The sequence below is a fragment of the Corythoichthys intestinalis genome, chromosome 5, assembly GCF_030265065.1.
Source record: "Corythoichthys intestinalis isolate RoL2023-P3 chromosome 5, ASM3026506v1, whole genome shotgun sequence".
Lineage (NCBI taxonomy): Eukaryota > Metazoa > Chordata > Actinopteri > Syngnathiformes > Syngnathidae > Corythoichthys > Corythoichthys intestinalis.
In genome coordinates, this window is record NC_080399.1 from 10,081,007 (window position 1) to 10,368,633 (window position 287,627).

Genomic DNA, 287,627 nt, shown 5'->3' on the forward strand with positions numbered 1-287,627 from the left:
AATTTATTTTCCCCTCAAAATAACTTAAAATATTGCCATTAATATCTAAACCCCTGGCAATATAAGTGAGTACACCCCTTACTTCTTTAGTGAAAGTTGTCAATATGAACATACGTACATATATATTTATAAATGTGAAATCTTTGGTTGTTTTTTGACATATGACCCATTCACAAAATGTTGAGGTAATTATCGAGGTTTGATTGATTAAATATTTGCTTGATTGATTGATTGAATATTTGCTTGTGCTCATATATACCATAAATAATACATATTGCCATATTTTTCTTATTAATATAACCAGTAAATGATTATTGCTTGCTATACCAGGTTGTAGTATAATGCTTAAGTGTTACGAAGAGTAAAAGAGGGTCGGGATGACAACTGCCTTGCTTCATGGCCGCATCAGCACCTGGCGTCTGGACTTTCGTCTAGACCTTCGAGGACAATTTTCCATCCGAGGACATCTTCCATGGCCGCAGCGTTGCATAACTGAAGTGTCTGGGTCATTTTGACTGTTTACATGATTGTTTACGTGAGCCTTTGCTTACACACGTGTACTCACTTAGTTCCACCTATATGCACACACATATCCAATCAAAATCACATGGGTGTCTCCAGCTTGCTCCCCCCTCCCTCAGGGCGGCACCCATTTTGTATTAGGACAAACCCCTAAATAAATGTACCAAGGAGGATTTTTTCTTTAGATCAATTTTGGTGACTTTCACTAGTCACTCTTTCGCTCTCCTTGGCCAAGAAAACTGAGTGTCTTCTCTCCTTATTTTTGGGTAATTTTACAATGTCTACCTAAGGATCTATTTTTGAACTTGACACAAAATGAAACTGTTTACTTAACCTTGGTGTCAGGATTAGCGATGAGACAGCATAGAATAGGATGCCAACATACTCACACTCACAAGGGATTCACACAAATACTGGGTTCTAGACCACATAGCATCCCAATCCCCTATCTCCAAGAAACACCCCCCCACCGCTCACCTCTTTCCTTGGTTATCAGGCCCCCACATGGTGTCAACCGGAAATACAACTAGGTAACGATAGCACAAACATATTCATAGTTAGTTAGTGTATCACAAAAGTGAGTACACTCCTTGCATTTTTGCAGATATTTAAGTATATCTTTTCATGGGACAACACTGACAAAATGACACTTTGACACAATGAAAAGTAGTCTGTGAGCAGCTTATATAATAGAATTAATTCATTTTCCCCTCAAAATAATGTAAAATATAGCCATTAATATCTAAACCCCTGGCAACAAAAGCGAGTACACCCCTTAGTGAAAGTTGATCTTCCACTCCTCCATGACGACGTTGCGGAGTTACCAGATATTTGAGACTTTGAGCACCTCCACCTTCCGCTTGAGGATCCCCCAAAGATGTTCTATTGGGTTCAAGTCTGGAGACATCAGGGGTGAATGTAACTAGAATTTCTTGCCGGAACCCCCAACGTGAAGGTCGCCACGAAGCGAAAAAATTTGTTCATTTATTTTATTTTATTTTGGGGGGAGTCAAACCTCAGAAAATAGTGAAATGCAAAGAAAACTGTTTTAGCAGTTATTTCTACAACACATACAAAAACTGATTTTTCATTCAAAATTGTATTTTTTCAATGACTTGCAAAATAAAAGTTAACAAAAACAGCAATAATCCCAACCTCCATCTCCTAATTTTTATTCTCCCTCATTTCCTCACATACTAAATGCCAAATCTCAATTTTAACTACTTAAGAACATAGGATATTTATTAAAATTGAAGTTAATGTAAACATTTACTTTTTATAATAATAAAGATATAAGTAGCATACATTTAGAAAAAATAAGTACATATGACTTATATTTATGCAGAGTGAAATGGAATATATTTTGAAGATTGCACAAACATTGACTTTTTTTTTTTAAATCATAAGGAAATGAATAAGTAGCCTAACATTAATAAACAAATATAAGTCCAAAGTGCACATTGACAGCTAAGATGTTCTGAACCTCCCCATCAGAGTAAATGAAAACTAAATATGATAAATAAGCCTCCTCAACTCTTTCGTTGCTCTTAAAAATTTGATCCATTTTATGTTGCATTGCCCTTTTTTGTCGCATCAATTCAACGTTTTTTTTTTTTTTTTTTTGCTGTTACAGAAAACATGCAGATTTGAACCAATCAGAGCTAACCATCCCTGCTGATCACATGTCAGTATGTCAGCCAATTGAACGGATAAATGAGTCCAGGTGTTTTGCTTTGCTGCTTGCATTCGCACATTGACGTGACTCATCATCGTCAGACTCAGATAACTGCAGCAGCTGGGGAAACCTCCATGCCGTCCGTGGAATAAAATCAATAATAAATATTGGTGGAAACGGATTATGCTACACAAGCACTTTATTATGCTTGTTGTTAACACTTGTGTATGTAAATCTGATGTTGTTAGATTGTTTTCTTCTTGGAGCTGAAATGCATGTGTGGCAGCTTAGCATGTTTTTTTTCCTTCTTTTTGTACATAGCGTTTTGACAGTTGCTGTCATATTTTCAGAATCAAAGCACTGTGTACCAGAACAGCATTCTGGCCCTGAATCTTATACCGGAACTGCGTTCTGGCCCTGAATCTTACACCGGAACTGCGTTCCTGACCGTTTTGGCCCACTTTCAGCCCTGGGAGACATGCTTGGCCAGTCCATGACCTTCACCCTCAGCCTCTTCAGTAAAGCAGTGGTGATTTTGGAGGTGTGTTTGGGGTCATTGTCATGCTGCTGGAACACTGCCCTGCGACCCAGTTTCTGGAGGGAGGGGATCATGCTCTGCTGCAGTATTTCACAGTATATGTTGGAGTTCATGTTTCTCTCACTGGAATGTAACTCTCCAACACCTGCAGCACTCATGCAGCACCAGACCATGACACACTTATCTTCGTACTCCTAACCTGGTCGCCGCCACACATGCTTGAGACCATCAGAACCAAACAAATTTATCTTCGTCTCATCAGACCATAGGACATGGTTTCAGTAATCCATTTGCTTTGTTGACATGTCTTCAGCAAATTGTTTGCGGGCTTTCTTGTGTACCGTCTTCAGAAGAGCCTTCCTTCTGGGGTGGCAGCCATGCACACCAATTTGACCTAGAGTGCGGCGTATGGTCTGAGCACCAACATGCAAAATAAATCTGAATTGACTTATTCAGTGATAATGTTCGATTCAAACATTTGTTTTTAAAAGCTACAACATTTAGAAGTGTAAGTCCCTTTATTAAGAAAATAAACGGGGAGCTATCCAAGAATGGGTCCACATCTGGGGGACACTGGAGCACCCATAGAATCAAATTAAATCAAGAATTGTAATATTAAAAAAATAATAATGACACGAAATCTGATATGTCCAAGGACCGATCTACATCTGAGGCATACTAACTAAAATACCCCAAGACTCAAACCAAAGTACTCTCATGAAATTCTGATGTGTCACAGATTTTTTGTCAGTGTCCCCCTTAAGTGGACCCATACTTGGATAGCTCCCCGGTTTTAATATAGGGACTTGCACTCTGACGCCACCACATTGCATTACCGTAATGCACAGACAGTAATTCAAACAATGATCTTGCCTTTTCTAGCAATAGAGTCTAGCAACCGTTCCGCGGAACAAGCCACAGCAAACAGACAGCGGAGTGGACCAATCAGCCACGGGCGGACGTGACGTTGGAAAGCGACAAGAAACTCTAGTGGAAGCACATCTTCTTTTAAAAGAAATGCTTCCAGTGCTGTCAATTGCGGGGGGTTTTAGCGACTCGATGTGTTTTTGGTCATTTAAAACTGAATTTGCCACGGATTGGAACATATTCTCGGCTCTCCCGTTCACCATCTGTGTTGTTGTGGAGACGACTTCCGGCACGCAAGACTGACATTGCTCGTTAAGAACACGTCACGCAAATAAACGAATCTGATTGCACGTATGATTCCGTTCAGGCTCGAGAGGCCATTAAGGAGCTGGGTCCCAGACTCTTCTCACGGTGTTTGAAAAATACAGGGAGAACAGTCTGGCCGTGCCAGGTAAACAATGATCCAAATGAGGGACAGCTAGCTTGACCTCGTTGTTCCTTGTGGAGGCTGGCCTGACTGCAGTAGTTTTGCAGGTTAGCAAGTTCACACAGTTTAATGTTATGTTAACTCTGGTGCAGTTCGGACTTTCAGGAACAAAATTAATGTTTCCCCCACATCCACAGCATTAACATCTTTTTACATTACTTACAGTGGCTGCTGCTGGCCGAAAAAAACTAATATCCCTCCTCTTCGAATGGGGCGGCATGTTGTCAATATGAATCGGTCGGGCTTGTGTGAGTGTGTGGCTGGGGGTGGGGTGGAGGTTGTCCTGTCATCGGCCAATCAAACGTACGTTTGAGGAGAATAAAATGGACCGGCACATTCAGCAAGTAAAAAGGGATAAATGTATGTCTGAACATAATGAAAATAATTCACTTTATAATGGTAGGATCTATTCTATCCTTACAACATATGGGAAGACGACCTACATTACCTAAATAACTGGAGTAATTATATAATTCAAATAAGTTTGCTTAAAAGTTGGTGGGGATATTTTCAGCATCCTGAAAAGTTGGTAGTGTAATGTCCCTAGTGTCCCTATGCAAACCTACACCCATGGTTTTAGACGTCCAAAAAGAGTTATAGTTTTGTGTGGTGGGATAAAGGTTTGAATTAGTGGGGTAGCAATCACAATTTTCTTACCGATCACCAATTTTTCAAACTTGCACCTTTAACATTCCAGTTAACTTTATTGTAAAGCATTGAATAGGGACTACCAATGGATTGGGTGTCTAGCTCAGTCAATGGCAGCCATTGAGTTTACATGGAAAATGCAATATCCTCCAGTGCAGTGGTTCTTAACCTGGGTTCGATCGAACCCCAGAGGCAGAGGTTCGGTGAGTAAGTCAAAGGGGTTCGGCAAAAGACCCGCAGAGCCCTATTGTCGTATTCTGACTAAATCTAAGCAAAGAGGCATGTTAGATTAGATTTTTTACTGGTTTGCCCTCAGTTTACAGGTTTTACTTAGTTTCTTTCAACTGTTTGTCCTCTATCTGATGGGAGGAGAAACTGTTTTGTTCAGTGGAAGGTTGACTCACTCTACAGTCCCTGAGAAAAGTCTTGTCGCTTATCCAATTCGTAGAAACAGTTGCTAATAACCTGACTTTTAATTATTCAATTGGTTTCAGAAATGGCTCATATGAAAGCTAAGACCTTCCCAAATGATGTCGATTGTACAAAAAAATATTTGTTTCACTGAAAAAAGATTGATCATTTAATGAAGACAAATGTTGGCAAGACAAAAGTTTTGTCGCCTAAAGAAAGTAGGATGAAAATTGAACAAAAATGTACTTCAAATACAAAAATATATTACATAACATAAGCGAATTAAGTAGTGGTGCTGTGAGATCCAAATTTAATATTTTGTATGACTTCCATGGGCCTGAAGGACTGCATCCATGCGGTTCGGCAAGGATTCATACAATTAATTGATGAAGTCATCAGGAACATCAAAGAAAGCTTTCTCGCATGCCTCCCAGAGTTCATCAACATTCCTGGGTTTCGTCTTCCATGCTTCCTCTTTCATCCTACCCCAGACATGCTCAATGATGTTCATGTCTGGTGACTGGGCTGGCCAGTCCTGGAGGATCTTGATCTTCTTTGCCTTGAGGAACTTTGAGGTAGAGATTGAAGTATGCAATGGAGCACCATCCTGCTGCAGAATCTGTCCCTTTTTATGGTTAGTAATGTACGAGGCAGCTAAGATTTGTTGATATTATATATGTTTGTGTAAAAACAAAAAAATTGCCACATAACTGATTTGCAAACAAAAAAAGGGATTTGTGATTTTTTTTTTTTCGCTTTTTGAAATCTCTGCTAATAACTTTTTTTATATGGCTGCAATGTTGAGATAGCGAAGTTCAAATTGGAAGGGGGAAAAAAGACACAGATGTGTTTTTTTCCTCTACTGAATTCATATCTGAGGTATTGGATCGGGACTTGTTATTGCAAAAATAATGATTGGGACATTACTACTTTTTTCACTATGAAGTATTGTGAAATACTACTACTGGATTGTATAACTTACAAAAAAATGTCAAAAACCTCAACAGATTCATCTTATTAGTCCAATTATTTATTTACCCATGGGTATTCGAAGCTGTTTTTGAATGTGAAGTTCAACTGTGTCATCAAAGCACGAGTATTTTAGTCTGTATAGTCAGTGCAGCCTTTGTTGGCTTGTCAACAGAGCCTGTGGTATGCATTACTCCCCCACCATTAACCAATGAGATGTTTGCTGCTGCTGCGCATGCCCACTGCATGGGGAAGATTTCTTTAAAAAGATCTGCCGCCTAGCAACAGCACTGGCCTGTAGAGTTGTAGAAATGCAGCTATTGTAAGGACACAGTTACCAGTAAAACAGGTTTGAAGGGAAAATACGTGCATATCTAACAATATATCTGTCTGGTGTCATTGCGCAGTCACCTCAACTCAAATGACTAATAACGGATAGTCAAAAGTGTACACCCCCGTGTTGAAATGCCAGTATTTTAAAAGTGAAAAAACATTCTGACCAGCCTCAACTTTGGTTATCACCCAAGTTCCATCTGAATTAAAAACAGCACAGCCATCCTTCACTGCAGGTATGGCGTTCTAACGGTGGGAGCAGTGTTTGGTTTCAACACATGTTGGCAAATATATTCTGAGCACAGCCACGTCCCCAGCTAAAAGGCTGTGCACATTTGTGGATTAATTGTTATTTTATATAATATTATCTACTATATTTAATATCACCTTTTCAAAAATCGTTTTTTTTTTCCTTTTCATTTGAGTACTTAGTACTGCCATGCGCAAATTGTTTTTGTTTTTTTTTTCTTCATGTTGTTCATTCATCTATTTTTACTGCCTCCCATTCAAAATGGAGTGGACGTCAAGCGCTGTCAATGGCACTGAAACATAAGTAATGACGACCAGTCTCCCGGTTTAAAGATTTGGACTTCTGTCGTCGACTCTGTAATGTGACTTGGTCCCGCAACCAGTGTGTATGTTTATTCATTCTAATGTCATTAATTTAGTTTATACTTTGTATTACTGTATTTTTCGGACTATAAGTCGTACCTGAGTATAAGTCACACCCGCCAAAAGCACTGAAGAAGAAAAAAAAACATGTCAAGTCACCAGGGTATAAATCGCCTTTTTTGACTAAATTTATTTGATAAATTCCAACACCAAAAACAGACGTGTCATTTTGAAAGGCAATTTAAAATAAAAATAGATTAGAGAACAACAGGCTCAATTAGCGTATGGTATGCTAACGTTGCGTGACGCATAAGCAACTAACTGAGTTATTCAGATACTGTAACTATAGCTTAAAGAACATGTGACTAGGGCTGTCAAACAATTAAAATTTTTAATCGAGTTAATTACAGCTTAAAAATTAATTAATTGTAAATAATCGCAATTCAAACCATATATAAAGTATGCCATATTTTTCTGTAAATTATTGTTGGAATGGAAAGATAAGACACAAGACGGATATATACATTCAACATACGGTACATAAGTACTGTATTAGTTTATTATAACAATGAATTAAAAAGATGGCATTAACATTATTAACATTCTCTTAAAGCAGACATGTCCAAAGTCCAGCCCGGGGGCCAAATGCGGCCCGTGGTCAAATTTCATCCGGCCCCCAGCCTCTGTCATAAAATCAATAACGTCTGGCCGACACACAGACTTAATAAATTGGTCAGCAGTACTGTTACCAGCATATGAAGTATGTTACAAACTAAATGCTGCTCCTCATTTACCCACAAAAAGGCAGCAGCACTCTTAAGCAACATTACCCCGTGTGACCCTTTACTCCAACTTTTCTAAAATGGCGACAATCAACAAAAAAAGACTGCGACGGCTGGCGTTTCAAGGATAGGTTGAAATTGGACTTATTTCTTCACTAAAATACGCAACTGTCTGGCTTATATGCAAAGAGGCAGTCGCTGTTTTTAAAGAGTGCAATGTGAGGCGATATTACTAAACAATACACGCTGACATGTACGACAAGATTACAGGCAAGATACGTAGCGAGAAATTGAAGCAACTTCATGCTAGTGTAATTTCACAGCAGCAGTATTTCGCAAGAGCCCGAGTCGAAAGAGAACGCCACAAAGGCTAGTTGCGAGATTGTTGAAATTATAAATAAAAAAAAATAATAAAGCAAATGTGACGCACAGAATGGCTTGCTAAAATTTGCTCATATATATTGTTATACATAAAAGATGTCAGCCAAGGTCGGCCCCGCACATTTTTACCACACCAAATCTGGCCCTCTTTGCAAAAAGTTTGGACACCCCTGTCTTAAAGCGATCCATGGATAGAAAGACTTTTAGTTCTTAAGAGATAAATGTTAGTACAAGTTATAGAAATTTTATATTAAAACCCCTCTTAATGTTTTCGTTTTAATAAAATTTGTAAAATTTTCAATCAAAAAATAAACTAATAGCTCGCTATTGTTGATGTCAATAATTAGACCATGCTCACTCATGGTGCTGAAAGCCATAAAATCAGTTGGACCCAAGCGCCAGCAGAGGGCGCCAAACACCAAAAAACAAGTAACAAGCGCACATTACACTTTGCTGTCATTTTAATCTGTTTGAGTGGGGCATGTGCTTTAATTGCGTCAAATATTTTAACGTGATTAATTTAAAAAATTAATTACCGCCCGTTAACGTGATAATTTTGACAGCCCTACATGTTACATTACCAAACCATCAGTTTCACTCCAAATCACCAAATCCAATGAAATCTTAATCATTTGTGTCACAGCTCCGCCAACTCCGGAGGTAGAAGGGGCGGCGCTTCCTCGTCTATGTCGCCTACATCAGAGCCATCGTCAGTTGCAGTTTCAGTTATTCCAGCCTTTCTGAATCCTGACATGATTGTTTCAGTTTTCACTGAAGCCCATGAGTTGTCGATCCGTCCAATGACGGTTTAGTGTGAAAATAACATGTGAAATGTTATAATAATGTGTTAATACAGGTAATCTGCAGGTTACGAAGCACCCAATTTACCTGATTTCGACTTTATGACACCAGAGCCTCATCCACCATTTCGTCTCTTTTGTTTTGTGATACATGCTATTATTTTGGTGCAGTAAGCGTAGACCAAGTGGTACTTCCGCACACGAGTAAGCATGCATATACACACGAAGAAGAACGCACACACACGAAGAAGTTGATCGCGCAGCCAAGTGAGAGAGAGGGAAGCCTGCGCTCACATTTGTTGCTTGTGAAGCATCCACAGAGGCAACTCCTGTTTATAACACGTTTTGTACTGATTATTGTGTGTTTTCAATTGTGGTCGAATACTCGGGGCAAGTTTATGTGATTTTTTTTTATGCTGTGCGTTAATAACATATAGATTCTAATCGTTTGTGTGGATTGTTATTGCTGTATCAGCAGCTAGTTATGAACGTAAAATTGAATTTCTTAAAGATGAAGCTGCCTTAATTTCATTTATATTTTAGTTTCATTCCGCAAGTGTTGATATCATGAGCAGCTGAATAAAGTCAGCAAACCACACTGACGTCTGACATCATCATTTCGGAGCTTAGCTCGCTGTCTGACTAGGACTTAGCTCCAACGTCTTGATGAGGACAGTACAATTACGTATAATACATGTTTTTGGGTAGTTATTTTGAGATTTAGGTAGGGGTGCACGATATCCATTTTTTGAAACCGATATCGGTAACTTCCTGCTCCTTAAGGCCGATACGATAACCGATAACATATATATCATTTTTCAATGTATATTCACCTGAGTTTTTGAACACCTGTAGGTCAAAAATACTAGTGGTTGATTCAACTTAGATTTTCCTTTCACCGTACCAGAATTTTCATGATGACATGAACATTATTATAATGAACAAAACAAAGACAGAAACAAAACTTTGCATACTGGAAAAACAGGAGAGGAAACAAACGCACAAATCCCAATCCGACACCGTGCCAAAAATATTATTAATAGGGCCGATAATATATTATGTTATCGGATTTATTGGGATGACGTCATAATTCCTATTATCGGACCGATAATTATCGGACCGATAATTATCGTGTACCTCTAGATTTAGGGATACTTAAAGGGTTCATTCTTACTGAGGCGGAAATTCAGGTGACGTCACAATCGTAGGAATGGAACTCGTTCGTAACATGGGGAGACCTGTAATTTCATACATAAGTCGCTCCAGGGTATAAGTCGCACCTACGGCCAAACTATGATAAGAACTGCAATTTATAGTCCGAAAAATATGTTAATTTATATTATAAAACAAAATACAAAAACTACAATAATGATAAATAATAACTCAAAAAAGAGATAACAATTATTTCTTCTAATATTATTTTTTAAAATGACCAAAAATAGTCATTTACCCTATAAAAGGTTATATGTCCTAAGTGTAAAAAAAAAAAAAAAAAAAAAAAATCACAATAATGCAGGCCTTCAAACCAAAACTTTTTATTTATTCATTTATTGTCATCATCATCGGTATCATTGACATTTGGAAAATGTGATATGATTAACCCGAAGAAAGAAAGAACCGAAGAAAGACAAGGGCTGACGGGAGAAGCATATGCTTGTCAAGACCCGTCCCCCTGCAGCCAAGGATGCACGTTTTTTGATAGTGCATGAGGTTTTTAGTCATTTTTCTAGATAATTAGAACCAGCCAATTTCAAATGTGGTACTGGTTTTTCCTAACTGGCTCTAATTTTTTCCAGATCTTTAGAATTACAGTTGTACGCTGCTTTCACAGGGTTATGATAATGGCAGAATGAAGACATAAGTGTAAAAATGATCCAAATGTATTTTGCTACATTTGCGGAGAGTATATGCTGAAAGAACAAGGTTGAGGCATTACCCCAGATAGCAGACGGACGTTGAAAAGATGTTGGATCAACATTCCGCTGTCGATCTCATATTGTTGAATCAACGTCACTTTTGGACCCTCAACTGATGTTGTTTCATTGTTGAAATCCTTACAAAACTTAAACGTCATTTCGATTATTGATAATATTGGAACACCGCTGAATCAATATAATGTTTTCGACCAAAACGCTCGCTCATCCATAATTCAATGACTTTTCAAACATATTTTCAGGTCAATCATAAATCAACTATTTGTCAACATTAGTTCATCAACTATGAAACAATGTTAACCAAACCATCGCCTGACATACCATAGAACAACGTTGTTTCAACGTCACTTGCATAGGCGGAGTTTGACTTTTGGGGTAGGGGGGGCACAACATGTTGATGACCCCGAAATGCAGTTTCAGCAATAAAATTAACTTACAAGAATATTTATAGTAATAAGTTCACAATGAGCGTTTTTTGTTTCCCATCATTTTTTAGGGGAATTCTATATCAGGCTGCTTAGGCAATACTTTTCGCCAAGATTGTCATCCATTGAATATGGTACGCCCGCCGGTGTCGTGCCAATGTAGTTACCCCAGTCAAAAATTTAATGCCCTGGGCGGAGCCATATGGAGGTACATTTGTGTCTTTATTATTCAATGAAAAAAAAGTTGCTTTAATCAAAATATATATTTTCAACCCCCCAAAAAAGTTGCTTCAATCAAAAAAAAAAGTGAATGCAAAAATACATTTGAAACTTTAAAAAAATGCATGTGAAAGGTTTTTTTTTTTTTTTTTTTTTTTTTTTTTTTTTTTTTTTGATTGAAGCAACTTTTTTGATTGAAGTAATGTTGATTTGTGTTTGGGCCACATTTTGGCTAGTACATTTTTGTCTATATTATTCTATCAAAAAGAAAAATGACTTCAGTCAAAAAAAGAAAAAAATCAATCATAGAAAAGGTTTTTGAATGCGGAAAAATATTTGAGATTGAAAAATTAGCATTTGAACACTTAATTTTTCCATTGAAAAAGTTTTCTTTGATTGACGCAATCCTTTTTGTGTTTGGGCCATATTATGGGTAGGACATTTGTGTCTAAGTCATTCAATCACCAAAAAGTTGCTTCAATCAAAAAAAATATAAATTTTCAATCAAAGAAAATAATCATTTGAAAAATAAAATTGCCCTCTCCTAATTGATTTTTGTGTGAAAATTATATGCAAAGCAAATGACCGTCTAAGTTGCTAGTCACATTATCTGTTCGAAAAATAATTTTGACCCATCATAAAATTATATATATTTTTGTTCATTTCATTCATTTTTGTTGCAGTTTTATTGCTTTACAACTTTTATACATATATAGGAAAGTCAATTACATGCAATGACACTTTTCGGCCACTAGGGCGGCCTACCCCCCCCCCCCCCCCCCCTTTAAACTCCGCTTATGGTCCCTTGATATCGAAAATTTCGATGTCAAACATACTGATGATTTTGATGGAAAATCAACGTTTATTCAATGTCGGTCTGCTATCTGGGTACTGTACTAACTTTCAATAAAGGGGAAATTTCATAGCAAAACTAACGCTCAGATTTTATCATACGAAGTTTATTTTGACATCAAAATAGGGCATCAAGTTAAGCCTTGTGCTCTGCACCAATCTTGTGTTTTGTGTAATGAGATTTTGAGGAAATCGACCAATGGTCCCATGATAACAATGCAATTCGGAATTCTTATGGTGTGGTTAGAGTCTAAAAGTCACACTGATGATTGTTATTTCTGCATATTTAACACGGCAGGCTTTAATCGGCGGAAGAAGAAAACTTGGACATACCTCGCAACTAGAGGCAATATCTATATTCGGACACTTGCATTGCATTCACTGACCTCAATTTAGCTACAAATGATATAAATATTTCTTGCACACGTTTGACTTTTGACCAGTGTACTGAATAAATTGTTTAAATGACAAAAAATACTCACTTGTTAGATAAAGGGTTAAAGGTCTTAAGTGCCAACTGCTATATACAGTGGGGCAAATAAGTATTTAGTCAACCACTAATTGTGCAAGCTCTCCCACTTGAAAATATTAGAGAGGCCTGTAATTGTCAACATGGGTAAACCTCAACCATGAGAGACAGAATGTGGAAAAAAAACCAGAAGATCACATTGTTTGATTTTTAAATAATTTATTTGCAAATCATGGTGGAAAATAAGTATTTGGTCAATACCAAAAGTTCATATCAATATTTTGTTATGTACCCTTTGTTGGCAATAACGGAGGCCAAACATTTTCTGCTTTTCACACACTTTTGCTGGTATTTTGGCCCATTCCTCCATGCAGATCTCCTCTAGAACAGTGATGTTTTGGGGCTGTCGTTGGGCAACACGGACTTTCAACTCCCTCCACAGATTTTCTATGTGGTTGAGATCAGGAGACTGGCTAGGCCACTCCAGGACCTTAAAATATTTCTTACGACGCCACTCCTTTGTTGCCCTGGTTGTGTGTTTGGGATCATTGTCATGCTGAAAAACTCAACCACATCTCATCTTTAATGCTCTTGCGTATGGGAAGGAGATTTTCATTCAAAATCTCTCGATACATGGCCACATTCATTCTTTCCTTTACACAGATCAGTCGTCCTGGTCCCTTTACAGAAAAACAGCCCCAAAGCACGATGTTTCCACCCCAATGCTTCGCAGTGGGTATGGTGCAATTCAGTATTCTTTTTCCTCCAAACACGAGAACCTGTGTTTCTACCAAAAAGTTCTATTTTGGTTTCATCTGACCATAACACATTCTCCCAGTCCTCCTCTGGATCATCCAAATGCTCTCTAGACGGGCCTGGACGTGTACTTTCTTCAGCAGAGGGACACGTCTGGCAGTGCAGGATTTGAATCCCTGGCGGCACATTGTGTTACTGATAGTAGCCTTTGTTACTGTAGTCCCAGCTCTCTGTAGGTCATTCAGTAGGTCCCCATGTGTGGTTCTGGGATTTTTGCTCCCTGTTCTTGTTATCATTTTGACGCCACGGGGCGAGGAGGGCGTTGAAAGTCCGTGTTGCCCAACGACAGCCCCAAAAAATCACTGCTCTAGAGGAGATCTGCATGAAGGAATGGGCCAAAATTCCAGCAACAGTGTGTGAAAAGCTTGTGAAGAGTTAAAGAAAACGTTTGGCCTCCGTTATTGCCGACTAAGGGTACATAAAAAAAGTATTGAGATGAACTTTTAGTATTGACCAAATACTTATTTTCCACCATGATTTCCAAATAAATTCTTTAAAAATCAAACAATGTGATTTTCTGTTTTTTTTTTTCCCACATTCTGTCTTTCATGGTTGAGGTTTACCCATGTTGACAATTACAGGCCTCTCTAATATTTTCAAGTGGGAGAACTTGCACAATTAGTGGTTGACTAAATACTTATTTGCCCCACTGTATAGCTGTCTACTGTAGTGACCAAAGTCCCTGAAAGGGTTAGTATGGAAAAATGTTTTGAAATAATTCATCCAAGTCAAATTTTTTAATACCACCAAATATATTTTGTGCTGACATCCATAGACTTTTATTTTCATAAAATTACAAGTTTTATATTAAAGTTCCTAAAAGCAAAGGCTGTCATTTATGCACAAATAAAGACACATGCCTTGTGGGAAGGTGCGCCTTGCAAAACCGCACAAACAGGATTAGTTTAATTGGTTGCATGGTTCTAAAAACTCCAAACCACTCACTCATTACATTATGGTGCAGGTTTATTGGTGTATTCTAACACTTTTGGAACACAATCACTATAAACATAGCTTCTTTCAACCCAGCTAACATTTTAAATTGTTGTTGTTGCATTTTGCACAAACAACTGAAATATCTAATGGATTAACCAATAATTAACAGTTAAATATTTTGGGATTATTGGTGAAATTACTTTACGCAATAAAGTTTGTTTTAAATTACTTTATACCGTCTATCAAAGTGATTGAATGTTGAAAAGTGATCATGTAAAATATGTTATCTGCACAAAGGTCAGAATGTCCTCTTTGTAGGACCTCCCTAGTCAAAGTTAAAGATTGCATCAATTTACCACTAAAAGAGAATCTTCAGTTTAAAAAAAGAAACCAATAAAAAGCAAATTACCAAGCAGTTTGAGCAACACTTTCCCTCGGTGTTACGATAAAATATGTAACCACCAAAAGTATACTTCGATGTAACATTACTGCACAAACAAATTGCAGAATAAAATGTTGCCTGTACAGTAGTTGATTTGTGCTGCCATCTAGTGGGATCTTCCTTAACGCAAACAGAGAGTGGACTGCTCATTAGAAAAGCAAAATAACAAAACACGATGTGGATTTTTTTTTTTTTTTTTTTTGCATCTAAAGGCAGAGGTGGGCAGAGTAGCCAAACATTTTACTGACGTAAGAGTAGCGTTACTTCAAAATAATAATACTCAACTAAGAGTAAAAGTAGTCATCCAAAACATATAGTCAAGTACAAGTAAACCAGTATCCAGTGAAAAGAATACAGTCGTCAAGTAACATTTTACGTTACTGCTTATTTTTGTTAGATTTTTTTTAAACAAAGGTATTTTTTTCTCTCTCTGCAAAAACTTATCTATATGAACTGTTGTGATAATGATACTGTACAATAACCCATTACATAACCACATTAAGCCAAAGAAACAAATTAAAAAAACATTAAAATAAAGAGATTAAAAAAAAAAAAAAAAGAAATGAAGCATTATTTGTTCAAAGAGCATGTGTGCCCTGCCCTCTAGTGGGGAAAATAGTTCCTAATTTGAATAGTGAATACTGTACTTCCTTCATAGTTACTATTATGAAATTGAAAGAATCATATCTCCAGTTTTCCGTGGTCAATCGGTGCCAAATAAAACTGGGAGAGTTTTAAATCCGCGCTTTCGATTCATGTTGAGGGCAGGGCTCTATGTCAAATACTTCATTTGTTACGGTGCTTTAAAGACGAGTGATTAAACAGGCTTGCGTGATCACAAAACGGCAAGCTTGCGTCTGATTGGTGTAATGGAGTCACGTGATTATTGTTGCGACATCTCATTGGTAAAATTGGTAGCGCTACTCTTGGCAATAGCATCGCTAACAAACAAACAAACAAAAAAAAAGTAATATGTAGAATAAAGAGGAAAAATGTAACAACTCCTTTGTAGCCCAAAGTAGCGGAGTAAGAATAGCCTTTTTTCTTCATAAGTCTACCCAAGTAAAAGTAAACAGTATGGCTTTGTAAAACTACTCTTAGAGGTCCATTTTTCTCAAAGAGTTACTCAAGTAAATCTAACGGAGTACATGTAACGCGTTACTACCCACCTCTGTTTAAAGGATTAGTACTGCATACAGGTAAACTATAAAACTAGATGGTGGAAGGTACATAATTACTGTATTGGTTCACATAGACATCACAAATACAAAGCTTGATGTCTGATGTACGCTGTAAAGCATTAGGGAATAGCGTCATCACTCGCTGGCTATTTTGCGTAGGGGTCATTCGATAAATATAACATTACAGTCAACGGAGGTGGTACAATGAAATAGCTATAAAATGCTCCATTTTCAATCACATGGGTTGGTTTGTGATAAACCTCAGAGATGCAGTTTTTTTACGGCATACTTAAAATATTTTTAACATTTTCTCAAAATCCAGCCTAACTCATAGCCACTTTTTTGTTATCAACCCAACCATATTTAAATCTGTCAAGAATTCTTCGAGTTAAGAGTATTTTTTAGGGTTGTTCCAATCATGTTTTTTGCTCCCGATCCGATCCCGATCGTTTTAGTTTGAGTATCTGCCGATCCCGATATTTCCCGATCTGATGGCTTTTTTTTTTTTGCTCCCGATTCAATTACAATAATTCCCGATAATTTTTCCCGATCATATACATTTTGGCAATGCATTAAGAAAAAAATGAATAAAACTCGGATGAATATATACATTCAACATACAGTACATAAGTACTGTATTTGTTTATTATGACAAAAAATCCTCAAGATTGCATTTACATTATTAACATTCTTTCTGTGAGAGGGATCCACGGATAGAAAGACTTGTAATTCTTAAACGATAAATGTGACTTTGTATATTGTGACTAAATATTGCCATCTAGTGTATTTGTTGAGCTTTCAGTAAATGATACTGTAGCCATTTAACTGTTGTGCCCAAATGCATGATGGGAAGTGCACCCATGACTGTGCGTAGTGGTACCAATTGATATATCTTCTCTGCGTTGGGAAATAATATAGGGTGTTAAGAAAAAGATTAATTACTACCTTCCTTCCCCACATTGCTTCCCATGATATTTCTAATCGTAGGGAGAGGGATTGTAAGGCTTTAGCCAATTAATAAAATGCTCCAAAGGCTGCCAAAATTCACTCTACTCATTTTACGCTGCCTTTTAGCTCTATATATAGGTAAAACGGTGCCATTACAGATTAAACGCGACAATGCGTGAGTGGGTCGTCCAGCGCATGCGTTAGTTGCGTTAAATATTTTAACGTGATAAATTTGTAAAAAAAATCAAGTACCGCTGTTAACGGGATACATTTGATAACCCTACCTTAAGCTTAAACTAAAGACTCCGGATGAGTGTAAGATATTATGTCTGTAACGTTAAATACAATTAGAAAACGATTTAATTAAAAAAATATATATATATTAAAAAAAGACATGTCCGATATTTTTTTGCCGATTCCGATACTTTGAAAATGACGTGATTGGACCCGATCGATCGGGACATCTCTAGTATTTTTGGCATGATATTTTGGCAAAAACCACTCACTTTAGGTCCTAACCCTAATTTGAAACCTGACATTGAAAACCAAAACCTGGTTTTAAACTCAACTTTGAAAGCCTAAGCCCAACTAAAAACTACTTGGCAAAACTAACCCAAGCTTGAAACCCTAATTTGAAAAATTAACACTAGTTTAAAACCCTACTTGGCAACACTAACCATAGTTTTAAACTCTATACTTTGAAGCCTTGTCCCTATGTTGAAACCCTACTTTGAAACCCAAACACTGGTTTTAAACTGAACGTTGACAGCCTAACGCCAGCTAAAAATCCTGCTTGACAACACTAAACTGAGTTTGAAACCCTAAATGAAAACGTAACCGTGGGTTAACCCCTACTAGGCAACCCTAACCCGAGTTCGAAACCCTACTTTGAAACCCTCGCCTTAGGTTGAAACCCTACCTAAAGCTGAGTCTAACCCCTTGTTCTGAAAGCCTACACTGGAACGCATACCCTGGTTTTAAAGTCAATTTATAAAGTCAAACCCCAACTAAAAACCCTACTTGACAACACTAATCCGAGGTTAAAACCCTATTTTGAAAACTTAACCCTTGTTTAAAAGCCTACTAGGCAATTCTAACTCTAATTGTAAACTCTACTTTGAAACCCTAGCCTGCTGCAGACAACATGGCCGACAGTTACTTACACTACCTTTACACATCCTGTCTTATATATTATATCTATGGATATTCAATGGAATTCGCTGTGTAGTGATTTTGGTTGATAATTTATATGGGGTTATTATATATAATCTTAATATGTTTTAAAATTCGAATATGCTTTGGCTGGATCATACAACTTTTCTACAAATTAAATTAGCAAAAAAATATTTTTACTGTGTATGAATGTGTAGGTGCATCATTTAAGGACAAACAATTTGTTTTTCCCCTTTCACTTTCAAAATATACATTCTCTAATTGTTGTTATTTGTACATTTTTATTGCATTTTATGGTTATCCTGTTTATATTTGTTGGTTGGAATAAACTTTAAAAAATGGCAAACACAGTATTTCAATACAATATTTAACTAGAAAATGCAACTTCAGGAGAAATTACGAGGGTATCTTTTCTTTGACATGTAAACCCCAGGGGTCACTTCCTGTTCATGTCAGGTCACTTTCTGTTGATTTGGGGACATTATAAGGTCACTTTCGGTTGATATCAGGTCATTTCCTGTTGATATTTTGACTTACATGGCCGTCAGTGGCATCGATTTACAAATACGGCAATGGGATCCAAGTTCATTGGCATCAATGGAATTGACATACAGTACATGGTCGTTAATGGCATGGACAGACATGACAGTCATAGGCGGATTTTGACTTTTGTGGCAGGCGGGGCAAAACATGTTGATGACCTTGAAACGCAGTGTCAGCAATAAAATTGACTTACAAGATATATGCTCTGTTAGTAGCTTAGCCCATGCGTTTTTCTGTGGAGAAGTAGACGCCGATTTTTGCGTTCCGCAGAGGTATCCAATTAAAGTTAAGTTTTTTTAAGTTTAATTTAAGGTTTTTCAGTCACTCACACCCTTGCAAAATGAATCCTCACAGTGGTGAGTTAGGAAAAACAGGAGACACCATCCTTTTTGACTGAATATACCAGCTAGGGATATTTATAATCATATATTGAAAATGAGTGTTTTTTGTTTCCCATTATTTTTTAGGGGAATTCTAAAACAGGCTGCTTAGGACAGGTTTTGGTCAAGGACGTCGTCCATTGAATATGGTACGCCCAGTTGTGGCCACATCTTCAAGCCTTGGTTCTCGCTCAGTAGTTGTTGTCCCTTTTGAAAGCTTAGGTTTAAAAAAAAAAACAAAAAAACGTATATCCATCTTGTTTCTTCTGTCCTCAGGTGGTTTTGGCTAAGCAAAGCAAATGACCGTCTCTAAAGTGCTAGTCACATGATCTGTTCGAAAATCAATTTTGACCCATTCTAAAAATATTTTTTTGTTCATTTCATTCATTGTTTTTGTTTGTTTTATTGCATCACAACCATTACAGACAGCATTTTACCGGCAAAGTCTTAATTTTAAATTCATATACTAGAAAGTCAATTACATGCAATGACATTTTCGGCCACCAGGGGATTGCTATGCCCCCTAGCCCTCCGTGTATGATGGCCGTTAATGACAAGGGCGTACATGCTCGTCAATGGCATGGACGTACATGGCCGTCAAGGATTTACATGGCTGTCAATGGAATTAACATGCCTGGCTGTCAATGGCATCGACTTAATTAGGCCCCAGTTGAATGTAAATGATAAGTTTTTGGTCAAAAATCACAACCACCCATGTTTTCTGCCATTGACAATGAAGGGGAAATTTTGGCCATTAGAAAATTAATGGAAGGATGTACATGACCGTCAATAGCATCCAGGGCAGCCTTAGGCCATTTGGGGGCCCTAAGCAAAATAATGCCAAGCAGCCCATATTTTTGGCCCACCATTTCAAATGCATATTATGCCAATATTTCGTTTTACTACAATCAGCGGAAGCCGTACATTTGTCGTTGCCAACAGGTGACAACTTGCTCGGCTTAACTTGATTCGCTCCGGGCATTCGCCCTGCAGCCAATGGCAATTACCCGTACAACATATTGACAAGCTCAGCTGACAACAACGTTCAAGTCGGAGTGCCTTGCACAACAACAACAACCTCAACAACATGCTCTATTGCCTTGATACTGCTGTTTCTATTCTTCTCCGATTTTCTTCTTCTTTCGTTTCTCTGCTCCAGAAAGATAAATTCTCTTCGACATATTCATGCATCTATTTTCCAACCAAGTTTGAGCACCAATCATCGCAAAGCAGGTTCAACGTCACTCCCCAGGTTGCCAGATTGTCATGACAAGAAAATAGATGTTTGCATAGATAAACGGCAATGCGTGCCACATTATTCACAATGCTCTATTAACAACGTATAAAAGGAGGTTGCCAGATTGGGGGCCCCCTAGTGGTCAGGGGCCCTAAGCAGCTACATAGTCTGCGTATTGGCTGGGCCGGCCTTGATAGCATCCCTTTAGAAATGAATAGGAACGTTTTTGGCGAATTCTGTATACAACCTATATGCCCCTTACTTTCCAGATTTTTTTTAATGTGTTATGATTTATATGAATATGGTAAAAATAAGGTTTTGTCCAGGCGGCGAGCCGAAGAAACGCCATTGAAAAAAAAAAAACGAATTTTGTAGATGGTAGCTTTTGCATGATATGCAAAGCTACCATTAATTAAATTAAATTAAACAACATTTCGGTCAGATGCTGACAAAGCCGTCGTCGTCAATCACGGGATGGCGGTAGGGTTGCCACCTTTCAAAAATAAGAAATACTGGACGCCCCCCTCGCGCCCAAAGTTGTACAGGCAGAGAACAAAAAGGACATCCCAAAAACTCCTAAAATGAAATGTACATATTCATTTACATTCCGTATTAGTTCAATACGGAACGCAACATTTAATTCCCAATTTCGGATTGTTCCTTATTTTAAGGGACAGGTGGCAACCCTAGATGGCGGTGATGCCAATTCCGAGTCTACCATGAAGGCGTCACGCACCAGGAACAAGAGGGTTGGTCTAATGAACATTTCCGGAGGAGGCGGATAATCCCAATCCCAAATACAAGCACGAAGGTGTTACATCTAATCGCTTCAACAGAAACGGTTTGTAGAATTCTGTGCAAATTAAGCACAATATAGTTAAATTAATCGTGAATTTTACACCATTCAAAATGTTATTTTTTCTCACTGAGTTTCTTATGGTGTAAATTGCAAGAAATCCAACCTCTGTTCTATAATGTAACAGCTGTCATCGTTTCTGGAGAACAAGTACCAGCATTCCGTTTAGGCTCCATGGCGATATTTCATTTAGCTCTAAGTTTAATGGCGGCAGCGGTCTGGAGCGTCGAAGGTGAGCCTCGAAGTCTGTCTACCTCTCCGGCCGAGCCGTTGAACACGACCTCGGTCATACTCCGAGAACATGACGGCGGCGGCGGTAATGGCACGCATGATGCGGTCGGAGCTCCAACTTCGTTCCTCATGACGCATCTGCCCACGCTCAAAGTCGTCGTCATTTTCACCTGCGTGTTGACGGGTGCTCTCATCACCTGCCTGCTCGCCAAAGTCGTCAGGTAAGGAGCCCCAACTCTAGGGCATTCATTTAACTCATTGGCTCCCATTGACAGCGCTAGACGTCCAATCCATTTTGACTGGGAGACATGACATATGAGAATTCGCAATCAATCGTCCCTGTTTTGATAAATTTATTGTTGTCAATGGCTGGCATTGAGATAAGAGGAAATGTGTTTTTTTTTAATTTAAAAAAAAAAAAAAAAATATATATATATATATATATATATATATATATATATATATATATATATATATATATATATATATATATATTTTAATTATTTTAATTTAATTTTATTTTTTAAATGGCGTGGTTAAAAAAGATGTGCAAATATTCTATTTAAATTTTTTTTTTTTCATTTTCAAACTCTTATCTAAAAACCAAACAATTTCTTTCATTGATAATAATGAAAATCCTATTGAAAATGTAACTTCTTAACAATATAATTAATTAAAATACTTTTAAAACAATTTCATTGAATTATGATGTTGAGAAATTCGATTTTCAATATGATTTCCATTATCATCAATGCATAATTTGATGCGACTTACAAAATTCAGGTCTACATTGCCGTCAAATAAATAAAAGAGTAAAATTCCTTAGTACCCAGACTTTGTGGACAACCTGTATGTATAAGATAATGGTTAATAATAAAGAATAAAGTCTCTTAAAATAATGATTTTGTGTGTGTGTGTGTTTGTGTGTGCATGCTCAAAATAAAAAAGCTTCATCATCATCATTAAAATATGTATTTATGAGAGGAACCTGGTGTCCATATATGTGGACATCCCTTTTTGGGTCAAGTAGGCTACAGTATTAACATTTGGTATTCTACAAGTGAACCAAAATGATGCTTTTATGAGGCGAGTTTTTTTTTTTTTTTTGCCAAAAATAATCACATGCCCCATAAAGGGTTAATGCACATTATTCCTTGTCACCTGTGAAGAATTTGAGAAAATTCCCTATCCCAATCCGTAGTGTATTACTGTGTGTGTGAATGGTTGTTTATCTTTCATGTGGCCCTGTGATGCACTAGCAATGCATTCAGGGTGTCCCCGCCTCTTGCTCATAGGATCCTGGGATAGGCTTCAGCATGCTCTATAATGGATAAGCAACATGGAAAACGAACGAATGAATGAATGTAGAGCTCCAACGATTAATCGATTAACTTGAGTAATTCGATTAGAGAAAAGCTTCGAATCAAATTCTGCTGCTTCAAGGATTCGTTTAATTTGTGGCGTTGTAATGGTTTGTTTTAAAAGTGTTGGCATTTAGTATTATTCATTTGGGTGGATACACAGCCCTCTAGTGACAACAATGAATGGCATAACTCATCTAACATGGCTGGATCCAGCTGCTCCCTGTTAAAACCAAAATAGGGTTGTAAGTTTTTGTTTGAGCTAATATAATTGTTTATTCATTCATAATTGAGTTTAGAGTTATAATTAGCAGTGTTGTATGGAAATATGTGTTCGAAAGATTTTTTCAAGAGCATTGTAAAAAAATAAGTTAGCATTTTATTGCATTTAAACTAGCGGACTTTTGCTATGCAAGTTAGCCAGTTGTTCTTTTGTTGTACTTCAATCCTCATTTATTATTATTATTTTTTTCATCCCATTTATGGCTAAGCTCAGGTTTTTTAACTATTGCTCTTGTGAAATAAAAGTGCAATTCTGCATAGTTTGGAAAAAAACGGGGAATTTCATTTTGCATTCACATTTAATACTCTTTTGAAAGTGCAATCTTTGCGAGCCTTTGTTTTACATCTCCTAGAATTTATTCTGCAACGCATTAAATGTTCCTAATCTGATTATTCGAATTTATTGACAGAATAATCGATTACTTAAGTAATTGATAGCTGCGGCCCTGAATAAATGTATTAAACTTAGTATGTTTGCAGGCTATTTGTATAATTTTTCTGCCCAACAGATAATAATGACACCTTATTTTGCACATTGATTGACATATAAAAGGATCATGTTATTTTTTTCTACATCAATAGTATGTGTATTGTTTTTCTATTTATTAGCTGCTATCCATAAATCCTCGGGTGAAAACCAACAAATCATGCTAGTCGTCATACTAGCTTCGCTAGTATCGAGCACAGATATTCTACCAAGAGCAACTGAGCTGCGTCATCAAAATATGTAGTAAATATGTACTAAATATTTTACATATTTAAATCAGGGACAGTATTTTATGTGAGTCTAATAAAATTTTTGTTCAAGAGAAAATTGGGGCTTATTAGGGCCTAGAATTGTTTAGACCCGTAGTTCCTTTTCAAAAGTAATGGTCAATTATTTTACATAACTAGGAAAAACAATCTTTGTGTTTCACAAGATGTTGAAAGATTCACAGTCACAAGCAAGTGATTGTGTTTGCCTTGTGTGATGTTATGAAATTTCAAAAGAAAGTTCACCATCCATTACGTGATCTTCCCGCAGGGAGTACTAGTTTAACCTGATTTAAAAATAAATATAAATAATAATGGTAAAAGAGGGTAGCATGGCCTCACATTCTTGAGTTTTAGGCCTTCCTCTGTGGAGTTTCTGCTTCCTTCCACATTCCAAAAACATGCATGTCAAGTTCATTATACACTATAAATTGTCCATAAATGCGATAAATTTTCTTTCGGTGGCTTTCGACTGACTTGCGACCACTCAAGGACGCACTAATACATATAACTTTTTGTTATTTTTGCAGTTCTTAATCTTTTGAATGAATTTAATCTGTATTTCTGTTTGCCAGATCTGGGCGTAGATTAAGGAAAACCAGGAAATACGACATCATCACAACACCCGCTGAACGAGTGGAAATGGCGCCCCTCAACGATGAGAACGAGGACGAGGATGACTCGACTCTATTTGATGTCAATTACAGGTGTGCTTTCTTACTTTTGATTGAATTCAATAAAAAGCATAATTTTAAAAAGGGTGGGGTAGGAAGTACAATCAACATCATTCCTTGAAAACGGTCATGTTTGTGGTCCCTTAAAAACTAATCGATATGTATGGGTATTGGGTACTTTCACATGAGACCAAGAGGACCAGGGTCCGATTGGAGAGCTACTACCTCACAACAAATGACTAGTTGAAAAGGTTCAGTATTCACACTGCGCCAAAAACTTTCCGAGTAGCATCACATGGATGAAAGTTACACTCATTGATTGGACAAATTTAGAAGAGTATCATTCAGTATGTGTTTGTTTAGTCCGAACGAGAGTTTGGATATGCATTCACATTTGCAAAACGAAGCGGACTATCAGAGACAAAGAACTCTGGTCCGCATGAAAAGGACCAAACAGTCCTAGTGTGAAAGCGCCCTAAATCAGTACTGTATAACAAACTTCTATATCAATGGAACTTTGAATATGTGTGTGTGTGTGTGTGTCCGTCCGTCCGTTCGTACGTCCGTCCATCTGTTCATTTGTTCGTTCTAGGGCTGCAGCTATCGAATATTTTAGTAGTCGATTAATCGATGGACTTGTTAGTTCGAATAATCGAGTAATCGGATAAGGACATGAAAAATTAAAACACCTGAGCTGAGCCTCAAACGATCTATTCTACACACACACAAAAAAGATCTGTGTACAACAAAAGAACAATTGGCTAACTTGGATGGAAAAAGTCTGCTAGCTTAAATGCTATAAAATGCAAAAGTTTTTATTTTATTTTTTTTTACAATGCTCTTAACAAGTGGTTCAGACACATATTCCCACAAAAAAACGGCTAAATATACCTACAAACTAAACTAAGAATGCATTAAAAAAACATTCGCTCAAACAAAAACTTTGCTTATGTCGGTCTTAACAGGGAGCAGTTGGATTCAGCCATGTGAAAAGAGGCAGACCAGAGGGCATTGTATCCACCCTCATCAGTAAAATCAAATGCAAACACTTTTAAAATCAACCATTACAATGCCACTTTAATTAAACGAATACTCGAAGCAACAAAATTTAGTTCGAATATTTTTTTCTAATCGAATACTCGAGTTAATCGATTAATCGTTACAGCACTAGTTCGTTCCTTCCCTCCCTCCCTATGGACTCCGAAACACGCTGGGCGGATTTTGACAAAATTTTTCACAGTTGTACTTTATGTGTCTGGGAATGTTTTTAAATCAGTTGGATCTTGATAGGCCTCCATTTATTGCAGAAAATGAATTAGAAATTCTCAAAATTAGCATAGAAAATCTGATCGTGGAGGCAACAGCGCCATCGTTTGGGCAAAATACGCGTCTATTGTGATTGCTATCTCGCAGATGGCTTTCAAACTGTATGGTTTCATCTACAATTTTAAAAGCACTGTGATGATACGTTGTGGCTTTGAGTACTCCACAAGACACTGGAGTAAAAAAAAAAAAAGTACAATCTTCCTGAGTATTACTTAGGGATTCATTTCGGCTGGATATTCATAATGTAGCGACTGTTATTTATTATGTGTTACGCCCGCAATGGTTCATGGGTAGTGGCAGCAACCATGACTGACAGTAGTGGTTGCCGTTGTTATGTTCAATTTACCTGAATATTACTAGGGGAATAATTTCTGTTGGATATTTTAAATCTGTAAAGGTGAGTTTGTCTGTGTGGCTGTCTGTTTTTTCTAGACGCTGGGGGCTGGGCGGATTTTGCTGAAATTTTCCACAGTTGTGTACTTTGTGTTTGGGACAATTACAGGCCTCTCTAATATTTTCAAGTGGGAGAACTTGCACAATTAGTGGTTGACTAAATACTTATTTGCTACACTGTATGTCTCATTTATGTTAGTTCTGTGATATGGGATAGAGAGAGAAAAACGCAATTTCGTTTTCTTTAATGACCAGTGCATATGAACAAAATGACAATAACGCTGACTTTGACTGACTTTGACTTAAAAGCGGCATCGGTGTAAACAAAGGTTTCAACTTTGATTTGCTCAAGTGAGGCAATTAGTAACATTTTTTTCATTGGCAGACTGAACTTCCCTCCTTTTGTATTAAAACGCCCTTCAGTGGATGTTTTTATGTGCACCAAAAATATGTCGCTGTTAGATCCAAAGATTGTCAGTAGTAAAGTAGTTCAGATGTGATGTTGACTCAAGGTTTCACCCTTCCGTTCTATTGTTCCTCTAGTATGAATGCTTCCTCAAGGGAAGAAAGGACGTCCTGTTTACCTGGCAACGTGTTCAACCCAGTTCACGCTCGAACCACTAGTAAAACTTCAATTGACACCTTTTCTATTTTCTTACAGGTGAATCCACCACGGACCAATATTTCACATTTTGGATCAACCCACTAGACGTCCTGTGTTTGTGTCAAATGGCTCTTGGGTGACTGGTTGAAAATTTTCATTGCAGTTAACATCGAAACTATGTGTTGTTGTTAAGCCACATTTTTGTGAGACACTGGAAAATGATGTGCTTACACAAGTTCAACTTTTGACTTTGATACCAGATATATCTACCGAAGTCTTCAGTGCACATAATGCTCACTGTTCTAAAATTTGGAGAAAACGTTTTTGTTTGTTTCATTATATGTGCGATCTTTCTAAGTCGCTGCTATCCTAGTTGTATCTTACATATCATAAGAATAGAAACATGCTATATTTAGATCTTTCTACACTATATCTGTTTTTGTGGTTGTATGAATTCAAGTTATGACCACATCTAGACTCGATGTCTTAGTATTTTGGGTTCAAACACTAAAAATGTGATAAAATTATTTGGGTGGTCAGTTTGTGTTCTATGTACTGTATGAATGCACCATGTTGTATTGGGGCAAAACAATTCAAATGTGTGATCCAGTTTAACAGAATATTTCTCCAAATATTTGAAATTGAGTCACCCGACTAATGTGAAACACAAGTCATACTGTTTTGAAGTACAAAAACTCACAATAATCAACCATTGAATGGTCTGTGAAAACATCACTTTTAATATTTGTCCATACAGTATGTTTTCATTCAAGATTTCGTTGACTTTGACTCATTGGCTGCCGTTGACTGACATCGAAAAAAAAGAGCCACACGATTGGACGCCTATGGCAGTGAAAGAGTTAACATCATATTCTTTTTGTTCTATGAATGTTTATACACACTCAAGCAGGATTTCAGGGTTTAATGTCTGACCAGGGTTAAATGTTTTTTCATTAAAAAAACACTTCATTCCAGTATTGTCAAAATCAAATGTACATTATATCTGAATGTACAGTACATTGTGAAGTAGCCACCCTGTTTGTGTGTGGGAGGGGATGACCCTGTTCATCCAAAGAATATATCAAGGGATTGGAATAAAATCATTTGCAAATCTGTGAAATAAAAGCACTTTTTAAGTGCTTGGCCCTTTAAGATACTCCTTTTTTTTGTATGACAAAAGTACATTCAAGTTGTCATAAAGAGTTTAAATCCAGAAATGGAAATATATTAGTTGAAACATTTCAAGAAAAAACATGCAGGGTTTGCAGGAATTAAATGTAAATAGGAAAGAATAGCTCACAATTTTTGGTAAATACTTTTGGCAAAAAAAAACAGCAGCTTGGAAACTAAATAAAACAATACACAACTTTCTGTATCTGTTATATTTTTTTTGTGGTATCTTTTTTCTGTCTTTGGAGAAAAAACATTTCTCAACATATTTTGTAATTGGAAATGATAACGACCACTCAGTTACAAAACGTGAAAATAGTCACCTACTATAAATTTATGACATTCGTTGTACAATTATAACTTCATTTTTGAGTAAATATGTTTTTAAAATAAAAATCCTATTGCAGCTTATTCTATAATAAACCTGCTTTCAGCGTATTAACAATAACATTAAGATTCTGATTATTTCCCTCACTTTTAATTCAGTCATTACTGTTCTAAAACTTTAACATTGTTTTTTATAAATTTATTATTGTTTTTTGTTGTTGCTGTCCTATTCAGATGTTTAACTTTTTTCTCAGATTTTTGCCCTGTACCACCACATATTTTTAGAGAGCACTATGAGGACTTTATTGTTTGATTGACTTTTTCCATTACCGTATCTTTCGGACTATACATCGCATCTGAGTATTGATTAATCCGAGCAAAACGACCGAAGGTATCCTGCCCACCACTGCTGAGGTGTGTCGCCTGCAGCACACTGCCAACGGCAGCTAACGTTACTGTTTACATTGACTGACACTTGGCTGCTGTAGACCCCAATCACCAACGTCACACAATCACGTGATCGCTGTATTGTGCTGCCATATTGTCCGTCATTGTGCATCCGTATTGTCAATGATCGTAGTTTCCAAAGGTGGATTCACTTGCAAATTATGGAAGCCCCGGTGCTTTCAGACGCTGTGAACTCATTGGATGAGTTGCATCAAAGCCGTTATTTGGAAAAGCTTTGGTCGATCTAGTCGCCGGATCCATATTTGATGCCCAAACTGATGTTTCCTCCCGTCCGGTCCCGTCCCGTGCGTCAGAGCTCGTCCTGAGACCACAAAATTTCCAATCATACTCCAGTTTATGTCACGATGAGGAGTCGGGTACCCAAATTCGGCACCGGCCCGAATATAAACCGACATTTGGTCAGCTGAGCGTCACCGTTGTCACGATTGTAAAATGAAACTTGATCGACAACGGGCCGCTGTGTGCCGCAAAATAGCTGCCCCGCGTGAAATGTCCCACCTGATGGGAGCGCTTATTTATAACGCTTTATTGACGTGAAACATCAAATGTTTTCATGGACGCATTACAGTAATGGATTTACGACTAAGATCAGTTTTAAATAATTAAATTACACAAAATATTAGCACTGTATTTTGTAACAAATGGTGGACTGGGCCACATAACCATCTTTGAACAGAAATGTATTAGTCTACAGATTTTCACGACCATACCCCAATGACAATCACACAGGTATGACATTTAATAGTTCAAGCAGAGTAGAATAATACATATTCATGGTACAAGAAAGTCATTTCCGTGTGGGCGCTCCCGTCTGGGGACATTTCACGCAGGGCGGCTATTTTTCGGCACAACACCGGTTGTTGCGCTCACCTTCTTGCTGCGCGACCGTGGCGACGAGCTTCGTAGTCTCCGTCTGATGATGTCTGCGATCGTGTTGGCATCATATTGATGTTTTCGCCGCTGTCTAACGGCTGTCGACACAAACGCATCATGGCCCGAGATAACCAAACCGTGCTGCTTTAGAGATTTGCCCTTTTAACAATGGGCACACAGCAACTACTAAAATGACCGTTTATCTTCTCTGTTACTGCAACCAACCGCCACACATGCCTTCACCCTTTTGATTAATCAATGTTAACGATTGTCAGGAAGGTTTTTGGGTTCGTTTACTAGGCGGTGATTCCTTAGACAAGCAGAAAAACACGCAGTAATAGGAGGAATGTACGTAGCAGTAATATGTAAACACGATGAGCTGACGGACAATATGGCGGCACCAGTCAGGGGGGCGGAGTTGTGACGTCACGTGATTGAGGTCTCAAACACCCCAGTAACGGTGGCCAACCACTAGAGGGCGACACACACAAATCTCTACACGGATTAGTCAATAAATCGCACTAGCAAAAAAAAAAAAAAAAGCACAAAGTAGAAGGAAAAAAACAAGTAGCAACTGAGTATAAATTACATTCTATGGGGGAAATTTAGGTGATAAAATCCAAGAGTAACCTCCGCATTTCGCCAGTTGCTTACAAGTTTCTTGCTAACTCCAAACTTTGATATATCAGCATATTCAATTTTTCTCACATATCTTTTGTACGTTTGCTGTTCTTTGTGACTTTCAATGATTGTATAACCTTGCTTGTCATTAAAAAAAAAATGTCAACATGAAGGAGCGTGTCAGTTTAGCAGTGTATGTGCGATCAGCATATACTGTACTCTATGATAGCTCTTGGCATGATTTTCGGGACCTAAATAAAAAACAGTAGTCAGGGAAGTTGTTGGTGCTCATAAAAGACCGGAAATCTTAAAAAAAACAATACAATAAAACAAATTCGTCCGAAAAATACAGAAATATTCCGACCCCCAGTTAAAAATACTTATATTAGCATTTTTAGTAGCACTTCAAGTATCACTTTTTGTTATATCTTAACTTACATTTTCAGGATTTTACATCCTTTTTCTTTCATACTATTGGTAAAGAACACTTAATTAACACAAAGTAAACATGTTCTTTTGATTGTGACCCTAGCTTCGTTACCTTTTTAAATACTATACATTGATCTTAGGCACAATTAACCCACCACCTAAATTTCCCCAAAAAATTCACATCCAGAACACAAGTGTGTAACTCATCATTTCGCATGAATTCAAATTAAAAGTTTCGCATCAATTTAAAGAACAATAGGGGACTCAATGCTAAGAATATAGAATATATATTCATTTAAAAACATAATACTGATATAAAAGGACGCGCTGGTGTTTTTGACAATCTTTTAAAATGACTTTTGCCTCAGTCTGTGCAAACAGGGTTGCAGGGACAGCTGCTACACTCCTGCTTTGTTACTCACGGAGACTCATGTTTTGCTACATTCCCCCTTTTATTCATTTGGCTCCCCAGGTAATGCAATGTGATCCCATGAACATTTTGGTCTGGCAAAAAGTTGAGAAAAATACCCCGTGGAACCTTTTAGTAAATGTTAATTGTTTACAGCAGTGATCACTAACCACCGGGCCAGGGACTGTTACCGGTCCCTGGGGCATTTGCTACCCAGCCACAGATAAATAATAAACAATTTGTTAACGATTGCAATCTGCCCTGTGCCCCTTGAGAAATACAGTGGGGCAAATAAGTATTTAGTCAACCACTAACTGTGCAAGTTCTCCCACTTGAAAATATTAGAGAGGCCTGTAATTGTCAACATGGGTAAACCTCAACCATGAGAGACAGAATGTGGAAAAAAAAAAAAAATCACATTGTTTGATTTTTAAAGAATTTATTTGCAAATCATGGTGGAAAATAAGTATTTGGTCAATAACAAAAGTTCATCTCAATACTTTGTTATGTCCCCTTTGTTGGCAATAACAGAGGCCAAACGTTTTCTGTAACTCTTCACAAGCTTTTCACACACTGTTGCTGGTGTTTTGGCCCATTCCTCCATGCAGATCTCCTCTAAAGCAGTGATGTTTTGGGGCTGTTGTTAGGCAACACGGACTTTCAACTCCCTCCACATAGAGCCCCAGATCGAGGGAGATTATCAGTGGTCTTGTATGTCTTCCATTTTCTAATAATTGCTCCCACAGTTGATTTCTTTACACCAAGCGCTTTACCTATTGCAGATTCAGTCTTCCAAGCCTGGTGCAGGTCTACAATTTTGTCACTGGTGTCCTTCGACAGCTCTTTGGGCTTGCCCATAGTGGAGTTTGGAATGTGACTGACTGAAGTTGTGGACAGTTGTGTTTTATACTGATAATGGGTTAAAACAGGTGCCATTAATACAGGTAACGATTGGAGCCTCGTTAGACCCCGTTAGAAGAAGTTAGACCTCTTTGACAGCCAGAAATCTTGCTTGTTTGTAGGTGACCAAATACTTATTTTCGACTCTAATTTAGAAATAAATTCTTTAAAAATCAAACAATTTGATTTTCTGTTTTTCTCCACATTCTGTCTCTCATGGTTGAGGTTAACCCATGTTGACAATTACAGGCCTCTTTAATCTTTTCAAGTAGGAGAACTTTCATAATTGGTGGTTGACTAAATACTTATTTGCCCCACTGTAAATATGCCTGTCCCTCCATTGACTATTCCCAGTAGAGATTTGTGTACGTCGGCCATTGCTGGGGTGTTTACACACCTATAGCAGGCCAGCGTCAGTCAATTTAAACAGTAAGTTAGCTACTGTAGGCTGTGTGCTGCAGGCGGCACACTTCAGTAATGGCGGACGAGGTACATCCAGTCGTTTTGCTCGGATTAGTAATAAACTAATAAAACTGGATATGAAGTAGTCATTGAAATCCATTGGAGCTTGCATATATATACAGTGCCTTGCAAAAGTATTCGGCCCCCTTGAATCTTGCAACCTTTCGCCACATTTCAGGCTTCAAACATAAAGATATGAACTTTAATTTTTTTGTCAAGAATCAACAACAAGTGGGACACAATCGTGAAGTGGAACAACATTTATTGGATAATTTAAACTTTTTTAACAAATAAAAAACTGAAAAGTGGGGCGTGCAATATTATTCGGCCCCTTTACTTTCAGTGCAGCAAACTCACTCCAGAAGTTCAGTGAGGATCTCTGAATGATCCAATGTTGTCCTAAATGACCGATGATGATAAATAGAACCCACCTGTGTGTAATTAAGTGTCCGTATAAATGCACCTGCTCTGTGATAGTCTCAGGGTTCTGTTTAAAGTGCAGAGAGCATTATGAAATCCAAGGAACACACCAGGCAGGTCCGAGATACTGTTGTGGAGAAGTTTAAAGCCGGATTTGGATACAAAAAGATTTCCCAAGCTTTAAACATCTCAAGGAGCACTGTGCAAGCCATCATATTGAAATGGAAGGAGCATCAGACCACTGCAAATCTACCAAGACCCGGCCGTCCTTCCAAACTTTCTTCTCAAACAAGGAGAAAACTGATCAGAGATGCAGTCAAGAGGCCCATGATCACTCTGGATGAACTGCAGAGATCTACAGCTGAGGTGGGAGAGTCTGTCCGTAGGACAACAATCAGTGGTACACTGCACAAATCTGGCCTTTATAGAAGAGTGGCAAGAAGAAAGCCATTTCTCAAAGATATCCATAAAAAGTCTTGTTTAAAGTTTGCCACAAGCCACCTGGGAGACACACCAAACATGTGGAAGAAGGTGCTCTGGTCAGATGAAACCAAAATTGAACTTTTTGGCCACCATGCAAAACGATATGTTTGGCGTAAAAGCAACACAGCTCATCACCCTGAACACACCATCCCCACTGTCAAACATGGTGGTGGCAGCATCATGGTTTGGGCCTGCTTTTCTTCAGCAGGGACAGGGAAGATGGTTAAAATTGACGGGAAGATGGATGCAGCCAAATACAGGAACATTCTGGAAGAAAACCTGTTGGTATCTGCACAAGACCTGAGACTGGGACGGAGATTTATCTTCCAACAGGACAATGATCCAAAACATAAAGCCAAATCTACAATGGAATGGTTCAAAAATAAACGTATCCAGGTGTTAGAATGGCCAAGTCAAAGTCCAGACCTGAATCCAATCGAGAATCTGTGGAAAGAGCTGAAGACTGCTGTTCACAAACAGTCTCCATCCAACCTCACTGAGCTCGAGCTGTTTTGCAAGGAAGAATGGGCAAGAATGTCAGTCTCTCGATGTGCTAAACTGATAGAAACATACTCCAAGCGACTTGCAGCTGTAATTGGAGCAAAAGGTGGCGCTACAAAGTATTAACGCAAGGGGGCCGAATAATATTGCACGCCCCACTTTTCAGTTTTCTATTTGTTAAAAAAGTTTAAATTATCCAATAAATTTTGTTCCACTACACGATTGTGTCCCACTTGTTGTTGATTCTTGACAAAAAATTAAAATTTTATATCTTTATGTTTGAAGCCTGAAATGTGGTGAAAGGTTGCAAGGTTCAAGGGGGCCGAATACTTTTGCAAGGCACTGTATATGGTTGTCAATGGCAGGCAAATTGGGGGCCATAATATTTATACACTGGAAGATGAGAGTTCACAGCCAGTGCTCCTAGTTTAAATAGTTTGGATGTCTATTGTTGTCATTGGCAGAAATTGAGATAACCACTACTAAAAAAACAACCCAAAAAAACTCTAGAGTGTTATTGGGGGCACAGAAGAGTATTTGTTTTTATTAATTTGGTTTTTAAAATGCTACTATTTATTATTATTAAAAATATATTTTAAAAGATATAAAAAAAACAAGTTCAAATGAACTACGACCGCTCGGCTCGTCAACTCAGAAACTAGATAAGTACACCCAAAAAGCACGTATGCCTTACATGGGGTAAGATGGAACCTATGGGCAATAATAAGTCCGCAATTTATTCATCTGAATAACACCATGTAAAACATATTTTGTTACCAGGTTCTAAGGGGTATTTACTAGTTTGTTTTGTCACATTGACATATAAAAACGCTTTTCTTTCCCAAAAGGTTTGGGTTTGTGATCACGACTTTGAAATTTTATTTTCCACTTTTCTTTACTGTCGTACTTTCTAATGCTTTTATATTAGGGCTGCAGCTATCGATTATTTTAGTAGTCGATAAATCGATGAACTAGTTAGTTTGAATAATCGAGTAATCGGACAAGGAACATAAAAAAATCAAAATACCTGAGCTAAGCCTTAAATGATACAAATTTAATAAATAAATGAGGATCTATGTACAACAAAAGAGCTATTGGCTTACTTATATGGCAAAAGTCTGCAAGCTTAAATGCTATAAAATGCTAAGGTTTTTTTAAACACTGCTCTTAAGAAAGGGTTCAACCACATATTCCCATAAAAAAGGTTAAATATACCTATAAACTAAATTACGAATGCATTAAAAAAACATTAGCTCAAACAAAAACTTTGTTTATGTCGGTCTTAACAGGGAGCAGCTGGATTAGGCCGTGTGAAATGAGTTATTTCATATTCACTGTTGCAACTAAGGGCAGTTTATCCACCCAAATCAATAAAACTAAATGCAAACACTTTCGAAACCATTACAACGCCACTTTAATGAAACGAATACTCGAAGCAGCAAAATTTAATTTGAATCTTTTCTAATTAAATTACTCGAGTTAATCGATTAATCATTGCAGCAATATTTTATATACATTTTCCTCATTTTATGGACATAGTTTCACTTGAAACATAAAGAAATTGAAATTTAACAAACATTTTCTGCATAACTAGGACATAAAATCGGAAATTTTGAATATAGCCTCTAATTTTAGCAAAACTAACCAAACTTTTATCTTTTTGGTGGCACTTTTTCATTTAGTTTCGATCCCAGCAACACACAAATGATTACAATCCAGGAACAAAATTAATTTTCTCCCGCTGTAACATGGTGTAGTTGGTCCTGTGACAAAAATGTAAAAATGGGACCGAAAAAGGATCGATGCATATAAATCCTAAGATTAAACCGAACAAATTTAATTCTGATTTGTCCATCAATATCAAAGCAGGAATAATTTTACTTAGAGTCCTCACCAAGAAGAAAAATGAGAAAGCGAGTGAGATCTGGAGCCCTCCCTCCATTAGGTCTAAAAATAATATTATATTTGATTACATTATGGGTCATGTATGTCAAACCTAACCAAATATGAATATTGTGGCCTAAAATGTCATGTCGACATATGTGAATGCTAGGTTTACGTTAATTTTTTTTTAAAATTATCCAAAATAGTCACTTGCCCTGTAAAGAGTTGAATAAGATTCTAACCAGTGTGACTAGGGCTCCCTCTAGTGGCCCACAAAAGAATCACTGCCTTACAGTTCAGTTGTATTTCCCTTTTATGTTTGCATTTTAATTTTTAGGAACTGCTCGTTTTTAATAATGTATTATGGTACAGTTCTCAAGTGCTACTTGGAGCATGAGAAACATTGCATTCTGGGATGTATTCTTTTCATTTTTTCAATCAACAACTGCCTTTTAAATTTTATGCTAAAATTAGCTCGAGCTAGAAAAAGGTCACACTGGATTTACAGGATTAAAAATATGAAACCTAACATCAAAATAGCCCTCGTCATAAAATCAAGTGTTTCCATTGTGATATTCCACTCTGTTAGTTTCCTGGTTTTCCTTCTGCGATTTCGACTCCGTATCGCAGCTTCCAGTGTGAAGCCTTAGCGCCCCCTGTCGATGCAAAGCGTTCAGCGTCCTAAACTCCAAAGGCATTGTGTGCGGGCTGGAGCTGGAGGTGTACTCATATTTGAGCGTGTCGTAGTAGTGGTACTTCACCACTTTGCCGGCTGCATCATGAGGGAAAGGCCAGAAGCCGTAGAGGTGGATTTCCTCACAGAAGCGGGTTGCCATGGTGTACATGAGGAGCCCTGTAGTTGGACGCTTGATGTGGACCTTATTGGTAAGCCAGTAGCTGTTAACAAAGACAAAACAAAGTTTTTAATATTGAAAAACAACACCATAGTTTCCAAAGTTATTTTTTAATTAGCTTACAGACCCAAACGATTTGGTATTTGGCCACAAACACTTTGGTAAGAACAAAAATTTGTTGCATTGATGCAAACACTTCGTATGTAATTTTGAGGGTGCTGAACCCAAATCTGGCCTTAGTTTTTTTTTAGCTTTTTTTAATTTTTTTATTATTGCAAAGCATTATTTTTAAGAATAGATGACACTAGGGTTGTTCCGATCATGTTTTTTTCCTCCCTATCCGATCCCGATCGTTTTAGTTTGAGTATCTGCCGATCCCGATATTTCCCGATCCGATTGCTTTTTTTTGCTCCCGATTCAATTCCAATCATTCCCGATAATTTTTCCCGATCATAAACATTTTGGCAATGCATTAAGAAAAAAATGACTAAAACTCGGACGAATATATACATTCAACATACAGTACATAAGTACTGTATTTGTTTATTATGACAATAAATCCTCAAGATGGCATTTACATTATTAACATTCTTTCTGTGAGAGGGATCCACGGATAGAAAGACTTGTAATTCTTAGAGGATAAATGTGACTTTGTATATTGTGACTAAATATTGCCATCTAGTGTATTTGTTGAGCTTTCAGTAAATGATACTGTAGCCATGCCCAAATGCATGATGGGAAGTGCAACTATGACTGTGCGTAATGGTACCAATTGATATATCTTCTCTGTGTTGGGAAATAACACAGGGTGTTAAGAAAAAGATCAACTACTACTTTTCTTCCCCACGTTGCTTTCCCACGATATTTCTATATGTTGATGGAGGGATTTTAAGGCTCAAGCCAGTTAAAAAAAAGCTCCAAAGACTGCCAAAATTCACTTTACTCATTTTACGCTGCCTTTTAGCTCTATATATAGGTAAAATCGGCGCCATTACAGATTGAACGCGACAATGCGTGAGTGGGTCGTGCAGCGCATGCGTTAATTGTGCTAAATATTTTAACGTGATTAATTTTAAAAAAAATTAATTACCGCCGTTAACGCGATAAATTCGATAGCCCTACTTTAAGCCAAAACTAAAAACTCTGGATGAGTGTAAGACATTTTGTCTGTAATGTTAAATACAATTAGAAAACGATTTAATAATAAAAAAAAAATATATATATATATTAGAAAAAGGCATGTCCGATATTTTTTTGCCGATTCCGATACTTTGAAAATGACGTGATCGGACCCGATCGATCGGGATGTTAAAAAAAATGACCTCCGTGAAGTTGGCCCCCCATCAGAAAAAAATTATTTTAATCATTTGTGCTATGTTTGTGCTTGTTTGTGATGTTAAAATCTCGATTGTGCTGCTATTGCTTTTAAGATATTTTTAATTCTTTTATCGGTCAATCTGAGGTCGGCTAGCATTTTTATTAAAAATGGCTAAAAATGGTGCCAGTCGTTTATGGTTCGTTTGTGCTGCTATCTTTTTTTATTATAAATGTTTACAGTCATGTGAAAAAATGAGGACAGCCTATTGAAGCATGTGTGTTTTTTATAACATATTTGGTCATATGGATATTTAATATCAATTTTAACAATCTTGAGAGATTCAAGTAATAGAACTAAACAATTAAAACTGAAAAAAAGATTTTTTAAAATAACTTTCTGTAAAATGTATTTTAAATAAATGCAATTTCTGGTGAGGAACAAATTAGGACACCACCACATTCAATCCCACTTAAAATGGCTAAAATCACACACAAGTGTATCACATCAGGTCCACACGATTAGAACATCATTACCAAGTGTTTTGAAAGAGGCTTGCCTCATTTAAACTTCACATTATTTTTGGTGTGCCCGTGAATGTTGAAGTGAGAGAAAACACCATGGTCAGATCAAAGGAGCTGTCTGAGGCCTTCAGAAAGAAGATTGTAGACGCTTATGCGTCTGGTAAAGGATTTCAAAAGATATCAAAAGAATATAAAATCAGCCATTCCACTGCCTGGAAAATAGTCCACAAGCGGAGGACATTTAGAACAACTGCCAACATGCCCAGGTCTGGCCGTCCAAGCTAATTCACCCCGAGAGCAGACCGCAAGATGCTACAAGTAGTCTCCAAAAACCCTTAAATGCCATCACGGGACCTAAAGCAGGCTCTGTCTACTCTTAATGTGAAAGTGCATGCCTTTACAATCAAAAAGAGACTTCACAAGTTGAACCTTCATGGGAGGTGTGCAATGAGGAAAACTTTGCTCTCCAAGAAGAACATGACGGCCAGACTGAAACTTGCTAGAGTGAATGCTGACAAAGACCAGGACTTCTGGAATAATGTTCTCTGGACAGATTAATCTAAAACTGAATTATTTGGACACCAGAACAGAGGGCATTTTTGGTGTAAACCCAATACAGCATTCCAGGAAAATAAGGTGTCATGGTTTGGGGATGATTTGCTGGAGCAGGGCCTGGCCAACTCACCATCATAGAATCCAACATGAATTTTATCGTGTATTAGAGGGTGCCAATGTTAATTTTTGTTGTTTTGCCTGCAATGAAATTACTTTCTTTTCAGGAGATGAAGAAAAACAAGATCAGATATTAATATGTGAACATTTCTTAATAAAGAACTGAATATATAATGAGGTGTCCTGTTTTTTTTCACCTGACTGTACATATAATATAACAATATAAAAAATGCTGATTGAAAGAAAATACAGCATGCAAAAAAAAAAAAAAAAAAAATGATGGCAAATTTGAAATCAGCGCCTAAAACGTTTATGGAATTCGTTAGTTTAAAAAAAAATCATGAAACGGAAATTTACAGTATGTTCCAAGGTGTTATTTTGATGACTAATCATCAACTATTATTTATTTGATGAGTCAATTAATCGACTCATATTTTCAGTAAATCAGGTTATTTCTTCTTATACTTCCTTATATTTCAGCTGGAAATGTGCATTGGAACAACAAAAACAAAACTACGGTATTGTACATCATTGCTTTCCAATGCAACCTAATAACAACACTTAGATTCCACCAGATGTCGCTAAAGTTGTTTTTTTTTAAATAGCAAATAAGCAACCTCCAACTAATCAATGAATCAGATCAATCAACAAAATCACAAATGCCAAAATGCGAATGTATAACATTTCAGTGTAACAATATGAATTCTTTTTGTTTTAGCTCTTTGAAAGTAAACTATACACACAAAAGCTGGCGTCATACCAAATGTTACCCTTTAAGGTTCCACTTTTCATGGCCAATTGATTGTTTTATTGCCCTTTCACTTTCGGGAACCCGTGGGCAGCCATTGTGTGTTGTTGATGCACAGTTTATGTCTTTTTCATAGCAGTTTATAGTATGCCATGAAGGGCAAATGCACAGGTTGAAAATCCAGTAGCTCGGCATGTAATTTGGCCTTCCAACACACAGGGAGGAATGTCTAATTATGTTCTCAAAGGTAAATATTTACACTTGAATTTTGTAATTTTTAGCATTTGTGTACTTGACTAATAATTCCAGTTTATGCTAGTTTTTAAACTAGGAAGACTTGTAAGAAAACATAACAAATCCAGCAGAACCTTGCTGGATTTCGGTACTGGTTTAGATGTTCTCAAGCTTAAAATGTCCACTCTGTCATCAAGTAACATCATTTTCTATTAAAAAAAAAATCAGATGGGAGGTCTGTCAGTGGATGATTATTAAACAGTAAATTTGCTAAGTGAATCTGGTTGCCATGTGAAGGTCAACCGAATGCTGATTAAAACCCTTTCATGCATGCATTATGAATGTCTTTGTCTAAACCTTACAAGGCACTCATTGAACTCATTGGCTGCCAATTCTGGCCCTGGACGTCCTTTCATTTTGACTGGGAGATCAAAATGGGCAATGGCAAAGAAAGATGAACATTCACAGCCAGTCTTTCCGGTTTAAATGAATTTGATGTCTATTGTTGCCAATGGCAGCCGGTGAATTAAATACTATAAAAAATAAAAATAAATCAACTTTCAAATGTTATTCGGGGCCGTAACCAATGTGTATTTCGGTTTTTATTCATTTTAATTTCAATAATTTAGTTTATATCAACATTATACTGATATAAAATTATACACAAAAACATACAAATACTTTAATGATTAGTACAATAGTTAAAAAAAATATATATATATTTTATATATATATATATATATATATATATATATATATATATATATATATATATATATATATATAATTGCTAATATTAACCCCTTCAGACACACATTTTTTCTGCTGGGCAAAAAAAACAACAACCCTCAAATACCAGAACAAAGTGCAATTTTTTGTTCGCTTATGCTTTTATTGGTCATTTTTAATGTTAAAGTTAAATTGTTTTTAATGAGAAAAGAGCATTTAAGAGCCAAAAAAATGCAAAGAGGGCGTGCTAAACCTCATGTTTTGATGGTTAAAGTTCCATCCAATCATCTCCCAGAAGTGGCAATAGCAACTCAATTCAGTGTATTTATTGATTTGGATACACAAACGCATTATGTGCTTCAGCATCATGCTCAGGTCTGAAGGGGTTGAAAAGTTTTTTTAATGACTAAAAATAGTCGGGGTTAAAAACGGTGTGTCAAGTGTCAAAATATTTGTTCACAATATGTATAAATGCATGATTATGTTTTCCTTATGTACTTACAATAACATGCTCTAATAAAGATGAAAAGAGACTTTCGAATAGCTGTCCACTGTAATGACCAGTGTTGTTAATTTTACTTTAAAAAAGTAATTAATTACAGTTACAAATTACTTCTCCCAAAAAGTAATTGCGTTAGTAACTCAGTTACCTGAATGTAAGAGTAATTAGTTACTTGGCAGAGTAACTAGTGATAATTTTCATTTCCCAAGCTTTAAACATCTCAAGGAGCACTGTGCAAGCCATCATATTGAAATGGAAGGAGCATCAGACCACTGCAAATCTACCAAGACCCGGCCGTCCTTCCAAACTTTCTTCTCAAACAAGGAGAAAACTGATCAGAGATGCAGCCAAGAGGACCATGATCACTCTGGATGAACTGCAGAGATCTACAGCTGAGGTGGGAGAGTCTGTCCATAGGACAACAATCAGTCGTACACTGCACAAATCTGGCCTTTATGGAAGAGTGGCAAGAAGAAAGCCATTTCTCAAAGATATCCATAAAAAGTCTCGTTTAAAGTTTGCCACAAGCCACCTGGGAGACACACCAAACATGTGGAAGAAGGTGCTCTGGTCAGATGAAACCAAAATTGAACTTTTTGGCCACAATGCAAAACGATATGTTTGGCGTAAAAGCAACACAGCTCATCACCCTGAACACACCATCCCCACTGTCAAACATGGTGGTGGCAGCATCATGGTTTGGGCCTGCTTTTCTTCAGCAGGGACAGGGAAGATGGTTAAAATTGACGGGAAGATGGATGCAGCCAAATACAGGAACATTCTGGAAGAAAACCTGTTGGTATCTGCACAAGACCTGAGACTGGGACGGAGATTTATCTTCCAACAGGACAATGATCCAAAACATAAAGCCAAATCTACAATGGAATGGTTCAAAAATAAACGTATCCAGGTGTTAGAATGGCCAAGTCAAAGTCCAGACCTGAATCCAATCGAGATCTGTGGAAAGAGCTGAAGACTGCTGTTCACAAACACTCTCCATCCAACCTCACTGAGCTCGAGCTGTTTTGCAAGGAAGAATGGGCAAGAATGTCAGTCTCTCGATGTGCAAAACTGATAGAAACATACCCCAAGCGACTTGCAGCTGTAATTGGAGCAAAAGGTGGCGCTACAAAGTATTAACGCAAGGGGGCCGAATAATATTGCACGCCCCACTTTTCAGTTTTTTATTTGTTAAAAAAGTTGAAATTATCCAATAAATTTTGTTCCACTTCACGATTGTGTCCCACTTGTTGTTGATTCTTGACAAAAAATTAAAGTTTTATATCTTTATGTTTGAAGCCTGAAATGTGGCGAAAGGTTGCAAGGTTCAAAGGGGCCGAATACTTTTGCAAGGCACTGTATCTGCATAAAATCCCCATCAAATGTGACCTGATCTTTGTCAAAACCACACAGTTGAAAAAAACGGTTTAATATCTCTCTTCTCCACGTAGAGGAGAGGGGCACAAAATATTAAATGTGATGGTTCACTTATTTTCCCCCCTTCTGTCATTGTTTGCATACCATCCTCATTAAAATATGAAAACCCATAAATGTTTGGGTGGTTTTAGTTAAATCAGGCACTGTTTTTTTTCATTTGTGTGATTTTGAAAAAGATCAGCTCACATTTGATGGAGATTTTATGCAGAAATGTGAGAAATTCCAAAAGGTTCAGATACTTTTTCATGCAACTGTAGTTTGCTGTTCTGTTCAGTTGCATATAATAGAAAATCTACTACATTGCTCCAAGATATGGGCTCAGCTCAGGTTGCATTTTTGATGTTTTAGTGTAAAGTCTTGGCATTTTTTTGCACTCAATGCACTTACGTTAGCACTATAGCTGACGCTTGCTGAAAAATGTCGAGTGGGTGAAAGCACTTATTTCACAGCCTCAAAAAAAAAAAAAAAAAAAAAAAACACACACAAAGGTTTGGCTTGACGAGAATATTTAATGGGAGTGAAAATGCTGACCACGCAGACAATTAATGACAAAAGTCATGGTGGGCTTGTTAGCTGGCCATGTAAAATGCCATCGTTTGGTCTCTGACCAGAGGTGTTTTCTTAACAAGAGAAAAGGAGTGCGCTTATAATGAGGAAAAATTTGCAGGTTTTCACAACAGCCTGAAGGTGATGACGGATTCAAATCGTTAAAATCAATGTGTGATTAGCTCTAAACTAAATCAGCAAAAACTAGTGGATGCTTCGCTCTATGGGTTACTTCCTTATTAAGTCATGTTTTCGTGCCATTGACGGTGCTAGACATCCGATTGGACGTCTAGCACCGTCAATAGCACTGAAACATGAGCATTCAGAGCTAGTCTTCCCAGTTTCAATGACTTGGATGACTATTGTCTGAAATGTAGTGTCACCAATAACATTGTCAGGCCCAGGGCTGGGCAGGTGTGTGGCTGTGTGTGTCATCCAATTACAGGCCCAGCACCTGACGGGTGGAGCGACGGCAGCTGTCAGCAATCACCATCACCAGCCTATATAAGCCAGCCAGAGCTCCACCACGTCGCTGGATCGTCTCTTTCAGTATACTGTTAGTGCCTTCTCGCGTTTTGAAAGTTTTTGATTGACCTTATCTGATCATCGACCTTTTGCCTTGTCCTAGGATCCCGCCAACGCCTCACGTCTTTTGTTACCTTCGCCCAGGCTCTCTTCAACGAACAACACCACGACTCGGGAACAAATAAACTTTTTGACTCCTTACCACGCCATCTCATGTGCCTGCTTTAGGGTTCTCTGCTCACGAACGTAACAAACATTAACTTGCAATGTATATGTAAATGGCGGAAAACACTCAGGTGACTTTAAGTTCCGTTCTCAGACCCACAATTTGGCCAATTTTCAAAATTGTCTGATATGCATGTGTCATCATTGGAAGGCTTAAAATCTCAATTTTCTGGGGAAAAAGAAAATTCGAACAGGAGGGCATTAAAAAAATATATATATTTTTTTAAACAGCAAAACCCTATTTGGAGGTGAGAGCACGGACGAGCAGAATTAAAGACGCCATGACTTTAACGAGATATTTTCGCGTACTTGCAGTACCTTGTTTTGATCTAAAAACTCCATGTAGCATGCATCACCGAGTGTCAAGACACAGCTGTGAATGGCCATACCTGGATTTTTTTGGGATTTTATGGGTGAAACATGGTCATATACCAAGTACTGCGGTTTGCTATGTCAAAAAAAAAAAAACGGCAGATTTTTGTGCCAACATTTTTTTTGTTGCTGTTTTGGCTTCTATAGGGACCCATTTGATAGAAAATGAAAATAAATTTTTTTTGGGGGGGGGGGTCTACAGTGCCCTCCATAATTATTGGCACCCCTGAAAAAGATGTGTTTTTTAGCTTCTAATATTTTTTTTAATTCAAATAATATGGGACATTAATGGAAAAAAAGAGAAAATCCAACCTTCAATACAAGTGCATTTATTCAGTGGGGAAAAAAATCCCACATAAAGAAATAATTATTTGACATCAAATAATGTGTGTGTCACAATTATTAGCACCCCTGGTGTTAATACTTTGTACAACCCCCTTTTGCCGACAAAACAAGGTCTGGGGACTGAGATGGTCATGGGAGGAGCTTGATTTTGTGTCTGGTGAACCATTTCTGTGTAGATTTGGCCATATGTTTAGGGTCATTGTCTTACTGAAAGACCCAGTGACGACCCATCTTCAGCTTTCGGGCAGAGGGCAACAGATTTTGATTCAAAATGTCCTGGTATTTCAAAGCATTCATGACGCCATGCACCCTAACAAGGTTCCCAGGGCCTTTGGAAGCGAAACAGCCCCACAGCATCACTGACCCACCCCCATACTTCACAGTGGGTGTGAGGTGCTTTTCAGCATGAGCATCTTCCGTGGCACGCCAGGCCTTTTTGGGCAAAAACTGTATGCAATAAAAAAAAAACAGCATTTGTCGTGTAATTTTTTTGGTCCGATTCGGTCGTAGTGCGTGGGCTGCGCAGTGCGCCCAAAAATGGACAGGGAAAAAGAAAGGATGATTATAATTGGGGAGCTTTGCTTTGCAAAGCATTCCCAGAATAAAGGCACAGCCTAACACAAAAAGTGCAGGCTGAGAAAAACGTACTCATTACTTGTGGAATTCAGAAAATCACGGCATCAGGCCGAATAATTTAAAGAGGAAATCAATTGCCACCGCCTCAATAAATTCAGATTTGGCTCAGATGGGAGTTAATGAAATGCTGACTGCGGATCAGTCAACAAAGGTCACAGCTATTGGACTCTGAAGACCTCATTAAAGGAATAGCTTTGGTATTTTGGAATGTGTGGGGGGAGCGAGATTGCTGTCAAGTGAGGGAACACCAAAGCTGGAGAAGCTGCAGTTTTGATCAATACAGCCAGCCACTGCATATAATTTAACAATCTGTTTGTCTGTCTGACTGTGTTAGCACGATTAAAAGATTGGAGCAGTTGTTACACGCAACAACGACTTAATTGAATACAAGTTACTTTCATGATTAGGTATAGAAAGAGTGCTGTTTTTTTATTTCTTTATTTTTTAAATTTATGCTAAACTTACAGTGAAGAAAATAAGTATTTGTACACCCAAGTTCTCCCACTTAGAAATCATGGAGGAGTCTGAAATTTTCATCGTAGATGCATGTCCACTGTGAGAGAGATAATTTAAAAAGTAAAATCCATTAATCACAATGCATGATTTTTTTCAACAATTTATTTGTGTGATACACCTGCAAATAAGTATTTGAACACCTGTCTATCAGCTAGAATTCTGACCCTGAAAGACCTGTTAGTCCGCCTATTAAAAGTCCACCTCCACTCCATGTATTTTCCTGAATCTGATGTTTTAACTGCTTTAACTCATTATCGGTATAAAAGACACCTGTCCACAAACTATGATTAACTCGTTTAAAAATTTTAATCGTTTCACAGCCCTAATTTTTTCATATCTGCCAGTCGGATTTAAAAAAAAGGCCGATACAGAGATAAGTAAAATTTCCAAATATCGGCTCCAATAATCGGCCCGGCCGATAATTGGTCTAGCTCTACTCTGGTCACCACTTAATGGCTGTTAATGTACCGTTGGTTAAAGATACAAGATATAGATTACAAGATTAATACATTTTGTTGTTTGTTTGTCTTTTACTAACGTTGGTGGTTGATGCCATGGTATTGAATTCAGAGGTGGGGCTAGCAGACAGGCAAGTCAGGCAGTTGCCTGGGTCCCCGGGCAAAAAAGCGGGCCCCGGGGACGGGGACTAAAAGGTATTCCACAGAAACGACAATAAATGACAATTTAAAATGACACAGTAGCAAAACCCCCTTGTGGGGCTTCACTCCGTCTGCCGTAGCAACTAGAGGTGCACGATAATTATCGGTCTGATAATTATCGGTCCGATAATAGGAATTATGACGTCATCCCAATAAATCCGATAACATTATATATTATCGGTCCTATTAATAATATTTTTGGCACGGTGTCCGATTGGGATTTGTGCGTTTGTTTCCACTCCTGTTTTTCCAGTATGCAAAGTTTTGTTACTGTCGTTGTTTTGTTTATTATAATAATGTTCATGTTATCATGAAAATTCCGGTTCGGTCAAAGGCAAATCTAAGCTGAATCAACCACTAGTATTTTTTACCTACAGGTGTTCAAAAACTCTGACCCCAAAAACTGATTATACATTGAAAAATGATACATAAATTATCGGTTAGCGTATCGGTATCGGCCTTGAGGAGCAGGAAGTTATCAGTATCAGTTTCAAAAAATGGATATCGTGCATCCCTAGTAGCAACCGACACTTGTTTGTAATTTGACTTTTTCTATAACGATGTTTTGTTTTTATATTCTGCCAACTTTATTTTTCTTTTGATTGAGCTTCAAACATTTTTGGCTTATTGTGCATTTATGTGTGAAAACGATCGTTCATTCGCCCCTCCTTATCGCCGTTAAAAGCAGCCAATGAGTAATTACGAAACACCATCACCCAGTTCATTTAAATTCAGCCCTATCAATTGTAACCATCCCCCGGGTTTACAGTAATACATTTTCGGAAATCTAATCTAGCCAGCCTTGTCTTCCAGTTTAATTTCCCCCAAGTTATCAAAATTCATAACAAGCGCTACAGCAGCAGATTGGAGTTTTCACCCCCCTTCGTTATGCTGCCTCTTCACATGCCGAGTAGTTCCTTACCCTCTGACGGCGTGCAGCAGACGCAGCGAGGGGAATGCGGTGCGCACGTCCGCCGTGTGCTGCAGGATGAGACGCAGGGCCCACTCCACGCGCTCCTCTCCCCCTTTGGCCATGAAGGCCGGAATCCACAGCACGCTGCCGTTGAGGCTCTGAAGACGCCTCACGAAACTACGCCGAGATTCGCCGTCCGCTAGGTCACGGAATGCTCGCTGCACCACAGAAGGGTTCATGGTCACCAAGTTGGTCCGGTGGCCCACGTCGGCGGAGTATTCCTCCACCGGTGCCAGGTTGCACCTTCGAACAAGGAGAGCAATGCACCTGAATTTTAAGTCTTTTGGATATATATTCAGTGCACATTCAGCCCCGTGATTGCAAACCAATCTTGTCACAAAGTGACCAAAAATCAACAGAAAGTGACCATGAATGCCCCAAAAGCAACAGGATGTGACCTGAAATAAACATGAAATGACCCTTAAACAGTGTTGGGCACGTTACTTTAAAAAAGTAATTAGTTATAGTTACTCACTACTTTGTCCAAAAAGTAACTAAGTTAGTAATTGAATTACTCTCTAGTAAAAGTAACTAGTTACCAGGGAAAGTAATTATTTCCGTTCACTTAAAAAGAAGTTGTTGTACGTCAAAGAATTTGAAATTTTCTGAGCAGTATCCGAGTCAGTTGAATAGAGAAGAACAGACAGGTAGTTGCGTTATAGAACCTTGTAATATTTATTGCACCTCACCAGCAACAGATTTATCCTACACTTGAAGTGCAACAAAAATAAACTGTTACGTCCCAAGGACGGCTCGCGAAGGGCGTAACATAAAACGAGCCACACAAATTTACAAGTGGACACACATTTATTTACACAACAATCAAACCCGCAATGAATATTTACAAAATGTGGATGAAGCGCGGCTTCAGGGTAAGCCCAGGCCAAAACAACGAACAAAAGGAATCTACACTTAAACCCCACCCGCTAACTAAACCCTGATCATGAAAAAGGAACAAAGAAAAGACAGCCACTAACCTAACTTCCTACGCTATACAAAACAGGAGAAAACGGGTTGAACAGAAATGGCGACTTACTCCTACTTGCTTCAGTGCTCTTATTTACAGTGGTGAACAAAAACGATCCAATAACGAATGAACACAAAAGACCTCACCGAAAAAGCGGGAGTGTATCAAAGTAGCGATCAAATGCAAACGAGAGTCAATGGCGAGCATACAGCTGGCGAGGAGGACCGCGGCAGAATGCTGTCAAATGCGACCTCACAGAGCATTGACAGCGGCAGGTTTAAGAAGCGTGGCGCCTTTTTTCGTGGCCAGTCAGCGGCGGCGACGTCGTCGGTCCGTCCTGCGTCGTTCAGCTGTCGTCACAGTGGGAGGGGAAGCAGCCAGCTGGTGGAGGTGACGATCAGCTGACTGGAAGAGTCTCAGAAAATTAACTATTACACGGCCAGGGGCCGTCACATAAACAGTAAACAATATAATAAAATAACAATCAGCAGTAAACAATATAAAGTGAGTGTAATCAATTAAATCTAACTCCCACAACCTGAAACAACTGGTCAAGTAGACACAGCCTACTGTACTTCAAGTATTTTGACTTGAAATACTGTTCATATCTCCACCTCGTAAAGGACAAATTTTCCTCTGAATGCTCTGCCATCATATCCCTCTGCATCTGTTTTGCGTGTGTGTGTTTGCCGCACGCGCTGTTCCGGTTTGTGTGTGAAAACACCGGCTCTGATTGGCTTACCATAACACGTGACTCTAACCCTCAGCCAATTACAATCACTTCCATCGCATCTATCCAGGTGGTGCATTCAGGTAGCCTCGTCGCCCTACTCCTCCCGTCAGCCTCAAAGCGTCTGCCGTCCTCAAGGTGGAAGCAACTGGCTGACAGTGGGGGATGGGAACGAGGCTAGCATTCAAGTGTAGACAAAAACAGAAACGTTAGCAAGCTTTGGAAAGCATGATCTAATTGAATGGGCAGGGACAAACAGCCTGGAGTCATAAGAAGTACTCGCTGTAATTTTCTGATACAGAATTATCCGAGGCACCCTAAAGTGCACACGGCGCCAATAATGTTTTGCTCACATGATGCGGGAGTGAGTTAGAGACACGGCCTGCCGAGAGCCGTACGTTTGTGTTAATGTTGAACTTATATGTGCTATTAAAGAAACAGTCCTGTGTGGTATATCTTTGCTAAGAAAAAGCACAAAACAAAACACGTGCGCTATTCTCGAACCTGAACGCACCCCAAGTCTTGGATGACAAATAAACAGAGCAGAGTAGACTCGCTACGGCTGGTAGTTTATTCAATTTATTCAGAGTAAGTAACGCACCGCTTTTGACCGTCAGTAACGGTAACGGCGGAAAAAATTATTAGTTAGATTACCCCGTTCTCGAAAAAAATAACACCGTTACATAACGGCGTTATTTATAATGGCGTTATTTCCAACACTGGATAAGAGCCACACCATATGCAAGTTTTGCAATTCAAACGAAATACTGCAGGAATACTGTTATTTTTGGCCTTTTAGCCCTGTGTTGTTTTGTATACCTGTTTTGACCTGCCATTTACAAAAAAATAGCTGTTCGTTATTAACATACTATAAATCCTTTAAGATGTTTTTTTTTTCTTCATATGCATTTAAGCGTGTTCGGACGAAAGCTGGTTTGCACTAAGAAAGAGAAAATGTTGTACAATGGTATGAAAAAGTATCTGAACCTTTTGGAATTTCTCACATTTTTGCATTAATTGAATTTAATGAGGATAGCATGCAAACAATGACAGAAGGGAGAAAAATAAGTAAGTGAACCCTCTGCCTAAGGAGACTTAAGAGCAAATGAAATACATTTTTACTAGGGCTGTCAAAATTATCGCATTAACGGGCGGTAATTAATTTTTTAAATTAATCACGTTAAAATATTTGACGCAATTAACGCACCTGCCCCGCTGAAACAGATTAAAATGACAGCACAGTGCAATGCCAACTTGTTACTTGTGTTTTTGGGAGTTTTCTCGCCCTCTGCTGGTGCTTGGTTGCGACTGATTTTATGGGCTTAAGCACCCATGTACGGTGTTAAATCAAGGCCAAAAGTTTTGTTTTGGCCTTGATTTAACACCATACACATGAGCATTGTGTAATTATTGACATCAACAATGGCGGGCTACTAGTTTATTTTTTGATTGAAAATTTTACAAACTTTATTAAAACGAAAACATGAAGAGGGGTTTTAATATAAAATTTCTATAACTTGTACTAACATTTATCTTTTAAGAAATACAAGTCTTTCTATCCATGGATCGCTTTAAAAGAATGTTAATGCCATCTTGTTGATTTATTATCATAATAAACAAATACAGTACTTATGTACTGTATGTTGAATGTATGTATTCGTCCGAGTTTTATTCATTTTTTTCTTAATGCATTGCCAAAATGTATATGATCGGAAAAAATTATCGGGAATAAACAAATACAGTACTTATGTACCGTATGTTGAATGTATATATCCATCTTGTGTCTTATCTTTCCATTCCAACAATAATTTACAGAAAAATATGGCATATTTTATAGATGGTTTGAATTGCGATTAATTACGATTAATTACGATTAATTAATTTTTAAGCTGTAATTAACCCGGTTAAAAATTTTAATCGTTTGGCAGCCCTTATTTTTACCAAGCATTTTAAGTCAGGTGTGTGCCCAGTGATGAGTGGTTTAAAGTTGCCCTGCCCACTATAAAACGCACACCTGGTAAGAAATGTTTTAATGAGAAGCATTGTCTGATGTGCATTATGGCTCGGCTAAAAGAGCTGCCTGATCACCTGCGATCAAGGATTGTTGATTTGTATAAAGCTGGGAAAGGATACAAAACCATCTCTAAAAATCTGGGTGTTCATCAATCGACAGTCAGAGAAGTGATCTACAAATGAAGAGGGTTTGGCACTGTTGCTTCTCTCCCAAGGAGTGGCTGTCCACCAAAGATGACGCCAAGAGTTCAGCGCAAAATCCTCAGAGAGATAAAAGAGAACCCTAGAGTGTCTGCTAAAGACTTACAGAAATCACTGGTACAGTCCAATATCTCTGTGCACACATCAACTAGATGACCACGGAGGAAGCCACTGCCGTCTAAAAAAACCATTGTTCCTCGTTTAATGTTCGCAAAAAAGCACTTGGACACTCCACAGATGTTTGGCAAAATATTTTGTGGACTGATAAAACCAAAGTTAAATTGTTTGGGAGTAACAAACAACGTCAACGAGATGTCAGTCGGCTTAATATCACGAATTTAATGAAAATATTTTATAAAGGTTGAAAAGTTACCTAGTGTTGCTTTAAGTCAGGAAGCTGTTTTGAAGGAAATAGTCATCTATTTTGTCTTCATTGTTACCTACAACATATCTTAAACAACTTCAAGGTAAATTGTGAAGGTAATTAAAAAAGTGACATTTATCTGAGTAATCGATTAATCGTTAATTAAACGTCTGATTAATCGATTACGAAAATAATCGTTAGTTGTAGCCCGAACAGAAAGTGGCCAATACATTCCCCAAAATCAATGGGAAGTGACCCACATTCATCAGGAAGTGACCCAGAAAAGCCCCACAATGAACAGGAAGTGATAAAGAAATGCCTGAAAATAAACAGGAATTTGCATTTTGTATGTGTGTGTAATCTGCATTTGGTTAATGAGATCATTTCCCTTACTTTGTGGATCATTTACATTCGTAGTTTACTTCAAGTCCTTCTGTTTATTTCTGTTACGCAAGGCGACGGTGATCATTAACAACCAGAGGGAGAAATGATTGCCTCAATTAAATAAGCATGCCTAGTCGAGCGGGTAATTGCGAAAACAGCTTTGGTTTGAGATACAGCTGACGCTATCTAATTTTTCTAGATACGATGTTATTCGGACGAAACTTGGGTTGTGAGCAGGGGCGTTACCGGGGGGTTCAGTGCCCACCCACGGACACGCTCTGCCCACCCAAAGAAAACTGGATGTAGTACTAATGGCAGTCTGGGCACCGCGTATGGTATCCCATTCATATACAGTGCCTTCCATAATTATTGGCACCCCTGGTTAAGATGTGTTTTTTAGCTTCTAATATTTTTTTTAAAAAATTCAAATAATATGGGACCTTAATGGAAAAAAAGAGAAAAATTCAACCTTCAATACAAGTGCACTTATTCAGTGGGGAAAAAAATCCCACATAAAGAAATACTTATTTGACATCAAATAATGTGTGTCACAATTATTAGCACCCCTGGTGTTAATACTTTGTACAACCCCCTTTTGCCAACAAAACAAGATCTGGGGACTGAAATGGCCATGGGAGGAGCTTGATTTTGTGTCTGGTGAACCATTTCTGTGTAGATTTGGCCATATGTTTTAGGGTCATTGTCTCGCTGAAAGACCCAGTGACGACCCATCTTCAGCTTTCGGGCAGAGGGCAACAGATTTTGATTTAAAATGTCCTGGTATTTCAAAGCATTCATGATGCCATGCACCCTAACAAGGTTCCCAGGGCCTTTGGAAGCTCTGTAAACATCTCCTTCGTACACGATTTCCATTCATTTCCTATTAGGGACGAACGGTGGCCTGTCCCTACTTAGCAACAGTAGCTAATGTCATGAATATTAATGAGCGGAAGTGCCGTGTTGCTTGCGGTACGCTATTTGTATTTACACGGTATCAAAAAAGATTGCACCTGTTTTGACCTGCCTGCCGATTTTGGTGCATTTTGAAGCATTCTAAAGGGGGTCAAATTGAGCTTAAAGGGGCTGCGGAACAATGAATAACTATAATAATAATAATAATAATAAAACCGAGGAACCACAATAAGTTACCTAAAAAAAATGTCACCTGCATGTCCATACTGTTCAGTTATGGATGTGTTCTAAGCAGGGGTGAAAGTGGCCCAGAACGGTCGGGAACGCAGTTCCGGTATAAGATTCAGGGCCGGAACGCAGTTCCGGTATAAGATTCAGAGCCGGAACGCTGTTCTGGTACACGGTGCTTTGATTCCGAAAATATGACGTCAACTGTCAAAACGCTATGTAAAAAAAAAATGCCACATATGCATTTCATCTCCAAGAAGAAAACAATCTACCAACATCAGATTTGCATACACAAGTGTTAACAACAAGCATAATAAAGTGCTTGTGCAGCATAATCCATTTCCACTGATATTTATCATTTATTTTAATCCACGGACGGCATGGAGGTTTCCCCACCTGCTGCAGTTGTCTTCAAAGCGAAACGCCTGGACTCATTTGTTTGATTTATTTGATATTTCAAAATTGAAAAAATACAATTTTGAATGAAAATTAGTTTTTGTATGTCTTATAGAAATAACTGTGCCAAAACAGTTTTCTTTGCATTTCAGTAGTTTTAGGAGGTTTGACTCCCCCACACCCCCAAAAAATGAAAATAAATAAATACACAAAAATTTCTGGCTCCGTGGCGACCTTCACGTCGGGGAGTTCCGGCAAGAAATTCTAGCCACTTTCACCTCAAATAAAGTTAAATCAACTTCTTTTTGTTTAGACCAAATCACAACAACAGTTATCTCAAGGAGAAAACAAAACATGTTTTAAGGTGCAGTAGCCCTACGCTGGATTTCGACCTACTTGAGCATTGTAGGGTTTTTTTTTGTTTTTTTTGCCCCCCCAGGTAAGACTAATGCCCACCCACACCTGACATCCTGGTAACACCACTGGTTGTGAGCACTCGGAATGGTCACTCAACTGTCATGATCAGTTGTATCTTGAGGTACCACTGTATTATAAATAACAGTTCCTTAGCGACTGCTGTGATGCTGCTGCACATTACAACCAAAAAGCTCAGATTGGACTATTTGTCTTAGCAATGGAGGTTTTATAAGGACCGCACATTGTCCTTTTGTCAGTGCTGTCCCGTCTCCCGTAGCTCTAATGTCAAACAAGGACCTGGCTGGAACCCAATCGACCGACATTGATCCCGCTTTCTGACAAACACGACCAGCCCAACGCAATGTCTTATTAAAGAAATTCTGTGCCACAGCCGTTCCCTGTCATTATCATGCGGAATGTGTTGGTGAGTCATGACCTTTGCTCATTAGCATGCAGAAAGAGAGAAGAGAAAAGAAAACATACAGTGAAGGAATAGTTTTTAAAACACACACACTAAAAAGTTTGCAGCCTGTTTTCAGCAAGCAATCAATCAGCTGGACCCAAGCACCAACATCCTGCTGTCTTTACACCAGATGTTTCACTCGGTGTCAGTTGGCTAGCGGATGGCCACAGAATACTAACCGGCAAACTTGTTTGCATCTGCGTTAGCAGGACAGACACATTTATAGCTCTAGACTGACAGGAATAAATAGTGATGAATAGCGCAATCTGCCATTTCTGCCAAATACTAACTGGGTCATTTTTTTTCCAGACAAGTTTCCTGAGCGAAATATACGCGGGGAAATCTTGGAAAATTTCTGCTTCAAACTTCCAGTTTAGAAAAAATCTCATGAGTTGCGGTTGAAGCTAGCAGCAGAGGCGTCGCGTCCCATTAGGCAAACCAGGCAATTGCCTAGGGCCCCCAGCCAGCAGGGGCCCCCAGAGGGCCAACAGATTTAGCACACGCAGCTTTACTGCTTTCACTTGCTTTAACTTGCACTGTCGCACTTGTCGCTGTGACAGTGCAAGTTAAAGCCTTGTGTCTGAGTTCCCTGAAGGGGCTCTTTCACTCCCTATAGACCCTACCCACGTGACGTCACAACTCCGCTCTCCTGACTGGTGCCGCCCACTTGTCCGGCAACACATCGTGTTGACCTGTTACGGCTACGTACATTCCTCCTTTTACGACGTGTTTTTCTGCTCGTTAACATTAATAATCAAAATGGTGAAGGCGTGTGTGGCGGTCGGTTGCAATAACAGAGAAGATAGACGGAGAGACTTGAAGTTCTACCGGATTCCGAGAGACACGGAGGGGAGAGAGCGAGATGGGCTGCTGCAATTCGACGAGAAAACTGGGCTCCAAACGATTACCACAGATTATGTAGTAGTCATTTTATATCTGGTAAGATGCATTTACTATATATTTAGAGGGTTTTGGGCTGACAACCACAATTAAGATCATTGCTAGGCTAATCGCCGACAACATACACGTATGTATGTAGTGAGTGCTATCGCTAAACCATATAAACATTAAAAGCCCTAGCTCCATTGACAAATGACATGAAATACATTAGACTTGACAGTGGATGTTAGCAAGAACAAAAGATTTTGAATTGAAAATTTCGTAACTCACCTTCCGAGCACAAGATTCCTGCTGAATTTTCGTGTACGAGGACCTGTTTCACCCAACCAGCAACGTAGCATTTATAAGCCTCCAAGCTCTTAAAGTTTTTCAAACTTTCGTGAGAATAGGCTGATTTTGTGTGGACAAGATAGTTGTAAATATCAGGGTCAGGCAGAGACGGTGAAGGCAGCCGGTCAAAAATCATCGATTTAGGCATCAAATATGGATCTGGCGACTGTATAGAACGAAGCTTTTCCACATAACGCCTTTTATGCAACACATCCAGTGAGTTTACGGCATCAGAAAGCACCGGGTCTTCCATGAAATGCATTTTAAATTCCTCGATCAATTGAAACCAATGCTAATACAGAGACAAAATGACGGACAAGTGGGCGGAACCATACAGCGAGCACGTGGTTTTATGACGTCGGTGGGTAGGCTCTATACAGTCCCCCCCCCCTCCCTCACGTGACTCAGAGTGAGAGTGAGCGGCAATTTTTTTTAAAAAATTGGCGTATATCCAAAATGAAGAGAAGTTACAGTTGTGGTCAAAAGTTTACATATACTTGTGAAGAACATGTCATGGCTCTCTTGAGTTTCCAGTTATTTCTACAACTCTGATTTTTCTCTGATAGAGTGACTGGAACAGGTACTTCTTTGTCACAAAAAACATTCATGAAGTTTGGTTCTTTTATGACTTTATTATGGGTGAACAGAAAAAAGTGATCAAATCTGCTGGGTCAAAAATATACATACAGCAGCGCTAATATTTGGTAACATGTCCCTTGGCCATTTTCACTTCAATTAGGCGCTTTTGGTAGCCATCCACAAGCTTCTGGCAAGCTTCTGGTTGAATCTTTGACCACTCCTCTTGACAGAATTGGTGCAGTTCAGTTAAATTTGATGGCTTTCTGACATGGACTTGTTTCTTCAGCGTTGTCCACAAGTTCTCAATGGGGTTTTGGGAAGGCCATTCGAAAACCTTAATTCTAGCCTGATTTAGCCATTCCATTACCACTTTTGATGTGTGTTTGGGGTCATTGTCCTGTTGGAACATCCAACTGCGCCCAAGACCCAATCTTCGGGCTGGTGACGTTAGGTTATCTTGAAGAATTTGAAGGTAATCCTCCTTCTTCATTATCCCATTTACTCTCCGTAAAGCACCAGTTCCATTGGCAGCAAAACAGCCCCACAGCATAATACTACCACCACCGTGTTTGACAGTAGGCATGGTGTCCTTGGGGTTAAAGGCCTCACCTTTTCTCCTCCAAACATATTGCTGGGCATTGTGGCCAAACAGCTCGATTTTTGTTTCGTCTGACCACAGAACTTTCCTCCAGAAGGTCTTACCTTTGTCCATGTGATCAGCAGCAAACTTCAGTCGAGCCTTAAGGTGCCGCTTTTGGAGCAAGGGCTTCCTTCTTGCACGGCAGCCTCTCAGTCCATGGAGATGCAAAACACGCTTGACTGTGGACACTGACACCTGTGTTCCAGCAGCTTCAAATTCTTGGCAGATCTGCTTTTCGGTGATTCTCGGTTGAATCTTCACCCTCCTGACCAATTTTCTCTCAGCAGCAGGTGATAGTTTGCGTTTTCTTCCTGATCGTGGCAGTGACAAAACAGTGCCATGCACTTTATATTTACAAACAATTGTTTGCACTGTTGCTCTTGGGACCTGCAGCTGCTTTGAAATGGCTCCAAGTGACTTTCCTGACTTGTTCAAGTCAATGATTGTTCAAGTCAATAATCACTCACAAGAAATTGCTAATTCGTGTTGCTGTATGTATATTTTTGACCCAGCAGATTTGATCACTTTTTCTGTTAACCCATAATAGTCATAAAAGAACCAAACTTCATGAATGTTTTTTGTGACAAAGAAGTATCTGTTCCAATCACTCTATCGGAGAAAAATCAGAGTTGTAGAAATAACTGGAAACTCAAGAAAGCCATGACATTATGCTCTTCACAAGTGTATGTAAACTTTTGACCACAACTGTATTGTTCTGGAAGCAACAAAAGAAAGAATAATAAGCAGAAGAGGAGAAAAGGAAGCAAGACAGCGGTGAGTGTACTATGTTACTGCAGTTTTATGTCCTAATGTAGTAGAAGCCGGGCACTTTGAGTGTCCTAAAAAGCCCTCTATGATACAGAGGCGTTATTATACTTTTATTAACCCTTAGATGCATAAGTGGGTCAAAAATGACCCGGTGAGGTTGTTTTCTTGAGAAATCTTCGGAATTAAAAAGGGTTATCAATTCATATTCCAGGTATTCCTCAAAAACATGTTTTTGATATAATGCCATTCAAACTTTTGATGAACTTTTTATACATTTGAAGAAATTGTCATTTTTGTATTACTACCCTAAGCTGACCCACATTCATTTTCTACGGAATCCAATGGGAATCTTTCATTCTTATCAACTTTGGCTGTCAGGAATAAATTTACCATGGACCACACAGACTAGGTATGTAAAAAGTGACACAGCAAGAGCTGATACGTGTACTGTAAGTAATATGTCCATATAGTATTTTGTGTGTCTTTCATGACTCTTTTTATTATTATTTATCAACAAATTAACCTTCTTCATAACTAGCTAGTTAACACCTAAGGCTAGGTTCATACCGCAGGTCCTAAAGCGCAATTCCGATTTTTTTGTCATATCTGTTTTTTTGGCGTGCCCGTTCAGACTGCCTTTGTCCATTCAGCCTGTTCAAGTATCACATATGTGCTCTAACTCGCAGTCCGAGATGTGCTGAGCAAACTGGCCTGTATGCGCAGGAGCATTGGAGCAGAGAGAAAACCGAGTATTCTCAGACTTATCCTCAACCCATTTTTTTATGACTGTTGTCAAGCCCGCTCCTTCCCCAAAAGCTGTGTTCAAACTAGGGTTGTTCCGATCATGTTTTTTTGCTCCCGATCCGATCCCGATCGTTTTAGTTTGAGTATCTGCCGATCCCGATATTTCCCGATCCGATTGCTTTTTTATGCTCCCGATTCAATTCCAATCATTCCTGATAGTTTTTCCCGATCATATACATTTTGGCAATGCATTAAGAAAAAAAATGAATAAAACTCGGACGAATATATACATTCAACATACAGTACATAAGTACTGTATTTATTTATTATGACAGTAAATCCTCAAGATGGCATTTACATTATTAACATTCTTTCTGTGAGAGGGATCCACGGATAGAAAGACTTGTGACTTTGTATATTGTGACTAAATCTAGTGTATTTGTTGAGCTTTCAGTAAATGATACTGTAGCCATGCCCAATGCGTGATGGGAAGTGGAACCATGACTGTGCGTAGTGCTATCATTTGATGTATCTTCTCTGCGTTGGGAAATAATATAAGGTGTTAAGAAAAAGATCATTTGCTACCTTGCTTCCCGACATTGCTTCCCATGATATTTCTAATCGTACAGAGAGGGATTGTAAGGCTTTAGCCAACTAAAAAAAGGCTCGAAAGGCTGCCAAATTTCACTCTACTCATTTTACGCTGCCTTTTATCTCTCTAAATGGGTGAAACAGCGCCATTACAGATTGAGCGCGACAATGCGTGAGTGGGTCGTGCAACGCATGCATTAATTGCGTTAAATATTTAACGTGATACATTTTTTAAAAAAAGTAATTACCGCCATTATCGGTACCTTAGGCTTAAACTAAAGACTCTGGATGAGTGTAACATATTATATCTGTAACGTTAAATACATTTAGAAAACGATTTAATTAAAAAATATAAATATATTAAAAAAAGGCATGGCCGATATTTTTTTGCCGATTCCGATACTTTGAAAATGATGTGATTGGACCCGATCGATCTTTAGATATAACTAAAGCAAAAAATAACTGTGTTAAAGTCAAAGTTATGTTTGAAATGTATGCGTTTACAAAAAGCTCAATTTCTCTGTTTTTTCATCAGAAATTGGAAAATTGCTCAAACTAAGCTATTTTCTAACTACAGATGTCCCGATCGATCGGGATGCCGATCGATCGGGACATCTCTAGTTCAAACGATGTGCTAATGCACAGCTGCACTGCTACTGTGGCTCCCCTGTCTGTCTCGCTCTTCACTGACGTTAACTGCTGCATGAATTCCAATTTGGGGGACTTGACAGTTCGGACCGCAGCCACATTCTGGAAAAATGTGGCCCGGATGGGATTTTTACCACATACGAAAGTGACCTGGATCAAATTTGAAATGGTCCACTTTTATGCAAATTTTCCTGTTCAGTCGAGTCGGAAAAACACGAAAAAATCGGATTCGTGCATTAAGACCTGCGATATGAACCTAGCCTAATTTAGCTAACATTATTGTATATACTGTATAGTGTGTGTGTGTGTGTCTTTATTTATTTATACAGCTACATATTGATCTATTGAAAACATTACTCTTATGTTTCCTTATCCAAAATGTCATAGCTGCTAGATTTACAGTTGAAATGGTCCTACAGATGTTGGATAATGGAGAGGCAGTGACGGGGTTGGACTCAAGTGTCCGAAATTTCAGATGATGAGGACCCAGACTATTGTCCAGGTGGTAGTGGCAGTTCCACCTGGAAATCCAACTGAACAGGATCAATCTGACTCATAAGATTCCACTTATGTGTCCTCTGAAGAAGAAAGTGTCCAAATCATGGCCAACAGAATGAGTTGGTAGGGCTCTTACTAGAGCGAAGTACCTCCCACCCAGGGCAGAACACAGAGCCACAATATCCTCAGAAATCAGTCAGTGCCTCCACAAGGGCTTAGCACCGCATTTGATCTCGCACAAGAAAGGATAAAATCTATCGCTGTTGGGGGTTTTTCATGGTTGTTGTTGTTGCTGCCCCCCCCCCCCCAAAAAAAACTGTTAATTGAATCATAAAGATATTTCAAGCATGAAATCATTCTTGTGTGGCCCTAAATGTAATACTAATTAATATACAAGTGATTATTCCTCACCAAAATGGCATAAAAACACATGGGTTCTAATATGGGTCATTTTTGACCCATTTATGGAAGAGTGTAGGGTCCAGTGCCTTGTGCATCAAGGGGTTAAATATGCTATTGCTCCAAGTCCAACTGTCCCTCTTACTTACACACGCTCGAAGGGCCTGTTACTTGTTGCCTGGGGGACCCCGGGGACCCTTGCTACGCCTCTGGCTAGCAGTATGCGCAAAAAAATGTTTTAACTAGCTACTTTAGCAAAGCAGCAAGAGAATCTTCTTGGCTGTTGTTGGTTTAAAGGCTAACGGTAGTGGTAGCTTGTATTGTAGTAAGAATGCTTAAAGTTTAATTTGAGTTTCTTGTACTGAATAGCAATCGAGCATAACTCAGGAATTGTGTTTAATTAGCATTTTTTGTTGTTGTTGAAGGGAAGAGTCATAGTTATATTTTATGCAAACTAGTATAGGGCGGAAAACACAGACAAGGCTGAAAAAGCAGTTTCTGCTCTTTCACCCATCTTTAAAATTAACTGCTGTATTTTAAGCCAAAAGATTTGTTGTGTTTGATAAAACAATATGTCTATATGCTGCCAAAGCAAATTCATGGCGCAATAAGCCCCCGAACTGTTTTTAATTTGTCCATTTTACCCTGGAAACCCCTGTTTACAGACGTCGCGTAACCGCTTTTGTTTCAACCTAGCCATAAAGAGAAGGTAAATAATCATATTTATTATTCAAAATGTCTAATTTTTAGCTTAGAATCATTAATTGATGTCTAATATTTAGTTTTAAAAAAACGACTTTAAAAAATTATTCACTCGCATTTCCTGTGATATTATCGCAGAAGAGTGCTGTCATTAATAAATGGGGAATTTGCTTAACGGGACACTAACCCGACAGAGTGGACAATGACACTGGGGATGAACAGATAACCTTTTTTTTTTTTTTTTTTTAAATTAAATAGTATAGTTTACTTTAAAAACAACACGTGATTAAAGACAAATGGACAATAAAACCATTACAATTATTCTGGATTCCCCCCCCCTCCCTACTTATATTAGTTATTTTATAGACTGAATTTGAAACACACTAGGAAAATAGCAACATTCCCTAACAACCCTTTACCAGAAGTCAATTAAAATTTAAAGAATTTAAGCCACTCCGAGCTTGAATTAAAAACGAGACGGGTCTTTCTTGTCAATGCCAATTAAATTCTGAGGAGATAAAGGGAAGCCAATTTGCTATTCTATTTCAATTACCACCAACTTTAACAGACACGTTGCCTCACAAGTGGAAACACCCGTGCTTGAAGTGAATGCAGTTCGACTGCCAATGTCAAACACATCAACCATTTGATGTTCCAACAAACTTTATTCAAAAGAAACTTTGGAAAGAATTAACCAATAACATACTTAAATAATTGTGGAGATGCTGCTTTGCAAAGCAAAGTTCGCCACATATTAAGGCTAATAGTACTGTGAAATCCCCACTGGATATTTTAATGATAAATATAACAACTTCAAGGTTTTCCAATAAGCATTCTGTGAAAAATAAGACAATAACTTCAACTGAAGTCATGAAAAAAGTGCCTATATTGCACCACTACATTTATTGCTGAAATCAAACTGGTGCAAATATCAGTCAATAACATATGCCTGACACACTGCTTCTGGTCATAGGCGGCGCTACTATTCAGGCGAAGTAGGTGATCGCCTTAGGCCTCCAACCAGTAGGGGGCCCCCAACTAGCTGCCCTTGCCCCAACGAGCAAGGGCTTGGGCCACCGGAGCAAGCAGCACCCCCAACTATTCGTCATGTATAATTATGTCAGCATACCAAACAAACATATAACAAAACAAAAAAGAAAGCCATTTGAATGCTGCATTTATATTACCCCCCCCCCCCCCAACATACACACGCACTATAATGGACTGTTCCATGACGACGGACTGAGTATCAGTCACTTTGCTTCATTTAGCGCCGTTTAGCTTCGCTTAGCTCCGTTTAGCATCGCGTAGCTCCGCTTAGCTGTTCGTTAGCTTCACTTCGCTCCCCCGCGTTTTTCACGCCACTAAGCTCGCTATTTTTACAGCTCACTTGCTACTTTGCACGTCGGCTATCGTTTATATCGAACACATGAGCGAACGTGCGCTCCATGAGAGCCAAAGTGCAGTGAGGGAGAAGTTGAGAACAAGCTGCTAATGCCTCTTTTAACTTTCTTCTTCTTCTCAACGAACATAAAATACACGACAGCACACCCTGTGGCGAAACAATGCAGTACAGTTCCAATCAGTTATACAATAACACTCAACAGCTGGTTAACAGTATTTGCTAACGAAAAAAAAAAATCTATTAGTGACACCACAAGCAATGACGAAGAATTTTTTTCACGGAGTGTAAAGCTTTTCTTTAGCGGTTTAGCGAATGTACCTCCGGTGAACATTTCATAATAAAAGCACGTCATGTTCGTCATATAAATAACAATTTCTGGAGTTAATCCCACATACTTCAGAATTAATATTATAATATGTTGAGTAAATACAACAGAATACAGATTGTACACTAAAAATAGCTTTCAAATGACACTTTTTATGACAAATATGATTGGCAATGAATAATTATTATAATTATCATACTACTCTTATATATAGTAGTATACTATAATAATAATGCTAGAATTTTTTTAAAGAATTGTTTTGAATAATGTTGGAAAAGAAAGGCAAAGTCAGTGTTCTGAATGTATACTTTCCATTCTTTTGCACTAGTAAATGCTATCAACATTTAATCTCATTGTTTATTTGTGATTATTGTTATTTACATGATTATTTGTACTTTATGAAAGAATTTAAGTGTTCCAAAATGGTTTTGTGAATTAATAAGCGTCAACAAAAATGTCATTGCTAAATTAGTAAAAAAAAAGATGAAAATTATTAGATTAGTCGACTAATCGTAAAACTAGCTGGCTGACTAATCAGGAGAAAATTTGTCTTTGGGACAGCCCTAGTGTACCGGAACATATTTCCTCCAAACCCTTCTCACCGTTTTAACCCCTGACCCAAGAAGAGGCCCCTGGATATGTTCGCCTTAGGCCCCAAAATTGCCAAGTCCGCCACTGCTTCTGGTTCAAAGTAACAACAAAGGTACATAGCTTCAGTACAGTGAATGAGGTATATGATGACTTTATTATTCATTATTTTTCAATCATTTCTTGTTCATTTAATTTTTGCTCCATAAATGCAAATGGTCTTCTCACATACAGTGTATCACAAAAAGTGAGTACCGGTACTCCCCTTGCATTTCTGCAGATATTGAAGTATATCTTTTCATGGGACAACAGTGACAAAATGACACTTTGACAAAATGAAAAGTAGTATGTGTGCAGCTTATATAATAGAGTTAATTTATTTTCCTCTCAAAATAACTCAAAATATAGCCATTAACTCATTCACTCCCAGCCATTTTCACCGGTGCAACCCCCTTCGCTCCCAGCCGTTTAACTGGATTTTGACTGATTTTGCAAGGCCCACAGAAAATTCTGTTCTATTGCTATAAAAACGTGGAACCCAACAAAATAAAGATTAGACTCTCTTCTTTCAGCAGGAAAAAAAGTTAGTTCATATGTAGAAATCAGCATTAGAAAATAGCTTAGTTTGAGCAATTTTCCAATTTCTGATGAAAAAACAGAGAAATTGAGCTTTTTGTAAACGCATACATTTCAAACATAACTGACTTTAACACAGCTATTTTTTGCTTTAGTTACAGCCCAAACATCTGAATAATGTTTTCCTTTTACAAAATAACATAAACAACAAGACAAATAGAGATTTTGATAGCAAAGTAACAATTTATTTACACATAACTAACTGAGAGATGACGCTGTTTTGGCTGTAACAGCCAGGGTAAACTTTTCCCTCATCACCGCCTGTCTTGTATACCCCTTTCCCACTGGCCAAAAAACCCATGTCAACCTACTAACAATTGGCTTTTTGTGGCAGTGGGAAAGGTGCAGCAACCCGCCTCGACCCGTGTCATTCACCCCGCCAAGCGACCCGCGTTAAAATCACCTCGGCTCTGATCGTCATGCAGTGTGATAGCAAAATCCTGGGTCTACAGTCAACACCCTAATCTACGTGGTGACGTAGGCTCTTACGTGATGCGTCATAACAATGTGCCCCACAACCGTAGTTACGTCGATGCTAACAACAAAGCTAGTAGAAGAAGAATTCACGTCACCTACGTTGCCTCAGCACAAGCAGAGTGTTGATCCTTTGCTGCATTTCGACCATTTTGAGGGCAGTGAAAAGCATGAAAACAGAGAACACAAACGGAAAGGAGGCTTCCATGTTGCTCTGGGTTGTTTACTTCCTTGAACTGAATGAATTCGGTCGCACTTGTCGACGTCAATCTTAGCGTGTTGACGTCACGCAACCTTACGCACGGCTGAGGAGGGGTGGGGGGTTAGACGGGTGAAAAAAAAATAAGACACAGCTTTTTTTTTGTCAATGGGAAAGGTGCCTAATGCCAATTGCTAGTGGGTTGCATCGGCTTGGAAAAAACCCACTACTTTCAGTGGGAAAGGGGCAATAAAGATGGATTTTTTTGAGTCTTTCTTTTGTGGTGACCACTGCCACGTGGCGGAGTTCGCTTGGGGACCTTGTGTTCCTGGGGGGGAACTGGTTTGGCCGTGTGCATTTCCGGCTGAGTTGCTGGACACTGGAGGGTGCGGGGGACACGAGCGGCCAAGCACGGCGGCGCGGGCTCTGCTCGACGAGCAGCGCGGACTCAACAGCATCGTCCACTGCAGTGGTGGTCCAGGTCGTTCTGCTCGGTCGTCCGCCGCCTGGCATCCTAGATGTCCATTCGGTCGTCTTCCGCCGGCGCTCCGGCCGTGCGGCCCGGCCGTTCGTTCCGTTGAATCGGGTTTCGGGTCTTACCGAATGCGCTACTGCCCTCCAGTGGCCAGTTTTATTGCTGTAAAATGGATTTTCAGCATTGTGCTTTGGAGCTAAGTTGAAACAGAACCTAGAGATGTCTCTTGTGAAAAAAAACTTAAAAGACATATAAATACGTCTTTGGGACACTAAAACAATTAACAATAGAACGTATTTATACGTTTTTGGGAGCAAATGAGTTAATATCTAAGTCCCTGGTAACAAATTGAGTACACCCCTTAGAAACTACGTACATTCCTAAATGTCCAAATTAAGCACTGCTTGTCATTTTCCCTAAAAAATGTCAAGTGACTCGTTACAGGAGTGCTGTCAGCATTGCTGCAGAGATTGAAGAGGTAGGGGTTCAGCCTGTTAGTGCTCAGACTATACGCCGCACTCCACATCAAATTGGAGTGAATGGCTGTCACCCCAAGCCTCTTCTGAAGACGGTACACAAGAAAGCCCGCAAAAAGTTTGCTGAAGACATGTCAACAAAGCACATGGATTACTGGAACCATGTCCTATCGTCTGATGAGACGGGCGGGCTTTCTTGTGCACCGTTTTCAGAAGAGGCTTCCTCCTGGGGTGACAGCCATGCACACCAATTTTAATGTAGAGAGCGGCGTATGGTCTGAGCACTAACAGGCTGACCCCCCCGCCTCTTCAATCTCTGCAGCAATGCTGACAGCACTTCTGTAACGGGTCACATGACATTTTGGAGGGAAAATGACAAGCTGTACTCAATTTGGACATTCAGGGATGTACGTATTTACTTAGGGGTGTACTCACTTTTGTTGCCAGGGGTTTAGATATTAATGGCTTAGTTATTTTGAGGGGAAAATAATTTAACTCTCTTATATAAGCTGCACACAGACTACTTTTCATTGTGTCAAAGTGTCATTTTGTCAGTGTTATCCCATGAAAAGATATACAACTTAAATATCTGCAAAGATGCGAGGGGTGTACTCACTTTTGTGATACACTGTAACAAATCCCAAGCATTTTAGTTTGGGAATAAGATCAATAAGCATAACTGCTGTTCTAAGCTGTGACAAGCCCTTATAAAAAGGCAGAAGGCCTTTACATTCGCTTTGAAGACAACATGCATATTAGCCTCAAACCGATAATAAAAAAACGATGTCGATATTATCCGATATCATTTTAAAAAGCTTTTATTGGCCGATAGTATTGGCTCTCTTTTACCTTAACGATCTTATCTTATGTTCTATTTTCCCGGCTACTTGATAATATCAGACAACTGAAATAATGTAGAACAAAGTATTTTTTTCACTGTCAAGTTGACATACTTTTTAATGCCTCAAACATTTAGTTTGATGCTTTTTAATGTTTTTAAGCCCTGAATTTTGACAAAATCCGTCTAATGACTTTAAATGCTTTTTATTGACCTGCACAAACCCAGGCATATCATTGGTTAAGCGAATGAAATCCTTCAAGGGTGTTTGTCAACTGGTTAGCCAAAGTGAATTAGCATTATTATTAGAATAAAATAATTAAAAAATAATTAGAATTATTTTTACAGTATCTATCCACTGTGAATGTCTAGCATTGTAATTATTAGAGATGTCCCGACTGATCGGCATCCTGATCGATCGGGTCCGATGACGCCATTTTCAAAGAATCGGAATCGGCAAAAAGATATCGGACATGCCTTTTTTAAATATATATATATTTTTTTGTTAATTAAATCGTTTTCTAATTGTATTTAACGTTACAGACATAATATGTTAAACTCATCCAGAGTCTTTAGTTTAGGCTTAAGGTAGGGTTATCAAATTTATCTCTTTAACGGCGGTAATTAATTTTTTAAAAAATCTATCATGTTAAAATATTTAACGCAATTAACGCATGCGCTGCACGACCCACTCACGCATTGTCGCATTCAATCTGTAATGGCGCCGTTTTACCTATATATATAGAGCTAAAAGGCAGCATAAAATGAGTAGAGTGAATTTTGGCAGCCTTTGGAGCCCTTTTTTAATTGGCTAAAGCCTTACAATCCCTCTCCCTACGATTAGAAATATTGTGGGAAGCAATGTGGGAAGAAAGGTAGTAATTGATCTTTTTCTTAACACCGTATGTTATTTCCCTACACAGAGAATATATATCAATTGGTACCACTACGCACAGTCATGGTTGCACTTCCCATCATGCATTTGGGCAGAACAGTTTAAATGGCTACAGTATCATTTACTGAAAGCTCAACAAATACACTAGATGGCAATATTTAGTCACAATATACAAAGTCACATTTATCCTTTAAGAATTACAAGTCTTTCTATCCGTGGATCCCTCTCACAGAGAGAATGTTAAAAATGTAAATGCCACCTTGAGGATTTATTGTCATAATAAACAAATACAGTACTTATGTACTGTATGTTGAATGTATATATTCGTCCGAGTTTTATTCATTTTTTTCTTAATGCATTACCAAAATGAATATGATCGGGAAAAATTATCGGGAATGATTGGAATTGAATTGGAGCAAAAAAAAAAAGCAATCGGATCGGGAAATATCGGGATCGGCAGATACTCAAACTAAGACGATCGGGAGCAAAAAAACACGATCGGAACAACTCTACGTAGTAATGATCACCGTTACGTACCTGATTACAAAGTCATGGGAGTCTATTTGCGGGCCACAGCTGCTGTTGAGCAGAATACCCGAGTTCCCGACGATGGCGCACCGCCTGTAGCGTTGATTCTTCATAGGTGACACGCTAGGCAAAAGACGGTAGAGATTCTCCGAGATGTTAGTGGTGCTGTGACGGTCAAAAACGTAGTGGACGACATCTCCCGGTTGCAGCGAGCCCTTTAGGATGGAGATGTCCCGCTCTGGGTCGAGGAATCTTAAGATATTCTTCCTGATGAAATAAAAGAAATGACAGTTTGAATGGTATTTTTACAATTTCAATTGGAAAATATGATAAAAAAAAAAAGTAACCTGATGAGCTTAGAGAGGGTCTTGTTGAAGGTCCAGCTGGATGAGGGACACTTGACGCTATTGTTGTAGCCCGGTTGAAAGTGGTTTATTTCAGCCACTCGTGGCGATAAAGTGCTTCCCACTCGTTTTGCCGTCTTTCTACATGCGAACACAACACAGAATTCATTTTCTTTTTAAAACTTAAAGACACAGACAACTCTGAGTACAAATGAGCTTTATATGAAAGACAGTTGCTCAAAGTACTTAAAGGTGCAATGAAATACAACAGCAAGTAACTTTAAAATGATAGAAGACGCAAAATGGGCTGCATATTTTTACAGTTTGCTAGCATGCGATCCATAGGCTTTCTATTCTCTTGTTGCAGTGTGACCAGGAGCAGAACTTATGGGGTGCTGGGGGTCCGACCTCATGCAGGCCCAGGCCTCTAAGAGGCTCAATTTGCAAGCGTAAAGTGGGCATAGTTGGGTGAGGGGAGGGTCAAGAAGAAAAGTAAGATGATGCGTGGAGCTGCAATATAGTGTTTAAGTGCCACTTGTCTGAAGGGGCCCACAAAAAAAAATTCCATGTGCACAAGGGCGTAGGTTTGGTCTTAATATGGGTAGGGAAAATATAACAGCATACAATAACCTGCATGTACAGTTTTTGCTGGGGACGGGACATCAATAAGACCAAACATATTTGGTGAATGGTGGTCAGGGCTACATTTCTCACCAATATGAATCTAATTAGGCTAAATGATTAATGCAAAATAAATCTGTATTGACCTATACTAACTTTCACACTTCAAATTTATAACATCTTAATCTGATAATTTTTTGTTAAATCTAGTCAAATAATTTTCTCCATCTTTTTTTAGTGTTAAAGGCTAGTTAAAAGATTAATGCGTCAGATTCTTCCACCTGAAGCAAATATTACTATTTGTTTGTATTGAGCCTATACATCTAAAAGTCATTTTTCACCGAAATCAAGACAAAAATCTTTCAAATGTTTTGAACAATATTTTTGAATTAAGAACATTTCTGGCAAACAAGTTTTTCTTTTAAGATTAAATATTACGGCTGTCAAACGATTAAACCTTTAAATCGAGTTAATCACAGCTTAAAAATGAATTAATCGTAATTAATGGCAATTCAAACCATCTATAAAATATGCCATATTTTTCTGTAAATTATTGTTGGAATGGAAAGATAAGACACAAGACGGATATATACATTCAACATACTGTATACATACTGGACTGTATTCGTTTACTAGAAACTGGAATTTCGGGAGAAATTACTTCTGGTCTTTGCCATGTCGAGATACAGATCTTAGCCCCGGTCTAGGTTGGTTTGGGGATAATTAGGGAACAATATCAGTCTATTTGGGGACATTTATGGGGCCTGGGATAATGATATCAGGTCATTTGGGAACATTTGGGAGGCGTGGCCTATTCATATCAGGTCATTTGGGAGCATTTGGGGGCCTGGTTTAGTCATATCAGGTCATTTGGGAACATTTAGGGGGCGTGGCCTGATCATATCAGTTCATTTGGGAACATTTAGGGGGCGTCGCCTGATCATATAAGGTCATTTGGGAACATTTGGGGGCGTGTCCTATTGATATGTGGATATTTCCTGTTGATTTGGGGACATTTTTTTTGCCATTGAAAATGAATGGGAAAAAATTTGGACGGTCATAGCCGTCAATGGCATCCAAGTACATTGGCATCTATAGAATGGACAAACATGCCCGTCAATGGCATTAAACAGAGGAAATGCCATTGGAAATGAATGGAAAATTTGGACGTCCATGTCCGTCAATGGCAGAACCCCCTATAAGCGTCAATCGAAGCGGAGAAGTTTGGGGGACACGTCCTATTGATATCTGGTAATTTTCTGTTGATTTGGGGAAATTTAGTTTTTTCCTCATTGAAAATAACTGGGAAAATTTTTGGACGTCCATGGCTGTAAATATTTGTTTATTATAACAATAAATAAACAAGACTGCATTAACATTAACATTCTGTTACAGCGATCCATGGATAGAAAGACTTGTAGTTCTTGAAGGATTAATGTTAGAAGTTATAGACATTTTATATTAAAACCCCTCTTAATGTTTTCGTTTTAATGAAATTTGTAAAATTTTCAATCAAAAAAATAAACTAGTAGCTCGCCATTGTTGATGTGAATAATTACACAATGCTCATTGTGCTTAAACCCATGAGGTCAGTCGCACTAAAGCGCCAGCAGAGGGAGACAAAAAACACAAGTAACAAGTGGACATGTCCCTGTGCTGTCATTTTAATCTGTTTGAGTGGGGCATGCGCGTTAATTGCGTCAAATATTTCAATGTGATTAATTAAAAAAAATAACTACCGCCCGTTAACGCGATAATTTTGACAGCCCTATTAAATATACAAACTTTTTGCTTAAGATAAGTCTTAAGCTTATTTTCAGCTAGCTGATTTTCTTATTTCAAGAATTCTCAGTGAGTAAAATCGACTTGAAGCACTGTAGCAGTATCAAAATTAGTGAAGTCTTCCCCACCTCCACAACATTGACGTCTTTTTACATTATTTACAGTGGTTGCTGCTGGCGTGAAAAAAACCTCGTCTTTGAAGGGGGCGGGGGAGGTGGCATGTTGTATTTCTATCGGGGTGTGAGTGTGTGTGTGTGTGGGGGGGGGGTTCAAGTCATCAGCCAATCAAACGTGCGTTTGAGGGGAAAAAATGGACTGGCACATTCAGCGAGTGAAAAGGGGTCAGTGTAAGTCTGAACATAATGAAAGTACTGTAATTCACTTAATAATGGTAGGATCAATTCTATCCTGACAACATATAGGAAGACAATCTAAGGGGTAGTTTACATGGAGACTCTGCGACACAAAGACAAAATGACTGAGTTGCGGACTCGCCTCGCGTGCACATGGTGTCGGCAAAGACGGAAGGCGAAGACGAAAAATTCTGAATCCTGCCTCCAAAGTGGAAGAATTCGATTGCGTGGGGTTGAGGGGGGCTTCCCCGGCATGCATATCAAAGGCTCCTGCGGTGCGAGACTGCGTTGTTAACGTCAGCACTCGTACACGTCACATAGTGCGGTGCTACTAAACATTAAAAACAGCAAACATGGCGGAATGTCGGCTTTAATTTACTGTTTTCATAATATTTTTAAATCAAATATGTTAAACGTTTCAATTTTTGTGCCTTTTTGAACAAAAGAAAAATGACTTTGCTTCGAGTGGGTGGGCATATTTTTTTTCCGGGCTGAGGGAGCTTGGTGGGGTCAAAGTGCATCATTCTCTGTCGCGCAGTAAATCTGCACTGCCCCCTAGGGCCTGGCATGAATACTACATCGTTTTCATGCGGAATCGCAACATTGTTCAAATGGAGACGCAAATGCAAATGCAAATTTGACATTTTTCGTATTCTCGGAAAGTCACCATGTAAACGGCCCCTAAATGACCTATATAACTGAAATCATTATATAATGCAAATGAGGTTGCTTAAAAGGGGGATAATTTGAGCATCCTGAAAAGTTGGTAGTGTTTTGTCCGTACCGTCCCTATGCAAACCTAAAACCTTGCTGCCAGCCCTCCTAGTCAAAATGGATTGGACATCTAGCGCCGTCAATGGCAGCTAGTGAGTTCATATTGGCTGTGATGGTGGTACTCGGAGAGCTGATACTTGCTGTAAAATGTTCATGAACCACTGGTCTTGTTAATAAAAGCACTAGTACAGTTTTGTAAACAACTTGCAAGTCAATCGATACTGTGGTGAAAGCCGACGTCCAGCATGTGACATGGACGTTGAATATGGCGTCTTGGCTTGAGTAGCAGCTGCCTCCGCCAAGTAAACAGTAAGCAGATACTCAGTGAGAAGCAGTCGCTGGCTATTCAAAGCTGCCAATTGACAATTAGATTCAAGAGGCAACCTGATCCCTGTAGAAAAACCCTATCGTGTATGCGCGGGTGCATGATTGTGTTACAGACCTGCGTGGTTTCGGGAAGAGCCGCTTCGTTTTGGACAAGCTGGGATTTCTAAATTAAGAAAAGAAATAAGAATTGTGACGAAAAGCTGTGAAAGAAATCGTGTGATGTTAGTGAGCCGCACTTGCAGGTCTTCCCTGAAAGAACGAATGAAGGTGAAAGGCACGCATTAAGAAGGTATTTTTAGACCAATCCACTATGGGCCCATTTGCTGCTGTGATGAGGAGACACGGAACTCTAATGGAGGCATATTACAACCACAGCACTTCTGGGATGCGGCATGGATGTAATGAGATTTAAACATGTAAAATTTGCATTGCCATCCCTCCCAGTTTAAATGGATTGGACATCTATAACTATCAATGGCAGCGAAGGAGGTTAATGTCACAATGTTAATGAAGATGAGCAATGTGCTTTCGGAAAATTATTATCATTTCTTTTACTTGTAAAATTTGAAACAAGGAAAGTACAATATTATTTGTCAAAGTACTTTTCTACTTGTTTTCAAAAAACATTCAAAATGACTCTGGCTAACATATCCCTAACGCTGACAAGATTTATAACTCAAAATATCGTTTGAAATTCATCTTAAAAAGTCAAAGTGCCCCAGTATTAAATTAACAAATTTGGCAATCTATGATTTTCCCAAAATGTATTCACTGTAGTTTAATCGTCTGCTTAGCTAAGACAGCGAACCCCTTTTTGTTTTGAGCACAATAGTTAGCTTAAAATTAGGGCTGTCAAAAAAAAAGGGGCTCAGATACTTTTTCGTACCACTGTATAACTATGACGCTTTTCTTCAACAAAAAAAAAATGCGAATTAAACACAATTCCTGAGTTAATTGCTATTCAGTACAAGAAACTCAAATTAAACTTCGCATTCCTACTATAATACAGGCTACCATTACTGTTAGCCTTTAAACCAACAACATGAAGATTTTCTTGCTGTTTCGCTTTAGTAGCTAGTTAGCACATTTTGTTTGTGCATGCTATTTAGCATTGAATATATATATATATATATATATATATATATATATATATATATATATATATATATATATATATATATATATATATATATATATATATATATATATATATATATATATATATATATATATATATAACTCTTCCTCTAAAAAAATTGTTGTTTTTTAAACAAAATCTCTGAGTTATGCGAGCTAACTCCTTTTTGTTTTGAGCATAATATTTAGCATAAAATATGTATCTCTTCCCTTCAACAAAAATGTTATTTAAGGACAATTCCTGAGTTGTGTTAGCTTGATATTCAGGACAAAAATCCTAAATAAAATTTAACATTTTTACTCTACTATTATGTATAATTTTTAGAACAAAGATGACAATTCACTCAATCCCCTAGATTCTCTTGCTGCTTAGCTAAAATAGCTAGTTAGCACATTTTGCTTTGCACATGCTAATTAGCATCAAATATATAAGACTCGAATTTTTCCAAAAAACGTTTTTTTTTGTTGTTGTTGTTGTTGTTGTTAACTCAATCACTGAGTAATGCTTGGTTGATATTCATAATAACTATTATTAAACCTGACTGTCAGGTTTAAGTTAGAGCTGTCAAACGATTAATTTTTTAATCGAGTTAATCACAGCTTAAAAATTAATTAATCATAATTAATCGCAATTCAAACCATCTATAAAATATACCATATTTTTTTGTGAATTATTGTTGGAATGGAAAAATAAGACACAACACGGCTGTATACATTCAACATACTGTACATAAGTACTGTATTTGTTTATTATAACAATAAATCAACAAGATGGCATTAACATTCTGTTAAAGAGATCCATGGACAGAAAGACTTGTAGTTCTTAAAAGATAAATGTTAGTACAAGTTATAGAATTTTTACATAAAAAACCCTCTTAATGTTTTCGTTTTAATAAAATTTGTAAAAAAAAATTCAATAAAAAAATAAACTAGTAGCTCGCCATTGTTTTGTCAATAATTACACAATGCTCATTGTGCTTAAACCCATAAATTCAGTCATACCAAAGCGCCAGCAGAGGGAGACAAAAAAGACAAGTAACAAGTGGACATGTCACTGTGCTGTCATTTTAATCCGTTTGAGCGGGGCATGTGCGTTAATTGCGTCAAATATTTTAACGTGATTAATTTAAAAAATTAATTACCGCCCGTTAACGTGATAATTTTGACAGCCCTATTAAATATACATACTTTTTGCTTAAGATAAGTCTTAAGCTTATTTTCAGCTCGCTGTTTTTCTTATTTCAAGAATTCTCAGTGAGTAAAATCGACGAAGCACTGTAGCAGTATCAAAATTAGTGAAGTGTTTCCCACCTCTACAACATTGACGTCTTTTTACATTACTTACAGTGGCTGCTGCTGGCGGGGGAAAAAAAACTTCTAATATCCCTCGTCTTTGAAGGGGGCAGGGGAGGCGGCATGTTGTATGGAGACAAGTGGACATGACACTGCTGTCATTTTAATCTGTTTGAGCGGGGCATGTGCGTTAATTGCGTCAAATATTTTAACGTGATTAATTTAAAAAATTAAATACCGCCCATTAACGCGATCATTTTGACAGCCCTAGTTTAATTGATTTAATGGTCATGATGTTAGCTGTTAAGCGAACAAGATATTAAATGCGCTTCAATTAACACATCTACATGTAACAAACTGTGCTTAAATATAGGAAATCTGAAATATATTAAAGAAATAAATGGTTTGAATTGTAAATGACTGTTAAATCAAGTTCAAATGCTGTTTTGCGTCAAATAAAAAAATGGGCAAAATAACCTATGGAAAACTCCAGCCTCTTATGCTTCATTTACCGGAGCTGTATGTACGGTTCATATGTCAAGCTGTATTTTTGTGCTTTGTTTGTACATGTGCCGCAGCTGATACGGGAGCAGCATACCCCGGGTCCCCGAGGGTACGGCTATTTGTCTTGCAGCAGCTTGCCTGTGGGATCGGCCTCCATTTGCGGAGACAGAAAGGAAAAGCAACAGACTGGAAAAGAAAAGGGCTGCTTTTTCATTCGATGAATTTTCTAGCGAGCGGAAATCAAACCCCGCTGTCACACACAAGCGCCCTACTTCCATTTTGTACAACAATTCTTAATTTAGCAGGAGCTGTCATTAGGATGCTCACATTTCCATTTGGGGTTTTGAAGAACAAGGAGACGAAGGGGGAGTTTGACCGCTGCGTGAATGCAGCTTAATACAATTGCAACAAAAGAGGCTGTAAAGAGGGGGGTTGCATTACCTCTGCATAACTCCTGATCAGGATCAAGCTGGTGCCCCAATTGGTGCAACTTTTATGATATCTGTGTCAATGGCAACCAGTGCGAATCGCTGTCATTGACGGTGATAGATCCATTCTGGGAGGTCTGGCATAGTTGAAAGAATAGTCGATCACCATCAATGGCAGACAATGTTAATACATAAAGTGATTGTGCTGTGATTTCCCAGTGCTATAGTACGCAGTGGTTTTTGGTAGAGTTGTCCGATAATGACCTTTTAACCGGTAACTGCTTTCCTGATATTGTCCAACTCCAAAAATCCAATACGATATGAAACTGATACCGATATGTGGTTTTAGACTTAACATATTATGGCTAATTGTATTGTGATGCCCCACTGGATGTTTTAAAAATGATAAATGCAACAACTTCAGGGTTTACCTGATAAACATTCTGTGAAAAATAAGAGAACAACTTTAACTAAAGATGTCCCGCTCACGTCATTTTCAAAGTATCGGAATCGGCAAAAAAATATCGGACATGCCTTTTTTTAAATATATATATATATATGTATATTATTTGAATATTTTTCTAATTGTATTTAACGTTACAGACAAAATGTCTTACACTCATCCAGAGTGGTTTTGGCTTAAAGTAGGGCTATCAAATTTATTGCGTTAACGGTGGTAATTAATTTTAAAAAATTAATCACGTTAGATAATTAACGCGTGCGCTGCACGACCCACTCACGCATTGTCGCGTTCAATCTATAAAGACGCCGTTTTACCTATAGATAGTGCTAAAAGGCAGCGTATAATGAGTAGAGAGTATTTTGACAGCCTTTTGGAGCCATTTTTTAAGAGGGTGGTTGCCGTTGTTGTGCAGCTAACATGTGCAGCTAATGTGTATGAGGCGAGCTTTTTACATGCCCATCCATGATCAAACGTAAGTAGTCCTTTATTTAAAGAAAGTTTGTAGTGTTTACTTTTTAATCTCTGTAATCGTGGCTATTTTTAACTCAAAGTTGCAATTTCTGATCGGTCGGAAAATTTGACAGACCACCGGGCACATGAAAAAGGGAATAAGCTGAGTATAGTGCTCTCCCGGTGGGGGATGTGCGACAAGCCGCCGGTCTTCGGCCGAGGGAACAAGGAGCATGTGAGCCACAAAATGCAAGCCACCTACGTATTAAAATGATCCCAGTATTTGACATAATACAAAACACGATGTTTACTCACTTCCTTGTAAGTCCCATGGTCCCACAGTAGTAGAGCTTGTTTTGGCCAATATCCACCAGTGAATGGGAACGTTATGAAACCCCCAAAACGCCTCTCTCTCGTACAGCAAGATTTCTCTGCAGCCGTTTGGCTGGCGTGATGCGAAAAATAAACGTATTAATCCGCAAAATAAACTGAATCCTTAGTCCTTCTCATACAACAGTACGGCTTTATAGTGAAGAAGACTCCTTTCTCTGTACACGTCACAGCGCCCTCTTTCTCAACTCGAGACTGTTGCCGGAAGTCACTCATTTTCATGGCGCGGGATTAAAAAAACTAAATAAATATCGCTTCCACACACATCCAAGCGGTCCATTTCATTCAGGAGCATAAAATACAGCGTGCATTATGAAATAAACATGCTTTTTCGTGTCACAGGCACTTTAACTCTGTGGGGGCTTGGCTTTTGAAGGGGACTACAACAAATTTTCCACTCGCACCCCCCACACTCACACACACACTATATAATCGTCCGCAAATAATCGTCCACCTCCGCCGTTGCACGGTCCAATTGGGCTGTCCCGTTTATGCTCATCACACCCGGGCCCTGTTCAAATTTGTTCCGCCACTGCAAGAGCCAACGAGTTAATCGCGTTTCCATTCATTTCAATGAAGAATGACTCGAGATACGAGCTTGGTTGATCTTTTTTTTTTCCAAGCCTATGATTCCTGTTTCTTTGAAGGGAAGTGAGGGGTCAATGTTTTTGTTTTTTTTTAACCCTCCATCACCCCTCCAATTGTTCATTTCACACTTGCACTTGTAATGACAAATAGAGCTGATCTGATCAAAATTCAACTTGTATCTGAAGTAGGGCTGTCAAAATTATCGCGTTAATGGGCGGTAATTAATTCTTAAAATTAATCACGTTAAAATATTTGACGCAGTTAACGCACATGCCCCGCTCAAACACATTAAAATGACAGCACAGTGCAATGCCAACTTGTTACTTGTGTTTTTTGGAGTTTTGTCGCCCTCTGCTGGTGCTTGGGTGCGACTGATTTTATGGGCTTAAGCACACATGAGCATTGTGTAATTATTGACATCAACAATGGCGGGCTACGAGTAGAGATGTCCCGATCGATAGGGTCCGATCATGTCATTTTCAAAGTATCGGAATTGGCAAAAAAATATCGGACATGCCTTTTTTTGATATACTGTATATATATATATATATATTTTAATCAAATCGTTTTCTAATTGTATTTAAAGTTACAGACATAATATGTTACACTCATCCAGAGTCTTTAGTTTTGGCTTTAGGTAGGGTCATCAAATTTATCCCGATAATAGCTGTATCACGTTAAAATATTTAACGCAATTAATGCATGCGCTGCACGACCCACTCACGCATTGTCGCGCTCAATCTGTAATGGCGCCGTTTTACCTGTATAGAGAAATGAGTAGAGTGAATTTTGGCAGCCTTTGGAGCCTTTTTTTAATTGGCTAAAGCCTTACAATCCCTCTCCCTACGGTTAGAAATATCGTGGGAAGCAATGTGGGGAAGGGATTAACACTCTATGTTAATTCCCAACGCAGAGAAGATATATCAATTGGTAGCACTACACACAGTCATGGTTGCACTTCCCATCATGCATTTGGGCATGGCTACAGTATCATTTACTGAAAGCTCAACAAATACACTATATGGCAATATTTAGTCACAATTTACAAAGTCACATTTTTCCTGTAAGAATTAAAAGTCTTTCTATCCGTGGATCCCTCTCACAGAAAGAATGTTAATAATGTAAATGCCATCTTGAGGATTTATTGTCATAATAAACAAATACAGTCCTTATGTACTGTATGTTAAATGTATATATTCGTCCGGGTTTTATTCATTTTTTTCTTAATGCATTGCCAAAATGTATATGATCGGGAAAAATTATCGGGGATGATTGGAATTGAATCGGGAGCAAAAAAAAGCAATCGGATCGGGAAATATCGAGATTGGCAGATACTCAAACTAAAACGATCGGATCGGGAGGAAAAATACATGATCGGAACAACCCTAGCTACTAGTTTATTTTTTGATTGAAAATTTTACAAATTTTATTAAAACGAAAACATTAAGAGGGGTTTTAATATAAAATTTCTATAACTTGTTCTAACATCCATAAGTCTTTCTATCCCTTTAACAGAAAGAATGTTAATAATGTTAATGCCATCTTGTTGATTTGTTATAATAAACAAATACAGTACTTATACTTATCTTTCCATTCCAACAATAATTTACAGAAAAATATGGCATATTTTATAGATGGTTTGAACTGCGATTAATTACGATTAATTAATTTTTAAGCTGTAATTAACTCGATTAAAAAATGTAATCCTTTGACAGCCCTAATCTGAAGGCAGCGCTTGACTATGAAGTTACCATAATCAATAAGCATTGGACACAATGGAACACACGCACACACAAGCGCGGAAAATAAGCACCGGCTACTCACGAGGCTTCTTCTTCCTCTTCTTCCACTTGTGCGATATCATCAATGATGAGGAGAAACACCAACAGTGTGACAAATAGGAAAATCAGCGTGCGGGATGTGGGCGTCATGCTCCGGGCTCGGGGGTGCTGGAGCTGTTGGTGTCGGGGGAGTCCGGCGGCAGGCATCCCACCCCCTGCGTTCACCTCGTTCGCCTTCGCATGTCTATTTGCGCTCTCTTTGTTGTGATCTGCGGACCCCTCCCACACATGCTGCTGCAGTCCAATCTCAACAAGACCACCCCCTTTCGCTTTCTCCGCCTTGTGTGCGGTGGTCTCCGGTGGGAAGCGATCATTCCCCGGTCCAACTTTCAAAGCGGGCACCTCCAGATGCAGCAGGGGGGAGTCGGGGTGGGCGGCGTATATGATGTCGACCACATGCGGTCTTATTTAAAGGCGCAGGCACTGATGGGGAAAAATACCCCGTTAATTTCTAAGTGCCAATGATCAATGAGTGAAGAGTTTGATTTGAGAGCAGAAATTTGAGATAGTTATCAGTGGGCGTGGCTAGATATGCAAAACTCAGATTTTGTAGTAAATGAACGCTTGATATGTAGATTGAAGTGTTTAGGTGCCACAAAATACTAGTCCTTCTAAAAAAATTAGCATATTTTGATAAAGTTCATTATTTTCTGTAATGCACTGATAAACATTCGACTTTCATATATTTTAGATTCATTACACACAGAAGTAGTTCAAGCCTTTTCTTGTTTTAACACCGATGATTTTGGCAAAAAAAAAGTCAAGAAAAAAAACAAAAATCCCTATCTCAAGAAATTAGCATATTTCATCCGACCAATACAAAAAAGTGTTTTTTTAAATACAAAAAAAGGTCAACCTTCAATTAATTGTATCAGCTATGCACTCACTTGGTCGGGAATCGTTTTGCAGAAATGACTGCTTCAATGCGGCGTGGCATGGAGGCAATCAGCTTGTGGCACTGCTGAGGTGTTATGGAGGCCCATGATGCTTTTTTTTTTCTTTAATTTTTATTTTCCCTTCAGGCATGACAAATCCAAACAAACATACAGCATTTATATGTGTTTACAATTAAATCAACCCGAAAAGAAAAGGGCTGACGGGAGAAGCCGAAGCTTATTGAAACCCGTCCCCAGTATACCATATAGGACGCAGAAAATATCGAACACCAATTTTTGACATTTAGATTTCGTAATGATTACAAGTTTTTTTTTTTTTTTTAATAATAACCATCCCCTCTGATTGTTCATTTTCCCAATAGTCCATTGTCGATCGTGGCGATGTGCTCGTTTTGTTGATTAGATCCAGTAGATTAGTTCATAATTTAGTAAATAGTTTATTCAGTTGATTCGATCCAGAAGATCAGGAATAGCTGAGGACCGATGGTAGGCCGTGTCCGCCACCCTCCTTTTGTCGACTTAATCCTCGTCGCAGTTTTCGTTCCTTGCTGACTCCCGTTGCATCGCCATTCCAGTTGTGGACTCATGGCCTGGGGGACTGGCGTGGCTAGGTCCTTCAGACCGTCCTAGCGATCACTGTGCCAGATCACTGTCCCACCTGGCACAATCAGAAGCTGCCAGAAGCTGCCAGCAGCGCACCAAAAGGAAACATCCTCGATATCGTTCCACTTCGAGTGTGGTCAGACACAGCGGTCGCCATCTACCCCAGCCATCCTCCACGATATCCAGACTTTAAGGTGTTTTCCGGGCAGGCGGGTTGTCCAGGTTCTGACCGCATTGTAAAGCAGGACAGTGGCCAATCGACCAGTTCCATGTCGTTACAGAATTTGAAGAATTTGAAGTCAAATGTCTGTGCATTTACAGCCAACAGATGATATGTCCTTGTGAGTTCTGCCTTTGTTTTTTGTTTTTTTCCCTCTTTTATTTTTGCCTTTCATTGTTTTGGGTACACTCGGTTTTGCTTCCAGTTTTGAGTTGCCACCCAGACATTATTTAACATTTGTACAGTTCTTATTATGTCCAAGAGTTAGCTTGAGTCAGCAACATAATTATTTAATAAGGTTTGTTTATACAATTGTGGTCAAAAGTTACATACACTTGTGAAGAACATAATGTCATGGCTCTCTTGAGTTTCCAGTTATTTCTACAACTCTAATTTTTCTCTGATAGAGTGATTGGAACAGATACTTCTTTGTCACAAAAAACATTCATGAAGTTTGGTTCTTTTATGACTTTATTATGGGTGAACAGAAAAAAAGTGATCAAATCTGCTGGGTCAAAAATATACATACAGCAGCACTAATATTTGGTAACATGTCCCTTGGCCATTTTCACTTCAATTAGGCGCTTTTGGTAGCCATCCACAAGCTTCTGGCAAGCTTCTGGTTGTATCTTTGACCACTACTATTGACAGAATTGGTGCAGTTCAGTTAAAATGGACTTGTTTCTTCAGCATTGTCCACAAGTTCTCAATGGGGTTTTGGGAAGGCCATTCGAAAACCTTAAATCTAGCCTGATTTAGCCATTCCATTACCACTTTTGATGTGTGTTTGGGGTCATTGTCCTGTTGGAACACCCAACTGCGCCCAAGACCCAATCTTCAGGCTGATGACTTTAGGTTATCTTGAAGAATTTGAAGGTAATCCTCCTTCTTCATTATCCCATTTACTCTCTGTAAAGCACCAGTTCCATTGGCAGCAAAACAGCCCCACAACATAACACTACCACCACCGTGCTTGACGGTAGGCATGGTGTACTTGGGGTTAAAGGCCTCATCTTTTCTCCTCCAAACATATTGCTGGCCATTGTGGCCAAACAGCTCGATTTTTGTTTCGTCTGACCACAGAACTTTCCTCCAGAAGGTCTTATCTTTGTCCATGTGATCAGCAGCAAACTTCAGTTGAGCCTTAAGGTGCCGCTTTTGGAGCAAGGGCTTCCTTCTTGCACGGCAGCCTCTCAGTCCATGGAGATGCAAAAGACACTTGACTGTGGACACTGACACCTGTGTTCCAGCAGCTTCTAATTCTTGGCAGATCTGCTTTTTGGTGATTCTCGGTTGAATCTTCACCCTCCTGACCAATTTTCTCTCAGCAGCAGGTGATAGCTTGCGTTTTCTTCCTGGTCGTGGCAGTGACAAAACAGTGCCATGCACTTTATACTTACAAACAATTGTTTGCACTGTTGCTCTTGGGACCTGCAGCTGCTTTGAAATGGCTCCAAGTGACTTTCCTGACTTGTTCAAGTCAATGATTCGCTTTTTCAGATCCATGTATGTATATTTTTGACCCAGCAGATTTGATCACTTTTTTCTGTTCACCCATAATAAAGTCATACAAGAACCAAACTTCATGAATGTTTTTCGTGACAAAGAAGTATCTGTTCCAATCACTCTATCAGAGAAAAATCAGAGTTGTAGAAATAACTGGAAACGCAAGAGAGCCATGACATTATGTTCTTCACAAGTGTATGTAAACTTTTGACCACAACTGTACCTCCTCTTAAAAACAGCCAATGACCCTGAGCTGGTCACTGCAGAATCTAGTTTGTTCCAAAGCTTTACACCAGAGTAAGGAACCGAAAATGATTTTAGTGTTGTTCTGGCGTAGTTAAGTTTAAACACATTTTCTCCCCTCAAATCATATTTTGATTCCCTAGCCTGGAAACGACTTTGCAAGTTATACGGAAGGCTATTAGTTGAGGCTTTGTACATCATCTGTCCCGTTTTGAAATTTATTAAATCATACAGCTTCAATAACTTGGATTTGATGAATAACTCGTGTGTATGTGCTGTGTATTTTGCCTTACGAATAATCCGTATTGCTTTTTTTTTTTTTATGACCAACAGAGGGTGTAATCGAGATTTGTAGGTAAATAGGGCAAAAACAGTGCACAATAAATTATTTGGAGGGCCCTGTGATCTAGTACATTTTGAGCTCTGTTAAGAATGGAGACGCTCCTAGCTAATTTATTTTTCAGTTGTCTGATATGTGCATTCCATGTTAATGAATCATCAAGTATTATACCTAATACCTTGTGTTCTCTAACACATTCAATAGCCACCTGGTTTACTCGAATATCTAGATATTCTTTCAGTCTTTTTTTGCCAAATAGCATATATTTAGTTTTACTAAGGTTTAGTGACAGTTTATTGGCATTGAACCATTCTTGTAGCTTGCCTAATTCCTCATCCTTTAATAGCGGCCTTAAGCTCATCCACAGTGGTGGGTCTGGTGCCTCTCTACTTCCTCTTCACAATATCCCACAGAATCTCTATGGGCTTCAGGTCAGGATAGTTGGCAGGCCAATTGAGCACAGTGCCATGGTCAGTAAACCATTTACTTTTTTGGCACTGTGAGCAGGTACCAGGTCGTGCTGAAAAATGAAATCTTCATCTCCATAAAGCTTTTCAGCAGATGGAAGCATGAAGTGCTCCAAAATCTCCTGATAGCTAGCTGCATTGACCCTGCCCTTGATAAAACACAGTAGACCAACACCAGCAGCTGATATGGCACCCCAGACCATTGCTGACTGTGGGTACTTGACACCAGGGCCGGCCCGGGCCATTTGGGGGCCCTAAGCAAAATAATGCAAAGGGGCCCATATTTTTGGCCCACCATTTCCTCACAGTGTACTGTGAAACCCATACATGCAGTCCAACCCATACGTCCATATTTTGTATATTAATCAGATTTTGTTGCACTGCATACTTCAAACTTCTCACCCCAAATGATTGTCAGTACGTACAGTAGGTAGCGTCAAACCTTTTTCTAAAAGAGGAAAGAAAGAAGTTAAGGAAGAACTTTTATTTTTTTAAGCTTGTAATCAAGTATCAAAACTCACAAAAGTCAAATAAAGCAAACTGTAGTAAACAAAATAGAATATATATTAAACAATTGTCAGATTGGGGGCCCTCTTGTGCTCTAGGGGCCCTAAGCAGCTGCATAGTCTGCGTATAGGCTGGGCCGGCCCTGCTTGACACTTGACTTCAGGCATTTTGGCTTTTCCTTTTCCCCAGTCTTCCTCCAAACTCTGGCACCTTGATTTCCGAATGACATGCAAAATTTGCTTTCATCTGAAAAATGTACTTTGGACAATTGAGCAACAGTCCAGTGCTGCTTCTCTGTAGCCCAGGTCAGGCGCTTCTGCCGCTGTTTCAGGTTCAAAACTGGCTTGACCTGGGGAATGCGGCACCTGTAGGCCATTTCCAGCACTCCAGGTCTCTGAGATTTGAAGGGTGCCTTCTCCAAACTGCCATTTTCAGATCTCTCCACGGGTGTTCTATGGAATTCAGCTCTGGACTCATTCCTGGCCACTTTAGAAGTCTCCAGTACTTTCTCTCAAACCATTTTCTAGTGATTTTTGAAGTGTATTTTGGGTCATTGTCCTGCTGAAAGACCGATGACCTTCATAAAAAGACCATTATGCTGCAAAATTTGTTGGTAGTCTTCAGACTTCATAATGCCATGCACTTGGTCAAACAGTCCAGTGCCAGAGGCAGCATAGCAACACCAAAACATCAGGGAACCTCTGCCATGTCTGACTGTGGGGACTGTGTTCTTTTCTTTGAAGACCTTTTTTTTCCTGTAAACTCTATGTTGATGCCTTTTCCCAAAAAGCTGTACTTTTGTCTCATCTGACCAGAGAACATTCTTCTAAAACGTTTTTAGCTTTCTCAGTTAAGTTTTGGCAAACTCTAGCCTGGCTTTTTTATGTCTCTGGGTCAGAAGTTGGGTCTCCCTGGGTATCCTAGCAAAGAGTCCCTTTTCATTGTGACGCCGACGGATAGTACGGGTTGACACTCTTGTAACCTCAGACTGCAGGACAGCTTGAACTTGTTTGGATGTTGGTCGAGGTTCTTTATCCACCATCCGCACAATCTTTCGTTGAAATCTCTCATCAATTTTTCTTTTTCGTCCACATCTAGGGAGGTTAGCCACAGTGCCGTGGGCTTTGCAGCTTTTGATGACACTATGCACGGTAGACACAGGAACATTCAGGTCTTTGGAAAAGGACTTGTAGTTTTGAGATTTCCCATGCTTCCTCACAATTTTGCTTCCTCGGACAGTTCTTTGGTCTTCTTTCTTTTTTTCCGTGCTCAAAGTAGTACACACAAGGACACAGGACAGAGGTTGAGTCAACTTTAATCCATTTTAACTGGCTGCAAGTGTGATTTAGTTATTGCCACCACCTGTGATATGCCACAGGCAAGGGCGTAGGTTTGGTCTCAATGTTGGTAGGGACAATATAACCTTAATCATAACCTGCATGTACACATTTTCCTGGGGACGGGACATTAATAAAACTAAAAAGATTGGGTGAGCGGCGGTCAGGGCTACATTTCTCTCCAAGAAGAACCTAATTCATTGATAGGCTTGATGATTGATGCAAAATTAATCTGTATTGACCGATACTAACTTTCACACTGCAAATTTACAGTATAACGTCTCAATCTGTTACTTTTTCTTGAATCTGGTTGAATAATTTTCATCTTGTTTTGAGTTTTAAAGGCTAGTTAACATATTGATACGTCAGAGTCTTCCACTTTTAGTAAATATTACCATTTGTTCTTATTAAGCCTCTACTTATAAAAGTCGGTCATTTTTCACCTAAATCAAGATAAAAATTCTTTCAAATAATGTTTCGAACAGTATCTGTTCTTGAATTAATAACATTTTTGTGTGTGTTTTTTTCTTTAACCTGTCCTGTTCAGCTGCTTGTCAAAGAAAATGAAGATCTGAATGTCCGATTGGTCTAAACCAGTACTTCTCAAATAGTGGGACACCCCCCCCCCCCCCCTTGGGGGGTGCAGAGCGATGCCGGGGGGGGGGGGGGGGGGGCATGCTTTTTTTTTTTTTTGGCCGTACTGGAATAAAGTGTACTTGCACATCCATTCAGTGGGTGGCAGTGGCGCTCTCATTTCAGAGGCGCGCAATATTTTTGAACTAAGGAAGAGCACTCAGCACACACAGAAAACAGATATGAAGAGCAGTGTGGCGCAGCCTTTTTCGAAAGCAGTTTTCCGACCGGACTCACTCACGTAGCGACCCACTGTCTTGTCCGGTTCTCATGACGACCGCCCTCACCTACGGTTCAACCTCGGCCGCCGAGAATGCGCTTTTTTCGTGCCGTTTGCCTTTTAGCTTTGACTTTTAATTAGGGCTGTCAAACGATTAAAATTTTTAATCGAGTTAATTACAGCTTAAAAATTAGTTAATCGTAATTAATCGCAATTAATCGCAATTCAAACCATCTATAAAATATGCCATATTTTTCCGTAAATTATATATATATTCTGTAAAATAATTTGTTGGAATGGAAAGATAAGACACAAGATGGATATATATATATTCAACATACAGTACATAAGGACTGTAGTGGGCATTTCACTCTACTGTCATTTAAATCTGTCTATGCTGTCCTCACTCCGAAGCGTCTACTTTTCCAAAGCTAGTGAACGACGCCTTAATAATCAGACTTCTTCCTTTTTCATCTGATTTATTAATAAAATGGCCTCAAACCATTGTTCTCTTTAGACCGTAGTAAAACTCCCCCAAAAAGTACACAAGCATTGCATTAGCAACAACGTTAGCTTAGCACGCTATACAGGTTCACTAAACATAAACAAAAAGCGTCTCATACAAAAAATATAACATTTCGCTTACTAACATAATATGTACATTCTTTACAATAACCATACTTACGGACAAATCTTGTCCAAGGATCATATAAGCACAACATTACCACGTAGGCGTCAGCCCGAGACGTCGTGCAGCCATATTGAACTGGCAAGAAAGCAATAAACCATGTCGCAAAGCGACCACAAGAGTTCGCTGTTAGACAGCACAAAAAACCTTGCTTTAAAACTTACCAAAAGGCAGAATACTGTCTGAGTTGGACATGTGCGTTAATTGCGTCAAATATTTTAACGTGATTAATTTTAAAAATTAATTACCGCGCGTTAACGCGATAATTTTGACAGCCCTACTTTTAATACAGTGGGTGATGAGGAAAGACCACTGTTTACTGTGTCTAAAAATAATTATAGCGGACAGCCAGAAGCCAAATCAATTAAGACGCCCCTTAAATACATTAGACCAGGGGTGCTCAATGTTTTTTGCTCTACTTTTAAATGAGACAACCTCCCGTGATCTACCTTAAGAGAGGAGGGTGAACTAAAAAAAGAAAAAAAATTAAATGTACAGTTACAGTAATTATGCTTTGTGAGTAACATATGAGGTTATGTTGCTCACAAAACACAAATAACTGTGTACAGTTAAAAAAATATAAATAAAAAATGGACGGTAAATTATGTTTGCTCACATAACATAATTAACTATGTACATAAATTTTTTTTTTCTTTTTTTTTTTTTTTCCAATGCCGCGAGCTACCCATACTAGCGTTGCGATCGACGTAATGGGCACCCCTGCATTAGAGCCCAATCTCTTTGATAAGCTGCTTGATTGTTTTTCAGCGAAAACATGCCGAATATTGCCAACAATCGTCCTGCTTTGTCAGTGTTATATCTGTAAACCAGTGAGCATTGTTAGCATGCTCATTGCAAAATAACTCCACACCATTGCAAAGGAGGTAATACTGTGAGCAGCAAAAATAAAAACTGTCCTTCTGTCCAAGGACACTCTTTTTTTCTTTTATTCAGATTTGTTTTTTTCGGTCACATTTTTTGGCATATTGTCCTCATGAGTGAATGTTTCTAATCAATTTTAATTTGTAATTATTTACTGATTTTATTACATTTTATTTTTCTGTATGAAATGGTCAAAAATGTACCTTGAGTGTATTTTTTACAGTTTGGATGTGACTTTTTTTTTTAAAATTCAGGCAAATTAATGCGCGTCAAGTCTTCTCTGTTACAAACAAAACAATGTTAATAAAGTTATACTTTATTACAAGTTGATCTATGTTACTTTTTTTCTTTATTAGAAAAAAAAGGACACAATGTTAGGCAGATGCGTATTTATAATAGTAATTTTACAGACAAATGATACTATTTACAGTGGCGGCAGAGAGTTTGGGGGGGGGGGCGAAACATTTACGTCTCCCTTGGGGGGGCGTAACAAAATAATTGAGAAGCACTGGTCTAAATAGTTATAATGTATCACATGGAAGTATAATGATACATTTATTTAGAGCGCTTTTCAAGCCAAACAAAGACGCTTAAACGTATGACATAGTCCCATTTTGATCATTCAACGTACCTCATTTACTAGGAGAAAGCAGCGAACAGGAAGAAGAGAGACAGAGAGAGAGAGAGAGAGAGAGAGAGAGAGAGAGAGAGAGAGAGAGAGAGAGAGAGAGAGAGAGAGAGAGAGAGAGAGAGAGAGAGAGAGAGAGAGAGAGAGAGAGAGAATGGAGGAATGGGCCAAAATACCAGCAACAGTGTGTGAAAAGAGTTACAGAAAACGTTTGGCCTCCGTTATTGCCAACAAAGGGTACATAACAAAGTATTGAGATGAACTTTTGGTATTGACCAAATACTTATTTTCCACCATGATTTGCAAATAAATGATTTAAAAATCAAACAGTGTGATTTTCAGTCCCCCCCCCACATTCTGTCTCTCATGGTTCAGGTTTAACCATGTTGACAATTACAGGCCTCTCTAATATTTTCAAGTGGGAGAACTTGCACAATTGGTGGTTTACTAAATACTTATTTGACCCACTGTATATATAAAAAACGATTTTTTAATTTTTATTTTTATTGACAAGGCCATGTTGTGTTGGAAGAAATGTATGTTGCGATCTGTTGCAGACCATTACGGTACGTGACGTCACCATATTGTTTTGGTAATACTTCACTCTGATCGGCCGAATGATTTCGTCTGTGTTCAGATTTTTTTCACTCTTTATAAAGCACAGAATTTTGTTTCTTGGAACTCATTTGAGTCAACGTTTATTGCAGCTCCGCAACTCGGACCACAACAAACGTAACAACACAGACTTCCTGTGTGTGTCCGTCAACTATATCTGTCCCTCGGGAAACTCAAACCCAAATAACAATAGTTCCTATTGTTACTGTCGTGTCGACAGCGATGAGCTCTCTCGGATGTCCGACTTACGTTCTCACTTTCATTTTACCGTATCAATCCATGGAGGAAACATTTATTCATCATGATGAAACGAGCAAGTTATACAGCAGCCTTCAAAAGAAGAGTCACATCTGTTTTGTTTTCTCCTGGATTCTGCTGAGTTCAAGAAGTTACCAGATCATATTATTACCGTACATATTGTCAGTTTACGGTAATGTTTTGAACTACCAATGTGCTATGATTGTGCTGTGTTTCACCAGTCAGTAAAATGACATTTCTGTATCTGTACACGAGCTGTTTTCTTGTATTCTTATATTTATTGGTGCTAAAATCAGGGTGTGCGTTATATATGGGTACAATAATTTCGCCTAGATTTTACAAGTAAATTTGGGGTGCGCGTTATACACCGGTGCGCCCTATATTCGGGAAATTACGGTAATTTCACACATAAATCGCTCCAGAGTAGAGCTGTCCCGATCCATCGGCATCCAGATCGATCGGGACAGGGACAGGACGTCCGATCATGTCATTTTCAAAGTATGGGAATCGGCAAAAAAATATCGGACATGCCTTTTTTTAAAATATATATATTTTTTAATTAAATTGTTTTCTAACTGTATTTAATGTTACAGACATAATATGTCACACTTATCCAGAGTCTTTAGTTTAGGCTTAAGGTAGGGTTATCAAATTTATCCTGATAACGGCGGTATTTAAAAAAAAAAAAGTATCACGTTAAAATATTTAATGCAATTAATGAATGCGCTGCACGACCCACTCACGCATTGTCGCGCACAATCTGTAATGGCGCAGTTTTACCTATATAGACACCTAAAAGGCAGTGTAAAATGAGTGAATTTTGGCAGTTTTTGGAGCCTTGTTTTAAATGGCTAAAGCCTTACAATCCCTCTCCCTACGATTAGAAATATCGTGGGAAGCAATGTGGGGAAGCAAGGTAGTAATTGTTCTTTTTCTTAACACAATATTTTATTTCCCAACGCAGATAAGATATATCAATTGGTAGAACTAAGCACAGTCATGGTTGCACTTCCCATCATGCATTTGGGCATGGCTACAGAATCATTTACTGAAACCTCAACAAATACACTAGATGGCAATATTTAGTCACAATATACAAAGTCGCAAGCCTTTCTACCTATGAACATAATGATTGCAATTAAAGATGTCCCGATTTATCGGCATCCGATCACGTCATTTTCAAAGTATCGGAATCGGCAAAAAAATATCGGACATGCCTTTTTTAAATATATATACAGAATATTTTATTTAAATAGTTTTCTAATTGTATTTAACGTAACAGACAAAATGTCTTACACTCGTCCAGAGTAGTTTTGGTTTAAAGTAGTGCTATCAAATTTATTGCGTTAACGGCTGCAATTAATTTTTTTTAATGCATTGCCGCGTTCAATCTATAAAGACACCGTTTAACCTATAGATAGCGCTAAAAGGCAGTGTATAATGAGTAGAGAGAATTTTGACAGCCTTTGGAGCCGTTTTTTATGTGGCTAAAGCCTTACAATACCTCTCTCAACAATTAAAAATAACGTGGGAGGCAATGTGGGGAAGAAAGGTAGTAGTTGATCATTTTCTTAACTCCCTATGTTCTTTCCTAATGCAGAGAAGATATATCAATTAGAGCTGAAACGAGTACTCGAGCAACTCGAGTAACTCGAGTTTAAAAACTGATCCGAGTAATTTTATTCACCTCGAGTAATCGTTTATTTTGACAGCTCTAAGCATCACGTTTTGCTCGGACTACTTTTAATTCGGGACAACGCGCTGTCACGTGCGGAGAGGAAGGGAAAAAAAAAACTTACTGCAGCTGACAGCCGCCACAAACGACGCCGACGTTGCTAAATACTAGCCCGCACGATGCTACGTTGGTAAGAGCTAGCGTCTGATGCGTCTCATAAAGATCACATGTATGTTGAACTAGATGCGAAATGACAGACTCGGCCGCGTCTGGGCAGCGTTATTAAACAGCCGCCATCTTAAAGCAGTACAGCGCTAAGCGCTAATAAAGAGCGCTAAGCGCTAATAAATAAGATTAACGTTACTGTCGTTAGCCCTGCGGAGGACTAGGTTTCAATTAATTATGACCACTGTCGTTGCGTGGCTAACGTGTCTTACATACAGGCTTTAACATAACATAGCATTGTGGAGTGATGAGGGTGTAAAATAAAAACTTAATCATGCTAACTATCAATTTTAGCTCAGTAGTCATTGCTGGATAAAACACCAAGTAGCACTGGTCCCTAATGTGCTCCAGTACAGCCTGTATCATACATTTTGAACACTGCAAAAACGCAAAATCCTATCAGGACTTACAGTTTAGACTAACTTAAAACTTAACTAGAACTTAAAAATGGCTTGAAACAAAGAGAAATTCAATTGAAACACGTCGGAAAAAATCCTAACTTTTAAGTGATGTGTGTTATCAAGCGTAATGGCATTTTTAGGTAATATATATATACAGGACTGTCTCAGGAAATTAGAATATTGTGATAAAGTTCTTTACTCTCTGTAATGCAATTAAAAAAACAAAAATGTCATACATTCTGGATTCATTACACATCAACTGAACTATTTCAAGCCTTTTATTATTTGAATATTGCTGATTTTGGCTTACAGCTTAAGAAACCTCAAAAATCCTATATCAAAAAATTAGAATACTTCCTCAGACCAAGTAAAAAAATAATTTTATAACAGCAAAACTAAATCAAACATTTGAAAATGTCCATTGATGCACTCAGTACTTGGTTGGGAATCCTTTTGCACGGATTACTGCATCAATCCGGCGTGGCATGGAGGCAATCAGCCTGTGGCATTGCTGAGGTGTTATTGATGCCCAGGATGCTTCGATAGCGGCCTTCAGCTCATTTGCATTTGTAGGTCTGGTGTCTTTCATCTTCTTCTTAACTTTACCCCACAAATTCTCGATGGGGTTCAGGTCAGGGGAATTAGCAGGCCAATCAAGGACAGTGATGCCATGGTCAGTGCTCCAGTTACTGGTGGTTTTGGCACTGTGGGCAGGTGCCAGATCATGCTGGAAAATGAAATCCTCATCTCCATAGAGCTTTTCAGCAGATGGAAGCATGTAGTGCTCTAAAATCTCTTGGTACACAGTTGCATTTACTCTGGACTTGATGAAACACAGTGGACCAACACCAGCAGCTGACATGGCTCCCCAAACCATTGCTGACTGTGGGAACTTCACACTGGATTTCAAGCAACTTGGATTTTGCTCCTCTCCAGCCTTTCTCCAGACTCTGGCGCCTTGACTTCCAAATGAAATGCAAAACTTGCTTTCGTCTGAAAAGAGGACTTTGGACCACTCTGCAACTGTCCAGTGCTTCTTCTCCATAACCCAAGTCAGACGCTTCTTCCGTTGTCTTGAGTTCAGAAGTGGCTTGACCATGGGAATACGGCTATTGTAGCCCATTTCCCGGACACGTCTGTGAACTGTGGCTTTTGATACCTGGACTCCAGCTTCAGCCCACTGTCTTTGAAGCTCCCCCAAATTCTGGAAGCGGCTCTTCTTCACAATTTTGTTAAGGCTGCGGTCATCTCTCTTGGTTGTGCAGCGTTTCCGGCCACATTTTTCCCTTCCAACAGACTTTTTGTGGATATGCTTTGAAACTGCACTCTGTGAACAGCCTGCTCTTTGAGAAATTTCTTTTTGTGTCTTACCCTCCTGATGGAGGGTATCAATGATGGTCCTCTGGACAGCAGTCAGATCAGGTCTTCCCCATACTTGTGATTTAGTTTACTGAACCAAGCTGAGTGTTTTTAAGGCTCAGGAAACCCTCGCAGGTGTTTCGAGTTAATTAGATGATTCAGGTGATTAGTTGAATAGCCTACTTGTATACTTTTTCATGATATTCTAATATTTTGAGATAGGATTTTTGAGTTTTCTTAAGCTGTAAGCCAAATTCAGCAATATTCAAATAATAAAAGGCTTGAAATAGTTCAGTTGATGTGTAATGAATCCAGAATGTATGACATTTTTGTTTTTTTAATCGCATTACAGAAAGTAAAGAACTTTATCACAATATTCTAATTATCTGAGACAGTCCTGTATATATATACATATATATAAATATATATATATATTTTTTAAATAAGATCTAAAAGTTTTTTGAGTGAAAGCAGTGAATTAGTCTTTTTTTTTTTTAATTCTAGCTACAATATACATCGAAAATAAAGACATTGATTGACTGAAAATGGTTCAAGATTAGATGAAATGTCTTGTTTTCTCATGTATATTTATAATTGCTCTTCACCTAAAAATATATTTGTTTTATCCGATTACTCGATTAATCGATAGAATTTTCAGTCGATTACTCGATTACTAAAATATTCGATAGCTGCAGCCCTAATATCAATTGTTGCCCCTACGCACAGTCATGGTTGCACTTTCCATCATGCATTTGGACAGAAGTTAAATGGCTGCAGTATCATTTACTGAAAGCTCAACAAATACACTAGATGGCAATATTTAATCACAATATACAAAGTCACATTTACCCTTTAAGAATTACAAGTCTTTCTATCCGTGGATCCCTCTCACAGAAAGAATGTTAATAATGTAAATGCCATCTTGAGGATTTATTGTCATAATAAACAAATACAGTACTTATGTACTGTATGTTGAATGTATATATTCGAGTTTTATTCATTTTTTTCTTAATGCATTGCCAAAATGTATATGATCGGGAAAAATTATCGGGAATGATTGGAATTGAATCAGGAGCAAAAAAAAGCAATCGGATCGGGAAATATCGGGATCGGCAGATACTCAAACTAAAACGATCGGGTTCGGATCGGGAGCAAAAAAACATGATCGGAGCAACCCTACTCCAGAGTATATGTCGCACCCCCAGCCAAACTATGAAAAAAACTGCGACTTATAGTCCGAAAAATACGGCATTTGAAAATATTTTCGTGTTGCACTATTTAAAAAAAAGTGTGTTTGTTGCCTTTAAAAAAAGGTCTTTACAATTTATCGATGCTCTTATTTTTCAGAACAGTAAAAACAACAAATGTACTTTATTTATTGAAAATTTTATTTCCAGAGTAAAATAAATGGCATAGAAAAAGAGTAAGAAAAAGTCCAAACTAGAACTGCAGAAAGCTCAGTAGCATTGGAACGAGTCCAAATCTCCACACTACACCAATACTTTTTGTACACACACGCGCGCACGTTCACTCATACAGGGTCCTCCTGTGGCTATCGGCTAGTAGAGAACTAATCTGGGACATTTCCTACTCTCACTGCAAACCATTTTCTGTGCAAGCACTCTCAATGTTGACATATAACAGGGCTTTTTTCAAGATAAATATATTACTCCTTATCTCTTTATTTCAAAATAAACAAAAAATACGCCTTTTCATCTCAAAGCACTCTTCGGCTACGTGCCGGAGTTCGACGAACATCTCACATGGACAATATACTCCCTTATTAAGACAAATTATTAGGCAGAATAAACTCGTGTGACAGAAAAAGACACGCTAGTGACAAAAGACGTGCATTAGCATCTGCTACAAACAGGTATGACAGAGTATTAAGGCCAAAGAACAAAAATGAAGAATAAAGTTCGAATATTACTTGAAACAAGTCACAAATTACGAGAAGTCCTAATGTTGCGAGAAAAAAAGTAATAATCTCACGAGATTAAAGTCATAATGCTACGTAAGGATTTAATATTGTATTAAAAAAAAATCTTAGTTACGTAATTTAAAAAATATTACAAGAAAAAAGTAGTAATGTTACGTAACTTCACGTGGTATTTTCAGAAAAATGTCGTAATGTTACATAACTTTACTTAATATTACAAGTTTAAAGTCAAAATATTCCAAGAAAAAGTCCATTTTACGAAATTAAAGTCATAATGCTACGCAACTTGATGTCATATTGCAGTAAAAATTGTAATGTTAAATCATTTTACGAAAAAAATATTAGGTAACTTTACGTGGTATTTTGAGAAAAAAATCGGAATGTTACATAACTACATAATATTAAAGTCGTAATGCTACGTAACGATGTAATATTGCAATTCAAAAATCGTAATGTTACGTAATTTAAATGTAATAGTACGAGAAGAAAGTAGTAATGTTATGTAAATACATGTTATTTTCAGAAAAATGTCGTAATGTCACATAACTTTAAGTAATATTACGAGTTTAAAGTCGAAACATTTCAAGGAAAAAGTCATAATCTTATGAAATTAAAGTCATCATGCTACGTAATTTGATGTAATATTGCAAATAAAAAATCGCATTGTTCCATAATTTAAACATAATATTACAAGAAAAAAATAATGTTACGTGACTTTACGTGGTATTTTGAGAAAAAATCGGAATGTCACATAACTACATATTATGAGTTTAATGTCGTAATGCTACGTAACTTGATGTACTATTGCAATTAAAAAATCGTAATGTTACATAATTTTAATGTAATATTATGAGGAGAAAGTAGTAATGTTACGTAACTTTACGTGTTATTTTCAGAAAAATGTCGTAATGTCACATAACTTTATGTAATGTTACGAGTTTAAAGTCGAAATATTACAAGTCATAATCTTACGAGATTAAAGTCATAATTCTATGTAATTTGATGTAATATTGCAATTAAAAAATCATAATGTTACGTAATTTAAACGTATTACGAGAAAAAAATGTTACGTAACTTTATGTGGTATTTTGAGAAAAAAAATAATGTTACATAACTTTACGTAATATTACGAGTTTGAAGTCGGAATATTTCAAGAAAAATGTCAAGAATCTTACGAAATTAGTCATAAATTTCTTTCTTTAAATAAAAAAATCGTAATATTACATAAACATAATATTAAAAGAAAAAATGTTATGTAACTTTACGTGGTATTATGAGAAAAAAGTCGTAATGTTACATTACTATACGTAATATAATGAGATTAAAGTTGAAATATTTCAAGAATTTTTTTTTAATGAGATTAAAGGCATAATGCTACTTAACTTGATGTAATACTGCAATAAAAAAATCGTAATGTTACTTAAACGTAATATTTCGAGGAAATAGTAGTAATGATACGGAACTTTATGCGGTATTTAAACATACGACTTTTTACTCATAACTTTATGTAATTTTACTAGTTTAAAGTAAATATTACGAGAAAAAAGTAGTACTGTTACGTAACTTTGTTGTATTATGTTAACTTAGGACTTTTTCTCTTGACCTAATTTTACGAGTTTATAGTTGAAATATTACAATTATAATACATATTTTACATAAACTGTTTGGATGCAGTGTGGCTAATTTAGCTAAGTTAGCTGCTAAGTACCCTACGTAGCGCCGAGCAGTCTGTTAAAATCAACGATATCTCGCTGTATTTTCACAAATAAAGAAATCCTTTATCTTTTGGCTCATGTACATCAAATTATAATTAATACAAGGACGTGTAATAACACTTTGGCATAGTATTATATGTTCATTTTACTGACGGCAGTTCAGTGCTACATAAATTAGCAGCTAATTTTGCTAAATTAGCCACACTACTGCCATACATATTATATAAAGATATGTAATACGAATTTAATCTCGTAATATTATGAATATTTTCTCGTAATAGTGGGACCTTATTCTTGTAATATTACGTAAATTCATGTAACATTACTTTTTTCTCTTAACATTCTGTCCAAGTTACATAGTATTACGATTTAAATCTTGTAACATATTTTTCTCTTATGACAACGTATGACTTTCTAGACATACTATGACTTCAATCTCGTAAATTACATAAAGTTACATAACATTACGACTTTTTTTGGTAGTTACGTACTATTCCGACTTTAATCCCGTAACACTTTCTTCTACTATTACAAGATATGACTATTATCGTCATATTACGACTTTATTCTTTGTTTAGCCCTAATACTCTATCGTAGGATCCAGCATGTGAACTGCTAATAAGTCTTCATTTGGTTCAAAGGTCAGAGGTCAAGAGCGTGTCCACACAAAATGACTTGTAAACACTTGGCAACCTTGAAACACAGTAACAATTGACGTAACCTTTACCCTCTTTGAAAATGTAGAGACAACTAACAGTGGAAAAAGTCCTGTAGTGCCAAGGAGGATGAGGGCCACTGTAAAAAAGCGCAAGATGTACAAAGTGTACAAAATTCGTAACAGTACGGGGGTTAAAAAAAAGTCTTAGTTTGAGGAAAAAGTTGGGATGTTTCATGAAAAAACAGAGATTGATAGTTTGAAAAAGTACCACAGTGTGTTATGCAAGATCAAAATTTGTGAATGTTACATAAATTCAAGTTTTCTGACTGTACTGTACTCTATGTAAGCTGTATGTAATATGTAACTGACGGCAATAGACGTCCTTTATAATTTGGATGGAAAGCCGGGTAGCGATCGGCTAGCCCTCCCAGTCAAATTGGATTGGACATCTACCGCCGTCAATAGCAGTGAAACATGATTGTTAGCCATCCTAGTTCAAATGTCAATGGCTTTAAATGAGTTGCCTGTTAAATGTGTTGTATTACTTCGAATATAATCTTGCAAAATAGTAATCTTTTCAAAATAAGAGCAAACAAGGATTGAAAAAAAGTCTAAACTTTATTGTTATGTTTGAAATATAACAATATGAATAATAAATTGCCATCTTCGTTCTTTGGTGGCCCCGCTCCTCCTTGAACACACCGATTACGACATCGCCCTCTTAACTGAGTGTCAGTGAATGCAGAACGTTGTGACCAACTTCGCCATTTGACGTCTTTGTCCGCCTAGCGACTAGCGTTGCAAACAAGCTACATTCGTTTCGACTAAACTCCGAAACAAAAAAAGAGTTGCCGAGAGTTGCCACAAGATGGTGCCAAACTTGTTTTTTAAAGAAAAAAACATATCGATCTGAATCCTTGATGGCAAGTTTTCAGCAAATAACGACACTTTGGCTAGTTTAGCTTCCCACACCAGCCCAAACGTACCCTCGACCAGGGCGGAGCGCCTCGTCCTATAAAACCGACTCCATGTTTTCGCAAAACTCGTGGTCCTCCAAGTTGTATATAAACTGAGTCCTGTCCACTTTGGGAGCGTCCGACAGCGACGGGTAGAAGTCGCTGGGCGACATGTTGGCCTCGTGGCTCTTGATATAAGTGTTGTAGTTGCGTCGGAGGCAGTACCACGTGGTGCTGTAGAGCAGAAAGGCCACCACCTTGAGGCAGATCGCCAAGCTCACGTACAGGCGGCGATAGGACAGGTTGTCGTACAGCAGGCATGCGCCTTTCTCGCCGCAGTCCGAGCTCCAGAACAGGCACGTGGAGTCGATGCCGGCACCGAAAATCAGCGGAGGTGGGATGAAACCTGGACAAAAAGGGGTGGTGTTAAAATTAGGGCTGTCAAAGGATTAAACATTTTTAATCGAGTTGATTACAGCTTAAAAATTAATTAATCGTAATTAATCGCAATCAGTCGCAATTCAAACCATCTATAAAATATGCCATATTTTTCTGTAAATTATTGTTGGAATGCAAAGATAAGACAAGATGGATATATACATTCAACATGCGGTACATAAGGACTGTATTTGTTTATTATAACAATAAATCAACAAGATGGCATTAACATTATTAACATTCTGTTAAAGCGATCCATGGATAGAAAGACTTGCAGTTCTTAAAAGATAAATGTTAGTACAAGTTATAGAAATTTTATATTAAAACCCCTCTTAATGTTTTTGTTTTAATAAAATCTGTAAAATTTTCAATCAAAAAATAAACTAGTAGCCCGCCACTGTTGATGTCAATAATTACTTACACAATGCTCATGGGTGCTGAAGCCTATAAAATCAGTCGCACCCAAGCGCCAGCAGAGGGCAGCAAAACGCCATAAAACACAATTAACAAGTGGGCAGTTCACTGTACTGTCATTTAAATCTGTCTGAGCGGGGCATGTGCGTTAATTGCGTCAAATATTTTAACGTGATTAATTCAGGATACATCAGCGGTTCTAAATAGTGATGCACGATAATACGTTTTTCAACCGATACCGATAATTTCCTCCTCGTTCCAACCGATAACCTATAATGTCAAGCCGCCAATTCTATTAAAAGATTTATGTAAAATTTTAAAGTATACACAGAAAATATTACTGTGCAATAATAATAATAATAATTTATTGCTCTTTTTTTGTGGTAAATTCCAACATTTAAATAAAGACAGATTGTCTGACATTGTGAAACTTTTGGCAACAATTACTTACAGAGCAAATACCTAAGTTGCCCAAAAACGCCTTTAAAAGTAAGCCATTCCTAACATATAACATTAGAACACTGCAAAAACACACCTCCTTAAAACCATAAGCGGAGTTTAAGGGGGGCCAGGCCCCCCTGGTGGCCAAAAAGTGTCATTGCATGTAATGGACTTTCCTATATATATAAAAGTTGTAAAGCAAGAAAACAAACAACAAAAATGAATGAAATGAAAAAAAAGATATTTTTATAATGGGTCAAAATTATTTTTCGAACAGATCATGTGACTAGCAACTTAGGCAGTAATTTGCTTTGCATATCATTTCAGCCCGCGCTTCCTTGCAGAAACTGTTTACCAAGTTAAACGATGATTGACAGATTGCTGCCCGGCTTCTTTGGCCAGATCAAAGCCATCGTTAACTTTAATAAGCAAGTGCCGCAGGGACTGAAAGCTGGGAAAGGGGGTGAGAGAGGCTGTGCGAGCGAGTCAAACAGAACAAAGGTTTGTGGATTGGAAAAAAAACCGAACTATCACACGTCCTTGCGATGGGACTATCGCGCATGCGCACATTGCAATGGAGATGTTTAAACGATTTATCGTTCAGGCTTAGTTCAAAGTATGGAAAAAAAAAACGTGACTCATAGTCTGAAAAATGCGGTAACTCTAACTACTTTCGACGGCGTTAGACATCCAGTCCGTGTGGTTTTACCCAAGAGTCGCAGCAGAAGGAACAAGACGCCCAGCGCGTAGGATTTGAGTTCTGGGGTGACGGTCCTGATGAGGACGATGACGGAGGGAGTCTGGGCCATGGCGCCCACCAGGCTGCACACGCAGATGATGAAGAGGAAGATGAGGAAGGCCTCCTGGCAGCCAGCCGTCGGACATTTTCCCGGCACAGCCGTGGCCATTTCGCTCTCGGTCGACACGCAAGAGCATCCGCTCAAGTTCTGCTTAGAGAATTTTAAAAAATACATATTTAGTAAAAAAATGGATAATATTAATAGGTAATACAATGTTTTGATATAGAATTTATCATAGGATACTACATGAATGATAAATAAAATTTAATTTTATGTCTCAAGTTAGATGTGTATGACCGTTTTTTTTTTTTTTTTTATTAAAAAATATTAAAAAGTTAATTACACATTTTTAAAAAAGGGTATGTGATTGAATATACAGTTAAACTACATAAAACAACACAAAATAAATAAAAACCTTGTACTTAGTTTGAAAACTTTATTTGACATTGGCGTCATAGGACTGTCATAATTATGACATGACACTGTCATGAGCATTAATGAATGCTTATGACAAATGTCATTAAGTGTCATCTAGCTAGTGATGTCACTTTTGAATGGATATAAAAGATGCGGATTGGACATGGAGTCAGTGACAAAATTGGCTGGATGATGATTAGTGTCATCCAGCCAATTTATGCTTATGCATATTTTTGCTTTTGAGCCACCTGATTTTGAGAATCTGTCGATAAAGAGCCCCAATCCGATAGTGAAAAAAACGTTCCAAACATGTTACAGTACTGTATTTTTTACAGTAATTCCGTCTTTTTCTGGGAGTATTGGGGAGTATAAAATGTATATAATTTTGTATCTTTTGGCAATACCATGTGTTTCTCAATTATACATTCTGAGATACAGTGGTATGAAAAATTATCTGAACCTTTTGGAATTTCTCACATTTCTGCATAAAATCACCATCAAATGTGATCTGATCTTTGTCAAAATCTCAAAATCACACAGATGAAAAAACAGTGTGTGCTTTAACTAAAACCACCCAAACATTTATAGGTTTTTGTATTTTATTGAGGAAATATGCAAACAATGACAGAAGGGGGAAAAACAAGTAAGTGAACCATCACATTTAAAATGTTGTGGACCCGCTTTTGACAGCAATAACTTCAACCAGACACTTGCTGTAGATGCAGAACAGTCTGGCACATCGATCTGGACTAATCTTGGCCCAATCTTCTCTGTAAAACTGCTGTAGTTTAGTGACGGGATCTGTCGTTCACTTGAGTAAACGAATCCATTCCGGATCGTTCAGTAAAAAGATTCGTTCAAACGAATCGTTCAACGAATCGTTCGCCCCCCTCATCTCCCTCCCCGCCCAAATGAATCGTTCGGTTAGTGAACGGGAAGTGACGTTGCCGAACGAATCACCAAAGACCAGTTCACAGTATAACTGAACGGGAAGTGACATTCTTGGTCCCTCCCTCTCTCTTGCACACAGGCTCCTCATTGACCGCTCGTCGTAGTTTCAGTAATGAGTGACAGGCAATATCATTCTGCTTTCACAGACAGCCTCGTCTCCCTCCCGCTGCTGCAAAAGCGAGGGAGAACTTCCGCGTCGTCTGTCCTAGTTCTATGGGCTCAAAGTCATGGCTCGTGCTTGCATTTCGATTGAGGACACGGTTAAACATTTTCCTTTTGTGGGGGGAGCGGGGGGTTGGGGTCGGGGGCGCACGGACTTTCTTTAGCATGTTCTTGATCACATTTACAATGCTGCTGCTACCAGCCAACGCAGCATGCTTGCTGTCACGAAAATAAAAATAAATTGAAAGTTTAATTTCTAAATATGGAACGACCAACACATCATATTTACCTCTCGCTCTGTTGTATTTTTGTTTTTATGCTCATCACTATTATTTTTAGTCACTATTGTTAAAACTATAAGTGTAACTAGCTAGTTGTCGAATGTGCTGCTCTGAAATAAAGACAATACTACATTTTGATATTTGACAGTTTAATTGCAAATCAGTATTAAGATGATCGTATTGAATTTTTGCACTGGTATTAATAAATAAAATAACCCGGTCAGCTCCCCTGTCGTCCCCGCATCTCAGATCGTCAAATGCTGACGAGAAATGATTGCTTGCTCTTTACGATGTCGCCTTTCTACCCTCATTAGTCTGTTAAAAAAAATGTAGACATATTGCGACATCTCCCGTGTCCGCGTGCGTTGTTTTGGGGCGCTTGGGTAGCGCATGATGGACGGATTGACATAATTTGTCAAACCAACCGACACGCTCTGACACGAAAAAAAAAAAAAAAAAAAAACACTCGGAAAAAATTGACATGTATATACAGTTTCATTGCAAATCAGTATTATGGTGATCGTATTGAATTTTTGCACTGGTATTAATAAATAAAATAACCCGGTCAGCTCCCCTGTCGTCCCCGCATCTCAGATCGTCAAATGCTGACGAGAAATAATTGTTTGCTCTTTACGATATCGCCTTTCTACTCTCATTAGTCTGTTAAGAAAAATGTAGACATATTGCGACATCTCCCGAGTCCATGTGCGTTGTTTTGGGGCGCTTGAGTAGCACATGATGGACGGATTGACATAATTTGTCAAACCAACCAACACCTGACACGAAAAAAAAAAATAAAACACTTGGAAAAAATGGACATGTATATACCGTTTCATTGCAAATCAGTATTATGGAGATCATACTAAATATTCTTTTTTTCTGTGCACACATGAGGTAAATATCGCTGCCATGAAGCCTCCATATAGTTACAGTTCTTTGCCCCCTTCATTGCCGTCACGCGACCGCAGCTCAGCTTTTGCTTGCCTCGTAGCTACCCGTGTTTTAAATTACTGTAAATTTGATAGTATGTCGTAATAGGTAGTCGCGAGTCTGTTGAGAAAAGTAGTACACTAAACCATGCTCGCTAGATTTGTGTGGTGTTTTTCTCTTTTTGAGCTGCATTTGATAGGCTCCACATTAACAAATATGTGACAAAGTCCTTTCCTTTCATTTTTTGATTCGTTCACCGCATAGGCATTACTGGAAAGTCAAGTTAGCAGCAAGCTAGGTCAGGAACCGGAGGACCGAGTCACTGAACGGGAAGTGACAAAACTCAGTCTTGCCCCCCTGCCTGCACGCTGGCTACTCATTGGCCACCCGTGGAAGTGAGTGACATACGCCCTGATTCTGTTTCCGGTCCCTCCCCTGCCCGCGATGAGGCTGGCGTCTGATTGGTCGTGTGCGATGTCAGAAGACGCTGCCGCTTGCTCAACGCCCTCCCACGCAGTGAACAAGCACCAACTTCATAGAACGAATCAGTGCAGATGGTGATTAGTTCGGTCTCGTTCACCCAAACAATTCGTTCAAAAAGAACGAATCGTTCGCGACCGATACAACACTACTGTAGTTCAGTCAGATTCCTGGGATGTCTGGCATGAATTGCTGTCTTTAGGTCATGCCACAGCATCTCAATGGGGTTCAAGTCTGGACCTTGACTTGGCCACTCTAAAACGTGTATTTTGTTCTTCTGAAACCATTCTGAAGTGATTTACTTCTGTGTTTTGGATCGTTGTCTTGTCGCAGCATCCATCCTCTTTTTTAGCTTTAACTGTCTGACAGACGGCCTCAGGTTTTCCTGCAAAACCTCCTGATTAACTTTTGAATTCATTCTTCCATTAATGATTGCAAGTTGTCCAGGCCATGAGGCAGCAAAACAGTCCCAAATCATGATGCTCCCTCCACGTTTTACGGTGGGGATGAGGTGTTGATGTTGGTGAGCTGTTCCATTTTTCCTCCACACATGATATTGTGTGTTACTCCCAAACAATTCAACTTTGGTTTTATCAATCCACAAAATATTTTGTCAAAACTTCTGCGGAGTGTCCAAGTGCCTTTTTGCGAACATTAAACAGGCAATAATGTTTTGTTTAGACAGCAGTGACTTCCTCTGTGGAGTCCTCCTATGAAAACCATTCTTGGCCATAGTTTTACATATAGTTCATGTGTGCACAGAGATATTGGACTGTCCCAAAGATTTCTGTAAGTCTTTAGCAGACACTCTGGGGTTCTTTTTACCATCTCTGTGTATTCTGTGTACTCTTGGCATCATCTTTGGTGGACGGCCACTCCTTGGGAGAGAAGCAACAGTGCCAAACTCTCTCCATTTGTCGACAACTTCTCCAATTGTCAATTGATGAACATCCAGACTTTTAGAGATGGTTCTGTATCATTTCCCAGCTTTATACAAATCAACAATCCTTGACCACAGGTCTTTAAACAGCTCTTTTGACAGAGCCATGATGCACAACAGACAATGCGTCTCATCAAGACAATTCTTACTATAAAAATCTCATCAGTGATTGGGCACACACCTGACTTAAATTGTTTGGTAAAAATTGGTTCCAATTGCTCTTTAAATCTCCTTAGGCAGACGGTTCACTTACTTATTTCCCCCCCTTCTGTCATTGTTGGAATGCTATCCTCATTAAAGTAGGAAAACCTAAATGGTTGGGTGGTTTTAGTTAAAGCAGACACTGTTTTTACTTCTGTGTGATTTTGACAAAGACCAGATCAAATTTGATAGTGATTTTATGCAGAAATGTGAGAAATTACTAAAGGTTCAGATACTTTTTGATACTACTGTAGAGGTAGTCCCTGGGTTACGAGCAAGTTCCGTTCCTATGCTGACAACGTAACCGGAATTTAAATACCCCTAAATACCCCGCAAATCTCAATATTACTATCCAAAAACATGTGTTATGCGTCACTGTACCGTCCTCACCAAGACGTTGGAGCTAAGCCGTAGCTAGACAGTGAGCTAAGCTCCGAAATGAGTGTGGTTTGCTTTATTCAGCTTCTCATGACATCAACACTTGCAGAATGAAGCGAAAATAAAAATGGAAATTAAATCAGTTTCATCTTCAATAACAGCAATTCAAATTTGCGTTTTTAACTAGCTGCTGATACAGCAATAACAATACACACTAAAAGACAAAATGAAAAAAAAAAAAAAAACAATTTCGGTATCGGATCTGGACTTGGTATTGGCCGATTCTCAAAATCGGACTCTGGTGCAAAAATATCAGATCGGGACATCCCTATTTTAACTCATTTGCTCCCAAAAACGTATAAATAAATTCTATTTTTAGTTGTTTCAGTGTCCCAAAGATGAGTATTTATACGTCTTGTTTTTTTTTTTTTTTTTTACAAGAGACATCTCTGGGTTCTGATTCAATTTCGCTCCAAAGCACAAAGCTGAAATCCATTTTAAAGCAATAAAACTGGCCCCTGGATGGCAGTAGCGCATTTGGTAAGACCCGCAACCTGATTCAATTGTAACGAACGGCCGGGGCGCCGGCGGAAGACGACCGAATGGAGAACAACCTAGAGGACGCCCGGGATGCCAGGCGCTGGACGACCGAGCAGAACGACTGGGACCACCAGTGCAGCGGACGATGCCGTTGAGTCCGTGCTGCTCGCCGAGCAGACCCCGCAGAGACTAAAAAAAATCCATCTTTATGAGACAGGCGGCGATGAGGGAAAAGTTTACTCGGCTGTCACGGCCACAACAGCTTCATCTCTCAGTAAATAAATTGTTACTTTGCAATCAAAAGCTCTATTTGTCTTGTTGTTCATGTTATTTTGTAAAATGAAAACATTATTCAGATGTTTGGGATGTAACCAAAGAAAAAAATAGCTGTGTTAAAAGTCAAAGCTATGTTTGAAATGTATGCTCTCACAAAAAGCTCAATTTCTCTGTTTTTTCCTCAGAAATTGGAAAATTGTTCAAATTAAGCTATTTTCCACTGCTGATTTCTAAAGAAGGTATGACCTTACTTTTTCTCCTGCTGAAAGAAGAGAGTCTAATCTTTCTTTTGGTGGGTTCCATGTAGGGCTGGGCGATATGGCCTTAAACATGTATCACGATAAATTGAGCAGATTTATCTCGATAACGATAAATGACGATAAATTCGCCCAAGCGGACTGTTATATAATTTGAAAATCTGAATCAATGCATGAAATACAGATTAACTATTTCTTGTTGATTTATTTACCAGCATTCAATTTGATATACTGTATTTAACAATTGTACATGCAGTCTAAACATTAAGTTTATAAAAATGTATTGTAAGCAATAAGAATTTAAGTATGAACATTTATAACAGCGTGTATGACTTGAACAATGTACATTGTCAAAATCAATATGCCTGTGCAAACATGTAATTGTAACACAAATGACTTGCAGCTTGAACAGTACACTTCAAAAAGACAACTTATTGTTAATGGCTGCTGTGACATAATTATTAAATACAAGTGTTTACTTTATGGTTTATAGTTTTTTTTCCCCCCAGTGCATTTTTTAATAAATGCACGCACAATAAAAATAGCTGGGGCCATTTCTCGGTCATTATAAGTTTTGCCGTTGGATTGTACTTTATGCTGAATGCTTTACCATCACAAAAGCTATCAGAGGAATCACACGCAGACAGGTACAAAATAACGCCACATAGTAATTGCTAGATGCAGTCCGTGCCCAATCCACTCATTAAGTTCAGCCGTTTCGACAAGTTAGAGCCGCTATCCGACTCCATAACGTTCATTTGTAGCGTTAGCCGCTAGCTAGCGTTAGCCTGGCTACCAGTAGAAAGCACTGAAAGCACCATCTCCGGAAATCGTGAGAACAAAGGAGGACAGCGGGTGAAAGCCCGTCTGGATGCCACCAAGAGTCTACTAAATGTCGGTTGAAAGTTTGGTGAACCTCCCTTAAGCCACACTCCATCACGTTTTGCTTGTAGCGTTAGCTGCTAGCGTTAGCTTACCGGGCTTTTGTTTGATTGGCTTCCTGATGATCACGTGACTCCCTACGTAAGCACATTCACTGCTTTCTTAAAGGGGAATGAACATAGACGAACAACACAGAATCAAAGCGGGATGAAAAGACTATTTTCTTGTTTTATTAATTTACCGAATTTACCGACATGGTCAAAATTACGTCGGTCATCGTTAAGAATTTCGGTGACGGTAAATTTTCGGTTTACCGCCCTGCTCTAGTTCCATGTTTATATAGCAATAGGACAGAATTTTCCGTGGGCCTTGCAAAATTAGTCAAAATCCAGTAAAACGGCCGGGAGCGAAGGGGGTTGTACCAGTGAAAATGGCTGGGAGTGAATGAGTTAAATGATATAAAAAAGGCCAGTGTGAGATATGAAATTACAGGGCGAAAATGAGTCCCACTGCGGCCCTATGTGAAAATTTAGATCTTAAGTGTCATCTGTTGAATAGCCGTCCACTGTGATGACCAACTGTCCATGAACTGGTTAATTATATAAACCTTCTGCCTTATAAAAGTAACAATACTCATGTAAAATTTTAAGTCACTTGTCACTACACTAATTTGAAGCGAGTGCGGGTCTGGTGCAACAATGACCTGAGCGCTGATGTGGTTGCATCCGGCGAAGCAGCCCGACAGGTAGGTGACGCCGTTGGAGCCGCACACGGGGCTAATGGATGACGTGAAACAGTTGCACTGATTGATGCACGCCGCTTCCGGCTTTTTGCCCACTTGCAGCGTGCTGGACAAACACAAAAGGCCTCAATCATGAATATTTTATCCTCAATAAAAGGTAAATCAGTCTGTCTTATACTGCCCCCAGGTGGCTACGGGAATAAAAGAAAAGAGCCTGTTCTTACTTGTTGCCGTACGTGACAGTCACACCAGCTACAGAGCCCGTGTCACAGCCCAGAAACAGGAAGGAAATGTAGCAAGCGGTGGAAATCAAGTTGACCAACATTGCCATTCGGATGGCTCCCAGCGCTGACAGGTTGAGCTTTTTCACCAGCAGGCCACCCATGAAGATCCCCAGACAAGCGCATGGGATAGCTGTCATACCTGCAAACACACGCTATGTTACTTTGACATTTTACATCAGAGATTAAATGCGCGCAGACCTAGCAGCTGGTTGGCCGAGGTGGTGGTGAGGTTGAACTGTTGCTCCAGATATTTGGCCAAAAAAGCGGCGAAACCGGCCACCACGGCAATTTCCATGCAGGCGGCCAGGATGATGCATGTGAACACCGGGTTGGAAAGCAGGTGTTTGGTCACCTTAGGGATCACTGTCGGAAAAAGACTAGATTCAAAAATGGCAAAACACTAGACTAGAGTTGTCTGAGAATGACTTTTTAACCAATAACCGATATTGTCCAACTCTAAACATCTGATACCGATATCAAACATACCAATAAATGCAGTTGTGGACTTAACAATTGTATTATGATGCCTCACTGGATGCTTTAATAATTGTCAATAAGCATACAGTGAGGCAAATAAGTATTTAATCAACCACTAATTGTGCAAGTTCTCCCACTTGAAAATATTAGAGAGGCCTGTAATTGTCAACATGGGTAAACCTCAACCATGAGAGACAGAATGTGGAAAACAAACAGAAAATGACATTGTTTGATTTTTAAATAATTTATTTGCAAATCATGGTGGAAAATAAGTATTTGGTCAATACCAAAAGTTTGTCTCAATACTTTGTTATGTACCCTTTGTTGGCAATAACGGAGGCCAAACGTTTTCTGTAACTCTTCACAAGCTTTTCAAACACTGTTGCTGGTATTTTGGCCCATCCCTCCATGCAGACCTCTTCTAGAGCAGGGATGTTTTGGGGCTGTCGTTAGGCAACATGGACTTTCAACTCCCTCCACAGATTTTCGATGGGGTTGATATCTGGAGACTGGCTAGGCCACTTCAGGACCTTGAAATGCTTCTTACGAAGCCATTCCTTTGTTGCCCTGGCTGTTTGTTTGGGATCATTGTCATGTTAAAAGACCCAGCTACATATATAGATACATGACCCCATTCATTCTTTCCTTTACACAGATCAGTCGTCCTGGTCCCTTTGCAGAAAAAACAGCCCCAAAGCATGATGTTTCCACCCCCATGCTTCACAGTGGGTATGGTGTTCTTCGGATGCAATTCAGTATTCTTTCTCCTCCAAACACGAGAACCTGCGTTTTTACCAAAAAGTTTTACTTTGGTTTCATCTGACCATAATACATTCTATTCTCCCAGTCCTCTTCTGGATCATTCAAATGCTCTCTAGCGAAGCGCAGACGGGCCTGGACGTGTACTGGCATCAGCAGGGGGACACGTCTGGCAGTGCAGGATTTGAGTCCCTGGCGGCGCATTTTGTCACTGATAGTAGCCTTTGTTACTGTGTTCCTAGCTCTCTGTAGTTCATTCACTAGGTCCCCCGTGTGGTTCTGGGATTTTTGCTCACCGTTCTTGTTATGGTTTTGACGCCACGGGGTGAGATCTTGCATGGAGCCCCATATCAAGGGAGATTATCAGTGGTCTTGTATGTCTTCCATTTTCTAATAATTGCTCCCACAGTTGATTTCTTTACACCAAGCGAAGCGTGAAGACTTACAGAAAACGTTTGGCCTCCGTTATTGCCAACAAAGGGTACATAACAAAGTATTGAGATGGACAAATAAATTCTTTAAAAATCAAACAATGTGATTTCAAATCATAGGTTCAAATATTGCAATTTAAATTTGCTAATAAAAATCAGACATTTATTCTCTAAGTTTTCAAAATGTTTCCTTAGTGGTTTATTAATACAAAGGTTTGAATCGAACCGTGTATAACCTGAACCAATACATATGAACGTTAGTAAAAGTCAATACAGATTTATTTTGCATTGATCATTTAGCCTATCAATTAATTAGGTTCATATTCGTGAGAAATGTAGCCCTGTTCACCAAATCTGTTTCGTCTTATTAATGTCCCGTCCCTTGCAAAATGTATACACCCATGTTTTGCTTTTATATCCTCCACTGTCTTTTTGAGACACTTGATCAAGGTTAGTAAATAGACGACTTCTTGAGGTTATTCACCATTTAAACAGTAAATCCATTGATTACCAGTAGAGGGAGCCCTTGTACTACTATTACCATGCTTGGAGACGCCAAGACCCATTTAGTGGCTGCAGAACAGCAAGAAAGAGTGGTTTTCAGCGCTCACCCCTGAGTTGCTGACAGCAGGTGGGGCTATTGGACAGCTTGTGTTCCCCTACGGCCCCGTTGCTGGGCTTGGGAGCGTCCGAGTCGGGACTGAGAGGAGCAGGAGGAAGCATTGCCTGCTGGCTGTCCGGCCCGTCCTCTCCATCCTTGACGGGCAACGACTGCGGGAAGCCAAACATCAGGAGCGCCGAGCAGAAGAGTAAGGCACCGCAGAGGAGGAAGCCCACCCACCAGGCCCCGATCCACCGCGGGTCCTCCGGGGTGATGCCCAGTTTATCTGTGAGGACCCACACGCGGCTCGGTTAGCATCCTGAGAATAAAAATATTTCCAGCGGATTGAGGCACGTCACCGGTGTCAATGAAGATGGCGTCCACGTAGAATTTGGTGCAGACGGAGCCTAGAATGAAGCCGCAGGCGGGGCCGAACACCAGCGTGGAAAAGAGGATACCTGCGAGAAGCATGAAAGGCATTTTAACTTGGATTGCTGGCATTGAATGATCATGTTTTACTGCCATTGACGGCAATAGACGTCAAATTCATTTTACGCGAGAGAGCTGGCAGCGATGTGGCCCAAAATTGAGCTTCTATTTCTGGTGCTTTTTTTTTTTTTTTTGGGTAGCTGCTTGTGTTTATAGACTTGACTTCTGGCACTCTATTTTCTTTCCCTACCGTTTTGCAGGTGCCACTGAGCCCCTACACCAGTGGTCTCAAACCGGTCCTCAAAGGGCCGCAGGGGGTACTGGATTTCATTCCAACCAAACGAGACAAATACCTTTTCACCAATCTGGTTTCTTACAAGTGTAATCAGTTGATTGCAATCAGGTGCTGCTTATGTTAGTAGAAACCTCATTGGTTGAACTGTTTGTGCTGGATCTGTTGGAACAAAAACCAGGACCCACTGCGGCCCTTTGTGGAGTCGGTTTGAGACCGCTGCCCTACACCATCATAAAGCACTCACAGACAGACACACTTTGAGCTTCACCTTATTGAAAGACCGCATCCGCAACTAAAGTCACCGGTGATCACACTACTAGTCTACAGTGATCACTCGCTACTTCGCGCTTCAAACTTCGCGCCCTCAGTCCATCGCAATTTTTTTTTCAATTAAAAAAAATTAAAAAACTTGGAACTTCCCAAACTGCGTTGGAAGCCTTGATGTTAACGTTATCATAACAGCACCGAGGCACTCTCAATCACTGATAATGTATCGTGTGTGAACTGTCTGTTGTTGAAAATTAAACATCAAAACAACTCTTTTGACACCAAATCTGTGCGTTATTCTTCATATACTTGAAGTGTGACACGTAAATAACTCACAGATTCACAGCAAACATATGTACACAATAAATGATGAAGCGCACCAACCAAAAATACGACATAACGTGATAAAAAGCTGGCAGTTTTTGGCCAACTGGGTCACTGCTCCATGTGGCCATTCGATTCCAAACACACACATACTTGTCTCGGTGGTTCTTCCATTTTATTATTCAATCGCTGGCTGACCCCCAGCCCCGTATTTTCCTCCCACAAATTCTTCATAATGTCTTGAAGAGACATTGTACAAGTTGTCGTACTTGCTCTTCTTTGATACTCTGGTCGGCTTGGTCCATTTTTGCGTGTAGAAAAATCATGTTTGACATTGTTGATTTCGCGCTGAACAAGTCTGAGCGGATCAATCATAGTCAATTTCCACCACGTCACACGTGTTGACGCGACGCAAAGTCAGAAAAATGAGAAGGAGCCAGAGAGGCTACGGCGGAGGGTCGTAAATCGGTTCTTCCTTGACGGCGCAGGTCTGACTCGGAAGTATAACTCTGCCTTCACTCTCGCTCCCTACCTCCCTGTCCCTGCTCTTTGCTCCTCAGGCACTGTGGCACTGTACTGGAGTTGCTTATTAAAGTTAACGATGTTGACAGATGCTTGTGTTTGAACTTGACAGAGTCACAAACTTCAGAAGCGCAGCATGTGTCAATCATCGTTTACTTGTTAAACAGTTGCTGTGGCACCTCATTGTGTGTAAATAAGCAGCTTGAGCGGATCTGAATGGACTCACTCAATGAAGTGTTGTGAGTGCTGCCTTGGAACAGACAGTCTCTGTGCGTATGCGCAGGCGGGGTGATAAGGAAGCGCGCGCTGGAATATATGTGTGTGTGGCGACATTCGAGGCAACCAGACGTGTTGTGTTCGTGGCAATAACTGCCACTTGTTAAAAGTGATCCTGAGCAGTTTAGAATTTCCACATGTCACTCCAAAAGTCACAGCCAAGGGAGGTAACAGAAGCATTTGATAAAGCCAAGCAATTTACTACTCCAGTACTTTATGCTTGTTTAAAAATAATTCGGTGGGACGGTAACATGTTTAAAACGTATCATAATTATTACATTTGAAGTGCTTAAAAACAATTTATTAAAAAAAATATATATACAGTGGTACCTCTACATACGAATTTAATTCGTTCCAGGACCTTGTTTGTAAGTCGAAATGGTCGTATGTCGAGCAGGATTTTCCCATAGGAATACATTATAATTCCATTAATTCGTTCCAAAGCCTAAAAACATACACTAAATTCTTAATAAATACTGCTGGCACTGTTACAAATGGCAATTAAACATAGAAAAACAAATAAGTTATAAATAAATAAGTTAGAATAATATAATAAGAAGAAGAATAATTAATAATTATTCCTGTAAATAATGTAACGAATTGGATTCTAATATGGCGGACACTTTTTACTGTCCCTGAACGCACCGCGAAGCTGACGTCACGGTGAGATAGGTCGGTGCGCCGGGTGCGGTAGAGATAATACTTTCGTTTTCTTGAGAGCAGTCAACTGCTTAAGACAATGGGCGTTTTGTGTTGGATAAGTTCTTAAATAAATGATAAAAACGCGACGAAGCTGGCGATTTCCTTGGCAATGTTACCACAATAATAATTGTCACCTTAACTTATAAATAGTGGCGAACGGTGGTCGGAAGAGGACCATGGAGCTGTATTGTTGAGCCAGTTCAGGGACGCGCACACCAAGCTCATATTTTTCTATAACTTGCATCTTCATTTCAAAGGTAAGCATCACTTTTTTCCTTGTTTCTCCAACTGTATCAACTTTTTTTGAAAACTGTGTTGATTTCTCACACAAGAAAATCCACCGTGCGTTCGTTTGCAGTGCTGTCATGTCGTCGTATTTCGAGCAACTCGTCGGATGTAGAAACAAATGGCGGCTCAAATTTTACGTCGGATGTCGAAAAGATCGTGTGTCGAAGTGATCGTATGTAGAGGTACCACTGTATTTTAATGATACTTTGGGGGGGGGGGAGTGAAAAAACATGTCTTATATGTATCTCTTTCCAATGCTAAATCTGAATAAATACATTGAACAGACAAAAAAAATTTTTTTTTGGGGGGGGGGGGGTGCGCTACTTCAGTTTTTCACTTATTGCAGCGGTCCCCATTAACTGCGAAAAACGAGGTATCACTAAATAATTTAGATCATTTACAGATTTTCATTTCAGCTACGTTCAAACCGCAGGCCAATTCTGATTTTTTTGCCCATATGTCACATTTATATCTGAGATTTTCATGCAGTATAAGCAGTCCAGAACGAGCAATGGCTGGATAACACTGCCCAAGATTTCTTTTGCTCCTTGATATCACTGTCATGTTAAAAAATGTTGACCTGGTAACATGCAATCCTCAGAAATTGCAACTAAAGCGTGACGGCTGAGACCAACATATTTATTTCCATACTCACGTGCCACACGTGTGACAGTGCGCCGTCAATGGCAACCAATGAGTTAAAAATCCACACAAGGTCCAACATTAGTTTACGAACTTGAATTTATTGTGAAGGGACGTCGAGCTCCGCTGCTTTTATTGTTTAAATCTTGCACGGATTGTTGAAACATTACATCTTCATGTAGGATTAACTCCATCTTCAGATGTCAACAGACCACAACCGAGAAAGTGTCTGGCACACAGAAGCCTTACTACTGACCACCCTGATGAGCAGCAATCATTGAATTACCTCCAGAATAAAATCCCACTTCCTCTGCCAGTCCAGCGTGATACATTAGCCTCTTGTGATACATGTTCCCTTGCCAAGAGCGGTTATTACATCACAGGCAACACATGTAGCAAGATAATCTTTCGTTTTCAATGAAAAGAAACCCATAATTTTCATGAGAAACTGTACAATTATCATTCGCTGCCGACGTCCAAGTCAAAACGGATTGAACGTTTATCCCCGTCATTGGCAGCCAATAATGCATGGGAATATTAGCAACGTATTACCCTCACGGCAGCCCTGTAACCTGATAAGCACAAAACAAACTAATTTGTTCATGTTGCAGTTCAACCAAAGCCCTTTAGCATTCGTCAATGATCTTCCTAGGGGAGTACGTCAGATGTAATTCAATAATGGAGCTCTGCTCTTGTGTTTTTGCCTCCATCTAATTTGTTTAGAGACCAATAGAACAAGGCTGGGCAGGCGACTGCCCGAGAGGCTTTCCCTTTCCGGATTTTAAATCCCGCACAAATTCAGGGGCTATTGTTTCAAACTAACAGGAATGACCAGTTCGTCCGGTCAATATATCGGGCCGATATTTGGAAATATGACGTATATGGGTATCTGCTTTTTTAAAATCCAACTGGCCAATATAAAAAAGTCAATTTAAAACTAGGGATAGGGAGTAGGGATAACACAATTTTTCAGAGGATCAGAGTTTGGTAAAAAGGATTGGGTTTTGAATTTAAAAAAATATATTTATTATTTATTTTAAATATTTATTTAATATATTTTTCTGCCTCATGCTCGTACAGTCTCACTCTCCCTCCTGCTGCTTTTCTTGGTCAGCAGTGTGCTGTGAGTTTTGCTTGTGCCTTGAAGCTTTGATCTTGCCAAAGAAGCTCAGCAGCGCTACTTCAAAGACGCCGAATATGTCAATCATCATTTAGCTTGTTAAACAATAGTGTGCTGTGGCAACTCATTGTGTTTGTGTGTGCGGCTAACCCTAACTCTTAGCAGTGAGCAGATTTGACTGGATTCACTCAATTAAGAATTTAATAAAGACAAGCATTTTTCTTCGTAATTCTAGCTAGAAAATAATTCGCATTATGATTATTATTTTTTTTTTTTGGAGGGGGGACACTTTTTTCCTGAGAGCTATTTTTTTTTTTAACTTTAATTCAACTTTATATAAGAGATGTTTCTGAGTCTAGGAAATTGAAGCACTTCTGGAGCCATTATTTTCTATTTGTGTGATTCAATAAACATGCTTTTGTAAAATTTTCAATCAAAAAATAAACTAGTAGCTCGCCATTGTTGATGTTAATAATTACACCATGCTCACTCATGGTACTAACCCATAAAATCAGTTGGACCCAAGCACCAGCAGAGGGCGCCAAACACCAAAAAACAAGTAACAAGAGGACATTACACTGTACTGTCATTTTAATCTGTTTGAGCGGGGCATGTGCGTTAATTGCGTCAAATATTTTAACGTGATTAATTAAAAAAATTAATTACCACCCGTTAGGGCTGTCAAAATTATCGCGTTAATACATATATATATGTATAAATTTTGAATCTAGCTCTATTAGTGAATTAATTTTCAAGTGATTTAACAAATTAAGTTTCTATTTCTTCAAAAACCAGGCAGCAAGTAGCTGTTATGTAACTGTCAGATGTAATCTCTCACTTCAGTAGGGAAGTTTGTGACCTTCCATTATTGGCCTCTCAAGTTCTGACTTCACGTGAGGGCGGAGGAGGAAGAGATGGTCTTTTGTTTGAAAGCTATTTATCTTGAGCAGACACAACACAGCCATTTTTGGACATCTGTGCCCGCCCCGTCGGACTCTTCTTTGTTGTTGCACCCAACTGTCCTTTTGACATTTCGGGGTTATGCTACTCTTTATCTTTTGGAATGATAAAGCTCGCCCGTCCGTTTCTTTGCGCTCCCTTGTGAAAGTGGCACAGGCCGTCGTGTCTTATCTCGCTCGGAGGATTACCGAGCCAACTTAAGCAGGATTACTGAAGGAAGTGAAGGAATTGGCTTTGTACAGTGAAAACATAAAATGAACTGCGGCTGGACACGGCAGACATAATGCACTTGACGTTTCAATCTGAGGGAAGTAATTAAACTTTAGGACTTCTTCTAAATACTAACGGTTTCAATAACCACTACAACTGTTCGTTACTTACATGGGGCTTTTTTGGGGAAGTCCTGTTGCAGCCTGCAACATGACTGGCTACTTGCAAAGAGATAGTTGTCATCTAATCAAGCAGGCTCTTTTGAAGTGGCCATGAAGCAAGCCTGCAACAGCAGAAACGTGAGGGGTGGCAGTTTTCACACAGGAGGCAAGCCACCAATGTGGAGGAAGTTAAAGAGCGTATAACGTGAACGAGCGCACTGGATGTAGCATTATTTTCAGTTGTAAGACAATAACAGATCCAATCTTTCTGCTGTCATTGTTTCATTGTTGATTGTAGCTTTGCATGTAATGCACAAGGTACTATTCATAATATTTTCTATTTTTTCCCCAATGGCGTTTCTTCCAACAAAAACCGTTTGACCCACCGACACCGTTCATACACCAAAAGACCAGAATTCTCACGCGGCAGCCCCAAAAATTACCATTCACTCAATTTTGAAGAAAAAGTGAAATTTCAAAATGTTTTTTCTTGGGGCAATAACATACACTTCCGCCAAAATTTGCCAAAAACGTTCCCATTCATTTCCAATGGACACAATTTCCCATTGTTTTCCAATGGCCCTATTCGCCATTCTACTGACGGGAAGTGGCCTGTGATCACCAGGAAGAGACGCGTTTTCAACCGGAAACATCCTGAACTCCCCCCGAATCAACAGACAATCAGCAAATATCAAGAAGAAGTGACCCTTAAATATCACCAAATCAACAGGATGTGAGCTTGAAATTACTCAAAATCAACAGGAAGTGAGCAGATATCTACATGAGGTGACCCCAAATACCTAAAAATCAACAGGAAGTGACCCTATATACCAACCAACACAGCTAACCTACCATCGCAATTTCTCCATAAATATAATTTTCTACTTTTTTTAAACAGATACTATTTTTACCGTTGATTTTTTTGCCTCTTATTATAGTCGAGTAATCACCAACACGTAAACCCTGTTTTGGCATTAAAAGTAGGGATGCAGCTATCGATTTTTTTAGTAGTCGATTAATCGATGAACTAATACGTTCAAATAATCGAGCAATCGGATAAGGAAAAAAAAAAAAAACCTAAGCTGAGCCTCAAATGGTATACAAAAATAAATAAACGATTATCTACGTACAACAAAAGAACAATTGGCTGATTTACATGGCAAAAGTTTGCTACCTTAAATGCTATAAAATGCTAATGTTTTTTTTTTTTTTTTTTAATTTAAAACAATGCTCTTAACAAATGGTCCACACTCATATTTCACAAAAAACAGCTAAATATACTGGGGCTGCAGCTATCGATTATTCTAGTAGTCGACCTGAGCTGAGCCTCAAATAGTATGAAAAAAATAGATAAATGAGGATCTATGTACAACAAAAGAACAATTGGCTAACTTACATAGCAAAAGTCTGCTAGCTTAAATGCAATGAAATGCTAACTTTTTTTTTTTTTTTACAATGCTCTTAACAAGTGGTTCAAACACATAGTCCCACATAAACAGCTAAATAAACTAAATCAATGCATTAAAAAATTGTTCAAACAAAAACTTAGCTTATGTTGGTCTTGACAGTGTGCAGCTGGATTCAGCCATGTTAGGTGATTTATGTCATATTCACTGTTGCCACTAGAGAGCAGGGAATCCACCCAAATCAATAAAACTAAATGTAAACACTTTCAAAACAAACCATTACAACTCAACTTTAATTAAACGAATACTCGAAGCAGCACAATTTAATTTGAATCTTTTTTTTCTAATCGAATTACAAGATTAATCAATTTATCGTTGCAGCTGAATAGAAGAGGTAAAAAAAACAAAAACAAAATACAAACAGTGGCTAGAACACATTTCTAACTAAACAGTAATTTTGTAGTTCTGGAAACGCTGACATGAACTAACAGGTAAAGTCATGCGAACGTCACGGCTCCGAGGAGTTTATTAGGATGAGGCACGCTGGATTAACGGCTGATCGCTGATCCACCAGGACGCGCTAACCGCATTAGACGGTAGCTTTCACTCGGGAATGGAATTCAGCCTTGTCGCAAGTGGCTTTTTGCATACGTATCACTCATCCTAGAAGCACGTGTTCACATCAATTCAACTGAAAATAAGGAAATGGATATTATTCGGGAAGTGTAGGACTCATTATTCACTCATCTTCCATGCCACGTATCCTCACGAGGGTTGTAGAGGTGTTGGAGCTTAATTAATTCAATTAATACAGAGGTTCGCTACCTTGTTAAAGGTACCAAACCCCACGAGTTTCACATGTGCATTCACCGAACCCTTCGGAATTAGATAAAGCATTTTCCCCCAGTTTAACACTCCTATATCTAAACTAGAGAGCTAATACCTTAGCAAATTCCTGTTCTTCTCATTTTGACAGCGTGTTTTTAAAAAGGTCAAAATTTTGGTAACTTTATTTAACACTGGCGTCATAAGACTTCCATAAGACCGTCACAATTATGACATGACACTGTCATTAGCATTAGTGAATGCTTATGACAGATGTTATTAAGGGATACCACTGTCAAATAAAGTGTCATCAAAATTCTAAATCCACAATACTCATTGGTCTGATAGTAGACTTCACTAACAGTTGACAGCTTCCACAAACATTGCGCCAATTATTCCCATTGGGGGCTGACCCAGGCAGAGCTGAGTTGGCTTCACTGTGATAAACTCAAACACACGCTGTGTTCAAAAGCCGGATTTAGGTGGAAACAGGACGAATGTTTTACTGCATACAAGCAGGCAGGGTTGTCTCAAGAGTGATTTGGTCAAGGATTCAAGGTAATTACTAGAGCTGGGAATCTTTGGGCACCTAATGATTCGATTACGATTCAGAGGCTCCGATTCAATTATAAAACAATTATTGATGCACCCCCCTCCCTTAAAAAAAAAAAAAAAAATCTGTAAAATTCTTCATTCTGTATCAGCAGCTTTAAACTACATTCAATTAATTTAATGTGAATCAACTGTTACAGTTGTTAAAATTGCTCCCGTTATTCCATAATTTCCCTTCTGTCTACTTTTGTCAAAGTTTTAAAACTATTTCATCATTTAAAGATAGATTCAAGACAAGATTCTGCCGATTTAGGAGTATTTTAGATAAAAAGTTAATTAGGTTCGCTACAACAGAGCCTTCTAGAGAAGTCACTGGTTTAGTACTGCTTTAAGATGGCGGCTGTTTACTAACGCCGGAAAGTCTGTCATTTCGCATCTCGGTTAAATAATACATGTTCTAACACCGCCGTCGTCTGTCATTTTGCATCTAGTTCTACATATATATGATATCTACTGTAGCCGTATGTTTGTAGCAACTAGCAACTGGGTGTTGTTTGTAGCGGCTACCGGCCGCAGTCAGGTATGATTGTTTTTTTATCTTGCGGCATGAGTTAAACATGATATTTACTCTCGGTCTGTTCCTCATTGCGTCCCAAAGACCGCGCTGACTGTGTTTTACTTCCGTTTTACCTGGTATAATTCAATAATCGGAATTTGGATGTTTGTGAATCGTTCTCGAATCTTCCACGGCCGAAATCGTGAATAATCTAAGAATCGGAAATTTCGCACGCCTCTAGTAATTACTATATAAAAGAGCCCCATGCATCCACTTTCAACTTAAAAAGCTCTTTGTTTTGTGACTGCCACCACATTGGATTACACAATAGTGTAATTTTAGCTTGAAATATTTCTGTAAAATGAATGATAGCTGCCCGTTTTTTGCTTTTAACCCAGAATTTAGACTGTTCTATGTTCATATCTATAGAAATTCTGGTGATGTAAGCATTTACTGTATTTACAAGAATAGAATTTTCAACTTAAAAAGCTCTTTGTTTTGTGATGGCTGCCATGTTGTATCCATTACACAGTAGCGTGGTAATTATCGGCCAGCTGCCCGTTTTTGGCAAAAAAAGTAGTAATTTAGACATTTCTGCATCCATACAAAAAAAAAAAAAGCCATTTAAGTGTTTTATTTTATGGAACATTTCAATCTAAAAACAACGAGGACCAGATAGCCGGCAAGACGTGCCTCCGTGCTGAGGCAATGGTAACATCAGAATTCAACCTACCTATATAGGTTCTGATTGTACATGGAAAAACGCAAATTTTGCACACACCTTTGGACAACGATACAAAATAATATTAACGTTTTTTGATTTTAATGAAGACAATTCCTTTGAACAAAACTGCTTATCCAAAACAACATTGTGTTTGATATTTTGCGTTTCAGTCGATTTGATTGGATCGTTGCTTAACTCTTTATGGCTATTTCAAAATGAACTAAACTCCATAAAGAACTGGCGAGCACATCCTTGAACATTCATTCCAATTAATTTAAACTGGGAAGACTGGCTATCAATGCTCAGGTTTTATGTTATGTTCGAAACTGAATTTAAAAAATCAGTAAAAAAACGATCACTTCTCTAAAAAGTTTTTAAAGTTTTCTTTTTTAAAAATAATTAAATTTAAAAAATTTAATTAAAAAACACTTGTAGTGTTTCTTTTTTAATCTAATTTTAAAAATAAGGTCAATTTCAGTTTTTTCCCTTTTCTGATTTGTTCTATTATAAAAATAAAAAAATAAATAAAAATTATCATTTTTACATACCGTAATTTCCAGACTATAAGGCGCACCTGACTATAAACCGCCACCCACCAAATCTAACACAAAAACATTTGTTCATAGAAAAGCCGCACTGGACTATGAGCCGCAGCTGTCCTCACTGTATTATGGGATATTTACACCAAAAGATATTAACCGGTAACACTATTTGACAGCGGCATAATAAGACTGTCATAAGACCAAATGAACCACCATGAAGCTTTGAACCACTTGGCTGCAAAGCTTCATTTGATCATCACTGCTCCCTTGGGGGAGACCGTCAACCTCTGCTGCCGCCTGCTGTCAACACTGTTGTCGTCCAACATGCCTCTTAGCATGCATTGCACCCCTACAGGTGTACATAATAATCAAAATTTATGTTCTGTGCTAATTATTTCTTCAGTTACTGTTCCAGTTGTTTCATGAATTGCTAGTTATGGTATTTGGTAACACTTTATTTGACAGTGGCGCCATAATTATGACATGAAAATGTCATGAGTATTAATAAATGCGTATAACATGTCATTTAGTGTCTTTCGGCAAATTATCTCACTTCTGAATGGATGTATAAGATCCGAACTGGACATAAATGGAGTTAGTGACATAATTTGCAGGATGACACTTAATAACATCGGTCATAAGCATTCGGTAATGCCCATGATAGTGTCATGTCATTATTATGACAGTCTTATGACACCACTGTCAAATAAAGCGTTACCTATTAAACCAAATAAATCAACAAATAAGTCGCACTGGACTATAAGCCGCAGAATTCAAAACGAGGGGGAAAAAAAGCAGCTTATAGTCCGAAAATTACGGTAATATTCTTTTGTTAACTCTTTAACTCATTGTCAAATCCATATCCTCTCTCAGTCAAAATGGATTTGACGTCATGACAGCCAATGAGTTAGAAACCAATCGATTGATCAATCCAGATCAATGTATTGACATATGTCTTTCTAGATTACATCCAGTGTTTTCTTCTAAAATCCAAATTCATTCACTGTGGCAATATTGTGTTGTTTGTTGGTCAACTTGTAAAGGGCGTGATCAGTGTTTCCTTGTTGTGGAACATAATCCTCTCAACCACAACATCAAAATAAATCATTGCGTTCCTGGTCTGCCGTCTCCTATAGTGACCCTGTTGATTGTGCGCAGCAGTGACCCAAATAACAAGCTTAAAGTAGGCTCAACTGCATTTCATAGGCCATTTTACCAAGGCACTAAAAACTTCCACTTTAGCCAAATTTAGCAAAATTTGGAAAATGGAGCCTTTGGGACACTTCCTGCTCGGATCTCATCTCACCCAAACACGAGACATGTTTGGGAAAGAAGACTCTCATGCCATATGGGTGCTATATAAAAAGTGCAGCTTATGGACCTGTTTAAAACTATTAGCGTTTTGAGCCGACAGGATGAGCGGCGGGGTTAGAGTGGAGTTTGGGGGCTGCGGCTCAAGCCGTCGATGTGATGTCACGGTAAAACAAGTTCAGTCATTGGCTGCTCTTGAAATTTTCCGTACATTTTTTTTTTTTTTTTTACACGAATGCAGCCTGAAAATGCTGTGCCAGACAGATCTCTGCCCTTTTGTATAATTCAAAGGCTGCCACAACCGAGCTGCCACAGCTCATGGCTCTTTGCATGACAACTAAAAGAAAATTCACTTATGTTAAATGCACTTCCATATAGGATGGAAATATATCTAAAAATATCCATAATCTTAAAAAAGGCACATCCAGTACTCTTATTATGTAAGTCAATGGAGCAATCACATTACCGCAGTGAGTGAATGAACTACTGTTTAGACCAGTGTTTTTCAACTGGAGTGCCGCAGCCAGTGTTGTCACGGATTACTTAAAAAAGTAATTTAATTACTGATTACGCCTCACAACCCGGAAGTACGCACACATGCGATCAATTTGGCCACAAAATGTGGCGTCAACTGAGCACTTTACACTCAATTGGACTTACAACACATCCTAAAGTTGCTAAACGAACACGTCACCTCACGGCATAAATGTGCAACACGAATATGATGTAAACAATGCTAGCCGGCTTAGAGCGATGACAACCGGCATTGCAACGGCAAAGCTATGAAAGGACCGCGCATGTAGCGGCTCCAACCAATCACTGGAACCCTCTAGAATTAAGGAAAAATACTCTCATTAATTCACTGACGCACACAGAACATTCCCTCGCAAATCTCAACAGGTGGCTGCACTCGGCTCGAATGTGCAAACACATTCATCACGCCGTTCTCAGTCCCAAAATATTTAGCACGTGTGACTTGACACCAAAACAGGGAGTAACTATGAGCGGTTACCATGGAAATGAACTTTTGGAAACTTTTTCAAAATTTTCTATTTAAAATGCTCTTTGAACATGATTACAATATTCTTCATTCGACATACATTACAACGGGGAGAACAAGTATTTGATACACTGCCGATTTTGCTGGCTTTCCCACTTGCAAAGCATGTAGAGGTCTGTAATTTGTATCATAAGTTCTCTTCACCTGTGAGGGACGGAATCTAACACAAAAAAAAACAAAAAATCACGTTGTATGATTTTTAAATAATAAATTTGCATTTAATTGCATGAAATAAGTATTTGATACATCACAAAAATCGAATATTTGGTACAGAAACCTTTGTTTGCTATTACAGATACCAAACGTTTCCTGTAGTCCTTGACAAGGTTTGCACACACTGCAACAGGGATTTTGGCCCACTCCTCCATACAGATCTTCTCCAGAGCCTTCAGGTTTCGGGGCTGCTGCCAGGCAACACGGACTTTCAGCTTCTTCCATAGATTTTCTATCGGGTTCAGATCTGGTGACTGGCTAGGCCACTCCAGGACCTTAAGATGCTTCTTACGGAGCCACTCTTTAGTTGCCTTGGCTGTGTGCTTTGGTTCGTTGTCATGCTGGAAGACCCAGCCACGACCCATCTTCAGGGCTCTCACTGAAGGAAGGAGGTTGTCAGCCAAGATCTGGCGATACATAGCCCCATCCATCCTCCCCTCAATACGGTGCAGTCGTCCTGTACCCTTGGCAGAGAAGCAGCCCCAAAAAATGATGTTTCCTCCTCCATGTTTCACTGTTGGGATGGTGTTCTTGGGGTTGTACTCATCTTTCTTTTTCCTCCAAACACGACGAGCCGAGTTTAGACCAAAAAGTTCAATTTTGGTCTCATACGACCACATGACCTTCTCCCATTGCTCCTCTGGATCATCCAGATGGTCAGTGGCAAACTTCAGACGTGTCTGGACATGCACTGGCTTCAGCAGCTTTTAATCCATGACGGCGTAATGTGTTTCCGATGGTTTTCTTCGAGACTGTGGTTCCAGCTCTCTTCAGGTCATTGACCAGGTCCTGCTGTGTAGTTCTGGGCTGATCCCTTACCTTCCTCATGATCAGTGATGCCCCATGAGGTGAGATCTTGCATGGAGCCCCAGAACGAGGCAGATTGACTGTCAATTTGAACTTCCTCCATTTTCTAATAATGCCTCAAACAGTGGTTACCTTCTCACCAAGCTGCTTGCTTATTTTCCTGTAGCCCATCCCAGCCTTGTGCAGGTCTATTATTTTATCCCTGATGTCCTTACACAGCTCTTTGGTCTTGGCCATTGTGGAGAGGTTGGAGTTTGTTTGTTTGAGCATGTGAACAGGTGTCTTTTATACAGGTGCAGTTACTTCCGGTAATGAGTGGAGAACAGGAGGGGTTCTTAAAAAAGAACTAAGAGATATAAATAAGAGAACTTATTTCATGCAGTTAAATACAAATTTATTATTTAAAAATTATACAATGTGATTTTCTGGATTTTTGTATTAGATTCCGTCCCTCACAGTTGAAGAGAACTTATGATACAAATTATAGACCTCTACATGGCTTGCAAGTGGGAAAACCATCAAAATCGGCAGTGTATCAAATACTTGTTCTCCCCACTGTATGCGGCAATAACAAAATAGTAATGGACAGACACGAAAGAAGAAGAAAACTAACAAGAAAACGTACTTTAATGAGATTACTGGTTTGGAAAAATGAACCCGGTACATTGCTTGTTACTCAAAGAGAGAAATCAGATTACAGTAACGAGTTAAAACACTGGCTGCAGCACATTAGTGTGCCGTGAGAGATCAGGTAAAAGTAGGCTTCAAAAACATGTACTCAAGTACATGTAAAAAGTTTTTGGTGAAAAGAATACTCAAGTAATGAGGAACATTGTGAGTAACTGCTTTAAATGTTTGATATTTTTTTCCTCAACAATGGTATTTTTTTTCCCTCAGCACTAAGTAAGTAACATATTAAATAGCCACATTAGCCAAAAAAATACAAAAAAACCCCATGAATTCCGACTAAAGAAAAAAAAATCTACAGAAATTATGCATCATACATCCAAACTGCATGAGTGCCATCTAGTGGGGAAAACATATTTCCTATTATAAAACTAAAAGGATCATAGGCCTTCCGACTGCTAGCTTGTGTGAGATGATGTCACGTAAATACACATCAAGTAAAAAGTATGGTGTGGTAAAACTACTCTTAGAAGTACATTTTTCTCAAAAACGTACTCAACTAAATTTAACGGAGTAAATTTAATGCGTTACTACACACCTCTGTCCTGGATTTATTGCAAATCAGGAGAAACTAAGCGAGCAGTATGAAAGAGCTGACTTCCACCTAAGCGCCCAAACTCAAAGCATCGCCATATTGCCCTCATGCCCGAAAATATCATCAATCTTTCTCGTCTTCTCATACTACCTACGCCGTAAATTTGAGGTAAAGGCTAATCCCGTGACAAAGTTATCCCAAAATTCCTTGTCTGATCTTTGATCTAATTACCCTATTATGTAATCACCTCTTCTGTTTTATATTACAAGAATATCCTGCAAGTTTGATAATAATCCTTTTATCCGTTCCAGAGTTATCTTGAACACATACAGACAAACTGAACACAACCACCTTTTGTAGATTTCACCTACTGGTAGAGCTAAATATTTAAAGATTCCATGAATTTCAACTAAATCAATAGACAAATTGTACACACTAGAGTGATTATGTGTGCACGGGCACAGCTGTGTGTCCAATTATTTGGTAATAAAGAAGACAGAAATATTGTTAGAGATGCGTGCTATGAATCTAAACTGGAACATTATGGAAATGAGCGCTTCTTCCTTTTTGCCACCCCCACCTACAAAGACATTTTTCTGAAAATGACATTTCGCCACGTCACGGAACAATGCTGAGTCAGTCGAGGCCAGTTCGCAGCCAGATTAACACAAACACCCACATAGTTAACGTCGATGTTTTAATCCTTACGTGTGGTAAAATAAGACTTGGATGACGCAGTTGGAGAAAAGCACTGTTGTAAATGTAATTGTTATTCAATGGGAATTAACTGATTTTATGACACATTGTTCGACTTTAAAGGCACCGTCATGGCATGGATTTAAAAATCTATTTTAAAAAAAATGCAGTAAAAGCTTAATCAGGAAAAGATTTACATTGGTCCCTCATTTATTGCAGGGTTAATTATCAAAATAACATGTAATAGAATTTTTACATACGTTTTAAGACTGTGTAACCCCTTACCACACACCTTACACGCTTTTCTCAGATGGGCATTAACATTTTCTCATTTTTCTCTCATATGAAAAATCTTTGTCATTTAAACAAAAATAAGTACAACATTATCGCATGAAACCAAAGATCAAAATCGGTTTTGTGGCTGGAAGATTTGAAACAAACTAAAAATATGAAGAAGCTAGCTCATTGGACTGTAAATAAGGCTGCAAGCATACACCATAAGAACACGCATGTGTGCTATTTCAGGCTGAAGGCTGCCCTCTACTGGCTAACTCTTAATTTTAATTCCCCCAATTAATTGATGAGCCGTAATACAAAACATGAAAAATTAGGCTCCCATGGATTGATAGATACAGGTACACGAACGTACTCCACTTGCGCGATTTCGACTTTATGACGCCTGTCTCATCGTTTTTTGGTTTTTTTTAATGTTGACTTTTGTTTTGTGATGCATGCTTTCATTTTGGCGCTGGAAGCATAGAGCAGGTTGTACTTCCGCACGCAAGAGCATTTACACACCATCAATCCCACACTTGCACATAAGAGGAAGAGCACAGCCGAGTGAAGAGGTGACAGCCTGCGCGCACATTTGTTGCTTGTTAAGCATTCCGAGGCGACGGTTGTATACAACCCCTTTTGTACTGTTTTTTTTTGTGCGTTTTCAAATGTGGTCGAATGGTTGAGGCGAATTTATGTTTTTTTTTTGATGATGTGCAGACGCTAACTGATACATGCTAATCGTTTGTTATTGCTGTATCAGCAGCTACTTGTAAACACAAATTTGAATTGCTATTATTGAAGATTAGACAGATTTAATTTCATTTTATTTTAGTTTCACTGACGTCATGAGCAGCTGAATAAACTCAGCAAACCACACTGACGTCTGGCATCGTCATTTCGGAACTTAACTCGCTGTCTAGCTAGGACTAGCCAACGTCTTAGTGAGAACCATACAATGACGTATAATACACGTTTTTGGATAGTTTTTCTTTAATTTAGAGGGCGTGTAAAGGTATTTAAAGGGTTAATCCCGACTTGCGCAAAAATACGGGTTACATCGCCAGCGCAGGAACAGAACTCGTTCGTAAACCAGGGACTACTTGTACTGCCCAATGCTACATAGCTGCCAAATTTCAAGACAATTGTTTCACAAATGACGGAGGAGTATGACTTGACAGACCTTCAACCAGAAAAACTCAAAACAATAATGTCCTTAAGGTACACAATATTATAGTGAAATACCACAGATCTATTTTTATAGAGGTATATACTGTAAATTGAACTTTGTGTGTGTGCATGTAATGTCTTTATCCGTGTGTGTGTGTGTTCGTTCCCTATGGACTCCGAAGCGGCTGGGTGGACTTTGACAAAATTTTACACAGTTGTAATTTATGTTTCTGGCAGTGTTCTTAGATGGGTTTGATCTCTGTATGTCTCCATTTAGTGCAGAAAATTCATTTGAAACTCCAAACATTTGCATAGAAACTCCCTGATTGTGGAGGTGACAGCACCGTCTTTTGGGGAAAAAGACGAGTCTCTTGCGATTGCAATGTCATACAGGCCCCATTGACAGTAATGCTGTTTATCGAATGAAACCAAATCAAAATGGCCGAGAAGTGACGACGCCCGTCCCCATTAGCTCACTGTGGTCATCAGACATTTCACTTTATAAATGTGAAATCTTTGATTGTTTGGGTTTTTTGACATATGACCCATTCACAAAATTAAACTGTTTACTTAACCTTGGTGTCAGGATTAGCGATGAGACAGCATAGAATAGGATGTCAGCATACTCACACTCACAAGGGATTCACACAAATACTGGGTTCTAGACCACATGGCATCCCAATCCCTTATCTCCCAGACCCCTCCCCCACCTCTTTCCTTGGTTATCAGGCCCCCCAGATGGTGTCAACCGGAAATACAACTAGGTAACAATAGGACAAACATACTCATAGTTAGTTACAGTGTCACAAAAGTGAGTACACCCCTCGCATTTCTGCAGATATTTAAGTATATCTTATCATGGGCCAACACTGACAAAATGACACTTTGACACAATGAAAAGTAGTCTGTGAGCAGCTTATATAATAGAGTTAATTTATTTTCCCCTCAAAATAATGTAAAATATATAGCCATTAATCTCTAAACCCCTGGCAACAAATGTGAGTACACCCCTTCGTGAAAGTTGTCAAAATTAACATACAACATGTCAACTGTCAATATTTTGTGTGGCCACCACTATTATCCAGAAATGCCTTTACTCTCCTGGGCATGGAGTTGACCACAGCTTCACAGGTTGCCACTGGAATGCTCTTCCACTCCTCCATGACGACGTTGTGGAACTGCCAGATATTTGAGACTATGCGCACCTCCACCTTCTGCTTGAGAATCCCCCAAAGATGTTCTATTTGGTTCAAGTCTGGAGACATGCTTGGCCAGTCCATCACCTTTACCCTCAGCCTATTCAGTAAAGCAGTGGACATCTTCAAGGTGTGTTTGGGGTCATTGTCATGCTGGAACACTGCTCTGTGACCCAGTTTCTGGAGGGAGGGGATCATGCTCTGCTGCAGTATTTCACAGTACATGTTGGAATTCATGTTTCCCTCAATGGAATGTAACTCACCAACACCTGCAGCACTCATGTAGCCCCAGACCATGACATTCCCTCCAGAATGTGAGAGCTGCACTACTTGAACACACCTGCTCCCTATGCACACCTGGACCTAGTAACACTAACGAGTCACATGACATTTTGGAGGGAAAATGACAAGCAGTACTCAATTTGGACATTTAGGGATGTAGTTTCTACGGGGTGTACTCACTTTTGTTGCCAGGGGTTTAGATGTTAATGGCTACACTTTGAGTTATTTTGAGAGGAAAATAAATTAACTCTATTATATAAGCTGAACACAGACTACTTTTAATTGTGTGGAAAGTGTCATTTTGTCAGTGTTGTCCCATGAAAAGATATACCGTATTGGCCCGAATATAAGACTGCCCTGATTATAAGACGACCCCTTGTTTTTCAAGACTCAAGTTTGAAAAAAGACTTTTTGAACACCAAATTAATTTTTATACAGAAAATAATTACAGTACATCCGAAACAAATGATTATAACAATATATTTGAGAGAAAAAGCATGTTATTATGCCTCATTCAAGTCTTAATATCTGAAAATTTAAATGTTTAAACTAAAGTGCAATCACATTCGTAAATGAATGGCTTCTGGTTTTTGAAATGTAAATAAACCAATCTATTGTGCTAAAACAACAAAATTGCAATAACTGCATTAACCATCAAAGTGAAGTCTAACTGTAACTGTAGTCTTGAAACAAAACTGAATAAGGAAAAACATTGCAATAAAATAATGCAAACTGGTTAAACTAAAAAAACTAGCTGAGATCTGTCATGACAAAACATCGCTTCAATGATATCTGGCGCCATCTAGCGTCGTGAATGGGTATAACGTCTAGACCGCGAATATAAGACAACCCCCTCTTTTTCAGTCTCATTTCAATGCAAAAAACACCGTCTTATATACGGGCCAATACAGTACTTAAATATCTGCAGAAATGCGAGGGGTGTACTCACTTTTGTGATACACTGTAGAGTAGGTGTTTAATGTATTTTTTGTTGTTGTTTGTGCTTTTCAGTCTCTCTCTTCCCATTTTCTTGTTCCCCCATAACCCCTTCTTGTTTGCTGCTTTCTCCTAATAAACAAGGTACGTTGAATGATCACAATGGATGTATGTCATGCTCCCATGTGATACATTAAAACTGTTCAGGTCAATCAGACACTCAGATCTTCATTTTCCGTGTCAAGCAGCTGAACAGGACAGGATAAAAAAAAGAAAAAAACAGTTATTTGTGAGTTACAGCCGACCAGTGATCTCTTCCACCATGTAGGTCAATTTGGTTAGGCTACTTTAAGTTGACCTGCAGGAAAGTAATCTTTTGAGTCCAATTAGGTCAGTACTTCAAGTAAGTCACATACTTAGGAAGACCTAAGAACACTAATTGACCTCAATTCAAGGCCTTTTTTTGATGGTTTAGAGCAGGTGTGTCCAAACCGGTCGTCAAGGATCACTGTGGTCCTAGTTTTTGTTCTTACCGATCGAGCACAGACCGTTTACCCAATGAGGTTTCTGCTACAACAAGCAGCACCTAACTACAATCAACATGTAAGACACCAGATTGGTGCAAAGGTGTCATCCTGTTTTGTTGGAAAGAAATCCTTAACGCACCAAAGGTGGCGTCCTGTTTTGTTGGGAAGAAAAGACCTGCACCCACTGAGGCCCCATGTAGAAGTGTTCGGGGAGAAACAGAAGAGTGTGGCTCTGAGGTTGACTTTAAAGTGAAGTTCCACTGTCTGTTTGCAATCTTGCTTGAGATGTTTGCTCGGGGGCCGAGACAGAGACGCACACTGCGTGCATTGTTCAGTGGCTGCGTGGTAGGTGGAGGGCAGCAGACGCAGCAGCTGCTTCTCACCACGAGCACATGGATGTCTGGGACAGAGAGCAGCTGCTAACAGCTTCTTCGGCAAGTGCAAAAGACTAATTGTCAGGGTTGAGGAGGCATCCAGTGTACTACCAGCAGTATTAGTGGAGCAGATAATTGCATGTAGAGCCAGAATCGTTCACTTTGGTACATGTCCTCTTCAAACCGCACTTTACTGAAAATAACATTTCAATCTTAGAATATTCACTTACAAAAGTTGGAAAAGTATATTTATGCTTGGTCTCAACAACAGTGAAGATATAGCCATTTAAATAACTAAGTTCAACCTGAGTGCATTTACTGTATGTGGCTGAAAAAATGCATTTCTAATTATTGAGGAAAAACATTTTTAGATGGTCATCTTGGATTTTGCAGTCACAATCTTGGAATGTTGCGTATCGACATGCATAAGCTAATGTCATGCTACATTTTATTGAGACAGAATTCGAATTCCTGAGTAACTTTTTGAGCAGGGATGTGTGCGACAAGTTTAATCGTTTAACCGCCTACTCATAATTAAATGTTTCGTATTTTACTAGTCGGTTAAACACAGCATCCTGCATTTGGAGCCCCTTTCAGACATACGCTGAACTCCGGTTAAGTCCCGGGATTTAAATGGGTAGCCTTTATGTCTGAAAGCAACTTCCCGGGTCGACTGACATGGACATTAATTGGATTGCGTCCTAGTATGATGTCTGGGACTTTACGGCGACGTGGCATGCATAAAAGCAGCCGGTTAATTCCCCGGACACAGGGCAAAGGCTGATGACGTAAACATCATGGCGTGCCGATCGTCATTTCCGCTTTCTTTGCAGTAAGATAAACATCGCAATTACCGACATTGCGAAATGAAAACAATAAAATTAAACTGGAAACATAACGAAATTTATTTGCAACTGAATTTTAGAACCGATAGAGACAGCCCTTTGGACCCAACTTTGGAAATGTATGGTTTAGGGATGTCCCGATCAAATCACATGATCGGAAATTGGGCTGGTCGGAGGATCAGGTTTTTAATTTATATATGTATATATATATATATATATATATATATATACACACACACACATATATGTATATATATACATATATATATATAAAATTAAAAAAAAAAAAAAAAAAAAACTATTGTGCTGGCGAGAGTTGCCATGGTTTAGTACCAGTAAACATTTAACAGTACATTACTGCCACCTTGTGGTCATAATAATGTACTGCATCTACCGTGTGATGCAGTTTGGAACATATGGCTTTCACTTTTACAGTACACAGCTTGTCAGTTGAGTGCGTTCTGTTACCTTTCTGCCATGGAAACTATATGTAAGTATTTTACATCCGTACCAAACTGTTAAGATGCAGTATAAGTGTGTTTATGAGGAAAAGCTATATGAACGAAATTTGTTAATAAGTCCTGCTGAATGGAAGCTAACCTATACTTATAGCTTGTAGCTCAAGTGAAGTGTGGTGTCTGCATGGTATTTGTATACCGGCGTGTATTGTGTACTTGTGTTGAATGCATGCATGTTTCTTTCTTACAGTTTCACAAACTTAAATTACTTGATATAAAATCACAAAAAGACCAAGCCTTGTGTTTTATTGGCAGACATACAATGTTAGCTGGCTGTCGGGAAGTGCACAGGGAAACGCACTGTTTTGGGCAGTACACGTATATATTTTATCGATTTTTAAAAAGTACTAAAAAATAACAAAATAATCCAGAAATACAATAGCATTGCCAAAAGAAACAAGAATATGTACGTTTTATCCTGTCCAACACTCCCTGATAAACAGGGACAAACAGTGCAGTACAGTACTGTTACATGTTTGGAACTTTTGGTCAAAAAAAAAAAGAAAGAAAAATTGGGAGGTATCGGATTGGGACACAGTATCGGCAGATTCTCAGAATCAGGTGTCTTGGACATGGGTGCAAAAATATGCGATCGGGACATCCCTAGTGTGGTTTATTTTGTTGCCGATGCTGGCCAAAAATGACGAAACGTCCAGGTTAAAAAATAATTTATAAATAAAATCAGTTCCCTCCCAATGTCTGAAAGCCATGACACGGGTAAATCCTGCATCACATTACAGTCTGAAAAAGGCTTTGGTCTTCGCGTCTCTGCATCTTTGTAAACAGACTGAGCAGCCAGTCAGTTTTTTTTACATCAATAAAATTCAAATAAACAACTTGTAAAATCATGGTGCGCATTATAAACGGGTACATGGATGGAGACAGAAATATATAAATATATATGTTGAAGAAACGTATGCGGCGATTTGTTGCCGACCATTACGGTACGTGACGTCACCATTTTATTTCGGTAATACTTATCTCTGATCGGCCGAATGATTTCGTCTGTGTTAAATTCTGCTTTTTTCAATCTTTAGTTTTTTAAACTCATTTGAGTCAACGTTTATTGCAGCTCCGCAACTGGGACCATAACAAACGTGACAACACAGACTTCCTGTGTCCGTCAACTATATCTGTCCCTCGGGAAACTCAAACCCAAATAACAATAGTTGTTGTATTGTTACTGTCGTGCCGACAGCGATGAGCTCTCTCGGATGTCCGACTTACGTTCTCACTTTCATTTTACCGTATCAATCCATGGAGGAAACATTTATTCATCATGATGAAACGAGCAAGTTATAAAGCAGCCTTTAAAAGAAAAGTCACATCTGTTTTGTTTTCTCCTGGATTCTGGTAAATTGGAGTTGTCAAATCATATTATTAGGTACATATTGTCAGTTTACGATAATGTTTTGAACTACCAATGTGCTATATGCTTGTGCTGTGTTTCACCAGTCAGTAAAATGACATTTCTGTATCTTTACACGGGCTGTTTTCTTGTATTCTTCTATTTATTGGTGCTAAAATTGGGATGCGTGTTATACACGGGTACAATAATTTCCCCTAGATTTTACAAGTAAATTTGGGGTGCGTGTTCTACACGTGTGCGCCTTATATTTGGGAAATTACGGTAGTCAAAATTCCCATCCCTAATTTTTAGTGTTCCCCGCTCATTTTATCAGGTTAAATTTTGTGAACTTGATTAAATCAGTTAAATTAACTTGAATTATTACACTTGAATATCGGAGTAAACTGAAATTGGAAAAATGCATGAATTCCTAATGACTTCAAAAGAGCGTGCTGTAGTGTTGTATCGGTCGCGAACGATTCGTTCTTTTTGAACGAATTGTTTGGGTGAACGAGACCGAACTAATCAGCATCTGCACTGATTCGTTCTATCAAGTTGGGGCTTGTTCACTGCGTGGGAGAGTGTTGAGCAAGCGGTAGCGTCTTCTGACATCGCACACGACCAATCAGATGCCAGCCTCGTCGCGGGCAGGGGAGGGAGCGGAAAAAGAATCAGGGCGTCTGTCACTCACTTCCATGTGTAGCCAATAAGCAGCCAGCGTGCAGGCAGGGGGGCAAGACTGAGTTATGTCACTTCCCGTTCAGTGACTCGGTCCTCCGGTTCCTGACCTAGCTTGCTGCTAACTTGACTTTCCAGTAATGCGGTGAACGAGTCAAAAAATGATAGGAAATGACTTTGTCACATATTTGTTAATGTGGAGCCTATCAAATGCTGCTCAAACAGACAAAAACACCACACAAATCTAGCGAGCATGGTTTGGTGTACTACTTTTCTCAACAGACTCGGGACTACCTATGATGACATACTATCACATTTACAGTAGTTTAAAACACGGGTAGCTACGAGGCAAGCAAAAGTGAGCTGTGGTCATGTGACGCCAGTGAAGGGGGCAGAGAACTGTCACTATATGGAGACTTCATCGCAGCGATATTTACTTCATGTGCACAGAAAAAAAAGAATATTTAGTATGATCACCATAATACTGATTTGCAATTAAAGTGTATATACGTGTCAATTTTTTCCGACTTTTATTTTTTTTCGTGTCAGAACGTGTCGGGTGTTTGTTGGTATGACAAATTATGTCCATCATGTGCTACTCAAGCGCCCAAAAACAACGCACGCGGACACTAGAGATGTCGTAATATGGCTACATTTTTCTTAACAGACTAATGAGAGTAGAAAGGCAACATCGTAAAGAGCAAACAATTATTTCTCCTCAGCATTTGATGATCTGAGATGAGGGGACGACAGGGGAGCTGACCGGATTATTTTATTTGTTAATACCAGTGCAAAAATTCAATACGATCATCTTAACTGATTTGCAATTAAACTGTCAAATATCAAAATGTAGAATTGTTTTTATTTCAGAGCAGCACATTTGACAACTCGCTATTTACACCTTAGTTTTAACGATAGTGACCAAAAATAATAGTGATGAGCATAAAAACTAAAATACAACAGGGCTAGAGGTAAATATGATGTGTTGGTCGTTCCATATTTAGAAATTAAACTTTCGATTTATTTTTATTTTCGTGACAGCAAGCATGCCGCGTTAGGGTTAGGGTTAGGGTAGCAGCAGCATTGTATATGTGATCAAAATCATGCTAAAGAAAATCCGTGCACCCCCAACCCCCACTCCCCCCACAAAAGGAAAATGTTTAACCGTGTCCTAAATCGAAATGCAAGCACGAGCCATGACTTTGATCCCATTGCACTAAGACAGACGACGCGGAAGTTCTCCCTCGCTTTTGCAGCAGCTGGAGGGAGGGAGACGAGGCTGTCTGTGAATGATGTGGCCTGTCACTCATTTCTGAAACTACGACAAGTGGTCAATGAGGAGCAAGAGAGGGAGGGACCAAGCAATGTCACATCCCGTTCAGTTATACTGCGAAGCGGTCTTTGGTGATTCGTTTGGCAACGTCACTTCCCGTTCACTAACCGAATGATTCATTTTGGCGGGGAGGGAGATGAGGGGGCGAACGATTCGTTGAACGATTTGTTTGAACTAATCTTTTTACTAAACGAACCGGAATGGATTCGTTTACTCAAGTGAACGACAGATCCCGTCACTAGCGTGCTGGCTTTGTCAGAGTGTTTTCGCTCCTACTGCAGCTTCTGGTGTCATCTTACAAAAAATTTACACTACTGTTCAAAAGTTTGGGTATGAAAAATCCTATATGATACACTAAAACGTTTGGGGTAGCTTAGACCCCAAAACTTTGAACGGTAGCTTAAGTTGCTTGAACTGAAGCCCAGTTTACTTAAAATGTTGACTTCTAACTGTATTGTATTGTATTTTTAGGCCTAAATAAGGTGTCAAAATCTCACTTCGTACTTGTTGTCCTTCTTGTTCTTATGCAGGACACTAACTAAAATTGCTATTCCTTTGTTGTTTGTGGATGGATCAGAATGACATTTAGTCTGAAGGCTATTTATATTAATTGCGGAATTAAAATTGCCACTCCTCTCTTCTGTCATATGTGGATGGATCATAATCAAATTTGGTAGGTACATTCTAGGGATGTATACACGTCAATTCTCAGAGGTCGATTGTTTTTATTTATTTATTTTTTTGCTTCAGTGCTGATTAATTACCGGTACATTAATTAATAGCAGATGTATTGTGTCCTGTAGGTTCCGGGTTATCCAGTAGCGGTTGTAGGTCAATATTTTTTAAATAGTTTTAAATTTTCCACCAAAACTTGAAAATTTGAATGAAACTATATGACTTGAAATTTGAAGCTAAGCCAACCTTTTTTTTTTTTTTTTTTCTAAATACAACGTAAGTAGACATGTGCTTGTTACAAAAATACCCACAAAGCCTGCACATTTATGACTTAAAATCAAAGCATTTCAAGTTATCATGGAAAAACATTTTAAAGAGGACATCTTCATTTTTGCAGTCGCCATCCCAGAATTGTTCTGAAATTTTGTGGGTTTGAAGAATATTGTACCAAATTTCATGCTTGTATCTGCATAGCCTAGCAGTGAATGATCACATTTAATTGACATTGACGGCACTAGACGTCCAATCCATGTGGACTAAGGGAGGCTGCTGGCTCTGTCAATGGCATCCAATGAGATAAAAAAAAAAAATAGCAAAAATATTACCTGAGCATATTAAATAACAATCCACGTATTAAAGAGAACATTTAATTAGGTGCATTTTCCACTGCACTGTGCACCGTCACTGTGATCTTGTTCTGAACGTGAATCCGAGCAATCCATGAAGCAACCACTTACACACCACTCAATCAATGTGGCTTGGGATTTGTGGTGAAGCTAGAAGTGGTGCGTAGATGCGCAATTTCCCAGCAAAGTCCTTGTGCAAGGTCGGCTGCTTCAATTCTGCTTTATGATGTTTAAACCCTTTGTTTGGTTGGTGGACACATTTGAGCATCTTCAAGCCAGTAGTAACAACAAGAACAAAAATTATCCAATTGTGTCAACACGGTCTCTACTCCCCCTCTTATCCGCATGCTCCACCCCCAATGGATGACAAAAATCCCGTTTTAATCAGTAGTGTCGGAGCCTGACCTAGATTGCCTTGAGAAAGCTACACGGTGGCCGAGGTTTACTGGTGAAGGAGAAAGGTGCCACAAGCACGCTTTGGCCCAAATACTTGTCAGCATGCGGTGCGAGGCCACCTGGAGATCTGCTTTCTGGCTTCTGGCTATTCAGCCTTGCTGCAGCTGCTGTTGCAGATGGCAACATCATGGAAAACAAGGAAATATGTAGCAGTAGTGACAGCTAGTTTTATTCATTCATTCATTTTCCATGCCGCTTTTTCCTCACGAGACTTAAGCACAAATTAGTGAAGATAGCGATGATGATAGACATCCAACCATGTGTTTTTTGTTTTTTTTTAAAACTAAATTAAAACTCTTTAAATGAGTATATCACTAGCAGAGCTCCAGTCCAATTGAACTTGGAGGGTTGCAGCAAATGAACCAAGTCAATGGCAGCCAATGTAAGGCTCCAGACTGCAACCAAATGGTTGCATTTTGCAACTAAAATTAGAGCCATTGCTGGGTTGTTGTTTTTTTTTTTGTCTGTTTGTTTTTGTTGCTGACAAACTCCTTCGCGGTTAAATCCGCTAGTTGGCGGTAATGTAACTAGCTGTTTTGCTAAGGGAAAATACAACATCGACCAGCGGCAGGCGGGGTCGGCACCTCCCGACTCGATGCTGAGCGAACTGGAGTATATTAAATGTAGAGGGGAAAATTAAACCACTAAAGGGAACCCCAAGTTGTAGGTAGTAGTAGGGTACCCCAAGTCACACAGGTACGTATACGCTTTCACTTTCGTGTCTTCTTGTACTGTCAAATTGTCCTCACTTCTAGGAGAGCAGACTCAGGAAACCCGTGCCTATAGAGGTTCCGCCTGTCTCGGGCTCTGTTACACACTCTTCCACCTGGTCGTCTCTGGTTGTGGTTTCCGCTTTCAGGTAATATACACGGTGCCACACCATATTTGTAACCGTACTTTTCAGACTATAAGCCACTACTTTTTTCTTGCTGTTTCTACCGTGCAGCTATATAAAGAAGCGGCTTATTTATGGATTTTTTTGTTTTTTTACAAACGAGCTTTATATTTTTTTGTTAAAAATGACAAAAATTTGCTACTTAGACATATTTCACACTAGCACCGATAAACTTGCCAGAAGCTCGTCAGACTTGCTCAAAAACAGGATTTTATGGATGAATAGGGCTCCATCTAATGCTATAAGCTGCTGCAAAAGAATCATTTTAAATGGATGGGCATCCACTATTTGCTACAACAAGAGAACGCGATACTAGCGTTGATTAGCCGTTTTCAACTGGCACTCGGAGGACTTTACTGCCACAGTCTAATGTATGTTGGGTGTTTTGGCTCTCTCGGTCAAAAAGGTTCCCGACTCCTGACTTCAACCCATGACTATCTTTAGATAGTACTGTTTTAAACATCTTTTCATTTATATATATATATACATACATATATATATATATATATACATACATATATAATTATTTTTTGTCATGAATGGGACACTCCGCATCCATGTTACAGCTGGATTGCCCTAAAAAGATTCCCATGTTAACCTAATTTCTAAGCAGACTGGTTGATGTCAAAACTGATAGAGAATAAAATAGTTTCATAAGTTTGTAGTTTTATGCATTTATTATGAAAACATTTATCGGTTAAACAGTGAAAATTTGAGGAAAACCTAAAGCATGTTGACTTACAGTGTGCACCCCTGAATCCGCTGCTTGCGCCCCTAATATTTTAAGGGGCCACTGTGCTGCTGGTAAAAAATGTTAGTCTGGAGTCCTGCAATGAGTTAAAAATGAAGCGACCATGGGTCAAGATCTCGGGGGTATATGATGCTAGACTGCAGGCTTTCTACTCCCACTCAACTCACTTAACAGCTAACATGAACACACAGTGGAGTGCACTGTTTAACTGATTCTAATACTACAGCCACCATTTCAACAAAGACCCTTGTTCAGTTTCAAATGACCAAAGCAGCAGCTTCGTATTGGGATGTATAATATTCCATGTAAGTTAAGATGTACAATGCGATTGGAAGAGTTATCCCCCAGAAAACTTGCAAAGCCTGTTGGTAGAGAAGCCTACTGACAGCCACTGTTTTTGAAAAAAAAAAAAAAAAGTGTTAAGTTCATACGAATTTTGACATTATGGCCATAATGTGTTATTATAATCAGTTTAAAGATGACCGAAACGTCTTACAAAAAGGCAGTTTTGAAACAGGCTATAAGCAATTCAGTGCAATGGCAGTTTATGTCAAAATACTTTGTATAAAAAAACTAAAATACATTACCGTTACTGGTGAGAGGTGGATGGAGGGATTGGGTTTTCAATGGTATATCTGCAACCGAAAGCACGGAGTACAACTACTGTGACACCAACTAAACGAAACCAAAACCTTCTTGCTCTGGCCACTCCTCCCACTATTTACGTCAAGTGCAGAAAACACAACCTGAAGCATACATGCAATCCGATTTGTTACATTACTGTCCTTATTTTTACGTTACATGAACCAGAAGTTGTTTGGTTTTGCGAACTTCAACTGTGAAAACAAAACCAGACCAGGGCATGTTGGCAGTTGTTTTGAATGTCCTCCACTTGTAGACTATTTTCCGGACAGTGGAATGGGTGATTTTATATATTTTTTAGCTCTTTTAAAAATCCCTTACCAGACTCATAAGAGTCTACAATCTTCTTTCTGAAGGCCTCAAACGGCTCCTTTGATCTCACCATGGTGTTTTCTCTCACTTCAACAGTCAGGGGCACACCAAACTAAATGTGAGGTTTAAATAAGGCAAGCCTCCTTCAAAACACTGGGTAATGATGTTCTAATCGTATGCACCTGATGTGATACGCTTGTGTGTGATTTTAGCCATTTTAAGTGGGATTGGATTTGGGGTGCCCTTACTTTTTCCTCAATAGAAATTGCATTTATTTAAAATTACACTTTACAGAAAGCAAAAAAAAAAAACATTTTTTGTTTTTGTTTTGTTTAGTTCTATGACTTGAATCTCTTAAAATTGATATAAAATATACATATGACTAGGGTTGTTCCGATCAAGTTTTTTTGCTCCCGATCCGATCCGGATCGTTTTAGTTTGAGTATCTGCAGATCCCGATATTTCCCGATCCGATTGCTTTTTATTTTGCTCCTGATTCAATTCCAATCATTCCCGATAATTTTTCCCGATCATATACATTTTGGCAATGCATTAAGATAAAAATGAATAAAACTCAGACGAATATATACATTCAACATACAGTGCATAAGTACTGTATTTGTTTATTATGACAAAAAATCCTCAAGATGGCATTTACATTATTAACATTCTTTCTGTGAGAGGGATCCACGGATAGAAAGACTTGTGACTTTGTACATTGTGACTAAATATTGCAATCTAGTGTATTTGTTGAGCTTTCAGTAAATGATACTGTAGCCATTTAACTGTTCTGCCCAAATGCATGATGGGAAGTGCGACCATGACTGTGCATAGTGGTACCAATTGATATATCTTCTATGCGTTGGGAAATAACATAGGGTGTTAAGAAAAAGATCAATTTCACCTTTCTTCCCCACATTGCTTCCCACAACATTTGTAATCGTAGGGAGAGGGATTGTAAGGCTATAGCCAATTAAAAAAAGGCTCCAAAGGCTGCCAAAATTCACTCTACTCATTTTACGCTGCCTTTTAGCTCTATATATAGGTAAAACGGCGCCATTACAGATGGAACGCGACAATGCTTGACTTGGTCGTGCAGCGCATGCTTTAATTGCGTTAAATATTTTAACGTGATACATTTTTTAAAAATTAATTACTGCCGTTAACGGGATAAATTTGATAACGCTACCTTAAGCCTAGACAAAAGACTCTGGATGAGTGTAACATATTATGTCTGTAACGTTAAATACAGTTAGAAAACGATTTAATTAAAAAAAAAATATATATATATATATGTCCGCTATTTTTTTGCCGATTCCGATACTTTGAAAATGACGTGATCGGACCCGATCGATCAGGACATCTCTACATATGACCAAATATGTTACAAAACAAACAGGCTTCCATTGGGTGTCCTAATTTTTTCACATGACTGTGCTAGGGACTAAATAGTGGACGAGGCAAGGGCATCGTATAGCTGAAACGTCGTAGGTTGAGGACATTGTAACCCAAGTACTCCCTGTATACTTTTGTTTTCTACCACTCTTTTAGGCAAAGAGGGCTGAGAAAATCCTGGTCCCCACCAGGCTTATAAGGCACTGGGATAAACCTTGCAATGGGTTCAGTGTACAGTTTGGGACTTGCAGTGAATGATCACGTTTTGGTAACATTGACATTAATTGCCATCATTGACAGTGAATGGCTAAAGGCTGTTTTTCTTTGAGTTGTAATGCACAAAAATGTTGATCTTGATAATGTTCATCAGAATCACTGGACAAACAGTCCATAGTTTCTTTTTTGGTATGTAGGGCTGGCACAATTAATCGACTAATTGATAACTCAGAGTTCATCTAAAGAACAGATAATAGTATTTTGATAGTCGATTAATCCTTTAGTGACATTGTTGACCTGAAAATTTTCTAAATCCTCGTTTTGAGCATTTTAACAGTAAATATTTCTAATTAAAAAAAAAATCTTTTTAGTATTTATTTAATACAGAATTATTTTATTTATTGAATAATGTTAAAATTGTATATCTGTTTGTATAAATTAAATAATACAGGTGAATGTGTAAATATTATTTATTTGAAAATGTTCAATGCTAAATAAAAAAAAAAAGAACAAGTAAAAACGGCAAATACTTATTTTTATTTACTATTTACCGCATTTTTCAGACTTAAGTCGCACTAGCCAAAATATGCGTAATAAAGTGAAAAATAAAACATGTCGCACTGGAGTATAAGTCACATTTTTTCGGGGAAATGTATTTGATAAAATCCAACATCAAGAACAAACATGTACTCTTGAAAGACAATTTAAAATAAAAATTGAATAGTGAACAACAGGCTGAGAGTAAGTGTACAGTATGCTAACGTTACATGACGCATAAACAATGAACTGGGAATGTGTTAGGTATGTTAACGTAACGTAGCTATTAAGAGTTATTCAGATAACTATAGCATGAAGAACAGGCTAACAAGTTTACCAAACCATCAGTGTCACTCCAAATCACTAAACACAGTGCCCTCCATAATTATCGGCACCCCTGGTTAAGATGTGTTTTTTTAGCTTCTAATCATTTTTTTTTTTTTAAGTTCAAATAATATGGGACCTTAATGGATAAAAAGAGAAAAATCCAACCTTCAATACAAGTGCATTTATTCAGTGGGGAAAAAATCCCACATAAAGAAATAATTATTTGACATCAAATAAGATTGAGCTTTTTGTAATCAATCTTGGTCTCATCTGACCAAAGCACACGGTCCCAGGCTTCAACTAGGACCGTGTGCTTTGGTCAGATGAGACCAAGATTGAGCTTTTTGGAACCAAACACTCTATGTGGGTCTGGCGTGCCATGAAAGATGTGCATGCTGAAAAGCACCTCATACCCACAATGGGGGTGGGTCAGTGATGCTGTGGGGCTGTTTTGCTTTCAAAGGCCCTGGGAACCTTGTTAGGGTGCATGGAATCATGAATGCTTTGAAATACCAGGACATTCTAAATCAAAATCTGTTGCCCTCTGCCCGAAAGCTGAAGATGGGTCGTCACTGGGTCTTTCAGCAAGACAATGACCCTAAACATATGGCCAAATCTACACAGAAATGGTTCACCAGACACAAAATCAAGCTCCTCCCATGGCCATCTCAGTCCCAAGACCTTGTTTTGTTGGCAAAAGGGGGTTGTACAAAGTATTAACACCAGGGGTGCTAATAATTGTGACACACATTATTTGATGTCAAATAATTTCTTTATGTGGGATTTTTTCCCCACTGAATAAATGCATTTGTATTGAAGGTTGAATTTTTCTCTTTTTTTCCATTAAGGTCCCATATTATTTGAATTAAAAAAAAATTATTAGAAGCTAAAAAAACACACCTTAACCAGGGGTGCCAATAATTATGGAGGGCAATTTACAATGAATTCTTCAACCTTCGTGTCACTTTGAAACAACTCCGGAGGTAGAAGGTGTTAACAATTTCACACATAAATCGCTGTAGCGTATAAGTCGCGCCCTCAGCCAAATTGTGAAAAAACACTGCGATTTGTAGTCCGAAAAATACGGTACGTAACGTAAAATAAAAATAAATAAATAAATAAATAAAAAAAGCAAAAAAGTTCATGAAAAAAACATTTTCTGATTTCTGTAGTCTTTGTGTCTTTGTAATTAATCAAAATGCAATGCAAATGCAAGTGTGTTTTTCTTTGGAAACAGATCAGATACATAATACGACAGTTAAACATTTCCTGGCATACTGTATAACCTTTGGTCCCTATTCACATTTGTAGCAAAAATGCAAAGCCCAAAGTAATAACAGAGTAAAAAATGTGATTTATATTTCGACTCATCACAAAAATGACAGTGATTAATAGACAACCGAAATAATCTTTTCGATTTGTAAGCAAAAATGGAGTAGTTCCATGAATGACCAGTTTCTCTTAAATTTAATGTTATACCAGGTCAACTGGTCGCCAAAGTGAGCTAATATGTACTGTAGAACCTCTGTTTACCACCACAACTAGGGCTGATCTTTAGGAATTCCTGTTTGGAGGCACGCCTTGTGATGGTATAACTCAACCACAAGAAAACAGTCACTGTTATGTTTACAGCGTCGCTGCATTTGGGGTTCCATGGTGACTTGATGGTACAAAAGTTTGAAAGCTTGAAAACGTGTTTGCAGTGCCAAGTAGGTATCTTCCTATAGAACCACTAAACAGAAGAGTTCACGCATAGGCGGAGTTTCACTTTGGGGGCAGGGGGGCACAACATGTTGATGACCCCAAAACGCAGTGTCAGCAATTAAATTAGCTTACAAGAATATTTAGAATAATAAGTTGAAAATGAGCGTTTTTTGTTTCCCATCATTCTTGAGGGGAATTCTAAATCAGGCTGCTTAGGACAGCTCGTCAGATTGCCTGCCAGTGTCGTGCCAATGTAGTTACCCCAGTCAAAAATTGTATCACCTGGGCGAAGCCATATGGAGGTAGGTTTGTGTCTTCATTATTCGATCCCCAAAAAGTTGATTCAATCAAAAAAAAAAAAAAAAAGTTTAATCAAAATATATATTTTCAATAAAAAAAAAGGTCACTTCCTTAAAAAAAATGTGTTTAAACGCAAAAATAAATTTGAAACAAAAAAAAAAATACATTTGAAAGCTATTTTTCTTTAGATTGAAGTCAATTTTTTTTGGTTGAAGCAACTTTTTTCGATTGAAGTAATGTTGTTTTGCGTTTGGGCCACATTTTGGCTAGGACATTTGTGTCTTTATTATAATGAAAAAATAAGTTGCATCAAACAAAAAATACATATTTTCAAAAGAAAAGTCACTTCAATCAGAAAAAAAGGAAACATTTCAATCGTAGAAAAAAAGCTTTTGAATGCGAAAAAATATTTGAGACTCAAATATTTGCATTTGAACACTTAATTTTTCATTAAAATTTTTTCTTTGATTTTAGCAATCCTTTTTGTGTGACATTTGTGTCAAAGTCATTCAATCCCCCCAAAAGTTGCTTCAATAAATTTTTTTTTTTAAATTTCAAAGAAAAAATCATTTGAAAAATAAAATTCCCCTCCCCTATTTTTGTTGTTGTTGAAAATAATATGCAAAGCAAATGACCGTCTAAGGTGCTCGTCACATCATCTTTTCGAAAAATCATTTTGACCCATTATAAAAATATCTTGTTTTGTTCATTTCATTCATTTTTGTATATATATATATATATATATATATATATATATATATATATATATATGTATATACATATATATATGTATATATATATGAATTCACGTGTAATGACATCATTTTTCGGTTGCATTTGAATCCATTAAACGTGATAAATTTAGTCAGACTGATTCATAAACATCCCTGGGATCACTTCCAACATGAGGCCGCACTGCGAGTTTGTGCTGCACGAGGCTGAGTGGGCTGTGTTCCTGTGTGACTCCTTTTATTTGATGTGATCATCACTAATTAGCCTGCAGGCCATAGCAGCATTTTGTTGACCGGCTGGATATGAGATAATGTTCGCTACCATAAAAAAAACGAACCTATGTGTCTTTTACAGTCCACTCACTTTAACTCATTGGCTGCCACTGACGCCGCTAGACGTCCAATCCATTTTGACTTGGGGAGACAGCAGCGATCATTTGATGGCACTGCAAACATGGGCATTCGGAGCAAGTCCCTCTAATTTTAAAGCAAGACACAACGCCTATAAATCAGACAATTAAACGAGACACTATGATCAGAGTCATAAGTAAGTCCAGAGTTTTACCTGTTGTGGGCAAGTCAAGTTGAACCAAGTCACGATGTTATGTCCAGTCAAATCAAGTCAAGTCATAAGGTTATGTAGAGTCAAGTCGAGTCTCGACGTCATGTTCAGTTGAGCGTGTCACAAGGTTGTAAAGACGAGTCGTGTTAAGTCGAGTCACAGGTTAGTCAAGACCTTCACCATTGTTTCCCAGCCCACGCACAAAACAGGTTCATCTTTGAGGGAAACCTTACTGTTAATGTAAGTAGATGTAAAAAAAAAAATGTAATATAGTGTGCAGGGAATAAACCAGCATTAAGGCGTTCCAAGCAGATCACTGGTTAGTGGGAACTCGGCATGTGCCGGTATGATATTCCTACGGTATGATAACCTTAAGCCAAAATATCACGATTTCACGATATTGTAATTACAGCTCTAAAATGTGTTACTTTGAGATATCTGGGTTTTTTAAAAAATCCATTAAACAGGATTTTTATTTTTCAGAACATATTAGCAAATTTGAACATTAGTATAATGTTATGTGAAATAAAATAAATTAAAAAAAATCTAAATAAAATTGAAATAAATGCAGTCTTTTAAGTGACCCTAAACCCACAGCTACAGCTCAACATGATTACCATTGGAACAAAAATAATTATTTTCCATAAAAAGCACGTGTGTATGACTCGTATCATGTTTACATTATACACACATTCTTTCTCAACAGAAAGTTGCCAGACAGAAAAAAACGGCATGTTTTATCACTGCTAGACACACTAAACACGCTGGAGTTAACTCTCACAGCTTGTCATAACTTTTAATTTTGTATAAATGTGAAATAATATTTAGTGCTGCAATGATTAATTGATCAGCTCGAGTAATTCGATTAGAAAAAAGAATCGAACCAAATTTTGCTGCTTCGAGTATTTGTAAAGTTGTGTTGTAATGGCTTGTTTTGAAAGTGCTTGCATTTAGTTATTGAATTGGGTGGATACGCTGCCCTCGAGTGGCAACAGTAAATATGACACTGAATCCAGCTGCTCCCTCTTACGACCAACATAAGCTAAGTTTTTGTCTGAGCTAATGTTTTTTTAATGGATTCGTAATTTAGTTTATCGGTATATTTAGCAGTTTTTTTGTGGGAATATGTTTCTTCAACACAACGTGTCCGTGTCAAAAAAAAAAAAAAAATTGGTTCATATGTGTATATATATATATATATATATACATATATATATATTTCTGTCTCCATCCATGTACCCGTTTAAAATGCGCACCATGATTTTACAAGTTGATTTTGGGGAAAAAAAGTGTGCGTTATATTTGGGAAATTACGGTAATTCAATAATCGGAATTTGGATGTTTGTGAATCGTTCTCGAATCTTCCACGGCCGAATCGCGAATAATCTAAGAATCGGAAATATCGCACGCCTCTAGTGACGAGTATGGAGGACAATTTGATATACTTGTATTTGATTAGCTAAAATAATATTTGCATTTAAAAATGTCTAACAACGGCAACTTTGTATCTTTCTGGCAAATACTGGCATTTTCTCCACTAATACACATCAACAAGATGACATTTTTTTGTCATCTCACTTTCACTGGAATGCACATGATCAGGGTGTTTTCAACCTCTTAAATGAATTGGACGTCTATCATTGTTAAAGGTTCTTGCTTCCCTGTTGTCTCATTCATCTTCGTGAGGTTAGGATGCTACCTCATTTAGGCTCCTAACTCTTCAAGATGACATTAACATGCACCAAGTTTAAGTAGCTTATATAAACGCCCGGCTGCAGTGACTCTTTGGAGTCGAAGCATTTCAGCAGCAATGATGAAAAGTCTCTTGAGAACCTTTTGTCAATGTGACTAGCGCCTCCCAGTCCTTCTAACAACACCCGGGGCTATATTTATCCAGAGTGGAAATTGTGAAATGTATCATTAAAAGACTTTTATTTGTAGCTTTGTAGAAAGGTTCAGTCGCAGTGCTTAATAGCCGAAAGATGGCTAGAAAAAAAAAAAACTCCCCAGGTAAAAGGCAGTTATCAACAAAGGCCTGTTGTGTTTCTCAAACCAAGCCACTAATCTGTTGTTCCCAGTTTGTGCTAAAAGGAGAAAGACAAGAGAACGCCCACTGAGCTGCTTTTGTAGAGAATTGAGTCTGACATGAACTCTGACTGCTGAAAGAAGTAAAAATTAGCTGCAGTATACTAGAAGTCGCACCCTTGGGTCAGTGGGTGGACATTATAACTCCATAGGTGTCAAAAACATTCACACTATATATTTAATTCATTCACTGCAAGTGACGGCAATAGACATCCAATCCATTTTGACTGGGATTTAGGATTTTAGGCATTTAGAGCAAGAGTATTTTTGGTCATGAAAAAAAATATATATGGCGGAAAACACTTAGGTGATTTGAAGTTCCGCTCAGAGACCCCCATTTTGTCCAAATTCCAAAATTGTCCGATTTGCTCGTGTGATACATCAAAATTTTGAACAGGAGGGCATTAAAAAAAAAAAAAAAAAAAAATTTAAACAGCAAAACCCTAACAGGAGGCGAGAGCACGCGAGAGCAGAATTAAGGACGCCACGATTTTAACAAGATATTATCGCGTACTTACCTTGTTTCAATCCAGAAACTCCATGTAGCACGTATCACCGAGTGTCAAGACACAGCTGTGAATGGCCACAGCCAAATTTTGGGGGATTTTATGGGTGCAACATGGTCATATAACAAGGGTCGCGATGCAGAACTCGCATACATCGAGGAGTGTTCGAGATTTTCTTTTCATGTATTTACCCTTTTAAACGTTATTTTTCAAATTTTCTTTGTTTGGATCGATTATTCATCATCTAACATAATGGTACAGATGCCATTTTTTTCATTGTGACATAATTTGTTTAAAAGTTTAAAATATGCGTGTGAATACTTTTTTAAAGCCGTTTTCTTTTTTTAAACTAAATATTAGACATCAATTAATGATTCTAAGCTAAAAATGACAAGATATTTTGAATAAATATAAATATGTACCTTCTTTTTATGGCTAGGTTGAAACAAAAGCAGTTGAGTGACGTCTGTAAACGGGGGTTTTCAGGGTAAAGCGGACAGATTAAAAATAGTTCAGGGGCTTAATGCACCATGAATCTGCTATGGCAGCATATAGACATATTGTTCTATCAAACACAACAGTTGTTTTGGCTTAAAATACTGTAGTTTCTTTTAAAGAGGAGTACAAGATCAGAAACTGCTTTTTCAGTCTTGTCTGTTTATATATTATTATATCATAGCATCTACAAGGACAACACTAACTTGGTGATGATAATGCACACTCAGCAGGAAATATTACATTATTTTCACTTAATTGAACCCACCTGGATGTCACGAACTGTATGTAAAAAACAGTTGCCCAAGAGTGAGATGACGCTCGCCCTGCTAAATGCTAATGCTAACGAGAACGCAAATGCTATGCTATTGCTCCGAGCCACCTCGCCATTCATCATCGCGTTTGCAACGGCTTCACCACCCCCTTCCATCCTCACCGCTCCCGCTCTGTTCTCTCCAAAGAAGCTGTAAGAAAATCAGACAATTCGCGTTTCATTCAACTAAATTGTAGTAACACGCCCCTTCACATCCTCAGTAACGGTAATGGCATTGCAAAGATGGGAAAAGTAATTACCGTATTTTTCGGACTATAAGTCGCAGTTTTTTTCATAGTTTGGCTGGGGGTGTGACTATACTCATTATGTGTGAAATTATTAACACATTATGATATCATTTCACATGTTATTTTGGTGTTTTGGAGTGACACTGATGGTTTGGTAAACTTGTTAGCATGTTCTTTATGCTTTCTGCCATTGGCAATGTGTGTTAGAATTGTATTATTGACTTTTTAAAATTGAAATGCTTTTAGTTTGTGGCCTTTCACGCCCACGTGGGGGCACACTCGCAGAGGAGCGCTCACACGCCAGAAGAGGACGGACAGCTACGCAGCGTCTCTGAGCAAGTGGGCGAGAGAGAGAGACACAGCTGCAAACCTACGTTCATTGTTTATGCTAGTAAAATATCTCTACAGAGGCAACGCATGTGTGTATCAGCTTTCCTGTTGTTGTTGTGTGTTTTCCAACCGCGATCGGACACTTAGAGCCAGTTGTGTGGTTGTTTGACCGATGTGCTAATGCTAGCGAACGCATGCTAACCGTTTGTGTCATTGCTGTAATTGCACCTAATTATCATTTATTTACGTTGATGCGAACCTGTTTGGTGTCGAGGACGAAATTGATTCAGCAAATTATACGGACGTCCAGCATCGTCATTTGGGAGTTTAGCTCGCTGTATGGCCAGGACTGAGACGTAGCATCCTGGTGAGGACTGTATATCCGCATTTCGTCGTTTATGCATCATGTAAAATCATACTGTACACTTATTCAGCAAGTTGTTCTCTATTGTATTTTTATATTAAATTGCCTTTCAAGATGACATATCTGTTCTATGTGTTGGATTTTATCAAGTAAATTTCCCCCCAAACTGCGACTTATACTCCGGTGCCACATATATGTTTTTTTTCTCTTCGTTGGGCATTTTATGACTGGTGCGACATATACTCAGGTGCGACTTAGTCCGAAAAATACGGTAATTAGATTACTCACGACTGAAAAAAAAAATAACGCTGTTTGAAACGCCTTTACACTCTAAACGTCGTTATTAACAACACTGATGACAAGAAACATTACGTGTAAGCTCATAGCATTATAAATATATTATATAAAAATGGGAAAACATTCACATTAAGAAGTACCTTTTAGTGAAAAGTTTGTCCCAAAGTTAGATAATCATAATTATTTATATTGTAGATAGCAGTGTGAATGGCAATCTCCAGTTGCCCAATGTCTGATTGCCGACCAGTTCTCAGTGTACTTGGCGTCTTGCCTAAAGTAGGCCGAGTTAGGCTCCAGTTACCCGTAACCCTAATGAGGACATGCGACATAGAAAATGGATGGATGTCCCTACATAACTCCTTTAGGTCTTTTTAGACTTGTATTTCTACTATGTGACTAATTGTGGGGATGCTTTGCAAAGCAAACATCAACCCATGTATGAAAGTACATTTTTTTCCATCCACTTTTTTGACATGCCGCACAGCCACCATACTCAGTTCCAACTTTGAAACGTTCCAAAAATTCTAAAATTTTACCTCTGATATTCACAGTTGTGCAAAAACGTTTTTATTCATTTATTTGTTTGTTTACAAAAAAATGTACGCTAACTGTGCTGCTTCTGTTTACACTGGATAGTTTTAGGTTGCAGCACTATCAGTAGCAATAAAATTAACTACTACTAGCAATACATTTAACATTTGGGGCAAGTCAGATCAATAAAAAAATTGTGAGCTGGGAAATGTTATCATAATTGTACAATTCTTCATCAATTACTGATTAGTGATAGCCTGGTTTTATTTCTTAAGGGTTTTTAATGTTTATGGATTTTATCTGTTCTATTGTTTTATTTGCTGTCTGACTTTTATCGTGATACGCTGCCTTTGTTTCATTTTTTTGTTAATCTCATTGTATAATACTTCCTGCCTTTTATTTATTTTGAGCCATGTTTGTCTTTGTTGTAAAGAACTTTGAGGACCTTTCGGGTTTTATAAAGGGCTATATAAAGAAAGCTGGTTGATAATAAAAATGTATTGTAATTGTAACATATCAATATCATACAGGTATTTTTTCCTTTTCACACAGCACTCTAATTACAAATTTTTTAGAGTTGTTCGAGAGTGAGTTTTTAACTCAGAAAATCTGATACAGATATCAAAACGATTACGATTAATGCGGTTGTAGACTTAACATGTTATGGTTAATTGGATTGTGATGCCCCACTGGATGCTTTAATCATGATAATGCTCACATAACGAATCCAAGCTAGTTTGGAGACATCTAATGGTCAATAAGCATAACTGGTGTGCTAAGCTGTGACCAGCCCTAGTACAGAGGCAGAAGCCTGCTACATTCACTTTGAAGGCAACGTGCAAGTTGATATTATCCTATATCATTTTAAAATGATTTTATTGCCGATATTATCGGCTACCAGATAAGCTTGGGAAACTACAAATTTTCCTTCATAATTCCGTTATTTTATCGCGATGTGCTGCCTTTTTTTTTTTTTTTCTTAACCTCATTGTATAACACTTTCCTGCCTTTTATTTATCTTGAGCCATGTTTGTCTTTGTTGTAAAGCACCTTGAGGACCTTTCGGTTTTTGTAAAGGGCTATATAAAGAAATTTGATTGATTGATAATAAAAAATGTATTGTAATTGTAACATCAATATCGTACAGGTATTTTTTCCTTTTCACACAGCACTCTAATTACAAATTTTTTAGAGTTGTTCGAGAATGAGTTTTTAACTGATAACGGACATGTCGATATTGTTTAACTCAGAAAATCTGATATAGATATCATACAGATAACGATAAATGCAGTCGAAGACTTAACATATTATGGTTAATTGGATTGTGATGCCCCACTGGATGCTTTAATCATGATAATGCTCACATAACAAATCCAAGCATCTTAGTTTGAAGACATCTAATGGTCAATAAGCATAACTGCTGCGCTAAGCTGTGACCAGCCCTTGTACAAAGGCAGAAGGCTGCGATATTCACTGTGAAGGCAACGTGCAAATTGATATTATCCTATATCATTTTCAAATGATTTTATTGCCGATATTATCGGCTACCAGATAAGATCGGGAAACTACCAATTTTCCTTCATAATTCCGTTATTCCTAACATTGCAATTTCATGTTCTTTTGGGTTTCATTTTTTATGTATGTACACAAGTTCGTCACTTAATATGCCTATTACAGCTTTAAAAATATAGCCAGAATTAAGGGGCTTCTGACTAAACAAGACATGGAAAAAAATTTCAATTTCAGTGGATTGGACTATTGCAAAGGTATATTTACCGGTCTTAATTAAAAAATCAGTCAGGAAGCTGGAGCTAGTACAGAATCCTGCTGCCAGAGTCCTTACAAATACATGGAAACAGGACCATATTTCACCGGTTATGAAATCGTTACACTGGCTTCCAGTGAGTCAAAGGATAGACTATAAAATACTACTGCTTGTCTACAAAACACACAATGGCCTTGGACCAAAATACATGCTTGATTTGCTTGATCTCTATGAAGCATCTAGACTCCCAAGGTTGTCTGGAACCGGTCTGCTGTATGTTCGAAGAACAAGAACCAAGCAGGGTGAGGCAGCATTTAGTTACTATGCTCCTCACCTCTGGAAGAAGTTACCTTAAGGTCTGAAGGGTGCTCAAAATGTTAGGTCCTTTAAATCAGGGCTAAAAACGCTATTTATTCTTTACCACAGCATATTCATAATTCATCAAACTATTTGCTTTTTATTATTTTTTTGTTTTATTTTTATTTTCGATTTAAATTATTTTTTTAATTCTCTCGATGATTTAATGTGATTTTTATGTATAATGTCATTTCCTGTCTCAACTGTCTTTGTTTATAACTTTCTTCTTGATTTAATGTGATTTCTACAACTCATTTTACCTCTGCAGTGGATCTTCATGTGATGTAAACCACTTTGAATTAGCTGGTGTTGAACTGTGCTAAACAAATGAATTTGCCGTGCCTTAAAACTACTTCTAGTTATGAACTGAACATTCATTCTTTAATTCAAAGCAACAAGTGTGCCCACGAGTTCATTTTTTTTCCTTCAGGTTTTACATTAAAAGCAACGCCACCGATTTACCTCATCAATTAGCAATGGCATCAGCCGCTTAATGTGCGATACCATAAGGCTCTCTATACTGTACATGAGAGTTTAATGAAGAGTCCCCCAGCTGTTTAAAAGCTTCAGAGCAGGCTGACGCCACACGGTTGCTGTAAAACCACTCTCAGTGTGTCCAGTACAGTATATATCTATGCGGGCGGGGGTCCTGTGGGAAGAGCCAAAATTAGCAGTGGACATTGAAAGGTCATAGAGCAGTGGGAATGGAGCCCCTGTTGACGCAAGTTCGCCCAATCACATTGATTCCTTTTAGCCAGAGACACAGACATCCTCGCTTGGGAGAGACAAAGCATAACATTTCCTTTTAAAAGACGTGCGAAAAGGAATTCCTTGAAATCGCTGAGGTAATTTTAAAACAGCGACAGCCAGACGTCTCCAAAATGTTGAGCAGACATCGCCGGCTTTGTTTTACTATTGTTTAAACAGCGCTCGAGGCTGGAGTACACACAGTAAAAAAACAGGCAGTGGAAGCCTCTGGAGGAGTTGTTTTTCACAAGCCTTTGTGGTATGCGTGCGCAAGCCAGCCCACTCCCATCCATCCCGCACATGGGCAAGCTGGTTGGCATTCCTGCTCCACACAGCAATTATGGCTCATCTTGAGGCCTCTGCTCTCGCTGCACGAAGCCGTAGCCCGACAAGGCAGGACGTGCCTGTGTCGAGGTCTTTTAATTCTCACCCTCGCATTGAGTGCCGGTCTCTAATTTTAGCTGTAACACATCGCTAGGTGACAATGAGCTTTTGAAGAAGCAGGGAAATTGTTTAACCATAAATCCAGTGGAAGCTCAGAAGATAAGCAAAACTCATTCTGCTGTTCTGATGGACAGTCATAACGGTCAATGGCAGCCAATGGGTTGATTAAAAAGGGCTAACCACTAACTCCACCAGGACTAAGGCTGCAACAACTACCGGTAATCCAATAAAATCGATTAATAAATTAGATGTGAACTAATTTGATAATTGATTTTAATTGTTTGGCTCCTTGTTTGTGTGTATCGTTAGGCTGCGCGCCAGTGATTAGAGCAAGAGAGAGAGTTCACTGCTGCAATTGCAGCCGTTGAGTTGCTGAATCAATAATATAATGAAGTGTCAAGAGTTTGTCTTTTGTGTTGTTAGATCCAGTGTGCATCCATCAGAGGTGAGTATATGAAGCCAATTGTATTGTTTGTATTCTTTGTTGATGAGACGTAACTAATGGCGTACCACACGCATGCTATTTTTAGACCGTGACGTTGCATCGTAAAGCGGAAGTAAAGCAGAAGTGGGACATTATAGACCCGCCCTCGCAAAGAAACCATGTTAATTCTACTAATTCTCTCTGGTAATCTTTCAAAAACAAACATGCCGATCACACATTGCTTTTTTGGAACTTGTAGAAACGACTCTCGACGTTACGACATATGACAAAAACTCGGAGGAAAAAATGTAATGAGCAACCTGGTTGTACAACAGCGACAAGGGCAAAGCAAGTGAAGAAAATAACGTTTTACACAAAAGATAATTGTGACTAATACCAAAAACACGCTTCCGTGAACATAAACACATTCTTGTGCAAACAGAACACGTACTTGTGTACCTCAAACACATTTTACATACGGAATATTTCACGTTACGACATTTAATTGTGGCATAAATCTAAGGCCATATCTACACGTACCAGGGTATTTGGCAAAAAGATTTTTTTCCTATGGTTTGGCCTATCATCCACACGGACATTTTGGGCACTGAAAACAATAGTTCTTAAAAACTCAGTCCAAAGTGAAGATGCGCGAATTCTGCGTTTGTGGCGCCATCATGTGGACACTGATAACCAAAGATTTAACTGTAGAATCGTCACTGACTGCGACAAACATTGTTCCTCCATCACACATGAGGCCAATGTTTACATTGCCTATGCTTAAATGTAATTATTAGACTCTTGCACTGCTTCATATTGAAGAACACATGCGAAGTATGGGGGAATATGGACAATTTCTTTTCACGCATTGTTACGAATGCACTTAAAAACGACTAAAACTAGACAAAATTAGTCCGAGTTTTCGTCAACAATAACTAGACGAAGACACATTTTGAAATGACTAAAACATGACTAAGTCTAAGACGAAAATTAAAAGGGCTGCTAAAAACGACACTGCTGGTGACGCAATACCAGCAGCAACGTGGCGTTTAGTATCTTGCTCAAGGATACTTAGACGGTTGAAGAACGACTACTCTACCACTGAACCACGCCACGCCTTATTATTAGCTATTATATTGTATGTGTACGATTTCAATGAAGTTCAGTTTTTAATGCCAATTTTTACACAAATGAATATCGGCTCCAAAAATCAGTTATCGGCCCTTCTAACTACTAACAATTGGTACCAGTCATGAAAAACTCATGTCGGTCTATCTCTATTCAACATTTTGAACAACCAAAGTCTCTCCTGTCTGCAAAGCACGTGTGAATTCAAACTCCTGCCTCGCACGTGCAAAGAGCTTCCTCCTCTCCAATTTTCTTCAAAGCACTCCTGAAATCCTCTTCAAACGTTCCTTAGGGACACAACGCAAGTCAGATGACGCATGGATTAACTATGATTGTTTGAAAATCCACCAATAGCCTTCACCTAGCGTATGTCAAGCATGTTTTAAAAAAGGTTCACACCATCGTTGGGTTGAAATCCGAGCCGGCTATGCAAAACCTCCAGAAAACAAGCAAATGGACTGTCTGTGAGAGCTGCGGGAACGTGACGGCGCGGACGTAAACAGATGAATAATGCAAATAAATTGTCATATGCAAACGCAAATCTTGCAGAATTTCAGACAATCTCCTCCATTCATGCAGCTGGGGCCACATGACATGCCTGCAGCCAAGGGATTAGGGCGATCAGCTGAGCGCCACTCAATACCACATTGTTCCCCGCTGCTCGACGCTTGTTTTCCCTCCAAAGCCCGCAGCTTATCAAAGAAGGACAGGACTGAGCGCCTGCCAAAATCCAATCACTCCTAGTCCGCTTCCTTGCTGTAAAGTGCCAACAAAAAACAAGCCCGGTGTCACAATGTCAAGGCCTTTTCGCCACTTGTAAATGTGTCCTTTCTACACTTGAACAAAGCGTGAGGCGATATTGGTAAAACGAGCTCATGTTGAGGACAAACAAACACAACTAATGCTAATTTAGGAAATCAGCTTTGGCCTTGAGATTACATACCACACTGTTGCCTTTGTTGGCAGCCCGCATCTGTATTGGGGCGACGCAAGTACGCTGCCGCCATCAGAAAACGTGTGCGGCGGCCAGAATGCAGTCTCCATTCAGCCTCTTATTGTCTCTGTTGCAAAGTGATAACAAAAAGTAGTGCCGATGCATCGCTTTTGCACTGTACAGGGGTAGTCCCAACATGCTAGTGTATGAATTTGGACCTTACAGATTGGACTCACACAACCTTCTAAGTTAATTTGTCTCTGTGCTGGAATGATAGTTTATCTCATCAAGAAAAATGTTGGTAAACACCAGTGTTGTTTTTGGCATCCCTTTTAATTTTCGACTTAGTCTTTTGGATAAAAATACGTATTAGTCTTAAGTCATAATTTAGTCATTTCAAAATGTGTCATCATTTTAGTTTTAGTCGATGAAATCTCAGAAAAATTTAGTCTAGTTGTGGTCGACGATTACTCACTTTTCGTCTTTAAAATTCCAAACTTTTAGTCCAAAAATAAACAAATCTTTCTATTTCGAATGAACATTGACAGACGAGCACATATTGTAGAGTCTAAAGGACTACGGCAACTTCGTGATGATAATATACAGTGGGGCAAATAAGTATTTAGTCAACCACCAATTGTGCAAGTTCTCCTACTTGAAAAGATTAGAGGCCTGTAATTGTCAACATGGGTAAACCTCAACCATGAGAGACAGAATGTGGAAAATAAAAACAGAAAATCACATTGTTTGATTTGTAAAGAATTTATTTCCAAATTAGAGTGGAAAATAAGTATTTGGTCACCTACAAACAAGCAAGATTTCTGGCTGTCAAAGAGGTCTAACTTCTAACGAGGTCTAACGAGGCTCCACTCGTTACCTGTATTAAGGGCACCTGTTTTAACTCATTATCGGTATAAAAGACACCTGTCCACAACCTCAGTCGGTCACACTCCAAACTCCACTATGTCCAAGACCAAAGAGCTGTCAAGGGACACCAGAGACAAAATTGTAGACCAGCACCAGGCTGGGAAGACTGAATCTGCAATAGGTAAAACGCTTGGTGTAAAGAAATCAACGGTGGGAGCAATTATTAGAAAATGGAAGGCATACAAGACCACTAATAATCTCCCTCGATCTGGGGCTCCATCCAAGATCTCACCCCGTGGCGTCAAAACAGAACAGTGAGCAAAAATCCCAGAACCACACGGGGGGACCTAGTGAATGACCTACAGAGAGCTGGGACCACAGTAACAAAGGCTACTATCGGTAACACAATGCGCCGCCAGGGACTCAAATCCTGCACTGCCAGACGTGTCCCCCTGCTGAAGAAAGTACACGTCCAGCTAGAGAGCATTTGGATGATCCAGAAGAGGACTGGGAGAATGTGTTATGGTCAGATGAAACCAAAATAGAAATTTTAGGTAGAAACAAAGGTTCTCTTGTTTGGAGGAAAAAGAATACCGAATCTGTTTTTTTCCCCACATTCTGTCTCTTATGGTTGAGGTTTACCCATGTTGACAATTACAGGCCTCTGTAATATTTTCAAGTGGGAGAACTTGCACAATTAGTGGTTGACTAAATACTTATTTGCCCCACTGTATATGTGAAAAAAAAAGTTGTCAGAGAGTTTAAAGTGCTTGTGACACGAAAAAGCATGTTTATTTCATAATACACGCGGTATTTTATGCTCCTGAATGATATGGACCGCTTGGATGTGTGTGGAAGCGATCGCTATATTTATTTAGTTTTTTGAATCCCGCGCCAGGAAAATGAGTGACTTCCGGCTTCGGTCTCGCATTGAGGAGGAGGGCGCTGTGACGTGTACGGTAGAAGACGTCCTCTTCACGCTACAGTGTACCATTGTGTATGAGGACGAAGGATTCAGCTGATTTTGCGGATTAATACTTTTATTTTTTGCATCAAGCCAGCCAAACGGCTGCAGAAAAATCATTCTGTATGCGGGTTAGGCGTATGCGCCTTTTTGGAGTTTCAAAAGGTTCCCATTCACCGTGGATATTTACTGTGGGACCATTGGACTTACAAGGAAGTGAGTAAACATCTTGTTTTGTATTATGTCAAATACGAATACAGTGATTACAAAGTAAACACTATAAAATTCCTTTAAATAAAGGACTACTTACGTTTGATCATTGATAGGCATGTAAAAAGCTATCCTCACGCTCATTAGCAGTTAGCTATTAGCCCGTTAGCTACACAACAATTCCAGCCACCCTCCTCCAGGGAACGAACTGTAAATTGCTCTCCGCCGGGCGGTTTGCCGATCCGCAAAGAAACTCGACAACCGGGTCGTCATGTCAAATAATCCAGGCTAGTTATGTGTGATTTTCCACTTTGAAGACTTTGAAACATCCCTCGGTTCGGGTTAGCATGTCGGCTAGCTGTCACTCCTTCTGGTCTGTTTACATTCTCCGAAGCCGGGGAAGGGAAATGACATATGTCCGATTTAGGTGTCATAAAATATCGTTCGGCAGGTGTGACAGTAAAGGTAAAGTCGACTGTTTTGACCATTATGGAGTAATTTTGCCATGTCGTCTTGAATAAATGGATTTTTATTATTTTATATTCCATTTAGCACAAGTTATTTGTCATGACCATGCCATTTATTTAGCAATTGGGGAAAGTACTTGGGTAAAAAGAATATCCTGTAAAAATATTGAAGTAAAGAGACAGAAACAATGACATTTTGCCGCTCTCTTCGTCGCGTTTTCCTCATTGTGAATAGTTCCCCCTCGACGGGCTGACTGGTCCTTCTCAAGCCATTTATATAGCTATTGGGGAAAATACTTGGATAAAAAGAATATCCTGTAAAAATATTGGGAGTAGAGAGACTGAAACAATGACATTTTGCAGCTCTCTTCGTCTCGTTTTCCTCGTTCTGAACAATTCCCCATCAATGGGCTGAATAGTAAAACCAATGAGCCTAGTCTACCGCTGACGTCATCCACCTGTTGGGGACGCTAAAGCCCTATAATTGTAGGCGTGGCTAACCGGCAGATTAAAAGACTAATTTCTCGTCATCTGTGCTTTCCTAAATTGTTGTATATGGTCGAATCGTCTCAAAATATGATTCTAATTCACATAATAATGCCATTTAAGACTTTTTTTCTGGTGTCGTATGCTCTTTAAGACAACGCTTGCCATGCTAAATGTTAAAGCTAACGCGAATGCGATGCAAACATTATGAGTTACATTTAATGTGTGATGGAAAATTACGGTACATATTCTCTCTTGCCAAAATGAGAAAACAAATCTTCGCATTCTTGAATCACGTCTTAACACCGGTGGGGATGCGAGTGGTGGGAGTTGGGGGGCAGAACCTCTCACATGAGTGACACGACCCACGTACTCCACGTACAATATGAAAATGTCACGTATTGGGAACATATGCATTTCGCATACGCATTTTCATCTAGTTGTCGTCTCATCAGACGAAAAGTGGCATTCGTCTTGTTATGTTTTAGCCTCCCAAGCCATGTTTTTATCTCTTCATCGTCACGTCATCATCATGAAAAAATCGTTCTTTGACAAAATATTTTTTCTTATCTGTATCTGTATCAAATTATTAAATAAATTAATTAACTGTCTACGTATCGGATTGGTACTTGACATCCGCAGATCCTCAAAATAAGGTGACTCGGACTCGGGCGCAAAAGTATGTAATCGGGACACTTCTATGTTACATATATTCGTCAGAATTAAAGATCGACTGAGTTGACTGAGTTTTTTAGTACCGATACTAGAGGTGTGCAAAATTTCCGATTCTTAGATTATTCGCGATTCGGCCATGGAAGATTCGAGAACGATTCACAAACATCCAAATTCCGATTATTGAAATATGCCAAGTAAAGCGGAAGTACAACACACTCAGCGCGCCGCGCGGTCTTCGGGACGGAATGGAGCGGGAGTAGCTAAACATTATGCTTCTCATTAACCGGCCCCTCGGGTAATGCCAACGCTCAACTCACGGCTCTAGCTCAACTCATGCCACGAGATAAAAAAACACAACAACATACCTGACTGCTGCCGAAAAGCTGCTACAAGTACAGCTAAGCTACATAATGTTACGGTAGATATCATTTATATAGGACTAGATGGATTATAGACTCGGTAGCGGTAGCAGCACATCTGCAAAAAGCTAGATGCGGGCGTTAGTAAACGGCCGCCATCTTAAAGCAGTAAACTTCCCTGCAATGCTGTTGTAGCGAACCTTCCAAGCAAACCTAATTAACTTTTTATCTAAAATACTCCTAAATCGGTAAAATATTGACTTGAATCTATCTTTAAAATAGTTTTAAAACTTTCACATGTCAAAAGTAGACAAAAGGGAAATTATGGAATAACGGGAGCAATTTTAACAACTTTTAACGGTTGATTCACAACATTAAATCAATTGAATGTAGTTTAAAGCTGCTGATACAGAATGGGGACTGGAGTTTTTTTATTTAATGTTATTTTTGTATATTTGTTTACTGCTATATGTTAACTTGATACTGAAATAGTAGTTTGGTTTAGCCTGAGAGTATTTTTGAACAATTTTGGAACTAATGTACAAAACTTTATTTAAAAAAAAAAAAAAAAAAAAAAAAAGGAGGGGGGTGCATCAATAATCGTGTTATAATCGAATCGGAGCCTCTGAATCGTAATCGTAATCGAATCGTTAGGTGCCCAAAGATTCCCAGCTCTAACCGATACCGATTATTAGTATTTAGAGGGGCAGATAACCGATTTTTGGAGCCGATATTCATTTGTTGTCAAAGTGTAAAAATTGGCATTGAAAAAATAAATAATGCCAACACTGAATTTAATTGAAATGCCTAAAGCATGTTTATTAAATCACACAAAAAATAATAGCTCCAAAAACGCCTGAATTTTCCTAGCCTGGTACACCAGACTCACAACTGTTCGAGCTTTAGAATCTGGCGACCAATGAGCGCATCAAATTTACAGGGCGGAGCAAGCCACAGCAGACAGCGGAGTGGACCAATCAGCGACGGGCAGACGTGACGTTGGTAAAGCGACAACTCGCGCGGCGCGAGCGGAGAACGGAGAAGTTTATTTACCATGGCTGGCGCGAGACGGCTTGTTGTCAATGACTTGTGTCTATGTGTTTTTGTTCATTTAAAACGGATTTTACCGTGGATTAGAACATATTCTCGGCTCTCCTGTTCATCATCTGTGTTGTTGTGGAGACGACTTCCGACGCGGAAGAGTGACGTTGCTCATTAAGAACACGTCACGCGAATAAACGAATCTGACTGGACGGTTCATTTTGTTCTCGCTCCAGAGGCCGTTAATGGGCTGGGTCCCAGACTATTCTCACAGTGTTTGAAAAATACAGGGAGAAGAGTCTGGCCGTGCCAGGCAATGAATTTCCTAGACAAAGAAACATCTCTCATAAAGTTGAATAAAAGGTTAAATAAATAACTCCTAAAAAAAAGTGTTCCCCCCGCCCCCCCCCCCAAAAAAAGTTTTAAACATGTTACTAGCCCACCGTGCCGCTTTCATAATGCGAATTATTTTTAAACAAGAATAACGTAGAAAAAATGCTTGTCTTTATTAAATGCTTCATTGAATGAGTCCAGTCAAATCTGCTCACTAATGAGAACACCCGCGTACACACACAATGAGTTGCCACAGCACACTAGTGTTTAACAAGCTAAACGATGATTGACACATTTGGCGTCTTTGAAGGTAGCGCTTCCAAGCTTGTCCGGAAACATCAAAGCTTCACCGCCTGTCAATCATCGTTACCTTTAACAAGCAAAACTCGCAATGCACTGCTGACCAAGAAAAGCAACAGGAGGGAGAGTGAAGATGTACGAGCATGAAGCAGAAAAACAAATACATATTTTTTAATTAAAAATCTGATCCTTTTCACCTGATTCTGATCCTCTGAAAAATGGCGCGATCCATACTCCCTATCCCTAGTTTTAAATGGACTTTTTCATATCGGCCGGTTAATTTAAAAAAGACCGATACCGATATACATCAAATTTCCAAATATCAACCTGATATATGGGTGTATTTCTCTGTCCCTTGCATCAGTTCATTTTTGGATGTGTCTGACAGTTCATTCCAATATTGGATGTGTTGTCTAAACCCCACATTTTGTTATGGAATATATTTTCCAGCACTAGTCAAAACAAAACTCAAATGTTTAACATTTATTTTTCCAAGATTTCAAGTGATACCCTGCAGTTTTAAATTACTACACTCACAAATCTAATCAATAAACTCACTATTAACATTTGCTGAACCTATATTAGAATCTGGTTGTTTTCTGCACTAAATAGTAGCTAGAAGGCAGTTTTATATACAACTGTTAAGATTTTAATGCATGCAAGCAAGCATTTCTTCAATAACCAGTGTTGTTCAATTGATCCGCAGTAGGAGTTAAACACCTAATGAATGCCTCAAAAGTGGAATCAATACTGCAAAAGATGTCAATGAAAATGTGTCCATAGCAGTATCACCACAACAGCGTTAAGGTTTAAGCTACCTTTTATATAACAACAAAGATAAACATCATAGCAGCATCCCTAACCGGCAGTTGGGCATTAGTAAATGTGCACTGCAAGCACTTGGAACGCTTGTTTGAAGAGCAGCATCAGCAGCGTCTCGCCTTTGAGAAAGGCTCGAGTAAAGCAAAAGATGTTGAACCCGCATCTGGCCTGCCGCCGCTGCTCAAAGCGCTGTTAGGAGGATTAAAAATGTGCTCACCTGGCACTCGCAGACAGGCCTGTGCATGGATGTCAAGCATGTAAAATACGCGGTGTTGACTTAAACTATGCAAACATTGCACCTGATGGCGGAGGACTAACATGTTGACAGTGATAGGCGTCATTTATTTCGGCCTTCCCAGTCAAATAGATTGGACCTTTCTCGCCGTCAATGGTGGCTAATGTGTTAAGGACATGAAAAGTGGCAGAATGATCATATCGGGGAGGAAAAATCAAGTCTTAAATTAACCACAGAATAAATCGGGCCTTTATATAACTAATATTTTGGCTCAGATACAGCAATATATTCATGGTAAACTTAATAACAGATGCAGCTCAATTTTAAGATGTCCATTGTCTCATTTTTTTTTTTTGAATGGGACGGATCAGAGAACCTGTTTGAGAAAGATCTGCTGAAGTTAAAAAAAAAATTACATTATAAGGATCTAATGCTAGATTAACTGATACATCAATGAAAAAAATTTGCATCTTCATATTTGTCGTTTTGCTCAAAATAAACCGTTTGTATCTGAAAGAAAAGTTTCAGCTACAAAGTTGTCGAAAACCTCAAAATTGCTTTGTATTTTTCATTGCTTTAATTCAAATGTAACTGGTTGCATAAAATGTGGAAATATATAACATTAAATCCATTGAAAGTCCTTGCTTGGCATCCAATCATAGCAGACTTTGTAATCTCGGCAAATATCGTATTGTCCAAATTTATATCATACACTCATGAAATTGGTCATTTGCATCCCTAAGAAGTAAAGACATCCCTAAGAAGTAAAGATGTCCCGATCGATCGGGTCCGATCACGTCATTTTCAAAGTATCGGAATCGGCAAAAAAATATCGGACATGCCTTTTTTAAATATATATATTTTTTAATTAAATCGTTTTCTAATTGAATTAACGTTACAGACAAAATGTTTTACACTCATCCAGAGTCTTTAGTTTTGGCTTAAAGTAGGGTTATCAAATTTATCGCGTTACCGGTGGTAATTAATTTTTTTTAAGCGATCACGTTAAAAGTATTTAACGCAATCAACACATGTGCTGCACGACCCACTCACGCAACGTCGCGTTCAATCTATAATGGCGCCATTTTACCTATATATAGAGCTAAAAGGCAGCGTAAAATGAGTAGAGTGAATTTTGGCAGCCTTTAGAGCCTCTTTTTAATTGGCTAAATTACAATCCCTCTCTCAACAATTAGAAATATCGTGGGAAGCAATGTAGGGAAGAAAAGAAAAAGATCAACCACTACCTAACACCCTATGTTATTTCCCAACGCAGAGAAGATATATCAATTGGTGCCACTTTGCACAGTCATGGTCGAACTTCCCATCATGCATTTGGGCAGAACAGTTAAATGGCTACAGCATCAATTACTGAAAGCTCAACAAATACACTAGATGGCAATATTTAGTCACAATATACAAAGTCACATTAATCCTTTAACAATTACAAGTCTTTCTATCAGTGGATCCCTCTCACAGAAAGAATGTTAATAATGTAAATGCCATCTTGAGGATTTATTGTCATAATAAACAAATACAGTACTTATGTACTGTATGTTGAATGTATATATTCGTCCGAGTTTTATTCATTTTTTCTTAATGCATTGCCAAAATGTATATCATCGGGAAAAATTATCGGGAATGATCGGAATTGAATCGGGAGCAAAAAAAAAAGCAATCAGATCGGGAAATATCGGGATCGGCAGATACTCAAACTAAAACGATCGGGAGCAAAAAAACATAATCGGAACAACCCTACTAAGAAGTTATATAGTTTGTATTAATCAGGAGTTTAGGGCCAGTATTTACCTGTTTAGAGTAAATCAATGTCAAATATCAGTTATCGGCTTCCTTCTCTAACATATTAATGTTTATCGTCACTGGATAGTTTGAAAAGAGTAGTGCCAGGGATGAATCAAACTTGGATTTATCGGTATAAATATGCTCGAGTCGGGCTGTGCCAACCGGCCAAGAAAAAAAAAAAATCCCCTTATCGTCAGATTTCGATTCATTTCACAATATTTTAAAACTTGGGTTTTTATATATGTTTTAACTGTTTAGTTTCTACCATTGTATATTACCGTCAAACTTGTGTTAGTGTTGTGTTGTGTTAGTGCGCAATGTGTAATTTTCTTTAGTATAGATTACATTACATTATCACAAATATTATGAAACTATTTTATTAAGTTTGAAAAGTTACCTGGTGTTGCTATAAGACAAAAAATAGGTATCCAATGAACCTAGCATTCATGAATTTTCTGGAAATGGTTTCAGCGCCAACCTTGCCAAATTTAAAGTACAGTGGTACCTCTACATACGAAGTTAATCCGTTCCAGGAGCTTGTTTGTAAGTCGAAATGGTCGTATGTCGAGCAGGATTTTCCCATAGGAATACATTATAATTCCATTAATTCGTTCCACAGCCCAAAAACCTGCACTAAATCCTTAAAAAATACTGCTGGTACTATTACAAATGGCAATTACATATAGCAAAACAAATAAATAATAAATAAAAATCGGATTAATAATATAATAATAATTCCTGTAATAGTGTAACGAAACGGGTTCTAATAAGGCGGACGTTTTTTTCTGTACCTGAAGGCACCACGGCGCTGACGTGACAAAGAGGGAGGGGAGCGGGTGAAAGTTTACTTTCGCTTTCAATGCTTTCTTGAGAACATCGTCAATTGCGGCAGACAGCAGGCGTTTTGTGTTGAATAAGTTGTTGAAGAAATGATGAAAACGTGGCGAAGCTGGCGATTTCTCTGGAGATGTTACCACAATAAGAATTGTCAGCTTAACTTATAAAGACTGGCGAACGATGGTCGGAGGAGGACCGTGGAGATGTATTGTTGAGCCATTTCACGGATGCCCACCCTACGCTCATATTTTTCTGTCATTTGCATCTTCATTTAGAAGGTAAGCGTCAACTTTTTCCTTGTTTCACCACCTGTACCAACCTTTTCTGAAACCTGTGTTGATTTGTCACACAAGAAAATTCGCCGTGCATTCGTCTGCGGTGCTGCCATTGTCGTCGTATTTCGAGCATGTCGTCGGATGTAGAAACAAATGGCGAGTCAAATTTTACGTCGGATGTCGAAAAGTTCGTGTGTCGAAGCGATCGTATGTAGAGGTACCACTGTATTGCCCTATTTCTGTCCTCTGTGACCTTTGACCCTTTCTATTATTGTAACACCTACTTGCAAATTTTGAATAGGCCAATCTAATCTAGGCTAAAGTTATCACGAAATTCCTTTTCTGACCTCTGTGACCAATGACCTCAAAACCCCAAAATCTACAATGATCTTACAGTACATTTTAGGCTTAATTAAACAGATTTTAATTCAATATTTTTAAGGCTTTTTCAAGGACCTGCAGGAACCTTGATTTTCCTTGTCTTAAGTGTCATAGACCGCTTGAAAACTATCAAACTTTTGACTCTTTATGGGGGACTGTTTGAAATCTGCCAAACCAGTCAGTCTTTATCTGCTCACTTGCATCTGCGACATGCCTGACCACTGAGATCGATCTAAATCTTTTTCCGAACCTTGATCTCAATCTTCTCTTTTATGAGTGCACAAAAAACTCTGATCAGAAAAATACCAAACAACCCTACGTAAATACCAGTAATTTTGTTCCCTTCAACAGAGAGCAACCATTTCTTAACACTGTAATGAACCCTGCTTTAGGTGTTTGTGCTTTGCCAGCACTTTATGAAACATATGCCTCACCTATGTAGAGTGATGAGTCTTTCTTCTTGACATGATCATCAATGTAGGATACGCCCAAGGGCTGCACAGGCGTGGCTCCGATGCCCAGCAGAACTTGAGCCCCGATCAGCAGCAGGTACATCATGTTGGTGTTGGTCTTATTAGCACAAACTTTGTCCTCGGCCAACTGGACTTCCCTGCTGCTGGCGTTCGAGCACACGTCTCTCCCCATGTCCGTCCTAAACGTTTCCCCAATCTCGTACTGTTTCGTCAAAAACTCGGGGAGAGCTGAGAGTAGGGCGCCTAGTGCCATGATTATGCCCCCGCATCCAATCAGGCGTGGCCGATGCGCCTTAGCCCCGAAGTAGCTGACAAACAAGATCAGCGCCAGGTTGCCGATTTCAAAGCTGCTAGCTATCACGCCGACGTCAGCGCTTTGAAGGTTGAAGCGTCGCTCCAGGGTGGTCAGCACACTCACCTGTGGGTGAAAAAAACAGGTTAAGTTCAGAATAAAAGGCAAGAATGCCAGACAAAAACAAGTGTTGGACTGCGTTTTCATCATCCGTCATGCTGCCTTTCCATTGGAATATGATGAAATAACAAGATCAGTTGTTCCACTGTGGTGCATCACTGCCAACAGGCCTGTTTCCCATTAGCCGGCCAGTCATACTTTAATTTCCACGACTTGAAGCGCCCAACTGCTCATTTAACCTCCTCTCTTCTGCCAGCTGTCATCAACTCTCGCCAGAACTTCCCACGGAAGGTGCCAATCACATGATCAAATACTTAATGACAATCAGTTTTTGTAACGCTGTTTTCACTTGTGGGAGGGAAAATTCCTGTACCATGTGAATCATCATTCGTCAGATTGTTTCTCAGGCTATTTTTTTTAAAAATTAGTCCAAAACTGTCCTTGGGACCGTAATCCCAATTTTCCATTCCCCCAGTGGCTCCTCGAAACTGTAGCTATGAGAATAAATATCAACGTGTGGTTTAACTGTTGGAACATTTTTCCACTCTGCGCTCAACCCTCCTAATGGGAGACGCATGGTTATTTTGGATGGCTTCTATTCGGTCTCTGGTGGGTTCGCATTGGGCACTCGCGTGACCTTAAACTGAAAATGGATGGATTGTTTTTGAGAAGTTAAACAACTGTATTAGATTCTGACAATGACGAAAATAGAAGAACCAGATCAGCGACAAAAAAGTAATGACCACAAAGTAACTTTGGCATATTACTAGGGGTGTAACGGTACACAAAAATCTCGGTTCGGTATGTACCTTGGTTTTGAGGTCACTGTTCGGTTCATTTTCGGTACAGTAAGAAAACAAAATGCAAAATATAAATGTGCTATTTGTTTATTAGACACCTTTGTGCTTTCAACAATAGGGACATTAGCCTATACAAAGCTAGAATTCTGCTCAAAAAGTAGCGGGTATTTAAAGATAATCTAACAACAACTTGCCTTTCAGACCCCGCGTATTGGTCAGCTTTCTTTCTGATAGAAAGAAGACAAAAGAAGTCCTGCGCTAAAGAGAAAAGCAATCCCAATGACAAAGATTTTAACATGTATTTTACAAATGAAATGCCTCAATGAATCATTTTTTTTCTCTCCTATGAACGGTTTTCAAAAGCTTTATTATTATTATTTATTATCAAGTTAAAGCGGCACACAGAAATTAATAAATTTAATTGTGTAAGCAGAATCTGTGTGTTATTCTTATTATTTAATTACAGGTGTTTTAGCTCATTTCAATGTATTTTATTTAAATGGGCTATTATTTATTTTATTATGTGTTTTAGAGCTGAAACGAATACTCGAGTTTAAAAACTGATCCGAGTAATTTTATTCACCTCAAGTAATCGTTTATTTTGACAGCTCTAAGCATCACGTGTTGCTCAGACTACTTTTAATGCGGGACATGCTGATGTCACGTGCGGAGAGGAAGAAGCAAAAAAAAAAAAAAACTTACTGCAGCCGACAGCCGCTACAAACGACGCCGACGTTGCTAAAAACTAGGCCGCATGATGCGACGTTGGTAGCAGGTAGCGTCTGATGCGTCTCATAGAGATCACATGTATGTTGAACTAGATGCGAAAATGACAGAGTCAGCGGCGTTAGTAAACAGCTGCCATCTTAAAGACGTAGAGCGCTAAGCACTAATAAGTAAGATTAACATTACTGTCACTAACTCACGTAACGTTAGCCCTGCGGAGGGCTAGGTTTCTATTAATTATGACCACTGTCGATGCGTGGCTAACGTGTCTTACATACAGGCTTTAACATAACATAGCGTTGTGGAGTGATGAGGGTGTAAAATAAAAACTTAATAATACTATCAATTTTAGCTCAGTAGTCATTGCTGGATAAAACAAGTAGCACTGGTCCCTAATGTCCTCCAATACAGCCTGTACCATATATTTATTTTGAACACTGCAAAAACTCAAAATCCTATCAGGACTTACAGTTTAGACTAACTTAAAACTTAACTAGAACTTGAAAATGGCTTGACACAAATAGAAATTCAATTGAAGCACGTGGGAAAAATCCTAACTTTTAAGTGATGTGTGTTATCAAGCATAATGGCATTTTAAGGTAAGAAATATATATATTTTTTAATAAGATCTAAAAGTTTTTTGAGTGAAAGCAGTGAATTAGTCATTTTTGTTTTTTGTTTTGTTGGCTGTTTTCAACAATGTACATCAAAAATAAAGACATTGATTGACTGAAAATGGTTTAATATTAGATGAAATGTCTTGTTTTCTCCTTTATATTAATAATTGCTCTTCACCTAAAAATATATGTTTTATCCGATTACTCGATTAATCGATAGAATTTTCAGTCGATTACTCGATTACTAAAATATTCGATAGCTGCAGCCCTAATGTGTCTATATTTTACAAATGTGATGTAGTATTCGTTTATATTGCATATCTTATGTTGTATAACTTTGACAGCACTAAATCAACAAAGACAAGTCAACTGGGCCCCGATCTACCACTCAAGAGATCTGAGGACTCAAAAAGTGGGCTACGATTGCATATTAGTTTGAAAATCGACGGGATCCACCGTATTTTTACACGAGTGACTTCCGGTCTGCCCGATCCTAGCTACCGGTAGTAGTATTGACGCAGGAGGGTCGTGTCTCGCGTCAAATAATAAATTCTGCCCTTCTTTTCGCGTGCGTCATGTTGAGCTGCTTCTGGGACGCGTCTAACACGCGGCCGCACTGCGACTGGTGTGCATTGGCTGATTGACTTTAACGCCCGTGTGTCACTGCATTCTCGCAGCGGCCACGTTGTCGGGCCGTTGACGTTTCTGGGTTATACTGTCGTACCGTGTTGGTCCTCATCATAGTAGAGAAGATGGAGTAAATATAATCTACACAAAGAAACTGTAACCCGATCGACTCACAGCCTCAAAAAGTAAGGGTTACATTACGTCAGAAACTCGTTCGGTACGCCTCCGTTCCGAACCGAGCACCACGTACCGAAACAGTTCAATACAAATACATGTACCGTTACACCTTTCAGGAATCACTCAAACTAAACTAAACCAATTCACTGCCGTTGACTGTGGTAAGGCGTCTAATCCATTTGAAATGGAAGAGGCAAGCAGTGAATGGCAACCAATGAGTTAAGCAGAGCCGTGTTCATCTGCCACAGAAAGAAGTGACAACAGGTTGTTCTCGCAGCTGCTGTCAAACTACAGCGCCTCCCTAACAAGTCATCACAGCGCAGCGAGCCTGATCAGTGGAAGCGGTGCGTGCAGAGGTCCTCGGGCAAAAAAGCCAGTTGATGGAAAACTTTGGAACGGGCTGCGACGTCCCTCGCCCTGGAGCCGCTCTTTCTCGCGCCGCTTAAAGGCTGCATTAACATGCGGCCGGCTGCTTCGGCCTCGCCTGGGAATGTAAACGGCGACGTGTCATCCTGTTCGTAGAAACGATGCCAGGGCTGTGCAACCTGTTGCCACTGAAGTCATCATCCAGTCCAATCAGGCAGCCTGACAGGAGATGTGACTGACAGCGGAACAGTCAAGCCAAGTTCAACATGCTTGTGCACTTCCACTCTGACATTGCCCAGACAGCTTTCAAAGAGGTTTAAAACAAACATAAATTACATGAAGGCAGGAGCAAAAAGGAGCGGAGTGCCTATTAGGCAGAGACCACAGCTACATCTCGTCAACCTCACAGCTCAAGAGTGTTTAACATGTTGCATGGCAACATAATAAACCTCGCCCAGTCATGGGACATCCCATTACCTCACAGAGGAGAACCAATGTTGTAAAAGGACATATTTTCACAGACTTGACTATGACAAGCACAATGGACCTACTGACAGTGAAGTGGAAGTACTTGAAATGTTAAATGTAAGGATGTCCCCGATCACGTCATTTTTAGAGGATAGGTATAGGGTAAAAAAAATATTGGGGTTTTAAAAAATGTATTTATTTTTAGGTACCGTGTTGGCCCGAATATAAGATGGTGTTTTTTGCATTGAAATAAGACTGAAAAAGCGGGGGTCGTCTTATATTCGCGGTCAAGGCATTATACCCATTCATGACGCTAGATGGCGACAGATATTATTGAAGCAATGTTCTGTCATGACAGATCTCAGCTACTCTCCCCATTCACGAGGCTAAATGGCGCCAGATATCATTGAAGCGATGTTCTATCATGACAGATCTCAGCTACTCTCAAGTTTAACTGGTTTGCATTATTTTATTGCAGTGTTTTTCCTTATTCAGATTTGTTTCAAGACTACAGTTACAGTTAGGCTTCACTTTGATGGTTAATGCAGTTTTGTTGTTTTATCACAATACATTGGTTTATTTACATTTCAAAAACCAGAAGCCCTTCATTTACGAATGTGATTGCACTTTAGTTTACATATTTAAATTTTCAGATATTAAGATTTGAATGAGGCAAAATAACATGCTTTTTCTCTCAAGTATATTGTTATAATCATTTGTTTCAGATGTACTGTAATTATTTTCTGTAGAAAAATTAATTTGGTGTTCAAAAAGTCTTTTTTCAAACTTGAGTATTGAAAAAGAGGGGGTCGTCTTATAATCAGGGCCGTCTTATATTCCGGCCAATACGGTATTAACTCATTGAGGACGATAGACGTCCAAACCAACTTGTGTGGGTGGGCTGGTGTAACATCACTCAGTGCCAGCCTTCCCAGTTCAAATAACTTTAACATCTATCGCTGTCAATGGCAGTGAATGAGTTAAGGGATACAAGCAACAAAATAATCCAGAGGTATAACGATGAGGGATGTCTCCGATCGGATCACGTGATCGGAAATCGCGCTCGGGCAGAATCTGGTGAAAAAGAAAGTGTTTTAAGATTTTATTTTTAATTTAAGGGCTACAAAGCAAGAAAATAAGATCATCAATTATTCGTGTGCGCAATAAGTTCTTCTTAGTGTGTACATGCGCTCTTACTTGTGTGTACTATTTGCTCTACGTTTCTTGCGCCGAAATAAAAGCATGCATCACAAAACAAAAGTCAACATTATTAACAAAAAAAAAAATGACTCGAGACATAATGGCAGACGAGACTTCGGCGTCATAAAGTCGAAATCACTTATGTCGGGTACGTCGTAACTAGTGGTGTGCAACATTTCCGATTCTTAGATTATTCGCGATTCGCCCGTGCAAGATTCGAGAACGATTCACAAACATTCAAATTCCGATTATGGAAATATGTCAAGTAAAGCGGAACTAAAACACATTCTGCGCGGTCTTCAGGATGCAATGAGGAACGGACTGCATTGTGTCCCGAGAGTAAACATCATGCTTGTCATTACACGGATAATGACAATGCTCAACTCACGGCTCTGGTTCAACTCATGCCGCTAGATAAAAAAAAAAAAACAATAATACCTGACTGCTGCCGACAGCCACTACAAACTACGTCCACATCATGCTACAGTAGGTAATAGATATCATATGTATATAGAACTGGATGCAAAATGACAGACTCAACGGCGTTAGCAGCACATGTATTGAAAACTAGATGCGAAATGACAGACTTGCCAGCATTAGTAACCAGCCGCAATCTTAAAGCAGGAGACTTCTCTAGAAGGCTGTGCTGTAGCGAACCTAATTAACTTTTAATCTAAAATACTCCTAAATCGGCAAAATCTTTAAAAGAGTTTTAAAACTTTCACATGTCTAAAGTAGACAGAAGGGAAATTATGGAATAACGGGAGCAATTTTAACAACATTAACGGTTGACTCACAACATTAAATTAATTGAATGTAGTTTGAAGCTGCTGATACAGAATGGGGACTTGAGTGTTTTATTTACTGTTTTGAGCTGTTAACTTGATACTGATATAGTCGTTTATTTAAGCCTGACAGGCTTTTTGTACAATTTTTGTATCTAATGTACGAAACATTGAAAGCAGCTAATAGCTTGAGGGGGGGTTTGTGGGTGTCATCAATAATCGATTTATCATCGAATTGTTGCCTCTGAATCGTAATCGAATCGTTAGGGGTGCACGATATCCATTTTTTTAAACCGATACCGATAACTTTCTACTACTCAAAGCCGATAACGATAACCAATAATAAATATATAATTGTTTAATGTATAACCTGAGTTTTTGAACACCTGGAGGTTTAAAAAAAAAAAAAAAAAAAAACTAGTGGTGGTTTCAACATAGATTTGCCTTTGATCTCACCGGATTTTTCATAATGACATGAACAAAACAGTGCGTTTCACTTCTGCACTGCCCGACAGCCAGCTAACAATGAATGCACTTCCATAAAACACAAGGCTTGGTCTTTTCTTGCTTTTATGGGAAGACACTCGTCTTAATATTGTGAAAGTACAGCAGAAAAATACACATATTCAATACTCAATATACAACAAACTGCACAATACACTTATATACACAACTATTATATGTATAGCATAGCACTCTAGCTTGAGCTACTAAAGCATTGGCTGTTTCTATAACACAACAACCTATGAAGTTCTGTACATATGACCCTTCATCACAGAAGTAAACATATATTGCACATCCATATGTTATAGTAAACATAAAATACTTACAGACATATTTCTGAGGCGGAAACGTAACAGAAAGCACTCACGATTGTCAACGCTACTGCTAAACATCGCAATGTGTAAGTGAATGAACCAAACTACTGTAACAAAAAATAGATGCAGCGAATTATTCTGACCAGCAGGTGGCAGCAATGCCCCACAAATGGTCAACTGATTTCCCATACTAGTGTGTAAACTGTAAAGTACATTCAGTACATATTATCGGTCCTAGTAATAATGTTATTGGATTTATCGGGATGACGTCATAATTCCTATTAACGGACCGATAATTATCGGACTAATAATTATCGTGCACCAGTAATTGTTAGGTGCCCAAAGATTCCCACATCTAGTCGTAACCCAGGGACTACCTTTTATACATCATTCTGTGCATCTCGAAAAATGTCAAAATCCTCAAAAATTCATATAAAACGTCACGTAAGGTTGTTCATTACATTCCAAATTCATACAAGTAATAAATCGTGGTTGATAAATGAAATTGAGAATAAATTGAGACAGAATCCTAATTATTTCAGCGTTTTTTGAGCCATTTTTGTTCGATGGTGTGCTGTGATTGTTCAAAGAGCATCTCAAATTAGGAATCAACTCTTGAGGGCTGCAATGTTAATGATAACTAACCTGGGTGATACATTCAGCGATTGAAGTCACTAATTAATTCTACTGAATTATGTATAACAACTTGACTTCACTGAAAAATGAAAGACTAAACATCTGATATGAATACATTTGTTTTTCTAAAACTGCTATTTACAGTATCAATTATATAAGGGTGACTTGAACACTTGTGGCACCTACAGGCTATACTCTTTGTTATGTTATAATGTTAGATGCAAAAATACAGAAAACTAAAAAAAGCAAACACTTTATACTGCTAATTGCACTCCAGTGACATTTGACTGCGCCACCGCTGCATCGTGTTGATTAGATGTCTTCGTGCTAATTATCAGCTCGCAAAAAAGGCCGCCAATGATAGCTAGGGCTTTTCGGCATCCTGACAGAAAGCACTTTTATATCCCTTCATCCAATTACTGACTCTTACTGGTAGCGCCTCATCATCCAGGAACGTCATAAGCCAAAGAGGGGCAGGTGCTTGTCCAGTCATTGTTCTTTTAACAGTTACTGATGTTTGAACAGACTTGAAAGCGAAACCATTTTGAATGACAGTTGATTTTTTTTTTTTTTTTTTTAAATCAAGTTTGCTGTAATGACACATAACGCTCTTACAGTGCAGGTGAGGAAAAGCAGTTTCTAAAAGAACGCTTAGCTCTGCTGGTCGGTTAACTGCTGCAAGATGACTTCCTGTTGATTTTGAGTCGCTTCCTATTAATTTGGGGGGGATTTACCGGTTACTTGCAGTTCACTTTGGGCCAATTCCTATTCGTTTAGGTTCAACTTCTTGTTGATTTACGGGCATTTCTGGGTCACTGCTTGCTGATTCCGTCCAGTTCATTTTGGTTTCCTTCCTATTGATTTTGGGGCATTTCCTGTTTAAACTCTGATTATGGCCTCTAACAACATTCAACTTTTTTTTAAAGTTATAGTATTGAACAAATAACTCATTAACTGCCATTGACGATGCTAGATGTCCAATCCATTTGAACTGGGAGGTTTGGCAGCGATCATTCTCTGCCAGCCTCTCCCAGATCAAGTGGGTAGGCCTGTCGCGAAAAAAAAATTTAGTAGGCGATATAAGGTCTCATAAATTATTGCTGATTTTTAACCAATTCAACCACTAATGTAGTGACAATACATCTTAATAAATCACCGATTCAAATGCAATAGTTATTCTTAATTAAAAAACAAACTATATCAAAAATAATAAATAAATAAATAAAAAAACACACTGAGAATGCATAACGAGTCATTTGGAAGCTAGTTAAGTGTAGAATATAGATGAGAAATCCAATGCCATTTTTGCTCTCTGCCAGTTAGAGTCCATCAAAAGTGTTAACACAGTACAGTATTTGATCCAAAATGACTGTCATCTTGTTCTGCAAAGTGCACGTTACCAAATTTGAAGCCAAATTATTCATTGCTAATCAGATTTTTCATAAAAAGTGATAAAAAGATATTAGTGTAGAACAAAGAACATGAGATTAACTCCAGAAATGATCATTTATATGTTGAACATGACGTGCTTTTATTTTGAAATGTTCACTAGAAGTACGTTCACTAAGCCGCTAACTGTAAGCGTTACACTCCGTAAAAAAAGTGTACTTCTGTTTTCGTCATGCATGTGGTGTCAGTAATACCATAGACTTCATACTATATTGACGGGACACGGGGCCGATTAGTAGGGGGCCTATATCCGTCAAAGCTGACCGAGTGGAAACACAAAGAGCTTTTTACGTTGAAAATTCTTGTGCATAAGTGCTTTAATACCTGAAGTATTTATAGATATGGACGTAAAACAGTATGGATTCTTAGTTAAAAGCAAAAAAATTGGTCAGTTAGCATGTATTTTACGTAAATATTGCAAATTTTGGCACCAATGCCGTAGCGGTTAATTCCTCCCATTGATTTTTTTCACGTTTCCAAATGCAGTGCATGGTAAGAAATAGAGCTGGGAATCTTTGGGCACCTAACGATTCGATTACGATTACAATTCAGAGGCTCCGATTCGATTATAAAACGATTATTGATGCACCCCACTCCTTTTTTTTTTTTTTTTTTTAATTTGTTTTGTACATTTGTTCCAAAATTGTTCAAAAATCCTCTCAGGCTAAACCAAACACCTATTTCAGTATCAAGTTAACATATAGCAGTAAACAAATATACAAAAATAACAGTAAATAAAAAACTCCAGTCCCCATTCTATATCAGCAGCTTTAAACTACTTTCAATTAATTTAATGTTGTGAATCAACCGTTAAAGTTGTTAAAATTGCTCCTGTTATTCCATAATTTCTCTTTTGTCTACTTTCAACATGTGAAAGTTTTAAAACTATTTTAAAGATAGATTCAAGTCAACATTTTACCGATTTAGGAGTATTTTAGATAAAAAGTTAATTAGGTTCGCTTGGAAGGTTCGCAACAACAGCCTTGCAGGGAAGTGTACTGCTTTAAGATGGCGGCCGTTACTAACGCCCACATCTAGTTTTTTGTAGATGTGCTGGTAACGATACCGAAGCTATAATGCATCTAGTCCTATATAAATGATATCTATCGTAACATAATGTGGCTTGTCGCAGCTTTTCGGCGGCAGTCAGGTATGTTGTTGTTTTTTTTTTTTATCTCGTGGCATGAGTTGAGCTAGAGCCGTGAGTTGAGCATTGGCGTTACCCGAGGGGCCGGGTAATGAGAAGCATGATGTTTAGCTACTCTCGCTCCGTCCCTAATTGTACCGGAGACCGCGCGGCGCGCTGAGTGTGTCGTACTTCTGCTTTACTTGGCATATTTCAATAATCGGAATTTGGATGTTTGTGAATCGTTCTCGAATCTTCCACGGCCGAATCGCGAATAATCTAAGAATCGGAAATTTTGCACACCTCTAGTACGAAAAATATAATAATTACCTTGAATTCTCAAACAAATCACTCCTGAGACAATCGTTCCTGTTTGTATGCGGTACAGCTGTTGTACTTTTTCAACCTAAATCCAGCGTTTGATCGCTGCATGTGTTAAGAGAATAACTGCGACCGACTGAAGCGGAGTGTGGGACGGCCCCTACTTGAAGGCATGGCGCAGTGGCTGGGGACTGTGTCCTGTCAATATCAATATGAAATCTATGGTAATACATTTTTTTCTTCATTTTTTTTTCCTTTGAAAATGCAGTTAACCAGCGATTTTTCATGTTTGAAGTGTCGCTTTTTAACCGCAAGTTTGCGTTTTAGAGAAGACTGCCAATGTTTAATTGCAGGCTTATGTGGTTCGTACATTGTCTTCTTCCCTATTAGCCTCAATGTAGCAATGCTTTTGTTTAACAGTGTTTAATATAGATGTGTTTCCTGATGTTGATGACCAATAAACATCTGTGAAAGGAACTGGAGTCTCATATGCCATCAACACACATGTGTACACGCATGCACAGATGTATGCACACACGCGGGATAAAACACAGCCGTGAAAATTACCGCCCTATTTTTATTTCCCGTGAGATAAATAGACTTATTGCATTTCGCGATGGGCTTACAAAAGGATTGGATGTGTACTGGCATCAATGGCAACCAATGTTGATCATGTTTTCAGTATACAAATGACCTGTGTCCTGAAATGTTTTCTCCACTAGAGGGCACTCATTCTCTTTGGACGGTTGATGATGCATTTCTGTAGATATTTCTAGTTAGAATTCAATTATTTTTGTGTATTTATTTGGCCTAATATGCTCAGGCTCATTCTAGAGTATAATAATACTAAAACTGGTGTACTAAATTTTAGAATATATCTGCTTCAGATGAAAATGGCTAAATTGTACTTGATGTGGTGACATGGATTGGAAAATAAAAGATTTTAGAGCTGGTTGACTAATGTATTCAAGGTATAAAATGTAAATTAATACAAAGATGAATTGTAATTACACAATATCAGTTTTACAGGTTGATACATTTGACATTAGATGGACATACTGCATCAGTGTGTGCCACCGCTTATGAATTGTGTCTGCATTAATGTATTTTGTCCAACTCCAAAACAGCAATACCCATTTTCATCTAAATTGCTTAGATTTTAACATTTCGACCAGATACCGTATCACATTAACTACAAACAATTGACACTTTTGGCCTCATTCTTCCTTTTTAGTGACCTAAATTCAGTAAAGTCTCACGACTTTTATCCAGGAAGCATTTTGCTTGTGACCAGCGTTACCTGTGCTCTGCACGCACAAGTCATTATAAGTACTTTTAAAGGAAGAACAGCTTTTTCCTGCGTTCAAAACAGGCGACTCCACTGTAAACAGAAGCATAGTTTAAGGGTTTAGCCCATTAATTCCAAACGCGCTAAGGAAACAGCCTCTCGGAGAATAAACATTGCAAATGCCGGAATGACGAGTTTGCCGCCTGAGGTTGTAAAGCGAGCCCTACGGGACGAAATCTACGTTCAAGTTAGCCTGATCTTTGTATCTTTTTTAATCATATTTGTTGCGTTAGAAGAATACTGTAAGCTGAAAGAGTTAACCTTGAAAGACATTGGTGGGACAATCAATAAAATGCTGGCATCCTAAAAAAAGACTGTTAATCTTAAGATGAAACCGCTTTGAGGTCATTGATTAGTTTGGCTCTTTCATTAAAGGAGCTAGCCAACATTTTTTTTCCTTGGTAATGATTTCCACGGAAGGGATGGCACACTAAGGAGAAAGGGACATTATTCTATTGTTATCTCCGTTAGTAGGTGAACTACTGAAGGCGGACGTGATATATTCTGTTTTGTATGTCTGTATGTTTGTGTTCAAGATCAGAATTCAAACAGGATATGCTTGTGATATGAAACTGAAGAGGTTGTTATAGGTTGGGGTCATGAGGTCAAAGGTCACCGAGGTTTGTATGTTTATGTTCTTGAATATGAATTATGGTATTATGTCAAATTTGCATGATGTTTGTAATATTGAAACAGTAGGTGACTACATTTGGGATTCATGAGGTCAAAGGTCACAGAGATTTCTATGCATACCGTAATTTCCCGAATATAACGCGCACTTTTTTTATCAACTTGTAAAATCATGGTGCGCATTATAAACGGGTACATGGATGGAGACAGAAATATATATATATTACATATATATATATATAAACCGATTTTTTTTATTGACACGGCCACGTTGTGTTAAAGAAACGTATGCGGCGACCCGTTGCCGACCATTACGGTACGTGACGTCACCATTTTGTTTCGGTATTACTTCACTCTAATCGGCCGAATGATTTCGTCTGTGTTAAATTCTGCTTTTTTTCCACTCTTCATTAAGCACAGAATTTAGTTTCTTGAACTCATTTGAGTCAATGTTTATTGCAGCTCCGCAACTCGGACCATAACAAACGTAAGCACTCACACTTCCTGTGTCCGTCAACTATATCTGTCCCTCGGGAAACTCAAACCCAAATAACAATAGTTGCTATTGTTACTGTCGTGTCAACAGCGATGAGCTCTCACGGATTTCCAATTTACGTTCTCACTTTCATTTTACCGTATCAATCCATGGAAGAAACATTTATTCATCATGATGAAACGAGCAAGTTATACAGCAGCCTTTAAAAGAAAAGTCACATCTCTTTTGTTTTCTCCTAGATTCTGGTAAGTTGTCAAATCATATTATTACAGTAAATATTGTTAGTTTATGGTAATGTTTTGAACTACCAATGCGCTATGCTTGTGCTGTGTTTCACCAGTCAGTAAAATGACATTTCTGTATCTGCACACAAGCTGTTTTCTTGTATTCTTCTATTTATTGGTTCTAAAATTAGGGTGCGCGTTATAAACGGGTACAATAATTTTCCCTAGATTTTACAAGTAAATTTGCGGTGCTTATTATACACGGGTGCGCCTTATATTCGGGAAATTACGGTATTTCAAGATAACTAAAGAACAAATGAAGGGATTATTATCGAAACTGGAGGTATGTTTGTAATATGACACTGAAAACGTGATTAAGGGTAATGTGAGTAAATTTGACTGCTTTTGAGTGGTCCGCTAGTTCTATAAATGTTTTGTCTTACTCGATTTTACAGCTTTTTGACTGGCCATTGATGGCAACTTGAGTCCAAACCATTTGAACAGGAAGAACGAGCAGTGAATATTTCTGTTTTTCAGCAAAATTGTCTTCTTGTGTGTTATAACTTCGATATAGACGGCAGTGATTATTCGCTGCCAGCTTCTCCCAGTTGAAATAGATTGGACGTCTATGGCCTTCAATGGCAGGCGTAAGTCGAACTCTACTTCTTGCTTCCATTGGTGTACTTTCTACCATCAGAAACGCCCATGTTCTATAGTTAGTCCATCATGATTCAGATTTTATTCAGATTACCCACCACTAATTTTACATAATAGTTCTCCATGTTCCTTATTGTATAGAGTACATTCACTAGGCTCTTATTTTTTTTCCGCATACTATTCTGTAGTAGGTATGTGGATCAGTAACTGAGTCTCATTACCTTAAGCAATTAGCGAACCGAAAATGTTGTCATCATAAACTGGTAATAGAAACACGTTTTGAAAACAACTCTCTCATGATGAATTTGACTGCAATCGGGTAGTTTGCATATTGTTTTCGAAGCCTAATTCATCAATCAATTAGGTTAGTTACTTTTGATGAATGAAATCAAAAGAAGTATCGTCATGATTTTGTTTTTAAAATAAGGGGACGTTTGAACGAAAACAAAAACCCTGCTATGGTCACTTCTGATCAGAATTTCATTCATTTTAAATTAACGTTTAATCCACTAGACGTCCAATAAATTTAGACAGGGAGGGTTAGCAGCACTGCACTGCACTGAAAAATGAGCATTCACATAAAGTCCTTCTCATAACCAAAATATATTGTTGGTTTTTTTTTAAATTCATTTCAATATTACTTATATTTTATCAACATTTTATTAATTTATAATAGTATTTACTCATAGGAAATACTGTATGTAAACATGCAATAGTGATTCATAAAAAATATTTATAATTTATTGTGACTGAGTACCTGTAGATCACATTTTGGGTCATGCAGGCCACACTTGTATGCTAAATGTTAATAATAATAAACTGTCATTTGCCCTATAAAGGTTCAAATTCTATAACACCCTTATTTGTCAATGGAGATTACATGAATTTGTTATCATTCTGAAGGTTTTGATTTGTCTTTCTATTGGCTGTGTCCTTTGTCCATTTCATTATTTTTCTTTTAAACCAATGTACCTATAAGTGTATTATTGTAGACGCTACCCGTGTAATTCATTGGCTGCCATTGACGACGTTAGACGTCCAATCCATTTTGACTGAGAGAGGCTGACAGAGTCAAAATAGACTGGACGTCAAGCGTCCTCATTTGCATTGAAGCATGAACATAACCAATTTAAATGAATCGGGACGTCCATCGTGGCCATTGTCAGGCTATGATTTAAAGTTCAAATTTCCAAAGCTAACTAAAAGTGACACAGTGTTAGTTCCCCGTCCACCAGCCTTGCACTGGGAGCCCAGGTACACTACCGTCGCCCCTCTAATAACTCACCAGGTACGCTCCGACGGTGCCCTGAGCCAACATGAGGGCACATTCCGAAATGAGGAATATCTTGATATTTGAGAAGCACGACGACTTCTTTCGGGGATCGTCCACTTCCAGCATGTTGGCCCCGCCGCTCTGGTGCGACTCCCGGTTCCTCACCTGCATGCCCGCCCACCTTCTCCCGGTTGGCGGCGAGCGGTCCGCCGCAGTAAAGCGCAGCTTCGCCGGCCAGAGCAGCGCAGCTCGCGGCGTCTACATCCGCGTTGCTACGCGTAGTCAGATATTTTGACTCCCCGGAAAACAAAAAAAGAAGAAAAAACTGTGGCTTAAGTCTACTCGAGGAGGCTAAGCGGCACACTTCCGAACTCCTCGCTGGGTCGCCTAAACATCACCGCCTTCCTCCTCCTCTTCTTCCTCGTCGTCGAACGTGCGAGCTCCCCGAGGGTTCCACGAGACGACCATGGGGGCTGAAAAGTGACCACCGCGCGGAGGTTCGGTTCGCTTCTCAGTCTCAACTCTTCTTCGGGACTGTAGCACGTCTCCCCGCCCCCTCGGAGGCTCATACGCGGGACAGGAGGCGCGGCGAGGCGGAGGCTGAGCTCACTCTCTGGGATGAAAGCTGTCACTACAAGCGCTCCACCTAGGCATTAAAAGACACTTATCTACAAAAAAAGCAACCGCCTGAAGATGAAAACAGTGAAAGACCGAGGACGCATGACTGGTGACAATAATAATATGTCATAAAGATAGGCGGAAGGTGACGTTTTGACTCAAAAATCAAATGACGCGTACTTATGACGTCAAATAATGCCGGGCTTTAAAGTAAATCTGCCTTCATTCAAAGCGTATAAAGTTATGTATAATGCAGTAGTTTACCTCAGACAGTGTAATACAGTAAAAATCATGCGCATACAGCTTATAACTAACCTACTTACTAGTCCATCTTCTCAAAAAAAATTAGCATATTGTGATAAAGGTCATTATTTTCTGTAATGTACTGATAAACATTAGACTTTCATATATTTTACATTCATTACATACAACTGAAGTAGTTCAAGCCTTTTATTGTTTTAATATTGATGATTTTGGCAAAAAAAAATAAAGAAAACCCAAAAATCCCTATCTCAAAAAATTTGCGTATCATGAAAAGTAGGGTTGGGAATCTCTGGTATTAAGCCGATTCGATATGTATCTAGATACACAGGTTACAAATCGATTCAAAAACGATACATTTTTAAGGCAGAGCGATTCAATACAGTTTAAGAACGATACGGTTCGATACAGTTTGAAAACGATACGGTAGTAAACATTTGTTGTTTGTTCTTACAGTATTTTAAACAGATAAAAAAGTTTCTACAAGCAAAATTAAACAACAAAAGTTCATACCAATGTATGTTTATTTTTGAGACATGAAAAAAAAATAAGGCCAACTAGATGACCATTTTGTTGGCTGGGATTGATAATAAAATAAAACTCCAGTGACAGACAACAATAAAGTTCAGTAATTCAATCTGTATTTCCTGGTGTTTTGAACACAAGAGGTAGGTAATTTAAGTGCAACCTTTCAACGCAAACATCTTACAAGGTAAAATTATATGCAGGAGCTCTAGAACAAAACAATGAAACCTGCTAGTGTTATCATAACAAATAAATAATAAATAAAGCATAATGCTATTATTCTTTACCTCTGGTATAATTGGGGGAATAAAGACATGGCATTTTAGCCAGATAGGTCAATAATCATTATTTTAACTTTATACACAGCAAAGTCATTCACTTATGCCTGTGCTTCCACATTTTTATTCCTCATCACTGTCCATATCTTTTTTGAAGGGCAGATTTTTCTTGAGGAAGATCAGCTGATCCACATGTTCATGTTTAAGTAGACTGCGTTTCGTGGAAACAATTTCTCCAGCAGCTCGTACCATAGTAGTGGGTTATTTTTCAGAGATTAAAAACTCACGATCTCTGTCGCATGCAAATCTGGCTGCCGTCTTCACTTCAAAGTCGGACGTGCGTTGAAAATCAATCGCTGTCATTCGAAACTTCCGCCTGGCAAGCTGGCGTCAGCGCTCGTGTTGTTTGTCCATTGTTTTAGCATGCGACTGTGGTTTCGTTTGCTCTGGCGTAGTTATGACACACCCGTCATGATCGAAATGCATGATGGGAAGTTGAGGCAACCACGACCGTGAGTAGTGGCTGTCCATGTTATTTGATGTGTGCTGTCTTATGTGAAGTGTGGTGATACTTGAGGTCGAGCAGTGGGGAAGGCACTGCGCAGCATTATTTAAGTGTAAGCTAATAATGTGTCATTTATTTAACCCATCTCTTGGAAAATAATAATAGCAATGCAAAGGTATGAGAGCTGATAGCCGGTTTTTGAGTTTGCGATAGCCGAGTCCTTGTTGTACTACCGATACATCTACGATTTACTGGGTATTTACTGTCGAATAGTTAGATTGCTGTCAGCGGCACAAAAACATGATTATTCAATGTCAGCTATTCTAACTAAAATGACTTTGATGCAAAGGTGGAGTTTGACTTTTGTGGCTGGGGTGCAAAACATGTTAATCACCCCGAAACGCGATGTCAGCAATAAAATTAACTTACAAAATATATGCTCGGTTAGTAGCTTAGCCCATGCTCGTAAATACAAGCATCCCAGCTGTGTGTGTGTGGGTGTGCGTACGTATGGTTTTCTGCAGAGAAGTAGACCCCGATTTCTGTGTTCCGTGTAGATATCCAATTTAATGCCAAGTTTTCCCGGTCACTCACACCCTTGCGAAACGAATCCTCACCTTGGTGAGTTTGAAAATGGCGGCCGGCAAAACAGGAGGATAATACATTGAAAATGAGCTATTTTTTGTTTGCCATGATTTTTCAGGGGAATTGTAAATCGGGCTGCTTAGGACAGCTATGCCTTTGGCCAAGGACGTCATCCATTGAATATCGTACACCCGGTTGGGGCTCGGTTGTACAATTAGCGTCTTTAGTGGGACAAACTGAAACTGCTCACCATTTTGGTGTTTCATGGTCCACATCTTTAACTGTTGGTTCTTACTCAGTAGTTGTTGTCGCTTTTGAAACATTAGGTTTAAAAAAAAAAAAAAAATTGTATATCCATCTCGTTTCTTCTGTCCTCAGGTGGTTTTGGCTAAGCAAAGGAAATGAAAGGTGCTAGTTACATGATCTGTTCGAAAATTAATTTTGACCCCTTATAGAAATATTGTTTTGTTCATTTCATTCATTTTTGTTGGTGGTTTTATTGCTTTACAGCTTTTATAGACATTTTACCGGCAAAGTTTTAATTTTAAATTCATATATTGGAAAGCCAATTACATGCAATGATATTTTCGGCCACCGAGGGGCTATGCTCCCCACCCCTAATGTCCGCCCATGCTTCGATTAATATCTCTCTCAATGGAAGTGAATTAGTTGATACCAATCCAAGCTGATTCTAACATGCAATACACTTCGTTACTCTATGTAGTTATCAAAAACCTTCCATTAATTTCTCCTCTATCACAGCCCTACAATGAAATCTAACCATTAAACAGTATTATTATGACATCTCTAGCCTTGAGTGTGGGCCTGGTGTTCATAACCTCAACAAAGAGTTCATCTTTAACACATCGGATAAAGGAACTGTTGAACTTTGACTTAAATTAATGTAAATTCTGTTACCACTTGTGGTAATAAAGCCACTAAAGTGCATCAGCGACTGTCATCTTAGAAATAACCCATCACAAAGAACTGAAGTTCAACTTTAAAGTGCGATTAGTGTGTAGCGTTAACAAAAAACTGTTTACAGTATACTGTGAGTTGTTACTGTTCTGTCCACTATATACAGTACGTTTAAACATTTACTCTCATCTCCCTGCAGAGTGTTGTGTGTTGTGACACTTGAATTCCACCCTGGTAGCAAAAGTGGATATGATGTCATTCTTTGTGGGAGAGTATAAATGTTGAATGCTAGAACGCTGTGTATTTTTGCAGGTGTCCTGCTGTAAGTAGTCTCCATGTTCTTCACATTTAACAAAAAAAAAGAAGACTTTGATGGTGAACTTTCACAGTTGAATCATGGGTGAGTTGTTTCATAATGAGATAAGTTTGCATAAGCACATTCTGCGTCATGATTATTATTGTGTAAGGTCTTCTGGCAAAATGGTCTTATCCACTAGGCGGCAGTATAAAACTGACATACAACTTATTCACGAAAAAGTATGACAGGATAAAAAAAGTCATATAAAAAGAATTGAATTTGAATCTTATTTTGAGATGATTCGACTATATACAACAATTCGGCAAAAGGCAGATGACGAGAAATTAGTGTTTTAATCCGCCGTCTAGCCATGCCTAACATTATAGGGCTCTAGCTTCCCCAACAGGTGGATGACGTCAGCGGGTTTCATCTGATTTAGTATGCAGCCCATTGAGGGGGAATTATTCATAACGAGTAAAATGCGACGAAGAGAGCCGCAAAATGTCGCTCTTTCAGTCTCTCTACTCCAATATTTTTAAAGGATATTCTTTTTATCGAAGTACTTTTCGCGATTGCTAAATAAATGGTATGGTCATGACAAATAACAGTCTTGTGCTAAATAGAATATGAAATAATAAAAATGCATTTATTCAATACGACATGGCAAAATTACTCCATAAAGGTCAAAACTGTCGACTTCACCTTTACTGTCGCACCTCCCGAACGCTATATTATGCCGACGTAGTTTGTCAGGCTTTTGACATTTAACTACCCCCCAGCTTCAAAGAATGTTAACAAACCAAGAGGCGTGACAGGTAGCCGACATCCTAACCCGAACCTAGTGACGTCTCAAAGTCTTATTTACGTTTTTCGAAGCGAAAAACCACACAAAACAAGCCCGGATCATGTCACACTGCCGCGGGGTTGTCGATTGTCTTCGCCGATCGGCAACCCGCCCAGTGGAGAGCAAGTTACAGCTCGTTCCCCTGCTACTACGGACAGGAGAGTTCGCCGGGGAAGCAGCTGGAGAGTACCGCCGGACAAACCGGCCGAGGTCGGAGGAGCGTGTAGCTGCCACATGGTCAACACAAATATAATGAAAAAAATTGCTTTACTACACGGCGACGACGTAAACAAAGAGCGGCGTGCAGTTGTTGTGCAGCTAACATGACAGACAGAATGTGTCTCTACCTAAATAAAACAAATACTACTACGACTGCTAATAATTGAAATCAGCAATGGATATAAGAATAGAAAGCAAATAGAATGAAATATATAGACTGTTTTGGATATGCAGTGCTAAACAAAAGCGTTTTTAGCTCTGATTTAAAGGAGCTAACAGTTTGAGCATACTTCAGACCTTCAGGTAACTTGTTCCAGAGGTGAGGAGCATAATAACTAAATGCTGCCTCACCCTGCTTGGTTCTTGTTCTTGGAACATACAGGAGACCGGTTCCAGACAACCTTAGGGGTCTAGATGTTTCATAGGAATCTAACAAATCAACCATGTATTTTGGTCCAAGGCCATTAAGTGTTTTGTAGACGGGCAGTAGCATTTTATAGTCGATCCTCTGACTCACTGGAAGCCAGTGTAACGATTTCAAAACCGGTGTAATGTGGTCCAGTTTCCTTGTATTTGTGAGGAGTCTGGCTGCAGCATTCTGTACTAGCTGCAGCTTCCTGACTGACTTTTTAAAGGGCAATAAACCGAGTATAGTGCTCTCCCAGCGGGGGGGATGTGCGACAAGGAGCTGCCAGCCACAAAATGCAAGCCACCTACAGTACGTATTAAAATGATCCCAGTATTTGACATAATACAAAACACGATTTTTACTCACTTCCTAGTAAGTCCAATGGTCCCACAGTAGTAGGACTTGTTTTGGCCAATTCCCACCAGTGAATGGGAACCTTTTGAAACCCCAAAAAGGTTCGCACGCCTCTCCCTGGTGCAGCAAAATTTTTCTGCAGCCGTTTGGCTGGCGTGATGCAAAAAATAAACGAATTAATCCTCAAAATCAGCTGAATCCTTAGTCCTTCTCATACAACAGTACAGCTGGATAGTGAAGAGGACTCCTTCTGCTGTACACGTCACAGCGCCCTCTTTCTCAACTCGAGACTAGAGCCGGAAGTTACTCATTTCCATGGCGCGGGATTCAAAAATTGAATATATAAAATCAAGGGCGTAGGTTTGGTCTCAACATTGGTAGGGACGATATAACCTGCATGTACTTTTTGCTGGGGATGGGTTATTTACTGTATAAGACCAAACAGACTGGGTCAACGGGGTCAGGGCTACACTTCTCACCAATATGAACCTAATTAATATATAGGCTAAATGATGAACGTAAAATAAATCTGCATTGACTTATACTAACTTTCATGTGTATTGGTACAGGTGATACAACGTTCGATTCAAACCTTTATTTTCAAAAACTGCTAAAGAAACATTTTGACATTTTCCAGAATAAATGTCTGGATTTCATTGGAAAATTTAAATTGCAATATTTGAACATAAATTATATTAAGATACACAAGAAATACAAACTTGTTAATCATCAGTTACCTACCTATAAGGGGATGATCCTTAGTTCATGACGTTTCATACTGTCTAATTAATGTTATCATCCATCCATCCATCCATCCATCCATCCATCCATCCATCCATCCATCCATCCATCCATCCATCCATCCATCCATCCATCCATCCATCCATCCATCCATCCATCCATCCATCCATCCATCCATCCATCCATCCATCCATCCATCCATCCATCCATCCATCATCTTCCGCTTGTTGTTAATGTTAACAGTAGAAAACATACAGGAGGAAATTTCTCTCAATGCAGCTTCCTTCTCGAGTTTGAGAAATTCACACTGATTAGTGTTATGCTAACTCTGATGCAGGTCGGACTTTCAGTAGCAAAATTAGTGGTGCGTTCCCTACCTCCAAAACATTGATGTCTTTTTACATTACTTACATAAAGGGGTCAATGTAAGTCTGAACATAATTAAAGTACTGTAATACACTTAATAATGGTCGAGTCAGTTCTATCCTTACAACATATGGGAAGACAATCTAAATTACCTATATAACTGAAGTCATTATATAATGCAAATAAGGTTGCTTAAATGTTGGTGGGGACAATTTCAGCATCCTGAAAAGTTGATAGTGTTATGTCCCTACCGTCCCTATGCAAACCTACGGCCTTGTATAAAACGATCGCTTCCACACACGTCCAAGCAGTCCATTTCATTCAGGAGCATAAAATACTGCGCGAAATCTGAAATAAACATGCTTTTTTGTGTCATACGCACTTTAAAAAATTGAAGTAATATCAGTCATTTATTGCTGAGGATAAATAATACATGTATACAGTATACATGTATGACCACATGTGTTGCTGCACCATTTGTATTCCCATCTCCGTTAAATTATTCGCTATAAAAGTTCAATCCATTCGACTCGGGAGGTCTGGCAGCGATCATGAAAGGGCCTTTGTTATAATTTTATAGTGATGAACATGAAAAAACATGTCTGCCGAAAAAGCCATCATAAGCATGATTTGGGGGGGGTTTGACTACACCCTTGTTGTAACATTCTATATTAGTGTGATAAGTTTAAACTCGATGAAAACGCACAGCTATTTAAAAAGGATCATTGGTGAGGTCTACTTTGTTGCTAGTGCCCCGAAGCTACTAGCACATTCTGCCAATTCTTTGCTGCTACCACATATAGATGTGTGTCAGAGGGTTGCTAAACTCACGCGCACCTTAGTGCATGTTTATGTGCATTGAGTATTTGGGAATGTGGTCAGGTGGTCATCATGGGCGGCAGGGGCTCGACCGGACCGCTGCCAGAATTGTTCAAATAGATTTGACTTTCATTGTTCTTTATTGTTCTACATGGAGAAGTCAATGCTATTTATAGGCTTTGCAAAAGGGTGTGGATGGTGGAATAGAGGCCCCGCCTGTCATCTGGGAGACACTGGTGAGGATGTCTCCAGGCTCGTTGGGAGTAGTATACTTTTGTACATACTGTACTACTGTATTGTATTGCAGTTCCTGCTTCAATTTATGAAAGTAAAAACAGAGTCTGTTATTAGACAGGAGACTGAGGGCAGAGAGAAAACAGGCCGCAACAATAAATGAAAGGTCTTCAAGTAAAATACCGTGTTGCCTAAAGATATGATATCTAGGAAATAAAATAACAGGTTAGATAAAGTTTATAAATGAAAGTTGTGTTTTTCCTCAATCAGGCAGATAAATTGATTTATGAATTAAATAAAACAATAACATGGATGTACTGTACATACAGTGGTCTGAAAAAGTATCTGAACCTTTTGGAATTTCTCACATTTCTGCATAAAATCACCATCAAATGTGATCTCATCTATGTCAAAATCACACAGATGAAAAAACTGTGTCTGCTTTAACTAAAACCACCCAAACATTTATAGTAGAGATGTCCCGATCGATCGGGTCCGATCACGTCATTTTCAAAGTATCGTAATCGGCAAAAAAATATCGGCCATGCCTTTTTTTAATATATATTTTTTTATTAAATCGTTTTCTAATTGTATTTAAAGTTACAGACATAATATGATACACTCATCCAGAATCTTTAGTTTAGGCTGAGGTAGGGTTATCAAATTTACCCCGATAACAGCGGTAATTAATTTTTTAAAAAATGTATCACGTTAAAATATTTAACGCAATTAATGCATGCACTGCACGACCCACTTACGCATTGTCGCGCTCAATCTGTAATGGCGCCGTTTTACCTATATAGAGAGATAAAAGGCAGTGTAAAATGAGTAGAGTGAATTTTAGCAGCCTTTGGAGCCTTTGTTTAATTGGCTAAAGCCTTAGAATCCCTCTCCCTATGATTAGAAATATCATGGGAAGCAATGTGGGGAAGCAAGGTAGCAATTGATCTTTTTCTTAACGCCTTATGTTATTTCCCAATGCAGAGAAGATATATCAATTGGTAGCACTACGCACAGTCATGGTTCCACTTCCCATCATGCATTTGGGCATGGCTACAGTATCATTTACTGAAAGCTCAACAAATACACTAGATGGCAATATTTTGTCACAATATACAAAGTCACAAGTCTTTCTATCCGTGGATCCCTCTCACAGAAAGAATGTTAATAATGTAAATGCCATCTTGAGGATTTATTGTCATAATAAACAAATACAGTACTTATGTACTGTATGTTGAATGTATATATTCGTCCGAGTTTTATTCATTTTTTTCTTAATGCATTGCCAAAATGTATATGATCGGGAAAAATTATCGGGAATGATTGGAATTGAATCGGGAGCAAAAAAAAGAAATCGGATTGGGAAATATCGGGATCGGCATATACTCAGACTAAAGCGATCGGGATCGGATCGGGAGCAAAAAAACATGATCGGAACAACCCTAATTTATAGGTTTTCATATTTTAATGAAATAAAACAAAACAATAACTTGGATGTACTGTACATACAGTGGTTTGAAAAAGTATCTGAACCTTTTGGAATTTCTCACATTTCTGCATAAAATCAACTTCAAATGTGATCTGATCTTTGTCAAAATCACACAGATGAAAACACCATCAAATGTGATCTGATCTTTGTCAAAATCAAACAGATGAAAAAAACATTGTCTGCTTTAACTAAAACCACCCAAACTAGTTGTCTGACGTATCAGCACTAGTGTTATGAAAATATTCTATAAATGTTGAAAAGTTACCTAGTGTTGCTTGAAGACTAAAAAATAGGTGTCCAATGAACCTATTCATGAATTTTCTGGAAATGGTTTCAGTGCCAACCTCGCCAAATTTAAAGCATTGCCCTATTTCTGACCTCTGTGACCTTTGACCCTTTGTCTTCTCATCATAACACCTACCTGTAAATTTTAAACTAATTAGACTAATCTAGGCTGAACTTATCACGAAATTCCTTTTCTGACCTTGGTGACCTATGACATCAAAACACCAAAATTTAATCACCTCTCCCGTTTCACTTTACAAACATACAGTATCTAGCAAGTTTGACAGTACTGTAATCCTTTCATTCATTCTTGAATTATCTTGAATACAAACAGACATACGTAACTGAATATGAAACCAACGCTTTCCATAGGTCGCACCTACTGGTGGAGGTAATGAGTAGTAAAAATAAATATATAGTTGTTTAAAGAAATGCTTTCTTTTAGAGCAAAAAGGGATTTAACTACTCCGGAAACATGTGCAGGGCCACTAACATGTATGCTATTAAAATGTGATATTGCTCATTTCAAGTCACACATTCATACTTGTAATAAAAATACAAAAAAATGCCTTGTAGATTTTAAAAAAGTTAGAAATTGTTTGTTGTGATGAAAAATGTTTCCAAATGACTTCTTCAAAGCAGGGACTTTCCTCCTTCTCTCCACTGTAATTTGCTTGAAGGCAAATAAGAGCTGAAATGAGTCACACCTCTCTAGTTATTAGATGGCTCATGTCCCCAAGATGACACTTTAAACCGCATGTGAAGTATTTATGTGACAAATTTGGCACTCTTCACTGCCATTGACGGCGATAGACGCCAGTCCATTTTGAATTAAAGTGCTGGCTAGGCATGTGCCGGTATGAGATTTTGATGCTATGATAACCTTAAAGAAAAATGCCGCGTATTTGTAAATTGGAACATCGACATTAATATTTTAAAATACCGTAATTTCCCGAATATAAGGCGCACCCGTGTATAATGCGCACCCCAAATTTACTTGTAAAATCCAGGGAAAATTATTGTACCCGTTTATAACGCGCACCCTAATTTTAGCGCCAATAAATAGAAGAATACAAGAAAACAGAGCTCGTGTACAGATACACAAATGTCATTTTACTGACTGGTGAAACACAGCACAAGCATAGCACATTGGTAGTTCAAAACATTACCATAAACTGACAATATTTACGGTAATAATATGATTTGACAACTTCTCCAACTTACCAGAATCTAGGAGAAAACAAAACAGATGTGACTTTTCTTTTAAAGGCTGCTGTATAACTTGCTCGTTTCATCATGATGAATAAATGTTTCTTCCATGGATTGATGCGATAAAATGAAAGTGAGAACATAAGTCGGAAATCTGTGAGAGCTCATCGCTGTCAACACGACAGTAACAATAGGAACTATTGTTATTTGGGTTTGAGTTTCCCGAGGGACAGATATAGTTGACGGACACACACAGGAAGTCTGTGTTGTTACGTTTGTTATGGTCCGAGTTGCGGAGCTGCAATAAACGTCGATTCAAATGAGTTCAAGAAACTAAATTCTGTGCTTTATGAAGAGTGAAAAAAGAAGAATTTAACACAGACGAAATCATTCGGCCGATTAGAGAGAAGTATTACCGAAACAAAATGGTGACGTCACGTACCGTAACGGTCGGCAACGGGTCGCCGCATTTCGCCGCCATTTCTTCAACACAACGTGGCCGTGTCAATAAAAAAAATCGGTTTATATATATATATATATATATATATATATATATATATATATATGTAATATATATATATTTCTGTCTCCATCCATGTACCCGTTTATAATGCGCACCATGATTTTACAAGTTGATTTTGGGGGAAAAAAGTGTGCGTTATATTCGGGAAATTACGGTAAATAAATAAAATTCCAAAAAATAAATAACTGAATTATTTTAAATAAAATTTAAATCAATAGAACTTAAAGATTAAACCCACAGCCACAGCTCAAGTTGCTAAACAATAGAACACAAATAATTATTTTCCATAAAAAAGTAAAAACACTTCTAAATAAAATTTTAAACATATGTATATCATTTTAGCATTTCAGTGACTTTAAAGCTCCATCTCAACATTTTTAGAGACTTGCTAATTTTCTACATATTTCTTATGTAGTTGTGATGCAAGAATGTGAGTATGTTCAAATTAAATATATGTATATCAGGCATTTCAGTGACTTTAAAGCTCCATCTCAACATTTTCAGATACTTGCTCATTTCTACAGATTTCTTATGTAGTTATGATGCAAGAATGTGAATATGTTCACCTTTTCTGGGTTAGTATACCACTTCTACTATTAATATTAATTAGTTTAATATTAATGGAGAGCGAGAGTTAAGAAATGGAGTCCGTGTGTATGACTTGTGTATCATTATTTACACATTATACACACACATACCCCACCCTCTCTCAACACAAAGTCACCAGAGATAAAAAAAAAAAAAACAGCACAGGCTGTACTTTGAAAATGTTATTTTGAACCGATGTTTACAAATGCGGAAGACTTTACAAAAATGCGCTTATAGTGAGGTTAGTGAGGAAACAAGTTAGCAGTTTTGGCATGCTAACTAGCCACATTATTAGCAAGCTTACGTTATAGTACTTGTTTTACCGTCGCAAGACATACGAAACACGCTGGAGTAAACTCTCCTAGCTGTTGGAAAACGTTCACGACAGCGTTTACTGACCTTTATTTTTGTTTGAAGTGATGGAAGATGTTGTTGGAGGTGTAGGCTGCACGTCGGCTGCCCTTCCTCCTCTAAGCCGCGGCCATCTGATTCTTTTCGGTAGGTGAAATACTCCTATACTAGACTTGACTTTTTTGAGGGGGTTTTGAAAAAGCTCAGGTGTAGTTTCAACAGCAACAGCAGTGTCACCGACTGAGCAACAACCGGAGGGGGAGGTGGAGGGGTGAGCGCTGCCAATCCAAGCCATATCTTGCTGCATTTTGGGGAAATAAAAAATAGCTAATACCACACTTTGGTATGATGGAAAATTTTTGTTGTTTTTGAAACCGTGACGTGTTCGTACCACGGTAAACCTTAAAACCAGTAACCGACATATGCCTAGTGCTGGCAGCATAAGCGAATTTTAAGGGGGGGCAGGCCCCCCTAGTGGCCAAAAAGTGTCATTGCATGTAATTGACTTTCCTATTATATATAAAAGTTGTAAAGCAATAAAACTGCTACAAAAATGAATGAAATAAATTTAAAAAATTTTTATAATGGGTCGAAATTATTTTTCGAGCACCATAGACAGTCATTTGCTTTGCATATAATTTAATATATATATACACATATGAGAGAATTTTTTTTTTTGTGATTTTTTTGGGGGGGGGGGGGGGGGTGATTGAATGATTTAGACACAAATGTCCTAATAATAATATGGCCCAAACACAAAAAGGATTGCTTCAAAGAAAACTTTTTCAATGAAAAATTAAGTGTTCAAATGCAAATTTATCAATCTCAAATATTTTTTCGCGTTCAAAAACTTTTTTTATACGATTGAAAATTTTCTTTTTTTGATTGAAGTGATTTTTCTTTTTTATTTATTTATATTTATTTTTTGATTGAATAATAAAGACGAAAATGTCCGAGCCAAAATTTGGCCCAGACAAATCACACAAATCAACATTAGTTCAATCAAAAAAGTTGCTTCAATAAAAACAAAAACAAACGCAAACAAAAAAATGAATCAAAGAAAAATAGCTTTCACCTGCATCTTTTTGAGTTTCAAATTTATTTTTGCATTCAAACACATTTTTTTTAATTGAAGCGACTTTTTTAGGGGTTGAAAATATATATTTTGATTGAAGCAACTGTTTTTGGATAGAAAAATAAAGACTCAAATCTACCTCCATATGGCTTCGCCCAGGGGATACAGTTTTTGACTAGGGTAACTACATTGGCACGACACCGGCGGGAGCACCAAATTCAATGGATGACGATCTTGGTGAAAAGTATTGCCTCAGCAGCCTGATTTAGAATTCCCCTCAAGAATGATGGGAAACAAAAAATGCTAATTGTCAACTTATTATTTTAAATATTCTTGCAAATTAATTTTATTGCTGACACTGCGTTTTGGAGTCATCAACATATTGTGCCCCACCTGCCCGAAAAGTCAAACACCGCCTATGGCTGGCAGCAGTAAATCACTGCCAGCGTCTCCCATTCAAAATTGATTGGACCTCTATCGCCGTCAATGGCAGCCAATTGGTGAAAATGGAGGTGCAGATTCATCACACGCTCATTTTAAGATGGCAACGTCCATGCTATGCTAACTAGTTTTTGTCAGAACAGCTTTTACACAGCTGCTTTAAAACTATCGTTACTTGACAAGAGTGCGAATAATCGAGAGGTCATAAGTCATACGATGTCATCCACCACACGTTAGCTAACTAGTTTAAAAGTTAAGCTACACCTCAAAGCCCCGTATCTTAATTGTCGTCTGCATCTTCTAAGCAGAAACGATTACAGGGAGTGCTTATTTTTCTTTTTGTTAGTAATTGTGTCCTGTCTAAATATAGCCCGCCGCTGTCTGCTCCTTCATTTTACAAGTGTATCATTCTGCCGCTAGTGTCTATTTTTAAACTGCTATCAATCGCTAAGCTAGTGTGCGGTGATAGCGTATGTGCCGCTTGGGGGGAGACAAACATCCAAAGCAACATGCTCCACTTTTCTCTCTGGGTTAAATCAAGCCACGGGACACCAGTGCTCATTTTTAAAAGCGGTTTGACTGAAGAGCCTTCTGTTCTTTCCAGTGCAATAATGATCATTATTGAAATTTAGGGTGGGAGTTCACATGGCACTTTATACACTTTAGATTTTTTTTTTTCATTAAAAAGTAAAAAAAAAAACATTTAATTCTATGTACAATGTTGGCAGCTGTGGTTGTCAGAACTTTACTGTAGGAAAACTGTAGAAGGGTAGAGACATAAACAGATTTTATGGGGGAGCCAGGCCCCCCCTGGTGTCCGAAAAGTGTCATTGTATGTAATTGACTTTCCTATATATTAGGGCTGTCAAAATTATCGTGTTAACGGGCGGTAATTAATTTTTAAAATTAATCTCGTTAAAATATTTGACGCAATTAACGCACATGCCCCGCTCAAAAAGATTAAAATGACAGCACAGTGTCATGCCCACGTGTTACTTGTGTTTTTTTGTCTCCCTCTGCTGGCGCTTTGGTGAGACTGAATTTATGGGTTTAAGCACAATGAGGATTGTGTAATTATTGACATCAACAATGGCGAGCTACTAATTTATTTTTTGATTGAAAATTTTACAAATTTTATTAAAACGAAAACATTAGGAGGGGTTTTAATATAAAATTTCTATAACTTGTACTAACATTTATCTTTTAAGAACTACAAGTCTTTCTATCAATGGATCGCTTTAACAGAATGTTAATGCCATCTTGTTGATTTATTGTTATAATAAACAAATACAGTACTTATGTACAGTATGTTGAATGTATATATCCGTCTTGTGTCTTTCCATTCCAATAATAATTTACAGAAAAATATGGCATATTTTATCGATGGTTTGAATTGCGATTAATTACGATTAATTCATTTTTAAGCTGTGATTAACTCGATTAAAAAATTTTAATCGTTTGACAGCCCTACTATATATATAAAAGTTGAAAAGCAATAAAATTGCAACAAAAATTAATGAAATGAACAAAAAAATATATTTTTATAATGGGTCAAAATTATTTTTCGAGCACCTTAGACGGTCACTTGCTTTGCAAATAATTTAAAAAAAAAATTTGGGGGGAAAAAAACTATTTTCAAAAATGATTTTTTTTTTTTGACCGAAAATATTTTTTTTGATTTAAGCAACTTTTTTGGGGATTGAATGATTATTCAGATAACTATAACATAAAGACCATGCTAACAAGTTTACCAAACCATCAGTGGTACTCCAAAAAAACAAAATAACATGTGAAATGATATAACAATGTGTTAATAATTTCACATAAGTCGCTCCAGAGTATAAGTCACACCCCCAGCCAAACTATGAAAAAAAAACTGCGACTTATAGTAGTTCGAAAAATACAGTATATCAGAAAAAAAACAGCCTTACATAAAAACAAAAATTTTCTGCATGATAGTTAGACAGACAGACAGACAGACAGACAGACTGTATACAGTGGGGCAAATAAGTATTTAGTCAACCACCAATTGTGCAAATTCTCCTACTTGAAAAGATTAGAGAGGCCTGTAATTGTCAACATGGGTAAACCTCAACAATGAGAGACAGAATGTGGGGGAAAAAAAAACAATATAACATTGTTTGATTTTTAAATAATTTATTTGCAAATAATGGTGGAAAATAAGTATTTGGTCTATAACAAAAGTTCATCTCAATACCAAAAGTTCATCTCAATACTTTGTTATGTAACCTTTGTTGGCAATAACGGAGGCCAAACGTTTTCTGTAACGCTTCACTCTTCGCTTAGTGTAAAGAAATCAACTGTGGGAGCAATTATTAGAAAATGGAAGACATACAAGACCACTGATAATCTCCCTCGATCTTGGGCTCCATGCAAGATCTCACCCCGTGGCGTCAAAATGATTACAAGAACGGTGAGCAAAAATCCCAGAACCACATGGGGGGACCTAGTGAATGACCTACAGAGAGCTGGGACCACAGTAACAAAGGCTACTATCAGTAACACAATGCGCCGCCAGGGACTCAAATCCTGCACTGCCAGACGTGTCCCCCTGCTGAAGAAAGTACACGTCCAGGCCTGTCTGCGGTTCGCTAGAGAGCATTTGGATGATCCAGAAGAGGACTGGGAGAATGTGTTATGGTCAGATGAAACCAAAATAGAACTTTTTGGTAGAAACACAGGTTCTTGTTTTTGGAGGAGAAAGAATACTGAATTGCATCCGAAGAACACCATACCCACTGTGAAGCACAGGGGTGGAAACATCATGCTTTGGGGCTGTTTTTCTGCAAAGGGACCAGGACGACTGATCTGTGTAGAGGAAAGAATGAATGGGGCCATGTATCGAGAGATTTTGAGTGAAAATCTCCTTCCATCAGCAAGTGCATTGAAGATGAGACGTGGCTGGGTCTTTCAGCATGACAATGATCCCAAACACACAGCCAGGGCAACAAAGGAGTGGCTTCGTAAGAAGCATTTCAAGGTCCTGGAGTGGCCTAGCCAGTCTCCAGATCTCAACCCCATAGAAAATGTGTGGAGGGAGTTGAAAGTTCGTGTTGCCCAACAACAGCCCCAAAACATCACTGCTATAGAGGAGATCTGCATGGAGGAATGGGCCAAAATACCAGCAACAGTGTGTGAAAAGCTTGTGAAGAGTTACAGAAAACGTTTGGCTCCGATATTGCCAACAAAGGGTACATAACAAAGTATTGAGATGAACTTTTGGTATTGACCAAATACTTATTTTCCATCATGATTTGCAAATAAATTCCTTAAAAATCAAACAATGTGATTTTCTGGGTTTTTTCCCACATTTTATCTCTCATGGTTGAGGTTTACTCATGTTGACAATTACAGGCCTCTCTAATATTTTCAAGTGGGAGAACTTGCACAATTAGTGGTTGACTAAATACTTATTTGCCCCACTGTAGATAGATAGCCTTTATTGTCCTATAGGGAAATTCATGTCATGTTTCAAAAATTGCTAATAGTTACTTTTATTTTTTTAAACGCATCATTTTTTGCCAATCATCTTTTGAAACGTGACACTGAGGGGTGCGTACTAACCACGAGCAATGATGGTATTCTAATACATGGTTACCGCATGTTAGAAATCTGCTATAAATTCAATATTCTCAAACATAAGACGCAACATCAAAATAAAATAATTTACTTAAACAACTCAGGCAAGACTAAAATGTTCCAACAAAGACGGTGGAGGCGTTTCACACCCCAGCATTAAAGATCATTTACGCAGAATTTCTTTCGTCGCTCGCAGCGGATAAGACCGAAGGCATCCGTCATCCGGCGGCCACTTTCACAGGCAAAGCTCTCATTAGACAGCTGTGAGTCAGGCCTGGCAGAATTGGGAAGAGCGGCCCATTAACGTGTCATTTCCCCCCGGCAGGAAGGAAGCTTTCACACTAACACCTTCACAATTACAGGATGAGAGCCACATTTGGGGGAAAAAGACCAGCATGCATTGCAAATGGATCAAACATCCTTAAAGCTTGGAATATTAACTCCAATCATTTGGCTTTTTTCACTAGTTAGAGGAACACTTTTTAGTCAGAGTATAGCAACCAATCGGTCAAACTTCTGGGATATTGATCTGGTCAGTTAAAGTGTATGTTAACACCTGGGGAAACGCTAATATTCCATCATTTATCCATAAACGAATGCCTTTTGGATTCATATCATGTCACTTCGTGTAATTACACACATCGCAACACCAAGAAAATGAGAGAAATTTGGGTCAATTTCAAGCTAAAAAGACCCGCCCTCGAGATCCCGGAAATCTGGCAGATTGTGTGCGTGACATCAAAACAAGGAAACAACCGGCTCAGTGCTTTAGTACTGAATGGCGGCGATGATGGCGGACAATTACGTTTCTAGTTGCAGCGACGAATCCGACGTAACGAACATTCTTCTAATGGTGACGAGGAGAGTTATGAACCTTTCTTTGGTGTTTTGGGTTATCAATTTGAGCCCAAATGAAAGCCAATGCAGCCTAATGAAAGGATCATTGAGGGGAGCAATCACACTGATGAAACCCCGACAACAGTTCGTGTGGGAAACACCAAATGGTATGTTTTGCATTTCTTTTTGTGAAGCTGATACACCGTGACCACAAAATAAAGTAATGTATAGAATAATTATCATTTAATATGCTATCATCGGTTTCGCTCTGCCAACCGACACAAATATGAATGGGATTAGAGCAGGGGTCCCCAACCTTTTTTGCACCACGGACCGGTGTGATTTGGGTCTTTTTTTCACGGACCGGTGTCCCTCTTTTATATTCAGTTGGACTCTCAATGTTATCCAATGGTGCTAAAAAACTATTTACATCACAAACATACATGTGCAACACGGAAATGGCGTAAATTAACGCTTAACGACACGGTGAAGTCGTGAAGTGAGATGGCTACGTGCAGGTGTTGTGTGCGCCAAACATGGCAAACGTAAGTTAATATTCCTTTCTTCAAAGAAAGTTTGAGGTGTGTACTTAGGAATCGCTGCATTCGCGGTCCTTTTTAACGTTACGCGCATGCCAACTTTGTCAGAACACCGGCAATGTGCGGCAGAAAAATACAGCAAATATAAAATAGCATTTGTTTTTAGCCCCGTCGTGTTAAGTGCAGGGAAAAAAATACAACTCACCCGCTGAATCAGTGGGAGGGCTGAGTTTATTTCGTTGAGACAAGATGGGAGAGTGAGAGAAGCTAGCATCAAGCTAGCGATGTTGGAAATTGTAGCACAGTTTTCAGCGCACTCCAAGCGAGTCGCCGTGATTTGCGATCTCTACAAGCTGATATTCCTGTTCCACAGACATGCTCGAATAACTCGATTTATTCACATACGGGTCACGAATTCACTCCTTCGCAGTTCGTGGATCTTTAGTGATTGGGAAATAGCATAAATTTTGTTTTCTTTGAGGTTGTAGGCACATCTTCTGGCTCGTCAGGTTCCCGTTTCCCTGTAAAATTGCAAAATTAGCCCTCTTAGCACTGACGAACTTTACTCATTGTCTGCGTAGTCCAGCTCTTTTTCTTGCGTTCAGGAACTCATGGGTACTACACTGCGACAAATGGCTATTTGTAAACCACATAGCATGACAGGTTTGAACCATTTTAGCGATTTTTTGATAAAACACGAACGCAACTCTCTCGTCGATAAACAACGATGGCACCTGCCTCGACCTTTTGTTTCCTTGTTATGACGTCTCCGCCCCATTCGGCTGTTTCCGGAACACTTTCGGAAATGTTCGTCATTTTCGATCTATTTTCGATAATTGCTCATGAATGTGATTGATTTTTTTGTTAATTTTATCAATATTTGTTATCTTGGCACATAACGGCTCTATTGATGTCTCACACCCCCTTTGCGTTTTCATACCCTTTAAATAGCAGAGGAGGTCATTCATCGCTTTCAGCATCTATTTCAGCAATCAATAAGAGGTCCACCAGAAAGGCAACAATGAGACGGCCCCCAAAAACAGAAATGTTTTTCCAAATTGAGGCTACTGAAACTTGTTTGTCTCCTCATCCTCATTTGGCTTAGATCAACATCTCTGTCTAGGTTGCGCAAGTAGTCCAACACTTCCAGGATGGCACATCCGCACATGCTGTAGCAAGAATGTTTGCTGTGTCTCCCTACACAGTCTCAAGAGCATGGAGGAGATTCCAGGAGACAGGTAAATATTCCAGGAGACCTGGACAGGGCGGTAGAAGGTCCTTAAACCCTCAGGAGGACCGGTATCTGCTCCTTTGTGCAAGGAGGAATGGAATGAATACTGCCACAGCCCTACAAAATGACCTCCAGCAGGCCACTGCTGTGAACGTTCCTGCCAAAACAATCAGAAACAGACTCCATGAGCTCGGCCTAAGCGCCCAACTTCCTATAGTGGGCCCTGTGCTCGCTGTCCAGCACCGTAGAACTCGACTGGCGTCTGCCATAGACTATCAGAATTGGCAACTACGCCACAGGCGCCCTGTGCTCTGCACTCATTAAAGCTGGTTCAACCTGAGCACATGCAACAGATGTGAAAGGGTGCGGTGATACCATTGAGAACATTATGCTGCATGCAATATCCTTCAGCATGACTGTTTTGGTAGTGGGTCAACGATGGTCTGGGGAGGTACAGTGGGGTAAATAAGTATTTAGTCAACCACCAATTGTGCAAGTTCTCCTACTTGAAAAGATTAGAGAGGCCTGGAATTCTCAACATGGGTAAACCTCAACATTGAGAGACAGAATGTGGAAAAAAAACCCAGAAAATCACATTGTTTGATTTTTAAAGAATTTATTTCCAAATTAGAGTGGTAAATAAGTATTTAGTCACCTACAAACAAGCAAGATTTCTGGCTGTCAAAGAGCTCTAATTTCTTCTAACAAGGTCTAACGAGGCTTCACTGTATTAATGGCACCTGTTTTAGCTCATTATCGGTATAAAAGAAACCTCTCCACAACCTCAGTCAGTCACACTCCAAACTCCACTATGGCCAAGACCAAAGAGCTGTCGAAAGACACCAGACACAAAATTGTAGACCTGCACCAGGCCGGGAAGACTGAATCTTCAATAGGTAACCCGCTTGGTGTAAAGAAATCAACTGTGGGAGCAATTATTAGAAAATGGAAGACATACAAGACCACTGATAATCTTCCTCGATCTGGGGCTCCGTGCAAGATCTCACCCCGCGGCATCAAAATGATAACAAGAGCGGTGAGCAAAAATCCCAGAACCACACGGGGCGACCAAGTGAATGACCTACCGAGAGCTGGGAAACAGTAACAAAGGCTACTATCAGTAACACAATGCGCCGCCAGGGACTCAAATTCTGCACTGCCAGACGTGTCCCTCTTCTGAAGCCAGTACACGTCCAGGCCTATCTGCGGTTTGCTAGAGAGCATTTGGATGATCCAGAAGAGGACTGGGAGAATGTGTTATGGTTAGATGAAACCAAAATAGAACTTTTTGGTAGAAACACAGATTCTCGTGTTTGGAGGACAAAGAATACTGAATTGCATCCAAAGAACACCATACCCACTGTGAAGCATGGGGTGGAAGCATCATGCTTTGGGTCTGTTTTTCTGCAAAAGGACCGGGACGACTGATCTGTGTAAAGGAAAGAATGAATGGGGCCATGTATCAAGAGATTTTGAGTGAAAATCTCCTTTCATCAGCAAGAGCATTGAAGATGAGACGTGGCTGGGTCTTTCAGCATAATAATGATCCCAAACACACAGCCAGGGCAACAAAGGAGTGGCTTCGTAAGAAGCATTTCAAGGTCCTGGAGTGGCCTAGCCAGTCTCCAGATCTCAACCCCATAGAAAATCTGTGGAGGGAGTTGAAAGTTCGTGTTGCCCAACGACACGGAACATCACTGCTCTACAGGAGATCTGCATGGTGGAATGGGCCAAAATATCAGCAACAGTGTGTGAAAAGCTTGTGAAGAGTTACAGAAAACATTTGGCCTCCGTTTTTTGCCAAGAAAGGGTACATAACAAAGTATTGAGATGAACTTTTGGTATTGACCAAATACTTATTTTCCACTATGATTTGCAAATAAATTCTTTAAAAATCAAACAATGTGATTTTCTGTTTTTTTCCCCACATTCTGTCTCTCATGGTTGAGGTTTACCCATGTTGACAATTACACCCACTGTATATCTCTGGAAGGAAGCACAGACCCCTACAGGTTACATAATGGCATCATGACTGCTATTAGGTATCAGGGTGAAATCTTTGGACCCGTTGTTAAAACCTTAGCTGGTGCAGTGGGACGTGGGTTCCTCCAAGTCTAAGACAATGTCCGACGTCATGCGGTTAGAGTATGCAAGCAGCTCCTGGAGGATGAAGGATTTGCAACCATTGACATGGTTACCAGACCTAAACCCAATAGAACACATCTGAGACATTATGTCTAGGTCGATGCGGCGCCGCCAGGTTACATCTCAGACTGTACATGTCACATTCTGTTGCTGGTCAGATTGTGTTCTTGTCAGGTATTCTTGGGTGGGCAGGTGGTGTGGACTCAAACGCAGGGAAAGCAGAAGAGAGGCACACAGGCGTGATACGAAAATGTTTTAATTAAAGTAAACAAACAAAAAAATAAAATACAAACACAACCACCGGGGAATCCTTCACTGATGAGTGGTTAAAAGCTGCCCTGCCCACTATAAAACACACACCTGGTAAGAATTGTCTTGATGAGAAGCATTGTCTGATATGCATCATGGCTCAGTGAAAAGAGCTGACTGAAGACCTGCGTTCAAGGATTGTTGATTTAGATAAAGCTGAGAAAGGATACATAACTATCTTTAAAAGTCTAGATGTTCATCAATCGACAGTCAGAGAAGTTGTCTACAAAATAGGCCTGAACGATATATCGTTTAAACATCGCCATCGCGATGTGCGCATGCGCAATAGTCCCATCGCAAGGACGTGCGATAGTTTTTTCATTTCATTTTTTTAAATCCACAAACGTTTGTTTTGAGCAAGGAGCGAGAAAGAGTGCACAGTCTCTCATTCTCTCCAGCTCGCAGTCATCGGCTCCTCCCCCTCCCCTGCTAGAGCGGAGTGGAGGGAGGAGGGGCCGAACAGCAGAGCGGAGGGAGGAGGGGCCGTTTTCAAAGTGAAAGCAAGCAACACGTTGAATAGGGAAGACTGTCTCCAAAAGGAGTTTTGGAAGTATTTTGGCTATCGACAAGAATATAAGGAACAAAAAACAGCCCTGTTGACAGTGCCTCGCCATGGTTGCCTCAACAAGAAGTAATCCGTCGAACATGTGGGACCATTTAAAACGCAGGTATCTATGCATTCCTGCTACGAGCTTCCCATCAGAGGCTTTTTAGTACAGGTGGGAACATTGTTACGTGCCAACGTTGTTGTCTCAAGCCTGCAATGGTGGATAAACTAGTAGTCTTGGCCAAAAACCTATGAGACCCAGTTGAGCATTGCTGAGCAAGGAAGGTGGACGATATGCAGACAAATACATAAATTTGGGAGTTAAAATGGTTCTGTTATTCATCAGTTATTTGCTGTTATTCAGTTCAATTATTTACAAGTTCAATTGAGTTTCTGTTTCTTTTATATTTAAATTAACTGTAAATCGTATTTTTCAAATAACTATAGTACAGCTGCACATAAAGTTTTGATACTTAATATTTTTTAAATATTTTTACAACTTTGTTGCAGTTTTGCAGTTCTATATTGTTATATTTTGTGTAAACAACTCAGGGGACTAATGCACTTGCACTTTTATTTGACAGATTTAATATTTAAGTTCAAATATGTTGACAACTTTATTGTTTTACTGAGGTTCTTATTTATTGTTATAGTTTGTGAACAACTCTTATTTGTCATATTTAATATTTTTGTTCAAATATGTTTACAACTTTGTTGTTATTTTACCGAAGTTGTTATTTATTGTTATATTTTGTCAAAAACTCAGGGGACGAATGCACCTGCTCTTTTATTTGTCATTTAATGTATTTGCTGCTGTTGAAGTGTCAAATATTGTGTTCAAGAAATTATCTATTTTGTGCAGACATGGCTTCCTGGATCCCTTCATAATAATACAGCAATCTTAATCATTCACAAATGAAACCGTATTATATGAATACACTGTGGTCACGGTGTGTCATGCAAAGTATTTCCAAACAGCTATTCAAGTCATCTAGTGAATATTTCTTTAAATTTTTTTTTTTTTTTTTTACTATCGCAATATAATATCGCAATATATTGCACACCTAAAAAAAATCGCAACAATAGTTTTTTCCAATATCGTTCAGGCCTACTACAAAAGGAGATAGTTTGGCACTGTTGCTTCTCTCCCAAGGAGTGGCCGTCCACCAAAGATGACGCCAAGAGTGCAGAATACTCAGAGAGGTATAAAAAAAAAACCCTAGAGTGTCTGCTAAAGATTTACAGAAACCACTGGCACAGTCTAACATCTATGTGCACACATCAACTATTTGTAAAACTATGGCCAAGAACGGTGTTCATGGGAGGACTTCAGAGAGGAAACCACTACTGTCTAAAAAAAAAAAACATTGTTGCTCATTTAATGTTGGCAAAAAGGCACTTGGACACTCCACAGAAGTTTTGGCAAAATATTTTGTGGACTGATGAAACCAAAGTTGAATTGTTTGAGAGGAAAAATGCTAGCCTGGAACTCCAGACCTGCCACTGTTCCAGCTATAGAGACTGGGACCCAACTCCTTTTTGGCGTCTCGAGCCCGAACGAAATGGTCTGTGCAATCAGATTCGTTTATTTGCGTGACGTGTTTTTAACGAGCAACGTCACTATTGCGCGTCGGAAGTCTCCACAACAACACAGATGGGGAACGGGAGAGCCGAGAATATGTTCCTATCTGCGTTAAATTGAGTTTTAAATGACCAAAAACACATTGAGTCACTAAACCAACAGTCTGTCTCTCGCTAACCATGTTGAATAAACTTCTCCGTTCTCTTCTTTCCTCGTATTTCTACTTCCTCGTGCTAGAGATTCTTGTCCGTTTACCAACGTCACGTCCGCCCGTCACTGATTGGTCCACTCCGTTGTTTGCTGTGGCTTGCTTCGCCTTGGGAATTTGATCCACTGAACAGTCGCCAGACTCTATAGCTGGAACAGCGGCGAGTGTGGAGTTCCAGTCTAGAAAAATGGAACAGCTCACCAACATCACCACCTCATCCCCACCGTGAAACAGGGAGGAGGATATCATGATTTGGGGCTGTTTGCTACCTCAGGGCCTGGACAACCTGCAATCATAAATGGAAGAATGAATTCAGACGTTTATCAGGATGTTTTGCAGGAATACCTGAGGCCGTCTGTCAGACAGTTGAAGCTAAAAAGAAGATGGATACTGCAACAAGTCAATGATCATAAACACAGAAGCAAATCAACTTCAAAATGGTCTCAGAAGAACAAAATGCACGTTCTGGAGTGACCAAGTCAAAGTCTAGACTTGAACCCCATTCAGATGCTGTGGCATGACCTAAAGACAGCGATAAATGCCAGACATCCCAGGAATCTGACAGAACTACAACAGTTTTGTTGTGAAGAATGGGCCTAGATTAGTCCTGATCTATGTGCCAGACTGATCTGCAGCTACAGGAAGCGTCTGATTGAAGTTATTGCTGCCAAGGGGGTGGGGGGCACAAAAAATGTGATAGTTCACTTACTTATTTTTCTCCCTTCTGTCATTGTTTGCATACTATCCTCATTAAAATATGAACACCTGTAAATGTTTGGTTGGTTTTAGTTAAAGCAGACTCGGTTTTTTCATCTGTTTGATTTTGACAAAGATCCGATCATATTCGATGGTGATTTTATGCAGCAATGTGAGAAATTCCAAGGTTCAGATACTTTTTCATACCACTGTAAATGGTTTGTAGATTTATATATACACTCACCGGCCACTTTATTAGGTACACCATGGTAGTAACGGGTTGGACTCCCTTTTGCCTTCAGAACTGCCTCAATTCTTCGTGGCACAGATTGAACAAGGTGCTGCAAGCATTCCTCAGCGAGTTTGGTCCATATTGACATGATGGCATCACACAGTTGGTGCAGATTTGTCGGCTGCACATCCATGATGCGAATCTCCCGTTCCACCACATCCCAAAGATACTCTATTGGATTGAGATCTGGTGACTGTGGAGGTCATTTCAGTACAGTGAACTCATTGTCATGTTCAAGAAACCAGTCTGAGATGATTCCAGCTTTATGACATGGCGCATTATCCTGCTGAAAGTAGCAATCAGAAGTTGGGTACATTGTGGTCATAAAGGGATGGACATGGTCAACGATGCTCAATTGGTACCAAGGGGCCCAAAGAGTGCCAAGAAAATATTCCCCACACCATTACACCACCACCACCACCAGCCTGAACCGTTGATACAAGGCAGGATGGATCCATGCTTTCATGTTGTTGATGCCAAATTCTGACCCTACCATCCGAATGTTGCAGCAGAAATCGAGACCCATTAGATCAGGCAACGTTTTTCCAATCTTCTTTTGTCCAATTTCGATGAGCTTGTGCAAATTGTTGCCTCGGTTTCCTGTTCTTAGCTGAAAGGAGTGGCAACCGGCGTGGTCTTCAGCTGCTGTAGCCCATCTGCCTCAAAGTTCGACGTATTGTGCGTTCAGAGATGCTTCTCTGCCAACCTTGGTTGTAAGGGGTGGTTATTTGAGTCAATTTTGCCTTTCTATCAGCTCAAACCAGTCTGGCCATTCTCCTCTGACCTCTGGCATCAACAAGGTATTGTCCCCCACAGAACTGCCTGGATATTTTTTGTTTTTTGGACCATTCTCTGTAAACCCTAGAGATGGTTGTGCGTGCAAATCCCAGTAGATCAGCATTTTCTGAAATACTCAGACCAGCCCTTTTGGCACCAACAACCATGCCACGTTCAAAGTCACTCAAATCACCTTTCTTCCCCATACTGATGCTCAGTTTGAACTGTAGGAGATTGTCCTAAACCATGTCTATATGCCTAAATGCACTGAGTTGCCGCCATGTGATTGGCTGATTAGAAATTAAGTGTTAACGAGCAGTTGGACAGGTGTACCTAATAAAGTGGCCGGTGAGTGTAGTTTGTAGATTTTCTATGGATGGATGTATATATATATTTTTTGATATACTGTGCATATGTCAAATGTAAATTCAGGCATCAAAGGGTAAAACTAGGAGTCATAAAACAGCTCATAATCTGCTTGTTGATATGTTAAGTGTTCCGTGAAAAGCCGAGATGCCCGAGTCTGAATAGAAAAACTCTCGAGTGTCATAAAGTCATGGCAGCCTGAGAGCCTCCAGTGGCAGAGAACCTTTCCAACACTGGCTCCAATTAGTCAGCGTTCCAAAGCTTTCCACGCCAAACGCTCCCGATCAAAATGTCAACAGCTAAAAGAAGCAAAGGAGAAAGCGGCCGGGCTGTTATTATTTCGTACTTGACGAGAATGGGGCAGATGCAGGCTCGCGAAGGAAGCTGCCAACGTGGGAAAAGGAACCATGCCCAGTTCGGAAACAAAGATTTGAATCAAACTTCCTTGAAAAGAAAGTGCAATAATCCACTGATTTATGGTTGGGTTCCCTGTGAGTGTTGCCATATTGAATTGAGTCCAATGTAAATGAAAGGCTTGGAATTCTAGTGGAAATTCATGTATTTTTACTGTACTTTTAGTTCTAGGCTTAACAGAAGTCTATTTTTACACAATTCTGTATTAACCTTGTCATGCACAAATTGATTTCTCTTTCTAAAATGTTTTTATGACATTCGTATAGGACAGGGATCTCAAACAAGTGGCCCAGGGGCCAACTGCGGCTCACGGGACGATATATTATGGCCCCCATTTGTATTTCGCGATGGGCAATAAAAATGCATTGTAATAATTTTAAATAAAATGAATAAATTAATTGATAAAAATAGTTTAAAAAATTGAGTAAAAAAAAGAATTTTTAAAAATTCTATTTAAAAAGCCTTGAGTAATAATAAAATAAATTATATATAAAATAAATGTAATTTAAAAAATGAAAACTTGGAAAAAGAGTATATAGTTATATATATATAGTTATATATATAGTAAAATATAGTTAAATAATTATGATTAAATTAAAATGAATTAAAAAAAAAAAAGGCTGAATTGAATGAATGAAGGGTACATTTGGGGGTGGAATCAAATATATATTAAAGTGCAAATTAAAAAAAAAAGCCAGGACTAAAAAAAATATATATATAAATAATTCTAAATAAAATAAATCAGGAAAAACACAACTTAAAAAAAAATACATTCAAATAAATGGGGGGGGGGGGGGAATATAAATAAATAAAAATATAGGCAGAAATTGTTTGGTAAAAATTGATTTCAATTGCTCTCTTAAAGTCTCCTTTGGCAGAGGGTTCACTTACTTATTTCCCCTCCCTTCTGTCATTGTTTGCATGGTATCCTCATTAAAATATGAAAACCTATAAATGTTCGGGTCGTTTTAGTTAAAGCAGCCCCTGTTTTTACATCTGTGTGATTTTGACAAAGATCAGATCACATTTGATGGCGATTTTATGCAGAAATTTGAGAAATTCCAAAAGGTTCAGATATTTTTTCATACCACTGTATTTATGGTAGTCTTCTTTTTTTTTTTTATTCTAATGGGAGTCAATTTGTATTAGAGTTCTAGCACCGTCAGTGACAGCCAATGAGTTAAATGAGTCCCTTATAAAGCGTTAACAGCAATAATTATAAAACCTAATTACTTCTCTCTGTTCTTATTGTCGACATCTTGCCCAACTTGAAAATCCCAATCAACCTTTTGTGTCTTCTTACCATCTCTCAAACAGGTCTCAGCTGACTTTGTGCGTGTTACCCGACTCGTCTGTCTGGTTGTAGCAGCTGTTTTCTGCCTTGTATCCAAATGACACAATAACAGACTATTTACCGGCCACCCGTCGCCATGACAACCCTGAGGCGTTGCCCTCCAAGGCTTATCCTGAGGCGGGCTACTATTCAACAATAGGAATTGCCAGTCCCGTTCTGGGACTGAACATCAAGTCCGTCATTTCCTTACTGCACAGAAAGGGTGAAGAACGCAATTACCACACGCACACAAACACACCCTCGCATATGGCGTGTGTGTATGTTAAGCCCATAAGAAGATTTCGCAGAGAGGTACACACTGCTGAAAGGAGGATATCTTAAGGAGAGGCTATACGCCCAACTTGCCATGCAAATAATATGCTTCCAATGGAGAAATAACCTGAAGTTGAACTTGGGGACATTTGAATAAATAATGTAGAATACTGTTGGTTTTTCTGTGTTCATCATGCTCAGTTCATATCGCATTCAGTTTAGTTCATATGTGAATACACATACAGTGCTGGCCAAAAGAATTGGCACCACTGCAATTCTGTCAGATAATGCTCAATTTCTCACAGAAAATGATCGCATTTGCAAATGCTTTGGTTATAATATCTTCATTTATTTTGCTTGCAATGAAAAACACAAAAGAGAATGAAAAAAAAAATTATCATTTTACACAAAACTCTAAAATGGGCCGGACAAAAGTATGCAAAGGTCAAAAGGTCATTGTCCTGCTGGAAGAGCCATGACCTCTGAGGGAGACCCAGCTTTCTCACACTGGGCCCTACATTATGCTGTAAAAATTTGTTGGTAGTCTTCAGACTTCATAATGCCCTGCACACGGTCAAGCAGTCCAGTGCCAGAGGTAGCAAAGCAACCCCAAAACATCAGGGAACCTCCGCCATGTTTGTCTGTGGGGACACTGTGGGCGTGCGAAATTTCCGATTCTTATATTATTTGCGATTCGGCCATGAAAGATTCGAGAACGATTCACAAACATCCAAATTCCGATTATTGAATTAAAGTGGAAGTAAAACACAGTCAACGCGGTCTTTGGGACGCAATGAGGAACAGACGGAGAGTAAATATCATGTTCAACTCTAGATAAAAAAAAACAACAATCATACCTAACTCGGGCCGACAGCGGCTCAAACAACACACAGTTGCTAGTTGCTACAAACATACGGCTCCAGTAGATATCATATATATGTACAACTAGATGAAAAATGACAGACGACGGCGGTGTTAGAACATGTATTATTGAACAGAGATGCGAAATGACAGACTTGACAGCCGGCGTTAGTAAACAGCTGCCATCTTAAAGCAGTAGACTTTTCGAGAAGGCTCTGTTGTAGCGAACCTAATTAACTTTTTAGCTAAAATACTAAATCGGCAAAATATTGTCTTGAATCTATCTTTAAATGATGAAACAGTTTTAAAACTTTGACATGTCATAAGTAGACAGAAGGGAAATTATGGAATAACGGGAGCAATTTTAACAACTGTAACAGTTGATTCACAACGTTAAATTCATTGAATGTAGTTTAAAGCATCTAATACAGAATGGGGACTGGAGTATTTTATTTACTGTTAGTTTTGTATATTTGTATAGTGTTTTATATATATATATATATATATATATATATATATATATATATATATATATATATATATATATATTAGGGCTGTCAAACGATTAAAATTTTTAATCGAGTTAATTACAGCTTAAAAATGAATTAATCGTAATTAATCGCAATTAATCGCAATTCAAACCATCTATAAAATATGCCATATTTTTCTGTAAAGTATATATATATTCTGTAAAATAAATTGTTGGAATGGAAAGATAAGACACAAGATGGATATATACAGTGGGGAGAACAAGTAAGTATTTGATACACTGCCAATGGGAAAACCCATTGGCAGTGTATCAAATACTTGTTCTCCCCACTGTACATTCAACACGTACATTCAACGGTACATAAGGACTGTAGTGGGCATTTCACTCTACTGTCATTTAAATCTGTCTATGCTGTCCTCACTCCGAAGCGTCTACTTTTTCCAAAGCTAGACAGCTAGTGAACGACGCCTTAATAATCAGACTTCTCCCTTTTTCATCTGATTTATTAATAAAATAGCCTCAAACCATTGTCCTCTTTAGACCGTCGTAAAACTACAACAACAAAAAAGTACACAAGCATTGCATTAGCAACAACATTAGCTTAGCACGCTATACAGTCCACTAAATATAAACAAAAAGCGTCTCATACAAAAAATAGAACATTTCGCTTACTAACATAATATGTACATTCTTTACAACAACCATACTTACGGACAAATCTTGTCCAAGGATCATATAAGCACAACATTATCAGCCCGAGACGTCGTGCAGCCATACTGAACTGGCAAGAAAAAAATAAACCATGTCGCAAAGCGACCACAAGAGTTCGCTGTTAGCACAAAAAGCCTTGCTGTAAAATTTACCAAAAGGCAGAATACTGTCTGAGTGGGACATGTGCGTTAATTGCGTCAAATATTATTTTAACGTGATTGATTTAAAAAATTAATTACCGTGCGTTAACGCTATTTATATAATTTTTAAAAAAGGAGGGGTGTGTATCAATAATTGTTTTATAATCGAATCGGAGCCTCTGAATCGTAATCATAATCGAATCGTTAGGTGCCCAAAGATTCCCAGGTCTAATGGAGACTGTGTTCTTTTCTTTGAAGGCCTTGTTTTTTTCCCTGTAAACTCTTATGTTGATGTCTTTTCCCAAAAAGCTCTACATTCGTCTCATCTGACCAGAGAACATTCATCCAAAACATTTTTGACTTTCTCAGTTAAGTTTTGGCAAACTCCAGCCTGGTTTTTGTATGTCTCTGGATCAGAAGAGGGGTCTTCCTGCGTATCCTGCCATAGAGTCCCTTTTCATTCAGACGCTGACCGATAGTATGGGTTGACACTGTTGTACCCTCGGACTGCAGGACAGGTTCGAGGTTCTTTATCCACCATCCGCACAATCTTTAGTTGAAATTTCTCGCCAATATTTCTAATTATTGACTCAGACCTAAAATTTGATAGCCATCTAAAGTCCGTCACTAAATCCGCTTATTACCACCTAAAAAATATAACCAGAATTAAGGGGCTTCTGACTCAACAAGACATGGAAAAACTTATGCATGCATTCATTTTCAGCAGATTGGACTACTGCAACGGTATATTTACAGGTCTTGATAAAAAATCAGTCAGGAAGCTGCAGCTAGTACAGAATGCTGCAGCCAGAGTCCTCACAAATACAAGGAAGCTGGACCACATTACACCGGTTTTGAAATCGCTACACTGGCTTCCAGTGAGTCAAAGGATAGACTATAAAATACTACTGCTCGTCTACAAAACACTTAATGGCCTTGGACCAAAATACATGCTTGACTTGTTAGATTCCTATGAGACATCTAGACCCCTAAGGTCGTCTGGAACGGGTCTTCTGCATGTTCCAAGAACAAGAACCAAGAGGGGTGAGGCAGCATTTAGTTATTATGCTCCTCACCTCTGGAACAAGTTACCCGAACGTCTGAAGTATGCTCAAACTGTTAGCTCCTTTAAATCAGGGCTAAAAACGCTTTTGTTTGGCACTGCATATCCATAACTGTCTATATATTTCAACCTACCTGCCTTCTATTCCTATTGTGCTTATCTCCATTGCTGATTTCAATGATTATTAGTAGTAGTAGTTTTTGCTTTATTTTTATTTTTGTTTTATTTTTATTTATTTATTTTTATTCTGTGATTAGATGTGATCATTTGTCTTGGTTTTTACGTTGTGTTGATTTAAATGTGATTTTTATGGTCTTCATGTGATGTAAAGCACTTTGAATTGCCTTGTGTTGAATTGTGCTATATAAATAAATTTGCCTTGCCTTGCCTTGCCTTTTCCGTCCACATCTAGGGAGGTGAGCCACAGTGCCATGGGCTTTACACTTATTGATGACACTGCGCACGGTAGACACAGGAACATTCAGGTTTTTGGAGATGGATTTGTAGCCTTGAGATTGCCCGTGCTTCCTCGCAATTTTGCTTCTCAAGTCCTCAGACAGTTCTTTGGTCTTCTTTCTTTTCTCCATGCTCATTGTGGTACACACAAGGACACAGGACAGAGGTTGAGTCAGCTTTAAGCCATTTTAACTGGCTGCAAGTGTGATTTAGTTATTGCCACCACCTGTTATGTGCCACAGGTAAGTAACAGGTGCTGTTAATTACACAAATTAGAGACGCATCACATGAGTTTTCAAAGGGTGCAAATATTTTTTGTCCGGCCCATTTTTGGAGTTTTGTATGAAATGATAAGGATTGAACATCTCCCCCCCATTTTCTTTTGTGTTTTTTGATTGCAAGCAAAATAAAGGTAGGTACAGAAAATATAACATAGATGACATATATACCATATACGGCCAGCATGACATATATCAAAACCAGATGGAGAAAATTATTCGACTAGATTTCAGAAAAAAAACATCTCATTAAGTCGTTATAAATTTGCAGTATACAAAGGGTAGTGTGTGTGTGTGTGTGTGTGTGGGGGGGGGGGGGGGGTCCAATAAACATTGCGATTGGTCCGATAAACATCCAATCCAATGGATCGGACATCAAGAGTCAGGGGCGGACTGGTAATCTGTAGCTTCTGGAGGATCACAGAACGGCCGGCGACCGCTATACATTCATCACTGTTTTTATCCCCCCTATACTCTGTGATTATCTACAGTTCGCATCCAATCCGACAGGTGGCAGCAATGCGCCTGGCTGAAAGACTTGTTGTGGCCCACGAAGGGGCAGGATAGAGCGATAAGAGCAAAAAACACTAGCTGTAAAACAATGTATGCACACGGAGCAGCAATATTAATTCAGAAGAAATATAACAAAATATGAATAAAATGAATGGTTTTACTTTAAAGTTTAGGTAGTTAAATTGATATGATATATATTTTTAATCATTTATATATTGTTTTGTTTTCTGGTTAATACTTTCCAATGAAGGTTATGTATACAGGATTTGTCTTGAAATGTTTATTGTATTTTCATTGAAATGTATTATTTGTGTGGCAAGATTAATTATGGCATAAACAATGAAATCATTTTATAGACACAGGGGATAGGTGCTATTATAATCAATTGGATACATAAAACTTGCTTCAAAAAATCTTTTATTTGTTTATTCAGCTTGATTATAGAGCTAGGGCAGAAGATGAATCCAACTCCAGTTCAGCCTTGCAGTACTTTGAGCACCCCAAGTCAGACAGTCACAGTCTAGACACATTTTCTTCATTTTTCTCTCAAAGTGAACGAAATTGATGCATTTTACAATAAAATATTTTTTTAAATTCAGGGGGGTCCGGGGGCATGCTGTGTACAGCGATTCTTGTGGGCTGGGCTGAGTCAAAGTCCAGGGCTGCTTCTTAGTCCCAGTCTGCTCCTGTCTAGAGTCGATAATGGCAGCCAATGGTCCCCAATTTTTTTTAGGCCATATCAGCAAAAATACGAAAACGCATTGTTACATGAAATGTTACAATTTAAAAACATGTAAAAGACTAGCAGAGCCATACCTCAACCTAAAATGTGAGTCATGTCTAATAAATTTAGATAAATACTAGTACTTTTTATATTGCAGAATTTTTTTTTTTTTTACTGCAAAATGTAAACAAACGAACAATTTTGTAGTTGTTTTTTTTTTTTTTACCCAACACAATTCTGTACTGAACTGTATCTGTTTGGTGAAGACTGAATTAACATTTTTGTTCCAATGGAGTGTGTGAAAGGCAAACTGTCTCAGTGTGCTCTGTTTCTTGAAGTCTGCTGACCTCTGGCGGCGAATACAGATCCTATTTCAATCCAATTTCGTTTTTCACAGCCCTATATTGTTAAATTCACAATATGGCTTATTTTCTATTGCACTGCAAATATGGACTTGTTTGGTCAATCAATCAATTAATCAACCAATGCTCAATCATTAGCGCAGAGTGATGATAGGGGTGGCGCATGTGACCTTGGGGAACATACTTTTTTTGCAGAACTAGAATAAAGTGTAATTGCACATCTGCTGAGTGGGTGGCAGTGGCTCCTCATTTTCAGCATGTGCGCAGTATTTTTGAGCCAAACAAGAGCACACAGAAAAGAGCACTGGATATATGAAAAGCTAAGACAAAGAAATACGACGAAGCGTATGTAGCATTTGGCTTTCGACTTTTAGTACAGTGGGAGACGAGGAAGACCATTCTGTTTACTTTGTCTAAAAATGTTTGCAGCGGACAGCAGGATTTTTTTTTTCAGCGAAAAGGTGCAGAATATTGCCAACAATCGTCCCGCGTTGTCAGTGTTACATCAGTAAACCAGCGAGCACTGTCAGCATCACATAAGGTGGCATACCAAGTTGCTCAATGCAAAATAACCCAACACCACAGCAAAGGAGCTGATACTGCCTGCAGCAAAAATAAAATCTGTCTCTCTGTCCAATGACGCTGTAGTTTTTGTTCTATTAATTTGTGTTTTTCAGTCTAATGGTTTGGCATATTGTCCCTTTTGAGTTAATGTTGCCAATCAATTAGACTTTATGATTATTTTTTTGAATTTATTATTATTGTTTTTCAGTATCGAACGGTCAAAAAATGTATCTTGAGTGTATTTTTACAGTATGGATGTGTTCTTTTTTTAACCCTATTTTTTTTTCTTTTTTAAAATTAAAAAGGACACAATCTTATGCAGAGGTGTACCTATAATAATAAGAATTTTATAGACAAATGATACGACAGTACATTTACAGCAGTGGCGCCACCAGGGGGTGGCCAGGGGTGGCCACGGCCACCCCTATAAATTAGTTGGCCACCCCACTGGCCGCCCCGCTTGCCAGTATATCGTTAGATTGTTGTAGCATCAGTTATGCATTTTTTTCCCAAATGAATGCATTAATTTTGTTTAGTTAAATGGAGGGCTGTCAAATTTATCACGTTAACGGGCGCTAATTAATTTTTAAAAATTAAACACGTGAAAATATTTATCGCAATTAACGCATTCGCGGTACAACTCATTCACGCATTGCCGCGAACAGCCTACAATGGCGCCGTTTGACTTATCCTCCTGACTACCAGGTAAAAAAAATGTTGTCCAATCACATTTATTTTGAAATTCCCCAATCCATGTGAAGTAATTAGAATACAGCAAAAGAATTTTTTGAAATTTTTACTTTTGTTTTTAAGCTTTGATGTGTCCTCTACAGTGGACATCGGAACCCAATACAGGGGAAACAGAACTTCATTGTCAAACAGTTTGTCCAACAGAAAATATCAAAGAGTCAACTTGACAAAGGGTTCAACATAAACATAACTGTGCATCATGTCTTTTCTTTTGTTTCACTTTTGCTTCCATTGTGTTTGTTTGGTAGGATACTTCAAAAGCAATTCCCTTTCTTGGAAACACAAAGGAAATCTTGCATTCGGAGCCTGTAACATACTGTATGTTTTACAGTTGCAGCCAGATCGGTGACACCTTGATGCATGTATTTCATCCACCATCTCTGGAAGATGCACAGCACCATAGTGTCTCAGAGCTGCATTTGTCTGTTTTTTTCATTTTTGACATGGGGGTGTGAAGTCATCTTCACTGTCAATTGCTACACGTTCTGCTTGGGCTCGTGCAATTAATCCTTCACCAAGGAGCAGTTTGAAGACAAGGAACTTCTGTGGTTTCTTCACCAGACACTGGCAGTCACTCTTTTACTGAAGCCATGAGTTGTCTCCCAACCATCTCTAGTGACCCTTTTTAGTCCTTTTTGAAGAGCTCATCCCCTCTGATCTTGCAGTCTTTTGGAACCCTGTTAGTCCCTGTCGGTCCTTTCGTCATCAGGGTGTCAAGGAGGCTGATTGTTGTAAAGTACCTGTCAAAGGACAGGTGGGTGCCTTGAGAACAGACTATGTCAATTGAAGAACAGCTTGTTCCCCAATGCTCTTTCCTCCTGAAACTGTGAAGGTTGTCTTTCCTTTGTAGACCCCAAAATCCAAAACTAGACCAGTTGGTGCACCCAAGACAAATATTTACCTTGAGTCTACTTGGGTTTGGTTTGCCTGGTACATAATGGCACACTGGGTATCGATCAGTCAAAGGAACCATTTGCTTGTCACAATTTTCCTGTTCTTGGCAGACTCAGACGTCCTTGTCGTACTTTGGTCAAGAGGGCCCTGATTCTCCACAAGACGTCACTTGTTTTTTCTTCATTTGAAACATCAAGGTCGTTAACAAGCTTGATGGAGTTTCTCAATTTGTAAAACCGATTTCTGGTCTGCTCTGCTTGAATTTCTTCCTCAGACATCCCTGAATCATCTTCCTCTATTTCTGCCTCAAATAGTGGATCTTCATCATCTTCATCAGATAACTCAATGTCTGAGTTTCCATCAACAATCTACAGTAAAATTCACTCTGCTCCTGAAAATGACCTTTCTCGTCATTTGGGAAAGAGTAAAATGTACGAAAGTACTTCAAATGTCCGATACAGAGGACATTTTTTAAACACTCGAATACTCTGCTAAAATACACTTAAAATAACTCAAACAACACTTAAATGTGTTCTTAAGAGTCTTATAGACAAAACGCCAACAACATTTTAAGACAAAATGTGTTCGATAAAAAGTATTAAACACTTACTTTTCCTCTTCCCATAAAACGTGCTTGCATTGACGAAAGCCATTTTCTTCCATGGTAAAGTAAAGGTTAACAAAACCCCACCCCTACACATTTGGTATCAATGGAAAGCTCTGAATGTCCCCTATAGAGCACAAAAGGAATGAACTCAATTGGATGCAGTGGGTGGGAGATATTTAGGTTTATAAATGTCCTGTACAGAGGACAAATTTGAACTACTGGTAGTCAGGAGGATTATAATATACAGAGATAAGAGGCAGAGTGGAATAGATACAAGCATTCATTGGGGCCGTGCTTTTAATTTGGAAAAGCTTTGTCATCTCTCCCACAGCAACTATAAATATTGTGGGAAGCGACGTGGGGAAGAATGACAGGAGTCGATCTTTTTCTTAACACCTTGTAGTGTACCCAACACAGAGAAGATATAGCATGGTTGCACCACTTCCCATCATGCATTTGGGCAGAACAGTTATGTCACTACAGTATCATTTACTGAAAGCTCAACAAATACACTAGATGGCAATATTTAGTCACAATATACAAACTCACATTTATCCTTTAAGAATTACAAGTCTTTCTATCCGCGTATCCCTTTCACAGAAAGAATGTTAATAAAGTTAATGCCATCTTGTGGATTTATTGTTATAATAAACAAATACAGTACTTATGTACAGTATGTTGAACGTATATATCCGTCTTGTCTTATCTTTCCATTCCAACAATAATTTACGGAAAAATATGGCATATTTTAGAGATGGTTTGAATTGCGATTAATTACGATTAACTAGATTTTAAGCTGTGATTAACTCGATTAAAATTTTTACTCGTTTGACAGCCCTATAGTTAAATGTACACCTTATGCCTAATATATACATAACACAATAAAACAGAATTGTTGTAGAACTCAAAATGTTGACTGGACAGTTACGGACTATGCACGTTAAATCATTAGTAACATCAAATATTACACAATACACCAAAGTATATCAGTAGCCGTGTCCTTAAGTCTTTCTGATAGTTTCCCCCTGACCTTTTTACAGCAATAATATAATGAAAACCTGAAATTACAGCTTTTAGTTTTGGCCACCCCAAGATTTTAAGTGGCCCCATCTGGCCACTCCTATGAAAAATTTCTGGAGGCGCCACTGGAGAGTTGGGGGGGGGGGGGGGGGGGGCGGAACGTTTACGTCTTCCTGTGGGGGGGGCGTAACAGAAAATAATTGAGAAGCACTGATCTAGCCCAATGCAGGGTTGGTACACAAGGCACGTTGCAGTTGTTATGGTCATTGGTCACACATGATAAAACTCCGCCCTCTGTTGCGCAAGCCCGCTTGAAATAGGCGCGTGCACGCGCCCAGCTGTTCACACTTCACACCAGGCTCAGCAGCTCAGTGTCTTCATGGACGCGCAACATCATGCAAGCTAACGTGGTCGTGATGGGCACTGAGAGCGTGGGCAAAACAGGTAATCACAATTTATGTGCGAATGTGCATTTTTATTATATTGGTGAAATATATTTTTTAATGGAATGAATTGTGTTGTCTTGCATGCAGCTCTTACAGTACGTCTGCTGACGCGGAGGTTCATAGGAGAGTATGGAGACATTGGTGAGTGAACGTGACACAGCTATTTGTCTTTCATTGCCATTGACGGCGCTAGACGTCCAATTAATTGTGACTGGGAGAGGCTGGCAGCGATTGATCGCCAGTGAGTTAATAGTGGACTGACTTTATGAGAATGTCATGTGAAAAGGTTGCGTTTGTCTTTCAGACTCGGTCTACAGTCACAGATTCATAGTGGATGGGAGGGAAATTGCTGTTAATATTTGGGATTCACCATATTCTCAGGTAAGCGGATGCCAGATGCGGTAAAACTACATAGACTATTCTTAAATAGATGTGCAGATACTTAAAATTAGAATGCACCTTTAACTTTTGTACTTGAGTAACTGTGCCAAAATTCAGATTCTGAAATATACTGTACGTCATGGCGTAGGTTTGGTTTCAATAATGGTAGGGACGATATAAGTATAAGCTGCTATACACTTTTTGCTGGGGTCAGGACATTAATAAGACCAGACAGAATGGGTGAACGGCAGTCAGGGCTACATTTCTCACCAATAAGAACCTAATTAATTGATAGGCTAAATGATTAATGCAAAATAAAGCTGTATTAACGTGTACCAACTTTCAAACTGCAAATTTTACTGCATAATATCTTAATCTGATCATTTTTCTTAAATCTAGTCGACTATTTTTTTTCATTTTGTTTTGAGTTTTAAAGGCTAAGTTATTAGATAAATGCATCAGATTCTTCCCCTTCTTTTAGTATATATTACCATTTGTTCTTATTAGGCCCATACATCTAAAAGTCGGTCATTTTTCACCTACATCAAGAAAAAAATGGCGGTCAAGTCATCAGCCATTCAAACGTGCGTTTGAGGAAAAATAGCAGCTTCCTACCCAAGTTTTGCAGGTTAGCAAGTTCACAGTTTAATGTTATGCTAACTCTAATGCAGGTCGGACTTTCAGTAGCAAAATTAATGGTGTGTTTCCCACCTACACGACATTGGCATCTTTTTAAATCACTTACAGTGCCTGCTACTGTTCGGGAAAAAAAACAAAAAACTTCTAATATCCCTCCTCTTCGACGGAGGCAGTATCTTGTCGACATGTATTTCTGTTGGGGCTGTGTGAGTGTAAGCGTCTGTGTGTGTGTGTAGGTGTGTGTAGGGGGTGGGTCAAGTCATCCGCCAATCGAACGTGTGTTCGGGGGGGGGGGGGGACTGGCACATTCAGCAAATGAAAAGGAGGTAAACACAGTGGGGCAAATAAGTACTTAGTCAACCTCTAATTGTGCAAGTTCTTCCACTTGGAAAATATTAGAGAGGCCTGTAATTGTCAACATGGGTAAACCTCAACCATGAGAGACAGAATGTGGAAAAACAAAAACAAAATCACATTGTTTGATTTTTAAAGAATTTATTTGCAAATCATGGTGAAAAATAAGTATTTGGTCAATACCAAAAGTTCATCTCAATACTTTGTTATGTACCCTTTGTTGGCAATAACGGAGGCCAAAAGTTTTCTGTAACTCTTCACAAGCTTTTCACACACTGTTGCTGGTATTTTGACCCATTCCTCCATGCTAACGTTATTTTTTATTTATTCTTTTTTTTTTTTTTTACAATGCTCTTAACAAATGGTTCAGACACATATTCCCACAAAAAACGGCTAAATATACCTATATACTAAGTTATGAATGCATTAAAAAAAACATTAGTATAACAAAAACATAGCTTATGTTGGTCTTAACAGGGAACAGCTGGATTCAGCCGTGTAAATAGAGGCAGACTCGAGGGCAGTGTATCCACCCAAATCAAAAAACTAAATGCAAACACTTTCAAAACAAACCACTACAACACCACTTTAATTAAACGAATACTCGAAGCAGCAAAATTTAATTTGAATCTAATTTTCTAATCGAATACTCGAGTTATTCGATTAATCGTTGCACCCCTACTGACATGTGATCAGCAGAGATAGTTAGCTCATATTTGTTCAAATGTGCATGTTTTCTGGAACAGCAAAAAAAAAAAAAAAAGTTTGTTGAATTGATGTGACAAAAAAAGGGCAATGCAACATTAAATGGATCAAATCTTTAAGAGCGACAAAAGAGTTGAGGAGGCTTATTTATCATATTTAGTTTTATTTGCTCTGATGGGGAGGTTCTGAACATTTTAGCTGTCAATATGCACTTTGGACTTATATTTGTTCATTTATGTTAGGCTACTTATTCATTTCATTATGATTAAAAAAAAAAAAAGTCAGTTTGCTCGATCTTCAAAATATATTCCATTTCACTCTGCATAATATAAGTCATTTGTACTTATTTTTCTGAATGTATGTTACTTATATCTTTATTATAAAAAAAAAAAAAAAAAAGCAAAAGTAAATGTTTACATTAACTTCAATTTTAATATACATCCTGTGTTCTTAAGTAGTTAAAATTGAGATTTGGCATTTAGTATGTGAAGAAATGAGGGAAAATAAAAATTAGGAGATGGAGGTTGGGGTTAGTGCCGTTTTTGTTGACTTTTATTTTGCAAATCATTGAAAAAAATACAATTTTGAATGAAAATCAGTTTTGTATGTGTTATAGAAATAATTGTGCCAAAACAGTTTTTGCATTTCAGTAGTTTTAAGAGGTTTGACCCCACCCCCTCCAAAAATGAAAATAAATAAATAAATAAATAAATAAATAATATTTCTGGCTTCGTGGTGACCTTCACGTCGGGGAGTTCCTGCAAGAAATTCTAACCACTTTCACCCCTGGTTAAAGCAGACACTTTTTTTTTCATCTGTGTGATTTTGACAAAGATCATATTACATTTGATGGTGATTTTATCCAGAAATGTGAGGAATTCCAAAAGGTTCAGATACTTTTTCATACCACTGTACAATGTGATAAATGCAACAATGATTACTTATATTTACCGGACTTTGAGACTATTGGTTTTAGCTTCTTACTCTTTTTTTTTTCTTACGGTCAAAGGACATCTCGGTAAAGACAATGCTCCTGCAAAGAAAACTTCAATGGGCCAACGGCTTCATCTTAGCCTACAGCATCTGCGACCGCGCTAGCTTCAATGCCGTGGTCCGTTTGGTGCACGCCATCAAGTCTTCCCGAGGCTGTCCCAAGGCGCCCGTGGCCATCGTGGGCAACAAACGCGACCTCCACCACCGTCGGACGGTGGCCAGCGAGGAGGGACGCCAGCTGGCCATCAACGCCGGTTGCCTCTTCTACGAGGTGTCGGCAGCTGAGAACTACCATGGCGTGCTGGCCGTTTTCCACGGGCTGATTGGAAGTATGAGGGACGCCAAGAGGCCGCCGGGTCTCAAGGGCATTGTCAAAAGCGTGTCTGCAGTCTTTACCAGACGACGGACGGACTCCATTTAGGAGAATCGTAGGAGGAAACAGATGCATCCGTTCTAAGAATGCCAAAAGACATTCATGACAGTGGAAACAACAACACAAAGTTGATTCAACTCAACTTCACGCAAACTACTTGAATGACTGATAAGATAACAAAAAAGGTCCTTGATATACATATATATATATATATATATATATGTGTATGTATGTGTGTGTGTGTGTGTATATATATGTGTATATATATGTATGTGTGTGTGTGTGTGTGTGTATATATATGTGTATATATATGTATGTGTGTGTGTGTGTGTGTATATATATGTGTATATATATGTATATGTGTGTGTGTGTGTATATATATGTGTATATATATGTATGTGTGTGTGTGTGTGTGTATATATATGTGTATATATGTATATATGTGTGTGTGTGTATATATATATGTGTATATATATGTATATATATATATATATATATATATATATATATATATACACAGTGGTGCCTTCAGATATGAGTGACTCAATATACCAGTTTTTGGAGATCCATCAAGTATTTTGCTTTGACAAGTGAATTCAACTGACGTCACAATAAGTATCTCTTTGGAAAATGAACTAAAAGAAGATTAAAACATTTTCTGCCACTCATACTTGATATGTGATATCAAACTTTTAAGAGGTTTGGGTTTGTTTGGTGTTTATGTTCATTTTGTGTTTGTGCCTTTTTGTGTCTTGTCCTAATGATTGCCTATTGATTTCACCTGTTGTGCCTGCTCCTTGTGTGTCGACCAATCAGCTGCCTCTTGTGTCACACACCTGTGTCTCGTTACCCCATGTCTCTGTATATAAGCTCCTTATGTTCAGTCTGTCTTTGTTGCGTGATTGTCAATGTCAGTGTCTGTGCATCCTGTGTTTCTTATTCCAGTGTCTTCTTTCAAGTGAATTGATTTGTACTTTGGTTTTTGATTTACCTTGAGATAATGAGGGTGAGATGAAGGGCATTGAACAAATTTAGCCAATTGTTTCGAGAAAGGGTTCATTTCTCGAAGATTTACGTGTGTACGGTACCACTTAATGACTAAATGTATAATCACAGTTGTCTTTTAAACATGTGATTCATTTATTTTTGTTGTGAATGTGTCTGTTGGGAAGGAATTAATTTACACAATATTGTCTAAGCAAACCCTCGTTGTACATAGGTTTCACAAATGTATATAAATGTTTTTAATGTAGTGTGTGTGTGTGAAAATTATTCCCCAAATGGTACTCTCATAACATGGCAGGTTGTGCAATGTATTTTCTGAAAATGGCATGAGCGCAATCAGGCAGATGACAGTGAAAGTGCTTGTGTAATTTGGAAAAAGGCATAGATTATGCTTGTGTAACTTGGACATAGATGATCTAGAGCAGGGGTCATGAATTAAAAATCCTCTGGGTCCGAAATTTAAAAAATTACAACAATCTTGGGCCTGGAAATATTTTTAATGCTTTTTTTTTTTTCCTATTTTTTTCCCCCCCAAAATACAAACGTATCTTTACGTGGCCATGCTGATAATTACAACATTCAAAATTGTAAATAATATATAAAAGGCGCATAAAACTAAAAAGTGTTTTAATTGAATCATTAAATAGCAACATAAGAGCATGTTCAATAATTTTTTTTTTTTTTTTTTGATTGTGGATGCTGACGGGGGGACTTCTTTTTGCTTTCCATGAAGCAAAGTTTCAGCAACTGCACTCATACAATCTTTGACAATCGGTGCGTCACTGAAAGACTTTTTGTTTTGACCCAATAGACCCCACTCACATGACGTCACAACCACGCCTCTGCGCCATATTGTCCGTCAGCTCGTCGTGTTTACGCATTACCGCTAAGTAAATTCCTCCTATTACGGCGTGTTTTTCTGCTCGTTAACATTTATAATCAAAATGGTGAAGGCGTGTGTGGCGGTTGGTTGCAATAATAATAATAATAATAATAATAATAATAATAATAATAATAATAATAATAATAATAATAATAATAATAAAAAAATAAAAATTGTAATAATTATAATTTTTGTTAATTAATTAATTAATACTCGGGCTCTTGCGAAATACTGCTGCTTCCCTGTAATGTTGTCGTACATGTCAGCGTGTCTTGTTTGGTAATATCGCGTCACATCGAACTCTTTGAAAACAGTGACTGTCTCTTTGCAAATGAGGCAGACACAGTTGTTGCGTATTTTATTGAAGAAATAGTCCAATATCCACCTATCCTTGAAGCGTCGGCCATCGCAGTCAACTTTTTATTTTAATTGATTGTCGCCATTTTAGAAAATTGGAAGTAAAGAGTCGCACGGGGTAATGTTGCTTAGAGTGCTGCTCTTAAAGTTTGTCAAAGTTTCGTGAGAATAGGCTGAGTTTCTGTGGACAAGATAGTTGTAGATATCAGGGTAGCAGATGTCAGGCAGAGACGGCGAAGACAGCGGGTCGAAAAATATCGATTTAGGCATCAAATATGGATCTGGCGAATGGATCGACCGAAGCTTTTCCACATAACGCCTTTTATGCAACACATCCAATGAGTTTACAGTGTCTGAAAGCACCGGGGCTTCCATGAATTGCACGATAAATTGAGACCATTGAGAATACGGACACCCAATGACGGACAATATGGCGGCACAATACAGCGACACGTCATTGTGTGACGTTGGTGAGTGGGGTCTATATCCACGCTATTCTGAGGGAGCATTCATTTGCGCGTTGCTGTGCAGTGAATGAATTAACCATGAGCATTGAGGTGCGATCATATTGAGCCCTTAATTCCGCTATTTTTTGAGAACCGTTGGCAGAGTTCATAGGGAAACTTTGCGAAAAAGCTGTGTGCTTCGTCTCATAGTACCTTTTCAAATTGCTGCTCTTTACAAGCGCTACCGTCTCTGAACAGATGAGCCATAGCGATCTTGTGCTGCCGCCAGGTAAAATGAACAAAAATGTATTGGTCCACTCCTCCTTAAACACTGTTTTCTGCATCAATCTTGCGTAGTTTTGAGCACGCCATTTGCCGTACTTTTTTCGCCTCTTCCACCAACTTCATTCGGCTCAGTATTTGGCTGTCACTCCACGGAGTCTAGAAAGCGAGTTTGAGGGGGCGTTTACATGGTGACTCCGAGAATACGAAAAATTTCAAATTTGCATTTGCGTCTCCATTTGAACAATGTCGCAATTCCGCATGAAAACGATGTAGTATTCGTGCCAGGCCCTAAGGGGCAGTGCAGATTTACAGGGCGACAGAGAATGATGCACTTTGGCCCCCACCAAGCTCCCTCAGCCCGGAAATAAATATGCCCGCCCACTTGAAGCAATGGCATTTTTCTTTTGTTCAAAAAGGCACAAAAATTGAAACATTCAACATATTTAATTTAAAAATATTATTAAAACAGTAAATTAAAGCCGACATTCCGCCATATTTGCTGTGTTTAATATTTAGTAGTAGTACCGCTGCGCACGCCCAATGTGACATGTACGAGTGCTGACGTTAACGTCGCGGTCTTGCGCCGCGGGAGCCTTTAATGTGCATGCCGAGGAAGCACCCCTCAATTCCCGGCAATCAGATTCTTCCACTTTGGAGGCAGGATTCAGAATTTTTCGTTTTCGCCTTCCGTCTTCGCCGACACCATATGCACGCGAGGCAAGTCCGCTACTCAGTCATTGCGTCTTTGTGTCGCAGAGTCGCCATGTTAACTGCCCCTGAGACATGCTGTTCTAAAAATAACTTTCAAATGCTTCACTCCCATTGGCGGGCTCACGCGCGTCACCGCTAAGGTTTTTGTTTGTTGCCCACCTCCAGCTCTGCAAACCCGCAGACAAAAAAGATTTTTGTTGTTGCACCGTGTATTAGTCGCGACAGCTTTAGATCCGGTCCAGATGGCTTGGGGGTCCGGAACCTGACCTCTAATCTAGAGGATGGGGGTTTTCTTGCAGTGTTGCTCAAAAACAAAAGTTCTTCCATACAGTCCTCTTCTTTCTGGCAGGCTAAATCCTTTCTATCAATTACTGTACTATTCTTTTCTCTCATCACTCTTAAACCTTTCACTCGCCCCAACTAAATCTAAACTAAACTAAATCACCTCCACACTATCTAAACTCTCACCTTGCCGCACTTCTCCTTCAAACACCTACATTTTAAATGTAGCATGAGGTGTTTATATACTGTCGCTAGCTGTCAAACCACCAGTGTGGTACAATTGGGTGGCAAGGCTTCGGACGTCATCATTTTTGGCACTTCACCTAAATCGGGTCAGCAACCCGCAGCTCTAGAGCCGCATGCGGCTCTTTAGCGCTGCCCTAGTGGCTCCCTGGAGCCATTTCAAAAATGTTTTAAAATGGAAAAAGATGGGGGAGGGAAACTGATTTTTTTGTTTTAATATGGTTTCTGCAGGAGGACAAACATGACACAATCATTCTAATTACCGTATTGGCCCGAATGTAAGATGGCCCTGATTAGAAGACGACCCCCTCTTTTTGAAAAAAGACTTTTTGAACACCAAATTATTTTTTTATACAGAAAATAATTACAGTACATCTGAAACAATTGATTGTAACAATATATTTGAGAGAAAAAGCATGTTATTTTGCCTCATTCAAATCTTAATATCTGAATATTTAAATATGTAAATGCAATCACATTCGTAAATGAATGGCTTCTGGTTTTTGAAATGTAGATTAACCAATCTATTGAAATAAAACAACAAAATTGCAATAACTGTATTAACCATCAAAGTGAAGTCTAACTGTAACTGTAGTCTTGAAACAAATCTGAATAATGAAGACCATTGCAATAAAATAATGTAAACTGGTTAAACGTGAGAGTAGCTGAGATCTGTCATGACAGAACATCGCTTCAATGATATCTGGCGCCATCTAGCGTCGTGAATGGGGAGAGTAGCTGAGATCTGTCATGACAGAACATTGCTTCAATGATATCTGGCGCCATCTAGCGTCGTGAATGGGTATAATGTCTAGACTACAAATATAAGACGACCCCTTCTTTTTCAGTCTTATTTCAAAGCAAAAAACACAGTTTTATATTCGGGCCAATACGGTAAATTGTAACGAAGTTGAGGCAGCATCATACAACACAGATGTCACGTGGTGCGTCATTCTCTATAGGACGCACTTTAGGGAAAATAAACATTTAATCATGAATGCTCATTATATAGTCAACTTAGTTATTGTGATTGTAGGCTAATATAGCTAATACAGATACATACCAGTGTTGTTTTTGGCACCCATTTTAATTTTCGTCTTCATCTTTTGGACGAAAATACTTATTAGTCTTAGTCATATTTTAGTCATTTCAAAATGTGTTCGTCTTCGTCTAGTTTTAGTCGACAATTCTCAAAATGTTTTTAAAAGTTTTAGTCCATGAATCAATAAATAAATAAATGGTTTCGCCACGAACTGACTGTAAAATGTTTTCTAAGAGTTAATGACACCGAGTCACTGTGCTAAATGCCAATGCTAGCGCGAACGCTACATTAAAGCCAATGCTTTTCTAACGCTACAGTTAGTTTAGTGTATGATGATCACTCAGCTCAGACCTATAAAGTCTCGTCATTTTCCCTCCAAAATGTAAGAAGAGAAAGCCCGCAAACACTTTGCTGAAGAAATGTCAACAAAGCACATGGATTACGGGAAGCATGTCCTATAGTCTGATGAGACGGGCGGGCTTTCTTGTGTACCGTCTTCAGAAGAGGCTTCCTCCTGGGGTGACAGCCATGCACACCAATTTGATGTAGAGTGCGCCGTATCGTCTGAGCACTAACAGGCTGACTCCACATCTCTTCAATCTCTGCAGCAATGCTGACACCACTCCTGATAACGAGTCACATGACCTTTTGGAGGGAAAATGACAAGACTTTATAGGTCTGTGCTGAGTGATCATCATACACTAAACTAACTGTAGCGTTAGAAATGCATTGGCTTTAATATAGCGTTCGCGCTAGCATTAGCATTTAGCACAGTGACTCAGTGTCATAAACTCTTGGAAAACATTTTATATTCAATTCGTGGCGGGAACCATTTATTTATTGATTGATTCATGGACTAAAACTTTTGATGTTTATAGACAAAAACATTTTGAGAATTGTCAACTAAAACTAGACGAAGACGAACACATTTTGAAATGACTAAAATATGACTAAGACTAAGAAATATTTTCGTCCAAAAGACGAAGACGAAAATTAAAACGGGTGCCAAAAACAAAACTGGTATGTATCTGTATTAGCTATATTAGCCTGCAATTACAATGACTAAGTTGGCTACACATACAGTGGGGAGAACAAGTATTTGATACACAGTCAATGGGAAAACCCATTGGCAGTGTATCAAATACTTGTTCTCCCCACTGTATATAATGAGCATTCATGATTAAATGTTTATTTTCCGATAGAGAATGACGCACCACATGACATCTGTGTTGTATGATGCTGCCTCAACTTCGTTACAATTTACCGTATTGGCCCGAATATAAAACTGTGTTTTTTGCATTGAACTAAGACTGAAAAACAAGGGGTCGTCTTATATTTGTAGTCTAGACATTATACCCATTAACGACGCTAGATGGCGCCAGATATCATTGAAGCGATGTTCTGTCATGACAGATCTCAGCTACTCTCAAGTTTAACCAGTTTGCATAGTTTTATTGCAATGTTTTTCCTTATTCAGATTTATTTCAAGACTGCAGTTACAGTTTGACTTCACTTTGAAAAAGAGGGGGTCGTCTTATAATCAGGGTCGTCTTATATTCGGGCCAATAGACCCTACTCACCTACGTCACAAAATGACGTGTCGCTGTATCCGGCCGCCATATTGTCCGTATTTTTTAGACCTATTCTCATTGTTTTCAATTAGTCGTGCAAGTTATAGAGCAATTCATGGAAGCCCCGGTGTTATCTGACACTGTAAACTCATTGGATGCGTTGCATAAAAGGCGTTATGTGGAAAAGCTTCAGTTTATCCATTCGCCAGATCCATATTTGATGCCTAAATCGATGTTTTTCGACCCGCTGTCTTCGCCGTCTTTGCCTGACATCTGCTAGCTACCCTGATATTTATAACTATCTTGTCCACACAAAATCAGCCTATTCTCACGAAAGTTTGAAAAACTTTAAGAGCTTGGAGGCTTATAAATACTTCGTTGCTGGTTGGGTGAAACAGGTCCTTGTCCATGAAAATTCGGCAGGAATCTATCTTGTGCTCGGGAAGGTGAGTTACGAAATTTTCAATTCAAAATCTTTTGTTCTTGCTAACATCCACTGTCAAGTCTAATGTATTTCATGTCATTTGTCAATGGAGCTAGCGCTTTTAATGTTTATATGGTTTAGCGATAGCACTCTCACTACATACATATATAATATGTAATAAATATGAAGTGCGATAGCACTACTCCAGATTGTCCCTAGTTGAATTTATTTTTTGGCTTTTGACCTCAATAGTGAAATTGTAAATTAATTGTATGACGACTGTCTTATTATCCCCTTATAATTATATATTTTCAGGTAGTTCATTCACAACGTCTGAGTGTATGTTGTCGGCGATTAGCCTAGCAATGATCTTAATTGTGGTTGTCAGCCCAAAACCCTCTAAATATATATTAAATGCATCTTACCAGATATAAAATGACTACTACATAATCTGTGGTAATCGTTTGGAGCCCAGTTTTCTCGTCGAATTGCAGCAGCCCATGTCGCTCTCCTCTCCGGGTCTCTCGGAATCCGGTAGAACTTCAAGTCTCTGTTATTGCAACCGACCGCCACACACGCCTTCACCATTTTGATTATTAATGTTAACGAGCAGAAAAACACGCCATAATAGGAGGAATTTACGTAGCGGTAATGCATCAACAGTGACGAGTTGATGGACAATATGGCGCGGGGGCGTGGTTGTGACGTCATGTGAGTAGGGTCTATACGGTACTTAAATAGCTGCAGAAATGTGAGGGGTGTACTCACTTTTGTGATGCACCGTATGGCCTACAATAACTTAAACTAATGATAACTTAGCCAAAGTGAATTAGCAACATTAGAGGAATACTTGATGCCACTCAGATACTAACTCCAGTTTGAGACCTGCTTTAAGCAATCTATTAAAGACAAAAAACACAAACAGTGCCACAAGACACTGTAACGGCACTAACAGGCATGTTACACATGTACAGTATTCTTTATCCTCTGCGAAGAACGACTAACTGTGCGATATTAAAGTGCATGTGACACGAAAAAGCATGTTAATTTCATAATACATGCGGTATTTTATGCTCCTGAATGATATGGACCGCTTGGATGTGTGTGGAAGCGATCGCTATATTTATTTAGTTTTTTTAATCCCGCGCCATTAAAATGAGTGACTTCCGGCTTCGGTCTTGCATTGAGGAGGAGGGCGCTGTGACGTGTACGGTAGAAGACGTCCTCTTCACTATGCAGCATACTGTTGTGTATGAGGACGAAGGATTCAGCTGATTTTGCGGATTAATACGTTTATTTTTCGCATCACGCCAGCCAAATGGCTGCAGAAAAATCATTCTGTACGAGGGAGAGGCGTATGCGCCTTTTTGGAGTTTCAAAAGGTTCCCATTCACCGTGGATATTTACTGTGGGACCATTGGACTTACGAGGAAGTGAGTAAACATCTTGTTTTGTATTATGTCAAATACGAAAACAGCGATTACAAAGTAAACACTACAAACTTTCTTTAAATAAAGGACTACTTACGTTTGATCATTGATAGGCATGTAAAAAGCTGTCCTCATGCACCTTAGCAGCACGTTAGCTGCACAACAACTGCAGCCACCCTCCTCCGGGGAACGAACTGTAAATTGCTCTCCGCCGGGCGGTTTGCCGATCCGCAAAGACAATCGACAACCCAGTCGTCATGTCAATAAATCCAGGCTAGTCATGTGTGATTTTCCGCTTCGAAGACTTTGAAACATCACTCGGTTCGGGTTAGCATGTCGGCTAGCTGTCACGCCTTTTGGTTTGTTTACATTCTCCGAAGCCGGGGAAGGGAAATGACATATGTCCAATTTAGGTGTCATAAAGTATCGTTCGGGAGGTGCGACAGTAAAGGTGAAGTCGACAGTTTTGACCATTATGGAGTAATTTTGCAATGTCGTCCTGAATAAAAGCATTTTTATTATTTCATATTCCATTTAGCACAAGACTGTTATTTGTCATGACCATGCCATTTATTTAGCAGTTGGGGAAAATACTTGGATAAAAAGAATATCCTGTAAAAATATTGAAGTAAAGAGACAAAAACAATGACATTTTGCAGCTCTCTTCGTCGCGTTTTCCTCGTTGTGAATAGTTCCCCCTCGACTGGCTGACTGGTCCTTCTCAAGCTATTTATATAGCTATTGGGGAAAAATACTTTGATAAAAAGAATATCCTGTAAAAATATTGGAGTAGTGAGACTGAAACAGTGACATTTTGCGGCTCTCTTCGTCGCATTTTCCTCGTTCTGAATAATTCCCCCTCAATGGGCTGAATAGTAAAACCGATGAGCCCAGTCTACCGCTGACGTCATCCACTTGTTGGGGACGCTAAAGCCCTATAATGGTAGGCGTGGCTAACCGGCAGATTAAAAGACTAATTTCTCGTCATCTGCGCTTTGCTAAATTGTTGTATATAGTCAAATCATCCCAAAATATGATTCTAATTCACATAATAATGCCATTTAAGACTTTTTTTCTCCTGTCGTATGCTCTTTAAGGAGCTGAGAGGAATTGAAACTTCTCAACAAACAGTTTCAAACCATCTTTGCTTCTTGAACTGATCTTTTGTTTATTTTTTGCATAAAACCCATTGGCTGCCATTGACGACCCTATGCGTCCAATTCATTTCGACTGAAAGATTAGCATTCACAGTCAGTCCTCCCAGTTTAAATTAGTTGTCAGTGGCAGGCAATGATTTAAAATGTTGATTACTAGCGGTCAGAGAAGTTATGTCAAGTGTTATTTTTTTTAAGGTTGCAAATTCATTGTAGCATTGAACGAGAATAAAGAATATAACAGCTTCCTGGTCCTGCATATTTGTGCTCTTACTTGCTACTTAGAGCAAATTATTTACCTGACTGAAACCATGACTTCATGTTGCTAAACTAGGAATTTTCACACTTTGTGTAATGAGAAGCAGAGTACTGAAGCATATCTTGCTGTTTGCAGCACCATCAATGGCAGTCATTGAGTTAAAAATAAATAAATAAATGAGTGCTGTATAAAGGCTAAAAAAGTTAGCACTAGCTAACATGTCAACATTGACTCCAATGGTTCCCATCGTGGTAAAGACGCATTGTTGTATATTACTGTAGGCCTACACAAAATAACATAACACTGCAGTCTAGCTCACTGTGTTTCATTGATTATGTCAACATGGGAGAAAAATAAAATTATAAGAAGCTAAAAAGCGTTTTATAGCTCTCGGTCAGACGTTCAGTGGCTTCCAGGCGGCACGCTTTCAAAACACACAGGACTGCTCAGCGCCACAGCAAAATGCAATTTTCAATTCAGGTCATCTAATTCAACTGTTGTTTATTTCATTAGCATGGAAGTGACCTAACCAAGATGTATAGGGCGGAGAACACAGACCATGGCTGAAAAAGCAGTTTCTGCTTTTGCACCCCTCTTTAAAATAAACTGCTGTATTTTAAGACAAAACAACTGTTGTGTTTGATAGAACAATATGTCTATATGCTGCCATAGCAGATTCATGGCGCATTAAAAGTCCCCGAACAATTTTTAATTTGTCCGTTTTACCCTGGAAACCCCCGTTTACAGAGGTCGCGCAACCGCTTTTGTTTCAACCTAGCCTTAAAAAGAAGGTAAGTAATAGTATTTATTATTCGAAATGTCTGTCATTTTTAGCTTAGAATCATTCATTGATGCCTAATATTTAGTTGAAAAAAAAAAAACGACTTTTAAAAATTATTCTCTCGCATATTTTAGACTTTTAAACAAATTACGTCACAATGAAAAAATTTGCGTCTGTAAAAAAGTCACGGACATCTACCTCATAACCATAGGCGGAGTTTGACTTTTGATGCAGGAGGGGCACAACATGTTGATGACCCCGAAACGCAGTGTCAGCAATAAAATCAAACTGTATAGAATATTTATAATAATAAGTTGACAATGAGTGTTTTATTGTTTCCCATCATTCTTGAGGGGAATTGTAAATCAGGCTGCTTAGGCAATACTTTTTGCCAAGATCGTCATCCATTGAATATGGTACGCTGGCCGGTGTCGTGCCAATGTAGTTACCCCAGTCAAAAATTGTATCTCCTGGGCAGAGCCATATGGAGGTAGATTTGTGTTGTTATTATTCAATTTTAAAAAAGTTACTTTAATTAAAAATTAAACAAAAAAAAAGTTGCTGTAATCAAAATATATATTTTCAACCCCCCAAAAAAGTCGCTTCAATCAAAAAAAAAAAAAAAAAGTTTTAAATCGAAAATACATTTAAAACTAAAAAAAACTCAAAAAATGCATGTGAAAGCTATTTCTCTTTGATTTTTTTTGGGGGGGGGGGGTGATTGAAGTCAAGTTTTTTTCCCGATTAAAATAAAATAAATTGCTTCAAAAAATAAAAAAGAAAACTCAATCAAAAATTCAATTTTCAAATTTCAATCATGGAAAAAGTTTTTGAATGCAAAAAAATATTTGAGATTGAAAATTTTGCATCCAAACCCTTATTTTTTCAATGAAAAAGTTTACTTTGATTGAAGCAATCCTTTTTTTGTTTGGGCCATATAATGGGTAGGACATTTGTGTCCAAATCATTTAATCCCCCAAAACGTTGCTTCTTCAAATAATAATAATTATGATAATAATTTCAATCAAAGAAAAAAATCATTTGGAAAAATAAAATTGACCTCCCTTATTTTTTTGTTGTTGAAAATTATATGCAAAGCAAATGACCGTCTACGTTGCGAGTCACATGATCTGTTCGAAAACTATTTTTGACCCTTGATAAAAATCCATTTTTTTGGTCATTTCAGTCATTTTTATTGCACTTTTGTTGCTTTACAACTTTTATTTATATAGGAAAGTCAATCACATGCAATGACACTTTTCGCCCACTGGGAGGGCTGGCCCCCCCTTAAAATCCGCTTATGCTCATAACTATCGCTTAATTGTATTTTTTTTCATTACTGTCGCATTTTCCCCAATATTTTATAAGATAAATAATTGATTCAAACAAAGAAAAAAAAAAAAAAAAAAAAAAAAAAAACAGTTTAAAAGGGTAAATATATAAAAATGAAAATCTGGACCACTCCTTGATGTCTGCAATTTCTGCATCGCGACCCTTGTTATATTATCATGTTTCACCCATAAAATCCCCAAAAAATCCAGTCGTGGCCATTCACAGCTGTGTCTTGACACTCAGTGATTCATGCTAAATGGAGTTTTTGGATTGAAAAGAGGTAAGTACGCTATAATATCTCGCTCATATCATGGCGTCTTTAATTCTGCTCTCGAGTTAGGGTTTTGCTGTTTAAATTTTTTTTTTTTTTTTAAATGCCCTCCTGTTCAAAAATTTTCTTTCCCCAGAAAATTGAGATTTTAAGCTAGTGAATGATGAATCACATGCGCATATGTCACAATTTGGAAATTTGGCCAAATTGGTTGTCTCAGAGCAGAACCTGTGTGTTTTGCACCATAGGTTTGATAAGGTAAACAAATAAAACTAAGATGACTCGGAAAAACAGATTACTTGTCCTTTTTTTAAATCAACCATCACTTTCCTAATACAGGCAACACAGGGGGTTTGGATTGTGTACACTATGCTTGCTTAATGAGCCTTAACCTCAAGCAAGTTTAATAATAAACGTGCAAAATGTTCACTAAAGTCTGTTATTCTTTGCCAAGGTAAGAGGACCCCCTGCAGCGCTCAATTGACTTTCGACGCTTTTGCAAAACGTTCCCAATTCTCCTTGAGGTCATCAATGTGGAGTCCAAAGTATACCATTTTCAACCTGCACATTTATTGACATACTGTAATTCCCGCTGAGCTGTATTTCCCTTGAAAGCCAATTATTAGTACCTATCTACTGTACCGTACTGCCTGTAATAATGTGCATCATGTTGTGCTTCATAAGTTATACCATAGAATGGTAACATTTTTAGTAAAATGTTTACTAAATGGCTGCCAATGACAACGCAAGATGTCCAATCCATTTTAAATGAGAGAGGCTGGTAATGAATGATCGCCCTTGCACACTTAAATAATCTGACACATTTGGAGGTTTAAAAAAAAAAGCCAAATAAAGTAAAGAAACGAAAAAGTGTTTTTATTATAGAAAAGTACATATAATGCCATTCTGTTTTATTGGGTTTTAATAATTAAATCAGTCAAATGGGATCCGTTATTATTGTGTTATTATTAATTATCTGGGTCTTTGGAAAAGACCCAGATAATGACCAAATCACATAACTTGAAAATAAAAAATTCCGGGACTGTGAGGGGCATAAAAGTTTTTAAAAATTACGGTTCCCTGGAAATTTGTCAAAAACGTTTAGATTCATTTTTAATGTGATGCAACGTTGGTACAAATTTCTCATTCACTTCCATTGGAATTTCGAATGGAATTTACAGTGCATTGATGCCATTGATGGCCATGTATATCAATTCTATTGATGCCAATATACCATGTTTGTTGATTCTATTGATGCCAATGTACTTGATGCCAATGTACTTGACGCAAATGTAAGTCGATGCCATTGACGGCCATGGATGTCCAAATTTCCCATTCATTTTCAATGGCAAAAAACACAAATGTCCCCAAATCCACAGGAAATGACCAAATATCTATAGGTGTCCCCCCAAATGACCTGATTTGACGAGGACACGCCCCTCAAATGTCCCCAAATGACCTGATATGACCAGGACACGCCCACCAAATGACCTGATATGACCAGGACACGCCCCTTCCAAATGTCCCCAAATGACCTGATGTGACCTGGACATGTCCCCGAAATGTCCACAAATAAACAGGAAGTGACCTGATATTGTCCCCGAAATGTCCCCAAACAAGCCTGGGCGGGGCTAAGAGCTGTATCTCTACATAGCAAAGACCCAGAGTAATTTCTACAGAAATTGCAGTTTATAGTTATAATTAATGTTATTACCGCTGCCGAATTTTCTGGAGTTCTGGCAGTGCGAGGTCAGCCGGTTGATTTTCGTGTCATTGCAGATCCAATAGCTCTGAAGTCGGTAACCCATAACAAGATTGTGTTTTGAGCTGGTACGAGATAGTGTCTACCAAGATTGAACTGAAAACGGAATTCTTGTTGTGTTGCAGTTACAGATTAAAGTGGTTTGAAAAAGTATCTGAACCTTTTTCGAATTTCTCACGAACGAAAAGAGTCGATTTATCCTTGTTACAGGTTGTTTTATTACTATAACGAACAGATGATGACACAGAATTCGGGACTAAAAAAGAACAAAGAATTTACACTTAAAGACAGACAAACAGAAAAGACAAGACATTACTGGTACCAGAAGACAAAGCAAAAGTCTCCAGCCTCCCCCTGCATAGCCTTTTTCCTCCCTTCTCACTGGGGAGGGTCTCTTGCTTGGAATGTACAACCCCCCGCCCTGATCAAATTACATACACAGGTAAGAGGACAAAGGGGCCTGTGTGAATATGTTAGAAAAATAAGTGACATTTTTCACATATGATTATTGTGAATAAATGGAAATATATTTCTACACTCACATTTCTGCAAAAATCACCATCAAATGTGATCCAATCTTTGTCAAAATCACACAGATGTAAAGACAGTATCTGCTTTAACTAAAACTACCCAAAGATTTATAGATTGTCATATTTTAATGAGGATAGCATGCAAACAATGACAGAAGGGGGAAAAATAAGTAAGTGAACTCTAAGGAAAAAAAAACATGGCCTTCAAAGAAAAGAACACGGTCCCCATAGTCCTGGTTCCCTGTTGTTTTGGGGTTGCTTTGCTACCTCTGGCACTGGACTGCTTGACCGTGTGCATGGCATTATGAACTATGAAGACCACCAACAAATTTTGCAGCATAATGTAGGCCCAGTGTGAGAAAGCTGGGTCTCCCTCATAGGTCATGGGTCTTCCAGCAGGACAATGACCCAAAACACACTTCAAAAATCACTAGAAAATGGTTTGAGAGAAAGCACTGGAGACTTCTAAAGTGGCAAGCAATAAGTCCAGACCTGAATCCTATAGAACACCAGTGGAGATATCTGAAAATGGCAGTTTGGAGAAGACACCCTTCAAATGTCAGAGACCTGGAGCAGTTGGCCAAAGAAGAATGGTCTAGAATTCCAGCAGAGCATTGTAAGAAACTCATTGATTGATACCGGAAGCGGTTGTTCGCAGTTATTTTGTCTAAAGGTTGTGCTACCAAGTATTAGGCTGAAGGTGCCAATACTTTTGTCAGGCCCCTTTTTTGAGTTTTGTGTAAAATGATAATGATTTTTTTTTTTTCATTTACCGTATTTTTCGGACTACAAGTCGCTCCTGAGTATAAGTCGATCCAGCCATAAAATGCCCAACGAAGAGAAAAAAAACATATACAAGTCGCACCGGAGTATAAGTCGAATTTTGGGGGGAAATTTACTTGATAAAATCCAACACATAGAACAGACATGTCATCTTGAAAGGCAATTTAATATAAAAATACAATAGAGAACAACATGCTAAATAAATATACAGTGTACAGTGCATGAACAACGAAATGAGAATATACTGTCCTTACCAGGACGCTACGGCTCGGTCCCGGCTATACAGCGAACTCCCAAATGACGATGCTGGACGTCCATATAATGTGCTGAATCAATTTGGTGCTTGATACCAAACAGGTTCGCATCAACGTAAATAAATGACAATTAGGTACTATTAGTAATAAGTAACAGGTTAGCATGCGTTCGCTATCATTAGCACATCGTTCAAACAACCACACAACTGGCTCTAAGTGTCCGATCGCGGGTGGAAAACACACAACAACAACAGAAAAGATGATACACGCAGGCGTTGCCTCTGTAGAGATGATTTAAAAGCATAAACAATGAAAGTAGGTTCGCATCCGTCTATAGGGAATGGGACGTACTACGTCACTGTTTGGACGCGCCTCCATGCTGGCAATATGATTTACTTCCGGTTCGGCAGAGTCAATGCGGATTGTAACGTGTGGTAGTGCTAAGCTAACTCTTTCGGTGTTTTAGAAAGAAAATATGGGTGCTTATTGTTGCGTTACCGGGTGCAACAGCATCTCCTACGACAAAAAAAGGGGTTAGGAAAAATGGACTCACTTTTCACCGTTTTCCTGCATGGAGGACCAAATATCAGATCACGAAGGTACGACGGATGGCTGGATTGCAGCGGTTCGTCGGAAAAGCATTTCTTATGATCATATTTCTGCTGGAATGAGAGTGTGTTCCTGTCATCTCTACTCTTGTAAGTTGAACGATTTATCCACTTTTGGTTTCAATACGTTTTTCTTTTTTTACACCGTTGTGTAAATCTGCCTCGGTAGCAATGCTCGCCTACTACGACTCACCTACCTGTTGTATTCCTAGGTAAACCTGCTGACAACACATCCCGATTTGTCACCATCTCTCTTCTTGGATCATTTGACAAAGAAAATTTGTTCAATGGAGTGGTTCCATTTGTCCTGTGTCGGACTCAAACAAGCCCCTGCTGCAGACGCCATCTGGGTCTGCCCTTCTCGTCGATGAACTGCGGGCTTTTAACTTGTGAAAATGCAAGAACTGTAATGCACATACTTATTCTGCCTGGCTATTTAACTATGGCCAGTGACGTATTATTATTATTATTATTTTTTTTAAACCACTTTGACAAAGATACGTTTCATTGTAATGTTGAATTTATATATTCTATTATTATTTTTAAATTATAATATTCTTATTTGCACTTATGGAGACTTTAGACTGTCAATTCAAATAGTGTTGGAAAAGTTGCAATACCTAAAATAGAAATGCAAGAACTGTAAAGTACATATTTTTTACACCTTTATTTACCTAAGGCCACTGGATGTTTTTTAACTGCTTTGAAAAAATACAGGTTTTGTTGTGATCTTGTATTTATATAGTATATAGCTTTTTATAATGTATTATGTATTATAATATTTGCTGCCCCCTGCCAGAGTGTGGGCCATTTTGTACTAAAAGGATTTTAAACTGTCAGTTCTGTGTTGGAGACTAGTACTTGCAATACTTAAAATGGAAATGCAAGAACTTTAAAGCACATATTTATCCTGTCTGGCAATTTACCCAAGGCCAGTAAATAGTGTTTTAAACTGCTTTGACAAAGACACGTTTATTGTGATCTTGTATTTGTGTAGTACTTATAATTATATAATATTTGCTGCCACCGTCAGAGGGTGGGCCTTGTTTGCACTAATTTAAAGATTTTAAACTGTCAATTAAAATATCGTATTGGAGAAATTGCATTACTTGAAATAAATCTATTGCAACTTATCAGTCCCAGTTCTTGTCTACAACACTGTCCAAAAATTGTCAATGCATATTCCAAATAGAATAACAAAATTAAGTCACCTGACTTTGTAATTATTACACCTGTTTATTATGAAGACCTGAAGTAAACAACAAGCAGTTACAGTTTGTCAAGAAGTTGTTCAAGTCATGTTTTGGTATTCATATTTTATTGACTTTTCACAACAACACTTGGGATCGTGTTTGTAAGAGCAGAGCAAACTGAAGTTTCAGCGTGCACTCTTCGCCTTTCCAACCTCTCATAACGCTCCGATGTGGTGCGTTTGACCTCAGAATAACCCAAGAAGAGATATGGTGACCAATCGGGATGTGTTGTCAGCATTTCATATGCAGGTTTTCCTAGTAACACAACAGGTAGGGGAGGAGGAGTAGGTTAGCATTGCTACCGAGGCAGATTTACACAACAGTAAAAAAAAACACCAAAAAAAAAAAAACCGTATTGAAACCAAAACGGATAAATCGTTCAACTTACAAGAGTAGAGATGAGGGGAATACTCTCATTCCAGCAGAAATATGATCATAAGAAATGCTTTTCTGACGAACCGCTGCAATCCAGCCATCAGTCGTGCCTTCGCGATCTGATATTTGGTCCTCCATGCAGGAAAACGGTGAAAAGTGAGTCCAGTTTTCCTCGCCCTTTTTTTAGTCGTAGGAGAAGCTGTTGCACCCGGTAACACAACAATACACACCCATAATTTCTTTCTAAAACACCGAAAGAGTTAGCTTAGCACGACCACACGTTACAATCCGCATTGAGTCTGCCGACCCGGAAGTGAATCATATTGCCAGCATGGAGGCGCGTCCAAACAATGACGTAGTACGTCCCATTCCCTATTCTCTCTAGCTAACTCACTCACTCAGAGCTACGTAGCTGTCAGTCTTCTTCTGGTGTGTCACGTAAACAAGTGCGAGTGCGCCCTCACGTGGGCGTGAAAGCGCCACAAACTAAATGCATCCATTTCAAGATAAAAAAGTCAATAATACAATTGAACATACACTGCCATTGGCAGAACGCGAACGTGGCCATAGCTATAAAGAGTTATTCAGATAACTATAGCATAAAAACATGCTAACAACTTTACAAAACCATCAGTGTCACTGCAAAACACCAAAATAAGATGTGAAATTATATCATAATGTGTTAATAATTCCACACATAAGTCGCTCCTGAGTATAAGTCGCACCCCCAGCCAAAATATGAAAAAAAACGCGACTTATAGTCCGAAAAATACGGCATTGCAAGCAAAATAAATGAATGATTTGTAATTGCAATCAGTTTCTGGGAGAAATTGAGCATTATCTGACAGAATTGCAGGGGTACCAGTACTTTTGGCCAGCAGTGTAGGTGTTTTAGGTTGTTGCTGAAGCAATGTTTCCTTCTGCGCCTTGTTTGCGCCCTCGTGAGAGTGAGCTAATTCTTTTGCAAGACCAAGCCACCAAGGAGTTTTCTATTGTTTGACAAAGCCAAGAAAGCCCTGGATTTGCAAATATTCAGGATGCTAATTGCAGCTATCCAGAGTGAAACCCCCACTTCATACCTAGGCAGCGACTACAGGGGAGTGGGTAGGGGGGGCTGCTTGATTGCTTGTTTGAGTGGTCTATTGTTTGACAAAGCCCAGTAGTCAGTTTGGAATTGGGATCATTTTGGCGACTTTCTGGTATTTCTATATAGCACAAAAAAACGGTAGTTCCAGGGGCAGTTTACATGGTGACTCTGCGACACGAAGACGCAATGACTAAGTAGCGGAATTGCCTCGCGTGCATATGGTGTCGGCGAAGACGAAAATTTCTGAATCCTCCCTCCAAAGTGGAAGAATTCGATTGCGGGGGCTTGAGGGGGGCTGGCTCCGCATGCATATCAAAAGCTCCTGCCGCGCAGGAGCCGTACTGATAACGTCAGCACTCGTACACGTCACATTGGGCGTTCGCAGCGGTGCTATTAAACATTAATAACAGCTAATGGCGGAACGTCGGCTTTAATTTACTGTTTTAATAATATTTTTAAAATTAAATATGTTGAATGTTTCCATTTTTGTGTGTTTTTTGAACAAAAGAAAATGCCATTGCTTGGAGTCGGTGGGCATCTTGTCAAAGTGCATCATTCGCTGTCGCCTTGTAAATCTGCACTGCCCCCTAGGGCCTGGCATGAATACTACATCGTTTTTATGCGGAATTGAGGCATTGTTCGAATGGAGACGGAACCATATAAATGCAAATTTGAAATTTTTCGTCTTCTCGGAGAGTCACCATGTAAACTGCCCCCCAGTGTTAAAGCTGTCCTGCCCACTATAAAACACACACCTGGTAAGAATTGTCTTGATGAGAAGCATTGCCTGATGTGCAAAATGGCTCAGGCAAAAAAGCTGCCTGAAGACTTGCGATCACGGATTGTTGATTTGCATAAAGCTGGGAAAGGATACAAAACCATCTCTAAAAATCTGGATGTTCATCAATCCACAGATAGAGAAGTTGTCTACAAATGGAGAGAGTTTGGCACTGTTGCTTCTCTCCCAAGGAGTGGCCGTCCACCAAAGATAATGCCAAGAGTTCAGCGCAGAATACTCAGAGAGGTAAAAAAGAACCCTAGAGTGTCTGCTAAAGACTAAGAGAAATCACTGGCACAGTCCAATATCTCTGTGCCAGATATGGCTCGCGAGCCATAGGTTTTTAACCCCTGCTCTATTATGTCCCCAACATAACCTCATAAATACTTCATAAAAATGTCTGGCACCAGCAGGCCTCCCACTGAGAAGCAGCCTATTGACACGACCTATAATAACACGTGTTTACAGACTGCCAAGTGAGAGCGCAAGGGAGCGCATTCTGTACGTACACGCTGCTCAGATGAAAATGTTCTCGAGTGGCTGTGACGTTCTTAGCGCATGGATGTCACATCTTCAGGGCAGAGCTCACATGTCTTTGATCTAATTGAAAAAGTGTGGTCAAAAGTGTGTTTGGCAGAAAAATGTTTCCTCACACGCATGGCGGCGGGGTGACCGGCTCACGTGGAGGCGAAGTGGGGCAGATTAGTGCACGTGGGTGTGTAAATTAAATCAAGAGAGGTTATGTAGTTACTCATGCCTGGGAATGGGTGAGCTGGAGACCCTTCTGGTGTTATGCACAGGGGTGAAAGTGGGCCAGAACGGTCAGGAAAGCAGTTCCGGTATAAGATTCTGGGCCGGAAGGCTGTTCCGGTACACGGTGCTTTGATTCCAAAAATATGACAGCAACTGCCAAAACGCTATGTAAAAAAAAAAAAAAAAAATGCTAAGTTGCCACAGATGCATTTCATCTCCAAGAATTAAACAATCTACCAACATCAGATTTACATACACACATAGGCGGATCTACTATTCAGGCGAAGTAGACGAACGCCTTAGGCCCCCAACCAGTAGGGGGCCCCCAACTAGCTGCCCTTGCCCCAACGAGCAACGGCTCGGGCCACCGGATCCAGCAGCACGCCCAACTATTCGTCATGTATAATTATGTCAGCATACCAAACAAACAAATAACAAAACAAAAAAGAAAGCCATTTGAATGCTGCATTTATATTATCCCTAGAGGTTTGTAAAATTTCCGATTCTTAGATTGTTCGCGATTCGGCCGTGGAAGATTTGAGGACGATTCACAAACATCAAAATTCCGATTATTGAAATATGCCAAGTAAAGCACAACACACTCAGCGCGCCGCGTGGTCCTCGGGACACAATGAGGAAGAATGGAGCGAGAGTAGCTAAACATCATGGTTCTCATTACCCGGCCCTCGGGTAATGCCAATGCTCAACTCACGGCTCTAGCTCGACTCATGCCACGAGATAAAAAAACACAACAACATACCTGACTGCTGCCGAAGAGCTCCTACAAAGTACATCCACATGTTACGGTAGATATCATTTATATAGGACTAGATGCAATATAGATTCGGTAGCGTTAGCAGCACATCTACAAAAAGCTAGATGCAGGCGTTAGTATACGGCCGCCATCTTAAAGCAGTACACATCCTTGCAAGGCTGTTGTAGCGAACCTTCCTAGCAAACCTAATTAACGTTTTATCTAAAATACTCCTAAATCGGTAAAATATTGACTTGAATCTATCTTTAAAATAGTTTTAAAACTTTCAAATGTCGAAAGTAGACAAAAGGGAAATTATGGAATAACGGGAGCAATTTTAACAAGTTTAACGGTTGATTCACAACATTAAATTAATTGAATGTAGTTTAAATCTGCTGATACAGAATGGGGACTGGAGTTTTTTTATTTACTGTTGTTTTCGTATATTTGTTTACTGTTATATGTTAACTTGATACTGAAATAGTAGTTTGGTTTAGCCTGAGAGTATTTTTGAACAATTTTGGAAGTAATGTACAAAACATTTAAAAAAAAAAAAAAAAAAAAAAAAAACGAAGGGGGTGCATCAGTAATTGTTTTATAATCGAATCGGAGCCTCTGAATCATAATCGAATCGTATCGTTAGGTGCCCAAAGATTCCCAGCTCTAATAACCCCCCCCCCCCCCCCCCCCACCCACGCACCACAATGGACTGTTCCACGACGACGGACTGAGTAACAGTCGCTTAGCTTCATTTAGCACCGCTTGGCATCGCATAGCTCCGCTTAGCTGTTCGTTAGCTTCACTTAGCTCTCCCGCGGTTTTCACGCCACTAATCTCGCTATTTTTACAGCTCACTTGCTACTTTGCACGTCGGCTATCGTTTATTTCGAACACATGAGCGAACGTGCTCTCCATGAGAGCCAAAGTGCAATGAGGGAGAAGTTGAGAACAGGCCTCTAATGCCTCTTTTAACTTTCTTCTTCTTCTTCACGCCGAACATAAAATACACGACAGCACACCCTGTGGCGAAACAATGTAGTACAGTTCTAATCAGTCATACAATAACACTCAACAGCTGGTTAACAGCAAAAGCACGTCATGTTCGTCATATAAATAATGATTTCTGGAGTTAATCCCACATACTTCAGAATTAATATTATAATATATTGAGTTTATACTACATAATACAGATTCTACACTAAGAATAGCTTTCAAATGACACTCTTCATGACAAATATGATTGGCAATGAATAATTATTATAATTATTCTACTATTATATAGTATAGTAGTATACTATAATAATATTGCTAGAATTTTTTTAAACAATTGTTTTGAATAATGTTGAAAAGGCAAAGTCAGTGTTCTGAATTTTTACTTTCCATTCTTTTGCACCAGTAAATGCTAACAGCATTTAACCTCATTGTTTATTTGTGATTAATTATTGTTATTTACATGATTATTTGGACTAATAATAAATAATTAATAAATAAGTGTTCCAAAATTGTTTTGTGAATTAATAAGCGTCAACAAAAATGTTATTGCTAAATTAGTAAAAAAAAAAAAAAGAAAATTATTAGATTAGTCGATTAATCGTAAAACTAGTCGGCAGACTAATCAGGAGAAAATTTGTCGTTTAGGACAGCCCTAGTGTACCAGAACATATTTCCTCCACACCCTTCTCACCTTTTTAACCCCTGACCCATGAAGAGGGCCCCTGGATATGTTCGCCTTAGGCCCAAAATTGCCAAGTCCGCCACTGCATACACAAGTGTTAACAACAAGCATGATAAAGTGCTTGTGTAGCGTAATCCGTTTCCACCGATATTTATTATTTATTTTATTCCACGGACGGCATGGAGGTTTCCCCAGCTGCTGCAGTTATCTGAGTCTGACGATGATGAGTCACGTCAGTGCGAATGCACGCAGCAATGCAAAACGCCTGGGCTCATTTATCTGTTCAATTGGCTGACATGCTGACATGTGATTAGCACAGGTAGTTAGCTCTGTTTGGTTCAAATGTGCAAGTTTTCTGGAACAGCAAAAAAAAAAAAAAAAAGTTTTTTTGAAAGGATGCGACAAAAAAAAGGGCAATGCAACAGAAAAGGGGTGAAATCTTTAAGAGCAAGGAAAGAGTTGTACTTAGTAGAGATGTCCCGATCGATCGGCATCCCGATCGATCTGGTCCGAACACGTCATTTTCAAAGTATTGGAATCGGCAAAAAAATATCGGCCATTCCTTATTTAATTTATATATATTTTTCAATTCAATCGTTTTCTAATTGTATTTAACGTTACAGACATAATATGTTACAGTCATCCAGAGTCTTTAGTTTAGGCTTAAGGTAGGGTTATCAAATTTATAGCGGTAACAGCATTCATTATTTAAAAAAAAAAAAAAAGTATCACGTTAAAATATTTAACGCAATTATCACACATTGTCGCACTCAATCTGTAATGGCGCCGTTTTACCTATATAGAGAGATGAAAGGCAGCGCAAAATGAGTAGAGTGAATTTTGGCAGCCTTTGGAGCCTTTTATTAATTGGCTAAAGCCTTACAATCCCTCTCCCTATGATTAGAAATATCATGGGAAGCAATGTGGGGAAGCAAGGTAGCAAATGATGTTTTACTTAACACCTTATGTTATTTCCCAACGCAGAGAAGATATATCAATTGGTAGCACTACGCACAGTCATGGTTCCTCTTCCCATCATGCATTTGGGTTGAATGGCTGCAGTATCATTTACTGAAAGCTCAACAAATACACTAGATGGCAATATTTAGTCACAATATACAAAGTCACAAGTCTTTCTATCCGTGGATTCCTCTCACAGAAAGAATGGTAATAATGTAAATGCCATCTTGAGGAGTTATTGTCATAATAAACAAATACAGTACTTATGTTTTGTATGTTGAATGTATATATTTGTCCGAGTTTTATTCATTTTTTTCTTAATGCATTGCCAAAATGTATATGATAGGGAATGATTGGAATTGAATCGGGAGCAAAAAAAAGCAATCTGGTCGGGAAATATCGGGATCGGCAGATATTCAAACTAAAACGATCAGGATCGGATCGGGAGCGAAAAAACATGATTGGAACAACCCTAATATTTAGTTTTATTTGATCTGATGGGGAGGTTCAGAACATCTTAGCTGTCAATGTGCACTTTGGACTTATTCATTTCCTTATGATTGAAAAAAGTCAATGTTTGCGCGAGCTTCAACATATATTCCATTTCACTCTGCATAATATCAGTCATTTGTACTTATTTTTCTGAGTGTACGTTACTTATATCTTTATTATTCAAAAACAAAAACAAAAAGAAAGCAAAAGTAAATGTTTACATTAACTTCAATTTTAATATACACCCTATGTTCTTAAGTAGTTAAAATTGAGATTTGGCTTTTAGTATGTGAGGAAATGAGGGAAAATAAAAATTAGGGGAAGGAGTTTGGTTGGGTTATTGCTGTTTTTGTTAACTTTTATTTTGCAAATCATTGAAAAAAATACAATTTTGAATAAAAATCAGTTTTTCTATGTGTTATAGAAATAACTGTACTAAAACAGTTTTCTTTGCATTTAACTAGTTTTAGGAGGTTTGACCCCCCCACACCTCCTCCCAAAATGAAAATAAATAAATAAACAAACTTTCTGGCTCCGTGGCGACCTTCACGTCGGGGAGTTCAGGTAAGAAATTGTAGCCACTTTCACCCCTGGTTATGCCAGAATAGCAAAGTGTAAATCCAGGGTTACATTTTCGCTAACTATGAAACCTAATCCAGTCTTTTATTCTTCTCTCACTGGAACATTTGGCTGTCAGCCAGTCTGAACATTCCGTGGGGGATGCTGTTGTGTAACTCGCCTTTTGTCTGACGTTCATTGTCTGAATTATGCCATTAAAAGAAAAGGTGCTCTGAAGTTGTTAAAGGGAACGTGTACCGAATGTGCAGAATGCACACACCCTATGTGGTCTTTGTGAGATGGATATTATTGGATGTGTCGTATAGCCGGGTGAACATTATGCACTTATTTCCAAGTAATATAATGAAAACGGTGAACTCAAGTCCCTTCTTAACGAGCAACAGTTGGGAAGGTTGTGAAAAAAATAGTAACGTAAAAGGATTTAGCTGTTCATTGCCACCTCGAGAGCAATCAAGCTTTCGAAAGCATTCAGTACAAAATGGCATTACAATTAGCATCAGTATCACAACGTTAGTAACCTTAGAGATTTTAAAACACGTGCAGACAAAAACAATTGATATCACTGTGATTGAAGAAAAACAGGTGTAATAACATATAAATTCTGTAACATTTTTCATTTTACTGAAGAAATATGTTTTGCGATATGAATCAAGCAACGGTTGTAACACTTTTATTAAAGTGCGTATGACACCAAAAAGCTTGTTTATTTCATATTTCACGCTGTGTTTTATGCTCCTGAATGAAATGGACTGCTTGGATGTGTGTGGAAGCGATCGTTTTATCGATTCAATTTTTGAATCCCATCCATCCATCCATCCATCCATCCATCCATCCATCCATCCATCCATCCATCCATCCATCCATCCATCCATCCATCCATCCATCCATCCATCCATCCATCCATCCATCCATCCATCCATCCATCCATCCATCCATCCATCCATCCATCTTCCGCTTGCTCCTAGGTCGGGTCGCATTATTATTTCTTATATTTAAAGATGTCCGATCACGTCATTTTCAAAGTATCGGAATCGGCAAAAAAACATCGGATATGCCTTTTTAAAATATATTTATATTTTTAAATTAAATCGTTTCCTATTTGTATTTAACGTTACAGACAAAATGTGTTACACTCATCCATAGTCTTTAGTTTTGGCTTAAAGTAGGGCTATCAAATTTATCGCATTAATGGCGGTAATTATTTTTTAAAATTAATCACATAAAATTATTTAACGCAATCAACGCATGCGCTGCACGACCCACTCACGCATTGTCACGTTCAATCTATAATGGCACCATTTTACTTACATATAGAGCTAAAAGATTACGTAAAATGAGTAGAGTGAATTTAGGCAGTCTTTGGAACCTTTAAATAATTGGCTAAAGCCTTAAAATCCCTCTCTCCACAATTAGAAATATCATGGGAAGCAATGTGGGGAAGTAAGGTAGTAGTTGATCTTTTTCTTAACACCTTGAGTTATTTCCCAACACAGAGAAGTTATATCAATTGGTGCCCCTACGCACAGTCATGGTTGCACTTCCCATCATGCATTTGGCCAGAACAGTTAAATGGCTACAGTATCATTTACTGAAAGCTCAACAAATACACTAGATGGCAATATTTAGTCACAATATACAAAGTCACATTTATCCTTTAAGAAATACAAGTCTTTCTATCCGTGGATCCCTCTCACGGAAAGAATGTTAATAATGTAAATGCCATCTTGAGGATTTATTGTCATAATAAACAAATACAGTACTCATGTACTGTATGTTGAATGTATATTATTCGTCCGAGTTTTATTCATTTTTTTCTTAATGCATTGCCAAAATGTATATGATCGGGAAAAATTATCGGGCATGATTGGAATTGAATCGGGAGCAAAAAAAGCAATCGGATCGGGAAAAATCGGGAACGGCAGATACTCAAACTAAAAAGATCGGGATCGGATCGGGAGCAAAAAAATCATGATCGGAACAACCCTACTTGTATTCATATTGAAATTGTTAAAATTAATGTAACAGGATATTAGCTTCTTCTTCATTTTTTTAAAACTAAAATGTGCAAACCAGACATGCTTTTTCCTTGATCATTAATGGATATGTCAAATAAGAAAATAGTTTTCCACCTGTTAGATAGAATATTGGCTCACACACAAAAAAGCTCTGAGTTGAAATACCAAAACTGTCCACAAGAATGCAGCAGAGTGCAAAGCAACTATGTTCAGAGCTCGTGCTCTCTCTGGGGTCCCGATTAATTCTAAAACTTGGCCTTGACATCTGCTCGACTTGACTTGATTGCAACTGTTACACACTTTGTGATTAGACTTCATTTGCTTTCAAATGCATTGGAAACCCAACTCACTCATGCATTATAGGCTCATTATCTTCATGGTGGGGTTCCAGTGTGCTTCATATGGCGAACAATACTTCCATACTGATTAGTTGTGAATGAGTACACTATGTTCTATGCATGCTAACATTTGGCTGTGAATTTCAGTGCAATAAATAATGATAGACGTCCAAGTGCGTGTACAATGTTTTATTCGATTTTTGCACTATCGTGTTTTCATCCTTCTTGTAAAGCATCCGAGTGTCATGAAACACTCTGTAAATAAAACAAAAAAAGTATTATATTTAAAAATGTAAATGGAATGATGTAAAAAAAAAAACGTGGTTTGAGGAATAACCTGAATACGAAACAACATTTTTTTCATTATGAACCCTATCACACTCAGTGGCAATGAAAGATAATAAGCCGGCTACATTTTTATTAAATTTAACTAACAAAGACCTTGAAATGCATTGCTCATGTTATTCATTTTCCACATCGTCCTACACAGTGAACCAACCTCTGACTCTGGTGAAGCATTAGGAGAAAACACTAATAACACTCAAAATCAATGGAACTTGTACATTTCTGAATATTATAGTAGACTAGATCATTTTAAATTAATTTCACCCTGCACTCAGAGCTATTTCAACTTTAGTATTTTGTTTTACATAAGCAAAGTTGATCATGTTTACCATAATAATAGTAATACATTTTATTTCTACAGCGCTTTTCAAGCCACACAAAGACGCTTCACAAGAGAGATGGAATTACAGTACAATCAAAACAATCATAAAATAAAAAAGAAGAGATATTAAAAAGATAAAAGATTAAAAGCACAATAAAGAGAAGTAAGGATAAAACAGAGCTAGGGGTCATGGTGGGTAAGAAAGAGTAAACAGGTGTGTTTTGAGCACCGAGACAGCGCTCATTAGAGTCCCAAATGACCTTCTGATGACCTCCGACTCCGGTTCTACTTCCCTCCTTATCCTTCTTGACCTCTCTGCTGCATTTGATACTGTTGATCATCACATCCTCCTTCACCGCCTCCAACACTATATAGGAATCTCTGGCACTGCCCTTCAGTGGTTTAACTCATATCTCACGGGAAGGACCGAGTTTGTAGCCCTGGGGGATGCTAAATCCCGCCCTAACACTGTCATCTGCGGAGTCCCCCAGGGCTCTGTGCTCGGTCCAACCCTCTTCACCATTTACATGTTACCCCTCGGTCGTGTCGTCAGCAGGCATGGAATACAATTCCATTGTTATGCTAACGACACACAGCTATATATCAAGGTCACTTCGTCCTCCACCCCCTCCTCCTCTGTTTCTCACCTTGACTCCTGCCTGGAGGAGATGAAGGCCTGGATGAGTGAAAGCTTCCTGCAGCTGAACAGCTCCAAAACCGAAGCTATTCACATAGGTACTCCTCACCAGCTCCGTTCCGCCCCCATTTCCTCAGTCTCCTTTTTCGGCCACAAATTTTCCCTCTCCCCTTCTGTGACTAATTTGGGGGTCAGATTTGACCCCCATTTTAGCTTTAACAACCACATCAATTCTATTTGCAAAACCTCCTTCTTTCACCTCCGCAATATTGCCAAACTCCGGCCATCTCTCTCCCGTCCTGCTGCAGAGAGACTCGTCCATGCCTTTATCTCCTCCAGGTTGGACTATTGTAACGCACTCCTCATCGGGATCCCTGGCAAGAGCCTACAAAGGCTTCAGTATGTCCAAAACAGCGCTGCCAGGGTCCTGATGAGGGTGCGTAAACATGAGCACATCACGCCCATCCTTCACACCCTACACTGGCTCCCTGTTCACCTCCGTATTGAATTCAAAATCCTCCTTCGCACCCATCACTGTCTACACGGTGTAGCCCCCACCTACCTCACCGAACTCCTCACATCACATACTTCAGCTAGAACCCGGTCAGGCCAACAGCACCGTCTACTCCCGCCCAGGACTCGGCTCAAGACTATGGGCGACAGGGCCTTTGCAGCTGCTGCTCCCCGTCTGTGGAACGCCCTCCCAGACCACCTCAGAGCCCCACAGATGGTGGATGCATTTAAAAAAGGACTAAAAACTCACCTTTTTAAAAAAGCGTATTCTTGCTAATCTTATTTGACTATCTTATTTTTATCTGATTGGTATCTGATTTTATCAGTGCTTCTGCCTGTTTTGCTTTTCCTCTTTTATTCTTAGTCTTTTTATTTATTTTATTTTTTTCTGGCGATGTGCACTTTGAGATTTGTTTTCAAATGTAAAGTGCGTTATAAATAAAATGTATTATTATTATTATTGAGTCTGGATTTGAAAAGTGAAAGGGTAGCTATACTGCGAAGATCAGGGGGTAGGGAGTTCCAGAGCTGGGGGGCACACTGACTAAAAGCTCTGGAACCAAAGGTGGAGAGACTGACACGGGGGACGGAAAGGTGGGGGATAGTGGAAGAGCGAAGTGGACGGGGTGGATTGTTTAAACTGAGTAGATTGCAAATGTAGGGAGGGACCAAGCCATGGAGTGTTTTGAAGGTGATGATGAGGATCTTGTAATTGATTCTTTGTTTGATTGGAAGCCAGTGAAGTTGACGGAGGATGGGGGTTAATGTGGTGTGTGGCGACGGTCCGAGTGATGAGATGTGCTGCTGAGTTCTGGAGAAGCTGCAGTTTTTGGAGGGACTTGTCAGGGAGACCAAAGAGCAGTGAGTTGCAGTAATCGAGCTTGGAGGTTTAGGGTTGAGAATCTCTGGCATGGAGCCGATTCGATATGTATCTAGATACACAGGTTACGATTCGATTAAAAAAAACGATACATTTTTAAGGCCGAGCGATTCGATACGATTCGATACAGTTTAAGAACGATACGGTTCGATACAGAGTGAAAACGATACGACAGTAAACATTTGTTGTGTATGTTTGTACAGTATTTTAACCCTATAAAAAAAGATTAAAGATGAAATTAAACAATAGAATTTCATACCAATGTTGTTTTATTTTTTCATGAAAAAAAATAAAGCTTACCATATGACCGTCATTTTGTTGGATGGGATTCATAATAAAATATAACGCCAGTGACAGACAACAATAAAGTGCAGTAATTTAATTATTGTATTTCTTGGTGTTTTGAACACAATAATTAAATAATTTAAATGCAAACTTTCAACATAAACATCTTACAAGCAAAAAATATTATATGCAGACGCTCTAGAAAAAAAAAATTAAACCTGCTAATGTTATCATTAATAAAAATAATAAATTATGCTTTACCACTGGTATAACTGGGGGAATAAAAACATGGCATTTTAGACAGACAGGTCTATAACCATTACTTTAACTTTATACACAGCAAAGTCATTCACTTATGCGTGTGCTTCCACATTTTTTTTATTCCTCATCACTGTCTATATCTTTTTTGAAGGGCAGATTTTTCTTGAGGAAGATCAACTGATCCACATGTTCATGTTTAAGTACACTGCGTTTCATGGAAACAATATGCCGCCCTTTCCACCATTGTAGTGGGTTAATTTTTAGAACTCACGATCTCTGTACCGTTTCACACTAGCTCTGTCCCATGCGAACAGATTTGGCTGCCTTCGTCACTTCGAAGTCCGACTTTTGTTTTCCTGGGTGCGTTGAAAATCAATCGCTGCACGTCGCTGGCGTGGTGCGCAAGCTGTCCATTGTTTTAGCATGTTGCTTTGTTGCCACTACTGGTTTTGTTTTGGGCTGTGAAAAAAACGGAGCGTGCATTGCAGTGGTTTTGTTAGCTCTCGCGTTGTTATGACACGCCCGTGACGATCGGGTAATGACGGCGACTACTAGCGGTTCTGCCGAAATGAATGGGAAGTTGAGGCAACCACGACGGCGGTCACAATCTGATACCCCTTTCCCACTGGGCAAAAAGTTTGTCATGCATAGCAAAAGTTTCTGCCAGTGTTAGTTGCGTAGGACCTTTCTTTTTGTCTTCGGTTTTCTTAACATACTCCTTATATTGTTTATGGTGGTAGTTCGCTAAATGCTTGATTAGGTTGGTTGTATTAAAACTTCTTACAGCTTTACCACCACGCTTGACTTTAATGTGGCATATGTTGCACTCTGCCTATTCGTCTTTGTCATCCTTTAAGGTGAAATGATCCCACACAGCTGACATTTTTACCGATAAAGTCTCTCGGTAATTTTGGGGACGGTAATGTAGTTTGTTGAAGGTGTGCCGTAAAATGCAGACAGGATTTTAGGGAAACCGAAGCAAAAACTGGAATGGATTATGTAAATCGGTGCGCTGGAAAACCCGGACCGGAAAAAAAAACTGGATCGGAAGTCTGAATCGGAATTTTTCCGTGTCGGCCAATCCGATACCAATGCGCATTTTTTTGCCCATATCGGCGTTCGATCCGATCCAAATATCGGATCGGGACATCTCTAGGGCTGTCCCAAACGACTAATTTTCTCCCGATTAGTCAGCCGACTATTTTTACGATTAGTCGACTAATCTAATAATTTTAAAAAAATAATTTTTTTTTGGTTTTTGTTTACTAATTTAGCAATGAAATTTTTGTTGATGCTTATCAATTCACAAAAAACATATTGGAAAACTTAAATTATTTATTAAAGTACAAATAAACACGTAAATAACAATAATAAATCACAAATAAACAATGAGTTCAAATGCTGATAGAATTAACTAGTGTAGCATCCCGATTGAAAAGGTGGTCTCTTAAACTGATGGTTTACAACTTTTATTCCATCCTTGATGTAATCACACCGTAAGAGCTGCGGTGCACACAAATAAAACAACACAATTAGAAGTTAGCAAAGACTTTTCATCTTTTTCCTTTTAAACTTTATTTATACCTGTATATCAATGAATTGCCTTTACCTTAATTTATTACCTTATCATTGACAATCTCTCCCTTGAGTGCAATCACTGTATATACTGTATATATTTATGACCTTTTAACCTTATATAATTTTCTATACCATAAAATAAACCATAACATGAAATAAACCTTCCAGTTAGCATGAAGGACAATACTAATAGCACTTATAGGCCCATTGTCAATGAAACATTATTATTCAGTATGGCGACAGCACCCTCTGGTGTACAAAAATGAAAAAAAAAAAAAAAAATTAACTGGGTGACGGCGCTTGAGGTGTTTATTCACGGCCGACGTGCAGCCAAGCTTGGCATTGAAGAGACAGGACAGAAGAGTCCGTTGTTTCTTTGAAATAAGTCAATGTTTTGGACACTCTGGTGAGTTTTTTTTGGCTTTGTGCCGCTTTCCCCGCTTGCATACAGAGCATCCGACATTCTGAACTTTCCACGCATATATTTTTTAACCCTTCGTTAACCGTCGACGGGATGTTGTGCTCGTCGACGGATTTACGTCATCGATGACGTCGACTATGTCGACTAGTCGGGACAGCTTTAGACATCTCTAATTGATAATAAACCAGAGTCGGATGCTATGAGGAGGTCGTTTGTTATTTTAAGTAAGGCTGTTTCAGTGCTGTGGAGGGGGCGGAAACCGGATTGAAAGTGCTCGTAAATGTCATTGGTAATTAGGTGGTTATGGAGTTGGGATGCAACGGTTTTATCAAGAATTTTGGAAATGAAAGGTAGGTTGGAGATGGGGCGGAGGTTATTGAAATTGGTGGAATCCAGGTTGGGTTTCTTCAGAATGGGTGTGATGGAAGCAGTTTTGAGAGATGGAGGAACCGTACCGGATGTGAGTAAGGAGTGAATGATAGTGATGAGGGGGACAATTGAGGGAAGACAGGTTTTGATGAGGGCAGTGGGAAGAGGATCAAGATGACAGGTAGTGGGTTTGGATTTGGTGATGATGTCAGAGATAGCCGGGATTGAAGGAAGGTTAAATGTGGAGAGGGTGCTGATGAGAGAAACGTGAAAGGGAGCAAGGTCAGTCCCAGAAACTGCAGGTCCGTGGTGAGCCTGAGATTGGTGAATGTCAGTGACTTTTGTCGAGAAGAATGTCAGGATTGCTTCACAAAAATTAGCCGAGCACATGAGACGAGGGAGTGGATCGGGGGGCTTTGTGATTTTGGTTAGGAGCAGGGCCGGCCCAGCCTATACGCAGACTATGCAGCTGCTTAGGGCCCCTGACCATTATGGGGCCCCCAATCTGGCAATTGTTTAATTTATATTCTATTTTGTTTACTACAGTTTGCTTTATTTGACTTTTGTGAGTTTTGATACTTGATTACAAGCTTAAAAAAAATAAAAGTTCTTCCTTAACTTCTTTCTTTCCTCTTTTAGAAAAAGGTTTGGCGCTATCAACTGTAAGTACTGACAATGATTTGGGGTGAGGAGTTTGAAGTATGCAGTGCAACAAAATCTGATTAATATACAAAATATGGACGTATGGGTTGGATTGCATGTATGGGTTTTCTCAGTACACTGTGACGAAATGGTGGGCCAAAAATATGGGCCCCTTTGCATTATTTTGCTTAGGGCCCCCAAATGGCCTGGGTCGGCCCTGGTTAGGAGTGATCATCATCATCATCATCATTAGCCCACATTTGGATTAAAATCGCTGTCTTAAAATTGCCATAGGGAATTTATTATGATAAATAAAGACAAATAAAGGTGTTGGTGGGTTTATAGGTGAGGATGAAGTCAGCGTTGCACGCTGACGCTATACAAACTTTTTTTTAATGTATCTTTTTGCCGAAACTGACCCGTTTTTCTCAGTGTTCAAAATGGAAAAACCTGAGTCTAGCAGAAATTCACATCATCCAAAATAAACTTGGTTTGTACTGACCCCCGTTCCAAGTGCGGATTTGAATACAAACATCGTTTTATCTCTTCATATAGTTGCAGGCAAACAGGATACATTCACACGCCTGGGGCCGAGCCATTTGAACTTTGAGCAAAGTTTTCATGAAAATAAAAGACCGTCAGCATGATGGGAAATAACGGCGAGATGAATCTGAAGTTTGTGCCGCGGGGTTAAAGCGGTGTCAGATCTCAACTCAGAAAGACAGGGTTAGGAAGTCATCAACCGCAGGGTGCCTATAAGGCATCAGTGACATAATATGTGATGTATTTCAAAAGATGAGCTCTGTATATAACAGCCTCTCTGCACACTGTGACAAGACGGATGACAACTACAGTGGTACCTTGACTTACGAGTCCCCTTACTTACAGTGGTATGAAACGGAATCTTTTGGAATTTCTCACATTTCTGCATAAAATCACTATCAAATGTGATCTGATCTTTGTCAAAATCACACAGATATAAAAACAGTGTCTGTTTAACTGAAACCACCCAAACATTTCCAGGTTTTCATGGTTTGATGAGGATAGCATGCAAACAATGACAGAAGGGGAAAAATAGGTAAGTGAACCCTCTGCATTAGAAGACTTAAAAAGCAATTGAAACCAATTTTTGCCAAACAATTTAAGCGGCAGTTTACATGGTGACTCTCCAAAAAGGCGACAAATTTCAAATTTGCATTAATATGGTTCTGTCTCCATTCGAACAATGTTGCAATTCTGCATGAAAACGATGTAGGATTCATGCCAGGCCCTAGGAGCAGTGCAGATTTACAAGGCGACGGCAAATGATGCACTTTGACCTCGTCAGCCCGGAAGACAACATGCCCGCCCACTCCAAGCAATGGCATTTTATTTAGTTAAAAAACGCACAAAAATGAAAACATTCAACATATTTAAATTTAAAAATATTATTAAAACAGTAAATTAAAGCCGACATTCCGCCATTAACTGTTTTTAATGTTTAACAGCACAGCTGCGCACGCCCAATGTGGCGTGTACGAGTGCTGACGTTATCAGCAAGGGTCCCGCACGGCAGGAGCTTTTAATATGCATGCGGAGCCAGCCCCCCTCAAGCCCCCGCAATCGAATTGTTCCACTTTGGAGGCAGGATTAAGAATTTTTCGTCTTCGCCGACACCATATGCACGCGAAGAAATTCCGCTATTCAGTCATTGTGTCTTCGTGTCGCAGAGTCGCCATGTAAACCGCACCTAAGTCAGGTGTGTGCCCAATCACTGATGAGTGGTTTAAAGCTGCCTTGTCCACTATAAAACACACACCTGGTAAGAATTCTCTTGATGAGAAGCACTGTCTTATGTGCATCATGGCTTGGTCAAAAGAGCTGTCTGAAGACATGTGACCAAAGATTGTTGATTTGTATAAAGCTGGGAAAGAATACAAAACCATCTCTAAAAGTCTTAATGTTCACCAGTGCACATTCAGAGGATATGTCTACAAATGGAGAGAGTTTGATACTGTTGATTCTCTCCCAAGGAGTGGCTGTCCACCAAAGAGAGCGCCAAGAGTTCAGCGCAGAATACTCAGAGAGGTAAAAAAGAACCCTAGAGTGTCTGCTAAAGACTGACAGAAATCACAGGCACAGTCCAATATCTCTGTGCACAAATCAACTATATGTAAAACTATGAACATGAATGGCATTCATCATATTTTGCTCACTGTTCTTATCATTTTGACGCCACGGGGTGAGATCTTGCATGGAGCCCCAGACCGAGGGTGATTATCAGTGGTCTTGTATGTCTTCTATTTTCTAATAATTGCTCCCACAGTTGATTTCTTTACACCAAGCGTTTCACCTATTGCAGATTCAGTCTTCCCAGCCTGGTGCAGGTCTACAATTTTGTCTCTGGTGTCCTTCGACAGCTCTTTGGTCTTGGCCATAGTGGAGTTTGGAGTGTGACTGACTGAGAGTGTGGACAGGTGTCGTTTATACCGATAATGAGTTAAAACAGGTGCCATTAAAACAGGTAACGCATGGAGCCTCGTAAGAAGAAGCTAGAAATCTTGCTTGTTTGTAGGTGACCAAATACTTATTTTCCACTCTAATTTGGAAATAAATTCTTTAAAAATCAAACAATGTGATTTTCTGTTTTTTTCCCCACATTCTGTCTCTCAGGGTTGAGGTTTGCCCATGTTGACAATTACAGGCCTCTCTAATCTTTTCAAGTAGGAGAACTTTTACAATTGGTGGTTCACTAAATACGTATTTGCCCCACTGTACGTGTTTCAGAAATTACAGTTTTTTTCCCTGTAAATTATCCCTCAGTATGGCTCCCAAAGATAAAGTGATTGCAAGACATTGAGCTATTTGAAAGCCGTGGAAAGTGAGCGTTGTGTCCACTGAGCTCATCGAACCCGCAAGGACACAGAGTGACATTAGAGATGCACTGCACGCACTAGGTCACCAAAACAATTGTCCACAGAAGTGGTTAGAGTATCAAACATTTCTAATGATAAATATACCGTTTGAATTGCCAAGTGAATCACCTTTAATATTTTTCCCCAAGCCTGATGAAATAGGCCACGACCCTACGCTGCTCTGCACTCCAACCCAAAAAGTCAAAAATCACGTCATTGTCCTCAAAATTGCTCAGGTCATTATGTTTAAACACCTACTTACGTACAGGTGTAAAGGGATAAAAGAATAAAATTGATTGAAAATTAAGAAACGTGCAGAAGGCTAAAGGACCTTCGTGATTTGTATAAGCAGCAGCTTAACACTTTGGCCCCAATCATGCAGCTGACAAAAACATTTTGGCAATGACTGAAGTGCGACCATCTGATGTCTGCTTCAGTCTGGAAAAAATTAAACCATTGAGCTAACATTTTTAAAACCCTTTATAGGGCACTCATTGAACTCATTTGCTGCTATTCGTTTATTTGCCCCTCCAAGTCAAAACGAATTGAACGTCTAGCGCTGTCAATGGCACAAATGTGCATTCTGTCGTTGTCAGGCAATTTTACAAAACTGTTCTTCAATTTCTGAAAATTTTCTAAATGTAATATTTGTATTTAAAGGTAAGAATTTATATAGTGCTTTTATCTTCATCATCTTGCCAAAAGTGCTTTAGAGGAGTGATCCCCAACCACTGGTTTGTGGATCGGTGCCGGTCCACGAGCCACTTGGCACCGGTCTACGAAAGAAATAATTTTTGCCATTTTAAACCCCTTGCACACTGATAAATAGATCAGGAGCCAATGTTGTGCAGCACCCCCCGTAATGACAGGGGACTGTGTGCCAGGTCCGGTGTTAGCTCCCCAGAATCACATAGCAATCACACTCACTGAACGTCAGTGCACCAGATACGGACGGAATCATCAATCTGACACTACAAATAATAGGTTACGCACTGTTCCAGGACGGACTCTACAGACAGGACTGGCTCAAAATCCGAAATTTAACGGACAACGTGTGACGTCACAACAGCGCGAACCCTGAAGACAGGCATCCGCGCTGCGATACATAATAGGAGAACACGCAGGCGTCAAGACAAAACATCTAGGGCAGGGGTCATGAATTAAAAATCCTCTGGGTCAGAAATTAAAAAATTACAACAATCTCGGAACCGGAAATATTTTTAATGCTTCTTTTTTTCCCAAAAATACAAACGTATCTTTACGTGGCCATGCTGATGATTACAACATTCAAAATTGTAAATATTATATAAAAGGTGCATAAAACTAAAAAGTGCTTTAATTGAATCATTAAATAGCGACATAAGAGCATGTTCAAGACTTTTTTTTTTTTAATTGTGGATGCTGACCGGGGGACTTGCTTTATTTTTTGACAGACGTCTTCTTTTTGCTTTCCATGAAGCAAAGTTTCAGCAACTGCACTCATACAATCTTTGACAATCGGTGCGCCACTGAAAGACTTTTTGTTTTGACCCAATATCCACGCTATTCTGAGGGAGCATTCATTTGCGCGTTGCTGTGCAGTGAATGAATGAACCATGAGCATTGAGGTCCGATCATATTGAGCCCTTAATTCCGCTATTTTTTGAGAACTGATGGCAGAGTTCATAGGGAAACTTTGCGAAAAAGCTGCGTGCGTCATCGGGCGCGGCAGATTCTGGCAGATTGTGTGCGTGACGTCACGACAAGTGAAGAGAGTGCCACCGGCCACTAGGGGGGCAGCGCCTGTCTGCATCAATATAATTCCTTCTAGTGAGGGGAGAATTAGGGGTGTTTTGAGCTGTTTATGCTGATGCATTGTGTTCGTCCTGCACATATTCCAGGTTCCCTCATGAAGAAACACCCCTCGTTGTCAATAAAAGAGAATTCAGAATTGACAGTGAGGGGTGTTTCTTCAACAAGAAAAAGGCTCAGCGCTTTAATACTGAATGGCGGCGATGATGGCAGACAATTTCGTTTCTAGTTTCAGCGACGAATCCGACGTAGAAGGACGTAACGAATGTTCATCTAATGGTGACGAGGAGAGTAACGAAGCTTTAATCGGTGTTTTAGGTCAGGGGTTCCCAACCTATTCCACTAAGGCACACTGTGGGTGCAGGATTTCATTCTTACCAAACAAGATGACAACACTTTTTCCCCAATCTGGTGTTTTACAAGTGCAATCAGTTGATTGCAGTCAGGTGTGGCTTGTTTTAGCAGAAGCCTCATTGGTTCAACTGTCTCTGCTGGATCGGCTGGAACAAAAACCAGGACCCACAGTGTGCCTTGAGGACTGGGTTGAAAACCCCTGTTTTAGGTTACCAATATGAGCCCAAACGAACGCCAATGCAGCGTAATGACACGGTCATTGAGGGGAACAATGACACTGATGAAACATCGGCAGCAGATCGTGTGGGAAACACCAATGATTTGTTTTGCATTTCTTTTTGTGAGGCTGATACACCGTGACTGCAAAATAAAGGAATGCATAGAGTAATTATCATTTATTGCGCTATCACAGCTTTTCGCTCTGCCAACAGACACAAATATGAATGGGATCAGAGGATTTGTTCTATATATTTTACGAACGATAATTTATACATGTGTCCAGTCCTGTATCCAATGCGTGACATTTTTTTTATTATAAAAGAGTACTCACTCTGGCCATTTCGAGCTTGGCTGCTCCCCTCCTTTGCTTAGCTTTAGCCTCCTTTACCAGTCATCGTCCTCTTTCTTGATATCTCGGGACATTTAGGTGGCTGCACCTGTATGTTCGGCACCGCATCTCCTTTGAGCAGCAATCTTTTAGCAAAACCCGATTTCTCTTGTCCATAGTTGGAGAAGCTTTCAGGTGGAAAATGAGCACCACAGAAAAGCGTGCCGGAGGCTGTGTCTAGAAAATTAGCCCTCTTTGCACGGACGAACTTTACCCAATGTCTGTGTAGTCCAGCTTTTTTTTTCGCGTTCAGGAACTCATGGATACTATATTCCGATAAATAACTATTTGTACACCACATAGCACAGCAGTTTTGAACCATTTTTGTGATGTTTTGGTCAAACAAACCCCAACGCTACTCTCTCGTCGTTAAAAAACAATGGCACCTGGCTCCGCCTCGACTGTCAATCACTTGTCGTGACGTCTCCGCCCCATTCGGCTGTTTCCGGGACACTTTCGGAAATGTTCGTCATTTTCGATCTATTTTCGATAATTGCTTATTAATGTGATTGATTTTTTTGTTAACTTTATCAATATTTGTTATCTTGGCACATAACGGTTCTATTGATGTCTCACACCCCCTTTGCCGCTACATACTCTTTAAGGTGCATTAGTATGTTAGCATTAATAGATGGCTTGAAAAAGAAGTACCGTAATTTCCCGAATATAAGGCGCACCTGTGTATAACGCGCGCCCCAAATTTACTTGTAAAATCTAGGGGAAATTATTGTACCCGTTTATAATGCACACCCTAATTTTAGCACCAATGAATAGAAGAATACAAGAAAACAGAGCTCGTGTACAGATACAGAAATGTCATTTTACTGACTGGTGAAACACAGCACAAGCATAGCACATTGGTAGTTCAAAACATTACCATAAACTGACAATATGTACAGTAATAATATGATTTGACAACTTCTCCAACTTACCAGAATCCAGGAGAAAACAAAACAGATGTGGCTTTTCTTCTAAAGGCTGCTGTATAACTTGCTCGTTTCATCATGATGAATAAATGTTTCTTCCATGTATAGATACGGTAAAATAAAAGTGAGGCTAGAAGTCGGAAAACCGAAAGTGCGCATCGCTGTAGACTAACAAGAGGAACTATTGTTATTTGGGTTTGAGTTTCCCGAGGGACAGAAATAGTTGACGGACACAGAAAGTCTGTGTTGTGTTACATTTGTTACGGTCCGAGTTGCGTAGCTGCAATAAACGTTGACTCAAATGAGTTCAAGAAACTAAATTATGTGCTTTATGAAGAGTGAAAAAAGCAGAATACAGAAACTGATTACGCCTAAAAAAGTAATCTAGTTACTTTACTGATTACTTCATTATCAAAGTGACTAAGTTACTTTAAAAGTAATCTATCAGTTACTTTTTACCCATTTTTCTCCCTTTGCCGCCTCAACATAAGAATGACAACAGAAAAATGTCATCACATGTAATTGACTTTCCGATGATTGAATTTAAAGGGGAATATCAGAATTTCGCGCTATAGCTTAGCCACTCCGGAGCCCTGAAACTAACAAATATCTGACAAACTGCTTGGAATTTGTTAAACTCAACTCCACTTACCAATTAAACCCCGCTAACTCTAAGATTAAGCCTAATGTCAAAACTTCTGAATTTCGGGTTACGGTTAACAGCATATCAGTGCCAATGTAAAACAATGCAAACTGACGGCACAATAATCAACAACACACAAGTGGATTGTACAGTGCAATAAACACAAAGGTGGTGGCGGGCACAGATGCGCGTGCAGCCGTGCACATTAACAACCCCGAAGTACTCCTCTCAACACACACACGGTCAATTTGGCCACAAAACGCGGCGGCAACTAAACACTTTACACTCAGTCGGATTTAAAACACACCCCACAGATGCTAAACAAACACATCACCTCGCGGCATGAATGTGCAACACGCATATGATGTAAACAAAGCTTGCCAACTTGGAGCGATGACAGCCCGTCGTTGCCACGGCAAAGCTACGAAACGGCCATGCATGTAGGGGGTCCAGCCTTTTGCTGATACCCTCCAGAATGAAGGAAGAATACTCACCTTCATTCATGGATATCCACAGATCAACATTCCCTCGCAACGTCTCAATCAATACTCGGCGCAAATGTCCACCCGCCTCAGTCCCACAACACGTGACGCGAGACCAAAACAGGAAATAGCTAAGAGGTTGTCATGGAAACACGTACAGGGAACCTTTTATTTTAGCATTTTCTATTCAAAATGCTCTTTGTACATGACTACAATATTCTTCATTCTACATACGTTATGAAGCAATGAAAAAATAGTAACGCAGAGACACTAAGGAAACTAACTTTAATCAGATTACTGGTGTAGAAAAATGAAAGCGTTAGATTACTCGTTACTGAAAAAAGTAATCAGATAACACTGACAACACTGGCCACGACCGAAACAAAATGGTGACGTGACGTACCGTAATGGTCGTCAACAGATCGCCGCATACGTTTCTTCAACACAACATGGCCGTGTCAATAAAAAAAAAAATCCGTCTTTTTATGTATACGTCTATATATATTTATATTTTTGTCTCCATCCCCGTACCCGTTTATAATGAGCACCATGATTTTACAAGTTGATTTTGGGGAAAAAAAAGTGTGCGTTATATTCGGGAAATCACGGTATTATCATTATTTCTTTTAATAGACATACTGTATTTAATTTGCAATATAAACACATTACTGTATGATACATTGAACAAAATGGACCCCGAATTTAATACTGTTTTCATACAAATCTGGCCCAGATTGGGTAACGTGTGCCACATCTGGGCCATACATAAATGTGGTTTCTGCTACTCTGGACCAGTTCTGGCCCAAAACTGTTTGCTGATCCAGCAAGTGAATCCATACTGAGTTTGGCCCATTGTTCAAAAAGACACTGGGTCGGAACAGTTTTACAAGTTTGGGGTTAAATTTCAGTACATCTGGCCAATGTACGCTCCATTTATATTTTGATATCAGGGTCAAGGTTTCCAGATCAGTCTCAAAGTCCGTCTCCAGCCAAATCACATCGTGAATATACCCCACCCAGTTCAATAACAACCCGCCCAATCTGTCAGCACTGCTGCACCGACGCATGCAGTGCATGTGCGCTCTTCACACAACAAATATGTCGGCGTAATGCAAGCACATGTTAGAAACTATTTTTGTAGTAGTGCCAAGGGCGCTTGGTGTGTAATAAGTGGTGCCATCAGCTCACCTGCACACTGTGAGGATGGCGCCACGCCAGTCGGGCATAAAGGCTGAACAATAGCTGTGCGCAGCTGGCAGCACAGAAACTCATGCATTGTGTATGTCAGGCCGTTCCATCAATGCTTTCTTGAGGTTTTTCCGAGCAGTTGGACGCTTGAAAAGTGGCTCTCAACCACGTTCTCGCCAAAACTACAGTATATACTCTATATATATCTGTTCAAAATCTCACTCTCTAGCTCTGATCATTTTCCAGTGATCCTTAATTTTGCTCAGTGTGGTAGTTGACAAGTTCAAAAGCAGACAAGTGCCATTTCAACATAATACAGTCATTCCTATTATCCACTTATCCTTTTAGAGGCAGAAGGAAAAAAAATCTGTTGGACCTCGATAGCTCTAAAATGTTGTAAGTAGTTATAATAATCCTGTGGTGTGTGTGTTGAAGCCAATAAAAAATGTTAAACCCGGTCCATTGGCAGTCTGGCATTTTCATATTCATAGCCTCAAGGTAGATTTTGGAGCACAATGTCGTGTTACAATGTGCACATCATCAAGATTGAACCCTGATCAAAGCTAGAAACCTGTCAATCATCTTCAAGTACCAAGGGCCAGTGCCCCTGTGGCCCAACTCCTAACACCACCACCGAGGATAATTAAAATTTGTCATGAGAAGTTCATTGGGAGGAGTTCGGCGAGGCCATGGAAAACGACTTCCGGACAGCTTAGAGGAAATTCTGGTCCACCATCCGGCGCCTGAGGAGGGGAAAGCAGTGCACCATTAACACTGTGTATAGTGAAGATGGTGTACTGCTGACCTCGACTCGGGACGTCGTGAGCCGGTGGGGAGAATACTTCGAGGCCCTCCTCAATTCCACCGACACGCCTTCCTTTGAGGAAGCAGAGTCTGGGGACTCCGTGGTGGGCTCTTCGATCTCTGGGGTTGAAGTCACTGAGGCGGTTGGAAAGCTCCTCGGTGGCAAGGCTCCGGGGGTAGATGAGATCCGCCCGGAGTTCCTAAAGGCTCTGGATGTTGTAGGGGTGTCGTGGCTGACACGTCTCTACAACATCGCGTGGACATCGGGGACAGTGCCTCTGGATTGGCAGACCGGGGTGGTGGTCCCCCCTTTTTAAGAAGGGGGACCGGAGGGTGTGTTCCAATTATAGAGGGATCACACTCCTCAGCCTCCCTGGTAAAGTCTATTCAGGGGTGCTGGAGAGAAGAGTCCGCCGAGAAGTCGAATCTCGGATTCAGGAGGAGCAGTGTGGTTTTCGTACCGGCCGTGGAACAGTGGACCAGCTCTACACCCTCGGCAGGGTCCTCGAGGGTGCATGGGAGTTCGCCCGATCAGTCTACATGTGTTTTGTGGATCTGGAGAAGGCGTTCGACCGTGTGCCTCAGGGAGTCCTGTGGGGGGTGCTCCTGGAGTACAGGGTACCGAGCCCCTTGGTAAGGGCTGTTCTGTCCCTGTACGACCAGTGTCAGAGTTTGGTCCGCATTGCCGGCAGTAAGTCGAATTCGTTCACAGTGAGGGTTGGACTCCGCCAAGGCTGCCCTTTGTCACCGATTTTGTTCATAATTTTTATGGACAGAATTTCTAGGCGCAGCCGAAGCGTTGAGGGGGTCCGGTTTGGTGACCTCAGCATTGAATCTCTGCTTTTTGCAGATGATTTAGTGCTGTTGGCTTCATCAAGCCGTGACCTCCAACTCTCACTGGAGCGGTTCGCAGCTGAGTGTGAAGCGGTTGGGATGAAGATCAGCACCTCCAAATCCGAGACCATGGTCCTCAGTCGGAAAAGGGTGGAGTGCCCTCTCCGGGTCGGGGATGAGATCCTGCCCCAAGTGGAGGAGTTCAAGTATCTTGGGGTCTTGTTCGCGAGTGACGGTAGGAGGGAGCGGGAGATCGACAGGCGAATCGGTGCGGCGTCTGCAGTAATGCGGACTCTGCACTGGTCCATAGTGGTGAAGAAGGAGCTGAGCCGAAAGGCAAAGCTCTCGATTTACCAGTCGATCTACGTTCCTACCCTCACCTATGGTCACGAGCTTTGGGTCGTGACCGAAAGAAATGAGTTACCTCCGCAGGGTGTCCGGGCTCTCCCTTAGAGATAGGGTGAGAAGTTCGGTCATCCGGGAGGGACTCGGCGTCGAGCCGCTACTCCTCCGCGTAGAGAGGAGCCAGCTGAGGTGGCTCGGGCATCTGGTTCGGATGCCTCCCGGACGCCTCCCTGGAGAGGTGTTCCGGACATGTCCCACCAGCGGGATGCCCCGGGGACGACCCAGGACACGCTGGAGAGACTATGTCTCTCGGCTGGCCTGGGAACGCCTTGGGATCCCGCCGGAGGAGCTGGTTGAAGTGGCTGGGGAGAGGGAAGTCTGGGCTTCCCTGTTAAAGCTGCTGCCCCCGCGACCCGACCCCGGAACAAGCGGAAGATAATGGATGGATGGATGGATGGATGGAAGTTCATTGCAAAGTCAGCAGTTTCCACTTTTTTTGCAACAGATTATTAAAACTTAAAAATCAAGTTAGTAATGTGGAGGTAATCATGGACTAGGACCTGAAATTCAAAAGCCATATTAAGTTAATTATATCAACAGCTTTTACAATTTTTAAACAGTGCTAAAATCAAAGGTATATCGTCCAAAGCAGATTTGTAGAAATTGATTTAAGCAATTTCAATAGTCTAATCTACTGGATACAAACTCGAAAACAGCTGCAATGCATATCTATTGCCGCTGCTTGAGTCTTTATTAATAATAGAAAATAACCATATTAGGGCACGTTTACACGTTCTTACGCAATAACGCAAAAGTAGCGTTTTGCCGTTATTTTACTTCCGCATTTACACGACCATTGTGTTTGTGGAAAACTGCAACATGGCGAAGCGTGTACTGATGTCACCGGTATCTTCACCTCCTTCACCGACAAATATATTGAAGCATTATCGCCACCTACTGTTCCGGAGTACGGACGTCAGTTCCCCGATAGCAGGTTACTGAGCACCAGATCCGGTGTCAGCTCGCCAGATCCGCATAGCAATCACACCCGCTGAACGTCAGTGCGCCGGGGTTCATCAACCTAACAGTCCAAACCTGATAGCAAGTGACTGAGCACCAGATCCGGCGTCAGCTCGTCAGGCTCACATAGCAATCCCGTCTGCTGAACACTTCAGTGCATCAGATCATGTATCTGATACGTTATGCACTGGTCCGGGGTGGACCGTGCAGACCGGATGCGCTATAAACCTGAATTTTAACGTTCAGCGTGTGACGTCACAACAGCACGCAAAGGCGGGCATCTGCTGCAACACGAAGGGGCGACGGCGTTGACCCGACCCTTTGGCATCATTGAGCATTTGAAGTTCTGCGTCAAGGGAACGCGTTGCTCTGTAATTCACCGCCATGCCAATGGAGGGTTGTGGCTTTGTCTATGTACGATTTTGGAGGACTCTTGTTGAATTCCTTTAGTTTTCCTCTGGTAATTGACAGCAATGGCAACGAAGATGGAACGTGTGTATTCGCAGCTGCAGCTCATCAATATTAAACAAACAAATGTTAATATGTTTGCGAATATTTGAAAATGGCGGTGTTGTTGTGCTGAACCGGAAACATTCTGAGCGGACCAATCACAGTTCTTTGACGTTCACGTCACGCACGCTGACGTGACAGATTTTTTGGGGCTTTGCCTCTGGCTAAGGCGTAGGGTTCTAATCGGGTCTGTGTTAAAGGTGTTGGTCCGCCGTCCCCACTACACAGAAGCATACAGTGGGGCAAATAAGTATTTAGTCAACCACTAATTGTGCAAGTTCTCCAACTTGAAAATATTAGAGAGGCCTGTATTTGTCAACATGGGTAAACCTCAACTATGAGAGACAGAATATGAAAAAAAAAAACAACAGAAAATCTCATTGTTTGGTTTTTAAATAATTTATTTGCAAATCATGGTGGAAAATAAATATTTGGTCAATACCAAAAGTTCATCTCAATACTTTGTTATGTACCCTTTGTTGGCAATAACGGAGGCCAAATGTTTTCTGTAACTCTTCACAAGCTTTTCAAACACTGTTGCTGGTATTTTGGCTCATTCCTCCATGCAGATCTCCTCTAGAGCAGTGATGTTTTGGGGCTGTTGTTGGGCAACAGGGATTTCAACTCCCTCCACAGATTTTCTATAGGGTTGAGGTCTGAAGACTGGCTGGGCCTCTCCAGCACCTTGAAATGCTTCTTACGAAGCCACTCCTTTGTTGCCCTGGATCTGTGTTTGGGATCATTGTCATACTGAAAGACCCTGCCACGTCTCATCTTCAATGCCCTTTCTGATGGAAGGAGATTTTCACTCAAAATCTCTCCATACATGGCCCCATTCATTCTTTCCTTTACACAGATCAGTCGTCCTGGTCCCTTTCGCAGAAAAACAGCCCCAAAGCATGATGTTTCCACCCCCATGCTTCACAGTGGGTATGGTGTTCTTCGGATGCAATTCAGTATTCTTTCTCCTCCAATCATGAGAACCAGTGTTTCTACCAGAAAGTTCTATTTCTAAGCACACGGTCCCAGGCTTCAACTGGGACCGTGTGCTTTGGTCAAATGAGACCAAGATTGAGCTTTTTGGAACCAAACACTCTAAGTGGATATGGCGTGCCACGAAAGATGCGCATGCTGAAAAGCACCTCATACCCACTGTGAAGTATGGGGGTGGGTCAGTGATGCTGTGGGGCTGTTTCGCTTCCAAAAGCCCTTGGAACCTTGTTAGGGTGCATGGCATCATGAATGCTTTGAAATACCAGGACATTTTGAATGAAAATCTGTTGCCCTCTGCCCGAAAGCTGAAGATGGGTCGTCACTGGATCTTTCAGCAAGACATATGGCCAAATCTACATAGAAATGGTTCACCAGACACAAAATCAAGCTCCTCCCATGGCCACCTCAGTCCACAGACCTTGCTTTTTTTTGGCAAAAGGGGGTTGTACAAAGTATTAACACCAGGGGTGCTAATAATTGTGACACTTATTATTTGATGTCAAATAATTATTTCTTTATGTGGGATTTTTTTCCCCACTGAACAAATGCACTTGGATTGAAGGTTGGATTTTTCTCTTTTTTTCCATTAAGGTCCCATATCATTTGAATAAAAAAAATATTAGAAGCTAAAAAAACACATCTTAACCAGGGGTGTCAATAATTATGGAGGGCACTGTATTTTGAGATTTTTGTTGTACTTAAAGAGTTCATTCAGATTCAGAGATTTGTCATTGACGCCAGCTCTCAAAAGATGACAATAGACGACAACGAAATTCATTTCTATGTGGGAGCATTGCATTGCAGACGTTCCGCGCTGCCAACTTCTCTCTCTTCTTCAAAAATTAAAGAGCAAGTTATAAGTACAGCAGTTACAGAAGTTACAGTACACACATATATCATACTACATAGCAGGGATATGACACGACGCACAGGTCACGTGCAGGGATTTTATGTACGAAAAAAAGGAGAACTACCAGTCATGGCTGGTGGAAGGGGGGGGGGCGGCCTGCGAAAGAGAATCAAGGGCAAGAGATAGGGCCATCTGCGCGGTTCACCAGGAGAAGGGAGGGGTGGGATAAGGGTGTTCGGGAAAGGAAAATTTTAATCGAATTAAGCCGAATAAGTAATTTAATATGTCCAAACACTGTTGGTCTTCAGTCAAATTCGCGCTTCTTAAGTCATTGCCAACGGTCTGCCCCGACAGTTCCGTCACCTGGCGCAAGATAGCATCCACTTTTCTCCATCCTTTCTCGGACCGAACCGTGAATCGACGGAACCAGTTCTCGATCCAAGCCTCGATGCGGTCTTCCAAAGCCTTGAGTCGCACCGTTTGATCCGTGGTCAATTTGTTGATTTCCTTGAAAGCAGCGGGCTTGGAAACATTCCGGTAGAGCAGGGCACCTCATAAACCAAGCAGACAGAACCCCACGAATGTCACGCCAAACAGCCAAATATCCTCGACATCTTCCACAGATAGGACAGTAAGACACGCTGGCTTCCAGTGATCCCATTAATCTCTCACGTATCCATCGGCGAAGGTACCATCTGAAAAAAGCAGACTGACTAGACTGTCGAAGATAGCAGCAGTAGCAGGGAGGAAACACGTCCGCCCCTGTCGAAGGTAGCGGTGCAACTGTTTGCGGTTCAAGCCGAACCGTTCGGTTCGCCCTGTACGGTTTAATACGCCTTTATGAACCGCGCTTTTTCTGTTTTGCAATTAATGTATTCCGAACGCTTGTGGAATGAATTGATCGAGCTCTGTGAGCCTGTGTGTGACGCGAAGCACCGCTGTGGAGAAATTCCCACCCCGCAAGTAAATGTCGGATCGCTGTCAAGCACATGTGTAATAGAAGCTGAGCAACGCCCTCTCTCGCTTATGAGCGAAGTGAAAGTGAAACAAGAAAGAAAACAAATAGCTAAGACGAGCGGAGAGAACGAATTTTGAGGAAGCACCGGCTTCTTTCAAATCTGCGGTGTGGCAACATTTTGGTTTCCCCGTGGATTACAATGCGGAGAGAGAGAAAATATTGAAGAAAAAAAAATTTGCAAGCATTTCTCAGCGCTTGTTCCCCATGCTAATGGCAACACTTTCATAACATGACTCCGGCACCTCAGCCTGCATCACCCACAGATATCACTTTCTCAGGGTAGGACAACCCCGAAGATGACACCAGTGAAAACACACGGCGGGCTTCGTTAATTTATTTGCAACGCTTGACCCGCGTTACATTGTTCCCTCGCGGACATATTTCTCCAACAACGTTATCCCCGACATTTATGAAATGACACGCAAAGCCATCGAAGATGATTTCGCTTAAGCACATAGTTTCGCCCTGACCACTGATAGTTGGAAAATGGACGTCCCATGCTACAGAGTGCTACTAACTAACTGTGACGGTCCACTATAATTCATACCTGTCAAATTGTACGGTCTCGTCGTAATTTGTACAAGTGAGACGCTGTAGTAAACGCATGCTAAGCTAGGTGGCTCAGCCTCCAATATTACCTGACTTAGCCGACAACATACAATCTACGCCTAGATATCTCATGCATATAGAACTACATGACAATGACAGACTCGGTAGCGTTAGTAAACAGCCGCCATTTTAGAGCAGTAAACTTCTCAGAAAGGCTCTGTTGTAGTAAACCTTACGAGCGAACCTAAGCAACTTTTTATCTAAAATACTCCTAAATCGGCAAAATCTTGACTTGAGTCTATCTTTAAAGGATGAAACAGTTTTAAAATTTTCACATGTCGAAAATAGACAGAAGGGAACTAATGCAAAGCGATTTTATCAACTTTAACGGTTGATTCACAACATTAAATGACCTCCAAACATAGCAAAGGTTACTATGTTTTTTTGTTTGTTTTTTTTTAATGAAAAAAAAAAACAAAAACATAAAAGGTATCACCAATTACTTTGCCAAGTAACTTTTTTACTAATGTGTGTGTATTTCAGTAGTCAGTCACTACACTCGCCAAAGAGCTTAGAGGCATTTTAAAAGTCAAAAATGTTTACATTTTAAGTCTTTATTTCACCTTCTCGAAAGCAAAATAAAGGCAGTTTTTAATTTGAAAAAAAAAATAAAAAAAAATAAAGCAAAACGCAAACCAAAACCGAACCGAAAGCGTGATCCCAAAAGGGATCCTGAGTTTCAAACCGAACCGTGAGGTAACTGAACCGATGCACCCCTAGTCGAAGGCAGGAAGAGGGAAGAAGCCAACTTATGCGTAAATTTGGGTAACGCCGCCAGCCTAGGAACGGAATTTGTTCGTAACCCAGGGACTACCTGCATTTGTTATAAACTGGGCTGCATCAGCTGCGGGTTGCTGACCCCTGGTATAGCACTGAAATACATCTCTGATATCTCACTTGGATGAGCCATTCAAATTCATGCAGCAAAAATCTGGAACAACCTGGTTTTCTGAGATCAGACAGGCCTCAGCTATGACCGTTTTTAAATTCAGGCTAAAGATTGTTTCTGTTTAGTAGGGCATATGACAGCTGGGGGTGTCATTTTACTTGCACTTTTCAATTTAGTGACATGTTTGTTTTGTGATTGTTTGTGTTTTATTGTGTGATTGTATTCATTTCTCAGGATATCAAGTGATTTTTGCATGGCCGCAAAGCATTTTCAATTGCTGTTTGCACCGTGCTTAACAAATAAACATGACGTTGATTATTCAGACGAAAACCCTGGAGGCAAAGGAGACTCCACAAAGGTTCTGTTCTGGTTTTGTTCCAGTGGAATGATTTCTCCATTCAACCGGCAAGTTTGGGTGTGTGAAGTGCTCAGTGAAACGAATGCAGCATAATGAATATGGTTCATACAAAAAACACAAAAAAACAAGCAGAGATGGAATGTTTGTCTTGATTATTCAATAACTTTACACAACGCATATGCACTTTGTGCTTACCTCACATAAAAGAGAATGGCATTGCTGCATAATATTCAATAAAATTGTATAGACCCATTTGCTGAAAATAATAACATATGCCAGCAAGGAGCACATAGCAGGGCATTTTAAAATATTTATCTTATACAGTGCCTTGCAAAAGTATTTGGCCCCCTTGAATCTTGCAACCTTTCGCCACATTTCAGGCTTCAAACATAAAGATATGAAATTTAATTTTTTTGGTCAAGAATCAACAACAAGTGGGACACAATCATGAAGAGGAACAACATTTATTGGATAATTTAAACTTTTTTAACAAATAAAAACTGAAAAGTGGGGCGTGCAATATTATTCGGCCCCTTTACTTTCAGTGCAGCAAACTCACTCCAGAAGTTCAGTGAGGATCTCTGAATGATCCAATGTTGTCCTAAATGACCGATGATGATAAATAGAATCTACCTGTGTGTAATCAAGTCTCCATATAAATGCACCTGCTCTGTGATAGTCTCAGGGTTCTGTTTAAAGTGCAGAGAGCATTATGAAAACCCAGGAACACACCAGGCAGGTCCGAGATACTGGTGTGGAGAAGTTTAAAGCCGGATTTGGATACAAAAAGATTTCCCAAGCTTTAAACATCTCAAGGAGCACTGTGCAAGCCATCATATTGAAATGGAAGGAGCATCAGACCACTGCAAATCTACCAAGACCCGGCCGTCCTTCCAAACTTTCTTCTCAAACAAGGAGAAAACTGATCAGAGATGCAGCCAAGAGGCCCATGATCACTCTGGAAGAACTGCAGAGATCTACAGCTGAGGTGGGAGAGTCTGTCCATAGGACAACAATCAGTCGTACACTGCACAAATCTGGCCTTTATGGAAGAGTGGCAAGAAGAAAGCCATTTCTCAAAGATATCCATAAAAAGTCTCGTTTAAAGTTTGCCACAAGCCACCTGGGAGACACACCAAACATGTGGAAGAAGGTGCTCTGGTCAGATGAAACCAAAATTGAACTTTTTGGCCACAATGCAAAACGATATGTTTGGCATAAAAGCAACACAGCTCATCACCCTGAACACACCATCCCCACTGTCAAACATGGTGGTGGCAGCATCATGGTTTGGGCCTGGTTTTCTTCAGCAGAGACAGGGAAGATGGTTAAAATTGACGGGAAGATGGATGCAACCAAATACAGGAACATTCTGGAAGAAAACCTGTTGGTATCTGCACAAGACCTGAGACTGGGACGGAGATTTATCTTCCAACAGGACAATGATCCAAAACATAAAGCCAAATCTACAATGGAATGGTTCAAAAATAAACGTATCCAGGTGTTAGAATGGCCAAGTCAAAGTCCAGACCTGAATCCAATGGAGAATCTGTGGAAAGAGCTGAAGACTGCTGTTCACAAACACTCTCCATCCAACCTCACTGAGCTCGAGCTGTTTTGCAAGGAAGAATGGGCAAGAATGTCAGTCTCTCGATGTGCAAAACTGATAGAAACATACCCCAAGCGACTTGCAGCTGTAATTGGAGCAAAAGGTGGCGCTACAAAGTATCAACGCAAGGGGGCCGAATAATATTGCACGCCCCACTTTTCAGTTTTTTATTTGTTAAAAAAGTTTAAATTATCCAATAAATTTTCACGATTGTGTCCCACTTGTTGTTGATTCTTGACAAAAAATTAAAATTTTATATCTTTATGTTTGAAGCCTGAAATGTGGCGAAAGGTTGCAAGGTTCAAGGGGGCCGAATACTTTTGCAAGGCACTGTAGTATATTATAGTATAACAGAGTATTTTGCCCCATCAAGAAAAAAATACGTACACACCACCTGTTTGGGTTTGAGCTCTATGGTGGCAACATTAAAACATGGGAGCATCTTTATACACTGAGATATAGCCTCAAAGTCATTTGCGTTCAATGGCTGCAAATATGTGGGCAAAATTGTCCGGGCAGCTGCTACTGCATCCCTCTGTGGGAATATGTGTCTGAACCACCTTAAGAGCATTGTAAAAAAAAAAAAAAAGTGTACATGCAGGTTATGCTGTCATATTGTCCCTACCAATATTGAGACATTATGAAGAACATTTGCTGCAGCCGCCATATTTGCTGCCCCATCAGTCACCAAGCATTCGACCTTGTCTTCAAGAGCCCATTCCCTCAAAAGTGCTCGAGCAACCCCAGCGACATTCTCTGTTCTGTAGCTGATGGTAAAAGGCACTAACTCCCAAAAGAGTGTTGAATGGCACAACAGGTGACAGCAATGTATGCACCTATGTTGATGGAGGTCAGGCTGACATTTAACATTCAGCAGGCCAGCCTTGGCATTTTCCTTTTCTTCCACATATCTACTCTCGACCATGGCGTTGACTGCCTGCCTAGATGGAAGGGTGTATGTGAGATCCAGGTTAGCCACCAGAGCATGGAAGCCAGGATCAGACACCACAGTAAAGGGCTGAGAATCCTTTAAAGATAAAATTTAAAAAATCAGAACCAACAATTCGTCTCTGATTTGACAAATCACTTTGCTTATGCTAAATTCATCTACTTTTACACAGAAAACTGGTTCCACCCTGTAAGTCGATCAGCTTTATAATCTTCTAGTCTGTCAAGTTTGCATGTTTTTACGCGCGCAAGGCACGAACATTCAAATCAGGCTTTAGCATAAGCTGTATTCCTTGTCATTTATAGAATCATATTTATCTAAAGGAAAGTTTTACATTTTTCTTTTCAAGCACATTTTACTTGCTGCAGTAAAGTCTTTCATGTTCCATATATAAGCATAAGTCATCAAGCTACACTGCCTGAAGTCACACTCATTTGCACATCAGAAAATTGCATGTAGCTTTCCATATAGCGACAGTGTTAGAAATTATAATCGCCATCTATGAGTTGGACTCCTAGAGAAGAATAAAAGCTCACCAGAAGAGGGTGAAAGCCTATATGGAATTAGGTGTTCTTCTCCTGCATGTCAAGGGCTTAAAGTGCCTGTTTGAGGACTCACTTGAATGTCCAAAGATTGTAGCGTACAGTGGGGCAAATACAGTGGGGAGAACAAGTATTTAAATTTTAATAATTTTAATCATTTTAAATTAAAAATTTAATTGAATTTTAAATACTTGTTCTCCCCACTGTATGTATTTAGTCAACCACTAATTGTGCAAGTTCTCCCACTTGAAAATATTCGAGAGGCCTGTAATTGTCAACATGGGTAAACCGCAACCATGACAGACAGAATGTGGAAAAAAAAAAAACAGAAAATCACATTGTTTGATTTTTAAAGAATGTATTTGCAAATCATGGTGGAAAATATGTATTTGGTTAATACCAAACGTTCATCTCAATACTTTGTTATGTACCTATTGTTGGCAATAACGGAGGCCAAACATTTTCTGTAACTCTTCACAAGCTTTTCACTCACTGCTGCTGGTATTTTGGCCCATTTCTCCATGCAGATCTCCTCTAGAGCAGTGATGTTTTGGGGCTGTCGTTGGCAACACGGACTTTCAACTCCCTCCAAAGATTTACTATGGGGTTCAGATCTGGAGACCAGGACCTTGAAATGCTTCTTACGAAGCCACTCCTTTGTTGCCATGGCTGTGTGTTTGGAATTATTGTCATGCTGAAAGACCCAGCCACGTCTCATCTTCAATGCCCTTGCTGATTGAAGGAGATTTTCTCTCAAAATCTCTCGATACATGGCCCCATCCATTCTTTCCTTTACACAGATCAGTCATCCTGGTCCCTTTGCAGAAAAACAGCTCCAAAGCATGATGTTTCCACCCCCATGCTTCACAGTGGGTATGGTGTTCTTCGGATGCAAACACGAGAACCTGTGTTTCTACCAAAAAGTTCTATTTTGGTTTCATCTGACCATAACACATTTTCCCAGTCCTCTTCTGGATCATACAAAGGCTCTCTAGCGAACCGCAGACGGGCCTGGACGTGTACTGGCTTCAGCAGGGGGACACGTCTGGCAGTGCAGGATTTGAGTCCCTGGCGGCACATTGTGTTACTGATAGTAGCCTTTGTTACTGTGGTCCCAGTTCTCTGTAGGTCATTCACGCGTTCCCCCAGTGTGGTTCTGGGATTTTTGCTCACCGTTCTTGACGCCACGGGGTGAGATCTTGCATGGAGCCCCAGATCGAGAGAGATTATAAGTGGTCTTGTATGTCTTCCATTTTCTAATAATTGCTCCCATACGGTGTTAAATCAAGGCCAAAAGTTTTGTAATCTGAAAAAAAGAAACGATTGAAAAAAAATGTTTGAAACTGAATGTTTGTTTTATTCTTGAATCTTTCGAAAGCGAAAAAAAAACATTTTTTTTTCCATATACAAAGTTGATATTTTCAGGTTCAATTTTTTCACTTTCAGGCCTTTTTTTCCCAGTTTCAATTTTTTTTCCGCTTTCAGATCTTTTTTTTTCAGATTCAAAACTTGGCCATGTTTTAACGTGGGGGGCGCGGCCTCGACGAGAGGCGTGTTGCGTTGTGAGAGACAGCCTATCAAAGCAACCCCGAATGATGTTGCCTTCAGGTATCAAGAAAACTAAGTGGAGAGAGTGTGGAGTCATAATTCATCAAAGTACCCACGTTACCTGAAGGCAACATCATTCGGGGTTGCTTTGATAGGCTGTCTCTCACAACTCAACACGCCTCTCATCGAGGCCGCGCCCCCCACGTTAAAACACGGCCAAAAGTTTTGAATCTGAAAAAAGATCTGAAAGCGAAAAAAAGATTCGAAAGTGAAAAAAAAAATTGAAACTGAAAAAATAAGATATGAAAGTGAAAAAAAAAAAAAATTGAAAGTGAAAAAAAAAAGACCTGAAAGTAAAAAAAAAATCTTTGAATCTGAAAATATCAACTTTGTTACTGGAAAAAAATAAAAGGTTTTTTTCACTTTTGAAAGATTCAAGAATAAAACTTAAAAATTCAGCTTCAAACATTTTTTTTAATTGTTTCTTTTTTTCCGATTACAAAACTTTTGGCCTTGATTTAACACCATACTCCCACAGTTGATTTCTTTACACCAAGCCTTTTACCTATTGCAGATTCAGTCTTCCCAGCCTGGTGCAGGTCTACAATTTTGTTTCTGGTGTCCTTCGACAGGTCTTTGGTCTTGGCCATAGTGGAATTTGGAGTGTGACTGACTGAGTTGTGGACAGGTGTCCTTCATACCGATAATGAGTTAAAACAGGTGCCATTAATACAGGTAACGAGTGGAGCCTCAGAAGAAGTTAGACCTCTTTGACAGCCAGAAATCTTGCTTGTTTGTAGGTGACCAAATACTTATTTTCCACTCTAATTTGGAAACAAATTCTTTAAAAATCAAACAATGTGATTTTCTGTTTTTTTCCCCCACATTCTGTCTCTCAGGGTTGAGGTTTACCCATTTTGACAATTACAGGCCTCGCTAATCTTTTCAAGTAGAACTTGCACAATTGGTGGGTGACTAAATACTTATTTGCCCCACTGTACGTCACTTTTTCCTGGTTATTCTGCCTTCAAAGAAAAACCAAACATGAATAAATAGGCCACCTGGGGTTCATCTGTGACATTTTGTTTTCATTCATTCTCACGCTTGACCCAAAAGAACGGTCACTGCACATCAACAAAATGTTTTCTCTTAAGCAACTGCTCACTCCGTAAACAGTATCAATTATAAATGGCCTTATGACTACATTTGGAGTTCATCTGATGTTGAACATGGCTCACAATCACAGTACTAGTTCCTCCCAGAGGTGTTTGATTGTGTTTTTTCATACCAAACTCATCCAAGTATGCCTTCAACTGGTTCTAAAATGTGCTTCAGTTCAAAAGTTGAAAAAATATTTTACTGTTAATTTTGGATGTGATTTTTAAAGGGAACCACGGATAAAAAGACGTACCGTATTTTTCGGACTATAAGTCGCAGTTTTTTTCATAGTTTGGCTGGGGGTGCGACTTATACTCAGGAGCGACTTATGTGTAAAATTATTAACACATTATGATACATTTCACATGTTATTTTGGTGTTTTGGAGTGACACTGATGGTTTGGTAAAATTGCTAGCATGTTCTTTATGCTATAGTTATCTGAATAACTCTTAATAGCTATGGCCACGTTCGTGTTCTGCCTTTGGCAATGTGTGTTCAATTGTATTATTGACTTTTGCACTCGCACTTGTTTAAGTGAAGAAGAGCGCTCACACGCCAGAAGAAGACGGACAGCTACGCAGCTCTGAGTGAGTGGGCGACTTAGCGAGAGAGAAACACGGCTGCACACCTACGTTCATTGTTGATGCTTGTAAAATATCTCTACAGAGGCAACGCCTGTGTGTATCATCTTCTCTGTTGTTGTTGTGTGTTTTCCACCTGCGATCGGACACTTAGAGCCAGTCGTGTGGTTGTTTGACCGATGTGCTAATGCTGGCGAACGTATGCTAACCATTTGTGTCATTGCTGTAATAGCACCTAATTATCATTTAGTCACGTTGATTCGAACCTGTTTGGTATCAAGGACGAAATTTATTCAGCAAATTATACGGACGTCCAGCATCGTCATTTGGGAGTTTAGCTCGCTGTATAGCCAGGACCAAGCCGTAGCGTCCTGGTGAGGACAATATATTCGCATTTCATTGTTGATCCATCATGTAACATTATACTGTACACTTATTCAGATTGTTGTTCTCTATTGTATTTTTATATTAAATTGCCTTTCAAGATGACATAGGCTATCTGTTCTATGTGTTGGACTTTATCAAGTAAATTTCCCAAAATGCGACTTATACTCCGGTGCGACTTTAATATGTTTTTTTTCCTCTTCGTTGGGCATTTTATGGCTGGTGCTACTTATACTGAGAAGATGCGGCTTGTAGTCCGAAAAATACGGTAGTTCTTAAAAGATAAATGTTAGTACGAGTAATAATAATTTGATATTAAGACCCCTCTTAATGTTTTCGTTTTAATACATTTTGTAAAATTTTAAATCAAAAAACAAACTATGATTTTTTTTTTTTTCTACCCCGGCACCCCGGGGGGCTCCGTAGAGACCAAACCTACGCCCATGGTCGTGAGTAACTGAGTAACTGTAGACTAAAACTAGACGAACACATTTTGAAATGACTAAAATATGACTAAGACTCATAAGTATTTTCGTTCCAAACACTAGGACTAAGACAGAAATAAAAGGGCAGGTAAAAATGACAATGTTGCATAGTAATGAGAATTCACAATAATCTAGAAGAGTCCATAAAGGGCCAACTAAATTGGCTTAGAAAATGACATTCAGCTGCCTCGCTTTGAGACACTTGTGTTGCTGCGCATGCGCAGAGTATTCTTAAATAGACCGCGGTTGAGAAAAAAGTTCGTCCTCGGCTGAGTATTGCTGTGCTTGCATTTGCATAAATAACAGTGTGCGTCGGTGATAAGTAAGTTATAATGTTCTTCACGTATACTGCAACCATATATGGGATGCTTGTGCTTGTGTTACAAGTTTATATTGTTGTAACTTGTTCGTAGCTCGGAGCACGTCAGCTCTGCTCGTAGCATCCCATGGGCATTGCTAACGTAGCGCCTAGCGCGTGATAATATCTGTACAAATTTGCACTGTATTGGATCGCTAAGTGTACATTCCGAAATTAATCCCATTCAACGTTCAGATTGGAGATCGTTGTCCGCTGTGATTGTAGTTTCTGATTCATTTAGCTACCGAGTGCATAGCATGCAGCCATAGCAGACCTCTTGTTTGTGAGAACGGCCATTCATTATTGATGGTTCATTCCTTGTCCAATGCGGACTTCTAGTGGTCATTTTGTGTATAACGCCTAGTTCCTTTTACACTGGAATTTATTCAATTCATTTGGGTTTGAACTTTACATGTTTATTCCTTTATATCAAGTTGACTGAGGTTTTTCTATATATATTTCTTTTAGATACACAAACCACACACTCTCTCAAATTAATATCCAAATGCATTCAAATGGCACAAATGACGAAACAACTGTAATTAAAGTTCATCAAACCAACTAAAGTTGCTGCATCTTCTCTTAGGTCACTTATATACAGCCGTAGGGATGGGAATTGATAGGATTTTTACGATTCCGATTCCATTATCGATATTACTTAACGATTCGATTCTTTATCGATTCTCTTATCGATTCTAATTTGGGGAAAAAGAAGAACAAACGTTTTGATTGGCATCGAGTTTGTTTAATCAGAACTCACAACCTTACAAACTCACAACAAAATCAAAAGAGGCCCAAAGCCTCAATGTTAACTGTGGCAATAAGTGGCAAATACACAAGAATGTGTAACATTTTACTGAAACATTTATCTAATAGAAATAAAAAATATTGGTATATATTGGCAGATAGGTTGTTGTTCTGCCTTTGGCAATATGTGTTAAAGCAGGGGTCCCCAAACTTTTTCCTGTGAGGGCCACATAACTTTTCCCTTCTCTGATGAGGGGCCGGGGTCAGTTTGTAACAGAAAAAGTGTGACGATTGCAGAAGTGCATAAATGTAAAAAATTATTGTTTTTCAGAAAGCCACAAAAAATAACCCTTTCTGGATTCTTCATGGAATGAAATAAATAGAATAAAAATAATAATATAATAATAATAATTAATAATAAAAACACTATTAATTAAATAGATAATAACCAAATAACCCTCTCTGAATTCTTCAAGGAAAAAGGCCAGGAAATAAATAACACGATTGAGAAAAAAAAAAAATTCAAAATGGCCGGACCAAATGTGGAGGCGGGCCGTATTTGGGCCGCGGGCCGCAGTTTAGGCACCCGAAGAAATGCCGCATCCAAGCGAGTGAGCGAGCGAAGTGAGAGAGGGAAACACTTCTACGAGCCTACGTTCTTTGTTAATGTTAATATCTACAGAGGCGACGCCTGTATGTATCCTCTTTTGTGTTGTTGTTGTTGTGTTTCCACTTGCGATCGGACACTTAAATCCAGTTGTGTAGTGGTTTGAACGATGTGCTAATGCTAGCGAACGAATGCTAACCATACTGTTATTAGCAGCTAATCATCGCTGATTTACGTTGATGCAAACCTGTTTGTTATTGAGGACGAAATTGATTTGTTTCATTTCTATTCTTAATTTCACTCTTCAAGTGATGGTTGAATAAAGTCAGCAAATTATACCAACGTCTTCTACATCGTCATTTGGGAGTTTAGCTAGCTGTATAGCCAGAACTGAGCCTTAGCCTCTCTGTGAGGACAGCGCAGTCGTATTCCCTCCAATGCAGTTATCTCCACCTTGCAATGACTGCAAGTCGCTTTGTTGTAATTTTTCCTCGTGAAGTGAAGACACACTTTCGAGCGTTTGAACCTACGTGCTGTCATTGTTATGTTTATGGCTGCAATGCTTGTGCTTACCCGTCGTAACCTTTCATTTTCACACTCTTTCCTGGTGAAGTGTAGTCAAACTTTGGAGCGAGTGGTTCTTGGCGCCATGCTAGTTTGATGCGTCTGGACAACAACACACGTCACGACGCAATACGCGTCTTTAGGAATCGTTAAAGGGATCGTTAAGGCTTTTTCATTGTGATGTCGAGGCCTCGAAACACTCGGAACCGGTTCCGAATTGGAATCGGATTTCGATTCCCATCCCTATACAGCCGGCAGCATTATCACCGACGCCAAATTCCTTACATGTACCTAAACCAAAACCTAGTGGAATGGCATCCAATGTTATAAAAAAATGTTGAGTGCACCTTGAAGACGATTTCTTTTCAATGAATTATGGCAAGCACTCGCACTAACAACCTCGCGGCAAGAAAATTGTTGAAAATCACGAGAGTTTATGGGCTCCCCATGTAGATAATTGTTCCATTAGATTCGATAGAAGGACTCTGTGTAACAATCCCCAGGACTATGCATGGCAGGGGTGTCCTCCTCCCTGAGCCAAGCTTGCATCTGACCGCAAACCTGGATGCGGTCAGGTGCAAGGAAGGATGTATGAGAAAGAACCGTGGCAAATGCACGTAATATCGACGTACAGTGGTGCAAATAAGTATTTAGTTAACCACCAGTTGTGCAAGTTCTCCTACTTGAAAAGATTAGAGAGGCCTTTAATTGTCAACATGGGTAAACCTCAACCATGAGAGACAGAATGTGGGAAAAAAACAAACAAACAGAAAATCACATTGTTTGATTTTTAAAGAATTTATTTCTAAATCAGAGTGAAAATAAGTATTTGGTCACCTACAAACAAGCAAGGTTTCTGGCTGTCAAACAGGTCTAACTTCTTCTCACGAGGTCTAACGAGGCTCCACTCGTTACCTGTATTAATCATCTGTTTTAGCTCATTATCGGTACAAAGGACACCTGTCGACAACCTCAGTCAGTCACACTCCAAACTCCACTATGGGCAAGACCAAAGAGCTGTCGAAGGACACCAGAGACAAAATTGTAGACCTGCACCAGGCTGCGAAGACTGAATCTGCAAAAGGTAAAATGCTTGGTGTAAAGAAATTAATTGTGGGAGCAATTATTAGAAAATGGAAAACATACAAGACGACTGATAATCTCCCTCGATCTGGGGCTCTATGCAAGATCTCACCCCGTGGCGTCAAAATGATAACAAGAACGGTGAGCAAAAATCCCAGAACCACACGGGGGGACCTAGTGAATGACCTACAAAGAGCTGGCACTACAGTAACAAAGGCTACTATCAGTAACACAATGCGCCGCCAGGGACTCAAATCTGCACTGCCAGACGTGTCCCCCTCCTGAAGCCAGTACACGTCCAGGACCGTCTGCGGTTTGCTGGAGAGCATTTGGATGATCCAGAAGAGGACTGAGAGAATGTGTTATGGTCAGATGAAACCAAAATAGAACATTTTGGTAGAAACACAGGTTCTCGTCTTTGGAGGAGAAAGAATACTGAATTGCCTCCGAAGAACACCATACCCACTGTGACGCATAGGGGTGGAAACATCATGCTTTGGGGCTGTTTT

The 287,627-nt window shown here is 39.0% G+C and overlaps 4 protein-coding genes across 9 annotated transcripts; 2 read left to right on the forward strand and 2 right to left on the reverse strand.

Moving 5' to 3' along the window:
- Positions 1-21,281: 21,281 nt before the first annotated feature.
- fam174b (family with sequence similarity 174 member B) lies at positions 21,282-30,691 on the forward strand. 2 transcript variants are annotated; one of them, XM_057837725.1, is made up of 4 exons: positions 21,282-21,421; positions 21,564-21,888; positions 24,639-24,770; positions 27,118-30,691. In XM_057837725.1, the coding sequence occupies exons 2-4, from the start codon at positions 21,611-21,613 to the stop codon at positions 27,119-27,121; spliced, it is 414 nt and encodes a 137-aa protein (XP_057693708.1). In that variant the 5' UTR covers positions 21,282-21,421; positions 21,564-21,610; the 3' UTR covers positions 27,122-30,691. The 2 variants fall into 2 exon arrangements, with proteins under 2 accessions (XP_057693708.1, XP_057693707.1); XM_057837724.1 differs by having other exon boundaries at positions 21,342-21,888.
- A 3,720-nt stretch (positions 30,692-34,411) lies between these two features.
- On the reverse strand, positions 34,412-80,780 carry st8sia2 (ST8 alpha-N-acetyl-neuraminide alpha-2,8-sialyltransferase 2). Of its 3 annotated transcripts, none has more exons than XM_057837390.1 (6): positions 79,811-80,780; positions 72,849-72,896; positions 68,880-69,017; positions 68,542-68,799; positions 47,769-48,062; positions 34,412-36,904 (listed from the first exon to the last, which is right to left on the reverse strand). In XM_057837390.1, exons 1-6 carry the CDS (start codon positions 79,972-79,974, stop codon positions 36,562-36,564), a joined length of 1,245 nt encoding a protein of 414 aa, XP_057693373.1. In that variant the 5' UTR covers positions 79,975-80,780; the 3' UTR covers positions 34,412-36,561. The 3 variants fall into 3 exon arrangements, with proteins under 3 accessions (XP_057693373.1, XP_057693374.1, XP_057693375.1); XM_057837392.1 differs by lacking the exon at positions 34,412-36,904 and adding an exon at positions 46,096-46,224; XM_057837391.1 differs by lacking the exon at positions 72,849-72,896.
- A 14,267-nt stretch (positions 80,781-95,047) lies between these two features.
- Positions 95,048-185,372, reverse strand: slco3a1a (solute carrier organic anion transporter family member 3A1a). 3 transcript variants are annotated; one of them, XM_057836126.1, is made up of 10 exons: positions 185,224-185,366; positions 183,267-183,900; positions 168,060-168,516; positions 111,240-111,338; positions 110,891-111,166; positions 108,811-108,975; positions 108,553-108,751; positions 108,290-108,434; positions 100,801-101,038; positions 95,048-99,204 (listed from the first exon to the last, which is right to left on the reverse strand). In XM_057836126.1, exons 2-10 carry the CDS (start codon positions 183,423-183,425, stop codon positions 98,855-98,857), a joined length of 2,088 nt encoding a protein of 695 aa, XP_057692109.1. In that variant the 5' UTR covers positions 183,426-183,900; positions 185,224-185,366; the 3' UTR covers positions 95,048-98,854. The 3 variants fall into 3 exon arrangements, with proteins under 3 accessions (XP_057692109.1, XP_057692110.1, XP_057692108.1); XM_057836127.1 differs by lacking the exon at positions 183,267-183,900 and having other exon boundaries at positions 185,224-185,372; XM_057836125.1 differs by lacking the exon at positions 185,224-185,366 and having other exon boundaries at positions 183,267-184,116.
- Positions 185,373-222,127: 36,755 nt separating this feature from the next.
- si:dkeyp-59c12.1 (Ras-related and estrogen-regulated growth inhibitor-like protein) lies at positions 222,128-227,123 on the forward strand. Its single transcript, XM_057837019.1, has 4 exons — positions 222,128-222,215; positions 222,305-222,358; positions 222,522-222,598; positions 225,306-227,123. Exons 1-4 carry the CDS (start codon positions 222,167-222,169, stop codon positions 225,708-225,710), a joined length of 585 nt encoding a protein of 194 aa, XP_057693002.1. The 5' UTR covers positions 222,128-222,166; the 3' UTR covers positions 225,711-227,123.
- Positions 227,124-287,627: the final 60,504 nt, after the last annotated feature.

Excerpts from the sequence above, each read along its gene's own strand:
- fam174b (XM_057837725.1), top strand. The coding sequence starts at position 21,611 with ATGGCGATATTTCATTTAGCTCTAAGTTTAATGGCGGCAGCGGTCTGG. Across the intron at positions 21,889-24,638 it reads CTGCTCGCCAAAGTCGTCAG|ATCTGGGCGTAGATTAAGGA; the intron begins GTAAGGAGCCCC and ends TCTGTTTGCCAG.
- st8sia2 (XM_057837390.1), bottom strand. The coding sequence starts at position 79,974 with ATGCCTGCCGCCGGACTCCCCCGACACCAACAGCTCCAGCACCCCCGA. Across the intron at positions 72,897-79,810 it reads GAAGAGGAAGAAGAAGCCTC|AAATCCCAGCTTGTCCAAAA; the intron begins GTGAGTAGCCGG and ends TTCTTAATTTAG. Across the intron at positions 69,018-72,848 it reads CTCTTCCCGAAACCACGCAG|AAAGACGGCAAAACGAGTGG; the intron begins GTCTGTAACACA and ends GTTCGCATGTAG.
- slco3a1a (XM_057836126.1), bottom strand. The coding sequence starts at position 183,425 with ATGCAGGTGAGGAACCGGGAGTCGCACCAGAGCGGCGGGGCCAACATG. Across the intron at positions 108,435-108,552 it reads ACTGTCACGTACGGCAACAA|CACGCTGCAAGTGGGCAAAA; the intron begins GTAAGAACAGGC and ends GTGTTTGTCCAG. Across the intron at positions 99,205-100,800 it reads CCTTCTGCTGCGACTCTTGG|GTTTCATCCCACCTCCGCTG; the intron begins GTAAAACCACAC and ends CTTTTTGTCCAG.
- si:dkeyp-59c12.1 (XM_057837019.1), top strand. The coding sequence starts at position 222,167 with ATGCAAGCTAACGTGGTCGTGATGGGCACTGAGAGCGTGGGCAAAACA. Across the intron at positions 222,216-222,304 it reads TGAGAGCGTGGGCAAAACAG|CTCTTACAGTACGTCTGCTG; the intron begins GTAATCACAATT and ends TCTTGCATGCAG. Across the intron at positions 222,359-222,521 it reads AGGAGAGTATGGAGACATTG|ACTCGGTCTACAGTCACAGA; the intron begins GTGAGTGAACGT and ends TTTGTCTTTCAG.